The 260,946-nt window shown below is 36.0% G+C and overlaps 1 protein-coding gene across 2 annotated transcripts; it reads left to right on the top strand.

The window, feature by feature from the left end:
• The first annotated feature begins 24,624 nt into the window (after positions 1–24,624).
• SEMA3D (semaphorin 3D) lies at positions 24,625–234,727 on the top strand. 2 transcript variants are annotated; one of them, XM_082632042.1, is made up of 20 exons: positions 24,625–25,057; positions 52,312–52,406; positions 95,647–95,672; positions 97,343–97,533; positions 120,171–120,331; positions 144,921–144,983; positions 153,777–153,896; positions 158,583–158,676; positions 161,276–161,404; positions 172,768–172,910; positions 187,092–187,206; positions 188,398–188,467; positions 191,758–191,902; positions 204,992–205,214; positions 207,296–207,384; positions 209,219–209,260; positions 211,591–211,748; positions 214,506–214,570; positions 223,226–223,365; positions 230,371–234,727. In XM_082632042.1, exons 4-20 carry the CDS (start codon positions 97,383–97,385, stop codon positions 230,794–230,796), a joined length of 2,334 nt encoding a protein of 777 aa, XP_082488168.1. In that variant the 5' UTR covers positions 24,625–25,057; positions 52,312–52,406; positions 95,647–95,672; positions 97,343–97,382; the 3' UTR covers positions 230,797–234,727. The 2 variants fall into 2 exon arrangements, with proteins under 2 accessions (XP_082488168.1, XP_082488169.1); XM_082632043.1 differs by lacking the exon at positions 95,647–95,672.
• Positions 234,728–260,946: the final 26,219 nt, after the last annotated feature.

Here is a 260,946-nt window from a genome sequence, read left to right as displayed (position 1 = left end):
GACTTGAAATTTCCTATTGACAAAATTGAGATAATATTGATGAAAAAATCCTATGAGCCAGTTGTGGGAGACTTTAAGTGTGTTTTTTATTTCTGTATTAATAATATATAATTCAAAGTATTTTACAGTAATTACTTTTCTTTGACAAATTTCCTTTGAGACGGTTAAACCACACGCTAGGTATAATAGGAAATACTTTGCATGCCTAATTACAGAATTATGCAAATATCCCACCAGTATTACTATCTCTCCAATGATAAGGGTATATTTTTCTCCTACTCATATCATTGAAAGACTCCTACCATTTGGAATAGCTTTTCTGTGAGTGCATACCTATGTGTGGATGCATGTATTATGACTGTATACTTCTATTAGGAACCTTATTTAAAAATAGATATTTTCATCTAACTATCTAATTACTTTTACTAGATATATTGGATCTATGAAATTAACTGAACTTCCATATAATTATTATATGATAGAGAATAACTATAGAATTGGTGATATATTACTGAGCAAATAAGAATATCCTTCATCCTGTATTCATGAACCAACGTGTACTAGGTATGGATAAACTACTTGAAATACAAACATGCATAAAATATGACCAGTGTCCATTCTGAGCTCTAATTCATTGAGGTCATTGGCCAAGAAGCCCTCATAACACATTCTGCTATTCAGTAGTAGAAACCTCTTCATGCCCCAAAGGGCTCCTTTTCTTTTTCTCTCTGGGCTCTATAGAGCTAGCTACCTTCTTTTCCTCTGGCAGCTACTATTACATCCTCTTTCCCCTAGGGCTCTTCACCATAAAAGCCTGGATCTACAGAGGATGTGGCCTTCTAAGCTGTATACCCCTTGAGAAGTGAACGTGGACCCTATTCTACTTACAGTTATACAATTAATCGTGATTAAGAAGTATAGAGGAGAATTTCCAAAGTAAGTGCATAGACAGTTCTAGAATCCATATATTCTACTTCTCAATTTCAAGTGTATTTTAGAATCACTTCATGAGTATTTTAAAAATGTACATCATGGGGTCCACCCAGGACCTATTGAATCAAATCTATCGTAGTGAGGGCCTGGGAATTCCCATATTTTAAACAAGTCTCCTGAGGGATAAAATCTTTAAAATCTCATATAGTCTCTAACTGCAGATGGTAAATAAAATTCTAGGACGTTGGTCTTTAAAGTAGGGTCCTTAAACCCTACTTGTTCATGACAGGAATACAGTATTCCAACTTTTATGTATATCTAAAGTAAATTGACCATTAAATTATTTCTTTAAAGCTGATTTTGAAGATTATAGCACTAATAGAAACACAAAATGAAATACATAAAATGTAGCAAAGCTGACATAACTTCCCCAAGTGTAAAACCTTTGAACTGCAAATCATGAAGTAAAATCAATGATGATCTCATCAGATATGTCAATGAATCATATAAAAGTATCCAAAATTTTCAAGACTATGTGAAATATGGAGTCAAATCATAGAGAGTTAATGGTATGCTTCCAATGAAAAAGTAAAAATTACATTAAAATGTTTAATAATTATTTTATTCCTAATTCCTATTTTATGAATGTTTTATTCATACTGCATAGTGTATTAATACAGTAGTAAATGTATATCATTTATTAATATATATGTGTTGGGATATTTTCAGATTGTCTTTACTCAGAAGTATGCAGTATCATCATCAAAAAGCCTGCAAACAATAAATGCTGGAGAGGGTGTGGAGAAAAGTTAACACTTCTATACTGTTGGTGGGAATGTAAATTGGTACAACCACTATGGAGAACAGTATGGAGGGTCCTTAAAAAACTAAAAATAGAACTACTATATGATCCAGCAATCTCACTTCTGGGTATATAATCTGAAAAACCATAATCCAAAAGGCTACATGTACCCCAATGTTCATTGCAGCACTTTTTACAATAGCCAAGACATGGAAGCCACCTAAATGTCCATTGACAGAGGAATGGATAAAGAAGATGTGGTACATACATAAATACAATGGAATATTACTCAGCCATAAAAAACTGAAATAATGACATCTGCAGCAACATGGATGGACCTAGGGATTATCATACTAAGTGAAGTGAAGTAAGGTAGGGAGAGGCAAATATCATATGATATCGCTTATAGAATCTAAAAAAATGGTACAATGTACTTATTTACAAAACAGAAGTAGAGTCACAGATGTAGAAAACAAACTTGTGATTATCAGGGGGGACAAAGGGAGAAGGGATAAATTGGGAGATTGGGATTGACATATACACACTACTATATATAAAATAAATAACTAATAAGGACATATTGTATACCACAGGGAATTCTATTCAATACTCTGTAATGATCTATATGGGAAAAGAATCTAAAAAAGTGGATATATGTATATGTATAACTGATTCACTTTGCTGTACAGCAGAAACTAACACTACATTGTAAACAAACTATACTCCAATAAAAATTAAAAATAAATACCTTACGTTTCAATTAAAAAAAAAAAGTGTGCAGTCAGAAAAGTCTAGAGACCAAATCTATAGACCTCTTCTTTTATCCAATTAAAGGATTTTTTTTTTTACAAAGTCTCCACTTTTCATGCAGGAAAGTCAATCAAAGGAGAATCTCTGAATGCCCTTTTACTGTAAGTGAAAAATTTGTCTTTCTTTGGGACTCCTACCCAGGTGGCACTATTTGGGCACTCAGCCATGCCCAGGAATGGCTTCTTTTTTCGTGGACAAATCTGTAAATGGCAAAATAATTAGCTAACTAACGACTATTATTAAAGTATACAATGTTATGAATGATATGGCTTATTGCTGAAAATGGTGAGACCACAGATTAGTAGTAGTAAATGATAACAATAATAATTAATGACAGCTTTATGGAAGTCATTTCCTCCATGTATAAATGAAGAAACACCTATATCAGGGAAACTAATTGCTTGGCAGAGTTATAAGAGACTTCGTAAGAGATAATATTTTTACTGGTCCTTGGCAAATAAATGGGTATTTGCTTAGGCACCTCTTGGCAAAGGACATTTCTGGGTAAAGTGCCACCACAACAAAAGAGTCCTCACATATTAGTTCCTGGGAGTTAGAACACTCTCATTCACCCATCCTCTATTTTACTGGCTAGGTCTTACTCTTCTTTATGATATTAACTTTTCTCCACTTATCAGATTTCCTTGTCTACTAAATTCTCTGTTGAATTCAGTGTCCCAGAACACATATCTTAATTTCTCATTTAATTATTTGTCTGTAATCTCCAAACATTATTTTCACTAGGCTATAAGATCTGTGAGAACAAGGACCATATCTCTTACTCATTTTTATCTTTCCACAGCCTAGGAGTATGTAAACATATAGTAAGTATCAAATATATTTGATGAATGAATGACTGAATATATTAGTCTGGCTTGATAACTATCACCTAGTGGTATCTAGACAGAGTAAAAATAAATACTAGTTTGGCCTAAGTTTTAAAGGCCTCTAAGTAAACAGAAGTCACAGCACTATGGCTAAAGAGTATAGATAACTGGGGGAGAATAAAAAGATACATATCAGATTAAACAAATTGGCCCTGAATCCAAGATGCTCCATGTTACTTGATCTGTGATAGTAGCAGGCAATTTCTTATGCTTCTAAACCTCAGTGTCTTTATTTCTAATATGTGAATAACAATAACATCCCTTTCATGGGATCTTCACAGAGGTAGATGTAATATGAAATTAATGAAGCTTATGCTTCAAGGCCTATGATTTGCACAGGTACCTTTCAAGCTCTAGTTAATGAGTGTAGGACAATTGAGAATAGTTACTATTCACTGTTAAAGAAAATCTGAAATGTCCTAAAACCTTACAGCTTTTATATGAAAAAAAATTTCGTAGAATTTCCTGCAATAATCCGAAATGTTTATATGACCTTGGCTATAACAAGTTAGAAAGCTAAAAGGATCTTTCCTAAATTATCAATAACATACAAATTTTAATAACCTCGATAGAGAAAAGACTGATTTTTTTCATTCTTTCCATGGAAAAAATTACAAAATTATTGTCATATGAACAGGCCAAAAAAGAATCATAGGAAGGGACTTCCCTGGTGGTCCAGTGGGTAAGACTCCACGCTCATAATGCAGGGGCCCCGGGTTCAATCCCTGGTCAGGGAACTAGATCCCGCAAGCCTGCTGCAACTTAGACTCCACATGTCAAAACTAAGAAGCCCGCATGCCACAGCTAAGACCCAGTGTGGCCAAAATAAATAAATATATATTAAAAAAAATCATAGGAAAATGTGTATATGTGCATTGTCTGACCAGTTCTTAGAATGCTGTATTTGGGTTTATATGCAGAAATAACTATTTAAATCATGATTATTAAAAAATAGATGTTAAATTGAAAGAATTTAACAGAGGAACAATCATCTTATTCTCACCAGACTAAAATTAAATAACATCTTTCTCTTTATTTGTCATTTGTTTCTTCCCATCCCTAACAAATGATACTAGAGAAGTCACCCTAGGTACAATTAACAAAACAGTGCAAACATTTTATTATAAAATGTATACAACTAAAGCATATTTACCAATGATGACCAATGTTGGAATGTGAAAAATGTCCTGTTGTTATCAATCTACAATGCTGAATCAGTGATTTTACTGTAAAGAGCTGATCATGTTTGTTAGAGGAAGAAAGTGCCAACTAACCGAAACAATGTGTGTATTCTATTACTCTTCCCATTTGATGTTTGACAAAATAAAATGGTACCTACCCAAACCACAATATCAGGGTTATGTATCCAACCGAGTTTTGTTTATTTGAATCAATATACAGGATTATGCACGTTTATGGGTTTATATTACCACAGCCACAGATGGTAGCCACTGAATGTATGACATTTTTACATGGATGCACATGTTTTCAATGATGTTAAACTTAATAATTTATGTATTTTTTTATATAGCCCATGAGACTGAAAGGCAGCCAAAGAGAGCCACATCTAGAAATGTTGCTGATGTAAACTAAATTAAGTTGAGCATAATGTTGTGCAAAACAAAATGAAAATTAAAAATAAAACATATGTATCAGATGCAGTTTTAGTACTAATCAAGTACTATGGGTCAAAAGGTGATAGACATCATGCGCTTATATTAAATGATTAAAGGGAGAACATCTTCTGTTTAATGCCCCAGAATACTGTCCTCTCTGGCCTTCTTAAAACATTACACAGCACTAAAGGGAAGAACATTCTTTATCCATCTGTGAAGAAATATAGACTGTGGCGGATGCTGGGGAGCCTGAATACATTGAATAATTAGAAAAATAGTTCCCTAGAGATACAGAATTTAAAGGGTTACTATTTAAAAAACAAACACATGCTCTGGAAGTAAAATAAAAATAAAAAACCTTACCTGAAACTTATTGGAAAGTAATTTTTTTCTTGCAATTAATATTTAGGTCAGCTGATAGCATATAAGTGAAGTGAAAAATGTCATATTGGAATTTAGCAGACTATACTTTCAAAGGAATTTCAACTGTTAAAGCTTAGTATCTCTTTGGTTGCTTTCAGCATTTGTAGAAATTATTCAAAAGTCTGGTAAAGTCTTTTCCCATGCTACTATTGCTAACAAAAACACTTTTTAATTATTTATATGTATGTTTATAAATTAAGCACACTATGTAAATGTATTCTAATATGTTTTGCTATAAACTGATAATTTATAACTTCTAGGATAAATTTGCAAGAATAGAAAACAGTTCTTTTAATAGTTCACAAAATAAGCTTTCTTATGGGCAAAATTTAGGCAAGTCATGATTCTGCCTAATACACTGTACACACCATTATTTCATGAAGTTTCATTTAACAGATATTTTGCCTGAAATGCAATCACATGGTATAAATTTGATATAAATTGAGTGGAAATGAAAAAAAATAAGAACTAATAATAAATAGTGAATGTTTGAAAGTAATAATACAAATTTATAATTAGGTTTTGGAAGAAAATCTTGTTAACAAAGCTGAAGTTTTAACATCAAAAATGTTATCTTTGATAAATCATTGAACAAAGGTTAATTTACTCCAAATGTACAAATTTTGATATTAAAAGGAGGGATATTTTTCAAATGTCTAATTACACAAACACACTCACACATGCACATACATACAATTCACAGACTTTTCTTTGTCTTTTAAAGCTTAGCCCATAACAAAGCTGAAAAGTGGAAGAGACCACACATGTACCATATTTCTCAGAAGAAGAAACAATTAGCTCTGAAGTCTGCTTCAGGAAAAGTACTAGCTTAATAGGTACACACTGCTGGTCTGAGGCTGGGGGTTTTCCAGCAAACACCGTTTTTGCTCTTTTGAAGTGTTTTGATGTTAAGAATCCATCTATTGGGCCTCCCTGCTGGTGTAGTGGTTAAGAATCTGCCTGCCAATGCAGGGGGCACGGGTTCAAGCCCTGGTCCAGGAAGATCCCACATGCCACGGAGCGGCTAGGCCCGTGAGCCACAACTACTGAGCCTGCGCGTCTGGAGCCTGTGCTCTGCGACGGGAGAGGCCGCGACAGTGAGAGGCCCGCGCACCGCGATGAAGAGTGGCCCCCACTCGCCGCAACTGGAGAAAGCCCTCGCATAGAAATGAAGACTCAACACAGCTAAAAATAAATAAATAAATAAATTTAATTAAAAAAAAAAAGAATCCATCTATTATATGAAAGTAAATGCTCAGGCTTTCTATCTTCACCTAAAGGTGTGGGCTACATGAATCCTCTCTATAAAGATATCAACAAAGAAAAAGACAGAGGGAAAATTGTGAATTCAATCCGAAAAGGCCTTCAAAAGAGATTAGCAAGCAGCGGCGGAGAATTAGATAATAGAAACAGTCTAACAAATGTTTAGAATTGGGTCCCATTTCTCTTTATTTTTACATCCATTTTTAGAAACTCATCTTAGTGGTTCAATTTTTCAGAAATTCCTTAAACTTGCTTTAAGCCTATTCATCCTCCTTGGTTGAACAGCACTGATGATTGCTGTGCGTAAGATTCTGAGAGGGGACAGTAGAGAATCATGGAATCCCATACTTAATTTTTCTTAGCATCATAAACCTTGCTTCCCAACACTTATCACAGTTCTAGTTTTACATTTATTTGAGAGGTAATTTGGTAGTATCTGTCTCTCAACTAAACCAACTGTTGAGAAATTGTTTTAACTCACCATTTATCTCTAGCATATGCAGTACTGTCTGAGTCATAGTAGGCATTCAACATAACATTTGATGAATGAATAAGTAAATAAAAGCGGAGGTGACTCTCGTAAAAATCCTTTGGTCTAATCCTACTGAAGACCACGGTAAGCAGTAAGCCTAATAGCTCTGTGGATCATATGTTGATGCATAACTTACAGTATTGGCAGAGCAAACAAATTAGATGGAGTAACGTTAGGCATAAGTTAAATTAGCAGCTTTTTAAAAAAAAATTTTGCCCTCTGTTACTTTAGAAAAATTTTCCATCTCTAAATACGGTTTCTTTCAAAATAATCTTTAATCCTATTGAATGTTTATTTTTGTATCTATTGTAGATGTTCTAATTAACTCCTCAAACTGGTTACTAATGTAAAAGAAGGTATAGTCAATGATATAATTTTATTCATTTCAGACTTATGCTTTGCATCTAGTTACCTGGAATCTTTCATCACTGTACCTTTCCTGTGTGAACTCCTAACGATCCTAAAATACTTATGCATATATGGATGATTTCCAATTAATTTTGGAATGTCATATGACAGTGATTTGAGGAATTTACTAAAAGCATAAACTGAATAAAAGAGGAGTAAGCCTATCTTGTATAGTTAAGGTAGTTTAAAAATAAATTTTCGTTTTAGAAATCATATATGTTATGACCACATAATTATTATTATTATTTTTTAAATTAATTAATTAATTAATTAATTTATGGCTGTGTTGGGTCTTCATTGCTGCGCGCGGGCTTTCTCTAGTTGCAGTGAGTGGGGGCTACCCTTTGTTATGGTGTGCAGGCTTCTCATTGCAGTGGCTTCTTTTGTTACGGAGCACGGGCTCTAGGCGCATGGACTTCAGTAGTTGTGGCACACGGGCTTAGTTGCTCCACGGCATGTGGGATCTTCCCGGACCAGGGCTCGAACCTATGTCCCCTGCATTGGCAGGCGGATTCTTAACCACTGCACCACCAGGGAAGCCCGACCACATAATTATTAACCAATGTTTTGATAGATGAAATAAAGGCGAATTATTTTCCTATGTGTAGAAATATATGTTTTATTGTCAAAAGAAAAGTTTATGAAGATATTAATCAGCATTTGCTAAGAGAGGTTGTGGTATGTGATAGCATTAGCACAAAATGGATTCTAGTTCAAGATCATCCAATTAGCTAACGGTGCAACCTTGGGCAAACCATTCTGACCCTCAGTTTATTGTCCATAAATAAGCAGTTTGGATCAGTAAATGCCAAACCTAAAGTTCCACAATTTTCTATAGCAACCTCAAGAGTTATCATTCTAGTTCTGATATTCTTGCAAATTTTTGAATGGAGAATTTGAATACATTGTAAATAGCTTGCCAGGTTTCATAACTAAGACAAAGATTGAGAAACTCATCAAAGAGTAGTTTTTTGTTGTTTTAAAGAAAACATATTGGGCTTCCCTGGTGGCGCAGTGGTTGAGAATCTGCCTGCCAATGCAGGGGACACGGGTTCGAGCCCTGGTCTGGGAGGATCCCACGTGCCGCGGAGCAACTAGGCCCGTGAGCCACAACTACTGAGCCTGCGCGTCTGGAGCTTGTGCTCCGCAACAAGAGAGGCCGCGACAGTGAGAGGCCCGCGCACTGCGATGAAGAGTGGTCCCCACTTGCCACAACTAGAGAAAGCCCTCGCACAGAAGCAAAGACCCAACACAGCAAAAATAAATAAATTAATTAAAAAAAGAAAGCTGTTGTATGTAGAAAAAAACTTAAAAAAAAAAACATATTTTAGTTGACCTTGATGAGGATTAAGTATGTAGACACTGCATGAAAAATGTTTAGAGCCTTAGAGCTCAAAAAGTAGTTGACCATTTATTATTGAAAAGAATCTTAGCATATTGAATTGAACAGTGAGTTTTAGAGTGTGTACTGGTTGGTAGTTTGATATTAAATTTTTATTTTGGGGAAAAAGGAGTAAGTCATTAGAAAATGTCAAAGGAGAGGTGGGATAAGGAAAATAAGATGGAGAGACGATCAATAAAGAATGAGAACTCTTTTTGCTCATAAACTCTTTTCGATAATTGGTTGGTGTGAAACAGCGCATATACTCAGTGGCGACGCATTCTGATGTGTCCGCCTCTCCCGCTTCCTCTCCCTCCTCCTTTCAGAGGCCTTCTCCTCCTCCTGATTGACAAATGCCTAACTAGCACCTACCCAGGGGACAGAACGTGTATGTAAACTATGATGACTGTAATGTGCCCAAAGCTTTAGTACCATCACACCAGTTGTACGTATGTACAGTGTACTTAACGTGTGTGTGTATTATACTTAAAATCTACTTTTATACAGTACACTTTTACACAGTACAAAAAATAAGTGGTATTCTCACAGGCTCAGTTTTGCCATCAATCATATCAGCAGATATATTTTGAGTTCGTTCTGTTAAAGAAAGGTAATGCTCAGACTACTCTATACACTCATTGATTGATATATTTTGTTGTTACTACTTATTAAATTGAAAAGTGGACCACATATAGTGTTGCTCTGGGGTTAAATAAGACTAGCAGAGTATAAAGAAGTCTGATGGAGAGAAATAGTCCGGTAGGGGTGTAAAAGAGTCAATTGCCCTTGACTATATTCGATTAGTATGTTCACATAACTTATACTTGTCTTTCCTCAGATGAACTGATCTCCCAAAGTCCAAAACAAAATTTCCCTCTTCCAAGTAACGTATCTAGGTGTTTGTAATGATGTGTGGATTTTCTTTGCTGGTTAAAGCTGTGTGTGTGTGTGTGTGTGTGTGTGTGTGAGAGAGAGAGAGAGAGAGAGAGAGAGAGAGAGAGAGAGAAGGATATAGTTTATAAGTGCCTTGGCTTACTTACTTTCTTTGCCACCCTTCTCTTCTCACATTTCCCAGTGGCAGTATAGGGTGAGACGTGATGGAATAGGTGAGAATAAGGGGAGGTTATCACCTTCTCAAAGTCACCACTGTTGTTTCTCCAGGCTCAGATTTCCAATGTTTTTGATCCTGTACAAAGGATATGCTGAAATTATATTTTGGAAAATGCCAAATAAGCAAGTAGCAAAACCAAAATTAGGCCTAACCTAAGGCAAATCCAAATCTCACCATCATAGAATGAACTAGAAAACAAGAAAAACTGAAACATTTAAAAATTAATTATTTACCCCCTCAAAATGTTTAATTTTTTTTTAAAGTTTGGCATTATAATGTACTACTTTTTAAGCATGGTCTATAACTTCTTTGTGCCAGTATTCTATCATAAGTTTGCAATATCATATGGATGCTCAAATATGACACTTGTTTGGTTGCTATGATGATCATAATACAATGATTAAAGCAAGGAGGGTCTCAACTTGTTTTGACATATCTATACATTACATTTTTTAAATTAAGTGATGTTTTACAATTGCTGTAGTTACTTGGTAAATGTAATTATGTGAATTAAATGTTTATGATGTTTTGTAATTAATACTTACCAAACTTTATTTTATAAGTTAGTGTGTGCAAGTTTGAAAATTGAATCTGAGTAAATTAGTATTCATTTAGCATATTACTTAAATAAATGAAACTTCAATTTTGAAAGACAAAATACTCATTCTATTCTGAGGTCAGTGAAAGATGCAAAGATATTTTCATCTAACTCAGATGGTGATGCTATGACTAAGTTATTATTTTCCTTCCTGTAGTGAATGACCGAGATAAAGACCTATCTCCATGTTAGTTCCAGAACTCAAAGACTGGTAAAGATGAATTTCATTGAGGCAATCCACAACCTAAATAATTTTTTTTTTTTTTTTTTTGCGATACGCGGGCCTCTCACTGTTGTGGCCTCTCCCGCTGCGGAGCACAGGCTCCGGACGTGCAGGCCCAGTGGCCATGGCTCATGGGCCCAGCCACTCCGCGGAATGTGGGATCCTCCTGGACCGGAGCACGAACCCATGTCCCCTGCATCGGTAGGCAGACTCTCAACCACTGTGCCACCAGGGAAGCCTCTTAAATAATTTTTTAATGCTTAAAGAAAATACTTACTGAATGTTTTCACAAAATTAACATGATTGCCCTAACTTGTGTTTTTATTTATAAATGCACGTGTCTGCTGCTTCACAAAGTCACCTGAAAACAAATCCTTAATCCTTGGATCTACATTTGGGCAAAAAAATCAATGTAATTGGTAGGCAAAACAAAAATAACATTTCTGGGGCTTCCCTGGTGGCGCAGTGGTTGAGAGTCCGCCTGCCGATGCAGGGGACACGGGTTCGTGCCCCAGTCTGGGAAGATCCCACATGCCACGGAGCGGCTGGGTCCGTGAGCCATGGCCACTGGGCCTGTGCGTCCGGAGCCTGTGCTCCGCAACGGGAGAGGCCACAACAGTCAGAGGCCCGCGTACCAAAAAAAAAAAAAAAAAAAAAATTCTGAATTTTCACCTGGATCTCTACTTTCACTGAATATACACTTTGTTCAAGACCTTTCTTGGAACAGAATGTTTAGTAGAGTCTTCACAGCAGGTAACACAAGAAACATTTGCATTCTGAAAGAATACAATTTGGGTTTCTTCTACAGCTGGTTTCAGCAAACTATTTTCTCTGCAAGCAATCATTGGATGTTATTAAGTATAGGTTATCTGAAAAGTACTGCATTAAAACATTCATTGCAGCAGCCTTTTCAACATGAGAGCTGCTATTCTACCTTGTTGGAACATCTTGCATAAATAAATGCCAAGGAAGTTATAAAACCTCTCCTCTTTTATGGAATTTGGGTGAAGGAGAATGATAAAAACATGCCATTATCTTTCTGCTTATGACCAGTAATTATGTCATGTCACTTTAACCACTTTCTAAACATATAAAGAATGTGAAAAAAAATGGTTAAAGAAGAAAATACTGAGTGAGACTTGGGGGCTGAACCTGGTTCCAATGATCTCCTTACTTCCAAAAGCCTCTATTCAGGACACAGCCTCCTCTTAGCCTCACCCCTGTGCACAAAGCCTCTTCTCCCAGATCATATTAACAATCAACCATATGGAAGGGAGAAAGGACTGGAACCCATCACTGCTAGGAGCCCTCTCCTTATACCATAGTGAGAGAGCTAAATATGCCTTCTCCATAGAAATGTTATATATTACACAGTAGGTTTAGGTTACATTGCACTGGCTTAGGTCTGGGGGCTACTTCTAGGAAAAATTAACTTCTAAATCTAACCAAATCAATAAATGACTTTAGAAGGCGATTTTTTTTTTTTTTTTTTTTTTTTGCGTTACTCGGGCCTCTCACTGCTGTGGCCTCTCCCCTGCAGAGCACAGGCTCAGCGGCCATGGCTCACGGGCCCAGCCGCTCCACGGCATGTGGGATCTTCCCAGACCGGGGCACGAACCCATGTCCCCTGCATTGGCAGGCAGACTATCAACCACTGCTCCACCAGGGAAGCCCTAGAAGACGATTTTGAAGTGGCTGACAGTCTGTTTTTTTATCATAGTAGATCTATAGCTGTCATTTGAAAGGGCTATTCATTCAAGTGTTTTGGAGTAATAGTTTCAAATGCCTTTAGCAAGTTGGAAAAGTCACTGCTCTCGGATGACTAACACAGGAAAGGTCAATTAAGTAATAGTCTGTTCTAATCTACCAAGCTTCTTCCCCACCAATGCCAAAATATAAATTTATTTTTCAAGAGCTCAAAGGTTTTAAGAAGTGTTCTGTATTATGTATTAGTTATATTTTTAAAGCTACTTTTTCTGTTTAATCTAGATTACATAAGGCATATAATTTTCACCTATTTCTCACACCTGAACCTTCTTCCCTTGATTCTATGGGTCATTCCTTGAGTTCTGATCCTTATTATCCTGGAATATTGTAATTATCTTTCAGAAGGACTTTTGGCTTCTAATTTTCCCCACTTCTAACACACACTATTGGCAGACTAGGTTTCTCAATTTAAGGAGAACTGATATCACTACTGTGTTCAAAGATTTTTATTTGTTTGTTTGATTTGTTTTGTTTTTTTTCCAGTATCTTTCCTGTTCAATTTGTGAAGTCCTAACTTTCTTAGTCGGGCATCCAAAACCTGCTTTGGTATCTTGCATATCTACGTTTTCATTCTCGTTTCTTACTTTCCAGTTTTATAGATACTTATTTCAGGAAAGTTGGACATTTTCATATTCTCCTTTACACACTGCCCACATTCCCACGTCAGGACTTTGTTAACATGGTTTCCTCATGAAACAGCCTCACTTTGCAGCCTCTCCCACTTACAGCCCCACACTTTCCAGGTGCTTATGTTCTGCTCCACCTGGAAAGACCTTTCTCAAAAGCTATCTTAACTACAGTCTATCCATACGCTTAATTTATAATCTCTTCTGCATAATTTTAGGCTGTATCTTTTCTCTGAACTCCAATAAAACTTTTTTAGTCTTTTTTAAAAAAAGTATTTGTTTTATTTACTTATTTGGTTGTGCCGGGTCTTAGTTGTGGCTTGTGGGCTCCTTAGTTGCGGCATGTGTGTGGGATCTAGTTCCCTGATCAGGGATCGAACCCAGGTCCCCTGCATTGGGAGCGTGGAGTCTTAAGCACTGCGCCACCAGGGAAGTCCCCTAGAACTCTTTTAGTCTTTTTTGAAACATCCCTTTCTGTCTTCAAAGTGTTAGGCAAAACTGCAGTTTTGGTTCATTTAATCAGCCCATGAAAACAAATGTTATATGAACATATTCATATTTCCAAAATAAATTAAGCTAAAACATACACCATGCTGTTTTTCTTACTAGCACACTCCCACTCTTCTGGGTATCTATTGCATACTTTCACTCTCTCCTCATTATACCCACCCCAATCTTCACTTCAGCTACTGGTCTTAGTCCTACATTACTAAGAAGAGAGGCAATAAGAAAACTTCCTTCCAGCAACATAGATAGACCTAGAAATTATCACACTAAGTGAAGTAAGTGAAAGACAAATATCACATGATATAGCTCATATGTGGAATCTAAAAAAAAATTATACAAATAAACTTATTTACAAAACAGAATCAGACTTACAGACATGGAAAACAAATTTATGGTTACCAAAGGGGAAAGGAGGGAGGGATAAATTAGGAATTTGGGATTAACAGATATACACTACCAGGGCTTCCCTGATGGTGCAGTGGTTAGGAATCCACCTGCAATTGCAGGGGACACGGGTTTGAGCCCTGGTCTGGGAAGAGCCTACACGCCGTGGAGAAACTAAGCCTGTGCTCCGCAACAAGAGAAGCCACCGCAATGAGAAGCCCACGCACCGAAACGAAGAGTAGCCCCCGCTTGTTGCAACTAGAGAAAGCCCGTGCACAGCAATGAAGACCCAACGCAGCCAATAAATTAATTAATAAATTAATTTTAAAAACAGATATACACTACCATATATAAAATAGAGAAACAACAAGGTCCTACTGTATAGCACAGGCAACCATATTCAATACCTTGTAATAACCTATAATGGAAAAGAATCTGAAAAAGAATATATATATATATATATATATATATACACACATATATATATAAAACTGAATCGCTCTGCTGTACATCAGAAACTAACACAATATTTTAGATCAACTAAACTTCAATGAAAATAAGAAGAGACTTCCACAAGCTCACAACAAGTCTTCTGCCCATTAACCTGCTTCTCAGTATACAGAACTCTGCCCTGTCTCATTTCACCACAAACTCTCCTTGCTCTTATTAAGAGTAACTTTTTACCGTGGGTACTAGACCTAATTCTCTCTTGCCTCTATGCCAGGATATCATTCCAAAGGTCTCTCCTAATTCTTTCTATCTATACTATATAATTTCAATTGGTATAAAACCATAATGTAATTGATTTTTATGAAAAAAAGGAAAACTTTCTGGGTTCCTGTAGAATAATGACAACCACCTACACTGGAATCTTTCCTCACAGTCTCTAGAAAACCCATATAGAACAAGAAGGAACGCACATGAAACCACCCTTAACTCATTCCTAGATGTTAACTAGGAGACAGAAAATACCATGATCCTTAATTTACATAGAAGTAAGGAAACAAACATCCAAAAATAAGTAGGGCCAGATCTGGAAGCCAAGAGTGGGGAGGAGACTAAACAGAAACAAGGAGAAGGTGGTGGGGGCCAAGCAATGGCAGAAAACGTAAAAGGACCCCTGAGAGAGAGAGTTCTACACTTAGATACTGAGAAGAGGTCACAGCATGGACATAACAGGACCCCTGAGAGAAAGAGTTCTACACTTAGATACTGAGAAGAGGTCACAGCATGGACATAAAAGGACCCCTGAGAGAGAGAGTTCTACACTTAGATACTGAGAAGAGGTCACAGCATGGACATAACAGGACCCCTGAGAGAGAGAGTTCTACACTTAGATACTGAGAAGAGGTCTCAGCATGGACATAACAGGACCCCTGAGAGAGAGATTTCTACACTTAGATACTGAGAAGAGGTCACAGCATGGACATAAAAGGACCCCTGAGAGAGAGAGTTCTACACTTACATACTGAGAAGAGGTCACAGCATGGACATAAAAGGACCCCTGAGAGAGAGAGTTCTACACTTAGATACTGAGAAGAGGTCACAGCATGGACTGCTGGGGAATTATAAAGGACTTAAAAATGCAGGATCAAAACTAGCAGTTTTAGAAAGGCAAGGCATAGCTTCTGGGAGAAAGGGAGGCATTCCTTGGGGCATTGGTGCGGGTGGGAGAGAACAAACAAGTGGTAGAAACTAAGCATTCTATGAAAAGAGAATTCAAAATCAGACTTACCAACCCTTCTCTTCCCCTGAATTAAAAGGAGCCACCTATGAATAAAACTGCCTTTAATTGTACCAAAAGAATTTAGAAACTAAGTAACTTAAGAATCCACACCCAAACTCCTCATAGAGAACTACCTGTTTTTTGTTGGTCTAGGAAAATCTGTTCTTTCAGAAGGAACAGACATTAGCAAAAAAATACATATATAACTTAGTGAAAAAAAAGCAGAAAATGAGAATCAAAAACATTTCAGCTGATGAAAATTACTCTCATTTAAAATAAAAATATCAAAAGAAATAAAAGGAAGGGCAAAACAAAGTTAGACAATATAAAGAAAAAAACTACAAATATGTAACTATATATATAGTGCATGACACAAAATAATATGAGCTTTGTCAAAATAAATTAATCATATTAAATATAATGAACTTAATCCACCTATTAAAAGATAAACATTTTCAAACTGACTTACAAAGTAAAAGTCAACTATATGCTGAATTAAGGAAATAAACCTAAAATGATGTTATTAAGAAAGCTAAAAGTGAAAGGATACGCAAAGATGTATCAGAAAATATAAATAATAAGAAAGCATGGGTTGTAATCCTGGTAAACAAGGTAGAGTAGGTAAAAAAAGCATTAAAGGAGGCAGTTTATAATACTAAAGACCACAATACACGATGGAGATGTTATGGTTATCTATGGACCAAATATCACTTTATAAAGTAGAAACTACAGGTAAGGTAGAGGAAACAGACAGAAAACCACTAAAAGCAAGCAATTACCACTCTCAGTGCAACAGAAATCAACTGGATGAAAAACAAATTAAGGCTAAAGAAGAGTTAAGCAACATCATGTAGAGGATAGACCATATGAAAATATACAGAATAACAGAGAAAGTGACTTCAACTCAAGTGCACAAAAAACAGTCATGAAAACTGACCATATATTTGGTCCCTCAAATGCCCCAAATTTCTGTAAAGTATAAATATTATAAACAACATTATCTTACATGGATATGATAGTTTTAGAAAATAACACAATTTAAAACTAAGCAAGAACAACAATAACAATATCTCTTCATCCTAGAATTAAAAAAAAACTCTATTAATTCATTGGAGAAAGAGGAAATAGGAAATTAAATTGAAGAATTTCTGAAAAATAATGATAATTCAACACTGCATATCAGACACTCTTGGCTCTAATTAAAGTGATAATCAAAAGAAAATGTATAGCTTTATCTATTTATATTAATAAAAATCAAAGAGTGAAAATAATTTAATTAAATTCTCAAAGCAAAAGTTAAAAAAAAAGGAAACCCTAAAAAAACAGCAGGAAGCAAATAATTAATGCATGGAAAAAATTAATGAATTTAAAAATAGAAAACAGTAAAACCAATTAATAAAGGAAAAAGTTGTTTTTTGACAAAAATGAAGATAATAACTAGCCCATCTAATCAAAACATAAAAGAAAGAAAGCATAAACACAACAATAAATTATAACTGGTAAAAATCATTGAAATAAAAAAAATTAAAAATTAAGTGACTATTTGCCCAGCTCTATGCAGATAAATTTGTAAACTTAAATGAAATAGATAACATTCTAGGAAAATACAATTTACCTATATTTAACCCAGTAGAGATAGAAAGGTTAAATTTCTATAGAAGAAAAATGTCATTACAGATATCCACCAAACCTTCATAGACCAGATATTAAGAATTATATGACAGTATTCATGAATAATCTGAGATAACCCATGATGAAAATTAAGGAAACAATAAAAAATTCAGAAAATTAGCAAAATATAAAATTAATATACAGAGAGCAATAGTTTCTACATATATTAACAATACCCAGTTAAAAGATTTAATGAAAGGGAAACCTAATTTACAATATCAGCAATAATATAAAATATTTAGGAGTAACATTAAGGAATGTACTTGGCAGTTCCCTGGCAGTCCACTGGTTAGAACTTGGCACTTTCACTGCCCTGGGTTCAATCCCTGGTTGGAGAACTAAGATTCTGTTTGTAATAGTAAAATACTAGAAAAAACTCAACTGGCTATCAATATGAGAATGGATAACTCATGATGTATTCACAATATAATGCAAAGCAATGAAAATGAACAAAGCAACAGCATACATAATAAGGAAGATGAATCTTAGATACTGCTAAGTAAAGAAAGTCACAGAAAATTACTATTTTTAGGAAGCTGTTACTATTTATATAAAGTTAGTAAAAACAATACATCATATTATATGTTGTTTAGAGCCATATACATAAGTGCAGCAAAAAGACAGAGAAAATGGAATCAGGGAGGAACACAAAGAAAACTTCAAAGATAGCTGTAATTTTCTAATTCTTAGGTTGGGTGGCGTATTCTTCAATGTGAGTTCCATTTTATTGTGTCTATGTGTGTATGCTATTTGTTTTGTATTTCAAGTGCCACAAAACAAAAGTAATTTTTAGAAAAGAAGGCATTTATTGTCCACTCAAGTTTGGAGCCAGAAAACAAAATTCTCATTATATACATAATTATATAACTAAGCCTATTTTCTGGACTTCTAACTTGTTTTATTTATTTGTTTTATTTATTTGTTTATCTGTTCTCTAACTAATACCTTACTATTTTAATATCATGTTTACAATGTTTTTATAGCTAATATTTGCAGGTCACCATTTTTAATGTTAGACATGCTATCAATCATATCATACTTACAATAATGACCTTCATTATTGTGGACCACTTGTCTTTTATTCTTAACTAGTGAAATACTAATTTCTTGATACATTTTTAAATGGTCATATTTTTGTCTTTTAAAATTAGCTCCATTCTTAGAACTGGAAATTTTAAATATAGTAAAATTAGAGATAATTTTTAAAATACACATATTATCATAGACTTTTAATGTATTGATAGACTCTTTTGGCAAACGCATGAATAAACTTTGGAAAGTAAAACTTTGCTTGACATAGGGAAAGATAATTTTATTGAAATGTCAAGTATAAAGAGAATGCGATTTGTTAATAATATTATAGTGGTTCATTATTATTCACTAAATAGACAAAATTTAAAACCTTCAACTATTTTATGAATGAATTTTCCTTGCAAATGACAATTCCAATAAAGTATATCTGTGCTTCAAAGGTCAGAATGATCATTGAACTAGATAAACTTAAAGCTATTTTAAGCTTGTAATTTAGAAAAACAATAGCTCCATGTTAAACTGGGCATTTTGGAAAACTGTATTTATTCCTTCTGGTAAGTGAGATGCAATTCAGTCTATTTCAGCAGCAACTTGCTAAAGTAAGCCTGCAGATTAGGAAATGGTCCGCCGGCCTACTTAATACACAAGCAGATCCAGTCAAATGGAAAATGTGTGATTTAAGTCATTTTTTGTATATAAAATAATAACAGTGTTAATCATAATTATTAATATTATTATTATAAGGTTGGACTAAGGATTTAGCATTCTGACCTGTTTTAAACCTTTGACATTCACTTAGTTACTAAGTTATTTAAATGACAGTTACATGAAAGTCACTCTCTTGATCAGCAGAGGTCATTTCCCATTAAGCCTATCTCCACCGTGCTGTTTTAGGACAACTTGGTGGGCATTTTTTTTTTTTTTGTAGTGAAATTAATTATATCTGTAAATCATAGGATGTAACACATTTGTGCTATTTTTATTTCTGAAGAAACAAGAGGAAAGGAGAGAAAAACTATGCAGAGAATGAAAATCAGGATTCTCTTAACTGCTTTATTATACATTTTACTTTTTTAATGGAAAAATAAGCATCATCCCACAGCTAAAGAAATCTTAGAGGCATAAATACAGTAGGAAAGGAAATCATGAATTTTTTCCTATTTGTGGAAACTGATGGTTTAAGTTTGTCCAACATAAACCTCACTGTTTAGGAAAGAAATTCTATCTAATGCATTTATTTGGAAGGTATTTTTATAATATCTGTAAGAATCTGTGGGTTATTTTGGAAAATCTTCCCCCGTTTTTAGGGATACTGATTTCGCTGTGGCTAAGCTGCTGCTTATTACCTTGAACAAAGCAGAAGTCTTGGAATGCCTTCCTGCTGTCTGCACAGACCTGTTCTCTCTAGTTACTGCACAAAGGAATAGTTTAATTCCACTCGGAATATAGGTATGTTTGAGTTTCAGGAAATAATGGAGCACTGTTGATTAGTTGTGAACTAGAACAAATAAGCCACAAGAGGGCATATTTTTCTTGGTTTCATCACCCTTAAACAAATAAGGCTTGCCTCGATTAGGTACCATAGGAATCCCTCCCCCTCCCATTTTCTTAGAAGAATACACTGTGTCTAAAGCATGTTCTAAGGGTGGCGTGGTGGTACGAGGTATTAAGAAAAGCAAATTTAAAGATTTTTTCTCTTATATGATATATAGAAAAGTTGTTTATTTTTCCTTAAAATCTTTCCTTGGGGATGGTTTGTTGCTATAAGAACATTGTTAAAAATAAGAAACAGAGTCATTTATTTGATTTTAAACTCCCCCATTCTGCAATAACTCTGTGGAGTCCTATATCAGACACAAAAAGCCTTTCCAGCCTCTAGTGAATGTTCATAGTCAAGGAGGTGCTCTCTTCTGAGGTCTCAGGACTTGGGCCAAAGGGGTTGGGCTATGTTTTTATTTTTATTTTGAAGTGCATTCCTGCTGAATTTAATTATTCACCACACCCCAACACAGCTAAGTAAATATAACCTTAAGATTCTGGCTTGGAAAGGTTTTGAAAAATAGCTGATTTTTTTTTCAAAAAAAAGGCTCTATAGCAGGGTGCTATTTTGCAGAGGGCATTGAGGCAGGAGTCTGAAGGAGCTAGGTGATCACTCTACCTTCTTGGCCTTCTTTTCCTCATGTATAACATGAGGGCTAGAAGGGCTTTGAGGTCTCTCCTAACTCTGAAAGTTTATGATTATTTATGATGTTATAAGAGTTTAAAACACAAAGACATTACAATTTCACATTCCGATTAACTAACCTAAACTATCTTCTGTCTTTATTTGATGATGAGAAACAGGGATCCATTTACTTCTAAGAGTTCTATGCATGTATAATTAATACTGCATTAAAGATAGAAGTCAGGAGTGTTCTTTTCCACTACTAAACATGATATAATGATCTTAATATGTAACTAGCTAGTGATCAAGTGATGAGTGAATTGTCATGATCAAATGAATCAGATGGGAAAAAAAATCTGCAGTTTATAAGGGAAAATATCTGATAGAAGAGTAGGAGGTGGGTAGGCTGCTTTCATCTCATGCCATCACTTGTTTCAATCAGACATAAACTAACATATATCCCAGTTTTCTCATATGAGTATAACAACATTTTTATCTGTTGGTACTGATATGTTAATATGTGGGAAAACATTCATAAGGTAGTATTTATTATAAGGCAGAGACGTTTTATGTCTGACCAAGGTATGATTAGTTTTATAGAAGTGAACACTAAATGGCTTGGGCTTCATTTCCATTTTCTTGTCTCTGTGCACAGAACTTTGCAATCTCTTTTATCTGTCTTTTTTTTTCCTTTTAAATTCACCAAATTTCCATATGCTTTGTGAATAGAAGACTGCACAGAAAAGCACCTTCTGCAGAAAGTGTAGTCAAATCCTCTGAGATCCTGCTAGATTTAAATTCTGGACCCAGTAATTATCTTTCTCCCATCTTCTGGGCAGAGGTAGCTATATGTGGAGTTGGAAAAGCCTAGAATATAACTATTCTACTCTTTCCCATCCCTGCTACCTTCCTTTATGGCTCCCAACATAGATAGATGATTCTTGAAATTCTACAATTAGAACTTTATTCCTTGGTTTCACTCAGTATAACAATGTAATCCTTTGAGAAACAGTGTATTTCATATTATCTAACATAAATCTACTACCATACAGTAAGAATGACTTACATTCAATCTGTGAGCCCTAATGAAGATGAGTGAGGGGTGGTATGCCACAGAGGAAGAACCTGGACCCTCAAGACAAGTTTACTTATTCAACAATGTTTCCAAGCACCTGGAAAGTATTTTGTGTTTCCTTTTTCTTTCTTTTTTACCCCTCAGACCAGAACAGGCAGAGCAGCAACAATTAGGTAGTTCTAACTGATGATACACACATCTCTTTCAGTGTAATTAAGGATCATTTACTGAATCTTGAATAGTCACCCTTGAAGATAAGCTACACTATATAATACACATTACATTTTAACAAAACTTAAAGTAAAATAGACTTTTCCTACTGGGTGTTATTTCAAGGATTCAGATAGGGTATTAAGCAACACTATAAGACAGATTACAGAATTGCTTTTGGTAACAGTAAATTTCAAACACTTAAAAAGGGTTATAAAACCATACTGGTGGGATCCTGTAGAGTTAGCAGAAATTTCAGAAATAATTCAGTGACTAATTATTGTCATCACATCCACTGTTTTCATTAATTCATTTAACCCCCAAATATTTGTTAAACACCCACCATATCCAAGACACTCAGAGAAGTATCGTGAGGATTACAAAGCCCTGAACACAGCTGAGGCCATTCATCACAACTGAGCTGTGTGGTTGACTCTGCCTGCTGCGTGCTCAGAGTAATTAAAAGGAAAGAAAGCACAGAACCCAGTTTCCAGATGTTCTTCTCATGGTATGTTCAGGATGCCCTAGTAAATACAGTCTAAATTTGAAGTCAGGGTACTTCAAACCAAATCAGTTCAATACAAATTCATAGGCACTGTTTTAGGAGCTGGGGAAACAAGAACACAAAACAGGCAATACGCCTGTATGGGATGCAGACCAATGCATAATTTATTATGATCTAACATGAAAGGGACTTATTTAGTAGTGAAATCAAAGTGCTTTGGAAAAACAGGAGGGAGTGATTAATCCTGCGGGGGCTTTGTGGAAAAGGCTGAGACAGTAGCAAAAGGGAGATGTCATTTCCCTTGAGTATATTAAGTTAGGATTTTAGACAGGAAGGAAAAAGGGAAAATCCAGAGTTAACCACAACTCTAATTAAATACAATATTCTGGCCAATAAACTGACAAAATTATTAGAAAATTAATAAATAGGGTAAAAATCTAAAAGTACTTATCATGAACCCACCATGTGCAAAACCCTAAGCTATGTTCTGGGAGACAAAAGAGGTATTTTGTCCTCACAATGAGCTTGCAATCTGGACTGGGGGCAATGGCATAAACAAAAATAATATAAAAATATTTCAAAATGCAATAAACACATCACGTGTGTGGTTAATTATAAAATGAGTGGTATAACACTGAATATAAAGCATTCAGAAAAAATGTGGCTATAGATTGGAATAGTCTGTAGGGCTTTAAATTGTCCTGTATCCAAAGAGGAAAATTATGGGGTTGGTTGGTTGACAGTCAAAACCAAGGTTACAGCGATGGGGCAGTATGAGACACAGGAAAGAAACTTGGTCAGAGTTAGGAAACTTGAGTCCCTCCTGAGCTGGCTCTGCCACCAACCATCTGTAACTTAAAATGACTCATTTAGCTTTGGTGGTCCTCAGCTCTCTGCTGCAGAGGGAAGGCTGAATGAAGAGTCTCCTCCCCCAGACCAGTTCTTCCACTGTTGCCACTGTCTGCTCACTGCCCCCAAACCAAAACCCCCCGGTCATTTGCCAAGGGAACTCTGGGACCTTACGAGCACAGCTCTGAAGTCAACCTGACAAATGCAGGACCCCATGGCTGCTTTTTTCTATGGCTCCACCCCAAGTTAGTTTTATGTTTGGGACTAATAAGTTCAAGGTGTGTGACCACAGACCTAGAGTTCCAATCATAGAAGGATTTACCATGTAGCCAATAAGGCTCCAGTTCAGGACTCATCCCTTGCAGAGGCCCTTTCCATGTTCCTGTGGTCAGCCAATGAGTTCATATGTCATATGTTTTTCTAAAATCTGTAGAATTAAGCTATTTCTGTATTAGTTTTCTTCAAGAGGGTCCCACTTCCAAATAGTGTGAGTTCCAGGCTCCACAAAATGTGAATCCACCCTGGTCCCCATACACTTCCAAGTTTTCTATTGCGTGAGCAAGGTGTGTACAAATCTACAAGGAAATCTAGCACAGGAATAAGTGATGTAACCCTGCTGGCCTGGTATGAGGTAGAGAGGGAAAAAAGACTTACATCGTGTGTGTGTGTGTGTGTGTGTGTGTGTGTGTGTGTGTGTGTGTTTTGTTTACCTCCTGCTTGGTCCTTCCTCGGTGCCAGCCCCGTAGTGGAGGGCTGATTGTCGCTCATCCTCCACACCTGCTCTTTCGAGGCCAGTAACAGTGGATAGGGGTTTTACGTACTGGAACACAGCTCCTCTTTTTGAGGCTTAGAGTTTTTGAGACAGTGTTCGTCCTGTTTTTTTCGGCAGGGAGTCCTTGGAGACGTTATGGTATAGAATAAACAGGCCCAAAAGCCACCCGGGCGCGGGCTCAAACGTCAGAAATTCCTTTACATACAGAGTGCCCTGTCCGGAAAAACATCCCCCAGCGCGGCCGGAGCTACATTTAATCCACGCTGCTGACAGCCTGCGCGCCGACTGGGATGGACTTTTGCACGCTGGGGAGGACTGGCGTGCGCACAGGGAAGGGGGGCCGAGGGCTGGGGGAGGAGATCGGAAGGGGAGAGGTAATCCCCGGCGTTCTGAGCATCCCCTTTTTAGAAAGACTGAGTCTCTCTCGGGACAGCTGCTGTGGTCACACCACAAACTTAAAAGCCGCCCTCCCGCTCCGAGCGTGCCTTTCCTCGCCACCCTCGCCTCCCCACAGCTCCAGCTGGTGCCTGGCTCCGCGCCGCTCCCGGCAGGGCGCTCGGGGGGCAGCAGCGCCCCCTGCCTCCCGGCCTGGCCTCTGCGGCCGCAGCCTCCACGCTCCGTCAGGGCCGCCGGCGGCTCCGCGGCTCAGCCAGGGCTGCCGCTCAGAGGAGGTCGCGCCAGTGTCCCGGGTCGCCGTCTCGCACGCCCACCGCCTGCATCCCCTTCCTCTCTCCCGGAAAAAACAGCGGGCACAGAGAGAGGGCCAGAAGAGTTCGCGGCAGGTAAGGCTGGTTTCGGGTCACCTGCTGCTCCGGTGGGAGGACCGCGGTGGCCAGTAGGGGTGACTGGATTTGGGGGTGGTAATGGGTCCGAAGTGAGGATGCCGAGCGGCCGGGAGATAAGGCAACGTTCTGGGGCGGAAAGAGCGCTCCGGAGGTGACGGGAGTGGGCACGCGGGGGGGCCAGACGGGGAACGGGGCGCCGAGGCGCTGACGGTCCGGGCGCGCGGCGCGGGGACAGCGTGGCGGCGGGCGCAGTCTCCGCTCGCCGCCGCCGCTTCCTCAGCACGAGCTTTCCGCGCCGCGCAAAGTTTTCCTCCCGAGACGCGCCCGGGAACTTCGCTCTCTCTCTCGCCCCCTCCAGGGCCCCGGCGGCCGCGAGCGCGTCTGAACGTGCCCCGTGGCTCCTCTGGCTGCAGGTTCATTCGCAGACGCGTCGGTGGGGACAATCTGACGAGGATTTGACCAAGGGCGTCTGCGCCCTCACTCGCTCCTTTTCCCGACGGGCTGGGGGGAGGGGACGGGGAGACCTTGGCGGCTGTTTGTGTTGTGGTGCTTTTGGGGAGGGATGGGCAACGCCTTTTTCCCTGTGAAGGAACCGCGACGCTCCGTCTGACGGGAGCGTGCATCCTCCCAGACTCTGAGGGCAAAGTTGGAAGCAGACACCAGCCTCAGAGCTGGCTGACTGGGGAAGGCGGCTCCTGCAAAACGTACTCTTGTGGGAGCCGGGCATCCCTCCGTAGCCTCGGCTTGGCTCGCTCCGAAAAGGCCCGGATTTGACTCCTGTTGGGAATTTAACCGGGTGGATTTAACCCCGCCGGTGTTTTCCCCCTGCTCCCTCATCACGCGCCTGGAGTTGACGCGTTAATGGGCCGCCCTGGCAGCGCCCGGGCCGTTTTCGGCACCGGCTCATTTTCCTTCCCTCACGACTTGAGTTCAACCTCGTGGGCTGAGTTGCTTTGCTTCCGTCCCAGCGCGCGGGGGGTACTTGACAGGAGGAGGAGGCGCCGCGCTCCCGCCACCAGGCCGGACTCGAGGGGACTGGACGGGAGCTGCGCAGCCAGCAGCTGGGGCCGCTGAGGTCCCCAATTCCGAGTTACGGAGATTGGAGTTAAGTAGGCGAACTTTTCGCCGTTTAGCCCCGAGCGAAGCCGTAATGAAAGGCAAATGTCTCTCCGAGAGCTCCTTTCCCCACCAGAGCCCCTCCCATCCTCCCTTAGCTTGTCAGTGCCGTCTGCAAGAGAAGAAGAGGGGGAGGCAACTGAAAGTCTCAAATTTAGCCGAAAAGGTTCTCCTCCCCTGCGGGGGCGCGGCGGGGGGGGGCGTGCTCATTAAAGGATGGAAAGGGTTGAGGGGGAGGTAGAGGAGACGGGACGAGACCCCTCCTGAGTCTGGTGCTGCTGTTGTGTAACCATGGCAACCGCCAGGGCAAGAGCGGTCAGAGGCTTCCGGGTTCTGCACGTGGAAAGAAAAATGTGAAGGGTGGGGAAGGGAGAGAATCACATGTCATCACTCCAGTGTTGCCGTCGCTTTTCCCCCTGTTCTGAGGCCAGAGAGCCAAGAGGATGAGCAGGAAGGGTCTGGGCTGGATGTGAGCAGCCCCAGACAGGAGTTGCTTTAACTCTGTCCCGCCTCCGAGTCACTGAGGCTCAACCGAGTAGTTAAGCTGGCCAGAGGGACATCGTTGATAGGCTACAAAGTGATGGTTCAGGTCAGGAAGATGGGAAAAGGCCTTGGCCTTTGAAAGAGAAGAGGCCAGGAAATACAGGAAGGTAATGTGGGAAGAGATATGAATAGCGTCAAGAGGTAGCTGAGAGACAGTAAAATGGTACTGATTTGGACTGCCAACATTTCAAATGGAATTTGCCCATTATGAAATGAAAAATTGGTGGAGAAGGGAAGGGACATTTATCAAATACTTATTGCATCCTAGGTACTTTGTACATTATCACGATTAATATTCTCAGCAACACGATATGAAGTTTCATTATTTTTTGTTTGTTTTTTAGATTGAAAAAAAAAAAAAAAGCAGAGACACAGAGTTAGAAATGTGTGCTGTCCCATTTTGGCTTTTGCAATTTTAAGAAAAATCATAGTTCTTAAAAGTGGTATCGGTGGTTACGGGAGTAGACAAAGCAATTATTCTCATTTTAGAGGTGAGAATAATGAGGTGTAAAGGTGTTAGCTGATGTGTTCAAATATAAGCTAGTAAGGGGCAGAGCTGAGACTGGAACTGTTTTACCTGGAGTCAGGTCACCTTTTAAGGACTTCAGGCAGCTTTCCATGACCCCACTTAAAGGGAGGACCTTTCTAAGATCAGTTGATGCATTATCTGTATATTATAATTTACAGGGTAAGAACCCCGAGAATTTAAATGGGAGCCAGGGTTGAGGATGGGTATGGGTCACATCAAGTCTGTAGGTCAAGGATCTTATGTACATGATATTAGTAATCTATATTTTTAAAGGTGTTATTGTACCTATAGGAATTATTAGTGGCTTTGATAATGTTTATAAATGAAAACAAAAGAAACATTTTTCAAATAGTAACTCCATGGCCGAGTTGAGAAAATTTCCTGAGATTAATGAAGTTTTCCTTAGTCTACTTACTGCCTTCATGACCTGAATATCTACAAAGTTACTTCATCTTTTGGCACCACTATTTCACCTTTGTAAGAGTCTGTGGCCCATTCACTTGGGAGGAGAAATAATTTGACTCCTGTTACCCTCCTGCTGACTCTCTGAGAGGGGAGGTCAAGGAAAAAATGTCTGGCAGTGCAAAGTGTTTTGGAATTATCAGGAAACTATAACCAACACTAGCAGAAACTAAGGGTAAAAGGTAAAGAAATAATTATGTATCCTTTCTTTTACCTTTTTGCAGAATTTGCCTTTATAGTTACATCTTAGTTAATGAATTTGCTTTACAATTTTGCATGGGAAAAATGCACAAAGTTAAACTGTATTTTTAATCTCTTTTGTGTGTGTGTGGGGAAGGGCTGGTAAGGGTGGGAGTGTGAATTATTTTTGGTGTCAGGGAAGGTCAGGAATATAAACAATTACAAAGGCAGAGGAAGCACATGTACTGTTTCCAGTGACAGGGTAACAGATCAAATATAGGTTTGAACTTGAGTCACCAAGCTGAATTACTCTCACATCTTTTCTTTTCCAAAGCTAGGAAATATATTGTTTGGGGTTGGAGTTAAATTAAGACAGGATGTTTCGTGGTGCTCAGTTCTTATTCCTCATACTGTGTTCTCGTTCCATTGGATGGGTATTTGTTAACTATCAAAAGGTTTATCACAGACCTGAAAGTGTCTTTGAAGGTGTCCTCCGGAATTGGTAGGTATCTCTGTGGCCCAGTGTTTGCTTTCTGCTTAGACAGAGTACTGGGTGAAGTCATCCCCATTTTTATTAGGTATTTGGAATATCAACTTCTCAGTCTCAAGGGGAAAACATTCCAGTTGGTGCCGACTTAATGAATATTAGTATGTCTTCAGACTGTTTGTTATAGCTTCATTATTTTAGAAAAAAATAAAAACCGTGACTGAACTTTACTGTTCTGTCTGGGAGATGTAATGCTTTGATGACATATGTTCTTTGGGGAATATTCTTATCAATTAATAAATGATTTATTTAATAAACATGAGTAACCATAGCTCTGTTTGAAAAGTTATTCTTTCTGTGTATACCTGGAGCTATATAGATAACCTAGGTAAAGTAGTAAATATTTCGACTCAATAACATAGTCCTTAAAGGAAAAAGAAACATTCGCATTTGTGAAATAAGTAGTAATAACAACAAGAGCAATGACTGACCGTCGTGGGCAACACTTGTTAATCACATACCTTGCTACCTCAAAGCTTAGTTAAAAAATACTTTCTTACTCTGGGAAATCTTGGCCAAAATTCCTTTCTATTTTTATATCTTCATTCTGCCTTTCAAGCTAATATTCTAAGTTTTCAGTCATTTGCTTTCTTATATTGTTGTTTATGATTCCTAACTAGATCTTAAGAGCCTTGAAGGAAGGACTTGTCTTCTCTAGCTTTTTACACCTTCAAGTTAGTACAATGCTAAACATATTTAGATACCTAACAAATATTGAGGTCTAATTACTTACCAAGCAGTTAAGAGAGTGATTTTGAATCTCTTTGTTGCCTATCAAAGATCAGCTTAAAGACCTTTGGTTTTATACTTTACTTTCTCTGAGATTTTAGAAAGGAGAGTTTTTTCTCTTATATGAGTTTTACCCTTTCATAGAAAAAAATGTTGAGAAGCTGACTGTTTTATCATGATGCATAACATAGAGCAATGTAATGATCATGTGAAATAGGGTTTATAAGAATACATAGTAAAAAGAGGCATATTACAAAAAGTTACATTTTATTTTTGAACTTCTTGTATTTTTTAGAAGGATCTAAATTAAGAAATGAGAATCTGCATCATCTGTGTCTGCACTATTTCACCTTAACTTTAAGTACCTAAATAATAATTAGAAAGAAGCATAAAGCTAAATTAAATTCACTGCAAGCAAGAAATACACTGAGAAGAAACTGCAACACCTTGAAATTATTTTGAAATTTAAGTAATAATAATGAGGTGTACTTAAATTATTAGACATTTACAAATATAAATTATTAAAGACAGTTAAGTGCTTGAAAAAGTTGCAGTATGTAATAAGATATACTGTTTAGATTTTAAATGATTTTGGTGAACTTTAATCTATCATCATTAATATTTGATCATTTATTTCCATGTTAATGATGATATTTAATAATTTCTAATAGTCATGAACCAGGATATCTTTAACTAGCCTGCTAATCTTTTGTTGGTAAATTTTGACAGTTTGCTCATTCTTTTGCCATACTCAATAAGCCACAAATATTACCCTCCCATAGAAATGTATAAAATAAATAGAATTAAGTTACCAAGTGTTCACAGAAGAGTTTGTGTCTCTCTGAATCTGGTATCCTTTTAAATGTATGGTGTCTTCTGCTTCAGAGATTAGAAATGACATACTTTATGTCCCTTGTTTCTTCTATAGGGCATTTAACAATATAACTTCAACATTTTATGTTTTTAAGTATGTTCTACTAGAAAATCACAGGAAAAATGGGAACATTTGCTGTATTTTTCTAATTAAATAGAATCAAGCATTATTAAATGGGACTATAACTACAAAGAACAAAGTCAAATAAAAAAAGCAAAAAAGTCTAGATTATTGAGCATCTTAAAAGAAATACAGTATTATTACTTTCACGGAAAATAAATTAAATTGTATAGATATATAGATGTGACATTATTAATCTACCATCAGGTAAATGTCCAATTTATTTTTCCTATACTAATTATGCATTTTACTTGGTCTTTACTTTCTCTGAGATTTTAGAAAGGAGAGTTTTTTCTCTTATATGAGTTTTACCCTTTCATAGAAAAAAATGTTGAGAAGCTGACTGTTTTATCATGATGCATAACATAGAGCAATGTAATGATCATGTGAAATAGGGTTTATAAGAATACATAGTAAAAAGAGGCATATTACAAAAAGTTACATTTTATTTTTGAATTTTAAACTGTATATATCTTAAACTGCTTTTAAGGATTATATTGTTATATTTGGTCCTGAAATGAGCCTATATAGCCGGTACCTAATAACTGAGTTAAATATATAGAGTTTCAAGCACATTATATTAGCAGAAATTAGACTAATAAAATTGCTCAGTAGAGATATTGTCTGGATTTACGTTAGTGAAGAGACAGAGAAGTAGTATAGTCTATGCATTTAATATCAGCATGTATGAACTGCTTAAAAACAATGTCCACAAAAAAGTACCTTCTTAAGTTGCTTACATAGTCCCATAGAAGCCTTTTTAAAAACATGTCATATTGACCACTGAAGCCATGCCTCATGATGTCATAATCTCAAGTTATGTCTAAATAATCTGTTGGCTTTTTTTTTTTTGATGGAATGTATAAAATCAGTGTTAGGCTTTTACTCCTCCTTTTTATACTTCTCACAAAAGCAGTCCATACATATGACATTCAGGCATTTCTTGTGTTTTGGTATTTGCTGTTGTTGCTTTCAGATAAATCTTTGCTTTTTACATCTGAAATGGTTGTTCTATGAAAGAAAGAAGTGTTTTCTAAGGTAAAAAATGAATATCATTTTTACTTGGAGGAACACTTTCAATTTTGAAATATAACACTTCATTTCAAAGATAACTACTTGGAACTCTCAGAATTCTCAGTTTACTTGTAATACTAAATATGAGGTCAGTAGAAGTTGATACCATTGGGTGGGCCAAAACGTTTGTTCGTTTTTTCCCATAAGATGGCTCTAGTAGCACTTAGTTGTCTTTAACTTCATTCAAAACAATTTTGTTAGATTGTATGTGACAGCTGTCATATCAGCGTGCATTTAGAAAAAGACATCAAAATTGGTGAATTTTGCGTAGCCATTTTAATATTGAAGACGGAAGAAGAAACGCAACGTTTTTGGCATATTATTCTTTACCATTTTAAGAAAGGTAAAAACGCAACTGAAACGCACAAAAAGATTTGTGCAGTGTATGGAGAAGGTGCTGTGACTGATCGTGTCAAAAGTGGTTTGCGAAGTTGAGTGCTGGAGATTTCTCGCTGGACAATGCTCCATGGTCGGGTAGCCCAGTTGAAGTTAATAGTGATCAAATCGAAACAATAATTGAGAACAATCAACGTTATACCACACTGGAGATAGCCGACATGCTCAAAATATCCAAATCAAGCGTTGAAAATCATTTGCACCAGCTTGGTTATGTGAATCTCTTTGATGTCTGGGTTCCACATTAAGTTGAGCGAAAAAAACCTTCTTGACCATATTTTTGCACGTGATTCTCTACTGAAACGTAATGAAAACATTCCGTTTTTAAAACAAATTGTGACGGGTGATGGAAAGTAGATACTGTACAACAATGTGGAATGGAAGAGATCATGGGGCAAGTGAAATGAACCACCACCAACTACACCAAAGCCTGGTCTTCATCCAAAGAAGGCAATGTTGTGTATATGGTGGGATTGGAAGGGAGTCCTCTATTGTGAGCTGCTTCCGGAAAACCATATGGTTAACTCCAACAAGTACTGCTCCCAATTAGACCAACTGAAAGCGGTATTTGACGAAAAGCATCCAGAATTAGTCAACAGAAAATGCATAATCTTGCATCAGGAGAATGCAAGACTGCATGTTTCTTTTATGACCAGACAAAAACTGTTACAGCTTGGCTGGGAAGTTCTGATTCATCTGCCATATTCACCAGACATTGCACCTTCAGATTTCCATTTATTTAGCTCTTTACAAAATTTTCTTAATGGAAAAAATTTCAATTCCCTGGAAGACTGTAAAAGGGACCAGAAACAGTTCTTTGCTCAAAAAGATAAAAAGTTTTGGGAAGATGGAATTATGAAGTTGCCTGAAAAATGGCAGAAGGTAGTGGAACAAAAGGGTGAATACATTGTTCAATAAAGTTCTTGGTGAAAATGAAAAATGTGTCTTTTATTTTTACTTAAAAAGCTGAAGGCACTTTTTGGCCCACCCAATAATTTGCATTTTCTTGTTGAAATGGGGTGTACATTCTTTTAGAGCTTTTATTTTTATAGTAATGATTTTCATTACAGATATAATTCATGATCATTGCTGAAAAACTAGTAAACACAGATAAGCATGGAGTAAGGGTTAGTAAGAATTTATCCATAAATGTACTACACACAAATATATATATTAATTCTTAGCTTTAACATGAAATTTATTTTAAAAATAAATTTTGTATGTGACAGCTAGTGCCTAGATCTCATTTTCTAACATTATTCTCCAGTGAAAGGAACCAGGGATCCTCAGAGAAAAGGCTGAATCTAGGACTGGGGCAGGAAATGTATGTGAGCCTGGATCATCTTGTGCCAAAAAATAAGTGTTTCAAACACCCACATACACTCAGCACACCACATATGCACAATGACAGAGGTATGTCAAAGTGTCATAGGAGCCAATTGAAAAAAGCTCCCAATGGCCAAAGCTGGAATAATTTGAGCAAAAAAAATTAAAGTATTATTGATGATAACCCAAGATATAAAATAAATATCCACGAGACCATGCTGCTATAAATAAATGAGGAATAAATTAATAAACGAAGGAGAAGAGACAAATCTCCCATCCAGTAGAATTTCAAACAATTTATGTAGATACTCTGCCCTCAAGGAAGGGGAACATAAAACTCCTTACTTCTGAAATGAGTTGAGCATGGTCGCTTCCTCCAAAGAGTACTCAGTATGGTAAGGAGGGAGAGAATACTTTACAGTGAATAAACCTAGCAGAGACTGTCTCAGCCAGGTGATCAGGGTCAACCTCAATAGTCCTAAAGCATGTTGATAATATGTGCCCTTGATATGAGGGATGAAAAGAACACTCTCCCTCTCAATCTCTCTCCCAAAAACCTATAACCCCCATAAAACCATGTGAAAAACATCAGACAAATTCCAGTAGAGGGACAGTCTACAATATGCTTGACCAGTACTCCTCAAACCTATCAAGATCATCAAAACCAAAGTGAGTCTGAGGAACTGTTGGAAGCAAGAAGAAGCCAGAGAGACACGAACTAAATGTAATATGGTGTCCTGGATGGTATCCATGAAAAGAAAAAGAACATTAGATAAACACTAAGGAAATCAGAATAAATTATGGAGTTTAGTTAATAATAAAATGTCAATATTGGTTTATTCATTGTAACAAATGTCCATACTAATGTAAGATGTAAAAATAATAGGGGAAACTGGATGTGGGTTCTCGGGGAGCTCTTTGTACTATCTTCTCAATGTTTTTGTAAATCTAAAACTGTTCTGAAAAATAGTCTATTTTTAAAACTTGTATGTGAAAGCATGTAGATTAACCATGGTGAGAAACTATACAAAAGGTGAACCATTCTCTGGTCAGAAAGGTTAATGTCATTCAATTTATTCTCCTAGTTCAAGGTGCAACTATTTTACCTTTTTTTTTTTTTCTGTTGATACTAAACATAATAGTTCTCATTATAATAAACATGTATTTTGAATTAGTTGTTCTCATAATTACTTATTTTTCAAAGTAAAATGTATTACTTGGATTAATAAAAATTTTCAGATCACCACTGTGGTACGTTCTCATGCAAAGAAAGCTATGTATCAGTCATGTCTTATAAATCAATCTTAAATATTAAAAGAGAAGGCACACTTTTTTTTACTTCAGTCTTTGCTATTTTATTGATATTGACAAGATCCATCCTCTGCGCCAGATGTCTTCAGTTCTACATGATGATTGTGCTTTCAAAATTCTTGCCAAAATGGCTCAATGACTATGTATTCTTGTTTCTCCTCTTTGAATCCCAAGGACATCTACTACATTAAGTATGTTAAAGATTATTTCCTATCAAATGTTATATGTATAACACACTTATCATTGCTATTTTGAAAATTAAAAATATACCTAGGAGGCTTCTACATCACCTCAAATTCCTAGAAGCTGAGACTTAGATGTGTTCTAGAAAGGTAGATACGGGCTGCCATTTCCCTTTCTACGTGTGTGTGTGTGTATGTGTGTGTGTGTGTGTGTGTGTGTGTGTGTTTTCAATGCTTTCCCTCACTTTATGTATATACTTTCTCTCTATATATAAAAATCACATATTATTCCTTCTATTCCCTGTGTTACAAATCGTTGCATATTTTTTTTAAATCTGAGTTTTATTCTCTTTTAGTAATAAGCTCTCTTGCTTACTGTTGGACCAAAAGTCCTGTCATTTCACCTTTCTTATTGAAGCTTTTATACATGCTGATGTCATTTTTTTTTACTGTAATCTCATACTGTTATCTCATATTTATAATTATTTAACAATTACCTGACTCTGTGCTTTACACTTAACTGCTTTTTGTTGAATTTGTGCTGTACTGTGGCAGTTGTTGAAAAGTTTAAACTTGCTTCCCCCCCAATCTCCGTTTTTAGTTTGTGAATCATAGCACACAAAAAACACATTTCAACAACTTGTTCGGGAAAAGCCATGGAATTCAATCCCAGAATATGTGACTAAAGGGCCACTTTTTTGGTGATACCCCAGTGACCTTCCTGAAATAACAAGTGTAATAATAATAAGAAGAAGTATCTTAAAAAGACTCAGATCTATACAACTAATATGTTCTGGGCTGTCATTGGAATCTTAGATACAAGGTTTTCATTTTCGTTACACAGGAGAATTGAGTACAATTTTGAAAAGAGAGATCCTGCCTGTGATAATTTAATTCATTCAAAAAAAGGAAAGAAGAAATATAAAATTCTGACCAAAACCTTTAGAAATGCACATACCTAATTTGTATAGTAGAGATACGTGTGATTTACATTTTTGTAGGGACCACCATTGTCTCCTTTTTTACTTCATATCAACATATTTTCAAGTAATTGATGACTTATGAATGCATAATTATAACTAGAGTATTATTTTTTTTTAAATCGTTTCAGATGAAAATAATCATCTCAAATATCATCAATTTTGAGGTTTGACTCTCCTTATCAGGAGACAAGTTTAAAATAGTAGTGAAATTGTATACCTATTAACTTTACCCTTGACGTATGTTCTGATTCAAAATTCATTCTTTTGGCCACACTAGCTTCTGTCTTGTAGCTTCAGATATTTCCTTATCATAATCAAATTAGGGTGTTATAAGTTGCTTTCCAAGCAGGTTGGTAGAAGGTTAAAGTAGTCAGACTATTCTGTCTGCAAAAGTATTTTCATGATGAAATAGCATAAGATGAGTTATGTATAATTTTAAAATGGAAAGTTGATATAAATCAAGAAATTATTGTATCAACTTATGAAGACTTTTATCACCTGTAAAGTAGCTGTTCAAAAGCATTTGTACTGGATATACAGATGAGAGAATAACATTTCCCTTTCTTTGACTTGATTCACATTTCACAGAGCCCTGGGGATTGTTGTCAGAGACTACACTGTGATGAGGTTTGGCAGAGAGTGTTCATTGTTCAGGTTTTAAAAAGGGCAAGTTGGACTTCCCTGGTGGCACAGTGGTTAAGAATCCACCTGCCAATACAGGGGACATGGGTTCAAGCCCTGGCCCGGGAAGATCCCACATGCCGTGGAGCAACTGAGTCCGCGAGCCACAACTACTGAAGCCCGTGCACCTAGAGCCAGTGCTCTGCAACAAAGAGAAGCTACCTCAGTGAGAAGCCCGCACACAGCATCGAAGACCCAATGCAGCCCAAAATAAATAAATTAATTAAATAAATTTAAAAAGGGCAAGTTTTTGGCAGAAGTAACTTACATAGAAGAGGAATGTTATGTTTACACATGTGCACTCAATAAAACCCTTCAAAGAGCTTGGGCTGAGATATTAGGATTCCTCACTTGACCCTACTCCCAGTCTCTGAGTGTTGATTGTTTGGAGCCCTTCTTTGGTTGTGTCATTATCACATAGGCCTTTTCATATTCCAGAAAATGGTACTTTTGATCCATATATCAAAAGTTATTAGAGTACAGTGAATAGTCATTCATATCCTGTGCACTTTCACTTGAGACTTATTAAGAATAAGAATTGCATTCAGATCTGCTTTCCCCTAGTATTTATCGAACACATAACCATCATCTTCATGATAGCCACCAATCATTCTTTTATATATTTGTAACCCTTGGTTACATCTGTTAATCAGAAATGACAATTTAGACTTTCCCTTTTTTCCTTTATTGTGTACAAGTGGTGTTAAAAAGTGTGCTTTAAGTGGATAATGTATTAGGATGAGCCAAAACTAAGTCTCGTAAATTCCCCAAATTAATAAACAGGACAAACTAACATTGACCACATGGGCCTACCGTTTCTGTACTCTTTCCTCATGGGACTTTGCAGTGATTTCTCCTTTCACTTGGATAGTTTTGTCTTTTACTGCCATCACTTCTCCTGGCCCCCAACCAATGCCCACTCCCCTAGCCACCCTCACATATGTCCACTAAATCTTGCTTGGAAAAGTGTTTTTCACTCAAATTCTGCCCTCCTCTTTGTAAGATCTTTTTCAGTTTCAATAACTATTACTCTCTCTCTCTTAGTTAGACTAAGTTTCTCAAGAATAAGGATCAAATGGTTGCTACCTTGACAGCTTTCTTCATACTTCCATGCATATCACCTAATCTTGTATATAATAAGTACACCATCTCTAATACATGAATATAAATTAACCTGTTCAGTATCCCTTACCTGTTTTTTCCTCTTGTAACTACTTTAGATGTGTAATTCATCATAAAGTTTATTTTGCACGTGCATTCCTTTTTTGTAAATGTTATTTCACACATATTCATCTTATTCTTGATGCCTTCCTATCCTGAATTCCCTTTTCATTTTTTCTTTAATTCATGAAGTATTTGTTGAGTGCCTGCCATGTACTGGGCACTGTAAGAGTCGCTGATGACATACAGATGAGAAACCTTGGCTGCAATCATGAAGTAGATGATTGTAAAGGAACTCATTATCATCCTGGGTCAAATCAAATCTCTTTAAAACCAAAAACAAAGGGTCCTATTCATAGTCTTGGCCTTTTCTCTCTGCAGCCTTTTCATTATGTCAACTTCTTCCCTAACCTCTACTTTTATCTATGTGGAGATTATGCTTAGAGTATTGTCTCCAACCCTGACTTCTCTCTTGGGTCCCAGGTATGTCACCACACCACTACAACCCCTGTGGGCTAGTGTTCATTGCTCAACACTGTATACTTATAAAGGAGGTCACTCTGGTAACTGAAAGAATCTTTGATTACTGTAACTTTAAACTGAGGCTTTCAAGTGCAGGGGGAAATGTGGTACAATGGTTAAGACTATGACATACACACCCTACTATATATAAAATAGATGACTAATAAGGACCTACTGTATAGCACAGGAACTCTACTCAATATTCTGTAATGACCTATATAGGAAAAGAATATAAAGAAGAGTGGATATATGTATATGTGTAACTGATTCACTTTGCTGTACACCTGAAACTAACAACATTGTAAATCAAGTATACTCCAATCAAAATTAATGAAAAAAAAAAGACTATGCCCTAAGAAAGAAGACAGCTTGGATTCAGATCCTAGCTCTGTCACCTCTGAGCTGTGTGGTTTAGACAAGTTACTTGACCTTCCTATATCTGTCTCCTGTGTTTTAACTGGGGGTTCATGAAGGCACTAACCTCATAGGGTTATTGTGAGAAATAAATAGGTTAATATAGGTTAACAATCAAAATCTGTGTGGCGCGTTACATTATCTGTGTGTTATCTTTCTGTTATCCTTACACAGACGATGCAAATTACACATAGGTCAGATTCTCACACCACCTACCCACTGTTCTACTGCCTTCTTTATCTGCTGAGTTACATTCACCTCATTCAAAAAAACTCCTTTGGTGACCTCCTTCAGGTATATTCCTGGGTAAGAGAATGACATTTTAGGATTGGCTATTACCACCTTTTAAAGATACATCATTTGGGGGCACAGTGCAACAGACCATGCTATAGGGACGTGAGGGAGAATACAGGACAAAGGAACCCTTCAATACCAGCTGTCTCAGAAGCAGCAGCTACTTATAGAGGCTAAACAGCAAGTAATAAAATCCTTTGAGGCCCCATCTAAATTTCCAGGTTTATTTGGTAGCATCCCACCGTTCCTTAGCTATCTACTACTGGATTTGTAACACTGCATATTTCCTTAATGAAGTTCTCTGTCCCCAAATAAACCATACAGATATGTTCAACAGCTTGCACATCCCCCTGCCCCTGACTTTTTTCACCCAATGCACAAATACTTCTCTAGCCCTCCAGTGTGGGCCTACTGTCCTTCTAATCCCCTTGCCCACAGATTACTTCCACTGTTTGATCACCACCTTGTCCCTGTACCTCTGCTAACCAGTTATTGCTCTTGAAACCTCTTATTAAATGCTCTCACTATTGTGTGGTTTCAGAATATTCTATGTTGGTCCCATTTATAAGGAGTGAAGGGAAACACAGTGACCTGATTTGCTATCCATCCACTAGAGGATGTGGAAATTGGCCCAGTGACAGTCTCTTGTAGTGCAGTCTCATGCCCAGGGACTACACTTTTTCTAGACTCTATACCAGTGCTGAACTTGGTGCCCTCATCCAGCTACAAAGAGGTCCCTGGATTTTTGCTCCCTAAATGTTGCACTTCAGGGGACCTTGCAGGAACCTGCAGTACAGCACTTATGGAATCAAGTTCCATAAGTGAGACATCTCTCAAGGAGGAAATTTCGGAAGAGCCCAGAAATAAATGGGTAGCTCCTTCATCTAGATATAAGCAATCTAATACACAAAGAACACCTTTGTCCCATGCTGCCTCACCTTCTCGGCAGTTCTCTGCAATATAACTAGTGGCAGCAGAAAGTATGTTAATCAGTGATATTTTCCAGAAATTGAACTTAAAGGTCACTTCAGCTTCTGAGCAAGTGGAAGTGAAACTGAATAATCTTCTAGTTATTTTATGGGAAAATACTTTTCTAATGCCATTCTTGGTATTGTTTCAAATTAGTCTGTTCCCGTAATCGCCACTTTTGCTTATGAATGTTCATCAATATACTTTATATGAATAATAATTTATAAATTGTTTTATATATCTTAAATTAATTATATATGTTATATATATCATATTAATAACAATATGTAAGACCCTATGTCTATTTCACAGAAAGTGAAATGTTTCAGAAACAGGATAAATAAGATTTACTTGAAATAATTTCTAAATATTTTCTAAATAATTATAAAGCCTCTCACAGTGCTCATCCCAGGAATATTAAATATTTTCCTATGGTTGCAAATAGATTGATGTAAATGGATGTAAAATATTTCATCTCTACCTATCTGTCTATATAGATAGATAGATATATCTTTAGTATGTGGCATTTTCTATTCCATGAGTTCTTAAGGATGATTTTATTAGAGCACATTAAGAGAAGGAAACAATTTTAAAAACTAGAACCCAGAGTCAATTTAGTTTGTTTGTTTTGCTTTTGTCAATTCACTCTTACTCCTGTCGGTTTTTTATTTCTTTCGTGAGTATTTATAAATCTCCTGGCTTGTCTCTTGATGAGATTTTAAGTAAGGGAGATTATTTATATTACTTTTCTAAATAAGTATTTTGCTGGGGCAGGGGAGCCTTTTTTTCAAATGATTGCTTTTAAGTGTCATTTATGGGGACCAGCCAGGCTAATTTTTTGGTTTTCTGGGTAGATCCAAGGTCATTAAAAAAGTGTGACCCGGGCCAAGGTAGCACCTCCTCTTCCAGGTCCGTAGCTCAGGACTGAAGACAGGGAAGGTGGAACAGTCCTGAGGTTCTCGTGCGTGTTCTTCTTTGGGGGCCCCTATAATTCCTGGGTTGTATCTGATGGCTTGCTCCTTCTCTAGCTCCGTCACTTGTTCCCCTTTCTCTTCCTCCCACTAATTGCAGTTTGCCCACAGTTCTGTTCTTTTCTCTCTACAGACTTTCCTCCCTGATCTATTCGCTGTCCTCATTTTCGTTATTATTTAAATGAGAAATACACATAAATTATTAATCCTGACCTCTCTCATGGTCTTGATCCCTCTGCCAGTGCTTTTTCCAGTAAACCCCAGTCTAAGGCAATTGATCATCCACTTAACAAGCAGTTTAAATTCTTATTATGATCTCATCATGTACTTTCTTCTATTATGGATGTGATTTTATACACACAAGTGTTTACACTATCTCGTGGTGGAAAAGGAGCACACTTTGGAGTCACAATTTATTATTTGGGAAAATTCGTTGTTATTTAACTCTATCAGCTTTGGTATACTCATATATTGAAGTGGGGTAAATGACAGCGTTGTATTCAAAACACATGTGAGTATTAAATGAGAAAATGTAAATAAAGAATCTCTCCCAGTGCCTGACACCATTGTTATTTAATAAATCAACACTAATAGTTTTATTTCTTCTCACCAATATTCATTAAGCGTGTTTTACTGTTTACAAAAGCCTTGAAATGCCAGGATACAGACTTTGGATTTTATTCTGCAGGCAACTGGGAGCCACTAAAAGTTTTTGAACCATGAAATAACCCAAGAATTAATATTTTAAGAAGATGAACCTAGGAATAATTTTCAGGGAGACCAGCTAAGAGACTCTTTATACATAAAATAAGGTCTGGACTAACACGCCGGTGATGAGAATAGAAAATAAGGGTACTAGAGAAATACAAGGCTATCATATCAGACTTTTACTGTTTGTTATTTATGTATTTCACGATTTTCCCCTGTATAGTCAAAGCGTTATTATTATGATGGGAAATTTGCTCTCAGCCTGACTCAGGACTGTTTTATATTCCTCTCAGAGCATAGATGTGTTAGCATTAAAACTTTCTCATTGATGTTATGCTTTTTGAAACCAATGTATATTGTTTCCAGAATTCATAATATCTTCCCACGTATAAGGTCTGAGGTCACACTTGATCTCAGCAGGATATAAAATATCTCATGAATTTTTTCCTGCTAAAGGAAGTTTTAAATATTTCAGGTTGCGAAAATAGTCTTTAGATACAGAGGATGGAGAGTTTGTGTAGACAGCAACTTTCAGGCAGATATCACGGAACTGGAAATATAAGCCAATGACTATCTTAACTAAATATTTAGTTTGTGAAATAAAATAGTGAATCCTCATTTTGTTGTCATGTATATTTAACATTTAGCATCCGGTATTTCTCATGCTGTTCATCCTTTTGTCTTTTTTTTTTTTTTTTTTTAGTCTTTTGGTATCCTGCCTCTTTTTCGAAAGCTAATGCAAATCTCATGTTCTTCATCAGAATAACAATTCATGAAACATAAATCAGTTCGGTAACTTATTTTCCCTGTCACACATATTCACATTTTATAATAAATTATTTTAATTTAAAATACATTTTATACCTCTAGCAAACCATCCACTCCTAGGGTGGAGATGTATGTCCACATCTGGTTCATTCTCCTTGACACCTAGCATAGCAATCAGTCTTTGTTGATTTGTAACTATAAGTGAAAAAAAAATCAAAGTAGACCTGTGAGAGTCAAAAATAAGATCCTGAGTCAGATGTAGCATCAGCAAACTATTATTTTGTTTAAATAAATAATGAAATAGATACTTCAGCTATTCTTTTTAGTTTTAGAAAGAATCTGAAAATCATAGAATGATTATTCTTCTCTTAATCAAAGACATCTAAAATAAGTCTCGTAGATAGCAGTAGTTATTTAATTAAAAAAATGTTAGGTAGTAGTTGAACTTTGTGTACCATTTAGTCAATAAGCTATGGAAATGGTTTAAGTACTCTATTTTGCCTCCCTACTATCTGTTTATTTTGGCTTTAGATTACCTGCATTTTAAAGACTGTTAAGAACAAAAATTACTATGTGAAAGTAGCAGAGAACCTGTTAGTTTAGGAAATAGTACTCCTAAAGTTCAGTTTTACATTCTAATAAATATATTGAATTTGTGCATATCCAATACGGAATTTTGGAATTTCTGCAATATGGGTGTATTTTGTTAAAACGTATTTAAGAGAACTAGTACCTGAGGGCTTTTGTTTGTTTGTGTGTTTGTTTGTTTTAATTCCAGCCTGGGGAATAGAGGGTAAGCCTGATAAATGGTCAGTCTCAGGATACCTATTTTGAAATGCCTGTAATTAAAAAAATGATAAATAGTAAAATAATTTTTTGTCTCATAGACGTGATATTTCAGAATAAAAAAAACAACTTGAGAGAATGTCTAGTCCAACTGTTTAATTTTACAGAGAGGACTGAGGATGAAGTAATGTGAGTTCTTCCTTCCCTCCCTCTCTCCCTTCCTTCCTTCCTTAAACATGAAAGAACAACTTCTATATTCAAAATTGGTGCTGAATGTTTGGAGAGGAATGGCCCCAGGCTTGAGTAATTCATGGTCCACATCTATAAGACACTGGTTGTAGTGTGTTCAGAGGCACACAACCGAGTCATCACAAAGCTGAGTTTATAGCTGACGTCTCTTGGCTCCCAGAGGAGCAGACATCCTACTTTTTACAGATGTCGACAGATGATTTGGAAAATAAATTTAATGCGTTCTGTGCGAGTTGTCGACACTTAGATCCAGGCAAGGTGATGACTGCTAGTCATATAATGATGACCATTTCTGAAAGAATATATTAATTTTCTTATGTGATAATCAAAAGCTCTGTTCTGGTTATGATCACCAATGCTATAGAGCTGCTCTTGACCTGATCTCTGTCTACTTTCATTATTTAAAAAAGGGTACATTTATCAATGTACACCTTATATTAGCACTATAGAATTTTTAAGCTATATATTCATGTATACACACTCTTATATATACATATATATGCATATATCTGAAGAGGCTCAAATATGTCACCCTCTGAAACTGCCTCTTTGGCATAACGCTTATCTTGCTCTGGTTCTTTTTAAGAGACAACGGGTGTAAGAGAAGCTCTGAAAATCTAGTAGAATTTACCCTTTTGTAAGAGAAATTTACATTTATGAAGGAAATATCCATTTGTAAGGGTGTCTTCCACTCCTACCAGGAAGAGGAGGATAACCGAATCTTAAACTCTTTTTGCTGGAGAAGGCCACAAACTTATATCTGCATAACAACCACGCCCTTGTTTGTTAAGGACTGGTGTCTAACTGCACATACCCCTTCCCCCCACCAAAATGCTAAGTAATAGGTAGATTATGCTGGCAGAGATGGGTCTTTTCCACATTTTTAAAATATGAAACTCTGGTACAAAATTCTGTCAAGCCATTCAACTGTAGTGTAGACTTTAATCCAAAATAAATGTCCTTATCAAAAGTATTCTTGTTAATAGTATCCTCTGTAGTTACTGGTTTGTTGTTTATAGTTCTTTGTCTGTAGGAGGTAACCTTATGTAAAATGTTGCCACTTTCCAGTCATCATTTGGGTGTGAACGAAGAAAAAGAGATAACATTTTTACACAATATCATGCTTTCTGGATGTGGTCACCTTTAATAATAGAAACCAAAAGAAACATTTCCCAATGTATTCATCAAAGTTCTACCAGGAAGCAGATGTGCAGTCTTATTTTTCTCTTAATCATGTATTTATTTATTGCGTTACATCTTTCAGTTGTGGATATTTTCCTGTAGAGGGAAATTCCATCCTTCCTGGAATAATAATTCCCCAATTTTTATATGTATTTTTTTTTAACTGATGAGTTGATGTGAAAATACAGTCTCCCTTCTTAAATGTATTGGTCTTTTGATCATATCTCTATATAGGGAGAGCTTGAGTGCTTATAACTCTTCCTGAGGATATTTCTGTGGTATCAAAAAAAAAATTCAGGGAATTTTAGGGGAAAGTAATCATATTTCTACTAAAATTCAAACAAATGGATCTCCAACAATAGAAGCAGTTTCATGGAAAATTTTAGTAACATCTAAAGGTGAAAATTTATAGTAACTCAACCTCCTATCATTCTAGCTTTTTCATTTCTTTTCTTCACTCCTGCTGAAATGATTTGTCTCCATCAGAACATCCCAACCTTGATTGTCCTCCATCTTTCCAGAATCTCTTGGTTTCACTTATCTATGTATCCAGCCTAGATCTCCAGATCAGGCATTTCAAACAAAAAATTTCAGCCTACTGTAACATCTCATATGCTGATGTAGTTGATGTAGTTTCCTACATAATGATGCATATACTTGTCTGAGCTCTTTGATCTTCACATGGGTTTCTATTCGTCTGGGTCTAATGAATTACCTGCTGCTTCACCAGCCCATCCTTACTGGTGGATCTTACTCTGGACCAAATAATTTGTGTTGATCTCAGAACAGTGTTCAGACAACTTTTGACAAATTTGATAATTTATACTCACCTTTGCAACACCTATACACCATCATTCAGACTACTGTTTGATCACTTGTTGTGGCCACAGTCTGTTACGTGTTACACCCTCCTGTATAAAACCTCCAACTCATGTTTCTTTATATCTTCCTGGCCTTCAAACATAAAATGTGTAAAATAAAACAGGATTTTGTTTTCTTAACCTCTTTATTTCTTTTGTCACAATTCAACTAGTAATCTGAATTTAATTAACAATCATCCCTAGTGCAATGTAGAGCATGTGTTTTGGGCTTAGTCTACCTGGGTTCCCATCCTGACTGTGTCACTTATTGAATTGTAGCTTTGGGCATCTAATTTCATCTTTCTGTTTTAGTTTCCAGAACTGTAAAATGGAGTAATAAGAATATTTAACAGGTTAATGTGGAGATTAAATAAATCAATGAGTTCTCAGCTTAGAATAGTGTCTGTTCTTTAGTTATCCCTGCATAAATGTTAGCTGCTGTTATTATCACGTTCCTTTGCTCTTTATTTCCAGTTAGTTCAGCAAGTTTTCTTAAAATTTCCCTTCTTTTTATTCTCACTGCCTACACCATGATTCAAACCTTCATGGTCTTTTGCCTGTATTATTTTAATAGTCTCCTAATTCATATTCCTGTTCTCATTTAATCATAAGCTCTAACTAATTTAGAATGTTGCATTCTGAAACCTTTATCTTGGTTAGGAACACTGTATTTGGCAAGATAAAGGTTTTATAGAAAAACACATAATCGAAGCAAAACTAAAAATGGCATTAAGTATCATGAGTATGTATATACATGTGTGTGTATGTGTAAGAAACCTTGTACTAAATAAAAGTGAAAGCAGCCTCCTTCTAACCAAATTAGATACTCATGGTTATTAAACCTCCTGTGTTGCTAATCATCTTGTTGGTACCTTCCTTGTTGATTAAAAAACTACTGAGGGGGCTTCCCTGGTGGCGCAGTGGTTGAGAGTCCGCCTGCCGATGCAGGGGACACGCGTTTGTGCCCCGGTCCGGGAAGATCCCACATGCCGCAGGGTGGCTGGGCCCGTGAGTCATGGCCATTGAGCCTGTGCGTCCGGAGCCTGTGCTCCGCAACGGGAGAGGCCACAACAGTGAGAGGCCCGTGTACCGCAAAAAAAAAAAAAAAAAAAAAAAAACCCCAAAACAAACAAACAAATAAACTACTGAAGCATGTGATATGCTTGGGTATATATTTATATAATTTTCTGTTAGGGAGACCATATACCTTTGAAAATTTGTGAAGCAGTTTGTATTTTCCCTTGATTTATATATCTATTTTCTCTACCATATCTTCTCTCCATAAAATGGGACTCCTTATAACACACTTATTCCTGTTTTATATGAGAGAGATCAGGAATAGTTGATGCTCTTTTGTTTAAAGGGAATGACTAGAAGTGGACTTAAATGTGAATTTTAAAAAATTGTTGTACATATGCATCAAGTTACTGAAAAATCACAAGTAATGAAACCATTGTGGGTAAGGCACGATTTTCTCTGATAATCGTGTTCCTTTCATCATCAACTGTACTCTAACGCCACTGTTGTCATCCATTCCCTGTCCAGAGTGATGGCAGAATACAGTTTAAGTGCTTTAAATTGGTATAACCTGGGTTTAATCTAACTTTGCAGCTTAGATCACACTTATTTTACCCACACGAAATAATACCATCACCTCTTTTCTCATACCATATCTTTTGTTTTGTTTTGTTTTTGCGGTACGCAGGGCTCTTCCGTTGCGGAGCACAGGCTCTGGACACGCAGGCTCAGCGGCCATGGGTCACGGGCCTAGCCGCTCCGCGGCATGTGGGATCTTCCCAGACAGGGGCACGAACCCATGTCCCCTGCCTCGGTAGGCGGACTCTCAACCACTACGCCACCAGGGAAGCCCCTCTCATACCATATCTTATGTGTCTCTTGAAATATTACCCACTCTCAAATTCCAGCTTAAATGCTATCCCGACTATGAAATTTCCACTCCTTTCCCCTCCCATCTCAGTCAAGAAATAATTTTTAACAATTTAGTTCATATTTTATACCTCTTTTATAGCACTTACATTATGTCTAAATTATAGCTGTTTGTATACATGTTTTTTTTAAGTACACTGTTATCCCCTTTAGTAAAGGACCACATTTTGTTGACCAACTACAAACAGAGTACAGTGGAGTTGAATCTTATACAGGTTCTAAGTTCAATATTTAAAGTTAAAATTCCATCTTTTTAATATTATCCTGAAAAGTCACTAAAGTAATAGATAAAATGTATTATACAGCATTTGTGTGCCAGGTTAGGAGCTGACATTCAGTATCTCAAAAATACATAACAGTGAAAGTTTTCCTTCTACATTGAATCAAGTCACTGTCTTTTTACTTCAGCACAGATGAAGTAATTGGCTTGTATTTAGAGGCTGTGTTGTATGAAAAAAATCCATGCCTCTTTAAACATGAAAATCAAATACAGCTTGAGGAGATGTTTAGACTATGAGAACTGAGAATGACTAAATGGATTTCTTTTTTTTCCCTTCAAAATTATTTTTAAAAAGCTAAGTGGTCTAAAAATTCTTTCTATCTTCTTGGTTTTCATGAAATTTGGTTACCTACTTTCAAAAGGGTTTGGATAAGTAAGTAGGTAGATAGATCGACAGATAGATGGATAGAGAGGTAGAGGTTTGGGTAAACATATACTAGTTTGGAGGACTATATCAAATTTTAAAACTTCTGTGCATCAGAACCAACAACAGAGTGAAAAGACAACTTATGACATAGAAGAAATAATTGCAAATCATATATCTGAAAAGGGTTAATATCCAGAATATATAAAGGACTCCTACAACTCAATAACGTCAACAACAACAAAAAACTGATTGAAAAATGAGCAAAGGATTAAATAGATATTTATTCAAAGAACACTTAAAAATAGCCAATAAGCATATGAAAAGATGCTCAATATCACTAATCATTAGAGAAATGCAAATCAAAACCACGATGAGTTATATCACTTCACGTCTATTAAGATGGCTACTGTCCAAACAATAGAAAATAATAAGGGTTGGTGAGGATACAGAGAAATTGAAATCCTTGTGCACTGTTAATGGGAATGTAAAATGATCCACCCGCTTAGGAAAACAGTCCGGAGTTTCCATTAAAAAATCGAAAATAGGGCTTCCCTGGTGGCGCAGTGGTTGAGAGTCCGCCTGCCGATGCAGGGGACACTGGTTCGTGCCCCGGTCCGGGAAGATCCCACACGCCGCGGAGCGGCTGGGCCCGTGAGCCATGGCCGCTGAGCCTGTGCGTCCGGAGCCTGTGCTCCGCAACGGGAGAGGCCACAACAATGAGAGGCCCGCGTACCGCAAAAAAAAAAAAAAAAAAAAATTCGAAAATATAATTACCACATGATCCAGCAATGCCACTTCTGGGTATATATCCCAAAGACCTGAAAGCAGGATATCAAAGAAATATTTGCACACCCAAATTTATTGTGGCATTATTCATAATAGCCATGAGATGGAAACCACCGAAATGTCTATCAGTGGATAAATGGACAAACAAAATATGGTGTGTATATACAGTGGAAAGTGATTCAGCCTTAAAAAAGAAGGAAATCCTGTCACATGCCACAGCATGGATAAACCTTGAAGACATTATGTTAAGTGAAATAATCCAGTCACAAAAAAACACATGGTGTATGATTCCACTTCTATGAGGTGTTTAAGTAGCCAAACTCATAGAAATAAGAAATTAGAATGGTGGTTTCAGGGACTGAGGGGAGGGAGAAATGGGGGGTTATTCAATGAGTGTAGAGTTTCAGTTTTGTAAGATGAAAAAGTTCTGGAGATCTGTTGCACAACAATGTGAATATACACAACAATACTAAGTTGCACACTTAAAAATGGTTAAGATGATAAATTTCATGTTACATGGGTTTTTGTTTACCAAAATTAAAAATGATTTAAGAACACTAGTTGAGGGCTTCCCTGGTGGTGCACTGGTTAAGAATCCGCCTGCTAATTCAGGGGACATGGGTTTGAGCCCTGGTCTGCGAAGATCCCACATGCCACAGAGCAACTAAGCCCGCGCACCACAACTGCACTCTAGAGCCCACGTGCCATAACTACTGAGGCCATGTGCCACAACTGCTGAAGCCCACGCACCTAGAGCCCATGCTCTGCAACAAGAGAAGCCACAGCAGTGAGAAGCATGAGCACCACAACGAAGAGTAGCCCCCGTTTGCAGCAACTAGAGAAAGCCCGCGTGCATCAATGAAGACCCAACACAGCCAAAAATAAATTAAATAATTTTTTTTTAAAAAAGGAATACTAGTTTAAATAACTAGTTTAAATCTAGGATGCGTGGCATTATACAATGTAGTTGCTCAGTTCAAATTATCATTCAAGAAAGGCTTTGCAATAGAAACATTGTTAAAAGAGCAAACTTTTACTCAGAGAGACCTTCGTTCAAATCCATGCTCTGCTACTGACTGACTATGTGACCTGAAACACTAGTTTAACTTTTCTGAGCATCAGTTTCATCACAAGCTAATTTGGATTAAAAATATCTACCTGCAGCAGCTTGAAATGAAAATCATTGAGTTTAGCACATAGTAAGCGTGCAAAAAAGGTTGTTTATTATCATTACTATTGATGGTTCCATTTAAAAAAGGTTTATAACTTATAGTGCAAGTTCAAACCTTCTTTGTTAGAACAGGCATCTGTGACTTTACTCATTTCAATTTATATTTGGAAGATAGGCAGGACTTACTTTTTTTTCCCTACTGTTTTTGAAAGGGCATTCAGACATGAAATGCTTGATTATTTACTTGAATCAGGATTGAAACACTTGGCTAGTTGAAGGCAATTCTGGGAATTAGAAAAAAGGGCCCCTCTCTGAATGACTGAAGCTGGATTTCTGAATTGGGTCTTTCAAAAATAATAGGGTTCTTTGCCCATTTTCCATGAATTTACATTTCTCATAGAACATTGCTTTGGATCAGATAAAATTTAAGTAACATCTCTCATTTTTTTCATTACTTTATTAATCGTTCTCACTCTCCTTACATCCTTTCTGTTGGACACTGGACTCTTTCTTTCCTTATTTATTTTCCTATCATGTGTACTCTCTTTATATAGCCTTTGTTTTTTTCAGATTCCAGTTCTTATTTTTCAAGTGTGACAAATATACTCTCATGAATTTTTAGAAATTTAGCTTTATTTTACTCTTCACTTTCTCACAAGCACTAAGTTCTTTGCTTTGCAAGAGTTTTCTTACTAAATTATGATTCTGTTGTGTGGTGAGTGATATTATTTTCTACCTTACACAGATGAGGAAACTGAGGCACAGAGAGATTACATAACTTGCCCAAGTTCCCGCCTACTAAGTGTGAAGAGTGGGATGTGGACCCAGGAGGTTTGATTCCAAGGCTCAGGCTCTCCAGTGCTACACAAATATTACCTCATTTTCTTGAAGAGGCACTTTCAAAGACTGCCTTTTTTTCCCTTTCCTTTACTCTCTCTATGTTTTACATTCCTACTCATTTCTTTTAGGAATTTCCCCCTTCCCTTCAAAATGTAGATTAACATTTTAGAATATAGTGCTTTCCCTCTCTTGTTCTGCCTTTCTTACTGCATCTCTGTCCTTCCAGGTCACTAGCGCACTGCTGGGGATGTCCTTGGCCTCTGAACCTTTGCCCTGTGACATTCATTTGCTGACTCAGTTCCTTTACTTCTGTCTTCCAAGGACTCTGAGCATTTTAAATGTTACTTTCCTCTCAGTCAGTTCCAAGATGATGTTTGCCTCTGCTAAGTGTATTTCCTCTAAGCTACTGGGACCTTCTGTTCTGCAGATTGCTTTTTGGTGCAATTTGGAATGAAGTTGCCAAGTTTCTTTTTGTGCATATGCTCGCTTTTCACTTCCTGGAACCTTGACAGAGCTTCCACTCTTTTTCTACATTGTTCTCTCTTCACTCTGCTAGTATACCTCTGCCATATTGTTTTCTCTACACCCCAGTTCCCTTCAGAATCCCTTGTCCTGAATGCTTCAATCTACCAGAAACTTCCACTGTCTTTTTTATTGTGGCAAGAGTTGTATTTTAATTAACTACAATATGTCAGTCTGTGAAAACAAATGGCTATACATTCTGGAAACTTCAGCAACTAAGTTTTGTTATTATATTTTTACCTGATCTACTCCATCTGCTTCTTTCATTTCTCTTATAAGAATTGTGCTTTAATGATTCCCAAGAAACTCATAATGAGGATGTGGCTTTACACAGTAATCACTGTATGTGAACTATGAGTGCTTATTGGTGCTGTGATTGAGGACACAAATCATGTAAGAAATCCAGGGCAGTGGAAAGACCACTGGGCATGCAGTCAGAAGATGCCAGTCCTTGCTGTTGGTGGTTCTTAATGTCAACTTTATTTTAGCTTCTACAGTATCTCCTTTTATTCTCAGCTTTGTTATTTGTAAAATGGAGGATTAATAATACCTAACTCCAAAGGTGAGGTTCAAATGAGACAAAAAGCACACGTGTTTTACAGTTTGGAAATAGCTATACAACAGGTACAAATTATTATTAGATTGACTCTCAAAGCACAGAGATGAAAGTTTGTCAAGCACATAAAAATTTAAATGAAAACCAGTGGAAAATATGACCAGAACTGTATAAGAATTTGATTTATTTAGTTTTCTATCGAGTATCAGGAGTTTTCTTAAAATATTGAAATCTGCACTTTGGGTTTTATTTAATGGAAGAAAACTTCAGCATAACCCTATAAATATTTGAGTATGTGAGGGTGATGGTAACATGTTTTGCTGACCCAAATATCATAATCCAAAAATGATACTATGTGGGTAGTTCACAGTTTCTTCATATGATAAGGTGGCTATTCCAGTGTGATTCATAGGGAGAACACAGACGGCCTACAAAGACATGGAGCAGCATGTGTTATGATGGCTGAAGTTCCACCTGGGAATCCTTTGCTTCCTTCTGTGAGGAGTCATGTCACTCCCACAGGAATGGTGATTTCAGGGTTTTATATCTCCCCACATGTCTAATTACATAAGTGATTCATTTACATTTTAATCTTTAAAAATACCATATTGCAAGTGAACACATAGAATCACTGGAAGCCACATTAAAAGGATTTATTATCCCATTTTATTCCCTTCTGAAAACTGCTGAATTACTATACCATTTCAAGCCATTAATTAATGAAGACATTTGTATGAACAAAATATGGAGGATAAAGCTAAATTTTTCAGTTCTTTTGAAAATTGAGCTTGAACTGTTAACATGATTCCAATTTTTTTTATTCTGTTGATTGCTTTGTCCTCTAGAATCGTGGTAACCATCTGAGTGGTCAAGTTGCTTGTATCTTGTGCGTACAGACTGATACCAGCTGTTTCCCAGGACGTGCCTCGCTCCATACCAGGTGAAGAGATTTTTCACTTGTATGTTTATACTTCCCTTCCTAATTCTAGGGTTGCCTTCTTTTCTGCCTTATTGCAATTATTCTCTATAAACCTCTCCCCTTGGTACCAGATTAAATAATAATGTTTTTCCTCTAGATTATTTATGTCCTTTGCCTGTTTGTAGATAGCTACTTTGCCCATCCACTTGTTGCTCTGCCAAGATGTGCTCGTTCAGTGCTTTAATCTTGTATCAGTCATTTTTCTCTGCATCTTAATCCTTGTTCCATCGTGTCCCTGAACTCCTTCCAGCTTCTCTGCACCTTTTAGGTAATGAGGTACCTGGATCTGAGCACCGGGTACGGTCCCATCAGTCCTGTCTAGGAGGGTCCCATTGCCTCCAGGCTGCTGTGATGCCTTCTTGTTCCCTGAGGTGCTCATTAGAAAGACGATGCCTGTCTGTACAGGCAGAGTCAAGCATGGCTTCATCGCCCCCGTTCTCCTGTAGCTCCCTTCTGGCTAATCCTTTTTTCAGAGTGACAATTCCAATTTCTCTCCTCCCCCCTCATTTTCTTGCTCTCTAGCTCTCACTGTAAGTTTGTCCCTGTTGCTCTCTACTGCTTTTATTTTACTTATCCTGCCTGACTCATGATCTAATTCATCTGTTTATCTCCCCATTTCTCTCTTTTTCTTGATCTAATGCAACATCTTCCCAGTTCCACCATTTTCTACTTGGTGCTGGTAACAATCTCTGCCACTCTGATTGTATCTATCTCTTAACCAAATCGACTTCTTTCACTCCTCCATGGGAAAAGATACTCTTATTCCCTTATGTTTATCTAATATATTACCTTGTCATTTTTTAATGAAACAATAACTAGTTTGACATTATTCTGTTAGGCTTGAAAATTTAGTTTTATCACAGTTCCTTAGAGAAATGAGCTATACATTATATTTAATACTACTGTTTGCAACTTAATAAAATGACATTTAGTTCAGTTTTTAATCCATAAATTATATATTTTGGGGAAAGACATGGTAGGTATAATGTCTCTGAAATAGTTACAATGTAAATCATGGTTTGTGTTTCTTAAATACTTGTTAATTTCTTCCTTCTTTCACTCCATTCTTTCTTCCTTCACTCCATTCTTCCCTGTCTTTCCTGCTGCCTTCCTCCCATCACATAATGGTCCTGAAATCCTGGCACCTGCAGGATAGTGTGAGGGAGAGAATGCAGCATCTGTGATCCTAGACCCTGCTCTAAAAGTGATGAACTGTGCAGCCACATCAAATCACTTATATTGTCACTTGTGTTCTCATACATAACAAGAGCTGGCTTCAAAAAAGTGATGATTAAGTGAGAATAAGACAGCATTTTATTCACAATTTATAGGAATATGAGAGATAACTCCTAAGTAAGTTTTGGGTCAAATTAAGGAGGACCTTGACAACTGGAAAAGTTTTATGTGAAACAACAGAAGGCTTCCCATTGCTTGTCAAATGAATTTTATCAAAACCTTCAAGAGTATGAATGTGGTTTGAGTAAAAATGGAGAACTGAAGTGAGGGAGGCTGGAAAAGTTGCTAGGAAAATGTTATAACAGTTCAGGAATTAGGTAGTAAAGACAGATAAAGATTAGAGCTTGGAGGAAAAGTTGAATCTAGTATTATGGATTTGCGAACCAACTTTAAAATCAGTGGCTGGTCAAAAGTGGTTGGATTGAGTCCTACCACCTGGAGTGTTTTTTATTTATTAATTTATTATTATTATTATTTTTAACATCTTTATTGGAGCATAATTGATTTACAATGGTGTGTTAGTTTCTGCTTTATAACAAAATGAATCAGCTATACATATACATATATTCCCATGTCTCCTTCCTCTTGCTTCTCCTTCCCTCCCGCCCTCCCTATCCCACCCCTCTAGGTGGTCACAAAGCATGGAGCTGATCTCCCTGTGCTATGTGGCTGCTTCCCACTAGCTATCTATTTTACATTTGGTAGTGTATATATGTTCGTGCCACTCTCTCGCTTTGTCACAGCTTACCCTTCCCCCTCCCCGTGTCCTGAAGTCCATTCTCTAAGTCTGCCTCTTTATTCCTGTCCTGCCTGAGCCATTTTTTCTTTTCTTTTTTTTTAGATTCCATATATATGTGTTAGCATACGATATTTGTTTTTCTCCATCTGACTTACTTCACTCTGTATGACAGACTCTAGGTCCATCCACCTCACTATAAATAACTAAATTTTGTTTCTTTTTATGGCTGAGTAATATTCTATTGTATCTAGGTGCCACATCTTCTTTATCCATTCATCTGTCAATGGACACTTAGGTTGCTTCCATGTCCTGGCTATTGTAAATAGAGCTGTAGTGAACATTTTGGTACATGACTCTTTTTGAATTATGGTTTTCTCAGGGTATATGCCCAGTAGTGGGATTGCTGGGTCACATGGCAGTTCTATTTTTAGTATTTTAAGTAACCTCCATTCTGTTCTCCATAGTGGCTGTATCAATTTACATTCCCACCAACAGTGCAAGAGGGTTCCCTTTTCTCTACACCCTCTCCAGCATTTATTGTTTGTAGATTTTATGATGATGGCCATTCTGACTGGTGTGAGGTGATACCTCATTGTAGTTTTGATTTGCATTTCTCTAATGATTAGTGATGTTGAGCATTCTTTCATGTGTTTGTTGGCAATCTGTATATCTTCTTTGGAGAAATGTCTATTTAGGTCTTCTGCCCATTTTTGGATTGGGTTGTTTGTTTTTTTGTTATTGAGCTGCATGAGCTGCTTGTAAATTTTGGAGATTAATCCTTTGTCAGTTGCTTCATTGGCAAATATTTTCTCCCATTCTGAGGGTTGTCTTTTCATCTTGTTTATGGTTTCCTTTGCTCTGCAAAAACTTTTGAGTTTCATTAGGTCCCATTTGTTTATTTTTGTTTTTATTTCCATTTCTCTAGGAGGTGGGTCAAAAAGGATCTTGCTGTGATTTATGTCATAGAGTGTTCTGCCTATGTTTTCCTCTAAGAGTTTGATGGTGTCTGGCCTTACATTTAGGTCGTTAATCCATTTTGAGTTGATTTTTGTGTATGGTGTTAGGGAGTGTTCTAATTTCATTCTTTTACATGTAGCTGTCCAGTTTTCCCAGCACCGCTTATTGAAGAGGCTGTCTTTTCTCCATTGTGTATTCTTGCCTCCTTTATCAAAGATAGGGTGACCATATGTGTGTGGGTTTATCTCTGAGCTTTCTATCCTGTTCCATCACCTGGAGTGTATTCATGGCTAATCCAGACTCCAGAATACCCCTCTGTGGCTTGCTGAAATGGAGCATTTGGAGATGGCGGCATGGAAACTGTAATTGTTACAAGCCCCTCAGTTACTTCGTATGCTCATAACTGGTTACAGAATTTTCAGAGAAAAGAGTTGTCACTGTCACAATAAGTTAATTTTAGGGTCTGGTGTGATGAGGAAAAGAAGGAGAAACTAAAGGGGGTTAATGGACCAAGAGACTAGGATCATGGAGGGAAAAACCTGGGCCTGCAATGAGGGAGTGATGTGGTTAACCAATCAGGTAGACACGATAGGCACTGTTGGTGGGAATGGGTGAAGAAGTTCAAGTGAGAAATTTGTGAGACACCTAGGAATTCTGATCTTTTGTTCTTAGTAGAATAGAAAAACTTCCGAATGGTATTGCAAATCAGTGTGCTTTAGGTGACTAAAGTGAAAAGTTGAGAACAGAATATTGTTGGGGAAGGGAACCACACCTCTGGCCAGCAGAGATTTGGTTGTTTAGTTCTCTTTTGTTTTCCCCAAATAGTGGTGATGCATATGAAGCTATAAATTAATGCTTTTCATTTACTTATATGTATTGGGAAAGCAAAATTAAAAAGTAAATGGCTAATCATCTTCGGGCACAGTGCATAGGACCCAGACATCAGAGTGTTAGTGTGAGCACTTAAGATAAAATGTATAGAGTTTAGGAAAGGGTCAAATAGTGGAGAAAAGATGCATAAATTGTACAGTGGGGGCCTGTTTAGGGATACCAAATTGTTAACTTCTTTGTAGAAGCATTTTTTAGGAACTTAGTCTAACTTGGGAAAATGAATGAAAAAATCTTTCTGTTAATATTTTGAAAATAACCAGTCTTTTATTCAAGTTATCTTCATTTAGTATACTACACCAGTATTTCAACATTAACATCAAAATTGTTACCTTGTTTGAGACTAGTGTTCTTTATTTACTGCCACGTTTTTAGTATTGACTTTCTTTAGCCATCGAAGCAAATAAGAATGAATCTTTATTTCATAAAATGAAGAAAGAGAATCAAAACACAGATCTTTGTAAAAAAAAAATCTGACTTAAAAAAGTAGGCTTGTGTTGGAGATAGTAAGACTTTCTATATCTGAAAGTGGCATTTATTTCTGAAGCATGTCAGCCTCCCTGCACAGTGACTTACTGTGTTTATCTATAGAGAGAAAAGTAAACTATTATGCAAACTCACTTCCATTTGGAAACTGTAGTGCCAAGCGTTAATGGCATCATTATTTCAAACAAAATCTGTTAGAACCATTACTTTTTGTCATAGGTTTCATGTAGGAATTTCCATGAAGAGTTTGTAGTCTACAAGATATTCACATGGCATAACTATTTTCTTCTTACTATCTATTATGCTAATGATTTTCTGGGTAGACAGAGTGGTCCTTTTATTTAAAAAAAAGTCAATTTCTTAACCTTTGCTAGCTGTCTTTCTGAATGTATCCCTTATACCAATTGAATATGGGTGATATATTGGTGATATCTTTGGAGGGAAATGTAAACAACACATGAGGGGATGGAGTTTGCCCATAAGTTGGTAAGCATCTTAAAATTTTTCAATATTGAATTAAAATGTCATCAAGACCATAAGAATTAAAGAGAGACTTGTTTCTCTCAAGAGAGAATTTTGGAACTTTGTTAGCTCTTGAAAGTACACTTGTTCTTTCAGGTTGGTAGAATCAAGCTCTAGCATTCTATGAAATACATAAAAGTTGAAAAATACATAAAAGTTATATTAAGAGTTACTTATCTTATGGCATAATATAAGATATAAATATAGTAACACCTTATTTTGTCTACATGTAGCACTTCTAAGCTAATATATATAAAATATACATGTCAGAAGTAGGTGATTAAAAACTACCAATCTTCAGAAGAAAAATCACCATAATTGAATAAATGCAGATAAATTTGGACTTAAAAGCATATCAGGTAAAATAAAGGGAATTGTATACATGTGATGAGTCATATTGTTTTTTCATGATTTCAAAAGCTCAGTGTTAAATTGTTGTTGATTAAGGTACCTCAATGACTGAGAAATCAAAGACTGTTTACTTGTTGTTCTATGATAGGTGCAAAGTCCACTATGGTAATATAAGATGCTTTAATAATTTGCATTCTATTAAAGAGCTAACCTTCATTAGAAATAAATATCTAAAATAAAATAAGGCATTCATATATGTAAATGTGATACACCTAGAAGGTAAAAAAAGCTATAATTATATTATTATGCTTTTTCAAATGATAAATGTTTCACAGTCACTAAATATATAAATGAATCATTTATGAAGTGTCTTTAATAAACACCATCACTAGGGGCTGCTCACTGATTTGTCTATAATTAAGGATTCATGTACTCTTTCATATTACCTCCTTGTTGAAAACACATTAAGTTTCGCTATGACCACGTGTTACCAGAGATTTAATATGTACCCATGGAAAAGAAATAACTAGTTGACCCATCAGGGAGATTAAAACTAACGCCATTGCCTCATGAGTACTAAGCTCTAATGGACAAGTTAACTAGCCTCCTAGTGATTTAGTGCACAGTAAGAAATGTATTTTATTAAGTATTACTATCTCTTAGGAACATTTTTTAAATTACAAGAGAAAATAAAAATATTTATATCATGCTTAAGTGTTTAGAGGTTAAGTGTATTGATAGCGTCATCTCACATTTAAAAATATTTTTTAAAAAAGTCAGATGGATTGGCAGGATGTATAGATAAAGTGAATTTAGAAAACTGTTAATCATTGAATCCGGGTGTGAGTATATGGATGTTTGCTGTATACTTTATGTTTTATAAATATTAAAAATATTAAAATATTAAAAAAATTTATAATAAAAGTTTGGAAAAACATTTGCAACATAGACTATTACATCATTTTTGAAAGCAATCAATGTGATAAAATATGAAAGGAGCTGCCAATAATAACATGATATAATTCCTTCTAAGTAGAAAGACAAGCTATGCTATATTTTAAAATATGAAGTATATTTTTAAAGTAAATTTGAACTTTCGCTAAATTCCTTTCAGATGTATGTATTTTTTGAAAAAGGATTTTACTCTTTTCTCTTTAGATTATGTGTTTAAACCTAATTATTTTTTATGGTTGTTTATTATTCAGAGATAAACTAAAGTTATCACCTTGTGTTGTATTTTCATCAATGGGCTTATTCAGTTTTATGGTCCTCTCTGGTACATTTACAAAGTGCACTTTATGCTGCACTTCTACTTTCCTATAAACAAGGAAACAATCTGTACTACTGTATTTCAAATCATTGCCATCCCAGCCATTACTTCATTTGCAGTGAAAAGCACAAATAAACTGGGCAAGTACATTTCATACATGTTCATTTCTAAAGTGTTAATAAGTAAATGCCTGTCAGCCTTTGCACAGAGGAAGTGGGACCCCCCCACACACACATGGTGGGATTTGTGTACTTCTCTGTCCATTCACCTCACATCTATTAGTCCTTCTGAGTTTTGTTCCATCTTTTTTAAAATAAAATATTTAAGCAGTCTATTAAAATGTACGTGTTGTCAGCCCCTATGAGTTACGGATATCTGAGCTTTAATTACTGTGTATCCTAGACAGTCCTAAGAAAATGGGGCATAGGGAGAGTTTGGAACTTAGATGTTCTCTGATGTCAGTAACATCTGAACATTTCTCAGTTTAGCAGGCACGGGAGTAAGAGGCCAGGCAGGCAGGAGCAAGCTAAGACACTGTGTGCTAGAGAACAGGAGCAAGATAGGGCCTCTTTGGGCTGAGCTGAAGAGGGAGAGGAGACAGTCTGCATGATGGTTTGCCAGGACTAGCAGTCTTTGGATAATCTATGTCCATACCACGTGCAACGTTCTTTATAGATATGATCAGTACAAAAAGACCATGGCTTACTAATGATGATTGAATCTCTGGCATATAATTTTACTGATATTTTTCATTGAAACAAATACAGTGTAAAGTCATTATGATGCCTCCGGTCCTACTAGTCATTTACTTTTGAATGTCGTCAAGATTAGAAATTACCTGCCAATAGTTATTTATCTCTCTCAGAATCAGGGTCACAGGTTTCTGTTAATTGCCGGTAGGAACAAGTGCAAGTGTCCCAGTTTCTAGGCTACTTGCATTTGATATGCATGGGTGCCAGGAGCAAAAGATTGACAACTATGCTAGGGCTTTCAACTATCTTATTAGATTTACAGAATAACAAAATTTACCATATGGGTGACAAGCAGTTGTTCAATTTCTCATCTGGATCAATATTTGTCTTTGTTTTCTAAACTATACTTTTTATAGAAATTATTTTGATAATGAGGTTATCAATATGTATTTGAAGGCATATCACTAGTACTAATCTTAGCAATGCTCTTTTGTTATTAAATTATTACTAGCTCTGTTAATGCTCTTATTGTTCCACTGTTTTCCAAGCATTATCAATAGCTCTGTTTTCTTTTACTATAAGATGGTACTAACCTTTTACACCCTGTTCAGTCTGAGGTCGTTTTAATCCTTACCAACTTCTCTTCTCCACAACCCAACGTAGGTTTGTGTTGTGCACTTATTGCACTACTACTTTTTAGGCAAGAATACAGATGTCTTTGGGCTGCCAAATCATTTAATTTGTTCATCTGAGATCAAATTTAGTTGTAAATGTTGATAGCTCTTTCACTTGCTTATGATTAACAATGATCCTTCCATACGCAGCTTTGGCTTAGCTTAATAATCAGCAAGAGGTCGATCCAGTCATTACTTACTTGCACATTTCAGTGAAGTTTGTCCAGCAGGTGTTTGAAATGATCAAAGCCTATGATCAAAAAGCATCCTCTCTGTGTAAACAAATACTTTTCTGCAAGTAAGTGTAGGTGTAAAATAAAACATTAAATTGTATCAAGGAAGAAGTCAAGGTGAGAGAAGCAGGAAATTTTACAGTGATGATATTTTCCTATAAATCAGGCCATGGCAAACATAAAATAATGAAGATTTGATATAATTAGAAAGTAAATAAAACCATTCTGGACATATAACACATCTGTAACAGATCTTCCTTGCAAATTAGTTTTCTGGACGTTTTCGTTATTTTAATCCAAGTGGGCTTAGAAAACTTGACTCTTTTTAGATAGGATCTATAATTTGTGAATATATAATATGAATTACAAGTTATGTAATATCTTTTAGGAAAAGGCTAACATAAAACCTCGAGATGGCCTAGAACCTTCAGTTCAATATAATCGAATATGAAATACTAATGCAAAAAGCATGTGAGATGCTTTGAGGATGTAGAAAGAATGGTATTCCAATAAACTATAATAATTAAATTAAAAACTGCATGCTTGAATGATCATCACACATACACACAAATCGATAGTAAAGCTTAATTTTAACCAATATTGAAATATATTCTAGTCTGATTATTAAATCTTCTGATGAAGAACTACATACTTTCTGGAGTTGATTTTGAAAATAATCTATTACTGTTTGTTAAGAACATCACACTGTTTTGTTTGTTGTATGTTTGCTTTGTCCAGTTTTCCTTTTGTTTGGGATTGGAAGATTTCCAGAAATTGTTTATATGTGTGTAAACATAGAGAAGTTTACCTAGTTTTATTGAAGATTTCTGAAGTTAAGAATGAAGGAAGGAAAGAAGACAGACTGTTCAGAACTAAGAGAGGGAAGGAGAAAATGAACAAACTTCATAAATAGTCATTTATTTTCTGTATTCAGTTTTTGCATAGGTTTTCTGTGGCAAATCCCTTATGTTGCTTTACTTGCCTTTTAGTCTCAGTAATATCAGATAACTTCTAATTTCCTGGTGTGTGGTGTGTGTGTGTGTGTGTGTGTGTGTATTTCTTTGTGTGCAGGTAACAGTGCTATTTATTTATTTTTTAATTTTTATTTTATATTGGAGTATAGTTGGTTAATAATGTGTTAGTTTCAGGTGTAGAGCAAAGTGATTCAGTTATATACATATATAAAGAATATATATATTCCTTTTCAAATTCTTTTCCTATTTAGGTTATTACAGAATATTAAGCAGAGTTCCCTGTGCTATACAGTAGGTCCTATATCTATTATAAATATAGCAGTGTATACATGTCAATTCCAAACTCCCAGTCTATCCCCTGGTAACCATAAATTTGTTCTCTAAGTCTGTGAATCTGTTTCTGTTTTGTAAGTCAGTTCATTTGTATCATTTTTTTTTTTTTAGATTCCACATGTAAGTGGTATCACATGGTATTTGTCTTTCTCTGTCTGACTTCACTTATATGATAATCTCCAGGTCCATCCATGTTGCTGCAAATGGAGTTATTTCATTCTTTTTAATGGCTGAGTAATATTGCATTGTATACATGTACCACATCTTCTTTATCCATTCATCTGTCGATGGACATTTAGGTTGCTTCCATGTCTTGGCTGTTGTAAACAGCGCTGCAATGGAGGTTTCTTAAAAAACTAAAAATAGGGGGCTTCCTTGGTGGCGCAGTGGTTGAGGGTCTGCCTGCCGATGCAGGGGACTTGGGTTCATGCCCCGGTCCGGGAAGATCTCACATGCCCAGAGCGGCTAGGCCCGTGAGCCATGGCCATTGAGCCTGCGCGTCCAGAGCCTGTGCTTTGCAACAGGAGAGGCCACAACAGTGAGAGGCCCACATACCGCAAAAAAAAAAAAAAAAAAAAAAAAACCTAAAAATAGAGATACCATATGATCCAGCAATCCCACTCCTTGGCATGTATCTGGAGAAAAACATGGTTCGAAAGGATACGTGCACCCCAATGTTCATTGCAGCAGTGCTATTTATTTTTTATTTTTAAAAAATATTTATTTATTTATTTGGCTGCACCTGGTCTTAGTTGTGGCATGAGGAATCTTTGTTGCCACGTGAGGGATCTTCGTTGTGGCATGCGGGCTCCTTTAGTTGCAGCATGCGGGATCTAGTTCCCAGACCAGGGATCGAACCCAGGCCCCCTGCATTGGGAGCATGGAGTCTTAACCACTGGACCATCAGCCAAGTCCCAACAGTTCTATTTTTTATATTGCTTAGCATTTGAAGAAAGTTCAAGGTGATATTAAGCATTTAAATATTATAACTAGGTTAAATTATTTTTAAAACTCTCGAACATTGTAAAGCAATTATACTCCAATAAAGGTGTTTAAGAAAAAAACACAAAACTCTAGAAACACTGTTTTGAAATATTATTTTGTTTTTCCCACATTTACAATGAAAGAAACTCACAGGAAAAAAAAATAACACACAGGGAAGTCAGTGTGAAGAAATTCAGCTTTGGACTGTCTCCAGCGGGGCTTGATTTTGGTATCACAATGAAGATGTTGTTATACCAGGCTTCTACCTACTTGGTGAACTTAGACATAAACTCGGAAGACAGAAACATAGAAAAGCTTCAGTGACTGTAGTCTTCTGGCTATAAATCTGGAAGAGCTGGAAAAGTTAGAAGAGTGAAGGAGATATTAAAATGAAGCTTGAAGAGTCAAGCAGTAAATTGATTAGTATGTTGCATTAGCAAATTCTCCTGCAGATATGATTTGGTGGGTGATGCTACTTGCATTGATACATTTTTAAATTTCCTAGAAAAGCACTTAGAATGGAAATTTCCAAAGCTTTTCAGTACCTTAGCTCAGTAACATTTCCATGGTACCACTAGGCCAACAAATAAACAAAAACCAAGAATTCTCTTTAATAAATAATTGTAGCCAAACAGCTTATTAGTTCCAGCTGAACAACTTAATAAGTATTTATGTCCTGACAGCCTAAATTGAAAGAAAAAATAAAATTAGTATTTTTATTTTATTCTTAAATAACTGCAATTACTTCTTGGTGGGTGTGTGAGTGTACGTTGGGCACTGCACAACTTCTCAAACCTTGGAAACAGATCGAACACTGCCACCTTTGTTACCTGTTCCACATGCATTTTCAGGAGGTACTTGCTTTTGATCTCATGACCTGATGAAAACCCAGCTTGGCGCAGCTATGATGACATTGAAAGGAATGTTGCACTCTCTAATGTTGAAACTGTGAAATACCTTGACTAGTAATTTGTAACGATACAACATCTGTGTCTGACAGATGTTGAATACAGTTGTGTTTACCTTGACATTTTAAAATATCCCACAGCATGCCCTGTGAGTTCGCTTAGCACTCCAGGGTGCCTTGGCACACGGTCTTGGAATCATGTAAACTATTAGTTGCTAAAGTGAATCATAGACCCTGAATCTTAAAACTGAGAAGTCAAAAAGCCTCTGCCAGAGTGAAAGTAAATGGAAAGCACTGTAAAGCAAGTATTCTTTATTCTTTAACATGTCTTATTCTTTAATCTCAGTGTTTTCTAGTTTTCTCAGTCTAGTTATTGCAAATATTTATCAGGATTCACAGTATAATTTTCTGTGGCTTTGGAAATTTGATGTTAGCATACACAGTGGTTGTTTGACACAAATGTTAGTTGTATATTTTAAGAAAATAATATTATCACTGTCTATTAGGACATTTTCAATTTTGACATGGCATTTTAAGAGTTGGACTGTTTTTCAAAGTTTCCAACTATACGTTTTTCCAACTACCTTTTTTCAACGGTCCATGAGATGTACGAGAGGAGACTTTCTATCTTCTCATGTGTATATCCTAACTGCAAATAAACCCTGGGGTGCTGTAAGTCAGGGGATTTGAACTAATTTTCCATTTTATCTAATTTTGCATTTCAGTAACCCAGTTAACTCTATAAACATTGTTTCCTTTTAAAAACAAATATATTATAGAAATGTGTATTTACTCTCAGCTAAGGAACTCAGTGGATCTTATCTGGATTATTAGAAGAAACCAAATATGAGAATTTTTAAACTAGATGATGTTATTCATTTCCTGAACAATAAACTATGAGAACCATCAGTGTCCCCAACTGAAGGCTCAGAACCAAAAACTAAAGCAAGTTATGTTAAAGTGAATCATTAAGAATATAAATCAATTTTTAAGTGAAAAGTAAAACAGAAAATATAATAATGTAGAGCTCTTCTTACATATCTCAGGCAGGGCTAAGTAATATTGATCATTCGTGGGGATACCTCATTCCTGTCACTGACATTCTTATGATTTTGAATTAAAATTTTGAGTCATTTATTTTTTTCCCATCTGTTCATTTTTAATCTTAATTTCCCTACCACCTACTTTGTTAATAAAGTTTCCGTACCTTTAAATAGATAAAGTCATCATAATCTCTGGCTGTGGTAACAAATTAGCTGACTTTCATAACAGGGATAACTGGTTTAAATTTTACTCACTGATTGAAATCATTTCTCATCTACTAGACAACCGGTGTTTGAAGGAATGAAACCCAGAACTGGTGCTGGGCAGGCTGGTTGATCTGGGATCTTGTGAATTCTCTCAGCTAAAAAACTCTTAAAAATCCAAAGGGAGAAGTAGCAGGGAGTTGGTCATATGAATGAACCCTGTATGGAGGTAACGGGAAGGGCATTTCACCTATGTTGTATGTGCAAGATTGACTCTGGTTGTTTCATATCCAACTACAAGAGCAGAAAGCAATAACTTAGCCTATGTTGTGATGGGAAATATCTAGTAAGTGAAACATTAGGAGAACATAATAATATGTAAATAATATGGTACTACAAGAAAAATAATTTGATTTTTTTTTTTTTTTTTTTTTTGCGGTACACGGGCCTCTCACTGTTGTGGGCTCTCCCCTTGCGGAGCACAGGCTCCGGACGCACAGGCTCAGAGGCCATGGCTCACGGACCCAGCTGCTCCATGGCATGTGGGATCTTCCCGGACCGGGGCACGAACCCGTGTCCCCTGCATCAGCAGGCAGACTCTCAACCACTGCGCCACCAAGGAAGCCCAATAATTTGATATTTTTAAATTCATAAAATCCTATCACCTAAGTGTTAGAAATATAAGTGTGTATATGTATATGTACATACACGTGTGTGTGTGTGTGCATGTGTGTTTTTGGATGTTGCCTGTAAATGGATTGTGATGTTATATTTTTCATGATTGGTATTGAATTGCTTTCTAGCCAGATAGCTAGTCACAGGTCTGTAGATAGAGGCATATTTACAGGTAGTTAGAAATAAGGATGATTAGAAAGATGGACAGAAACTCTACCCCTGTGCCTACTACTGTGAGTGAATAATGTTTAAATTGTGGCACGCAACATAATAAACCTCTTCCCTGAAGGAATGAAAATGTTTGCCTAGTTCACTCACTTCATCCTAATTGCTATACCAAAGTGCCTTCTTCTGGACTTACTATTCCTGAGGCTCTTTCCTTGCAGTATGCATGTTAAATTTGCTACTCCTCTGAGCACCCATACTGATTTGCAGCATACTTTTTTAGCCTGCTTCAAAAGTCTGCTGCCATGTTATCAAAAGTATCTGGAGATTTTGCTGTGCAAATATATATGTATATATGCACATATATATTATATATATTTATATATACACATACACAAATGTACAACACGTGAAGAGACTGGTTCTTGCCACTCCTCCATTTCTTTTATCTATGAAACCAGCCACTATGCTATTTTTTCTTTTGAAAATATGACTAATTTCTTTTTTTTTTTTTTGCTGTACGCGGGCCTCTCACTGTTGTGGCCTCTCCCGTTGCGGAGCACAGGCTCCGGACGCACAGGCTCAGCGGCCATGGCTCACGGGCCCAGCCGCTCCGCGGCATATGGGATCCTCCCAGACCGGGGCACGAACCCGTATCCCCTGCATCGGCAGGCGGACTCTCAACCACTGCGCCACCAGGGAGGCCCTGAAAATATGACTAATTTCTTTTTATAAATACAATGACATGCTATCTTAAATGCAAAATTAAGTAAAGGATTTAAAAATAGTATGTGTGAAATGTGATGTCTTGTGTGTGTACATATATATATTGCAAAATGATAAAATACTATACAAATATAAGGTGTATTGAATTGTCCTTTTATACCAACAAGTTTTTCTTTATGTGTATATGTTTTGAGTCTCTCTTTAAGTTTTGTATTTGAGTCATCGAAAATAAGTTTTTTTTTAATTGGAGTATAATTGCTTTACAATGTTGTGTTAGTTTCTGCTGTACAACGAAGTGAATCAGCTATATGCATACATATAGCCCCATATCCCCTCCCTCTGTGACCTCCCTCCCACCCTTCCCCATCCCACCCCTCTAGGTCATCACAGAGCACTGAGCTGAGCTCCCTGTGCTATATGGCAGGTTCCCACTATCTGTTTTACACATGGCAGTGTATATATGTCAACCCTAATCTCCCAATTCGTCCCACCCTCCCCATTCCCCCCACCATGTCCACATGTCCATTCTCTATGTCTACATTTCTATTCCTGCCCTGGAGACAGGTTCATCTGTACCATTTTTCTAGATTCCACATATATGCATTAATATATGATATTTGTTTTCCTCTTTCTGACTTACTTCACTCTGTATGACAGACTCTAGGTCCATCAACATCTCTACAAATGACCTAATTTCATTCCTTGTTTTGGCTCAGTAATATTCCATTGTACATATGTACCACGTCTTCTTTATCCATTTATCTGTCGTTGAATATTTAGGTTGTTTCCATGTCCTGGCTATTGTAAATAGTGCTGCAATGAACATTGGGGTACATGCATCATTTTGAATTATGGTTTTCTCAGTGTATATGCCCAGTAGTGGGATTGCTGGGTCATATGGTAGTTCTATTTTTAGTTTTTTAATGAACGTCCATACTGTCCTCCACGTTGGCTCTATCAATTTACATTCTCACCAACAGTGCAAAAGGGTTCCCTTTTCTCCACACCCTCTCCAGCATTTACTGTAGATTTTTTAATGGTGGCCATTCTGACTGGTGTGAGGTGATACCTCATTGTAGTTTTGATTTGTATTTCTCTAATAATTTGTGATGTTGAGCATCTTTTCTTGTGACTCTTGGCCATCTGTATGTCTTCTTTGGAGAAATGTCTATTAAAGTCTTCCACCTATTTTTTGATTGGGTTGTCTGTTTCTTTGATATTTAGCTCCATGAGCTGTCTGTATAATTTGGAGAAATGTCTATTAAAGTCTTCTACCTAGTTTTTTATTGGGTTGGGGTTTTTTGTTCTTTTGTTTGTTTTGCGGTATGCGGGTCTCCCACTGTTGTGGCCTCTCCCGTTGTGGAGTACAGGCTCTGGACGCACAGGCTCAGTGGCCATGGCTCACGGGCCCAGTGCTCTGTGGCATGTGGAATCTTCCCAGACCGGGGCATGAACTCGTGTCCCCTGCATCGGCAGGCGGACTCTCAACCACTTCGCCACCAGGGAAGCCCTGTTTTTTTTTTTTTTTAAATTAATTTATTTATTTTTGGCTGTGTTGGACCTTCGTTTCTGTGTGAGGGCTTTCTCCAATTGCGGTGAGTGGGGCCACTCTTCATCATGGTGCACGGGCCTCTCACTGTCATGGCCTCTCCCGTTGTGGAGCACAGGCTCCAGATGCACAGGCTCAGTAGTTGTGGCTCATGGGCTTATTTGCTCCGAGTCATGTGGGATCTTCCCAGACCAGGGCTCGAACCTGTGTCCCCTGCATTGTCAAGCAGATTCTTAACCACTGCACCACCAGGGAAGCCCAGGTTGTTTTTTTTGATATTTAGCTCCATGAGCTGTCTGTATATTTTGGAGATTAATCCTTTGTCTGTTGCTTCATTGCAAATATTTTCTCCCATTCTGAGGGTTGTCGTTTCCTCTTATTTATGGTGTTCCTTTGCTGTGCAAAAGCTTTTAAGTTTCATTAGGTCCCATTTGTTTATTTTTGTTTTTATTTTCATTACTCTAGGAGGTGGGTCAAAAAAAGATCTTGCTGTGGTTTATGTCAAAGAGTGTTTTCTTGTGTTTTCCTCTAAGAGTTTGATAGTGTCTGCCCTTACATTTTGATCTTTAATCTATTTTGAGTTTATTTGTGTGTATGGTGTTACGGAGTGTTCTAATTTCACTCTTTTACATGTAGCTGTCCACTTTTCCCAGCACCACTTATTGAAGAGACTGTCTTTTCTCCCCTGTATATTCTTATCTCCTTTGTCATATATTAGGTGACCATAGGTACATGGGTTTACCTCTGGGCTTTCTATCCTGTACCATTGATCTATATTTCTGTTTTTGTGCCAGTACCATACTGTCTTGATTAATGTAGCTTTGTAGTATAGTCTCCCCAGTATAGGTCCTTCTCTCTAGCAGATATTTTATGATTTTTTATTATTAAACACACTGTATTATCTTGCTTAGTGTGAAGGTTGAGTCATGATAATTTCCTGTTCCTTTTATTCGAGTTATTTCCTATGAGTTGTATTTTCAGTACTCTAAGTGTCCAGCAAGGTAGCCAAGGTAGTTTTTGCAATGCCAAGTTTCTCTGATATTTTGGATAGATTGAGTTTAAAAGTGTCTGTAAAATGGTGGGGGAGAAATGCAGTTTCTTAACTTGTCATTCAGTTCTTAAATACCTTTAGAACTAAAAATTAAATAACAACAACAGCATAAAATATATCAATATCTTCTGATTATATTATTATTTGATTTAAGAAAGGTACTTTTTTCTATCCCCTCCAAAAACAATAATATGTTGTTTAGATCATCACATCTATGTCAATACTTCACAATTTATATTTGGCTTCATCATTCACTTACTCATGGTTTCTTTCATTCTCCATAATAAGTTGAACATGTATTATATACTAAGCATTATGCCAGAATAAAATAAAGGATAAATAGTAAAAGTCTCTATCCTCATGATTCCTATACTTAAATGGAACCATTCCAGGAAGAGGTTAAAAATTCAGAAGATAGGTTAGAGTGATACTGTCATTTATATTCAACAATTCAGAGTCTTGAAGACTCCTAATGAGGTTTCAAGGATTATATTTTTCCTCCTTGCCTTATAAACAAATAAACCAAACTAAACACTACTAAAAGCCAAGCTAGAACTGTGTATATTATCCAGCTGCTCCAGGATTTCCCTCCAAAACTGATTTGTTCTCCTTAGTTAAGTACAGTGGCCACCAAAGCCAGATTGATTTGTAGTGACAATTTGCCCATCTTTGGGATGTTAATCAATGGATTGGCATTAAAGTAAGAATCCATGGTAAATCCTAAGCAAATTCTGTAAGGTATTAATATATGCTTTATATTAATCAGATGTTTCAAAGTAGTGGTGAAGGGCATAAGGACGATAAGAACAAGCACAGTTTAATTTTGGGCTCTAGACTCACTTTAAAGTGTTGGATATTGCAGACTAGCTCTTAAAAAAAAAAAAAGTCTCTGTATAAATGCTTGGAAATCTTGCTAAAGATCCTCACAGAAATTCTGGTGTTTCTGTAAATTGTGTGCATTTTTCTGTCACGTCAAGTCTGAGGTGAAAAATATATCTCCACACCAGGAATCCCTTCCCCTCTGTCTCACAGCAAAGTATGATGTTTTCTACCTCTGGGGACAAGAATAAAAGGTTCAGATTTCTGCATCTTACAGAAGTTTCAAAGCTAGTTTTAATTTCACCTTTTATTTTGTGTAATTTTAATTAATCTAAATTTTAAAAGTGGTACTCGATACAGTTATTGGAAAACTTTTAAGTTTGTCTGAAACATCTATGGTATATTCAGTCTCCTTTTGCAATTGTAAATTTTATGAAATCTGAATACAGACCAAGTATTTTGAATGAAAATCTAACATTCAAATAGAGAAATGCTGAAAGTGTAAATTGCGCAGCTGATTTGGAAGACTTAGAATGAAAAGCATAAAGCGTCTGACTAGTACTTTATCTATTGATCAAATGTTAAAATGATGGTATTTTAATATATTGGATTAAATAGAATATAAAAATTGGTTTCGGGCTTCCCTGGTGGTGCAGTGGTTGAGAGTCCGCCTGCCGATGCAGGGGACACGGGCTCGTGCCCCGGTCCGGGAAGATCCCACATGCTGCGGAGAGGCTGGGCCCGTGAGCCATGGCCGCTGAGCCTGCACGTCCGGAGCCTGTGCTCCGCAACGGGAGAGGCCACAACAGTGAGAGGCCCGTGTACCGCAAAAAAAAAAAAAAATGAAAAAAAAAAATTGGTTTCACCTGTTACTTTCTACTTACGTGGCTACAAAAATTTTTTAAAGTGTGTGTCTTGCATTATATTTCTATTGGACAGAACTAGTATATATTTTAGAAGTGATATTAAATATAATATTACATACTTTTATGTTATTATATATAATAACATACTTTTATGTTATTTTTATCTCTGATCATTTTGAATTACTGTGATAATAAAATTATGAACATTTACCTTAGAACTTATATGTCAGGTACTCTAGTAATCATTTCACTTCTCTAGCTGACTGTATATGAGTGTGCCATGTCATCTCATTTCCATATCTAATTACATGTAGCATCATGATTGGTATGTAGTGCGTATCCATTATCATTCTTGTAAATTTTAAGATGCTCTTATTGGAAGTAATTTTTGCCTCATGGTTAAAGGTATGAGAGGCAGGGTTATTGAAGAGAGAAGAAAAGTTTTAGCAAACTGTTTGAGGTAGACTTCCTCTTGATGTTACTTTTCCTAATTAAGGTGGCAATGTCTTAGCATTTGGAATTCCCAGAGAAGCTCTTTTCACTTCATGGCTCAAGAGAGAGATATTCAGGAAAAAAATGTATAAGATGGGTTATATTTATTTTGAGAAACTATCACTCAGCCAAAAAGAGAAAAGGTTATTACATTCACATCATATTGCTTGTCTGGGAATCTTTCTAGTGAGAAAATGAACGGAGCCATAAAATTAAAGAAAATATTGACAGGGTTTTCAGACACTAGGAAATGGCAGCCCCTCTTTCCTTTCTTATGAAAAATCTCTTTCTGGGATCTCTGAAACCAAACAAATATCAAAGGGCCTTATTCTTCTTTCTAAAAGTTGTCTACATCCTGTTCTCTGAGATCCATGGCGAATGCAAATTGGGAAAATGCTGTATTACCATGGAGAACGATTAAATAAAAATAGGACCACCATGAGACAGTTAGATTCCTTATTCCCTGATGTAGTCTGTGTCTTTTATAAATAAATTACAACATCTTCAGAAAGTTTTTATTGTGGAGTTTTAAATAAGGTTGTAATTTCATGTCTTGAAATAAATTTTGACTTTTAAAATAATAAAATTCATATGAAAGTAACTCTAGCTGCTACTGAAGTTGTAGATGAAACTAACCACTTTCTCAACATTTTACTAGGCGTTTTTGGCTCAAAAATCTGTTATGATGGTAAAGAAATGACTCCTTAAGCTTTAGGTAAACCATTGAATAATTTAAAAATTGGGGGAGAAACACCCAGCAAATTGTGTTTTTTTAGTGATATTGATATCTCATTGCTTAGAAATTCTTATACACCCAAACCAACTAAAATTCATTGCCAACTTCCATATAATTCACAGAAACACATTGTTTTTCTTTTCTTTCTTTTGGGGGAGTGGGTGTTAAATTTAAATAGTACATTAATGTATTAAAGCTCTGTTTAAATGCATTTTTTAACTCTTTTCCTATTCTCTGTTTTTGAGTGCAAAGTACATTGCACACATCATAAATTAATACTGAGAAACCCAAATTTACCCCAATAGGGTCTCTCAGTGACGACTTTATAAACTAGGCCCTTGTTTATTCTGTGTGTGGCCACTTTGGTTATTAGTAGGAGTTACACTGACTGCCTTTTTGCAGATTTATGAGACTTGGCAAAAACCTTGAGAAAACAGAGCCCTGCTTCTCTCAATAGAAAACATTATTAGATACTAAATAAACATTAATTTAGGTAAACTGGTACTACTCAGTCCAACAGGAATACAGTCTTAGTTAGATTTCATTGTAATGGGTGAAAGTATACAGGAGGGGAAATTTCTCTATAGCGGTCGCAAAGAAGGGACGTTTATTTAAGTGATGGCTAAGACATTGTTCTTAGAACACCTTCATGCTCATTCATGAGGGCCAGTGCTCCTCTGTCCGGGAGGCATGCATCATGTCCTGCTCCCACTGGAGAAGAATCAGGAGAACACTCAGTCTTTTTAAAATTAGCTCAGAATCCCTGATAACACAGTGTTTAATTTTCTCTGAATTCCAACAAAAGCTTTGGGAAATAGGCATCCTGTGTAGTTAGTTAACATGTGGTTTTCCAATAATAACTCTTGAAAACACTGAAGTTTATGAAGAGGTTAAAGCATTTTTAAAAGGATAACTTGAACCTATCTCTATCTCTTGTCAATAAGTTAATGTCATGAAAAAAAGGGATGATTTGTATGCTAGATTAAAAATGAGAGCAACACAACTAGGTACAATATGTCACACTGAATTGGATCCTGAGTTGGACAAACCAATTGTAAAGAACAATTTGGGGACAATCGTGAAAAATTTAATATGGACTGGATATTAAATAAAATGAAAATTTATTGACAGGCAAAATAGAGGTAATTAACTTATAAATATACAAAATAGAATATTTGATATGATCCTGTGATAAGAAAATATATATGGAAGAATATGGAAAGATAAGCAAGATTTTAACAGTGGTAATCTCTGAGTGGAGTGTGAATAGAAATTTGATGTTTTTATTTTCTTCTTTTTGCTTGTCTGTGGTTTAACTGTGCAGAGTGCAAATATACTACTTCTGTAATAATTACAATCTATTATTAATAAAATAATTAACCAGTGGTAAAATTTACTTTGACGTTTACACTAAAATATTGTATATTGTGAAAGAATGTAAAGAACCGCTAGACTTTAGTCAGTGCATTGGGTTATGTCTTTGTTTTGTGGTGTAGAATCCCATAGATTGTTTTTTTTTTTTTTTTTGTTTTTTTGTGTGGTATGCCGGCCTCTCACTGTTGTGGCCTCTCCCGTTGTGGAGCACAGGCTCCGGACGTGCAGGCTCAGCGGCCATGGCTCACTGGCCCAGCCGCTCCGCGGCATGTGGGATCTTCCCAGACCAGGGCACGAACCCGTGTCCCCTGCATCGGCAGGCGGACTCTCAACCACTGCGCCACCAGGGAAGCCCCCATAGGTTGTTTTAATGATACTAAATTTGTTTTTCTTGATAATAAACTAGTTGGTACAAAAACAACACTGGAACTTTGCTAAGAAATATCAAGTCTCGCTACAATAAGAAGATTAAAGCAGATTTTTCTTCTTTTGAGAATTCTAAATGCATTTTGAAGTTTTAGGGTAACAAAACAGAGAATATTGCTCTAATAAAAGAGTTTTTCAAACTCCTTTCACTCCCATCACTTGTCATGTTATGCATTCATTCATTCATTCAGCATGAGGCCATTCCCTCACAAAAACTTCTGGAAACTTGGATTAAGTAGTCCTTATTCTCTTAATAAGGACTCTGTGGTAATCAGAAACTGTTAATAATGTGTTCATGTCTTGCAAGTTGCAGACTATAGATTATACAGAGTAAATGACATATGACAGAGTCAGGAAATAATAAATAAGAAGAACTCTAACAGGTAGGACTGAATTGTGTGTGCTGATGTTTGGAATAACATCATGATGAAGAATGTCTCAACTTTTTTCTTATAATGTAAGTGATCTTGTACACATTAGAACAGTAAGACACCTTAAAGACCATCTTCACTAATCCCTTCATTTAAAGATGAGGAAACCGCAATTCACAAAGATAGAATAATTTGCCAACAGTCACACTGAGATTTATTGGCAGAGCTGAAACCAGAACTTAAGTTATGTGATTTCTAATATTGTGCATTTTTACTCTGTCACATTAAAAAGTTCTCCCTATTTGAGGAAGGAGAGAAAATGCAGAAGTCTTATTTAATAAATTAATATGCATTATAGAAAATCATATTGAACTTAAAAATGAAAGCTTGATGTTAAGCTGATTTCTCTTAGATGACCAAATATCACCCTCTAAAATTTAAGAACAGTAATCTTAAACACATTGGTTCATTTCCATTGATTCTATGTGTTTATTTTAGCCCAATATATAATATATAGTATCATATAATATCATTCAATTTAATTAGTTCTTATGTTCAGAGAACATGTAACTATGGTAAGAATTACAAGTCCAAGAAGTCACATATTACTCATCTCAAGATTGATTGAATATGAGTAGGCTGATTATATTTTTACTCTGATTTGGATTTCAAAAAGAAGCAATTCTGTTATATTGTTCAAAAACTTGTTTTGAACTTCTCTCTTCAGTTTTCATGTCAACTGAGATGTTAACAGTTTGTAACCACATCATGAAAATACATTTGGACATTTTTACTATCGTACCTGGTATGTCTAGAGAGGAAGAATACCAGGTAAAAAAGAGAGGTCAGAGGCTATTGCTTTACACTTCAGAAAGAAAATCATTCTCCTTCTAGTTAAGGTGGAGGAAACAAGACGTTTTTGTAACCCTCTATGCCCAGTAAGTACAAAGCTCCAAATGAGAATTGTCATTGCTTTGAATGCAGTAACTGTTTAAAGAGTAGAAATGTTTGAAATGTTCACAGTAAGCATACTTAATGTCACTTAAGTAAGTTGTCCTATTTAGATGGCAGCTTCCCCATCCCACCTTTTAATCTTGTCCGTTTTATTCCATAGCAGTTTCCACATTCTGACACATTATATTTCCTTTGTGTTTGGTTTCTGTTCCTTTTTCTAAAATACAAGCTGCTTGAAAAGATTCTTTTTTCTGTGTTCACTCAGTATGTGCAGTGCCTGGAAAGGTGCTTGACACTTTGACATTTAGAAGGTGCTCAGTAAATATTCTCTTGAATGAATAAATCAATTAATAGTCATCCACAGTTGTGGTTCAATTATTATCTTAAATCAGATAAAATAGAATATTTGTCTCCTTATGTTAACAAAGATTATATTTTAGAAATGTTATCTTATAAATCATCTTACAAATTTAATTTTACTAATATATCAGTAAATATTTTTCATATATATACATTACAAATTATAGGACACATTAATAGTAGCATGTAGTAATATTTTAAGTACTCAATAATTTCAGCGTACACAGAGAGTTTAACTCTGTGGCTTTGACCTTTACCCCGGGAGGAAAAAAAGGTAGTGATTAAGTGTGTTTGTTATTATTATTCCATTGTGGGAATAATTGCTTATTCTGCAAAAGTACTATAAGCTACAGTGTTTACTGTCTTATTTTTTGATAAAGAAATAGAATGTGTGTCTTAGTCTAGCCACAAAAAGGGGATGATTCTGTAGCATTTCCTGAATTCAAAGATGAGTATTTTTTCCTGTTTTAACATCTGTGAAAATAGGATGGATCTTACAAACAATGGCATATCATAGTTTGGCGACATTTTTTTCTTGGTGAGACCTAACATGAGTATGTACAGGATAATATATTAGCATCTTAGGTTAGCTTAAATAAGGTATAATAAATATTAACTCACTTTCTTAGAAATGTTTTCACAATATACTTAAAAGCTTTATTCTTAAAAAACAGCAGTCATCTACAGACTCTGTGGGAAATTTCGGCAGAAATATTGTCTTGTTACATTGATTTCAGGTTGCTTTAAGCCTTAGATTTAAAGCATTTGCTGAGGTAAAAATGATATTTTCATTATTAAAAGCATATAAATAAATATCTGTTTGGATTACAGTTGATATTTTTATGTGTTGCCTTACTCTTAGTACCATTTACATCTAATAGTTAATTCTCAGATCTCACTTGTTGCCATATTTAACACAGTGGCTCTCTTGATCACTCATCTTCCTCTAAGGATCACACGCGGATCCAGAGCCCCACACACTTTGCTTTTCCTCCCCTCTCACTAGCAGCTTTTTCCTAGTCTTAGTTAGTGATTCTGCCTCATCTCCCTGACTTTTGAACATGGAACATGCCTGGGATCAGTGTGTGCACCTGTCCTTTCCTCTACCTGCACTCCCGCCCTTGGCGATATCATCTCTCATAAGTGCCATGTACATGTTGGAGACTATTAAAGGTGTACTTCTACCCCTGACTGCTCCCCTCACCTTCTGACTTTAATTCGCTCTTGTCTTCTCAGTGTTGCCAGGTGGATGTCCAGTAGGCAAATTTAACGTATTCAACACCCAAATCTGGGTCTCCCAGCAAGCCTCCTCTTGAGCACCCTCTCTCACATTCTGTATCTTGTCTCTCCGTTAATGGTGTTAGCTCCGTTTCAGGTCGCATGCAGAATCTGACCATCACTTTTTGCCACCTCCACAGCTAAAATTCTGTGTGTTTCATTCACCGAATTTTGACCTTTTCCAGATCTTTGCTTCAGTTTAACTTTTCTTTGAGGCCTTCTGTAAGCATCCTCTTTAAAACTGCAAACCTCAACCAGGGGCATTCTCCATTCTTCTCTTTTTCATATTTTTTTTTTCTGTAGCCCTTGTCATGGCCTGTGTGATATGTGTATTGACTACTCTCTTTCACTCTGTACCCATCCATCCTTAATAGAATGTAAGCTCCATTGGGAGAAGGCACATATCTATTTGTTTCTATGTTTGAGCCCCAACACCTAGAAGAGCATCTGTCATATTGCAGATGCTCTATAAGTAATAACTGAATGAATTTAAAACTATCAGCATTACCACCATAGGAAATACTCCTTCATTCTGGCTCTCTTCCCCTCCCTCCCTCCCTCCCTCCCTCCCTCCCTCTCTCTCTCCCTTCCAGGAAAACATATCACTTGATGTATGTTTCATACCTATGACTCATAGAGCATACACTTTAGTTAGCTGTGCATCCAAACTTAGGACAGCTCTTTATAAAAAAACAATTTTTTAATTCTCTTTGCTCATATTATAGTTCAGCAGTTTTTCCACAAATATGAATTATTATATAGAAAATTATTGTATATTATGTTGAATACTTTTTAAAGTAATTTAATATATTGTTTATACAAATCAATTAAATGACAATGGCTACAAAGTAGTTCTTTAATAATGTAAAACCATCCCCTTAAGAAAAAATATTTAAACCTAAATTTCCTTTCATTCTTGAAATTCTAAAGCTTCCAAAGAAATTCTGCACTTTCAGAGAAAGTGGAGATTTGCAATAACTATTAATTATATAACAAAAAGCTTGTAAAATAGTTGCTCATCTGAACTTAAGAAAATTTAATTAATGTTGAAATTTTTATACATATTTTGCATTGTCTAAGCCCTTCTTGATTTTCCTCTTCTTTATATTTCGCCAAATAAGCTATGGTGAAAACATTAATGTGTATAACGTTATTACTATATTGCTATTTATGATAATATCAGAATATTATTTACTTATAACAGTATAATTGATAAATACTGTGAACAAATATAATCCATTTTTAAAATATAGTCCTGATCATTTTGCTAATGGTTTCTCAGATTGACAAAAATGATAAATCATGTTAGATATTATGTCTAACTTTTTAAGGAATGAAACTCCAATTACTTAGATTAATAATTTTCTTTCTCTTATTCATTTCACAATTGCTTAATGTCCTCTAACAGAAATATACCACGTTTGAGCATATCATTTTCTGGTAACTAGATTTTCTAATAACTGACACTGCTGTATTACTAAATTCTATTGTTCATTTCAATTACACGTTTATGTTGTGACATTTAATAATGTCAAACAAATAAATATATTCCCTTGCCATAAATAAATTTATTACAAATTTCTCTAACATTCTTGTTTATATTTATGGTATGTTTCAACCAAAGCAGCCTAGCTATTTCAAGATGCACCTTCATCTTCTTTTCTACAAATGTCCAACCATTTCATATGATTAGAGATTTTGCTGACAATAGTAATTATAAAAATGAATTGCTATATTTTGACTTTGCATCCTATAGTCTTTCTTTGCAAGAAAAACAAAAATATTTTCAAAATGCAAGTAGTATAGATATCTTGTTATATCAGTGTCATGTCTCTGTAGCTTTAAGTTTAAAGCATTTGGTGAAGTAAAATGTTTTCATTTTTTAAAATTTTAAAGAAAAGCAGTTAAGTTGAATAGCAGTTTTTCATATTTTATACATCTGTATTGAAACTTTTCATGGGCCTTTGTTCCTACCTGTCTTGGAATTCTGGAATGATTATGTCTGTGATACTCTTGGTTTTTCTTGAGTAAACCTGATTGTTTAAATCACTCTGAATCATTTTTGCAAAATCAAACTCAATACTATACTTAGTATATGTTATGAATATGGGGGTAAAATCTAAAAATAAAGGTTAGCACTCTTATTGCTAATATTATACTTAGAAAAGACCTTAAAGTTGCAATAGTTCGAGCTTTCATGTTTTAAAGGAAAGGACAGTAAAACCTAGAGAGGTCTTGAACCGCTATAACAAAATGCTACCAACTGTGTAACTTATAAATAACAGAAATTTATTGCTCACCGTTTTGGAGGCTTGAAGTCCAGGATCAAGGCGTCAACATGGTTGTCTTCTGGTGAGAGCCTTCTTCCTGGTTCGTAGCTAGTGCCTTCTTCTTGTGTCCTTACATGGTGGAAAGAGCTAGGGGGTCTCTCTGGAGCCTCTTTTTATAAGGCGCTAATCCTATTCATGATGGTTCACGCTCATGACTTAACCATCTATCAAAGGCTCCATCTACGAATGCCATCATCTTTGGACATGAAGATTTCAACATATGAATTTTAGGTGGGTGGGGGGCGGAAACATTCAGACCATAGCAAAGCCACATAAATTATCTGAGGCAAAAAAGCTTGCTGGTGGCAGAAGCTGGCCTCAAATTAGTATCGGGAATCCATGATGATACTACTTTCTTCCAAATGGTAGTCAAATATTTGTTTATATCATGATGTTTTCCATTAAAGACCAATCCATTATTACAAGAAGATGTTGCTCAGTTATGGTTGCTGTTAAAAAGAATGAAAAATTCTAGGAGGCTGAAAATGAAGTATGTTGGTTTTGCCCTTTGTATGAGGACTGTGTTGATTACACTAAGTATAATTTAAAGTAATGGAGTCATTCAAAGAATGTGAGTGTTACCATATAGTTGATATTAACTTCCCATATATTTCAGTGTTAAATGCTTTATACATCAGTTTACGTAGTTACTCCATATTCTTTACATATTACATAGGTCTTCTAACCTGATATCATCTGTATGAACATGAAATGAAAATACTATAACTGCTGTGATAGCCTGTATTTTTAAGAACATGAGTATTGTTATCTCAGGTTAACTCATAAAATAACTCCATGATGTACTTTTCTTGTGCCTGAGTAGAGTTACGCTGCATTTGTCATGTTTACAGATACATTGTCTGTCAGCCATGAAATGAAATCATGTTTTATGTTGGCCCATTCTTTCTTTTTTAACTTCTAATCAATTCCATGTTGATTATCATTATCAGACTTTTCATCCACCTTTGTTAACAGCTTATTAACTAGTACTTAAGGGGTATCATTATGTTTCTTCATCTACACCTCAATATTTTCTTTTATTCATAAAGCATAACCTAGCTACCTTTCTAATTCCTTACAATATTGGGTTGGCCAAAAAGTTCGTTCGGGTTCTTGGTACGCTATGGGAAAACCCGAACGAATTTTTTGGCCAGCCCAATACTTAGGTTCTCTATCACAAATTTACATGTGATTTTCAAGTTATTAAAGAATCTCATTTATTTCTCTTAGAAAATTTATAGAGCGTCGTACTGCCCAAATTCATTTAGAGTTTAATAAGTCAGAAGCTCCAGAGAATAAGTTTTCTATGTGTAGGAAGACAATAATCTTATAACACCTGCTATTAATCAGGTCACTGAGCTACTAATACATTATATCACGATTTATTTTCACACTGAGTTTTCCACTTCAACAAAGTACAAGTGGTTGTTATCATACCAATTCTGAGTACTTAATCATTCCTGAAACAAGGGACCATCTTCATATTAATATTTCTTTGTTATGGTGTTTAGTCTTGATATCATTAAGCACAATGAATTTTACTTAATGAATATGGATGAATTAAGGCAAAAGTACATAACCTAGTCCCCTCAATAAGTTATCCTCTACCTTTTAAAAAACTGTTGTTGAGGCTATACAAATTACAGATCTACTGGCTGGAAAGACACAACTTCTCCCTTAGACCAACATTCAGTATTTTGAGCATGAGGTTAAAGTCATGGTGTTCATGGCATGTTCCCTTGTTCTACCATTATGGCCGTTCCTCACCTGTACCCACAATACTGATTTTCAAATGATACTGTTCACTTCCTATGCGTCCTGGCTGTAGATTATTTTCCTTGATTAAAAATATTTAATAATTGGGCAAAAAAAGAAAGTAAGTCAGAAGAACAGATTTTTTTTAATGTTTTCCCTTTAATTTGTTCATTTCTTACCTATCTAAAAAACATTTATTAGACTTCTGCTTTGAGCCTAGTCAACTTCTATGGGCTATTTAAGGGAGATTTAAAAGAATATACGTTTTCTATGTTTAATCACCTTCCAATATTTTTGGAGAGACAGGAGGCATGTACAGTTCAGGCAATATACAAGATAATTTGACTGTAAGTTAGTGTGGTAGAAAAAAATGTGATCATGATAGAGAGTGAATATTTTGAATTGGAATTTATCCATAAATGCTTTTTGGATGCGATTGGATCTGGGAGAGTAAGATGTCATGCACAGGGAGAAGGAACTGAACATGATTTGGATGGCATGTGTTAGTTGACCATCTTGACTGGAACAGGGAGCACACACTGAGGAATAGAGAGAGAAAGTAATTTATGTGAGGAAGGAACTGGCATACCATACAAGGGAGTTTATATTTTAATTAGAGATGGCATTATGAAAGCAAACACTTTATGAAAACAAACAAATCTGGAAACATCAGGCACTCCCAAGATTGTAGTCTACAGCTGGAGTCCAGAATACCAATTGTACTAACCCAGGCATATAGTAACAGCCACTCAAGGCTCCCTTAGTGACCTTGAAAATGAAGTAAAAAAATTAATCCTACACATAAAGTAACATGTATATTACTAAATGACATGACTGACACAGATGACAGCCTTGTTTAGTAGTTAAAGAAGAGATACCGCCTTTTCTTCCCATACGTATGTTACTTCTCTATTTGATAGAGAGAAATAAGAATAGATCTGAAAGCAGGCTTTCTGATAACTGACTCTGCACTAGATACGATCCCATAACACTGATCCTTTAGAAAGCAAGATTGAAGTAAGTTGAAAAAATTAACCTCTTTTAAGAAATAGGTTTATGTATGTTGCCTGTTAATTATTTTCAGAATATTTATGTGCACTTTACTAGAACTACATAATATCCCTGTTAGGTTGATGACATATTAACATACTAAATTTACATAAAAGAACTCTAACACTCTGAGTGGTTAATTAAATTCCTGAAGATAAGATGTCCTGTAGGAGGCAAAGCCAGGACTTCCATCAAGCCTTAGGGCTTTATTGCTCTTTCCACTACAGCATGATTCTTCCCTGTTCATATTTCTCTGTGTCCTTTATAAAATAATTGCTGGAGAAGTTGACATATATTAAAAAGATTTTAATAGTAGAAGTTATATGACAGAAATCTACAAATAGCAAAATATCAAAAGTGTTTCCCCCAGTTGAAAATCTTCTCCCAGTTGATGCACATTCATTTTTAGCAACAATAAGGCATAATTTATCTTCCAATGGTAATTATTTTAATCCTTTTTACAGATTTGAAGTTAAAAACATTATAGACAGTTGTATAATTTAATTGCTTTAAACCTTATCATAAAATACCATTTATAGAATATAATAATTTTTCTTAAAATATATGAATTTACAAATTTTCCCTAGGTGGGTGGATGATATATGTGTCTGTTTCAAATGGTTCAAATGAAATATCTGAGAAATCAAAGTTGCATGCCTACTTTACACTGATGCTTATCACAGTCCCTGGCAGTCATCCCTTTTTGAGTGAGTAAGTAAAATAGTACTTATTCACTTAAACTTAAAATAGTAAGTTACATAGTAACGTTCAAAAAGAGAACCCTTTATTAGAGTAATGCAATACAAGAATTTTATTGAAGAGTGCCTGAAAAACGGATTTTTTTGAAGTTCCAAGGATAGGAAGATATCTTTTTCTCTCATCATTTTATAATCAAGAATTTTTTCCTGTTGTTTGACATTCCAAAATATGCATGCATGCACTATTACAATTGAACTTCACATTCTTTCTTGGCCAAGACAGCAATAACCTTTACATTTCTACTTTTCTCTAAGTGGCTTTCATATTTTACCACTTCGACACTGCTCTCCTACCCCGTTTGAATCCGGGTATGTGTTTACTTAGGAAAACATTTGTGCTGTGAATGTTTTAGGACTATGGTGGTTGTAAAGACAGGATGAGTATTTAAATATGTGCTTAATTTCTGCTAAGTTCAATTTTGTGCTTTGTCTTCTAGATAAAAGTCAGCAATTAACAGAAGGAGACAAAGGGGAAGTATAAAGAAAGAATCACATTAAAATATTTTCTTATTATAAAACTTTCTTATTATAAAAAACTTTCTTATTATAAAACTTATAAAACTTTCTTATAAAACTTTCTTATTATAAAACTTTCTCCACTGAGACCAACGGGGATATAGGGAGAGTGAAACTTAACAAAATTTCCCAAATTACTGATGGGCATTTGCTCAGTTCCCAATAGGTACCAACAGGATTCGTTGGCAGATGACACCCAGTTGGGGGAACGGAACTATCTTAATCTGTATTAAGGAATAATCATCGTAATGGCTAATGTTTATTTTACACATACTATGTGGAGAGGGAATTTAATGTGTACTATTTCAAATCAAATAACATATCAAATTTGCCTTTTTCCCTAAATTTTGAAGAAATTCTTGTCTAGAAAGTGGTAAAACTAGAGCTCATGCCCAAGCCCACCTGACTCCAGATTTCAAACTTTTTATGATTTCATGGCCCCTCTACATACAGGGGTTTTCTGCAACATTCTCAAGTGAGGTGAGAAAAATGTGATTCTGAAAACTCTTGGAAAAAGATACCCAGAAATACCAAGAATGTTCCTGACCCACTCAGTCATTCCTCCTATTCTCTGTGGATATGAATCTTTGTAGCAGACATGGGGTCATTCTATTTTGATCCAAAGTTTCCCTATGTTTCTGGTAGTCTTAAGGCTACACAGGCTTTTAAAGTCTTCATGATAGCACACAGAGGTGACATATGGAGATTTTTGGCTGCTTCATCACCATACATCATATAAGTGGGCTGGTGAAGGAAAAAGGAAGAGATCAACTGCTTCTTTCATTTATTTAACACATATATGCTCATTGCCTACTCCATGCCAGACACTGTGCTAGACTTTGGGGATACAGTGGTGAATGTGATTCATGTCTGCTTTCATGTGGTTTAAAAGAAGTACATGTGTCTGCAGATGGAGATTACACTTGTTCTGGAAGGTACAAATGAAAATCTTATGAGGTATAGGGAATAGCCTAAATATTATTTGGAAACATCTTTTAAACTGTGATTTTACCATACTATAACAATTTACTCTTTTGAATACTTTGAAAAAGCACAGCAGTTATAATTTAAAGCTACAGTTCTTTATGTGTATAAAGTCTTTTGGCTCTTACAATATCCAAATAAGCTTTCAGAAGTAACTTTAGGTTGGCTTACCCTCAAAACTGTTTCTAAATATTAATCTCAGTTCCAAGACTTTTGTCAAACACATTTAGTAACCCCAAATTGAATATTCTAATATAAAAAGCATTTGTTTTTCACTTGGCCTTTATTATTATTTTTTAACAATTTCCATGTCCAATAAAGCAAGTATATTCTTTTGGTTAGGATTTCATTTTGGCAGCTCATGTTGCAGTGCTCAACAAACTGGAAGTACAGAGAAAATAATGTATTATTATTCCTGCAGCATGGGATCTTATCTTATCTACTTGTGCGTGGAAAAAAACTTACATTGTGGGATGAAAGTTGGGAACTTTAATGCCAAATTACACAAACACATTTGCAAGCATGATAGGAGAACATGGGAGTTTCCAGGTTTCCTTTTAAGTTTCATACCCACTTAATATCTTTGGAAAAATAGTTGCTATCATAATTCATGGAAAAATGGCAGAACTTTAAGTTAACATTTTTTGAGAGCTACCTATATGCCACACAAGGTCGTAAGTGCTTTCCATGCATTATCTCATTTTATTCTTGTAACAACCATATTTAATAAGAACTGACAATCCTGTTTTACAGATGAGGAAACTGGACTTAGAGAAATTAAGTGAATTCTTTCAGGATGTAAAGCTGATAAGTAGCAAAACGGGGATTACAATCCAAACCATCGCAGAGCCAGCGCCTAAGCCCTTAAGGCTGTGTTACCCCTGGGAGATTCAAGAATTTTATAGTAGTTGCTATAACACATGGTAAAAATAAATGAGGTTAATTATTGAGGATTTTGAGAGATTACCTAAAGTGAATTCTGTACTTTAAAATCCAGACCACAGTGCTAGTTTCACTTATGAGTTAACTTCAGAGGTTATATCGTAGGAAGTGATATGATATTTTCTCTAAGAGAGAAATATGTAAAAAATAAAAATGAGCACACATCTGTAGCTGCGTGCTCAACTCAGGAATCTCCTGCTTATTCTAATTGAGGGAGAAAGATTTGGGATGGTCATTTATTTTTTATCTCTTTACTTATTTATTTATATACAGTCAGCAGTCTTCTATTTGTGTACAAGGTGTTCTGCCACTAATTTCTGTGAGATCTCAGGGAATCACTGCGCTTGGTTGCTTAAGCTTAAAAATGAATGGGTTGCAAATGAGGAACATTCTACAAAATAAGGAATCAGTACAATTAAAAAATATCAGCATCGTGAAGGACAAAGAAACTGAGGAACTGCCCCCAATTAAAGAAGGTTTTAGAAACAAGGAGACAAAAGGTGTGATCCTGGATTGGATCCTAAACCAGGAAAAAAACATTAGTGGATCAGTTGGCAAAATATAAATAAGGTCTATAAATCAGTTGACAGTATTATATCACATTTAATTTTCTGGGATGGGCATTTAAATCCACTTTTTCAGATACAGCTGGTAAGGATGGGATTAAACACAACCCAGAAACTGATATTAAATTTACACAATGCTATATGTCAATTATATCTCAATAAAAAAGAAAAAGAAAAAAAGAAACTGATACTGGTAGCTAAGGAACTAGATAAGGATGGCAAGGAGGGTGGAAGGGAAAATTGGATAGCCAAATATTCAGCACACGACTTTAACAGAACAATCATCCAAAAAAAAAAAAAGCAAAATATATTTACATAAGAAAGAGTTTTAGAAATAACAGGCTACCTGATATAGAAGTTGAAATTTCTGGTACCTTATCAGTCTCACTTCATAAGACAGCAGCCCAGTCCATTCTTCACACAGCCATATGGCTCATGCCCTGGGCAATTGCAAGTTACTTTTAAAATATAAATGTGTTAGTCTAGGACCTACTCTCTTATATGTATTAAGAGAATGTAGGTAAAAGGGATGAATTCACCTTTACCCATGAGCTTGTTAACAAGGTCCACACTATACTTCCATATTGCATATCTGGTATAACTAATAGTGTTTCTGAAAGAAAGTGTTATAGAGTGATATTCAAAAATATGATATCTTCATATGAAGGTATATATAAAGTTTAAAACTTGTGTTAATTATAAAACAATACTCTATCATTTTACAATAATGCTATTTGGTGTATACATTATATTTATTTTTAGTTTTATTAGTGTCTGACCCACATGAATTGAAATATGCATTTTGAAGACAGTAAAGCTTATGTTATACAAACATTAAATGCTTATGCAAATATGTATTTGAATAATAATTGAATATGGAAGGAATTTTTTAATATATGCTTTTAATATTCCATCTTAGGGCTAGTAGATATATGAAGATGTTCTAACATGCACGATAGCTCTTTGAATATGTGGGAGAGATAACCTCAAATCTGGTATGCTATAAATACAGCAATTTTGTAAGCTGTTGTAAATAATACTTGGTATGTTTGCAGATCTGGAATGGTTTAAATGTAATTGATTTTTTAACTTTTTAACTTACCTAAACCTAATTCAGTATTAACATAAGATCTAATTTTGTTCTGCTTTCAGTCAAGAGATATTGCTTTCCTATTTTCTGGGTTATTATACTCAATAAGCTAAAAATTATTTTTGAGCTCCTGCTATATATCAATGTTTTGCTGTGTTATGATAATCATAGGACATTAATAATGAAGTTAGATCAACCACATTTTGTAAGCTGTTATGAATTTCAAAATATACTTTATAATAAAATAACAATTTTAAGGTTAGTAAAAAAATGTAAAAAATTGAGCTTGGATAAAATATAACTTTTTAAACATGACTATTTTTTTCATGCAAGAAAATTCTTTTAATTAATGATTTAATACTTTACATATGTCAAAGGATGTCAGCAACTTATAAAATATAAAGTACGTAAACTTCTTAAGTAGCATCATAACTAGAAAGGGTAATTTGTTTAAAGAAAGTGAAATGTAAAGAACACTGATAAGAGTTTGTGAAAGATCTTTTTACACATTTTAAAAATAAAGGTGAGGGGTAGGAATGGAAAACAGTACACTGAATTAAATAGGATAGATGGATAGGATAGATGCAAAAAAATTAAAATGTGTATGTAATGTATTATGATCCAATATAAAGGATATATTGAATTGTAGCATGTCATTACTATATTTTGAATACACCATTGAGTATAGTATATCCTTCAATTCTACATAGCCCACAAGGTTATTTAAAATTCCCTGTTTTCCCCTTTGAAGCTAGTATCCTTTCTGGAAAAGACACCAAAAGAAGCCTGATCCTTTTAATCTTTTAATACAAGTGAAAATCTTAAAGTCAAGCATTATACATATTCACCAGTGTTTATTCTATTTTGATTCTATTTCTTATATTAAGTTGTTATTTGATTGGATATTTAGTTATTTTCTCTTTCTTAAAGAACTACATCATTTAATTTATTTTTTCATTGAAGTATAGTTGATTTACAATGTTGTGTTAATTACTGCTGTACAGCAAAGTGATTCAGTTATACATATATATATATATACATTTTAAAAAATATTATTTTCCATTATGATTTATCATAGGATATTGAATATAATTCTCTGTGCTGTACAGCAGGACCTTGTTGTTTATCCATTCTAGATATAATAGCTTACATCTGCTGACCCCAACCTCCTACTCCATCCCTCCCAAATCCCCTCCCCCTTGGCAACCACCAGTCTATTCTCTATTTCTGTGATTCTGTTTCTGTTTCATAGATAGATTCATTTGTGTCATATTTTAGATTCCACATATAAATGATATAATATGGTATTTATCTTTCTATTTCTGACTTACTTCACTTAGTATGATAATCTCTAGTTGCATCCATGTTGCTGCAAATGGCATTATTTCATTCTTTTTTTTATGGCTGAGTAGTATTCCATGGTATATATATACCACATCTTCTTTATCTGTTCATCTGTTGATAGACATTTAGATTGTTTCCATATCTTGGCTATTGTGAATAGTGCTGCTATGAACATAGGGGCACATGTATCTTTTTGAATTACAGTTCTGTCCAGTCATATGCCCAGGAGTGAGATTGTTGGATCATATGGTAGTTCTATTTTTAGTTTTGTGAGGAACCTCCATACTGTTTTCCATAGTGGCTGCACCAACATACATTCCCACCAACAGTGTAGGAGGGTTCCCTTTTCTCCACATCCTCTCCAGCATTTGTTATTTGTAGACTTTTTAATGATGGCCATTCTGACTGGTGTGAGGTGATACCTCATTGTAGTTTTGTACATCATTTAATTTGAATGAGTAGCACTGGAAGCACTCCAGATACAATTGTATCTTATCCTTCATGACAAAATTCAGACCATCACTGATTGTCCCCGCTTAAGCCATAGAAATGGAGTTTGTTTATTTACTTGCATGGTCATTTGTTTGTTTTGGTGGTAACCTGTGATTATTTTCTTCATTTATCTTCATACTTCTGGAAATCATATAATAGTTCCCTGAGAACTCTTTATTTTACAGCCCTTATAAACCCTAGGCATATGTTCAGGTCATTATTAAATGTCTTTAAAACCATAATTTGCTTTTGTACTTAAAGAGAATCTTAATAGAAAATTAAATCAAATGCAGTAATTAAAAAATGGCTAATACACATTGATCACTTACTATGTATTGGGCATGGTGTAGTGCTTTACCTCATGGTTTATAATCCTTACAACAAATGAGTTAAATACTGGTATAATCTACTATTTCAGATGTGATAAGTGAGACACAGTGAAGTTAAGTAACTTTCCCATCAATAAACAGGAGGTCAGCGGCAGACCTGGGCTTTGTGCCTGCGTGCTCAAGCATCATGCCACTCTACTTCTGACATGTCCTGGAGGAGTTATGGAAGGTATAACTGGGCATGTTTAGAACTATAGGTAGAAGAAATTTAACAATGCAATCATATAAGTGTACAAAAATGAAAATTATAATATTAGTTTATGTATAATAGTTACAACTTTATTTTCAAATTATTTTTAGTGTTTTTATAGCAGAACTAAACCAAATGTGAGAGTATTGACTGGGTTATAGTCTTGAGAACTTTTGAATTTCTGGTAATAGCTGGTAGATCATCTGTGACAAAATTCAGAGTTCTATTACAGATGACTGTCTTCAGAGACCCAGCCCTTTTCTGGGCTAGCAGCCCCTACAAAGAGCACGTGCAAACTTATCTTGTAATATTTGCCTAAGAAAGACAATAGTCATCAGTTGTTGAATCCCATTTGCTAAAGATAAATTTTAAAATATTAATGACTTTCACATTTAATTACATTAAAATTATTTTATTTATTTATCTATCTATTTACTTATCTATTTAATTTATTTATAGCAGAGTAGTGTCGATTATCATAAAATTCAAATCTGATGTGAAGACTGAGTTTCTAAATTCTGCATATGACACTTAGTTCCCTTCACATGCTGCCTATTTTTATTACCAGATAGTTTTATGTTTATGAAGTGAATTATTTAAACTCTTCTTGCTATGCATATGGAATCCTTACATTGCTAGAAATGTTTATTTCCCTTAGGCATTTCATTAAATAGTGAAAAAGAAATAAATTGTGTTCATGTGTTCTAGCACATCCTTTTGCTTTTTAAAAAAGTCATTTAACTTATCATAAGTGTTTTGGTCTCAGAAGTACCTGCATTCCTGGAGACTTTATGGGAATATGAAGTTCAGGATCACATTTTTTCTGCTCTATGCTGTTTTTCAGATTAAGAAGTTTGCTTTTAGATACTGGAGTTGCTGGTAATTTGATTGGATTTCTTGGTCTGTTGATTTAAAAGTGTTAGGAGTTTTAAAGAGAATCCTTATAATTTTTCTATATCACATGCCTTAAAAACGTAATTTAATTAGTTCATTATTATTTACTAGTTTCCAATAGTTACAACCTTTAGATCTTAAGTTAAATATAGTGTGAACCCATGTTATAATTTAGTTTTACTATAGGAACTTACTTTACTATTTCCTATACATAAGTAGTTTTATACAATAGGTTGATATCAGTTTTACAGCTTGACAACTAATAACCCCTGTATATTGTTTTTGAGGATATGATGAATCTCTTATCTTACAGTCCTGTGAAGTATCCACTAAGCAATAAAAAAAAAAAATTTTGTTTCCTTCTTGTAGCGTAACTAATCTTTTCAATAAATATTTTTAATTGGAAAAGATAACATACATGTGAAAATTGTAAAAAACAGCACCACCACACAGGTCAGGAAATAAAAAGAAATTCTTAACTGTACATGCTTGTCTATCATTCCTATGCTGGTGCTGTGCTCTTCTCTTTGCATGTCTTTGCACTGCTCCATCCTTGTTGTAAGCACTGCCGAAGTAAAAGCACCATGAGAATATCTTTAAGTGTAATAAGATACCTATGTTGCTTTGAAAGACAAGCTACATGAGGTGCACAATTATTTCTGCTGATACAGAGACCATGGGGCCAATAAATTAATTTGTATATAGAAAATTTGTATATTCGATCATTGAAGAGTCAATTTTTTTAAAGATGTAAATCTATTTATTGCCCACATAACAGAAATAGTAGATCAGTATTATAAAGTCTGGGAAAATTTTTATTGGGCATATAACTCAATGTCTAAATTAATAGCTAAATGTGTGCTTTAGGAAAGAAAGTTAAAACTTTTGGATATTTACCAGAACATGATTCTCTTTTGATGCTAATGATATTCCTAAAAGATAAAAGGAATAAAATAGAGAAACTTCTCAATAACAGACACATGGTTAACTCTTTTTATTTCAAGAAAATATGATTGTTCTGCCTTCTTAATTACAGTAATTCCTACTCTGCTTTATTCAACGTTTCATTGACTTAAAAATCTCTTTTTAAACTGCAGAGGGCACGTATCAGAATATTTGAGTGTAGGATGTTAAGTTTTAAAAAACAATCAGTTTAAATAATATACATTTATATTTTGAATACAAAAGGCAGACATTAAAATTTGACAAGATATAATTCTCAAAAAGTCTATCAGAATTCCAAAGCGTGAAGGATAAGATTATCTTGGTCATGAAAAGATGCATGGATCAAAATGCTCTCTAAAAAATGAGAATTTGGAAAGAAAAACCTTAAACCTTTGAATTGTGGATTAATCAAATTTAAAGAGAAACAAACTATGATTATGCTGTTGTTGCTTTCTCTGACCCAACAAATTGATAACCATTAGTGATCTGCTTTGAGTAACCAATTAATATGAGATATAGGCAAAAGAAGATGGCTAGAAAAGTCATTTATAGTCATGTCTTATTAATTTTTTCTAACTGTATTAATTATTTGAGCAGTTTGGGCTTCGGAGGCACTTGATTTCTTTAGGACTTCTTTACAATGTAAGCATGGTTTTGCTGTTACTGTCATGTTCAGGAAAAAATGTAACCCATGATATTAAATCTAATATGTTACACATGTATGTTCTGAAATCTCATTATTCTATTATTTTTTATTGAGCTGGATTCATTAGAGGTAAGATCGTGGATAATTTGATCTGGCTCTAAGTACAAGGCTATAAGTCTTCCAAACTCAAGTAACATGTAACAGTGGTGCTTTGGTGAGCAGGGATTTATACAACAATATACTTTCAGTGTATTTTAGAAATACAAACGTGTTTAAACCACTGCGAAATAAAAATGGACTTACTGTAATTTATTCTTACTGACATAGAGTTTAGCATGTAAGTCTCTTTTTTCATGATCTCTGAAAAATCAGATGGTCTGACAGACTCCTTTGGAATATATCAATTGATGAAGAATTCATGACATCTGAAGGCAATGAAGTCTATTAATGGACAGTTAAAATTCATCAACCAAAAGTTCCTACCCTATAAATTCCATCCATTGGTAATAATACTGTACACTTGAGCAGTGATTGCATACCCTCGATGGTACTAAAGTAGTAGAATATCATGTGTATTAGAAAACACAGAAAGAAAAATTGGAAAAGGATGACATAAAATAAATGTAAATGACAATTTTAGTGTTCCAAGCACCATTCCAGTGAGCCTTCATTCATCCCACTTGCATTCTGCTTTGATGTCACTGCACTTGATCAATGGAATATAAGATATCTCTCTGCAAACATAAAGTTTCTCCTTGTTTGCCTATGTTGTCTCTTTGTTCAAGTTTATTCTATAATTTCTGTTTGGTTCTTTGTCGCAATGTTCCATATCCCTGCCAGGAAATAATGTTACTAAATTGATCAGTCTATGTACTCTATAGGAAAACCAACTGATCAAACAATAACTCAAAAATATGAGTTACAGTTAGGCTAAAGTGAGTTTATACTGGTAGTACCTTTAATTTGGGGATGGTCATAGCTCTTTGTGTCTCGTGAGTTAGATAAAAAATTCTCGAGTGACCTCATGTGCACCAAAAAGGTATGAAGAACAAGTAACTCTTTATAAATTAAGAAATCAAGGATTCTTTTTCTCCCTTCTCCAACCTACACACACACACACACACACACACACACACACACACAAGCACACACATACCTGAGAAATGATCCTACGTCTAAGTTCAAGGTTTTCAGGTGTGAAGACTTATCATGTATTTTCTTTTCCTATGCATATGGTCTATTTTTTCACTATAATTATACGTTCTTGCAACAAATAGATATAAATAAGAGAAATCAATGAAGTTCACATGTAAAATTTTATATTCCTTGCTCCTCAAATAATATTTTTGATGATTTACCATCCATCTAATAAGTTCTGGACTCTTTGTATTCCTTTGGGAAATGGCACAAGGCCTTCTTGAGTGTGAGATTATGCATTTGGAGCTCTGATTTAGTGGAACAGTGTGTAAAAATCTCTCATAATCACAACACTCCCTATTGGCTCCACATCTGAAGATCCCCAAGGGTGCTGTTTGTCCCAGTGAACATGTGGAACAGATTATGTGCAGTTAATTGGCTCCAGGTCGAGCTTGTTACAGACAGTAGCATGCAGTATAACCTATGCAATTCACCAAATCCACCCACTTTAGGTTAAATCACACCTACTGCTCTCTATAATTCCTCCCAGATGCAGAACACACACACGTGTAGGTACAAAAAACACACACAGACACACACACCCACTGACATGCACTGGAAGATAGCAAAATACCAATAGATTATTGGAGAGGTTGTTGGCAATACATTTAACCCATAAATTATCTCAATTAAAAGATTAACTGTTGAATTCAAAGGATTGTTGGGAGGAAAAACAAAGAATCAGGAGCAGCAGGTTATAGAGTGATTGTTTTATAGGAGAAAAATACATAAAGTTTAAAAAAAAGTTCCAGGAGTTTCAGAATTTTTGTTTTATTTTGTCCCTCACCCTTAACACATGGTTCAGCACGTGTGGACACTTATCGGAATGTCATACGAGCAAGGAAAGCAGTGCTTTGATTTTTAAGTTATTTAACAATATTAATGAGTTAGGTAACAAGGAACAGTGTGACTACTGTTCATTGGAAACCAAAACATCAATCTTCTTAACTTATAGTGTTGGACCACAGGGCATGTCTTAGCGATTAATGACCAGTTGGAGGAGTAGATATCTCAATATATAGCTAAGGGCCATTAACCTCAACTGGTCATTAATTCACAGGAAATGTCCTGTACTGAGGTCATTATTGCTAATAAAATGAACACACGGAAAGTTTCCTCTCTTTTGCATGTGTACCTAAACATACATTCACATTACATGCATTGTTACATGTCATAAAAAAGTAGTATTACATATGTCCAGAAGCTCAGAAAAACTAAACCTAATGAGAAATTTAATATACTTAATCTCTATATTCAACTAACCTTTCACTCTTTTTGGAGGGTATGGGTAGGTGGAAGGATACATGTTTGTGTGGCAAAGCTGTGGAGCTGCTGTGATCAGACACCCATTTTCTGCTAACATGTGGACATAGGGAAAAGTAAAAGAAACAGGCAAGTGGGATTAGAGAAGCACTGATGAATATGGATGCAACTAGCACATATGATCTAAGACCAAAGGCAGTGTGGGATAACAGCATCGTTTGAGTCCTAATATTGTATATTAGCTACCAGAACAGGCATGGGGCACATTTAAGCATTAGGCCGAATCCCTCTTTGGTTACCTCTCTCTTTCACTCCACTGGATTATGCTACATTGTCTCGCCCTTTCCAGACCTATCATGCTTCCAGCTTTTCAGGAACCCTTAACTAGGTATCGTTGTTACCTGGAAATGTCTCTTTTTGCTTCTTATTCTCCTTTCTCTGTCCTCTATGAAGCTATCCTTGTCTTACTTAAACCTATATGATACTCCTTTGAGCTGCCTTCCATAACATCTTAGAAATATCTCGATTTTAGCAATTATTTCATGATACTTTATTTGTGTATAATCAACTGCTCCTTTCAAATAAGAATCTTATCTTTCTTCTCACTTTAATAAATCATTGGAGATGAGTTATGTTGTTAATGACCATAAGTATATGTGTATTATATATTCTTAAATGCATATTCTTATTTGCAAAAAAACAGTAAGTTTTTAAGGAGAATCTGTAACTCAAAGAATGCATCTGTGTTTTACTGGTGTAAATGTAAAATTGAAAATTTGCAAACATGCATTTCTTAAGACAGTGAGTAAATTAAAACTCACATAACTTAAAACTAATCCTGATAAATCTTTCTGTAGACCAGGTAAGTGACTCTGTTTTTTGCCAATAGCATATGCGTTTTCCTACTAATTTTGAAATAATACAACTCTTTATTTTTTAAGAGTTTGTTTTAAATATGTTATTTACAGAAGGGCTTTATTAGTGTTTTATTTTAAAGTATATATTACTGAAATTTTTAAAACTAGAATTTTCATTAAGGACTGCTAATAGTGTAGATCTTTTTGGTCAGACAGACATTCCTGTTTTCTCTTAAATTATGTCATTAGGTGAAATCATCAAGAAATGTCAAGTAAATGTGAATAAAATACGTTATATGTGGCAAATGTGAATAAAATATGTTACATGTGACACATTCACATATGTCAAGTAAATGTGAATAAAATATGTTATGTGTGGCCTACGATATTCTTAAATGAGTATCTAAATCAACTTGATTCTTTTCATTTGTAGTAATCTTCTAAATCAAAGAAGTAAATATGCATGGATTACACACAAAGAGAATAGTTTGGTACTTTCTACGGGTAATTAAAGTAACTGAGAAAATATACTTTATTAAGCATTCATATTCAACGTTTCATGAAGAAACAACATACAATTTGTAGTCTATTCTTAGAATGTTTGTCTTGTATAAAAAATTAATACATCCTTATATTTTATTTTATTTCACATTCCCAGATTGATCTTAACTTCTGAGATTTAAGGTAAGTTTAAGGAACCTTGATTCAAAGTCATTGAGGCATTTTAGTAAAGAGTTGATCTACCATAAGAAAAATACTCTTATTTAGACATTCTCTTAAAACTAAGCCATATAGACATAAAATATTTATTTTGATATTAAATAATTACAAAAATACTAAAGTATAATACTTTTTTATTATGGCTAAAGCTGTTACCAAGGAATTATTGGCACTTGAAGCAGGTACCACATCTGGAATCCTCCCAGGAAGTACTCATAGCAAGATACTTTCTGTGGGATATTTATTAGAAGATGTCGAGGAGAAAGAAGAGAAGTTGAAGACTGCATCAAGAGTTGAAGGTCACTTGATTCTGCCATAATGAAAAGCACCTAAAGACTTAAGGGCTAAGGAGGCTGATTCAAGCTGAAGTCCAGAACAAATGTTTTAAGCCATCTCTTATTTGCTGCATGACCTTGAGAGAATTATCAAACCCTGTACCTCCGTTTCCACATCTGTAAAATGAGGAAAATAATTACCTATCTTTCTTGACTGTCATTAGAATTGATTAAAAAATAAACGGAGGCATATTAAAATTTTTAAGAGTTTATTTGAGCAAAACTCAGTTTGAATTGCGTGGCACCAAACTGGAAGTTGTTAGGAGCACTCCACTGAGAGGATATTAGGGGGAAGACTTACACAAAGAAAATTTCGGAAACAAAGAAAGGAAATTATTTTATTAGCTATAGCTTAAAGCCTAGTTAACTGGTTGTTCTTAGAGTTCTGAGTTCATAGCTTTGAGGCATTTATAGGCTGAGATTTTGTTTTATTAGGTAGGCTACCATGGCATTAGAGCCACCTCAGTCTAATGACCTACTTGTTTAATTAATTTAACAGCATTAAGTGATTTAATTTACGTAACACACTTCTTAAAAAGTATCTGGTTCATGTAAATACTCAACGAATATTATTTGTAATTATTATTACCAGGCTTAGTTTGAAATATGTGTGTTTTGATTTACTCCGTGTCTTAACAAAGACAACCAAGGCAGCTTGTTTATGGCAACCTAGTTAAAAACTGCCTCCTCTTATAAACCCTTTTATTTTACAGTTTGTTTTTATATTCAGTGCTGCCCTGTGTGGAGTAGTATAGGGTGCAGGTAAAATTGCCTTGTCCCAGGCCTAAAATCTATACTGGTGGCCCTGACCTGATATGTCCAGTTGTCCCAATTTTAGGTGAACTGTTAAAATATTTTTTTTGTGAGAAACGAACTCTCTCAAAATGACAGCTTTTATTAAATTTTGCTTAAGGATCTTTTCCTTTGAGGATGGTATGGGGAAAGTGTAGGCTTCTACCAGTATTCTTATCTGATCAAGAATTCATCAAGTTACAGAAAGAATTGGTCACTCCTATATTTGCATGAAACAAAACAAAACAAAAACTTTAGTAGAAGAATAGTTGCTAATTAACATAAGTAGTTGAATTTTTAGTTCTGTACTCATGTCCTCTGAGTAAAGCCAGATCTGAATTTTACTACTCAGTTCTGATTCGTTTCCCTTGCAACAATTTCTAAGAGCAGAACAAGAGAGAAGGAGCAAGTATTTTTTTAAATCTACATACATTCAGAAAATTATCATTTAGTAAGTGTAGGAAAATCTGCAAACTGCTATATTAATAGTTCTTTTCTTCTTTTTAGATTAAATTAACGCTGTTTGAAACAGAACATTGTTTTCATCATGATTGTTACTAAAGATGAGAGACCAAAGTCCAGAAACCATGATTTTTACCTTTTTCGTGCCCTGATGATGCTAAGCATGACCATGCTGTTTCTTCCAGTCACTGGAACGTCTAAGCAAAATATTCCACGACTCAAGCTAACCTACAAAGGTAAATGTGTCAGTGTTTTTCAGGTTGCCTTCTTTTATTTAGAAATGCATACTGACTTCAGTGAAATGTTTGTAGTATTGGCGTCAGTTAATAATAAGATTATTATAGAATGCAAAGCCCACTGGTTCATTATTCTTGGTGAAGAAGATAGACACCAAAACTGTTCATGTGTGCTTTTCAGTTCATTATTTACAATTTTTAACTACTGATTAGCATAATTAGGAAATTTTGGTCAGCAAGTTGTAGTCAGTTTTTTTGGGCTATGCTGCGCAGCATGTGGGATCTTAGCTCCTCCACCGCAGATGGAACCCACGCCCCCTGCATTGGAAGCACGGAGTCTTAACCACTGGACTGCCAGGGAAGTCCCTGTAGTCAGTTTTATATTAAAATAAATCAATACCTATGTATGGTCAGGCCACTCAAGATAGCTGTTCTCTTGCTCTCTGTAAGTCCCGAGTTCAACCTGTGCCTGCTTCACCTATACCGTACTCACCTGACAGACCTTCCTACATGCTTGCCCCATGCCCCAGCTAATGATTATTCTAATTTTAGCCACCATGATAGCCTATCAAAGGGGCAGTTAGGGGCGGGCCCCTCTGCTGGTTTCCCTGGTAACTGATGAGCCAAACTGCCGTCAATTTCCCTTATAAGTGGTAACCTCCCCCTGCCCGTGGGAGTGAAGCCTGCCCGCTTTGTCCTGCTTCTCCATGAGCCGCATACGTCGTGGGGTGTTGCTCCAGAACCTTGCTTCAGACATGTAAGATTTCCCATCCATTAAACCTTTGATGTCTCTGTCGCTGACTCTGGGCTCTTTGGTCTTGAAGCTGGACAAGCACAAGCCTTGTAGGCCTGTGGTGTGCAGCTCAACAGCCTAAAAATAGAAAAATCGTTAATTCTATACAGCTGCTACTAATTTGTTGATCCTTAGTATTTTTTAAAACAGTAAGCTATCTTCAAAAATATTAAAAAACTAAAATACCTTTAATATCTCAAGCATATACATATTTTATTGTTTAAAACATAGTCTGTGAGAAAAGCTTAAAATACAGAGAGGAGAAAACATTTAAGAAATGAAATCTACTAAGCTAATTGTTTTTAAATGTTTAAATTAGTATGAAAGCAAAGTTTATATGCTAATATGTGTTTATATGTAAGTGTAATATATCTATATATATATCGAGAGAGAGAGAACAAGCCGAATTTCATGCTCAAAGATTTCTTTTTTTTTTTTTTTTTCTGTAATATCCCCTTGGCTTCTTTAATACCTAAATAATGAGAGGAATGTAGGGGACTCAAACTCCTTTATTCTGAACTTGGCGGGTAAAAATTATGCTGGCAGTTTTAATCTTTAAGACAACTTATTTTCAGCTCAAATTAAATATCAAAAATACAAGCAAATTTGATGTCTAATGTAAGCTTAAGTGGAATTGTCTTACTTGACTCATTACACATTTCATGTTGGTATTTGTTTGGAATGTATACCTCATGAATTAAAGAGTTAAGGTAACATTATTTTTGAGTTTTTATATTCTCGAATTTCTAGAGCAGAGACAACTAATCTATGGTTAAAAAAATTCAGGACATTGCCTTTGTGCAGTTGAGGGAAGGATCGAATGGAAAGGGATATGAGAGGAAACTTTCTGGGCTTATGGAAATGTTCTCTATCCTGATAGAGATATGGATCACCCAAGTATATAATATGGACTTTTCACAACCCATCATATTACACAAGTCAGATTTGTTTGCCTGTTTTCAAAATTTATCTTAAGAACAGAACAGAAAACAAGTATGAAAAGCCAAACAATAAAAAAAAAAAAAGAGAGAGAAAGTTTGAAAATAGATTGAACGGGAAAAAAAGGAAATACTACCTGGTTTCTGTGATATAGTGAATAACACAAGAGCATTGCATTGATGAGGGTGGACAATGCAAAATAAATTAGACTTGGAAAAAAAGTTTAATCATAGTTAATCATTACTCACTGAGGATTCATCATGAGCAAAGCATTGGTATAAGGAATATGTGTGAATTATGTCCTTTTACCCTCATCACCACCCTGTGAGATGGGGATTATTATCACCTGCCTATAAATGAGGTTAATGAGGTACTGAGAAATTAAGAAATTAAGGTTTCAAATTAGTTGGTGGCTCAGCTCCTGAGTCAGCCCCATGTTTTGGAGAGCCTGGGTGCCTAATCATATTTCTCACACTCTAGACAAGAACAGCAGTTCTTCCCTGAGGCACTTACCTACGGAAGTGAACTTTAAAGTTGACAGAAGCATCATGCTGATATTTGACTAACTGATTATATGATTTCAATTGTCAAAATTAAATGGAGTTGAAGAAGACCACACGCTTTTGGTAGCCAAAAGAGATTTACAGGTTTTGATAATCTTATGGGAAAAAGGAAGATTGTCATTGTGCTAATTTGTGTTCATAATCAAAATTTTATATGAGTGACTGTAAAATATTAACTCAAATGTGGTAACTTGATCATTAGAAAATAACAAATCAGTTCCTAAAAATAAAAAAATTAAAAAACTAATTGTATGTAGCTGCTGCTAATTAGTTTATCCCTAGTTAGAGGGGTTTTTATTGGTATGAATCTGTTTTTGTATTAATACTTGGAATCAACCATATAAGAGTTCAAAATCCTGTTTTATTTATCTCTCTATAGATTTTCACTCGTTCTAGCACCTATAAAAGGAGAACTGGTATAAATGTTGGATTAAATGCAATAAGAACTATTTTTGGATGGTTCTTATATTTAGTATACTTTCCAAATGTTATATTTTTTAGATATTTATCTACACGTAGATTATCTACTGATACATGTCAAAAGTAGTAACAAAGACTGAATGCAGGGAAGGAATTTTAAAAATCTCTCAACTCACCCTCAGTACACACACACACACACACACACACACACACATACATACATATACGCGCGCGCACACACACTCACTCCCTCTTCACCCCCTCTACCCCTTGTCTCCCCTTTCTCCTCTCCTCCCTCCCCCTCCCTTTCTCCTATAGCGTCCTGTGGCTGCTGTTAGCCATTCATTGCCAGATTGTATGCTAATAATAGAGTAACGATCTTGGCTAGGAGAATTACTGACAATGCTTACAGAATATTCCTCTTTCCACCTATAAGAATTTGGGGGCTTTTCTTCCGAAATCATCAGTTCAGCACTATGAAGTAAGTATGCATTAACCATACACTTGGGAGAATTTCAGCAGTTTCCCTAGCCACCTGTTCTCTGCCATATCTGAGAGCGTTAAAGGAAAGTAGTTCAAATCCTGATGTAATAGTTTTTAAAAGTAGCCTATTCCTGAATAAATGAAGTTACAGCATAAAAATCACTGCTAACTTGGGGTTATGATGAGGAAAATTCTTACCTCTGTGAGTTAGGAATTATTACCCTGTGAGGTAATAATCACAACTCTCCTTTGGCATTTTCTCTTCCTCTTATGACTGACTAATGAGTGAAGATCACCTAGTATCACCCATTGCTTAGTTTTGAGGGAGTCTAAAACTTCATGCTTGGCATTAAAATACTGCCAGAATGTGAGGTTAGAAAAATCAGTCAAAATGAAAAATTAACTGTATTTTCAAAAATAATTCATTTTTATGGGCACAAAATCAGCTTTGCTTTCCATAACTCAAGCTTCCTTAGGTGCAGACCAGAGACACAGCCAGTATCAGTAGAGTTAGCTACTTTAAACAGCTGCAAGATTATTTTGAGGGATTTCTTAAAGGCCAACAGAAATATAATAACCATTTTATCCAAAGAATGCTCTTTGATAAAGACTTAGCTTTGAACCTCTGAATCCACAGGAGCTTGTTTGGTTCTATTGTTGTGTAAAGAGATTTCCCCTCAGTTGCATATTTTGAATTCTTGCACATTTATGCATACTAAATCAGTTTCTTGAGTAACAAGTAAGGAAACTTAGAGGTCAGGATGTTCTGTATTTCTGGGTTTTGTTTTATAAGGGTAATATGTATATACGGCCTTACAAGGTGAGCTTCTCACAGTGACTTGAATGTTTTATACTGCAGATGTAGTAAATACAACTTTTGAAAAATGACCAACTTCAGTCTTGCAATTACTGTAAACATTTTTTTGTATTATAAATCATCATGAAGGAACTCATGAGGGTTAAGGATATTTATACTCAGGAATCATTAGTACCTGCAATGGTATTTGTTTGGAAAACTCCTAAAGATGAGATAGGTAACATAGCTAAAGAGGGAATGGGCAAAAACTTTGAAAAAGGAAGAGAAAAGTCACTGTCCCCCTTGAATCTCTTTACCAGATAAGGAGGCAAACAATAAACAGGTAAACAGATGAAGGTTATTTCAAATAGTGGGAAGTTCTATCAGGAACATCAAACAGGAGACTGCATCCAGGACCCTACTTAGACTTTAGGGCACTATGAAGAACCATCATTTTTATACCCATTTTATAGATAAGAAACATGAGGTTAGAACCTGAAGGCCTTGCCCCAAAGCTAGAAGCTGTTAAGTGGCAGAACTAACTTGTGTGTTTTCATCTCTCTAGTTCCAGGCCCATGTTCTTGTCACCTTGTGCCCTTGAGGGAGACATTGCATGTTCAGGAACACAAATATCAAGATATATATAAAAAAAAAATACAAGGTTTCATTATTACATCTTTGGCAGTATGCTCTTCTCAGTAACTACCAATAGTACTAATTATTTTTTGCTCCTCCAAAACTTACATCTTTTCATAGAAAACTGGAAATCATCTTTAAAATTTTTATCTGCTATTGTATAACTAAACATTAGTGCATTTGATAGAATAGTTCTTTATCTTGTTTGAGTCTTCTGAGGAATGAGTGGATAAGTCTATATATTTTTCATTATTTACAAATGACTATTTAGCTGTGAAATGTGGCGTGCCTCAAGTAGAGATTCATGGCCATTTGACTCATCTAACTTGTTTGATTTGACTAGTTTTGTATAAGTTCTGTTATCTCGATTGAGTATAGCAGTGAAGAAGGCAGGTTCTGAAGCCAAACTGCTTATTAGGTCTTACCTGCTGTTACTAGTTGTGGGATATATGGATGTTTATTTTATGTACTGCAGTTTTCCAAGTGCATTAATTTATTTAATTCTAATGAGGTAGTTGTGAAGATGTCTTGATCCGTGTAAAGCACGTAAAACAGTGTTTGGCATAGTAAACATTTAATAAATGCTGTCAGTTATTAATTTTTGTGAAACACTATTATCTTGCTAGATATTAATGGTTGTTCCCAGACCAGAGTTTTCCCTATATAACCAAGTTTGAAAAATATTACATAGTTTCCTCCTGGGGATTTACAGCATATATTAAAATTGCTTCTGTTTACTCTCAAACATTTTCTACTAGGGTTAGTTTCCCTCAGTCCAGTACCACCCACAGATTGTGAATTTATTGAAGGTACTTTCCAGTATTTTTATCTTCATGGTCTTCTAGTAGTTAACAAGCCATTAGGTCGTTATTGACTTTGATAAGAGTAGTGTCTTTGAGTGGTTGGTAGCCTTCAGGGTGGGTTAAAAGGAATCATAAAATCATTCATTCAGGAGTTCCTTTCTAAAGTGGACATTTTTGTTGTCAAATCAATGAGAAAAGAAGATGACTTGCTCTGAATATCTCTCCTTAAGTACATAGTAAAGAAGCATTATCAATCTAATAGTAAGAATTCCCATATATTTTCTTCTATAGAGAAAGTCATTGCTGATTTAATTTTTAATGGACTCACTTGTTTTCCCAGATGTATTTTCTCTAAACTGAGGCTGTGTGTGGGACTGGGCCTTCGTAGGTTTAAGAGCTCAAGGATAATATTATTGTGTATTTGATATTCAGATCTCAGTGGTTAATCACAATAGTTTCTGATGCCCACTGTTTCCAGCCCCATGCTGGCAACAAGGGGATATATTAGCAAGTAGAAGAGGCAAAACTCCCTGGCATCATGTAGTTTATATTCTGATACAAAAATGCAGGCCATACATAAGTACATTACACAGCAAGATGGAAGATGATATGTGCTGTGGAGAAAAATGATTCGGGAAAGTTGATTGGTGGGGGTGTAGTAGTCAAATATGGTGCTCAAGAAAGAGCTCACCCAGAGAGTGATGTTTTCACAGATACTTCAAGAAATTTTTGTTGCAAGTCATGCAGCTACTCAGGAAAGGAATATTTTTGGCAAAAGGAACAGCAAGTGCAAAAGTCCTGAGGTGGAAAGGTGTCTGGCATGTTCAAGGATTTTAAAGAAGACAGTATGGCAAAAAAAACCAATGGAATGGGAGAAAGAAGAAAATTGGTTAAATCAGAGAGTTAATAGGAGGGAAGAAGGATTAGATCCTGTCACTGTTGCCATTGTTAAAACGTTGGTTTTTAGTCTGAGTATTATGGGAATCCATTGGAGAATTTTGAGCACAGAGGTGACATGGTCTGACTTTCATTACTATAGGATCACTCTGGTTTCTGTACTGTGTGTGCACTGAAAGGGAGAGATCAGGGAAATAGGGAGCCAGATCTGAGAGGACTGTAATAATCCAGGTGAGAAATGATGGTCTATGAGCCAGACTAGTTGCAGTGGAGGTAGGAGAAGATATGAAGGTAGAGCCAACAGAATTTGTTGATGGATTGGATATGAAGTAAGAGAGAAGTCAAATCTGACTCCATGGTTTTTTTGTTTGTTTGTTTTTGATCTAAGGATGGGGTTACTATTAATTGAGATGGCAGAGATTGTGAAAGAATGTTGTGTGGGAAGATCAAGTAGACATATTCATTTGAGAAGGCTATTAGATATCTAAGTAAGATGCCTAGAAAGCACTGGAGTATATCATTTTTGGAGTTTATAGGTGATGTCAATTGGAGATATGAATTTGGCAGTTAGCATAGAGAAAATTTTAAATCCGTGAAATTCTGTGAGATGACTAAGGGATATAGAAAATTTAGAGGATTGAGTTCTGGGATACTCTTAAGTCAGGAAGTTAGTGAAAGGAGGACTGAGCATCTAAGTGAACTAAGAGAGGTGCCCAGGTATGTAGGAGAAAAATCAGAAGTTGTGGTGTAGAGAAAGTTAAATGAAGAAAGTAAGGAAAGGGACTATCAGCAGTGTCATATTCAGCTAAAGTGTCACGAAAGATAAGGAAAAATTAACATTAAATTTAACAACAGAAGTCTATTGTTGACCTTGATAAGAGCAGTGTCTTTAAGTGTGGGAGCCAGAGCACAACTAGGATGGATTCTGAAGAGCATGGGCTCGGGGGAACTGGAGGCAAGTGTAGACAATTCTTTCAAGGAGTTTTCCCATAATAGAGACATGGGCAGTAGTAGCTGGAAGGACAATGAGATCAAGAGACTTGTTTTTGTCATGAGCTAAACAACAGCATATTTATTTGTTAATTGAAATAATCTAGGAGAGGAATAATTAATGATTCAGGAGAAATGTGGGATAATTCATACACTCTTGAAGAAAATAATGATTTTTTTCCCCTCTAAAATCAGGCTACTTTTAGAACATATGTTAATAAAACTGGCTTATTTTGCATAATAAACTATTGTCTGGTTCATTATCAGTGTCAACTGTTGTGTAGGTGGAAAGAGAGGTTAAACAGGTATAAAAATATATTCAGTTTGATATATTGATATAGGTTTGTAAGTACTACCTATGTTTAGAAAATTGTTATGTAAGGATTTAGAAATAAAACTTCAGAAAGATTAAATAATAACCTCAGAGTCACATAAGTAGATAATTAAAAAGCTGATCCAAGCCTTCTGCATTTCAGTACAACAGTGTTTGTACTACAACTTGCCTGTATCCAACACTGTGATTTAGTAATGATTAAAATCTATTTAACACTATGTAGAGCATTCTTCTAAACATGATTGATCTGTAGAGGTTCACAGAGTGGTAGAAGTTACCTAATAATATATGGTAACATATGATGTAATATTGCCATACAAAAGTATAATATAAAAAGTGTTCCTGGAATTAGGAATATACATAAAAATCACTGAGGCCTATGTGGTCAGCAGTGTCCTCCTGTCAGGGTGAAGGAGAGCTACATCATGAGACACTTGAATTGCATCCTTGTTACGCATAAATATGGAAGGAACTTATAAGGGCATAATTTAAGTAAAGGCAGATTTTTCTGGGATTAAACCCAGTCCACTATTTTTTGGTTAAAATAGGTTTCTTTGAATAGGTCATATATTGTATATAGTTGGTTTACTATTCTGTAAATTATTGAGGAGATAAAATTTTTTATATACAATTTCTTGTTCTATGACTTCACTTACCTAAAATTTGGCTCTAATTTCTTGGGTCTTATTAAAGGAATTTTTACAGTGAGATTCTTTCAGTATAAATGTAAAAGTATAAGTTTACAGATATTTTTAAAATGAATGTCATTGGGTCTTTTTAACAGAAAATTTGGCAAATGCCTCTCTCTTTCTTAAGAACTTGTAATATACATTTTGCATATTTCTGAGTCCTTTCAACATGCTGTTTTAATCCTATTAATTCAAAAGAGGCATAAATTAAAGCTAAAGTGCTTTTTACTTAGAAAGAAAGATACTCATAAAGAGGTTTATTTCACTAAAGCCAAAGTGAGCCAGACACAGTCTAGAAAATAAGATAAATATTTCAGTAATCCCAATGGAATGGTAAAGTGGAGGAAGCAATAGAAGTGAACTTGTCTGTGGGTATGTTCCATAAAAACAGTAAGTAGAATTGTTTTGAAAAAAAAAAAAAACCTTGCTTTTCTAAGTAATGGTAAATCTTAAAATATAAAATACAGCTGTAATGGGTGATAGGGCTTAGAGTTAGAAGACCTCGATAGGTTTTGGCTTTCTCTGCCATGTACTGTTCTTGTACCATTAGAACAGTTGTTTGCCCTTTCTGAATCTAGGTTTTCTCATCTGGAAATTAATGATAAGCCTTTGGTTAAGGAGCAAATGAAATAATAGAGAAAAAGCTCCTTGGAAGTTATAAAGCACAAATGGATATTATGATAGGCTTCAAAGAGAGACCAGACATAATATATTACTGAATTAATTGAAGTAGGATGTGAAGAAAATTCAAGGTCTTTAAAAATATATTTAGGCATCTTGGATACAATTTCTCCTGCCACACATAACAGGACATTTACTTGAAAGTCAATTAATAAATCATAACTTGTCATCTTTACATTTTCCTTCCAGGTTAATGCATATTAAATGAATGTACTTCTCTTCTTTGTATGAGAAAATGGAGGGGAAAATGTTTTATATGTCATTGGTTGAAACTAAGTAGGTTATTTATCACTTATAGCAATTAAGTTAGTTATAAGTTAATCACATTGGTCACAGCTGTACATCCCTAACTTATTCTAACAATGTAGTATTGTAGAGGAAAAATAATAATAATTTGGCTATTTTTCATAAATTAACACATCATCATATAAGGGTTTGAGATAAACTGTAGTGTGGAGAAGAAAGAGAGTGCAGCACTTCAAGGCAATTGGGGCCACAGTGTTCTTTAGCTTTTCTACTCCAGCTTTGGTTCAAGGACCAGTAGCACCAGCATAATTTGAGAGCTTGTTAGAAATGCAGAATCTCAGGCCCCCTCACAGACTTCTCAGTAAGAGTCCATTTTTTAGCAAGAATCCCAGCTGATCTGAATGCATGTTAATCCTGAGAAGCACTGCTTTTAGAGTGTTTTATTTCCAACTCCCTCCTCTTCCCACCGCCCTCTCCTCCATCCTCCCACCCCCAACACACACAGGAGCATTTGGATATCACAACCGGAATCTCTTATGATTGCAAAGCATTAGAGCCACGATTGGGTCTCCAAATGGCACATTAACCTCTCTGAATTATTAATAAGCCTGTAATAAATCCTGGTTTAGATGGAAGGTAGATAAACCAACATAAACAAGAATCACTAGAGTTTGAAAAATCATCAGTTAAATGTTTGTTAGACTTCTTATGTGAAAGAAGAGATGATGAATTTCAGCAATGATTTAGACATTATTCTTGTCTGCAAGGGCTTCTAGTCTTTTTAAGGGACAAAATAACTGCAAAAAGATTGATGCCATAGGATTAGGGTAAATAAAACCAAACATTTCAAAGAATTTTGGAGGAGGATGAGTGTGAAATTGAACTTTGAACATTGGAAGAAATTTAGAGTTTATTGAATAAAGTATATGTTGGCATTGGAGGATTTTGATCATGAAATTCTATCTTAATTCTAATTTAAGGGAAAAAAACAGAATAGACAGCATCATGTGGGAGAGATTGGGGGAGCAGGGAACAAGGTTGTTTAGGAGCCTGTTATAGTAGTTTTGAGAAGCAGTAATATGGCTCTTAGCCTGGCTGATGATAAGAATAAATGTTTGAGGAAAAAGAATAGATAGTTTGCAGAGGAAATCTATAAGGCTTTAAATTTACCTGGAAGTTGATGTGAGGGAAATGCAATATACTTACAGGTAGCAATTATTTAAATAGGGGAATAAAGGGTAAGGAAATAGGGAAGATGAACTAAAAACGATTCTGTTATCTTGAGCCTGGGAACTAGGTCATGTCATTAAAGTCATTATAGTCAGTAGGACCAGGTGGTTGGGGGGAAAATGACAGTACCAAGCAGGCTACTGGAAATTCTGAGCTGTGACTTGCGAGAGGCAGTGGGGTTTTAGGTGTCTATTTTGAATTCATCAGCAGAGAACCAACAATTTATGGGAAACTATAAATGGAAAACATGACCTCATTGTTTATGCCCTGTAATGCTGACTGAAATTAAGGAAGACATTATTCTGTGACTGTATTTTGAATATCCCTCTTGGAAGTCCATAAGCATATTCTGATGCAAATTCTGTGCACACCTCTACAGCATTATCTTCCTTGGGTAAGCTAGAGGACCCTTTCTGGAGAAAACCTAGAGAAAAGTTGCACAGATAACTGACATCTGTTTGTTCTGAATGAAAAGCCAAAAGGAAATTTTCCTGAATCAGTGGAAATTAATTTTCAGATCAGATGTCACACTGAGTGCCCAGCATGATAAGTGAAAAACAAAACAAGACATATTCAGGCCAATTATTTTAAGTTTTATAATAGCAAGAGTGAGGAGGTAAAAGGAAAAACAGAAGACATTCAAAAGCTTGGGACACTGATGGCATGAGACTTCTAAAGCATAACTTTGGAAGCCGGAGGATAGTATATAAATGCCTCAGCTCTCTGAGGGTGAAAGCTGTTCAGCCCAGAATTCTATAGTTAGCTCAATTATCAACAAAGGTAAATTAAAGACATTTTCACACATGGAAAATTTCAAAAATATGTCACAGTCACTCTTTTTTAGGAAACTTCTGGAGATGTGCTCACCAAAATAAGAAAATAAATCAAAGAGGAAAGACATGGGATCCAGGAAAAGTGAGTTTCATACAAGGAGAGTGGTAGAAGGAAGTTTGAGGAAGCTATTCCTCAGGCCAGAGAATAGACAGTCCAGATTGGAGCAGGAGGAAGAAAGGGCCAAGAGGGGATGTTTCCTGGAGGAAAACAAAAAACAATCTGACAGAATTTCATTTGAAAATTTTATGGAGGCATTTTTCAGAAGGTGTGGAAAGTTTTGATCATGATCTTAAGGAAGTCTAAGCAAATGTCACAATTGGGAAATTATTAACAAAAGCAACATTTCTTTTTCAAGAAATTATAATCAGAGAACAATTACTTTTTTTTAACATCTTTATTGGAGTATAATTGCTTTACCATGGTGTGTTAGTTTCTGCTTTATAGCAAAGTGAATCAGCTATACATATACATATATCCCCATATCTCTTCCCTCTTGCGTCTCCCTCCCTCCTACCCAACCCCTCTAGGTGGTCACAAAGCACCGAGCTGATCTCCCTGTGCTATGTGGCTGCTTCCCACTAGCTATCAATTTTACATTTGGTAGTGTATATATGTCCATGCCAATCTCTCACTTTGTCCCAGCTTACCCTTCCCCCTCCCTGTGTCCTCAAGTCCATTCTCTAGTAGGTCTGCGTCTCTATTCCCATCTTGCCCCTAGGTTCTTCATGACCATTTTTTTTTTTGATTCCATATATATGTGTTAGCATATGGTATTTGTTTTTTTTTTTCTCACTCTGTATGACAGACTCTAGGTCTATCCACCTCACTACAAATAATCAATTTCATTTCTTTTTATGGCTGAGTAATATTCCATTGTATATATGTGTCACATCTTCTTTATCCATTCATCTGTCGATGGACACTTAGGTTGCTTCCATGTCCTGGCTATTGTAAATAGAGCTGCAATGAACATTGTGGTACATGTCTCTTTTTGAATTATGGTTTTCTCAGGGTATATGCCCAGTAGTGGGATTGCTGCGTCATATGGTAGTTCTATTTTTAGTTTTTTCAGGAACCTCCCTACTGTTCTCCATAGTGGCTGTATCAATTTACATTCCCACCAACAGTGCAAAGTCCATCTGGTCCTGGGCTTTTGTTTGTTAGAAGATTTTTAATCACGGTTTCAGTTTCAGTGCTTGTGATTGGTCTGTTCATATTTTCTATTTCTTTCTGGTTCAGTCTTGGAAGGTTGTGCATTTCTAAGAATTTGTCCATTTCTTCCAGGTTGTCCATTTTATTGGCATAGAGTTGCTTGTAGTAATCTCTCATGATCCTTTGTATTTCTGCAGTGTCAGTTGTTACTTCTCCTGTTTCATTTCTAATTCTATTCATTTGAGTCTTCTCCCTTTTTTTCTTGATGAGTCTGGCTAATGGTTTATCAATTTTGTTTATCTTCTCAAAGAACCAGCTTTTAGTTTGATTGATCTTTGCTATCATTTCCTTCATTTCTTTTTCATTTGTTTCTGATCTGATCTTTATGATTTCTTTCCTTCTGCTAACTTTGGGGTTTCTTTGTTCTTCTTTCTCTAATTGCTTTAGGTGTAAGGTTAGATTGTTTATTTGAGATGTTTCTTGTTTCTTAAGGTAGGATCGTATTGCTATAAACTTCCCTCTTAGAACTGATTTTGCTGCATCCCATAGGTTTTTGGTTGTCGTGTTTTCATTGTCAGTTGTTTCTAGGTATTTTTTGATTTCCTCTTTGATTTCTTCAGTGATCTCTTGGTTATTAAGTGGCTTATTGTTTAGCCTCCCTGTGTTTGTATTTTTTACAGATTTTTTCCTGTAATTGAGGTCTAGTCTCATAGCGTTGTGGTCGGAAAAGATACTTGATACAATTTCAATTTTCTTAAATTTACCAAGGCTTGATTTGTGAAACAAGATATGATCTATCCTGGAGAATGTTCCATGAACACTTGAGAAGAAAGTGTATTCTGCTGTTTTTGGATGGAATGTCCTATAAATATCAATTAACTCCATCTTGTTTAATGTATCATTTAAAGCTTGTGTTTCATTTTTTATTTTCATTTTGGATGATCTGTCCATTGGTGAAAGTGGGGTGTTAAAGTCCTCTACTATGATTGTGTTATTGTCGATTTCCCCTTTTATGGCTGTTAGTGTTTGCCTTATGTATTGAGGTGTTCCTTTGTTGGGTGCATAAATATGTACAATTGTTATATCTCCTTCTTGGATTGATCCCTTGATCATTATGTAGTGTCCTTCTTTGTCTCTTGTAATAGTCTTTGTTTAGAGAACACTACTTTTCAAAGTAGGGAAGAATATTTACCTTGTGATAGTAATGGAATGATTAAATATTGCTTTTATAAGAATGGACATATCGTAATGTTAGGAGCTTGGTTGGAGGGAAAGAGTTGGCATAAGAAAGCTAGAACTCTCAACTTCTATGAACAGGAATTCAGTGGAAATGTCTGAAAATGATGTTTTAAAAGGTAGTAGTACATACATATTATTTGTATATATGAAAATAAATAGCAAATAAACTACTAAATGTGTTAATATGGAGTCTAGATTAGAGGTGGACAGAGGATCGGAGAAGAGGCAGATAGACTTATATACACCTTTTAACTTTGCTTTTTGATATGTGTATATTTAACTTCAATTAATATAGTTAATTTAAAAAGTAATATTGTTATAAACTATTGTTTTATTTTAAGTTATTGTCACAACTCCTTGCCCCGTACATTAACTTGTGGTGATCTTAGCTTGAGGAATTATTTGCTCTTGTCATATTTGTCTTGCTATTTAGAATCAGTAATAGATGGTGTATTAAGGTATGACTTTTCTAAGTTTTTTAAAACTTAAATACACATACTAGATTGAAAACAAACTCATATTCACTTGTGACATGGTGTTTTGATTTTAAATATACCTTGAAATTTGAAAAGGGAGGAATTCTCAATACTTTGAAGGGAATTAAGAAAATAATTGTCAAAGTAGAATCTGTCTTTCCCAGAATTACCCTCTCAACTATTTCTGAGGCAGTTTATTCTATTATTGAATTGTTCTTCTGGAAATGTATCAGTTGTTTATAATGTTAGCCATTTTATAGGTCAGTAGGAAAATTTATCATGGCCAAGCTTTTGAGAATTTAAAACAATTCATTCTTACTCAAAGTAAGAATTTAAAAGGGACCAATAATCGTAAATTATGAATCTCACATGTGATGGATTATATAAAGTGTCTACTGTTGAAAGCTAGCCAAAGAAGAAGAAACCTGCGATTTAAATGCATGGATGTAGTTGAAAATGTGATGGTGTAAAATTACCACACTCCTATTCCATCCACATCCTGTCCTGGAAAGAATGTAGCTTGATGATTAATAGGCTATATTTGTTCCTAATTTATGTTTCCCTATGTGGCATCATCTGATTTATTATTGATGTAGATAATGTTCTGTCTAAGACCTAATGAATAGAATGATTTCCAACATTCCATTGCAGATGAGCAAATGAGAATTTCATTTTTTTTCTTTCTGATTTGAACTTACATTTGCAAGGTAGGGTTAGACTTTTCACCTAGGAAAATATAACGATAATATAATATACGCCTATAATTTAGTCTTTTGTCGGCAGTTTAGCTTTGAATAACATTCTTTATACATTTGATATTGTTTGAGCAGTTAGCTATGGAGACTAAAGGTACTTAAATAGAGAATAAGTGGTATGTTTGATAGGTGGAAGTGAGCCATCTTGGTGACCAAGGTCTTTTCATATGATCTCAAACCTCAGAAAACCAATTGAAAGTCAGGTAGGGCCAATTTAAGATGAGTTCACTTTCCAAAGGTTAAATCCAAGAAAGAATTCTTCCCTTGCCTCAGACCAAAAGCGGGAGAGACAAATACAGGTTCACAGAGAGCCAAAGGGACTCAGTGAGCCACAACATTAGGGACTAATTTTCATTTTGCGATGAGCAGTTTGCTCCCTTTACTCAATTCCGGACCCAAACTGAGAACAGGCTTTGGGAGTTGGGGGATGGTAAGGGTGTTTTGGTAGCCAAAACATTTATGGGAACTATGGGATGAAGGAGTTCCTTAGAAAGAATCTTGGGAGACTGACGATTGGCATGGAAGCCCAGGGAATTCAGAGATCAAGGGGGAGAAGCTGAATTTATGGGGAAGGCAGGAAAAAAAACTCCTTTCCTTCTTTTGTTTTTTTTTTGGGGGGGGGTCGTCTTTGTTTTTGGGTGGTTCGCGGGCCTCTCACTGTTGTAGCCTCTCCCGTTGCGGAGCACAGGCTCCGGACGCGCAGGCTCAGCGGCCATGGCTCACGGGTCCAGCCGCTCCACGGCATGTGGGATCTTCCTGGAATGGGGCACAAACCCGTGTCCCCTGCATCGGCAGGCGGACTCTCAACCACTGCACCACCAGGGAAGCCCTCTTTTCCTTCTTTATTTAGACAGTTTTGCAGAGAAAACACTGGAGATGTGACTCTATTCAAGAACCCTCAGAACAGCCCTACTGATATAATGGCTATTTCCTTGAGGAAAAAGCGGGGGCAGGTGGGGCAAGAATTTGTGCTTTTGTGCTGAATATTCTGAGATGGTAGGGAAAGGTGACAGGGTATTTTTTTTGGGGGGGGTTGTTTGTTTCTTTTGCTTTGTTTTTTTTTTTTGGCAAGTGCCGAGTCCTAACCACTGGTCCACCAGGGAATCCCCAAGGTGACAGGGTTTTGGTCTGGATTCATTGTTGGTTGTAAGCTTTCTCTGCTGAGAAATTCTACTGGAAATTGACTTTTCTCAAAGGTGATTTTATTTTTACCCCATGAAATTGTGCCTTTAATAACTTTGATTTTCTTCTTTAAAAAAAGGTCTTCCTGTGAAGTGTTCTTTAAAGGATGTGGGAAGCCATTTTTTAGCTATGTAGTCTTCTTGTGAGAGAGATTGTCAACTCCACCCAGTTTAGAATTTCTGCCAATAAATGCAGGAATTCAAGGGTTTGGGATTTTATTCATTTAACAGTGAAACATTGAGGAAGTCTGTGCTGCTTAATCCTAAATTTATTAGATTCAGTGTGACTGACCACTCCTTTCCTCTCTGGGGTAGCGAGGAAGACTGTAGAGCATCAGGTCAAATGTTTCTTCAGGCTGAATGAACAATTATATGAAGGGACACTAAAAGGGAGATACAAAGAATTCTTTTCAGAACAAGCATTTATTTCAAATAGGAGCAGGAACTGTGGGATCTTCAGCCTTGCCCTCACATGGAAGGGCATGTGGCTGTAGGTGAGGGGATTCATTGCTGCTGTATTTTGCCATGAAGAGAAAACTGGTTTTGTGAAGCCCACTTAACCATTTTGGACTTCACTGAATTGGTAACAGAGGAGTCAAACAGGTTTATTGAGAAGATCTCCCTTTAGCTCTAATTGTTGTATACCATATTTCTGTTCTTCCCAAAGGTTAGAGACTACCTGCTCCAAAGAACAGAGCAATGGCCTGGAGTAAATAGATGAATGACAGTTTGTTACTTGATATGTTGTCCATTTTAACAAAGTTCAATGTTAGGTTCTAATGCCCTAGAACTCCAGGATTGGAAGGTGATCAGGGACCATTTAGTTTCTCTACCCACTGTACTGGCGAGAATTATGTTATTTGGCTTTTGCTAATGGAGACACAGAGAGGAAGTTCTTTCTATTTTACTATTAAAAATATTTAACAGTCTACTACTTTAAGTACTGTTGTCCTTTGTCACAAGTATATTCTTGGGACTTCCCTGGTGGTCCAGTGGTTAAGACTCTGTGCTCCCAATGCACGGAATTAACCCCAGGGCATGGGTTTGATCCCTGGTCTCGGAACTAGGTCCTGCATCCCGCGTGCCACAAGGCGTGGCCTAAATAAATAAATAACTAGATAAATAAAGTCTCCAGCCACTGGAAAAAAAAATGTATATCCTCATTTTTGTTGTGGATGAGCATATTCTCTCCACTAGGCTGTGAGGTCCACGAGAGTGGAACTTGTTATCAGTCGTTGGAGCATGTGCACAGTACCCGGCGATCTTAGATGAGTCAGTTGTTTGCTTTCAAAAATCTAGTTTTATGAGGGTAGAGACTTACTTTGTTGTATTAGAAATGAGAAATTATTCTAAATATGTTATTAACTGTATGTGGGAGACATAATTTACCTGTGACTTCTGGTAAGATATCAGGAGATGTTGATGAACTCTGGACATACTCTACAGCAATGAACACATACATACTAATATAGGAAAATACCATGCTGTTTATAGGAGTTTTGAACCTCAGAACCGTCCCGTTGCTCTGCAGTGGTTTATTGATCATGGATTATGAACATCTGGTCTGTGTCATCCTTCAATTAAAATCCATGATGTGAATGATTTCCATAGTTAAACTAGTGGAGTAAATGATGAATCATAACTTTGCTGCGTTTATTTCAGAAATAATCAGCTGTAGATTTTTCAAGAATGTATTGAGAACAAGAGTGGGAATTTGAGGGCCTGGGTGGTTGAGTGAGATTACAAACTGAGAACAAGGTGATAGGACAATGAATTGCTAAAAGAACAGCTAGAAGGAGTGATTATGGTAGTTTCGGTCAAAGGTTTAGGTAGACAGAACAAAGAATGCATTTAGGACCTAGAAGTCTGAGGAAAGGTGGGGCTTGCTAAGTAAGTACAGAGCAGGCCCTATCTGAATGGCATTTGTGAAGCCATTCACCCCACCACCAAAGGGGGAAAAAAAACAAGACGGAATTTCTGTTTAAAAGGATTATAAACTGTGGACAGTCTTAAAAATCACGTGCCTGAGACTTGCCAGTTTAAGAAAAGAAAAAATAAAGCTTTGAAATATATTGCCAAATTGTTAGTCTTTAACTTGCATGAGTTTGCAGCCTGCACAGCTAGCATCCATATCTGGTTCCTGAAACCCTGGGAGTGTATCAGCTTTAGGTGTTAAGATTCAGACTCTGGATTTAACTTTCTTTTTCTAGGCTTTTGTTGATGATCCCGTGGAAACAAAAATGACTTTGCTTGGTTTGGCAGAAATGCAAGAAAGATAAACTGTTTGGGGAAGAGGGAACCTGTTCCAATCCCTGTCCCAAGGTCTTTTCAGAATGTGTGCATCAGCCTGAGAAATTTTCATATGTAATGCCTAAGTCTAGTTATTTAGTTTGGCTACAAAGCATCTGGGAAGAATGCTTTAATCGTTCTGATGCTAACATTGTTTAAAGGCAATGTTAAATCATTTTGAAGTGATAATGCTTCAGGTTAGTCACTATTTTTGCAGCTGTTTTTCCTTGTCAAATTTGTTTGAAACTAAAACCAATAGAATTAATTACGGTAAAAGAAAATAAAGCAAATGATGACCTCAACTTTATTTTTCTCACTGTTTGCGTAGAGACGGAAAATGAGACACAAGATTCTTAAATGTCGTCCTCTTCCCGTTAGCACTGCCATAATTCAGGGACTCACCACGTTTCAGAAACTTCTGGGGAGCCTCTCTGCCCCCATCTTTCCTGATTCTCATCCATCCTGAACACTGCAGCCAGACTTATTTTTGTAATACTCAGCTATAGTCTCTGTCACTTTTCCTGCACAAAATACTTTAGTGGCTTTCAGTTACCTACATAATACTCGACCTCCTCAGCCTGCCATCTTATGCCCTAATTACCTGGAGGCATCCTCACTTCTCACCGCCCCTACCACTTCTCTCTGTTCCAGCATACTGAACTACTGCATTTCCCCAAATTTATTAAAGTGCTTAATTTGTCTCAGACTCTGAGATACGTGCTGGGGTTTCCAAGATAAGTAAGGCCTGGTCTTGGCCCTGAAGGAACTCATGCCCCATAGTAGGAGATAGCATTAAACATTCAGTATGTAAGTATAATATACGATGGTGTGTACCCTTGTACATTCTTGTACTCTTCTGCTTGGAATAAACTTTTCTTTATGTTTTTCCTGTAAAGCTTCTGTCTGTCCTTCAAGACTGTTCACAAGTATCACCTTTTGTAAGGTGATGCACAATCAATTACTTGAAAGATTTGTTAACATTTTGTATACACTTGTATTATAATTTATTGTGCTTATGTTGTATCGTCTATGCATAAGTTGTATTGTCTATGCGTATCTATTTTCTCAGGGATCTGTGAGCTCCTTGATGGTAGGACTCAGCCATTCCACAACCTTAAGCAGCATGGTCAATACTTGACACGTACTAGAAGCTTATAAATATTTGTGGACAGAGTAGCTTTTTAATGTTATTCCAATATTATTTTAAAAAAACATAGAGCTGTTCTAATCTTCATAAGTCAGATTTAATGGAAGATGAGATAATACTTGTTAATAGAACTCATTTGGCCCAAACCAGAGTTTAATATTCAAAGTAACTGTTAATTTGTTGTTGTTGTTGTTTTTTGTGGTATACGGGCCTCTCACTGTTGTGGCCTCTCCCGTTGCGGAGCACAGGCTCTGGACGCGCAGGCTCAGCGGCCATGGCTCACGGGCCCAGCCACTCCACGGCATGTGGGATCCTCCCGGACCGGGGCACGAACCCATGTCCCCTGCATCGGCAGGTGGACTCTCAACCACTGCGCCACCAGGGAAGCCCACAGTTAATGTTTTTTGAACTTTTCCTATTTTCAAGGCATTGTTCTAAGAACTTTATATAAATTACCTCCTTTAATCATCATGAGAATTATGAGTTGGAAAATATGACTTCTTTTTATAGACTTTAAATAGAGTTTAAAAAATACATCATTATTATAATAGCTGATAGCTACATAGCACTTCCTTTGTGCTAGGCACTATTCTAATGCCTGTGTTTACTCATTATTCCTCACACCTACGTGATTTATTACATAGTTTCTATTAATTATTATCCCCACTTTATACATGAGAAAACCAAGGCACAGAGAGTTTAAATTTGTTGTCCTCAATCACACAGCCAGAGGTGCAAAACTAGGATATGATGCAGCTGATCTGGGCCTAAAGCTCACACTCTCGCTTATTAGGCTTAGCCATATTTAATTTTGTAATTAACATTGCAATGTATATTTCAAAATAGTTGATTATAGTCTATGGACACTTGAAATAGTATGGATTTATAACCTAAAACCTACTTTCCTCTATTAGTTGGGTCAAGATATCCTCTTGGAAATCCCTTTACATACTTTCCATTTTGCCCATTTCATTCTTAGTTAAACAAGGGAAAATCCCATGGACGATACAGAATTGCCTGATTGAATAAAGGTTTGTGTGAAATGTTTTCCCTTTTTAAGGCTTTACATCGTATCTGTCTTGTCTGTTCTCTTGGTTCCATTCTTTTCCCTTCTGTTCTACTTTGCGATCAATATGGAATATTTACTGAATATCAGCCCTGCAAAAGTAGGCTTATTACTACATTTGAAGATGCTAAAATATATTATCCCATTGTGTCTCTGGTCTGAAAAACGATTAATGTTTTATTTAACTTTAGTAGAAAAATAATTCGTGTAGAGTTAAGACTTCGATCCAGGGTCCACAAAGCATGATTCATAAATATTAATAAGACATTTATGTTTGGTAAAGCCACACTCACTTGAGAATTCAAATAGTATCGTGTCTTCTTCAGCATATGACCTTTTAGTTTGTGAAAACTAAGACAAAAAATCTATCTCAGTGACTAAAAGAAGTAACATTTAACCATTGTAAATTAGAAAAGTAGAGTGACAGGAATTCTCAAAAACATGAAATAGTAATAAAGCCCACAGTTGATGGATGGAATATATAGGCTTTAAATTTAAGGGACTCAAATATCCATTTTACAGAGATTGAAAACTGCCATTACACATTTTGGAAGCATCTTGATGCCTATTTCTAAGACATCATCTCTTTTTACTTTTCTCATCAATTGATAATGAATTGCTTGAACGTAATGATTTAGTTTTAAAGTCCAGTAACATATAATGGACTTTAATAAAAGTGATGAGTGATATTATTATCTTATTGGTATTTAATAGTCTAGGGTTGTAGAAAATTAGAGGGTATGTTTTGTACTTGGGGTGAAACATATTGAAAAGATTTGGGCTCCTGTAAACTCAGACCTAAATTTATTTATTTATTTTGTTTGGTTTTTTTTGTTTGTTTGTTTGTTTTGGCCATGCCACATGGCTTGTGGGATCTTAGTTCCTTGACCAGAGATTGAACCTGGGCCCTCAGCAGTGAGAGCACGGAGTCCTAACCACTAACCCTCAGACCTAAATTTAAATAGGAATCTGTTCATATCACAATTATAACTGAAACAAAGAATTAGGCCTGGTAACAAACCAAAGATAAATGGAGACTGGGACTGAGGCTTATTTTATCAGCTTTGCCACCATAGTTTTGTGACTTTAGGGCATGTGGCTTCATCTTGATGGAATTAAACACCTCCATTTATAACATCATGAATTTGCATTAATTGATTTTTAAGGTACCTTCTTGCTTTATAATTCTGATTCTATCACTGGTTCAGGATCACATCTCCTTCAGAATCCATGGCTTCTTTGTTTACATCTTGCTGTATATGTGAAATAGGCACTGTGTAATCTTCCAGACATGGGGTCAATCTGAACACTATCAAAAGTAGAAGGGAAAAAAAAATGCCTGAGATTTATCACACACTTAGTTTGCTGCTTACTTTGCATACATTGATAATTTGATCACTTTGCAAATCTTACTGTAGGTAGGTAGATGCTTTAATTTATAACTTAAGAAGGCAGGGACTTCCCTGGTGGCACAGTGGTTAAGACTCTGCTTGCCAATACAGGGGACACAGGTTCAAGCCCTGGTCCAGGAAGATCCCACATTCCGTGGAGCAACTAAGCCCATGCACCACAGCTACCTGGACACCACAATGAAGAGTAGCCCCCGCTCACCTGCCACAACTAGAGAAAGCCCATGTGCAGCAATGAAGACCCAATGCACCCAAAAATAGATATAGATTTACTTTAAAAAAAGGTATTTTGAAAAAAGGTAAACAGCGTTGTGAGAAATTTTGCATTTATGCTTTTGTATTAACATGTTTTATATTCATTTTTGATAATATAAACATTATGTCAATAAAATACAAATATAATAAGTTGAATCTCTTGCTAAATGAGTATGTGCTAAAAACTGTATATTGTTTTCATATACCGAAATTGGAGCTTTCATGCTGTGTGTATGCATTTACAAAGTGGAACAGTGTGTGTATGGAGGCAAATAAAGATTTTGCTTATTCAGAATTTTTTATTTCTTTTTATCCTTCTTTTACTTCCCCGTAGACTTGCTGCTTTCAAATAGCTGTATTCCCTTTTTGGGCTCATCAGAAGGACTGGATTTCCAAACCACTTTGTTAGATGAGGAGAGGGGCAGGCTGCTGCTGGGAGCCAAGGACCACATCTTCCTGCTCAGTCTGGTTGACTTAAACAAAAATTTTAAGAAGGTCAGTTTATTTCTATATAGTTGACTGGATGCATTTATTTTCATCTATGCCCTTTTCCTTTTGTTTTAAATGATTCAGTGTCAAATGCAGTAGGTCATTTACATGTCAAAAAAGAACATGTTAACAGGGCTTATTGCCTCTGATGCCTGTTTTTGGATTTTTATGGATTTAAGTACAAGAGTGAGTGTAATACTAAAACCTTTGAAAATCTGAATGAAAGGCATAAAAAGTTAGTAAATGGATAATACTTTACATAACAGAAATGCAAAGTTTTGGATTTAAAAGCTGGAAAATGAGTTATTCATGAAATATTAACATTTATATCTATAGCAATTATTGTAAAATTAAATTTTTATTAATTTTTAGTGAATAAGCATACTTAATGATAGTGTGACTCTGGTAGCATTTTAGCACCACACTGGTTTCTCCACACTCTCCTTTTATATCTGAGCAAGTTTCTTCTATGGCCCAGTCACATTCAGATAGTGAAGATGAATAATGCCTCACTTGTGGGCTCATTAAGAACAATCTTAGCACTTAAAAGAAATATATACTAGTTATTCAAAACCCAAAAAGCAATTGCTGTTGTGTCCTACATTTTCAACTAGCACTGTGATACCCAAAGAAAAGACTGTCACACTGTTTTATCAATTATTGTTAGCCAGTAATTTAGTAAATATCAATATGTATGCAAACAAAAATGGATACCAAGACTAGAAGAGTTGAATGACTGATGAGAGGACATAATATATGACCTATTCTGCATCTATGAGGTATCTTTGATCGTTTTTTCTTTCTCTTCTTTGGCAGAAGAAATACTACTGCAAAAGAAATACTAGGAGCCATTTCAAGCTTTCAGGTCAATTAGTTCCCAACAGTGAGTTAATAGAGATTTCTTCCCATTCAGTTATTTGTAGGTCATTCTTGGACTTTGAAGCTTCATATGGCTTTCACCTACAATGACCACTTTAACTTAACCCTCTAATTTTGAGTTATTAAAATAACTAAATATCAGTTGTTCAGTTATTTGAATATTATCAGCACTCAGGGCTTCAGTCTACATAAGCAAAATATTTGTCACCATATGTGTTACTATCACTTAATGAACACATGCATTAGAAACAATGTTTTTGCTCTTCTAATCATTTAATTTTTAAGTAGTACTTCCACACATTTTTGAGGTCCACCAAAGGAAAAGGAATACTGTTTCATGAATGCTCAGGTATGATAAAGAAATAATCTTTGAATGCAAATGTATAGGCATGCATTCCATGTAATCTTTGTTTCTAGAAGAAGAAGAATGTGGACTAAGATATTCCCAGTAGTTGTTCTTGACTTATTGTGTTATTCCAAACACACAAACTCAAAAACTTATCTTATTTTTTTTGGAATTAATATTATTCTGCAGCCTAGATATTGTTTACAGTAAGGTGCAATAAACAGCTGATTATGTGCTAGAATTTGAAAAACTTGTCGTTTCATTCTGCCATTATAGCTCCATTCCATTTATTCTTTTTTTTTTAACATCTTTATTGGAGTATAATTGCTTTACAATGGTGTGTTAGTTTCTGCTTTATAACAAAGTGAATCAGTTATACATATACATATGTTCCCATATCTCTTCCCTCTTGCGTCTCCCTCCCTCCCACCCTCCCTATCCCACCACTCTAGGTGGTCACAAAGCACCCAGCTGATTTCCCTGTGCTAGGCGGCTGCTTCCCACTTGCTATCTGTTTTATGTTTGGTAGTGTATATATGTCCATGCCTCTCTCTCACTTTGTCCCAGCTTACCCTTCCCCTTCCCCTTCCCCATATCCTCAAGTCCATTCTCTAGTAGGTCTGTGTCTTTATTCCTGTCTTACTCCTAGGTTCTTCATGACATTTTTTTTCCTTAAATTCCATATATATGTGTTAGCATATGGTATTTGTCTTTCTCTTTCTGATTTACTTCACTCTGAATGACAGACTCTAGTTCTATCCACCTCATTACAAATAGCTCAATTTCGTTTCTTTTTATGGCTGAGTAATATTCCATTGTATATATGTGCCACATCTTTATCCATTCATCCGATGATGGATACTTAGGTTGTTTCCATCTCCGGGCTATTGAAAATAGAGCTGCAATGAATATTTTGGTACATGACTCTTTTTGAATTATGGTTTTCTCAGGGTATATGCCCAGTAGTGGGATTGCTGGGTCATATGGTAGCTCTATTTGTAGTTTTTTAAGGAACCTCCATACTGTTCTCCATAGTGGCTGTACCAATTCACATTCCCACCAGCAGTGCAAGAGTGTTCCCTTTTTTCCACACCCTCTCCAGCATTTATTGTTTCTAGATTTTTTGATGATGGCCATTCTGACTGGTGTGAGATGATATCTCATTGTAGTTTTGATTTGCATTTATCTAATGATTAATAATGTTGAGCATTCTTTCAAGAGTTTGTTGGCAATCTGTATATCTTCTTTGGAGAAAAGTCTATTTAGATCTTCTGCCCATTTTTGGATTGGGTTGTTTGTTTTTTTGATATTGAGCTGCATGAGCTGCTTGTAATTTTTGGAGATTAATCCTTTGTCAGTTGCTTCGTTTGCAAATATTTTCTCCCATTCTGAGGGTTGTCTTTTGTTCTTGTTTATGGTTTCCTTTGCTGTGCAAAAGCTTTTAAGTTTCATTAGGTCCCATTTGTTTATATTTGATTTTATTTCCATTTCTCTAGGAGGTGGGTCAAAAAGGATCTTGCTGTGATTTATGTCATAGAGTGTTCTGCCTATGTCTTCCTCTAAGAGTTTGATAGTGTCTGGCCTTATATTTAGGTCTTTAATGCATTTTGAGCTTATTTTTGTGTATGGTGTTAGGGAGTGTTCTAATTTCAATCTTTTACATGTAGCTGTCCAGTTTTCCCAGCACCACTTATTGAAGAGTCTGTCTTTTCTCCACTGTATATTCTTGCCTCCTTTATCAAAGATAAGGTGACCATATGTGCATGGGTTTATCTCTGGGCTTTCTATCCTGTTCCATTGTTCTATATTTCTGTTTTTGTGCCAGTACCATACTGCCTTGATTACTGTAGCATTGTTGTATAGTCTGAAGTCAGGGAGCCTGATTCCTCCAGCTCCGTTTTTCTTTCTCAAGATTGCTTTGGCTATTCAGGGTCTTTTGTGTTTCCATACAAATTGTGAAATTTTTTGTTCTAGTTCTGTGAAAAAATGCCATTGGTAGTTTGATAGGGATTGCATTGAATCTGTAGATTGCTTTGTGTAGTAGAGTCATTTTCACAATATTAATTCTTCCAATCCAAGAACATGGTATACCTCTCCATCTCTTTGTATCATCTTTAATTTCTTTCATCATTGTCTTATAATTTTCTGCATACAGGGGTTTTGTCTCCTTCAGTAGGTTTATTCCTAGATATTTTATTCTTTTTGTTGCAATAGTAAATGGGAGTGTTTTCTTAATTTCACTTTCAGATTTTTCATCATTAGTGTATAGGAATGCCAGAGATTTCTGTGCATTAATTTTGTATTCTGCTACTTTACCAAATTCATTGATTAGCTCTAGTATTTTTCTGGTAGCATCTTTAGCATTCTCTATGCATAGTATCATGTCATCTGCAAATAGTGACAGCTTTACTTCTTCTTTTCTGATTTGCATTCCTTTTATTTCTGATTCTTCTCTGATTGCTGTGGCTAAAACTTCCAAAACTATGTTGAATAATAGTGGTGAGAGTAGACAACCTTGTCTTGTTCCTGATCTTAGTGGAAAGGGTTTCAGTTTTTCACCATTGAGGACCATGTTGGGTGTGGGTTTTTCTCCTTCAGTTTGTTAATATGGTGTATCACATTGATTGATTTGCATATACTGAAGAATCCTTGCATTCCTGGGATAAAACCCACTTGATCATGGTGTATGATCCTTTTAATGTGCTGTTGGATTCAGTTTGCTAGTATTTTGTTGAGGATTTTTTAATCTATGTTCATCAGTGATATTGGCCTGTAGTTTCCTTTCTTTCTGACATCTTTGTCTAGTTTTGGTATCAGGGTGATGGTGGCCTCGTAGAATGAGTTTGGGAGTGTTCCTCCCTCTGCTATATTTTGGAAGAGTTTGAGAAGGATAGGTGTTAGCTCTTCTCTAAATGTTTGACAGAATTCGCCTGTGAAGCCATCTGGTCCTAGGCTTTTGTTTGTTGGAAGATTTTTAATCACAGTTTCAGTTTCAGTGCTTTGATTGGTCTGTTCATATTTTCTATTTCTTCTTGATTCAGTCTCGGAAGGTTGTGCATTTCTAAGAATTTGTCCATTTCTTCCAGGTTGTCCATTTTATTGGCATAGAGTTGCTTGTAGTAATCTCTCATGATCTTTTGTATTTCTGCAGTGTCAGTTGTTACTTCTCCTGTTTCATTTCTAATTCTATTCATTTGAGTCTTCTCCCTTTTTTTCTTGATGAGTCTGGCTAATGGTTTATCAATTTTGTTTATCTCCTGAAAGAGCCAGCTTTTAGTTTGATTGATCTTTGCTATCATTTCCTTCATTTCTTTTTCATTTGTTTCTGATCTGATCTTTATGATTTCTTTCCTTCTGCTAACTTTGGGCGGTTTTTGTTCTTGTTTTTCTAATTTCTGTAGGTGTAAGGTTAGGTTGTTTATTTGAGATGGTTCTTGTTTTTTAAGGTAGGATTGTATTCCTATAAACGTCTGTCTTAGAACTGCTTTTGCTGCATCCCATAGGTTGTGGGTCGTCATGTTTTCATTGTCATTTGCTTCTAGGTATTTTTTGATTTCCTCTTTTATTTCTTCAGTGATCTCTTGGTTATTAAGTAGTGTATTGTTTAGCCTCCATGTGTTTGTATTTTTTATTTATTTATTTTTTTTTTGCTGTACGCGGGCCTCTCACTGTTGTGGCCTCTCCCGTTGCGGAGCAAGGCTCCGGACGCACAGGCTCAGCGGCCATGGCTCACGAGCCCAGCCGCTCCGCGGCATATGGGATCCTCCCAGACCGGGGCACGAACCCGTATCCCCTGCATCGGCAGGCGGACTCTCAACCACTGCGCCACCAGGGAGGCCCCATGTGTTTGTATTTTTTACAGATCTTTTCTTGTAATTGATATCTAGTCTCATAGTGTTGTGGTTGGAAAAGATACTTGATACAATTTCAATTTTCTTAAATTTACCAAGGCTTGATTTGTGACCCAAGATATGATCTATCCTGGAGAATGTTCCATGAGCACTTGAGAAGAATGTGTATTCTGTTGTTTTTGGATGGAATGTCCTATAAATATCAATTAAGTCCATCTTGTTTAATGTATCATTTAAAGCTTGTGTTTCCTTATTTATTTTCATTTTGGATGATCTGTCCATTGGTGAAAGTGTGGTGTAAAGTACCCTAATATGATTGTGTTACTGTCAATTTCTCCTTTTATGGCCGTTAGTATTTGCCTTATATATTGAGGTGCTCATTGTTGGGTGCATAATTATTCATAATTGTTATATCTTCTTCTTGGATCGATCCCTTGATCATTATGTAATGTCCTTCTTTGTCTCTTGTCTTCTTTATTTTAAAGTCTATTTTGTCTGGTATGAGAATTGCTACTCCATCTTTCTTTTGATTTCCATTTGCATGGAATATCTTTTTCCATCCCCTCACTTTCAATCTGTATGTGTACCTAGGTCTGAAGTGGGTCTCTTGTAGAAAGCATATATACAGGTCTTGTTTTTGTATCCATTCAGCCAGTCTATGTCTTTTGGTGGGAGCATTTAATCTATTTACATTTAAGGTAATTATCATTATGTATGCTCCTATTCCCATTTTCTTAATTGTTTTGGGTTTGTTATTGTAGGTCTTTTCTTTCTCTTGTGTTTCCTGCCTAGAGAAGTTCCTTTAGCATTTGTTGTAAAGCTGGTTTGGTGGTGCTGAATTCTCTTAGGTTTTGCTTGTCTGTAAAGGTTTTAATTTCTCCATCAAATCTTAATGAGGGCTTCCCTGGTGGCTCAGTGGTTGAGAGTCCGCCTGCCAATGCAGGGGACACGGGTTCGTGCCCCGGTCTGGGAAGATCCCACATGCCGTGGAGCGGCTGGGCACGCGTTGGCTGGGCCCGAGTTGTTGAGCCTGCGCATACGGAGCCTGTGCTCAGCAACGGGAGAGCCCACAACAGTGAGAGGCCCGTGTATCACACACACAAAAAAAAATCTGAATGAGATCCTTGCTGGGTAGAGTAATCTTGGTTGTAGGTTTTTCTCCTTCATCACTTTAAATCACTTTAAATATGTCCTTCATCACTTTAAATATGTCCCCCTGGGTTTCAGAGTTTCTGCTGTAAGATCTGCTGTTAACCTTATGGGGATTCCCATGTGTGTTATTTCTTGTTTTTCCCTTGCTGCTTTTAATATGTTTTCTTTGTATTCAATTTTTGACAGTTTGATTAATATGTGTCTTGGTGTGTTTGTCCTTGTATGTATCCTGTATGGGACTCTCTGTGCTTCCTGGCCTTGATTCACTATTTTCTTTCCCATATTAGGGAAGTTTTCAACTATAATCTCTTCAAATATTTTCTCAGCCCCTTTCTTTTTCTCTTCTTCTTCTGGGAGTCCTATAATTCGAATGTTTGTGCATTTAATGTTGTCCCAGAGGCCTCTGAGACTGTCCTCAGTTCTTTTCATTCTTTTTTCTTTATTGTGCTCTGCAGTAGTTATTTCCACTGTTTTAACTTCAAGGTCACTTATCCATTCTTCTGCCTCAGTTATTCTTCCATTGTTTCCTTCTAGAGAATTCTTAATTGCATTTATTGTGTTGTTCATCATTGTTTGTTTGCTCTTTAGTTCTTCTAAGTCCTTGTTAAACGTTTCTTATATTTTCTCTATTTTATTTCCAAGATTTTTGATCATCTTTACTATCATTATTCTGAATTATTTTTCAGGTAGACTGCCTATTTCCTCTTCATTTGTTAGGTCTGGTGGGTTTTTACCTTGCTCCTTCATCTGCTGTGTGTTTCTCTGTCATCTCGTTTTGCTTAACTTACTGTGTTTGGTGTCTCCTTTTGGCAGGCTGCAGGTTCGTAGTTCCCGTTGTTTTTGGTGTCTGTCCCCAGTGGCTAAGGTTGGTTCAGCGGGTTGTGTAGGCTTCGTGGTGGAGGGGACTAGTGCCTGTGTTCTGGTGGATGAGGCTGGATCTTGTCTTTCTGCTGGACAGGTCCACATCTGGTGGTGTGTTTTGGGGTGTCTGTGGCCTTATTATGATTTTAGGCAGCCTCTCTGCTAATGGGTGGGGCTGTGTTCCTGTCTTGCTAGTTGTTTGGCATAGGGTGTCCAGCACGGTAGCTTGCTGGTCGTTGAGTGAAGCTGTGTCTTGGCGTTGAGATGGAGATATCTGGGAGATTTTCACCGTTTGGTATTACGTGGAGCTGGGGGGTCTCTTGTGGACCAGTGTCCTGAAGTTGGCTCTCACACCTCAGAGGCAAGGCACTGGCTCCTGGCTGGAGTACCAAGAGCCTTTCAACCACACGGTTCAGAATAAAAGGGGAAAAAAATAGAAAGAAAGAAAGAAAGAGGATAAAGTAAAATAAAGTAAAGTTATTAAAATAAAAAATTATTATTTAGAAAAAAAAATTTTTAAGTCAAAAAACAAAAAACAAAAAAAAAAAGGGACAGAACCCTAGGACAAATGGTAAAAGCAAAGCTATACAGACAAAATCACACACAGAAGCGTACATATACACACTCACAAAAAGAGAGAAAGGGTACAAAAAATTATATATATATAATAAAAGTCCACCTCCTCAATTTGGGTTGATTCACTGTCTCTTCAGGTATTCCACAGATGCAGGGTACATCAGGTTTATTGTGGAGATTTAATCCACTGCTTCTGAGGCTGCTGGGAGAGATTTCCCTTTCTCTTCTTTATTCTCACAGCTCCCAGGGCTCAGCTTTGGATTTGGCTCCGCCTCTGCCTGTAGGTCGCTGGAGGGCGTCTGTTCTTCGCTCAGACAGGACGGGGTTAAAGGAGCCGCTGATTCGGGGACTCTTGCTCACTCAGGCCGGGGGGGAGGGAGGGGCATGGAGTGCGGGGCGAGCCTGCGGCGGCAGAGGCCGGCATGACATTGCACCAGCCCGAGGCGCGCTGTGCGTTCTCCCAGGGAAGTTGTCCCTGGATCACGGGACCCTGGCAGTGGCGGGCTGCACAGGCTCCCGGGAGGGGAGGTGTGGAGAGTGACCTGTGCTCACACACAGGCTTCTTGGTGGCGGCAGCCACAGCCTTAGCGTCTCATGCCCGTCTCTGGGGTCCGCGCTGTTAGCCTTGGCTCGCGCCCGTCTCTGGAGCTCCTTTAAGCAGCGCTCTTAATCCCCTCTCCTTGCGCACCGGGCAACAAAGAGGCAAGAAAAAATCTGTTGCCTCTTCGGCAGCTCCAGACTTTTCCCCGGACTCCCTCCCAGCTAGCCGTGGTGCACTGACCCCCTGCACGCTGTGTTCACGCCGCCTACCCCAGTCCTCTCCCTGGGATCCGACCGAAGCCCGAGCCTCAGCTCCCAGCCCCGCCTACCCCAGCCGGGTGAGCAGACAAGCCTCTCGGGCTGCTGAGTGCTGGTCGGCACCGATCCTCTACGGGAATCTCTCCACTTTGCCCTCTGCACCCCTGTTGCTGCGCTCTCCTCCGCGGCTCCGAAGCTTCCCCCCGTCCGCCACCCGCAGTCTCTGCCCGCGAAGGGGCTTCCTAGTGTGTGGACAGCTTTCCTCCTTCACAGCCCCCTCCCACTGGTGCAGGTCCCGTCCCTGTTCTTTTGTCTCTGTTTTTCCTTTTTTCTTTTGCGCTACCCAGGTACGTGGGGAGTTTCTTGCCGTTTGGGAGGTCTGAGGTCTTCTGCCAGTGTTCAGTAGGTGTTCCGTAGGAGCTGTCCCACATGTAGATGTATTTTTGATGTATCTGTGGGGAGGAAGGTGACCTCTATGTCTTACTCTTCCGCCATCTTGAAGCTCCTTCCCTTTTATTCTTAAGGGTGTATTTTTTCCTTAGGAATTTTTTTTTAAGTACTCATATTCCTAGTAGAGCCTCTAGATGGTATCAACTAATATCTTAATCATCAGTAAATATCTTAGTAGGGGATGACTCTTTTTATGAAAGAGGCCAAAGAAAATCCTATTCAACTTTTTAGTTTTGCTTTAAAAGACACTACATAGCTAACAAAGCATTTTTCCAAATATGCCTCAGTCTTAGAAAATAGCAAAAATCAATTCATACTTTTAAGGGAATTTATTCTTGTGCTGTTCTCTGCCTTCAGGGATTGGAAGAAAAAGTCCATTTATCTGAACTGAGTGTATTAGATCATTGCTTAAAATAAATTCTGATAGCTAACTTCCTTCTGTGGCTATTTTAAGCAAATCTCTCTTTGGCCATATTCCATGATTGAAATGTGCTAATATTTAATAAAATAAATGTTTGTGAAATATTGGTTTCCCATATGATGTTATTGAAATAGATGGTCATTTGAACACATTATAAAATTAGGGTCTGTACTAGAGATTTTCTGCCTAACTGATTTTTCTTTATCTTTGTAAAATGAACCATTCATAAAGGGATTATGCAAGTAAAGGTAAGAATTTATGTTTATGTAGGTATCCACCTTTAAAATTGATATAAATCACACCAGTGCTAAAAGGTACTTACTCCACAGTAGCAAGTAAGTGTCAAGATGTAGTCGTTTAGCAGTGTTTAGACCTACGTGGTTTGCGTTGGCTCAGTGCCCCTCCGCAAAAATCCAGACTCCTCTGTGGAAGAAACCACACATGTTGGGACTCTGGGGCTGAAGGATGTCCGTTGTATTCTTTAGAGTTAAAGCAATCTACAACACATAATTGAGTTATGAGTGACTGGTTAGGAATTTTTTCCTCTGGGAAATTAAAAAATTCTGTAGAGAGTATTTGAAGTATCAAAATTTAGGATGTATGTTTATTTGAAATGCCTATTGAAAAATAGCCATTGTCATTTCATATTTGTCACAAGCCTTTAGAGTGGAATCACCAGAAGTAATAGCAAAATCGTTTACAAAAGTATTTTCATAATAAATATTTAATAATATCCTTGTTATTATCTTTACTCTGTTCAGACTAGATCTTGAGTCCTCTGAATGAATGGGGCAGGTATATGATCAATAAACTTTGATGAGTAAATGGCTGTCGAGGGAGAAAGTCAAAATTAGACCTTTCAGGGCATTTCTTCCATCTAGAAAGTAAAAATTAAGTAGACTGAATTTTTTTTTAACTCTCTGACATTTTGATAAGAGAGATAAGATTCTTATCTTTTTTAAAAACATATTTCTACAGGAACTTAATAGACCTAAGGGCAAGTATAAGCATCACCAGGGATGTGATGCCTCAGTATTTAAAAAGGATTTTTCTAGAGTTGCTCCCTAAGGCCTCTCTTTAGTTCAGGTACCCTGTGGATTCCTCTCTGGGACAGGTTTGGGACAGATAATGCACATTGATTCAACATTCCGTTCCCGCAACACTAGATCAAAATGGAGTAATCAGATGCAGACATAAGTGATCCCATTTCAAGGACAAAGATCTGGAACTGTATTTAACCACTCCCAACAGTTTTGTTGTAGGTTGAGTTCCCCCAGAGGCCAACTATGATATGAAGATAAGCTTATAGTAGTTTATTTGTAAGGGAGTGTTCTTGGGATCAGCGCTTGTGAGGGCATCACTAAGGAAGTAGCATTAGACAAGGGGAGAACCAAGCTGTGACGCAGTCCCAACAAAAGTCTCAGCCGATAGGCCACACTGAGAAGGTGGCAAGCCCTTCAATATTTTTCTCTAGTATAAGCGATAATACCATTATTCATCTGGGTTTATCTTGTGAAGGAGAATCTCCTTTTTCTTCCCATCTCATCCATTAACCATGACCATCGTATTATCTCTTAAAAAACAAAAATCTGATCATATTTCTTGCCTGTTTACACGCTTCTGGGAGTTCTTGATTTCCAAGGAACTTGAATAAACTTCAAGGCCCTTCCCACCCATTTCTGCTCTGTTTCCAGTCTATTGACTTCTAAGTCCCTTCCCACCCATTTCTGCTCTGTTTCCAGTCTCATTTTTATCCACTCTTCCTCGTTCCCTCACTAGTACTTTACTTTCTGCTTTCCTCTTTCTCTCTTTCTTTTACTCTAACTGCCATGTTACAAAATGAATAACTTTCAGGTTTTGTGCTTTTGCTACAACGTTGTGAAATTGACATTCACTTTCTTGCTCATCTCACTCTTTGTTTTTGAAGGTACTGACCTAATAATACTGCTCTTTTTTTTTTTTTTTTTTTTTTTGCGGTACGCGGGCCTCTCACTGTTGTGGCCTCTCCCGTTGCGGAGCACAGGCTCCGGACGCGCAGGCTCAGTGGCCATGGCTCACAGGCCCAGCGGCTCCACAGCATGTGGGATCTTCCCGGACCGGGGCGCGAACCCGTGTCCCCTGCATCGGCAGGTGGACTCTCAACCACTGCGCCACCAGGGAAGCCCAATACTGCCTCTTGCTCCCCAAGACTTCCTTATCCTCAGGAGACATAACTCTTCTTTGTGTTTACTAGAGCATTTTATATATTTATACCAGTGTCAGATGTCCTATCTGATAGAACTATTATTATCCATTTGTGTAAATATATGACCTTCTTAATTATATACTCCATGAATAAGGGAACTATTTTTTCTGCACTTCTGATTCTCCTTTAGTACATAGTACAGTGTCTTACACATAAAAGATACTAAATAATGTTCATTTTGTTTTTTGAGTTGGTAATTTTGTTATCTTTTCCTCTCTTGAGTGTGAGACCAATATACTACTCTTTAATCAATTAGTGTGCTGTCAGCTTAAAAGACATCTTACTTGGGCTGGTAAAAAATACGGAAATTTGTTATATTATAGAATAAGAATAATGTACAGAGTTTGAGTGGCTATGTAAATGGTAATATCATCTACTTAACAATGTTGTAAATGATCCAGTTCTTTCTGTCTCTTCTGTCTGCCATTGTTGGTGTTGGCATTATCCTTAGGTTGGTAACAAAGTGGCTATAACAGTTTCATGGGTCACATCCAGACAAGGAAATGTAAAGGAATAAAAAGACCGTTACTCATCCTTAGGAGCAAGGAAGCCTTTTAAAGAACTCTCCCTCACACCTCATTGGCCAGAAACATGTCAATTCCAATTCTTATACTTACTTGAAAAAGTGGTGGGGAAACTATGATTTGCTTATATCAATCAACTGCTTTAGGTGGAAGAAGTGTTCAGGAATCAATCACGTTGATCACTACACTTAAAGAGAGGGAGTAGAAAACAAGTTTTCTGAAAAAAAATAATTTGCTTAGGGGACTTTTTTTTCTAATTAATGTAGATTTCCTGAGGCAATCATAAAAGTTTTCTCAGACAATCAAAAAGAAGAGTGTATATTTTCTCTTCACAGAAAATTATAAAGATTAGCTAGTTCTACAAGGAAATTATCTGGAAGGATTTATTTTTCTTTCAGGAGATATCTTGGAAAGTATTCATTGCAAGTAAAAATCCTTGAAATAATTTTTCTCCACACTGCATTGTGAAGATTGAAAAATCTGCTAACATGTACAAATATTTCTCTTGCTTATGTAAGAGTTCATTTGCCTCTATAAAACTTCTCTATGATTCTTTATTTAATCTAAGCTTTGTAAAATCTAATCTGCTACAGATTTCTTCACATTTGCTGATACTCTGTCAGTTTTCTCCCTTCAGTATTAACTGTTGTTGAGGGTGACATCGTCAGGAGGGAATACATTACAACTTAATTCAGAGAATTAAAGACTACATCATTATTCTGTAGTACTAGTATTTAGCATTATCCACTAAATATTTAATGTACAGAGAACATATTTTTAAAAAATCAAATAACTAAATATGACTTAAGCATCGTTGAAAGTATTTTCTAGAAGAATTATGTCTAAAATAATGCTGCTCTGAATGATTTCATTTTGTCAGTCTCTGGGATTGAAACTTATTGTATGTGTTTGTAGAAGTAAGACTTGGAATAGTTTTTAGTAACTGAAATTTGAATAATTTTCTTTATTTTGTCCTACTTTAGTCAGGGTTTTTTGTTTGTTTATTTTTTTCATAGAAAAATTTGAGTATCTACTCTTGGTGCTAAGAACGTCTAACAGAATATAAAACTCAGGTCTTGTCATTGCTCACGCCCTACTTAGGAAGAAAAGACATAACACAGTTAAAATAAGACAAGTCAGAAATTTTTTAAATGTCCAAAATAATGGGACAAATCACATAGTAGGAATTCAGGGAGGGGGATAAAAGATCACATGTTGTACACGGGATTTGAATTAGTCCAAAATGGATGAGTAAATGTAAATTACTGTTAACAATTTAATTAACTAGTTTGTATTTGGATTTGGACCACAAGGTTTATTATTTCCTTGTCCAGCTAGGATGGGGGAAAACATGTAGAAGAGAGTCATTTCTCCCCTCCATGTGTAAATTTCTCATAGTTTAAGTTAAAGAAACTAGGTTTCCCTGCCCTTAACCTACCCCACCTCTAGAGTCAGAGAAATTTTAGTAGTCCTTGAAAAATGTGGTCAACTGTAGACATTTATATCCATTTATCATTAATTTATAAGTGATGCATGAGAAACCTGTTCAGTGTAGACATCATAATAATGAAAGTGTTTGACACTTGTACAATATGGTTTAAGGACCTATGGTTTCTAAACAAATTATCCTAAACTACATGGCATCTGTCACTGACTACAAGTGAACATTCTCCACCTCAGCTGGACTTAAGTAGTCCTAGCAATAACTCATGTAAATCCAGAGCCCTCTGTATGTAAACTTTAGGAGTAATACATGCAAGCTGAAAGTCTCTCCCTCTCTCCTTCTCTCCCTTTTTTTTTAGTGGAGTCCTTCTTGACAGTAAAAAAAAAAAAAAAAAAAAAAAGTCCAATCCTCTCTGGTTATGCTACTTAGTTGGCTTCTTGAGTTAATGAATTGTTGGGATACTTCCATCTGAAAATATTACTTATTTTGGAATCAGTTCAAACCATGCTTAGGTGGAGTGAGCCTCTAAACCAGGATGTAAGCAAACAGGTCACAAAGGGAATGATTTATTAAGCTAAGTACTGCTTTTGTATCTATTAATGAAGCATTTGTTTCTTGGTTTTCTTTCTTTTGTCTTTTGTTTTTCAAGTGGGTTATAGAGGCAGATGAGTAGGCCAGTGAGAAATAAACTTATTCTGAGACTACAGTTGTTATTTATTTTACCTACTAATCCAGCAGCAACTGTTATGTCAACTCATGGGGTATAATAATAAACAACCCTATTTTACCTCCCACAGTGCCTTTCAATCTGCTCTGTGGGACTGGGTCTTCTCCCTGGACCTGTTTGATGACTCCAGCAGACCCCATGGCTTTCAAGGTCACTCTTAGATAGTACAGACAGTTGTTTTCCAGCAATTAAAAGGTCCAGTCTAATGTAACAGAGTGTCCAACCTCAGTTAATATTGTCTACCTGTCCCCATTTGGGCACGCCATGGGAGGGAGGGCAGGTTCCTGAGAAGGGAGATGTTCAGAGGCTTCTTCTCTCCTGACCCTGACTGCGCTCCTCCTCTTCTCTAAGCTGTTACAGTCAGTGTCTGACCCTATGGTGTCGTATCAGAAGAGAAGAGGAGAGGGGTTCAGGAAAATGTCTTTTGCCATTGTCAGAGGGACCTCACTTCTCAACTTTCTGGTCTTGTCAGACGTTTAAAGAAGGGTGACTTTTCTTTCATTGGCCTCTCTGTGAGTTTCTGGAATTTCCTCTTTCTGGAGTTCTTTCCCTTGTAATTTTCTGGATAAGCGTGACTGCATTTCTCCTCTGACTGGTGTGTCCTCATTCTTTATCTGAGACAGGTTGTAGTTCCACCAGGTGTTAACTTCTGAAGTCTTTTCACTCAGCCTTCTTGAACAGGACCTGAGGTGACCTCATGCCATCGCATTTTTGCGTGACCATGTCTCCCATCTGTTCCATAGGAAGCTGTCTTGTGTATTTTCCTGGATACACTCTAGAAATTCAGGTTGATATCTGTATAGCCACTGAGCCTGACCTCTGTGTCCACTGAAACCTGTCAGTCTGTCTCACCCTTTAGACATTTGTCCACAATGTCCCACAAATGGCATGTTCAACAGTAAGTGCTTCTCGAGGTCCCATCGAAACCCCTTCCCTGGCACCTGCTTCTCACCCTGGGGCTTGTAAGATACATGACACAACTGTCTCAGACAAAATATCCTTCTCAAGGGAAAGGAAAAAACTTTGTAAGTTCCAGTGTCCAACTATTGTATAGCTTGAACATAGGTGAAATCATCTAAATGATTCTTGGCCACCTACTTTGAAGATTTTTGCATCCTCAGCTAGCATCTCATTTTAAATTTTTGCTCAGCTAAAATTTCCTTTTTTTAACATCTTGCTCTACTATCTAAGCCATAAAATGAGCTCTCAAAAGAATGTTGCTTTACCTCCAAATATAACAGGCAAGCTCATTGTATATCATTCCTGATGTATACACTCTAGAATCATAGGAGTAACCAAATGGGGAATGTCAGTATCCTTATTAGTATTATTTGCACTTTGGATATTAATAGCCTTATTCAAAACATTTGCTGTTTTACATCTTGTTTCCCATGTTTTTCAATAGTATTTCTGTTGGGTTCTAGCAAAGCTAAGCCATAACTGAGAATCTAATAAACAAGAGTGTAGGACATGCAATGATCCATTTTTAAATAATCTAACAATTAGTCTTCAAATAGTTTACTTTCATTTTGAGACAATACTTAATTATCTTTTTTCTTTTTATTTAATTAAAAATATTTTCTCTTGAAACTGATATGTGTCAAAATTAAATGTTTTACATGAAATGTTCAAAGAATTGCCATGTTAGCTACACAAAGGTGAAGATTATTAACAGGGCCCCAACAAAAACCTATTAGCTAAATTTACAGTGTTGAAGGCAAAAGCAGTATAATACTTAAAATTTTTATGTTTAATGTACTTGATGTTTGTTTTTAAGGTAAATCACTAAATACGTTTCTGGCAGAAAACAAGGAAGTTTTCCTATGGGTTTTAACATGAGAAAACAATGTATCAAAGCAATATAAACTTATAACCTACCTAAAAGAGAACTCCATATTTTTATGGAATAACTTGAGATAATTTCATTTCACCTTGCTAATAAAATTTAGGTCCTCACATTTACAAACTTTAATTCTTTTGTTTATTAACCAAAAACCAATCAGAACTATTTAAAAGGAAACATTGGTAAACTTAAAACACTTAAAAGCTAGAACTCAGACACTCTTAAGAAGATTGACTTTCTTTTTGAGCAGATTGTCACATTTATAAACATGGAATGACTATATTAACGTTTTTTTTCTTCTTCCCAGCAATTGTAATGTAATTTCGTATTATTTTTCTCCTTATTTAACATGAAAATGAGGTATGTAATTATAAAAATTAGTCAGTTTACTTGAAATTCAAAATATTCTCTTATTTTAATCATTGTTATTAGAAAAATCACTAATCGAAATGAGTTTATAATTTTAACTATAATAATTTTCAGTGGCATATTTAAACACCCTTTTTTTGTGTAGCATGAAAAGGACTTTGTTATTTCCCTTTCCTTACGGAAGTCTAAAACAAGAGGGTTTTCATACACGGGGATCCTGTACTTGCTTGCTTTATATTGAGTATAAGCAGAAATGCTTTTATAAATCAGAATGACCTTCTGACTCTAGTTCATTAACTCATTTCATGGCTGCATAAGACGTTCTCATCTAACGTGTGACCCTGGAAGTCTATTATTTAGGCGAAAAGACTGAGAATAAATAACTTCTCATTTGCAATCAAGTTATTGATAAAGGAAAATTGCCACTCTTTATTCTTAGTTAATACTTGAAATAAAGAAAATATAAACCCTTGGAAACCCTGTGGGCTCCCCAATAAATTAAGTTTTGGTATAAGGCACCCTGCTTAGTTTCACAGTGATTAATCTGCTCCTATTGCCTGCGGAGCACATGCTGTCTAGTAATCACAGAGGTGAAACAATTGCCTCGTTCATGGATGGGCGGGCTCCCCCGCCCGGGTGCTGATGTGCAGGTCCCATCTGGTCACTGTAATGGACTGTCAGGATGTTGTCAGACTGCTCAGACTTCTGCCGGAACTCGACAAGGACTCTGTCTCTGTCTCCAGTTTTAAAGGAAACTTTGCAGATCACTTTTCAATAATTTCCGAGTACTTTTTATGTATGTGGGCTGTTCCAGGTGCTAAAGAGGGTAGGAAGAAAACATAATGTCCCTTGTCACTTAGTATCAGTGGCCACTCAGCTTCAATGAGTCATATACTTCCTGTAAGAAGAGAAGGGAGACTGTGACTTGTATTCCTCACAAAATTTTGAAATTTATCCACAAGTGTAATTGCACCACAAGTTCAAAATCACCAACCCATTTGTGGATTTCTTAAATTTCATTTTAATTTGCATGATACAGTAGCATTTCTCTCATTTTCATGCAGTATGTTTATTGAGCTCCTGCCATTCCAGGTAGAACAAGCTCATTCTGCGGATAATGCTAAGATGATATCTGGCAGTGCAGCATTCGCTGCTAACAAGTGGTGCAGTAGAGACTCGAACCCACGTCTTCCAGTTCCACTGCAGTTCATTGCGCTTTATGCCAGGAAAAGGTCCCATACTAAATCTACTTGCAAAAAGAAGGGAGCAGATGGTTGTGGTAGACGCGAGTGTACTGGAATTCGGAGCTGGTTGACGGAAGAAAGCTAAATGTCAAAGAGGCTTTGGGCTGAGTCCTAAAACAGGAACGGGAGAGACAGTTCTCACCCAAGACTTCATGAACGAAGCTATGTGGGCGATTAGATGCAAACCTTGAGAACTGAAACTTCCCTTCTGTAAGTCTCTACCCCAGCCGCTTTCAGTTTTACCCGCTTTACCGCTGGCTCTCCTGTCCTTTTTCCCCAGTACTTCGGTCTTTGAGCTTAGATCTCCTACCTCTCTCTGTCCTTGGAACTGAGACTCTGGAGTAGTCACTGCTCCCTTTGTTGTTCAAATCCTTGTATCATATTGCATCTAGAGCAGCATTTTCCTAACCTTTTTACAACCAGTCAAAAACTTGAATCCTGTTTGTTGACAGAGATGGCCACTTGCATTTTTAAGTCTGTGAGTTTCTGTCTTAGGTTTTATGAACAAGTTGTAACTTCCTCTTATGTATTCCATTCAGTTGTCTTGGCATCTCTGAATTAGGCCAAAGGACATTTGACTGACCTTGCACTTGTTAACTTGAGTCAATTAACTTGCTTTTCCAAAGATGAAACAAAGAGCAGATATAATTAGAATTTCCTTAGGATGTTGTTATAAGGCCTTATCATTATTTGAATGTTTCTGTAACTTGCCTAAGATTAAATAATTAAAAATAAAGTGCCTGACATTTCACATTATGAAATGATAACTGTTAATGAATTATATAACTTATAAATGAAACAGTAATTGTTAGAGACATTGCAGCATTTTACTGTGAGTTCCTCCTGCCTATTTGTCTTCAAAGTGAAGTAAATATGCTTCAAAAAACAAATCATTTTGGATTTTGGATAGAGATAAGCAAATAAAATCAATATAAGATAACTAGATCATAGGTTGTATTTTTAAATGCATACAGCTCCTGCTATCGTTTCATAAGGAAATTAATATTAAATCTCTTTTGAAAAATGTGCTTAAAATTTAACTTTATAGCATGTAAGCTTATGTAAAGTGACAGTGAAGACAATGTTTATTTCATCAGAATGATCTCTTCATACTAGTAATCTACATTCTATAACTCTGAAGGAAACAGATGTGTACATATTTTTACTCATTCTTTTTTTTTTAATATGTAACCCTTTATGAATTTGCATGTCATCCTTGTGCAGGGGCCAGGCTAATCTTCTCTATGTCATTCCAATTTTAGTGTAGGTGCTTCCAAAGTGAGCACTACATATATATTATTAGAGGTTAGTATTTGATCCTTCCAAGTGTAACAGGCAAAAATTAATTTTTTGGAAATGATCAATTTCAATTATGAAATACTATGAAAACAACATAAACATACTAACATGGTTAAGTCAGTAAATTACTGAATATGGAAACTGACTTATCAGCCATACTTGTTTTAAAACTTTAACCCATAAATTATCATCTTCAAGTGGGGACATTTTGTAAACTTACTTCTCTTCTTTCCCATGTAGTTTTCTGTTACCAACTTGATTTCTAAAATTAGCACTCAAATTAAAACCAATTTGCAGCCCCTAATTATTTTTTAGTGGATCAATTAGTGGTTACACAGTAGATAACTATGTTGAGAGAAATTCTTGGGCTTATCAGGATCCACAGAAAGGATCTGTTTGATTTCTGATGTCTGTCCTACATGTGGGTGGAGAGAGCAGCTTTGTACATATTTGAGATCCTTGATGTCTAGGCTCCAAGGTCCTGAAGACTACTCCCACCAAAATGATAGCTTAAAAGCTGTATCTGGTACATCATACAATGTTAAGAACCAGCATTCTGTGGGAATATTTCAGGACAATTAAAATATGGCAATTATGCAAGTAGCACCTCTGCTTCTGGTATGCCTCTCTTTGATAAGTGAAAGAAAAATGTCTGTGGGTAACTTTCTAAAGGAGTAATACAGCTGCATCAACTTTTAGAAATAGTGGTATGTGTTTTGCTTGTCTTGCTTAATGGAACTTTTAATATGGCGTGATGCTGTGTGTTCACAGCACCAAAGTGCAAGAAAATGTGTATGTCATCTTACTTTTGACAAATTCAGCAAGCAAAGAGAGTAGTAATAATCACTACCTCAAAACTTTCCTATTACCTAATTAATGATCAAGAGGGCCTTTTATAGATATTGTGGACTTTGTATTTTTAAGTGTGGGGTGTGATTTCTGTCTGAGAGTGAGGCAGTCTCAAAGTGTACTACCTGGGCTACTAAATAATTTCAAGATCTCAGGTACCTCTTGGGCTTTTGTGTAAACGATGCTGAAACTTGATACTATATATGAAATACTCTATACCCAATCAGAGTTAACATCTCTCTCTCCCTCTATGTATCTGTCTATCTCTTTGTTTCTTACTCTTTTCCCCCTCTGTATCCATCTACACACGTACACACGGTTTGACTAGAGATATATGGAAGTGGTGGAATGCTTTTATACAGATAGAGATAGAGATATATATGTCACATTAAATATGTCACTTCAAAAGATTATTGAAAAACAAGTATGTTACTTGAACATATTTCTGCCAATCCTATGTAAGTATAAGAGTGTGTGGAAATCTTGGTTGTTTTTTGTTTTGCTTTATTTTTAGATTGAGTTATGTGAAATTTTATCTTTTTACATTGTTTACCAAAAGGGATCAAAAGGAATATTTTTTTAAAAAAACCTTATTCTAGTGACTAGAATGGGCAAGTAAAAGAAAATCTCACCATAAATCATAATTAAAATGATAGCTTTTAAATATTGGCACAACTACAATGATTTTTTTTTCCTTTTAAGTAAATGTTTACAGTCTGGAAGACAATCAGATGTCTCCTACATTGTTATTATTATGATAATTCTATTTGTGATTCCTAAATTCTTGACAGCACTGTGTCAAAATAAGCCAGTATATAACCTCAATAACTTTATTTTTAAGGCTTAAATGTTTCCTTAAGAAGTAAAATTGTCTTTGTGATACTATCTTAGAATTCCTATGCTATAACAATAATGATCCAAGGATAATTTTTGTTTTTAACAGGTTTTAGACTTTATGGGATTGAAGGTGAATGATGAAAAGTGAGATAACATTTTGGGGAAAAAATCTGCTTTGTAAACAGACATTAGAAGATATATTTAAATTGGTTTTTGGAATCCAACAAATTCTCAGTGCTTGAATATCTTTGTATAACATTTACCCACTAATCAAAAACCCAGTTGTTGGAAGCTTGTCCTTTTAGTTTTATGGCTTCATATACGAGGATGACACAATTCAATTTACAGTTGTATGACTTAAAATTAATAACTGAAAATGTACAACAAAACCATTAAAACATCTTTTAGAAATTTATATCCCTTTGCAAAGAGAAAAAAGAATCTGCAATTACTATTGTAGTATCAAGTCTTTAAGACAAAATTAGAGTTGAAACTATTAAGCTAAGCTAAACTGTTACATTAGAGTTGAAACTATTAAAAGCAAGTAATTTAAAACAATGGCTCAGAAGTCAGGACTGGTAGGGACTTCATTTCCCACTCAGTGCTCCTTAGGGCTCCCTGAGCATAGTGGCTCCATCCTCTTTGCTCTCTTCTTATAGTGTTTATATCTCCTATGCAAGTGCACTTACCCTATCTGTTTACAGAACTGTCTTCCTGACTCACATCTTAGCATCTCAGTGCCACACCTTGCCAGGTATACAGAAGCCCTTTCATAATTATGTGTCTAATGAACAAATGGTTAATGAACAATAACTACTCTGTGCTAACCTTGGAACTTCCATTTAGGTTTCAAAAATGATAAAGATTGCTTCCACGTTTTATCAATCTTTAAATAACTCCCTCCATTTTGAAGCTCCTATAAATACATTCAAAATTAATTTTAGAAACATCATTCGTCTCATAATTTACTTCAACTCAAATCACCCAATACACTGGTTAAAGGTAAAAGAATAGAACCCAGTGGGCTTCCCTGGTGGCTCAGTGGTTGAGAGTCCGCCTGCCAATGCAGGGGACCTGGGTTCATGCCCAGGTCCGGGAAGATCCCACATGCCGCGGAGCGGCTAGGCCCGTGAGCCATGGCCGCTGAGCCTGCACGTCCGGCGCCTGTGCTCCGCAACGAGAGAGGCCACAACAGTGAGAGGCCCGTGTACCAGCCCCCCCCCCCAAAAAAGAACCCAGTGATGTTCTTTTTTCTTTTTAAGTCACACTTCATGTGAAAGAGTCCTGTATTTCCTTTTCTTTCTTTTTTTCTATAGTACTAATACCAATAAAATATTCGGGTCTGAACAAATCTACAAATATTTATTCTAAATTTATTTCTGAAATGTGACTAAATCTGACCATCATATAAAACAGAAAAGAACAAGATCTGACATATTGAAAGGATTCAAAGAAATATTAATCTAGACTAGAGACCAAATAAAATGAACTAGTGATTAAACCAGTTGACACATCATGGACATGTTTTCTGTGTACCATTTATTTTCATTCCAATGATACAAAGTTATCCTTTGTAAAATCACTGTAATATTCAAGAATCAGCAAGTATAGAGTTGCAGTTTTGCAAGATGAAAGAATTCTTGAGATTGGTTGCACAAAATGAATATACTTAACAATACTGTAATGGCTAAGATGGTACATTTTATGTTATGGATATTTTACCACAATTAAAAATAATAAAAAAAATCAGCAAGAAAAAAGTGAGAGGATACCTTGAGTTCATAAGTTCAAATATGAAGCAAAGTTTTCATAAATTCAGGATGTTATTTTTAAAGGAGCAAAAAAGAACACTCAATTCAGTATTTTTGCTACCAGTGATTAAAAACAAAAACAAACAATAAAAAACAATGTGAAGAAACTGTCAAATTTCCTGACAGCTAAGGTATTTTATTTTTGCTATTCATATATTCATTTATTTAGGACTTCATGATTCCAGGTCGATGACCGACTAATATCATTTGGCCTGTGCATGGCCCATTTAGATTTATTTACTAACTTACATTACTTAGTTGTTTTTAATTATGTAGTAAACACTTGAAAATGCACCATCCAGAACAAAAGCTAAAGTCTGTTAAATAACCTGTTTATTACTGCTAGTATAATCTTTTTATCAGTCTTGGATAACCATCTTTCTGAGTCCTGTATTCATCACTCTGTTGCTTTTCTTTTTACATATTTATTGTATCTACATATATACCTAAAAAGTGTCTTTTATCTTAGTTGTTTTAAACATTATTCTACGGAGATCATGCTGTTTGTCATTTTGGGAAATATACTTTTTTCACCTAATAATGAATTACTAAGGTCCATTCATATTGCTTTTCATTGCTGTAATCCATTCATGTTTTATTGCTGGCTACTATTCAAAATTATGTGAAAGTATAATTGCAGTGATTTAAACAATTCTTTATAAATAGCATCTTTAGGTCTTCATTGTGAACCACATCCAGGTTAGCTGGTCACCTGAGCCTGCTGTTGGCACTCAAAGACCCTATCTATGTACACCCTTTGATTGTAATTTATAGTTGTTAAAATGTGCTCTAAATGAACAACCTTACTTTATTTAAAAATCTCAGTAATTGTATTTGTCTGTTCAGAGACTGTAAGTGCTGGTCTATGTTTTTCTTTATTCAGAGACATAAAACCCTAAAATTTCACTATGAGAATAATATCATATAAACATTAGTGACTTCTAAATCATTTGTTCATTCCAGGTTTAACAAGTCTCTTTCAGTGTATTCCCTCAGGATATTTTCCTTTTTCCCCACCTATTAAAATATTTTCTGCTAACATTGGTGAGAAACATAATAAAGGTTTGTCAGGAACTCTTGGAACATGTAAGCTACTCAGAGCTTGACTTTCTTGTTGCTTCTTGTCTATAGCTTAACAAAGAGCATTTCTTTCTGTAAGCTAATGGAGTAATGCAACTGTTTGGGGCCTTATTTTGAAAAACTTCCTGGAAGAATTTCTAAAGTTTGTTAAAAAACAAAACAATTTGTGATAAGTTCAAGACTGATAAAGCATGATTAAAAGTGACCAATCAAGGAGCCTTCTCCCTTTGTCCTTAATGCATTTGACCTTAATGCATTTGCCCAAATGATATGTATTATGTAGTGGTTGAGACCCCCCCAGGTCAAGGGGCAGACTTTGGGTCACATTTTGGCTCTGTTGTGAACGAGCTTCATGGCCCTTGACTTGTTTAATGACTGTATGAAGAAATTTTCTGACCTGAAAACGGAGAAAGTAAGTACAGCTATCTCATAGGGTCATTGTGAGATTGAAATAAGATAATGCTTATTGTCTTACTTAATGTTTAACTAAATGACAGGTGCATCTCAACTCTATTTGTGTTAAATATTGTCAACAAGTCCACACTGGTCTTTGACTTGGAGTGATAACTTATGCTTGTGACAAAGAGCTGTTTCTCACACCTCATTGCACGTGTTTATAATGCACTACCACTCTGAGAAAACACAGAAAAACAGGGTAAAAAGAATCTCTTACCTAAGCAAATGCTAACCTGAAATTCCGTTGACATCACAATAAGAAGTAATGGCCTACTCAACATGGTTTATCTATTATTAAATACATTTAAAAAGAAGTTAGAAGATTAACAAGTGGATGATTCTGCCCAGTGTTTTCTTATAAGCTTTTTAGGGTGGCTTTGGAAAATATTTAAATCTCAAAATTCCTACATCCTATCTAACAGCATGCTTTTGTCTTGATAGCCACTCTTTAATTTCACACACTCACTTTCCTAATTAGAATTGTGTGGTGTTTTAGATATTCAGATTCTAACACACCTTGAAATGTTTTACAGATTTATTGGCCTGCTGCAAAGGAACGGGTGGAATTGTGTAAATTAGCTGGGAAAGATGCCAATGTAAGTATGAGACTTTAAAAAACATCTTTGTTAAACTGGTGCTGATATGATAGCAAATATTTATATTGGGTTTTATTGAATTAATGACATTAGTATATTATTTTTAAGACTACACTAATATTCTGTGTAAAGATTAATATAGTATAAAATGTTTCTACCTTGCCAAAAGGAATGACATTATTCTCAGAAATTTAGAAATACTACCCTTTCTAAAGTGTTAATTCTAACTGTATTTTCTTCACAAAAAAATCTCAGAAATACATTTAAAATATTTAAAAGTAAACCATCAGAAAATACTGTATTTCTAGGGTTGTGTGTTTTTCATCTAATGCGTGTATTTTGTGAATGTACACAAAATCACCAGTGGTTTTAGCATTACAAACACACACTTGACATTTTACTTAATTTGGAGTGAACTTAAACTTACAACATCTACAGGAATTCTTGCAAAAGTAGACATTATAGAGCTATTAAGAAAGATTGGTTGAAAATGAATAATACAACATTCTGGAATAAGAACTAGAAATAATTTACTCCAAAATTTATGTAAGTATAACTATAGGAAATAACTTGTAAAGGATAAATAGTGGGGTCCTAGTATAAACTTCTAGTTTAAGCTCCCTTAAGGACCAGAGAAACCCCTTTGACAGGTATAACTGCCCTCATCATCTTTGGGGTGTCTTGTCTGGATTGCTTTTGCACTGTCCAAGCTGTCTTACATGCTTCCCCAAATTGTGTTGCCTTTTTTTTATCTCCAGCAATGCTGTGGCTCTAACTGCCTCTTCTCATCTGAATGTTCTGATTCAGGCCAGATGCTCTGTGTTCTGCCCTGACTTCTTGCCCTGTAATGATAGGGAGAATTGCTCTTCTTTGGCAAAAGAAATCACTTCCTGAATGTAACTCAAGATGAAAAAGTTCTAACTTTGGGCAAAAGCATGGATATCATGAGGCTTCCTTTACAGTATCTTGGAATGTTTCCTCTAACCACTATAACCCAGGAGTATTAAACTGAGCAGTGCCCTCATATTTAATAACAGCAAATAGTATGTGTTGTATGAAAGCATAATTAGATTTAACAATTCTCACTTTATTATTGTGATAAAGGTAAAGCAACATGACATATGTTGCCTAATGAAATTAAGGGGAAGCTTAGAAGACTTTATTCACTCATTTGTTCATTCATTTATCCAACAAATATTTATTAAGAGCCTAAATATGTGCATTAATACTGTATGGAAGCTCTCATGGATCTTTTAATCTAATGAGGGCTATAGATATTACACAAATGATTACTTATATGTAGCCACTGTACAGTTGGCCACAGGTTCTACGTCTATAAATTCAACCAACTGTGCATTAAAAATATTCAAAAAAAAAATTCAGAAAGTTCAAAAAGCAAACTTGAACTTATTGCTTACTGGCAACTATTTACATAGTGTTTACATTGTATTTACAATTGTTTACATAGCATTTACATTGTATTAAGTATTAGAAGTAATCTAGAGTTAAAGTATATGGGAGGCTGTGTGTTTGCCATTTTATATAAGGAACTTGAGCATCCTCAGATTTTGATATATGTCAAGGTCCTGGAACCAATCCGCTGAGGATACTGAAGGATGACTGTCCTGCAAAACAAAATAATCAAAACAAAGTAAAAGAAAGAAACTTTTGGTTATGCCTCATTCTGTATTCAGTTAGTGTTAAATGTGACTTTTGGGGCACATTTATGTTAGCAGAAATATATCAGAGAGTGTATGCTTCAAATGCAACAGGAAAAAGTTTTTACATTTATTTTGCTAGAAATGAAAGAGTGTCAACTAATGTAGAATATATTCTTCCTTTCATGTCTCTAATCTCTCCACCCTGTTCAATGTCAGATGCCCTGTGAGCAGGTGCCCCAGTCTGCAAAAGCAACAGTACTTTTTTGAACTCATGGGAAAGAAAGATGCTTTGGTTGTGACTTTTCAAATATACTTTGTTGCGTAACAGTAGAAGCATGTCATAAACAGTGTGAACACTTTTGTGTTTCATCAGTATTGAGTGTATGATAAGGAGGCAAGTAGGAAAAGGGTGTTTTAAATTTACTCCAACAGAGTAGTGTCAATTTTCCCATGGAATAGGTGAGGGATAAGCACTCAAGGTCAATCAGTGAAGTTTTAATTGTGACAGTGTTCTCATTTCAGTATGTTCACTAATTCCAGTTGTAGAGTAACTCAGTTGCCCCTCTTATCAAGCTAAAACAAAGGGTGATAAACTTGCTTGAAGGTGGTATCCCAGAGAGTACATAAGATCCAGTATATGGAACCTATTCTTCCAATTCAATTGTATTTGAGAGCTTGTAGTCACCTCTAACTTTAAGTACACTTTAAAGTACACTGTGTACTTTAAGTACACTGTTAACCTAGGATTAGAGATTTAGGGAGCTTCTCTCTTTTTACTGAAGTCTATCAAGTTTGCTGTTGAATTATGTAGGTATAATGCAAGTCTTTGTTTCTTTCTTTTCAATTTGCCCCTTTAAAATAAAACTGTATTTTAGAGTTACTAAGAATAGCTAACATTTTTATAGCACTTATCATGTTCCAGGAACTGCTTTCAAAGCTTTATACCTATAATCTCGTTTAATCCTTACAACAATACGGTATGTTAGATTTTATTTTTATTGCTCATTTTCCAGATGAGAAGACTGAGGCCAGAACGATTAAATGACTTGCCCAATATTACATACCTAGTAAATATTGAAGCCAGGAATTGAATCCAGAAGGCTTGCCCCACGATCTATGCTCTTATAATACACTATAATCTACACATCAAGGTCTGAGTTCTATCTGTAAGGTCTACAAACTGTATCCCTCAAATCATTTCTCTCTTCACGATAACCATAACGCAGATCCTCATTTTACAGCATTACATAGATTTTGGCCCACAGAAAACTGAGGCAAGTGCGTGGTTTTATTAACATCTTTTATTGCCTTTGGCATTACCCTCTCTCCTCCCTTCTCTCTAGTAATTTTTACCTACTTCCCAAGAGTGTGTTTAGAATTAACAAGTGTTTGGAAAGACTGTCCCTTTACACAAAGGTACTATATAACTGAAAAATAGTGAATTATTTACCATAATGAAAGTTAGCTAATTGGCGTGGGAAGGGAGTGGAAGGAGAGGAAACAAAAGAAAGCTATTCCACTTTCTTGAGCACCATCCCCAGTTTAATCCAAGGAAGGGAAGAGGTGACAGGAAGCTATTTGGTTGCATTTTGTGTCTGCTTCGAATATTATTCAAAAGAAAGTCACTAAAGAAATATCTGGTCCTGCTCTAAAAGAGTGGGGTAAACTGCTCAGTCCAGGCAAAAGAATGCACGGGGTGTGGGCAGCCTGAGTCGTCGGCTTAACTGTAGGGGCACACAACCTTGTCAATGGAGACATTACATAGGGTTAAAGGGTCTTCCATCTCTAAAGTTTTCTGATTACATTCTTTTTTTTAAAGAACATCTAAAGTAAAACAAAGTGTTCATTGTAGAAAGTTTGCAAATTGTATAGAATTCATCTGTAAATAGTTCTTCCCCCATGAACATTACCCAGAGATAGCTGGTGACATTTTGATGTTTATTCTTCTATCTTATCTATTTACTATTTTTCAGAATGAAATCATTGTATACATAGTCCCTTAAAACGTTTTTTTTTCACTTCGCAGACTGCCATGAGCATTTTCCCATGTCATTAAATTCCTTTTTTATAACACTACTTTTAATAGCTGCACTGCATTCCTTTATATATTATTTCATCAATCTCCTATTGTTAGAGTTTTGGTAGATATCCAGTTTTTACTATTGTGAATGATGCTGCACATGAAAAGCCTTATATATAAATATTGTGAACATCTTAGGTTATTGAGTACAATTACTGGTCAAAGGATATAAAATCTTTTATATACATTGTAAAATGGCCCCCCAGAAAGTTTATGCTTCTTATGCTTTATCCAGCAGTGCATGCTCTTAAGAGGGTATATTTCCCCATACCCTTGCTAATGTTGGATACAATATATAGTTAGTGTTTAATACTAATACATTAATGAATGAAATAAATATATTTAATTTTTGTCAACAAAAAGAAAATTATTTTTGTTGCTTTAGCTTGACATTCTTTCATTACTATAAATTCTAAATATTTTATATAGTTGTAAAATTAGGATTTATATTCGTATATTATTACTTTCTGATCCACTCACATAAAAAATATTCTTTCCTAGTTATCCTACTTGATATATAGATTTTTATAGGCATATCTCTCAATTTTTTTCTTTTAAAATGTTTTTCTTTGCCCTTCTACCACAACTGGTTTTGCTCTGTAGAAATCCTCCCATGTGAGATGTTTGTTTGTTTGTTTGTTTGTTTGTTTAGTGGTACGCGGGCCTCTAACTGTTGTAGCCCCTCCCGTTGCGGAGCACAGGCTCCGGACGTGCAGGCTCAGCGGCCATGGCTCACGGACCCAGCTGCTCCGTGGCATGTGGGATCTTCCCGGACCGGGGCACGAACCCGTGTCCCCTGCATCGGCAGATGGACTCTCAACCATTGCGCCCCCAGGGAAGCCCAGACCACATTCTTAATCATAAATGCCTTTTCATATATAACCTAAATAAATTAAAATTAGTGATTATAAGTCAGTTATCAGAAATACATGTAAAGCTGTATTGGATTTAACTGTACTATATGTAACGTTAGAGAATTACAAGTAGTTCTGTTTTGCTAATATTTTTCTAGGTATTAGGGGGAAACAAAAATTCTAAGTGTTGATATATAAACATATTTACTTGTCTTTTCTCTAAGTATTAATTGTTTCATATTTGTTTTATTTATTTCATTGTATATCTCTTTAGATATATGTAAGGATGTGTACGAGAGGTAAAAAATGAAACAAATAATCTTACTTGAGAGAATTAGAAAGTTGATACTTGTTTTGAGTTCTGTCTCTCTCTCTTTCTTCCAGTGGAGAGTTGGGGAGGTGGGAAGCATGGGGAAGGAAGGAGAAATTCAGTTCTTTTCCCAGGTTGAGTACGTTACTGGCTGAATTGAATTGTTTGGTGTCATGCCCCAACCCTTGCCATTGTGGGCAATAGCTGATAAATTAGCCAGCTTTCAGGGAAAGTTAAAACAGCTGCTTCCCGAATTTATCTTCTTTATGCCTCACAGAATTACACCACCATTAATAGCCATGTCGGTCACTAAGTGAATTAAATCAAGTTAATTATTGTTCGTGCTGTTGAAGCAAATCTTGGAACCTTTATAAATTAAAAGAGAAATCATTGTAAAGGCTTTTGCTTTGCTTCCAGTGTTTGGCTGAAATGTCCACCCCAGGCAAAATTTAAAATGAGACCTTCTCTTTTAGAATCTCTGTCCCCGGTTTCTTCCCCTCACTGCCTGTCATTGCCTCCAGGCTTCCCAGAGAACTGCCCTCCATCAACTTCACCACAGAAAACTTTGAGCAGAACTGACTTTTTTTGTAAACTGTGTCAGATAGCTCGGGATACGTGGTTCTATTCCATGGCAGCCCAATCTGAGAGAAGAGAGGAATTTCAGAAATACATCCTTGGTGACATCTCACTAAAGTAAAAACTAGCATAATAGGTTACTTTCCAGGGCTGGCTGCATTTTAATAAAGTAACTCCCAGGAAAGTTAAAGGATGGGAAATGTTTTAGGTGTGATTCAGAGCTTTTTCTTTATCATCACTCAAATTTTATCTCCTATGTGTGTAAAACTTCACTCTGGGCCTTATTTGCCTTTTTAAACAGTGCTGTGTCTCTCACAGTCCCTAGTCTTTCTGACTTTATAATTTATAATCTGGAAAGGCAGTTGTTTTATTTCTTTATACAAATATTGAATTCAGAATCTTGTAAAATTACTGTGTTACTCGGCTTGGGCTACCATAACGAAATACCATAAACTAGGCTGCTTTAACAACAGATATTTATTTCTCACAGTTCTGGAGGCTGGGCAATCCAAGGTCAAAGTGCAGGCCGACTTGGTCTCTGGTGAAAATTCTCTTCTTGGCTTGCAGGTGGCTATCTTCCTGTGATATCTGCACAGGGCAGAGAGAGTGAGAGCAAGTGCCCTGGTCTCTTCTTAGAAAGGCACTAATCCTATCATGAGGATCTCACTCTCCAAACCTCTTCTAAAGCTAATTATCTCCTAAAGGCCTCACCTCCTAATACCATCACCCTGGGAGGTTTAGGGTTTCAACCCATGAATTTTGGGAGGACACAGATGTTCACTCCATAACAATTACCCTCTAAATTCTATGATTCTTTTGTAACACTGAGCTTTTGAAAAAATGGTGAAATCACTGGCAGTGAGTGAATCCCACCTTACTGCAGGCATATAACTCTACTCTTGCCCTCCCTGTGTACTGTTCCATGTGTAGATTTCACCCTGCATAAATCTCTTCATGGGGAAAAGACCAATAAATAAAAGTCCCTTCAGTGAGCATGAGTGAGCAAAATGAAAGCTAGATGATATTGAAATCTCTTACCCTAGCAGTGAAGCCATCATTGCAATTTATCTGCTGATTGCATATATTTTTCCTCTTTTTTTGCCTTGGCTTATCTCGTATTACTGTGTCATTTGTTCAAAACCATTAGTAGGGCATTTTACTCTCTGAATTAGGTTTTCATTTGCGATTGTCTAGCATAATGTAAAAGAACATGAAACTAGTTCTCTACGGTGCCTTTGTGTCAATAGAAAATAAATTCTCTTCATCAAACACCTTGATGGAAGGGTGGAAAACACATAATATGATTTTGTTAAGCAAGATGATCTGACAGAAAATTGTCTTAATGAATATAAAATTTTCCTTTCTTAGGAGGCTACATATAATAATTATATGTGAACATATACTAAACATATGAAAATATTCAAGGTAACAAAGATGTCTTCAGTGTGATTTGCACTTTCTCAGATATGACTTTTTTCACAGCATACAACCTGTGTAACTATATGCAGTGGCCCTTCTGCTGTTAGAAAGTGCCCACTCTTCCTACCTGATAAAGAAACATCCTTCCCTTGCGTGGTTAACTGAGGGATTGGACTGTCCTTTCATATAGTCTTAAGCAACTGCTTTGTTTATAAGAAAGCAGAGAGCAGAAAACTCAAATAAGTAAGTTCTTTACAACATTTTTCTGCAGTAGAATGTGCAGATCTTATTCGCTGGGATCTACAAATTCTTGCGACATAAGATTGCCAGGCTAGCTGGACAGAGGAGAAGTAGGTACTAGGAACTCTGTGCCACAGATATGGAGACATAGCTATTCATTCTAAAATCAGAACAGCCACTGGGATATTGATTATTTTGTATAGATCAAAATCAGGGTGATAAACAATAATGAAATGTTATATTCTTTAATTTAGTCCACATAACGGTCATCATCCTATCAGCTAAGTTGTTGTCTGCATTTTAAAAATTTTACTTAATTAAAAAAATCATCCTACCAGTTAGGTCATTATCTTTTTTATTTTTATTTATTTATTTATTTTTTTGCGATACACGGGCCTGTCACTGTTGTGGCCTCTCCCGTTGCGGAGCACAGGCTCTGGACACGCAGGCCCAGCGGCCATGGCTCACGAGCCCAGCCGTTCCGTGGCATGTGGGATCTTCCCAGACCAGGGCACGAACCCGTGTCCCCTGCATCTGCAGGCGGACTTTCAACCACTGCGCCACCAGGGAAGCCCTATTTTTATTTTTTAATATTCTCCTCCTAACGACCCTAACAACAACAGTGACCTGACAGTTGAAGGACCTGTGGCCACTCAGGCAGGGAGAAAATGGACTTTTTCTCTGAATCTCAGTTGTTTCATAGATTTCCAACCTCCTTGGTAAACACTTGCCCACCTCCTGGGTAGAGTTGATCTAGAATAAAAGTAGACTACTGCCCAGTGTTTTCTCAGGATTCTTTGGGCCCGGGAATCATGAAGCCATGGTTAACAAATTGTTGCCAATAATTCTGTAAAGATAAGGGATGACTTACAGGAGATGAATTGAAAATAATATATAATAACAAGAATGACTACTCTGAAAAATTGAGTCACTATTTACAAGTAATTGGGGGATAGAAAATAATTAAGTTATAAAGATATACATTGGAAAGAAAAATTTTTAGGCTTAAGCATTTGCAAAAGAGGCAGAAATATGTCTCTTAAGATTTTGACTTGGTGTAAAAAAATATTTATGGAAAAAACAGAAGAGATTCTTGAAATAAGCAGGAATTAAGCTCAGTCTTAAAGGCTCTGTAACATTGAAAATAAATGGAAATAAAGTGGTAGGCAATTCTGGAAAATAAGAACGGAGTAATATATAGGAAGACACATCTGTGTTGAGTGTTTTGTTTAGTGTAGCTGAGACAGTTGAAGTTGCACACAGTAGGTTCTATATGGGATAGACAGTGTGGGAACATCAGAGCATTATGGGTTTGGTTCTGTAGGAAATCCTTGAAAGAAAGTATGGATACCTCATTCACATTATGTTCATTCTCTAGGCCCCATTGAGTCCCACTATAGAGATGTGCATTCTAGCACTGTGATTAGTTCAAAGTCTTAAACCTTCAAAAAGCTTCAGTCACTCATTAAAGCCATAGTTTCTAATTTGTTTTGCCTCCTTTGTTAAGTCAGGTGTTAAACATTTCTCATGAGTCTTTTTTATTTTAGTTCTTATTTTTGATAATTAATCTACTTGGGAAACAGGTGGTATGAATGATAATCTTTCAAATACCTGAATTGTATGCTAATGCTTTTATTTTTTTATGCCCAATAGACAGAATGTGCAAATTTCATCCGGGTACTTCAACCCTATAACAAAACTCATGTTTATGTATGTGGAACTGGAGCATTTCATCCAATATGTGGATATATTGATCTTGGAATCTACAAGGAGGTAATATAATGAAATAGCACAAAAACAATTTATTATAATAACTTGTTACTTAATGGCTATGACATAAAATAGTTAGACTTGAATAGAAAGATTGAATCGTATTCTGTATGAACTGAATAAGAACTTACATTCCAAACCACTATATGGATTGCCATTTTGATTGTACACTTTATCCACCTAATAAAAATTTCTTCTATTAAAAGTTTTTTTAGTGATATGATTAAAATAAATGGTATACAATGTTGAAAGTGCTTGTTTTCTAGGCTCTATGTACAGCTTTATTTTCTCTTGAGTTTCCTTTATAACTAAATCTATTTAGTATGTTGCTGTTGGTAAAAATTTGTTTCCCATAAGACCTTGCAATGAAATGATACCTTATAAATAATTTAATTTTTCCCATCCAACAAATTTGACCTGTTACTTATGTTTACAATAGTAGACACTAAATACAGATAATTTTAATAATTTTCTTAAAATTGTATGGATAGTTGTTATCACACTGGACTTATTATTTCTGCCAGACCAAAGTGACATAGTGGAAATGTGGGATGTATTAATTAGGAGTAATGTATTCCAGCAATCAATGAGCATTTCAGTAAATGAGAAACATGCAGATTACAATAATTTAATCAACAACTAACACATTAGAGTACTTTCTTTGTGTCATGGACTGTGCCAGGCACTTTACATGGATTGTTTTTATAATTTCACAACACTGTTAATGAAGTTGGTATCTAAATAACTTCCAGTTTGCAAGTTAGTAAGAACTGAGTCTCAGTAGAATGAAATAACATTCCTAAGTCACCCAACTAATAAATGGTCTAGCAAGGAATTGAACCAAAGTAGTCTATCCCTAGAGCAAGCGTGCCCAACTGAGCTTTAGAATATGTACTCTAAATCTTTCCTTTGTGTGGGTTGAGGGGTTACACTGTCATCCTTATGTTTATGTATATACTTCTTGTGAATAACCACACATATTTGCAGGGTAATTGGCTGCGTGTTTGAAAGTAAAGTCTGGGCTCATGGTACAGGTTTCTTTACACTGATTTAACTGATCCAAGCAGAGATCAAACCCACAACTGTGGCCGGATAAATTTTTCTCTCTAACCAACTTGTCTAACCAGCCCAGACTCAATGGTTTGAAAGTAAAGCAACCCCGATAGTTAAATCTCTGAACCACTAGGAGACTTGGCAACTTGAATCCATCATACTTTGTTGCTGGTGTAATGTTCTCTTGCCTAGCTTTGATGAAGGGTAATATATAACAGTGGCTTATAGCATAGGCTGCAATTACATGAGATAGCCCCACATCTTGGATGTGTTTTGAGGCCTGAGGCTAAAGGCCAAACTCACAACCTGCTGAGGGATGCAAATAGTGTTCCTTAACTCCTAAAAGTCACAAGTGCTGAAAGGGAATTTAGAAGGTGCTAATTACTTAGCTTGAGACTGTCAAAAAGCCCTGGGTCAGTCAAATTTACAAGTTCTGTGAATAAGAGAATTATGAGTGAACAGGGATATTGAGCCTTGTGAGTTTTCCACTAGTCAGGAGTACAGGTAATTGTATGGCAGCCCTGCTTGAAGATCCTTCTCTTCGAAAATGAATTATTAGTCCCAGCATTCACTGTCCATTCAGAGGGAAGGCACTTCCATTTTCAAATAGATAAGATTGCTTCTCAGGTGGCTGGGAAGAGGGAAGAGCAACAGATAACAGGGATGGAGGAGAGAAGTATGCGAAGCCCTCTTCCTGGGGACCACTGTTCTGTGCCTGGGGCAACGGGGAGAAAGAGGAAACAGCTAAAATGAATCCCAGATTTCTATCTTTGGCAGTGAGTTGGAGAGGGGTGTTATTTATTGAGATGAGAAGAGTAACAGATTTGTGGGGAAAATGGTGAGTTAGTTTTGTACATTCTGCATTTGAGAAACGTTCCGTAGGTCATACCAAGTGGGCGGTTGGATCCGGATTTCAGGATAGAAGTCAGGGCTGTTGACAACAGCTAAGAGCTAAACAGGGGGAGCCAGAGTTTGAATTATGGCCCGGATCATTTACCATGGCTCCACGGTCTTCTGCATAAACTTTCTAAGCTTCTGTTTATTCAGCAAAATGATGACAATAATAATAGTAACTCAGAGTTATTTTAAGAATAAAATGAGAAAATGATCGTGCATAGGCTTTGGATAGCCCTTGCTCTATTCCGGTCACTTAATTCGCAGCCGTATTAGGTAACAAGAACACAGAAAGGCAGAGGCAAGTATTTCAAAAGTATGTATATAAACTTTATTTCAAAATAGTGTCTGCAGTCTCTATCTATCTATTAATCTATCTACCTGTGTATCTACTCTGCAATACTGGGGGTGCCTGATAGTTGTTTCATAATTAGATTAGAAGTATGTTCTTTCCTCTGGAATCTCCCTTCTGCTGCAAATCTCATATTTAAATATTAATAGTATTAATAATATTAATAATAATTTTTCCTAATGTGATAGTTAAACATTTCCTACTCTTATCCTCTTATGTCTTTACTTCAACAGTATTTCTCTGTGTGCAGTTTAGACAGGTACTTTTTTGCATGATTAATTAGGCTTAAGGAATTTAATGGGGAAAATCTTATAAAATTGAAGTTGTCCCAAAAGTTAAAGTGTCATGTCCTTCAGTTTGTCTCAGGAAGTCCACTTAATCAGCCATTATTTTTTTACATCATTTTCCTGTTGGTATCCTTGACTCTGGCTCAAGGAAACTTGCTTTCCTGCTGTCTCCTTTCTCCAGGAGATTATAAGGGAGACCTTGTCCTTAGCCTCCGCAAATACCAATTCTATGGGCTTCTCTTGAGAATTTAATGAAGTGCTGCGTTTTGACAACAGAAGTCTGTACAATTATAAGGGTTTATCTAGGACTTTGTATCAACTATGACATTCTCCCAGATGTTTTCTTGGTTTTTCTTTTTTATCTTTTCACTATAATCTTCTGGCACACCAGGATTCAGTTTACTTTTTCCCTTTACAACGTCCCATTATAGGCTTTAGAGTCAACAGTTGTGTTTGACCTGTGGAGAATAATGTGCCCTTAATATTTAAACATTCTTAAGAGCTGTGATCTGTAGGTGTTTTTTCCTGACATATCTCTAGCCCCATCCACAGTTGGGAAACATGCCCTAAATGTGTTCTCACTGGACTTTTTTCATGCCTAGGCGCCACTATCACAACTTGTCATTAGCTGAACTGTTCTAACTAAACATACTTGGGCTTGATCATGTTACATGGTCATGGTGAGTCTATAAATTAATTTCAACACATTTCTAAATCCATGAGTTTGAAATCCTGAGACTAGATTAGTTAAGAAAATGAACTTTGGAGACAGCCCTGAGTTCAACCTACTGCTCTGACTCTTATTCACTATGTGATGCTGAACAAGATACTTACTCCCTTTTATGCTCAATATTCCTCTTGTAAAGCTGGAATTAAAGTAGCTACATCTTTAGGTTAGTGGTGAAGATTCAGTGAGACAATGTACATGAAGTTCCTGGCCCATGGTTAGTATGTATTAATTGTTAAGTACCATTACTCTTAGTATTAAAGTGCATTACTTAAAACTATAAAATGGCAAATGTTAATCATGCTATATAAATTGGTATTACTATTTTTTAATAAGGTGGTAATTACTGTTGATCCTGTTAATAAGAAAAAGATCTGAAATGACACATCATAGAATAATAATAATCCAAATAATCCAATTTCCTCTATCCCTTTTGCTTCTTTACTTGCTTTCTAGATAAGTGGCACTGAATGATCCCTTTTTATTGCATGTGTGCTCTGATATAACTTTGTAGGTATGCCATCTAGAGAGAATATCTGAAACTCTGAATTTCTCTAACTAGTGCATTTGCAGCCTGAGTCATCAGTCTTTTACTGGACGGTAGTGTTGTCATTGTTATGAAACACTCAAACTCATGGGGCCATATTCATTATACATTCATATTTTTCTTGGAAAGTTCAACTTAAGAGGTTTTTTTTCCCTGAATGTTAAAAGTCTGCCAATGCCATTCTGTCTGTGGCCACTATTATAAAAATAGATGTTTCAGCCAAAATAACTATGTGGCTTTAATGTGCATAGTGTTTTTGTAATAGTGAAAATACTACAACAGGATTTTTTTTGCCCACATGTATCAACAGCTCTGAAAATGAACTGCCTGCCTTACAACGCTTTTAAGTCACTAAAATTACAAAATATCACGAAGCTTAAGTAATTTGGTATAGTTGTAGATGCTTAGGTAGATAGACCATAATAGTTATGAAAGTATAATTATTATAGTAAATTTTTTCCTTAGAGGAGGAACTTGGCTTATTAGGCTCAGTAAATTAGTTATTAGGCTTAAGAAATAGGAGTGCTTGATGATGATTTTGATTATGATAGTGGTCCAGGCTAAATGAATCGAGGATATTGCTACTTCCAGCTGAAAAATTCATTCATTATTATCATCACTACTTTGGGCAAATGGAGACCAAAACATGGGAATTGAGTCTTGCCAGAAATAATATTTGTGGAAGAGTTAAGAAGCACAGCATGATGTGCACGCTATATGCTCAGTTTTTGTTGAATTAATGAATTAGAATTTCATTCTTATCTCCTACGTTCTTGCTGATTCGGACATTTAAAAAAAATCTCACTTGTGTTAATATTTCTCATAACAGGAAGTTATGTTCAAACTAGACACACATCATTTGGAGTCTGGCAGACTGAAATGTCCTTTTGATCCTCAGCAGCCTTTTGCTTCAGTAATGACAGGTAAGATCAGTGATGGATAGTTCTAGCTTTTAGGTGTTTTTCTAAAAAGGTGTGTGTAGATTCAACCACATTTTCTCAATGAGTTAAAGATTATTCTGGATTAATCATCCACTGGCTGTTTGGTTGTAGTTTTTTAGTGTCATGTCTCTCTATACTTAGCTCCTTATCCGTAAAGTGAGGCTCCAGTAATCCCTAAAGTCAGCACAGTTACATTTTAAATGAACTTCAGGTTGAATTCTTTTTAATACAAATGACACACACGCAATTGTGCTATAATTCTACATGTAGCTGTCCCAGATTTTCTTATATTTAGCTATGCCCCATTTGGTTCACTATGGCAGTTAAATTTAGCAATTCCTTGGACATAATATGTTACAAAATATTTTGAAGGTTTGAGTGGGGGGATTAATAATAAGATGTAAGTGGATAAATTAATAAAACAAATAAACTATAGAATACAGATAAAAAAATGGTATAACACCTCTCACCCCAGTTTCACCATAACCTGATTATATTAATGGCAATGTGAAAGTTTTGCTAGCACATTCAGTCTTCTCTTGCTTTGTATACATCTTAAATTCTCTTATGGGAGGGCCGTCCTGTTTAAAGAAGGCAGTACTGTGTGGTCTGAAGTCTTTTCTGAGGAATGTCGGCACGACCTCTGAATTTCAACCATTATAAGGACTCCTTTTGTCTTGGTTTGGTTCATGACTTCAGTCTCTTTTTATTTAACTTGTCCATCAGATATTTGAATAGACTATCAGAGTGACGCACCATGACATTTTAATTTTCACTTAGTGAGAACTAGTGCTCTTCCTTTGAAGTGAAAGTGTGTGTGTTTTTTGAAAATTATGTGACTAATGTTCAGTCATTATCCTCAGAAAATGAGACTGATGATTTGTGATTCTGATCTGTCAAGTGGGGTTGACACACCCTTAATAAAAAAACAATAGATTGTAGGTGTTGGTGACCCCTCGTAGGAACCCCTGAGTAATTTAAATACAAAGAAGACAGTTTTAAAGCCTGGATATACAGATCCAACTTTTATGTTGAAATACACCATTTTTTTCTGGCAAAATGTTTGAATATTTGTAATTTTATGTTTCAAATTGATGGTGTGTTTCCTTTACTCTTACCAAACTTTTTTCATAATGTCTTTATGGATGTTGTTATTGTTATTCTTCTACTTTTTAAAACTTGCCCCACAATGAAATACTGCCTTCCACCATATATATTTAAGAGATGGAATCAGTACCACGTCTATATTTACTTTACGTAACTGGATTTCTCTCTTTTATATGTATGTGTGTGTGTTTCCCCCTTTTGGAAGTCGACTATTGTCATGAGTATTTAGGTTGGTTGTCTCAGATAGTTCAGGAAAAGTCTTATTTCAGTGGATGTAATCGGAGGGTTTTGAAAGTATCTGAATCATTTATGCAAAGGCAGAATTTTCAAGATATGTTTCTGAGGAAAATTGAATTTTAGTGATAAAACAGTGTCTGTAGTTGTTATTCTATTTAGGCATTTTAAAAATCTAAATGCTCTGTAGAGATTAGCTATTTTTTTAAAATTTTAGTCTATTAAGTGTAACCCCAAGTAGCTGAATATAAAGATTTCTTGAAACAGAGGCTTAGCTCTCAAAGGGGTAATGCATGCTACTGTAGGGACCGTATTCTTCCTGCCTCAGCCCACTCTCCCACTACATGCTAACCAGCATTAGGGAACATGGACCACCATTCCCCTCTTTTCCAACCCCCATCCTTTTCTCCCTCCACCTCCCACTCCTCTCCCTTCTATTCTTTCTTCCTCTCCTCTCTCCCATCTTCCACTCCTCCTCTTTCCCTTCTTCCTCATTTCTTTCCTCCCTCCTTCCCCTTCTCCACCTCTTTCTACCTCTCTCACCCCCTTTCTCCTCTTTTCTTCTCTTCTCTCTCTCTCCTTCTGTCTCTGGTAAACATGGATATTCACTTTACATAAATAACAGGACAGAGAAGTTTGGTATGCAGTAATGGCAACATCTTTCCTTTTTCAGAAATGCCTGTTTATCAGAACTATTAGAGACATGATTAGCTACAAGGAATGCAACATGTTATAATTACAAAGTATGACTTCAGTGCTGAAAGCTCCCTTTCAGCAGAGGTTAGGCAAAGAAAAGTTGTGGTCACTGAGGTTGTGTCGGTTAAGTAAATACTAATTACACAATTCATTCCTCATTATGGCGTTTACTTTCTAAATATTTTTTTGCGTTATTACAAAGAAAGACTCCTAATTATGATATGCCCTTGAATTATTTGTGGGGAGAAGGGAAAGAAGAGGAACTTATTCATAACAGAAGCTAAATGCATGTGCAATTATTAATTCGGAAGACATTGGCCTTTTTTATATTCAAGTAGTTAGCATTGGCTTACCAAAGTTCACTGAGTTATCTTTTCTTCAACTAAGCAGATTTTTCAAACTCTGAAGGGGAAATTTATGAAACAATATATTTCTGATGTTAAGCAATAAACATCATTGGTTTCATGCTGTGAAATTAGTCTATTGTCAGTAGTGTCTGCTGGTAAACTCTTAGAAGTCCTGGGTATTCGTTTCTCCCTTGCAGATGAGTACCTCTACTCTGGAACAGCTTCTGATTTCCTTGGCAAGGATACTGCATTCACGCGGTCCCTTGGGCCTACTCACGACCACCATTACATCAGAACTGATATTTCGGAGCACCACTGGCTCAACGGTTAGTGATTTTCACACTTTTGATCGTTTTGCCTTTGCTTTTGGGTAGATAAGAAACTCATGATTATTCATTCAGATGTGTTTTGGAAGTGACTTAGCTCAACATATAAAATACATTTAAAATAGTTCCTCAGCGCGTTAGACAAATCTCCAGAACCTACTATGTATATAATAATAATAGTTGACATTTATTGTGTGTGTGTGCTATTGTCCTTGACATATTTCCATGCTCTACTTGATTTTTAAAATATTCACAATGATGTAATATGAGAGATGTGTTATTATTATTATGTGCTTTTTTTTTTTTTTTTTTTTTTTTTGCGGTACGTGGGCCTCTCACTGTTGTGGTCTCTCCCATTGCGGAGCACAGGCTCCGGACGCGCAGGCTCAGCAGCCACAGCTCACGGGCCCAGCCGCTCCGCAGCATGTGGGATCTTCCCGGACCGGGGCACGAACCAGTGTCCCCTGCATCGGCAGGTGGACTCTCAACCACTGCGCCACCAGGGAAGCCCTGTGCTTTTCAAAGATGAATAAACTGAGGTAGAGAGAAGTGGAGTAATTTGGTCAAGGCCTTACAACTTGTCAGTTGCAGAGCTGGGATTCAAGTTGGCAAGCTTTCTCCTGCAATCTGTTTTTTAATGACTAAGCCAAATACTGTCTGTGAGCATAATAGAAAGGGGTTATTGTAATGCTAACTTCTTTTATTTAAAAAATAATTCCTATTTTGGTTAAAACATGTCCCTCCAAAATTTTAAGCATATTGATATTGACAGGAGTTTGTCTGATTACTTTTGTGTTTAGCGGTCATACAGTATTCCGAGTTTTCAACAACAATAAAAAGACTTCCTAAATGAATTTATTTAATGGAAGGAATAGTGAAAGGCTTTTTTTTTTTTTCTTTTGCCCCACTGCCTTCCAACAGGTTAGGCTTTATCATGATTTTCTAAAGTTTTCTGATTAACATAGGACTTTATTTCACCGCATGGCACACAGCATTTCTCATTCCCACCATAAACACTGGGTTTTAGTGGAGGAGGCCTGGGTAGAGATTTCCTAGGGGCTATCTCTGTATCTCTCAGTATCATTCAAGCAGTGACAACATAAACAAAAGGGAAAACCACTTTTAAAACATTTCTTTAGTCAAAACCTCCAGATCCATTTGTTTACACAACAATGCGATCTGTTGACCAAAAGAGAACCCTATTAACAGAGTAAACAAATTTAGAATATCCACAACTAAGTGATTAGTGTTCATTTCTTAACACTTGTGCAAGGCAGGCCAATCTTGTGAATATTGTGAAGGTTTTGCAGGAATTACTTGGTTTGAGAGTGAATCCATAGATTTTACCAGTAGAAAAGCTTAGTTATCTGTTCAGGTAACAAGATATTATGGCTTTATTTTATTTATTTATTTTTTTAAAGAGTTTGCTGTTTTGAATAATGTTCAGTTCACTTTTTTATTAATTAATTAATTAATTAATTATTTTGGCTGCATTGGGTCTTCGTTGCTGCGCGCGGGCATCCTCTCGTTGTGGTGAGCGGGGGCTACTCTTCGTCGTGGTGTGTGGGCTTCTCACTATGGTGGCTTCTCTTGTCGTGAAGCATGGGCTCTAGGTGCACAAACTGCAGTAGTTGTGGCTCACGGGCTCTAGAGTGCAGGCTCAGTAGTTGTGGTGCACGGGCTTAGTTACTCCGTGGCATGTGGGATCTTCCTGGACCAGCGCTCGAACCTGTGTCCCCTGCGTTGGCAGGCAGATTTTTAGCCACTGGGCCACCAGGGAAGTCCCGATATTATGGCTTTAAAATGAAGTATAGATTTCATTTCCCAGTCTTGGGATGGCAAATATCATCATGTTGCCACTCATTTAAGAGATTAGTCTATTTTTTCCTTACCTGTGACATGTCCGAAAGAAGTCAACAGTATTTCTAAAACAGTAAATGTGGGAAATATTTATTCAACTATTATTTGCCTAACATGCTGTTCTTAGTGCTGTGTGAAGAGAATTACAAAGTAAGAAACCTTTGTGTTGGTTTAGCATTCTCTTAATAAACAACTTTTAAGGGCCTGTGGCATACTGAATGCTCTTCTGTCCACTGGGCCTGCTGAGATTATAGGTGAGGGTCACTAACCTCATGGATGATAAATGCCTGGAGCATAGGAGAGTGAGTGATGGAGCCAGAAAGCTGTAAATATTTTCCTGAAACTACTGTGAAGTTATCTATTATTTAATTCTTTATTTTTATTTTATTGAAGTATAATTGATTTAGTGTTCTGTTAATTTCTGCTGTATAACAAAATAACTCAGTTATATTATATATATATATATATATATATATTCTTTTAAATATTCTTTTCCATTACACTTTATCACAGGATATCGCATGTATTTCCCTGTGCTATATAGTAGGACCTTGTCATTTATCCATCCTATATATACTGGTTTGCATCTGCTGATCCCAAACTCCCAGTCCTTTTCTCCCCCATCCCTCCTTCATCTTGGCAACCAGGGATCTGTTCTCTATGTCTTGGAGCCTATTTCTGTTTCATGGATATGTTCATTTGTGTCATATTTTAGATTCCACATATAAGTGATATCATATGGTATTTGTCTTTCTCTTTCTGACTTACTGCGCTTAGTATGATAATCTCTAGGTCCATCCACCTTGCTGCAAATGACATTATTTCATTCTTTTTTATGGCTAATATTCCATTGTATATATTTATCATATCTTCTTTAGCCATTCATCTGTTAATGTATTTAATTCTTTTCTGTGTGTCTTTTTTTTTGTAAGGGATAATTGACATATAACATTATATTAGTTTCAGGTGTACAACATGATTTGATACTTGTATATATTGGAAAATGGTCATGACAATAAGTCTAGTTAACTTCCATCACCACATATAGTCATAGAATTTTTTTCTTGTGATGAGAACTTTTAAGATCTACTCTCTTAGCAACTTTCAAATATTCAATACAACGTTATTAATTATAGTCACCATAATGTACATTACATCCCCAGGACTTATTTATTTTGTAATTTGAAATTTGTACCTTTTGGACCCCCTTCACCAATTCCCTAATTTTAACCAGAAAATCAGATCTATGTTGTTTATAGAGGTAACTGATAATAGCAGGAAGGGAAAACTAAAGGAGGAGAAGAACAGAGAGAGAAGGGGCCATTGCACTAAAAAACAGGAAAATGAGGGTGGGACAGGAACAAAGGTAGTGGCAGTGGAGGTGGACATGAGAATATACAGCAACAAATAATTGAAATAGAAGATATCTGTTTGGGAATACAGGAATCCAAGGATATGAGGAAAAATTCAAGAGAAGGTTTTGGGTACTGGGAAAACTTTGCAATGAAAGAAGTCAGTAGAAAGGAAGAAACTGAAGGAGGGAGGCAGGATACACAGTAGAAGTCTCAGTGGATTGAATGCAGGAAAATGATTAAGAATTAGGAGACCTACTATTTATGGCTGTAGGACATTTAACGCAGATTGCTTAGTGGTTAATAACCAGAGGGACCATATAACCTGGTCTGCCCTGGACATTTCCAGTTTACCTTTGCTGTTCTTTAACTCTCTGAAGTGTCCCAATTTAGAAAAAAATTACAGCTGTTTTTTGTGGAACTTAATTACCTAAGTTTAAATCCTGACCCTCACTTATTTGTGACCTTGGTCAAACCTTTCTGTGCATTTAAACTCTTTGTCTAAAAACATGGCATAATAATAGTATCTGTTCCCAGGGTGTTACAAGAATGAAATCTTATAGGAAAGTCTGATGGAAGGCAATTGTAAAAGCAATTCAGTGTCAATATTATCATCACCATCATTATCCTTATTCCTGAAGGTGAGAGAGGTGGCACGGTGGGACTAAAGCTCCGGATGCTCTGATTCTCTGACATCTACTTAGCATTTTTAAGTACTGACCACCTTTTCCTTCTCTCTCTCTACATTTCATAATTCTGTGAGCTCATCCATTCTAATAGTTTTCTGTGTTCTTGTTTCCTAAAACTGTATTTCCAACTTTTCCTGTAACTAAGTGACCTTAAAAATATTTATTTCTATGTCTTACATTGTCATCTCAGATTAAACAAAAGGAACTAGTTGTTTAATATGGGAGTAAAGATATCTAAGCCTTGGCCTTGATTGTACTACTAAAGTGCTTTGAGATTTATCCAAGTTGTCTAGTGATCTTTTGCTTTAGTTTCTTCAAATAGATATATAGATATAGATATATAAAATACTAATTGGATCTGAAATCTAAAATCCTGGAGTCTAACTCAAAATTATCTTGTTTCCCCTTTCTAACCTGCCCTTCAATACCTGTTTCCTGATTTTTATCTATCTTAACTTTCTTAACTTCATCCACTCAGTTACCTTGAAATTATCTTTAATTTCTTCCTCTCCTTTATCTCCCTTTATCTGTCACAAAGAGCCTTTATGTCCTTCAGAATATCTGTTGACCTTGTTCTTTCCATGGCCACCATCTTTCTTTAGGTCTCCATCACCTTGTCTCTGGTTTACTGCTACGATTTTATTGTTTGTTAAGTCATTTCCCTATGTCTGGTCTCTTCTACTTCAAATTTATTTTATATAGCATCCTTCCTAGTCACTGTATTAGGCACTTTTAGAGTATTATCTTATTTAGTGGTATAATTTTGAGAGAGTTACTATTTCCACTTAATAGTTGGGGATAGATTAGAAGTCAGATAAATAGTCCGTGGTTAAGGAGTTATTGGAAATGAGATTGAAACTCTGGTATGTCTCTCTAGCTCTACACACTTTATTCTTCTCATTGTATGCTACAGTCCATCAACCTAAATTCTGTTATTGTGATTTCCCATCCTCTGCTCTTGAAGCCTCACTACAAATAGGGTCCACATCATGATGCCATTTTGAGCAACAGCAAACTGAGGATGTGGGTCTGGATATGGAGACCGTGGCAGACAGAGAATGTGTGGTTAGGCAATCAATGTGGAAGACTTAGACAGTCAGCTGTAGTCATTATTGTGAACATTTGCTGAGGGATGGGCTGGCCAGAATCAGAATAGCATGATGCTTCAGGAGACCCAGTCAGTCAGGAGCTTCTTGGTCCATGGAAACTAGGGCAAAGCAAGGGAGAAATAATAGACACTACATGAGATTGTTATGAGGAAGTACCCAACATGCTAAGGGAAAAGATTGGCTTTTGGGGGGAGCATTTCTGTTCTCCATTCTGAGAAGTGGCCATTTTCCAGATATAGTTAGCCTAAGGTCCAAAGATAGAGGTCGAATGGGTCATCTGGCTAGTGTCAGGAATGTGGGGAGACAAAAAGCAGTGATTGCTGGGCTTCCCTGGTGGCGCAGTGGTTGGGAGTCCGCCTGCCGATGCAGGGGACATGGGTTCATGCCCCGGTCTGGGAAGATCCCACATTCCTCAGAGCAGCTGGGCCCGTGAGCCATGGCCACTGAAAGCCTGCACATCCGGAGCCTGTGCTCCCCAACGGGAGAGGCCACAACAGTGAGAGGCCCGGGTACCGCAAAAAAAAAAAAAAAAAAAAAAAAAAAGCAGTGATTGCTAAAGGAACTGTGGTGATTTGGGGAATATTAGACATTATCTTATTTGACCTAACATTCCTCAAATTGAGACTCAGTATGAAGAAGGGACATGTTCAGGTCTCCTAACTGCCAGACCCATCCTTCCATTACAATACCAAACTTCTGACAAGAGTATCATACCATGTCTCCTGCATCTGGGAGCTTGACTGCTATTTTAGTGGCAATTATGGGGGTAAAGGCTCTGTTTCTTCCTTAAACTGGACCTGACACAGCACAGTAGCTGATGCAGGCTACTTGCTCTAAAGCTGCACTGTCCGATATGGTAGACACTAGCCACATGTGGCTATTTAAATTTAAATTAAGTAAAATTAAATAAACTTAAAATTTGGTTTCTTAGACACACTGATTATACTTCAAGTGCTCAAAAGCCACATGGTCTAGAGGCTACCTTATTGGACAGCACAGATATAAAATATTTCCATCTTCACAGAAATTTCTATTGGACAGCACTGGTCTGAAGTGTACTTTTTATTATTTATGTACAATAGCATAATCACACAGTATAATACATACTACATATCACAGTGCAATCCACAATCACATAATGCAACAGATGTAAATTTTCTTTATGGTAGCATGTAGATGTGAAGCTCACTCCCAGATTTTGTACAGTTATTGCCAGGTTGAAACAACTGACAGATACTTGATATTTCAAATAATGGGGTCAATGTCTAATTAATTTCTCCTATACATATTATTCCATCATTGTATTATTTATTTCTGGTTAGACAGTTTGAGAATTTTTTTCTGTTAAATTTTTCTTTCTATACTTTGATTTTTAGTTAAAAACCCTACTTTTCCATGTCTGTAATAAACTCTTGTAAATGTAAACAGATATTATGTTTAGATTAAGTGGGATACAAAAATTAAATTAAATTTGCAATTGAGTATTTAACTCTTAAGATGCAGGTTTTAAATAATCTTTTAAAAAATATGATTCTACATGAATCATTTTTATCACTGAACCACTTAGGCAGTTTAAAATCTTTGATGCTTGTGTGTATGCCCTCTTTTGTTCTTTGCCCTGCCTGGATTTAACCAGTGAGATCAGCTAATCTCTTCAGTTACCAGCCCTAGGATCCTAGTCAGAGTTTCTGTGGGACTTTGTCTAACCCAGTGCCAAAAGACATAGAAGTATGAATCTTGATTTCTTCTTTGAGAAATTAACCCACCTATTAAATACCTCACCAAGAGAGACAAAAATTGCAAAGATGAAGTCCGATGGCAGTTTTAGACGAAGACTTAGATAGTTCCACACTTTTGTCAGCTTAATCGTAGAATATAGTAGGAAATGGGAATACAGATACACGTCAGAGCAGTTACTCAAACACAGTTGAGCTTTTATGAGAATTTGGGGATAAAACTAAGAAGTATGACCATTTGGAAAATGAAAACAAACAATGATGCCTTAGATGCATATGTTTTTGTTTTCTTTCCTGGAGTAGATGATAATTTTTGTTTCAAATTTTCATTTCTAACATGTGGAGGCAGTTTTCATTTGAAGTTTCTCTTGGAGTTCTGTTGTCTATAAATTCTTCTTCCACACAGAAGGATAACATTTTTCAAAAGTGGTAGAAAAAAGATATTACAAGAAGAAATAAATGAAAGTAAAGAACTCACTATGTATTAAGTCATGGTGTAGGTGTGCTCATCTGGGTGAAAAGAGGTTCTAAGGAGAAATGAAAGTGATGTGCATTTCAGGCCATGAGGATTTATGCCATTTTCATTTGGCAGTGTCTCCTGGGGTCATGCTAAAAGTTCATTTGTGAAAATGCACGATTTCAAACTCCATCCCTATTAAGGCGTGTGTTTCAAATGCCACAGGGGGAAAATGTGCTATAAATAAAGCCCAGGTGTCCCTTGGTATGATTTTAAATTACTTAATTCAACTATGCATGTCATATACTGATGAAATGATATCTATTTTTATACAAACTTGGCAGCAAGTCAAAAAGGAGTTTCTATCATAAAATACTAACATCAGTGTTCTAAGACACAGGACCACAGTTGAGTCTGGAAGAAAGAAAACTCTCTATTCCTGAAACAAGTATTTATTTTTAACTCAAAATTACTTATTATTTAAATCACAAAATAGAGTACTATGGGATACTCTATTTTTCATAATTAGATTCCTTCACATAATAAATATTTGGCTTAAACACTTCTACCATTTAATTTTCTTACAGTACCCCAGAATAATTTCCTTAGAGTACTTGAAAAAGAACCAACATTTAAAAAAGAGTCCAGTAAAACCAACAGTCACTGAATAAACACAAGACCATCTATGTTCTGTATTAGTTGAAAGTTAAAAGAAATGTAACTTGGAAAAGTATTCTATTTTGCCCCACTGATATTATAATGAAATTCCTGGAATGGGGACTGGTGTCATACTCTAAGTTTTGACCATTTCAAATGGCAGTGCCTGGCAACAACACCTGGATAATGTTTCACGTAGCCAAAGTGGGGCTGTTCTGTGTATTTCTACAACAGACTGTGTATTACTGTACTTATTTGTTTAACTTTTAGGCTGAGTACATTCTGCTGTGTTGTAGAGCTATGTTTCTCTTGTCGAACTCTGCAAGTGAGAGACCACCAATCAGTTCACGTAACTGCTTCTCCTATCTGTGTGTCTGAGAAAAGCTTTACAAGCAGCTCTCTCCCTCACACTGGAATCCTTTTTACCTGTAATGATTTTCTGTTTCAAATAACTGAGATCTTATTTTCTCTCTGGGGAGAGAAGACTGCAAATTTTGTACCACTATGTTATTTTTAAAAGTATAAATTCAACTTAATCATGAAGTAGTTCTGATACTAAAATTACAAGGGTCATTGTGCTCTGTGGATAACTTCTACTTAAGTTATATTTAAGTGCTGTGATAAATTCTACTTGTGTCATCCCCATTTTAAGCTCATATATTAAGATAAAACAAGGCAATCATATTCCTGTAATTTCTGTATAGTTTCAGTTTTATCCCTTTTTTGTCCCACTCTAATTATGAAGAATTTGTATTTATTATCAGTCTTCACTCCTCCTGTCCATACACACATCTGCATTACTGACCTAGCGTTAATGAGTCTTGTCTATGTCCTTTTCCTGTATATGAAATGGTAATCTATTGCAGTGACTCTTAAACTCAGATTCTTGTAAGAATCACCTATAAGGTTTTATTTCTTTATTTTTATTTATATATTTTAAAAATTCACATGCTAGTGCCACTGGAGATTTGCATCCAGGTCAATGGCATTGAATTCAGGCATCTGTAAATTCAAAAAACGTGCTATAGATTATTATTAATGCCTGATCTGTGTCGGTGGGAACCCACAGTTTTCTTTTTCTCTACTCATTGTTGGCAATCTCCTTTCAAGTCATTGGAAACATCAAGACTGGGACTTCTTCTTAGCCATATCTTGGCCATATGTTAATATTTTCTTAATCCAGATTGTAATTGGTTTGAAGCGAAGAGTCCATTCTTATTGACTTTTGTATTCTTTATCCTAGCAGTTTTCTTGTTCTAAGTGCCTTGAATATAGTAGTAACTAGATATATTCTTTGTTTTCATGAATTTGCTAAAATCCTAATGCTACATTTGTAGGAAATTTTATTTCCACAGAGAGTTTTTTTTTTTAAGAAAACATGATATATTTAAGTCAAAAATTAGAAGTGTTAATTTGTGACTACAAAAGAATTTTAACCTTGCTTAGGGATTCAAAACTAAGTGATGTATAAACAATTTATAAGAGGGGCTGGAGGGAAAAACAAAAACAAAAACAAAAAGCCTTGAGTGGAATTGTTAATAGACCTTACTAATTTATGATTAATTAGAAAAAACTTTTTTAAAATCCTGTATGATTTTCTAAAATTTAATTTTTATGTAATTTAGGACCATATCAAAATGAGATTATTGAGGGCATAAAAATCCACTGGAGTTCTAAGTTCCAGAGAAAGAACAGGGAAATAATAAAGAACAAAAAGGAAAAATATCATGCACATATTTCCCCCCCTCTCTTTTCCTCTTAAGGTTTCCCATTTAAGCAGAGAATAGACTGCATGAGAGACCCAGGGTTGACCTAGAGAGGCTGGGATGATAAAGACTGAACTACTCATCACTTGGAATCAAACATTAACTTTTCTCTATTGAAGAGTCTATTGTGAAGTCTTGTTTACTGGGCTACTGACCAACTGTTCTACATTTGCAGGGGAATAGTTGTCAGTACTCCTGGAGTATCTGGCAATCGGGGCCTTGGTCAAAACTCTAGAGAAGGCAATGTTAATTTTTTTTTCACCTCCTACTTATTATATTTATTTATTTTGGGGGAAACTTTTTGTCTTCTCTTGCTTCCTGCTTCTGCTTCCTGAAGAGTGCTCTGTGCTTTCTTTCAGGCGTCTTGTATTTTCTACTTAATTGAAGTCCTTCATTCCTCTATAACCACTCTTTGTCTTCTTTGCTTTAATCAAAATGATTGTTTCTGAACTAGTATCACCCAATTACAAATCTGTTACCTGATTAACTCCCAGTTATATAAAACCAAGACTTAAAAGGTCCAGTACTTTTTTTTTTTTTTTTTTTTTGCGGTACGCGGGCCTCTCACTGTTGTGGCCTCTCCCGTTGCGGAGCACAGGCTCTGGACGCGCAGGCTCAGCGGCCATGGCTCACGGGCCCAGCCGCTCCGCGGTATGTGGGATCTTCCCAGACCGGGGCATGAACCCACGTTCCCTGCTTCGGCAGGCAGACTCTCAAATACTGCGCCACCAGGGAAGCCCGAGGTCCAATACTTTTTAAGCAAGGCATTAGTAACCCAAATTGACTTGTCATTGATGCAATGCAAAGGAGTTAATTGTATTGCCATTATTTTTTCATTTGATTTGTATCATGGACATCTTCCCATGACAGTACATTTAGAACTACTTCATTTTTAATAACTACATATTATTGTAACAATTGTATGAATGTGCTCAGTTTTCCATCATTCTCTTGTTTGTGGTCCTAATAATTATTATTATCATCCCAGACATCCTTTTAATAATGAATAACATTTATTAAACCCTTATTATGTGTCAGGCACTACTAGATAGTAAGCGCATTACATATATCAATTCACTTGATTATCATATCAGTTACCCTACTAGGTAGATGACATTGGTAGACTCATATTAGGTATGAGAAAATTGAGGCATAGAGAAGATAAACAATTTGCCCAAAGTCACTTTTCCAGTAAGCGGCAGAAACAGGATATCAAATTGGAAAGAGTGTCTTCAGAGCCAACACTGGACTTGACCCAAGCATTACTGGTTGTTTCAATTTTTTTTGGCAGTTACACAAAGTGCAACAAATAACATCATAATATATCAAAATTTGGGATATGTTTATAGTTTTTCCTAAGCTCTTCATAATGGACATTTTGGTTTAGAAGCAGTGACTGCAATCATAAAAAAGGAAAATATAAAATCATAAAATCTCCAGGTTTGAAAGAAGGACTTTTCTATGTAATTTAGTTGAATTGAAACAATTGTGAATCTCAGCCAGTCGTGTTCTCACCTGATGTCCAGAGTCCTAAAGAACTTGTTCAGGACCTCTTTGTGCTAATACATGTTCCTGCTTTGTGTCATGTTTACTTGTGTATATGTCTCATTTCCCACATTTCATTCTTGTTTTTATTTCTAATTCTGCTGCTAATTGTTTTACATACAAAAGACACCAGTACTACTGTGGCTGAATTATTTCAGTATTTTAATGTATAGTTTCTTTTCTTCCAAACAGGAGCAAAATTTATTGGAACTTTCCCCATCCCAGACACCTATAATCCAGATGATGATAAAATATATTTCTTCTTTCGTGAATCATCTCAAGAAGGGAGTACTTCTGATAAGACCATCCTTTCTCGAGTTGGAAGAGTTTGTAAGGCAAGATATATTTATTCCACTTAAGGCATATGTGTATGTGTATGAATAATTAATCATGTAATGTTGAAGTTAATTCCATTATTCATAAATGGTAGAATAAATTCATATTATCTTACATGTATAATTTTTGAGATCCAAAAGTAAAAAGAAAAAAGAAGGATGCAAAATTTTCCAATATTACAAATTATTTTTTCCAATCCCTGAGCTATTCCCCAGGTTTGAGTTAGATCTCTTGGGCAGCTTGCTCCTTTTATTGGTGGGCTATCCCTCTGCCAGTTATTACTGTTCCCAGTAAGATCACTGCATTGTCCTGATTCAGGGAAGTTAAAATGTTTTGTACATTAAATAATTTTATTTTGAAATTGAAAGTAACTTAGCATACTCACTAGAGTTCCTTAAACACTAACAGAATCACATCCCATATTTTTATCAAAACACATCACATGTAAAATTATATATCTTTACATGAATCAAATAAGTTGAAAATGCAGTTATATAGTCTTATTATTAAAATACTTTATAGAGCATTAACCTAGATTAGGTTCTGAGAGAAAAATGGGATAGGAAGGAAAAAAAACAATCCAAAAGGCAAAACATTTATCTTGAAGAACAATGAAATTTGCTTTTTAATATTGCCATTTTGTGTAAATTACAGGAAAACAGCAACTCTATGAAACACTCCCATTTTGTGCCATCAAAGTTCTCATTTGAGTCAATACAAGCTTTATAGAATAAAAATGCTACTGGAATCATACTTTTCAGTATATTCTTTTGTTAGTTGGATTTATCTTAACTGAAATCACTTTTCTGAAATGGCCAGACACCTTCAGCATTAACTCAGTTATTAAGAGGAAGAGCTGTTAACTTAATAAATACTCTCAGCGGGAAGCTTTCTTTGGTCTTGTACAAACTTTTCATTTTCTTCCATCTGAGCCTATCACTTTTTTTTTTTTCTCAATCTGTGCCCTCAGGCTTTTGAACACTTCCAGGGACAGAAATATAAACTGTCATTGCACTTAAGAGTGCTAATGATAACATGGCTTTTGAATGAGACCAAACTTGTGAGCGCAGATCATTCTTTACCTAGTGTCCTAGCCAGTAATGCCATCTCCCACTGATCCCTTCACCCCCAGGGGACAGATTCTCTAAAAAGCATCCTCATTCTTTCACAGTCTAAGAATTCACAGTCATTCCTCTTGAAGCCTCTCGCCGAGAGATGAATGGCCATTGCTTGGAGTAGTCGTAGCGTGTGAGTGTACTGAAGCATGCCTTAGAACAACAGTACGCCAGCCGGAAAGCTGTGCTGTGGATGGACATCATTTGTATAAATGAGCCACGCTAAGTATGTCAAAAGAGATTTACAATCAATTAAATGTATTTTAAGAGTCACTTTGTGATGAGCACATGTATAACAAGTGTGGGTTTTGTGAAGCAGTTCAATACTTATTTCTTGATAGGTCAAATCCATTTGATAGAAATTCATTTATAACAAAGTAATGTTTTTACGCTCATACTAAATATACTGAAAGTTAACTTTAGAGGTGGAGAAACATATTAAAGAAAAATTTAGCTGCCCCATTTATAAATTTGTGTCATAAAAATATAATCTAGATTTTAAGTATCAGCCATGGGATATTTTATTTATGAACAAACTCCTATAGAACTGAAAAGATAGAGAGAATTGTAGTGCATAAGTCTTCCCACCACAAAAAAAACTCTGAGGCCACACAGCAAGATTTTGTCATGCTATTGTGTTTGGATAAAAAGCTAACAAACTGTGATATCAAATATGGACTTGTGATGGATGAATTTCCTTAAAAAAACGAGAGAGATAATAGAGGTTCTTCTTAAATTGATGTATCTCTTTACTCAATCCCTGTCTTCAATTAGCACCCTCTTCAGCATTTCCCACTACACATATGATCCACTGGTCAATGTTTACAATATTTGGTTCTAAATGCATCTTTGTAATTTCTTAATTGCATCCCACCCTGCCCAAGTTACTAACTTTATTTATTAATTTAAGATTAAAGTGCGGTAAAAAGTGAGCACTCATAAGTGGAGATTTCACTGTCGAGATTAAAAATGACTTGAAGTCTTTAAAAAAAAAGTCCTGCAAAACAATAACAAGTTTAAATTAAAAAATAGCTTTTCAGCATCATTGCTGCTGTTATACATTATTTTCACATAAAAAAATGTCCTTGTGACATTTGGGGGAACATATTTATTCCTCTCTGTTTCAATTTTTTTATCCCATGAGGTTATTATAATATTGTTTTTCTGTTTTCAACAGGTAGTAACGTAATGTACATCTATGCTGTGAAACAAAATTAAGTTCAGTAGATATAAACAAAGCTAAGAAGGAAGAGAGCATGCTAGAGAGAGTTAAGAGTAACTGTACTGAATTTACATAGCTTTTCAGTAACATGAGAGTCCTTTGTACTATTTGTTCCACCAGGATATTTCCACACTACCTATTTATTTGGAAATATTAAGGTTTTGTTGTTCTTGTTATTATTGTTTGTTTTCATTTTTACCTGATAACCTTCAGGCCAATGAAAAACTGTTGACAGTTTAAGAGCTCCCTATGTCTTCAGCTACTAAACTAAAGTAAAAGTTGTTTTATTGACCTGTCAAAGACATTACTGTTAGAGTGAGTAATATATAGTGATTGGTGGGGAGGAGCTTTTGGAAATAAGCAAAATTTACACAAAATGAACAAAGATTTTTTACAGGATAAGGGTGAATCTCTTCAATTTTGTAACCCATTCCTTCATTATTTTATCATTTCATTATTTCAACAACAAGAAAATATAAGTTCTGTGCAAAGTGCAGTACACTAGACACTGGGAGGTAAGTAAACCACTGTCCCTTTTCTTTAAAACCTTAGAGTACAGTGAGGGTAATAGAGACGTAAACAGATAATCACAATATAATGTGATCGAGGTCAGACTGAGAACTCTGTGCATTCAGTGAAGGTCCAAAATTGAGTCCTACAGGGGTAGGAGGACTACACCAAGGACAGGAAAGGAGGATAGGCATTTCAGGCAGCATTGTGACAGTGTGTATTTTGTTTAAAGAACAGGGAAATCTTGTTGTCAGTGGAACCTGAGGGGTAGGGGGGAGCAATGTTATCCCATAAATTCTGGTAAATTGGAAGATAAGCAGTATTATTTTCATGTTAAGGAGTTTCAACTCTGTTGTGTAGACAATGAGAAGTTATAAATGTTTTTAGGAAGAGAAGTGACTTGATAGGTGTTTAGCAATTAATTATTTCAAGAATACATCTGGATTGAGAAATATGTGTGACTGGGAGACCTGTTAGGTTGTTCCCTAAAGAAAGTAGGAATGAAGAGATACATATAAGTTCAAGAGATATTTCTAAGATAGAATGTATGTGTCAATTTCTAAAAGGTCCTTAATTTATTACCACTCTTTTATTAATTGCTCGGTGTAGACAAGTGCTGTCTAAGATAGAATTTTCTGCAATGATGGGAATGTTCTGTGTCTGTTCTCTACAGCATAGTAGCCATGTTGACATGTTAGTGTTGACATATGACTAGTATGACTAAGGAACTGAATTTTTGATGTTATTTAACTTTAATTAATTGTAATTTAAGTAGCCTCGTGTGGCTAGTGGCTACATTATAAATATAGACTATCAAAACATTCATTTACTTAACACATCTATGGGTAACTAACCCTGTACATGGCATTGCTAAGCAGTAGTCTTGTAGAAGTTTTTTTTTTTAAAGACATCATACTTGTACTTACTGAGTTTATAACCTAGTGCATTATATATGCATTAAACAAGAAAGCACACAGATTAACATATAACTGGAAGGTGTGATAATTGCTATAATGGAAAAATCACAGGGTCAATTAGGAAGAATAGGTGGGCTTTAGATTGTATATGGAAGGTCTCTCTGAGAAAGTGACTTTTGAATCAGATGATAAAAATGATGAGGAAATTGCAGGGCAAAGGTGACAGGGATAGGGAAGAATATTCCAGGCAGAAGGAAAAGCACATGTGAAATCTCAGAGGTGGGAAAAAGCACTTAAGGAATAAAAAGAGGTTTACTGTGACTGGAGCAAAACAAACAAATGGAAAATTAGCAGGATAGTGATTGTTTCCTTTTAAAACATGCACGAAAGTTCAACGGAAGTCTTCAGAAGTCTTATCTCTCCTGTTCATAATTAGGACTGATTAATAACTGCAGGTATTGATTCCACGATGTACATAAAAGGCTGCAACAACTTCCTGTCCTATTAGCTCCTCCATGCATTTTAATTCTCCCTCACTCCCATTCCAAAGACCTTGATACTATCCCTGTAGACAAAAGACTCCTATACTGTTAGTAACTGTGCTTTCCAGAAGATAAGGCAGAAATTAGGAAAATGCACAAAGAGATACATTCTGATATTTAAGAAACACCAGAAAAAGTTTATGGGCATAGATTTTATATTTGAACATATTGAACTTGATGTAGTTCTGGATTATGCTGTCATAATAACCAGTTAAAAATATAAACCTGAGACTCAATAGGGTCTAGACTCAGGAATGTAGAAATCACCAGTGTATTGGTAGTTCTTGAAGTCATGGAAATGTCTGAAATTGCCCAGGAAGTTGTGTAGTACAAGATTAAACAGCAAGGACAGAATCCTGAGGGACAATGACGTTTAAGAAAAAGCAGAGGAAAATGTCCACAAAGGCAATTGAGAAGAAATAGTTTGATAGCAGGTAGAGACCTGGATGAGAGTACTGTCACAAGTCAGGGATAAAAACGGTTTCAAGAAGAAGGCAGTTATCAGTAATGTCACACACCAAAAGGAAGTCAGGTAAGATTATGACTAAAAGTCACATATTAGTTTTGGCAGTAAGCATATAATCAACAACTTTTGCCCAAATGATATGAATGTTAACTTGAAGTCAAATCTAGACTTACATCTCTGCTTTACTTTTTTTTTTTTTTAATATCTTTATTGGAGTATAATTGCTTTACAATGGTGTGTTAGTTTCTGCTTTATAACAAAGTGAATCAGCTATACATATACATACATTCCCATATCTCCTCCCTCTTGTGTCTCCCTCCCACCCTCCCTATCCCACCTCCCCTATCCCACCCCTCTAGATGGTCACAAAGCACCGAGCTGATCTCCCTGTGCTATGCGGCTGCTTCCCACTAGCTATCTATTTTATGTTTGGTAGTGTATACATGTCCATGCCACTCTCTCACTTTGTCCCAGCTTACCCTTCCCTGTGTCCTCAAGTCCATTCTCTAGTAGGTCTGCATCTTTATTCCCGTCCTGCCCCTAGGCTCTTCATAACCATTTTTTTTTTTTAGATTCCATATATATGTGTTAGCATACGGTATTTGTTTCTCTCTTTCTGACTTACTTCATTCTGTATGACAGACTCTAGGTCCATCCACCTCACTACAAATAACTCAATTTTGTTTCTTTTTATGGCTGAGTAATATTCCATTGTATATATATATGCCACATGTTCATAATTCATTCATCTGTCGATGGACACTTAGTTTGCTTCCATGTCCTGGCTATTGTAAATAAAGCTGCAGTGAACATTGTGGTACATGACTAGGATTAATCTCCAAAACTTATAAGCAGCTCATGCAGCTCAATATCAAAAAAACAAACAACCCAATCCAAAAATGGGCAGAAGACCTAAATAGACATTTCTCCAAAGAAGATATACAGATTGCCAACAAACACATGAAACTAATGTGATGTTTCAACATCACTAATCATTAGTGAAATGCAAATCAAAAGTACAGTAAGGTATCACCTCACACCAGTCAGAAAGGCCATCATCAAAAAGTCTACAAACAATAAATGCTGGAGAGGGTGTGGAGAAGGGGGAACCCTCTTGCACTGTTGGTGGGAAGGTAAATTGATAGAGCCACTATGGAGAACAGTATGGAGGGTCCTTAAAAAACTAAAAATACAACTACCATATGACCCAGCAATCCCACTACTGGGCATATACCCTGAGAAAACCATAATTCAAAAAGAGACATGTATCTGCTTTACTTTTTTCTAGCTCAGTTTCTCAACCTAGAAAATGAGGACACCCATCTCTTCTATGACTATTTTACCAGGTAAATGAAAGGCTTAAATGAGATCATATGAATTTGGATATTGACAGATACAGAGGAAAGTACTGGAAAACAAGGGCTACTTAGATAGATTTCTGTTTTCAAGCAGTTAACCGTCTAAGAGATTGACATGTGAATAATGTGAGTATGTGATCATACCACCCTAAGTTACATGTCAGAAATCATGTACACACATATACACGTCATACGTACACACTTTTGGAGTCAACTCAATTAACTGCTTAGGAGTAAAAGAGAGGTAGTATGTGTATATTTGGGGAGCTGGGGGGTGGTGAGAGGCAGGTTAGTTACCAAAGTTTACTGAGAAGAGATGGTATTTCATTCGTTTTAAAGGTTAAAATGATTATTATTACTTTGCCCTCATCTTTAGCGATATTTGTACTTTGAGGATAGAACTTATTTCTGGATAGAGTCAGAAGAATTTGGAGACATCTCTGGTGAAAATTATGTTAACAATTTGAATAATGCAAATTTTGGACAAGAGACAGGAACAGAGAGATTCACTAAATAGTAAAGAAACTGACCTAGAAGATAATTGACAGCCTCAGGATAATAAGTGCCTTCATCCAAAGAATCTCTTTCAAACTCAGTGTGTTTATCATTACAAATGGGAGAACACATTTACTAATGAATTATTTTTCAGTAGTGTCACTACTTTCCCATCAAACAACTTCTTCAATTTTCTCATTTTTAAAATAAGGTGCTTAGCCTAGAATGCTTTCTAAAGTCTTTGCCAGGCTCTATAATTCTTTGAACAGTCAATATTTTCAAGCACTAAATGGTGCACTTTACACCCTGGACTGCTCTCATAGATGGTAAATTACACAAGTCTTCGTGGAGAGGTAATAAATGCTGACTGAAAGGGTAGGTGAAACAGCATGAAATAAGCCCTCTGAAAAGATTTGTGTCTATTTATTTTGCAAGTTAGTCCTTTCTGATACTATTATTTATGATTGTGTGATGTTTATTACTGTGTGTGTGTGTCTGTGTGTGTGTGTCTGTGTGTATTTCCTTTCAAAACCCACCCCGTAAGTTAATGTGTATAAATACCAGTCACTTCAGTGGAGCTTGCTTGCAACTTTCTGCCTCAAGTTTGTTTTGCATTATTTTTGGATTCTATTCATTTTTGGAAGCATTGTCCATTAGGTTACTTATGCTAGCCCACTCCAGATTACAGCTGCAGGTTATGCCAGTTCTCTTTTTGTTCTGCAGTATTTCCTTTTGTCTATGCCAGGAATTCAGTTTGGTTGGACCTTTCACATAACTTGCCTGGGGATCTAATTAATAGCCCTTTGCTTTGATTCTACTTGCACTGTCTATTTTGATATATGATCCTATTTGGACAATTACTGCCTTTGAAGATTTGTGTTTTTAGGCTGATGACACTTTCCGTATTTATTGATTTCGCCCGAGTTGTGTTTTTTTTTGCTTGCTTTCAGCTTGTTGCTTACAACCTAAATGAGAGATTTAGAGCCCACAAGTTACAGATGTGCTTTTGCTTCACTTCCATCTGTTTTCCTGTCAGAAATTCCTAGGCAAGGATTAATACTGTTGGCCGTAGATTTTAAAACTTTTTTTTAATTTAATGAACTCTGATCCTACCTGAAAAAGACCACTGAATATGTCTAGATTTGCCTAAATTTAATCTGTTAAATCTTAGACACTGAATTCTTTAGCACAGTGTATTACCCAAGTCCTGCATTTCTAATAATCTTTACAATTTTTGAAGTAGTTAGAAAAACATGTTCTCCATTTCGATTCTCCAGTGGCAAATCAAAAACAGTCATGTCTAAACACTAGAGTTCTTTTTAAGAAAAAAAAAAATTTGCCTTGAAAGTCTATTCAGAAATTGTCCCTTAAAAACCACTGTGTGCAATACCTGCCATACAAGCTTTTTGTTTGTTTTTTCTTCTCCCCTTTGAGATGTTTGAGTTTGCCTAGTTTTGTTTCTTCTACTGCTAAGGTATTTCAAGATTATTAATAGATAAGTAGAAGACTCGTTATTATTTTCCTTTTATGTTTTTATTTTTAGTGATCATCTTTTTTTTGCATCTCAAAGAATTAAATGAAATATAGTTATGACGTATTGCTGAAGAAGATTCATAGGCTGAAAAAGAAAGTACAACATAGTTCTCTCGTTTGATTCAGTGGGTTTAACTTCACTGTCTTTCATGAGTTCATTTAATGTATTAAAATATCCTCACTTAAGCTCTTCCTCTCAGTATAACAGCATATTTTAATATATATATATATATAGATATATATAGATATGACTTTTATTTTAATATATATACATGTCCTTCTAATGAGCCTCCTGGGAATCTTATTCTGGGTTTGACTTTTTGTTTCTACCACATGATGATAATAGTTTCAAGCTTCTAAATAGGCCATCCTGCATTTGGATTATCCTTATCATTATTATTGACTTATACAGCCCATATAGACCATCTGTATTAAGTTTACAGAGTTTCTAAATTCTGTCCCTAGAAATAACTCAGTGAAAATTGAGGCAGAGAGAAGAAGTACATTGAACAATTGCTCTGAAATGTCAGTTGCTGTGATCTTACTTCAGAATTTCCTGGTGCAAATGGGTCTTTAGGTGATTTGAAGATATATTTGAACACAAGATTATTTAAAACCTGCAAGGTACAGCAGTTATTTTAAATAACAAATCAGATAAAGAGTATGAATGATGTATTGAAATACAACAGGCATTAAATCAAAGACAGAAAAGTATTTAATTGCCCTAATCTTTTTTTAATTTGTAAAAAAGATCAGTAGAAAGCCTGTGTGTTTGTCTCATGTGATAGCTTCAGTTATGGAAAAACAAATGTTTTGTATTGTGATATTTGGATCACACTTCACAAGAAAGTGGGTAGTGTTAGTTCAAGATAAAATCTTTGAGATTAAATGTTATTGATGGTTAGAATGTGGGAGAGGGGTGCACAAACATGCATAGATTATGGTTTCTAAAGTGCTTCAGGGAATTCCCTTCTCTTGTCTGCACAAAGATGCAGAAGAGCTCCATTAGGCAAAATAACTAAATTTTAAGCAAAAGAGAATTTGTAACCTCTGACTTCACCATCAAACTTTTTTTCTTTTTTTAAGTGCTTAAGGTGTACTTATTTATTTGAAAAGCCTGGTGTCCTTCGACTTAAACTAATTAATATGGCTACAAATTTCTGAACGCACATCTCTATTTTAATAGAATATACCGAGTTCACAAATGTCTTAGAGGTTTCATTGATTTATAAAATGTTCATGATTTAAGAGCATAGGAGCTAAATGTCAATTATTACACTTCCAAGAGCTTCTGTTTTTCAATATAAAGGTGAAAATGACAATATTTATAAAGTGCTGAGAGATCCTTGGAGAGGATGGTATATAGAGATAAAATCACATTTAACAGATGAACCCAGCATAGTGACCCAAAGGTCAAAAGATACACTCAATAAAAGTTCACGTGTCACAGCTTGTAGCTACTCTACATGTCTGTGTAAGATTTATAAGGACTTGAGTTTGCTATGTAGAAGGAAAATGGAATCACCATTAACCTGCCTCCTGACTGATCGCCCCATTAGGAGATAGCAGGATTAGAAGATCACAGTATTTCATAATATGTTGCCATCACCCAATCCAATGATTCACAGTTAACTCTATTTTAAAGCTGCACAAAGATTTTAACTTGTGTTTTGTTTTTCATTTTAAAAATTTTCTGTTTTCATTAATCACTTAAAAATTAAGAAATATTGCAAACATATAAAAAGCTATAAAGAATGGGAAAACAGGCACCCTCTGCACTCACCACCCAGATTGCACACATGTGGTCGGGCTTGTTTACATTTAATTTCTTTGCTACTTTCATCTGCATCTTTGTGTAGAGGATGGCAAGGCTTTTGGCAATCTGACCACAAAGAAGCTGTGATAGAGTGGAGACACACAGAAGTGACCAGTGACTAAAAGCTGCTGATTTTGACATCTCAATAATAAATCTATAGTGTTAGTGAGATAGTTGTGTTCTTTAGAATTTCACAAAAATAAGCAAGGAGGTGAGAGTTTAGTACAAAAGTGGTTACTTCCCTTTCAGCCCTCTTCTGGGCTTAAAGTTCTCAGGGGGGATTTTGTGGATTTGCAAACAAATCCAGGGACTGAGAGCTGGTCCACAAAGTCAGTCAACTGACACTTCCCTGCAGGAGAAATACAACTCCTTGTGAATTGAACTTTGCCATCCCAGGTCATGCTTCTGGATGTCTGTAAGAGTTACTATCCAGTCATTAAATGCTTATAATCCGTTCCTGAGAGCTATTATCCCAGAAACTATACTTGTTTTCCCATTGACAGCAGGTGGCTTTCATCTTTGACCTGGATTTTTGTGCTTGTTTTTATCTTTTTATTTCTTGAGAGGCCACGCACAGCAGCTAGATGGGTCGGTGAGAACATTTAAAGATTCTTTTGTTCAAAGGATTGCAACTTCCATTTGTCAGGTTGAAAAAAATATGCAGGTACAGTATAAACCTCTTTTCAGCAAATTTGGAGCTAATAGAATAGAGTTTTTTCATGGTTTGTCTTAAATATGGTGATAATTGCAAATAGAAAGAGGGACGGTGTTTGAAAATGAGCCATTTCTTGTCACTTTTCTCTAATAATGTGTTGAAAAGAGAATGTGATTGCTCGTTTTTATGATGAAGTAGTAATATGTACAGTCGTTAAAGGGATGTTATGGAGCAAATATTTGATATTATCTGTTTATTCACTTAGCAAAATAATTTGAATAACTGCTCTGTGCTAGGGGTAAAGCAGTAAAACAAACATGGTCCCTGGTATTATATTCATGATAGTTGATATATTTCTTTATGAATATTGAATCAACACTATTTTTTAGTATTTATTACTGACTCAAAATATACAAATATAAGCAATGAAAATTTTATAAATATTATAAATACGTAAGAAGATGCCTTAAAATAGACTTTAGAGTTCTGCTTAGTACAACTAGGGCTCTGCTAAAATAAAAACATATAGAGGCTAGGTACGATAATTTAAAAAGATATAAATGAAGGGTCAAGAGAAAGATGAGGAGATAACTTATCTTGTATTTTTAAATTTATTTAAAAATCTCTTTCTTTCTGAATAATACCAGATAACACATTTTGTCACTGGGATCTTTCTGTACATTAACATAGAATTCATGATTACATTAGGAGGAAGCATCAGTATTAACATCTGGATTTATATTTATTAACTGATCTGAGGATATTAGCAGTAGAAATAAAAGTCACGTCTAGAAAAGTGCCTTTTGCATTTTCAGACATAGGAAATCATTTAATAGCTAGCTGAAATATTATTTTTATTATTGAGCAATGATAAATAATAGAGGCACCATATACAAAAGATAAATTTAAGAGCAGTTACAGACATGTTTGTTTCTAAAGGGTTATTATATAAAATATATATTCATTTTCTTCACTTCTTTGCTATTACTAAATCTTTTAGTAATTCTTCATTGTGTACTAAATTACATGCAGACACTTTGGCCTGGTATCAAACCCTTCCTTGATCTTACCCCAGTTTACTTTTCTGAATTGTTTCACCAGTTGTTCTTTCCCCCGTCTTTCCAGCGTCTAGAATATTTCCTGAACCAATTTCTGCATGTGTGAATCCACCTGTAATTTTAGACAGTATTAAACCTTGTAGGTCTGTCCTCATTTTCCCAACAAAGAAATTTCAGAGAAGACTCAGTTTATTGGGCATTTATCTATACTTTTATCTATATTTTTCTAAAGACTTTTGTCAATTTTATTTTGCATTTTTAGCTATTCATTAATTATTAAATATGATCTTAATAAATACCTGACAAGCAGGATGTTAGTGGCATATCTGAAGTAGATTCTGCATAAAAGGGATAAGAGAATGCATTTTCTGCTAAGAATTGAAAACTATTAGAAAACCAACTAGATGTTACTTTGCTTTCTATTATCACTATGTATTAGCAATTCTAAACAGTATCTGTGACAGAGTACTACTGCCAGAAAAGTCTTTTGTTTATCCAAGTTCTAAACAATTGCTGTGGTTACCATTGTGTTTCTATTATGTATATTTATGTGTACCTGTATATATATAGTCAGTCTTCAACACACATGAACTCAGCTACACAGGTTTCAAGGGTAAGTTCACATTGAGTTGGAGTTATTTAAAACTTGCAACACTGAGACATAGTGCAAATTATGAGGTGTGATTATTTTGTTCGTTAAATGCAAATGTGAGTTCGTGCTAATTATTGAATTTGAATGTATTTAAAATTTTAAAGTATTCTTTTTTTTAAATTGTTTGTTATAAACCTAAAGAACAACTCAAGCAAGTAATAATTATTACTCATTTATACAGAGCTGTTACTTAAAATACTTCTGTTGTTTAGCAGAGAGGGATGTTAAACACCATTCACTCTGGGTGTCACGGTACACCCTTGGTGTGAGGTGTTAAGGCTATAAAGACAGCTATGGTCTCCATTCTCAATGACCTTGCATGCCCTCCCTTCTCTCTCCTCCTCCCCATTTCTTTCTTCAAGAAGAGCCACTATTTATACGACTTTGAATTCTCCTGTCTTGAGTGGTCATGTAGATGCTTTTCTTTAATTTTCATAGATAAAAGAATCACAGGGAAGCTAGTCCCTAGATATTCAGACCTGAAATTTGACAGCAAACTGTTTATTAACTTTATGGAACACAGACTGCATGAAAGACAAAACTTTTTATAGAATTTAGATTTAAATGGAAATATATTAATGGAAATAGTGGCTTCGTAAGTAATTTTTGAAAATCAAAATTAAGTACTTAATGTATTTATACCATGAAACATCCTTATTTAAACCATGAAACATCCTTATTTATTTATCATAAGTATAGCAGATCTAGTTGAGTCAAACAGAAAATCGTATTAATTTAGTGTTCACAGGGACATATTAAATTAAAAATAAGAAAAATATCTCTTTATGGTGAATTATTGAACAGCATAACCCTGTTTATTCTACCTAATTGGTATAAATGCTTATGTTTTGCTAAATGTCTAAAGAATACCTTTTTTTTTCATTTTTTTATTAAGGTATAATGGGCATACAACATTAGTTACAGGTGTACACCATAATGATTTTATATTTGTATATATTGCAAAAGGGTCACCACAATGTCTAGTTAATGTCCATTACCATACATGGCTGCAAATTTATTTTTTTACTCTCTTAGCAACTTTCAAATATGCGATACAATATTATTTACTATAGTCACCATGCTGTATGTTACATCTCCATGACTTATTTATTTTATGTATTTATTTTTTTAAATTAATTAATTAATTAATTTTTATTCATTTATTTTTTTGCGGTACGTGGGCCTCTCACTGCTGTGGCCTCTCCCGTTGCGGAGCACAGGCTCTGGACGCTCAGGCTCAGCGGCCATGGCTCACGGGCCCAGCCTCTCCGCGGCATGTGGGATCTTCCTGGACCGGGGCACGAACCCGTGTCCCCTGCATCGGCAGGCGGACTCTCAACCACTGCGCCACCAGGGAAGCCCGTAACATTTTTTTTTAACACAAGTTGCCTGGCCTTTGCTAAGCACTTGACAAAAATTTTCCATTTACTAATCAAAATACCCATATTTCAAGGCATTAATCATATTTTGTCAATAAGAAAACAGAGACTTGAAGAATTAAACAATCTTTTGTAAGTCATAGAGCAAAACTTGGCAGAAATGGGAGTCGATTCCAAGCCTGCCTTATTTACTGTTGGCTTGCACGCATCTGCTCATTCAGCAGAGCTATGGTGTTATACATTGCACACTTAACTGTGAGAAAAGCGTTTAATCTTGAAGGACAAAACTGCCTTTTCCCTCCTTCAAAAATTCAAGGACTTAAATATTCAAGCTCTCTGTCTTTGTAAAAGCAATGACATTAATAAGACCCTGCCTATGATAACCAGCAGTTTTAGTTGGTGATGGAATCATTGGTAAATCTGTATCTTTATTTTGTTTTCTTTCTCCCCCCCCCCCCCCAGAATGATGTAGGAGGACAACGCAGCCTGATAAACAAATGGACCACTTTTCTCAAGGCCAGACTGATTTGCTCAATTCCTGGAAGTGACGGGGCAGATACTCATTTTGATGAGCTTCGTAAGTCACGTTTCTTTTTTCTTAAAAAAGTCTTACTAATTAAGTAATTCAGCATTTAATTTATTTTAGCCCCAAATGCCTGATTATAAAGCCCAGGACAGTTTGCAGAAGTGGTGCTTACTAAGTTCCCACACGCAAAGAACTTGGAGGTGCTCTAGGTCTGGGTGTTAATCGTAATGAAGAAGTTCCGCTTTTGTGAGTGTCCTCAAAGTTACGAGGGAAACAAAACTGCAGCAAGAGACAGAAAGATACTAGCTCTGGGACTACAAATCCCATCCATTCTTCATGTGGTCTTTTATTTGGAAGGAGCCATTGGCTATAGGTAGCAAGAACTTGGGTTCCTTTTTCTGTAGATGCCCTCTGCTGGAGAGCCCTGGAGATCTGGTGAACTCTGTCGCTCTGACTCGTTAATAAAAAGAATACTCTGAGAAGCGTTAGATTCTCCTCTTTTGTTTCCCCTTTTTACTCCTCTCAAAGCTAATTCTAGAAGGAATTTTTCAGTTGTAGATAAAGTTAGTATCATTAGCTTTTACTTTTTGAACTTTTTTTTGGTTTTGCCATGCCGTGTAAAAATGATGATATCATTGAATGATTTGTGTCAGTATTGTATTTGCAGTATTAAATTATATATTCAGTATTCATGGATGATTTCTCATGATGTATATAAATATGCTCACCTCTTAAATGATGTTTTAAAGAATATTATTTACATATACTTTAGTATCAGTGTTGCACAAGTAATTAAATACACAATACCACACAAGGAATGAACTAGTCTAGCTATTTTCATATTATTACCAAATAGGTAATTGAATTACTAACAAGTTGACACAATTACAGGACAACACTTTTTTAACACTGGAGGGTAAAAATAACCTGTTTTTAGTTTCTGTTCTATATGAAATCACATACTCCTAATTGGAAACAGTCATGGAGATCATCAAGTGAACCATCCCATTTATAGGTGATTGAAGTAAACACCTTCGAGGGTGAATGTTCAATTCAGTGTCACACAGCTAGTGAGAACTTGTCTTTTCCCCTTAATTTCTTATGTCATAGTGTAATGACTTTCACTGTTATCTTAATTTTATATACTGTTTAGAATCTCAGGAATATTTCATTATTAAAGAAAAAGCAAACGTGTTACTGAAAAATACAAATGTAGAATCATTATTTTTTTCCCATTAATAGAAGACATTTACTTACTCCCCACAAGAGATGAAAGAAATCCTGTAGTATATGGAGTCTTTACCACAACCAGGTAAGTTAAAAAAAAAAAAAAATGCCTGTAATCCTTCTAGAGAATTGTTGTATCTATGTAAGAAAATACTTATATGTTCTTTTTGTCCCTTCCTTTTGTGTGAAAAAACACACATTTAAAAAATTTTACTTTTTCATTGATTGGTTCCTAGAAATCTTTTAATATCAGTACATAAAAATGTCTCTGTTCTCTTTACACCAGCAAAGTATCCCTTATATGGATTAACACAATTTATTTAACTAGTCCTCTGTACCTAGGCATTTGCATCATTTCCAGTCCTTTGCTAGTACACATAATGCTTCAATGACTAAACTTGCACATACGCTGTTCCCTGTAGGAGCAAGTATATCTGTGAGCTAAATTCCTAGCCTACAATTACTGGGTACAAGGGCACATACATATGTTAATCATAATAAATAGGTTGAGCTGCATGACAGAGAAGTAATACCAACAAAATACATGTCTTAGTCGTTGTCTAGGCTGTAATCATGAGATGACAGTCTTGACTTTTAAAATGTCTTCAAATGCTCTTATTTGCACTTCTCCATTACTCTGCAAAGATGGAAGTGTGACTGTTATTATCACCATATCACCACTGCTCTATTAACTTAGGCAAAGGAAATTTGTATTACATGTACTTGTCCAAAGAAGAGTAGCCAATTAGTAGTAATACTGGGACTAGGACTAAAAGTATCTTCCTAATTTCTACGCCTGTATTCTTGTCTTCTTTCTGCATAATACTGTCCTGTACTTGTCACTGAGGCTCTGTGACTTCCTTAAAAGTTGTCCTAGCAGCCATGAAGCTTTCTCAAAGAATATTTGGACCCCCACTTAATCTTATTTAATATTAATTTTATTTAATTCATTAACTTACATTTGACTCTGTTCCAAGTGCACTTTTATTCTTTTTTTTTCTTTTTCTTTTTTCTTTTTTTTTTTTTTGCGGTACGCGGGCCTCTCACTGTTGTGGCCTCTCCCGTTGCGGAGCACAGGCTCCGGATGCGCAGGCTCAGCAGCCATGGCTCACAGGCCTAGCCGCTCCGCGGCATGTGGGATCCTCCCGGACCGGGGAACGAACCCGTGTCCCCTGCATCGGCAGGTGAACTCTCAACCACTGTGCCACCAGGGAAGCCCTGCACTTTTATTCTTGTTACCTACTACTGCCTGTGTTACATTGTTTGAAATACTTTTCACTTTTTCCATAGCGCTCCTATCGGTCATTATCAATGTATATTGCTATCAGTATTGGAGGAATTGGCAGTATTGGCATTAATATTAGACAAATGGTCTTACTGCCTCCTTTTGAATAAATTATTAAAATATTTTGTGGGAAAATTATAATTCATTTTCTGAGATATTACTGTCACTTAGTTCACAATACCTTATGGATAAAGTCAAATGTACTATTGGTTCAGAATGTATCAAAAACATTTGGTTAAGTATAAAATTAGAGTGGAAATATTTAAATATGAGACTAGAGAAGATATCCTAAGAAGCTGCTATTTTGAACTCCATGTTTCTGCTCATTTATATCTGAACTAAAAAGGTGCAGGAAGAGCACGTGCCTGTAGTTACTCAAGTCAGGTATCTCAGCCCTGGTTCTCTTGGCATCTTTCCATTCACAGAATTTTCTTTATAGTCACCGTGTGTTTCACTCACAAGACATAGATGTGTGCCAGAGAAATGTAGCCCCAAGATAGTTCTTTTTTTCTCTTATCGAGTTTTTGCCCACCCAGAGTGTGAAGTTACAAGTCAGCTCTTTGTTCTTGGTGTACTTTATTTTATTTTTTATGCTGCCCTGAAGACTGAGGTAATGTCAGGATGCAAGTCACATCCTTGGTCCAATGAGAAGATGTAATTAATCTGCAATAACACCATGATGCATCGTTCCTTTAAAGTATCATAGGAAGGTCATATGATTTTTATGGGGCCATCATTTCCCTTCTTAGCAGCTAGTTTTCTCCCAGCTGCCTACTTACCATCAGCTCCTGATGCTTTGCATTAATGTCATTCCAAGAATGATTAATGATTGAGTTACTCATGTTAGTGAATCCTAAACTCATTTGTGTAGTGCTAAGTCTCTTAGAGTGTAAAGTGTGATCTTGTTTTTAAGAACAGGAATCACTGAAAATTTTAGATTCAGAGAAAATACCTTTTAATTTCTGGAAATAAAACCAAGATGAAATATCTGATGCTGCTGCTAACAATTTCCATCATTAGTTTGCAAAAATTTGTTGAATTCTCATGGAGCTTTGCTGCTTCTTAATTAGATGTGCCCCGTTCCTGTGTAATCATGATTAATTTTAAGCATCACATAAGTTATATACATAAACTCAGAAATTCATGAAGGAGCAAAAAGATTATTTCAGTGTTTTTAAAATTAATAAAAATTATATGAGGAAATCATTAATAGCCAATATTTATGGATATTCACTCACTTTAAGAAAACAGATAAATATTTATTATTTATATATCTAAATATTCCTTTTTTTAAAAAGTAGGTAATGTAACTTCTGATTTTGTAAGTTCTTTAGAAGGCATTATGCTATAATAACTTCAAATAAAATTCAAGAACATGGGGCTTCCCTGGTGGCACAGTGGTTGAGAGTCTGCCTGCTAATGCAGGGGACACGGGTTTGAGCCCTTGTCTGGGAGGATCCCACATGCCGCGGAGCAACTAGGCCCGTGAGCCACAACTGCTGAGCCTGCGTGTCTGGAGCCTGTGCTCCGCAACAAGAGAGGCCACGATAGTGAGAGGCCCGTGCACCACGATGAAGAGTGGCCCCCGCTCGCCGCAACTAGAGAAAGCCCTTGCACAGAAATGAAGACGCAACACAGCAAAAATTAATTAATTAATTAATAAACTCTAAAAAAAAAAAAGAAGAGTTCTGCCTTTAAAAAAAAAATTCAAGAGCATGTGAATAAATATAATACTCTTTCCTGCATACTCCTGTCTATCCTCCAATTTTTCCAGGTAATTCCTATTTGTCCATCAGATGTCAATTTAGATGCTGCCTACTCCCTGAAAACTTACCAGACAGCCTTGTATTGGGTATCCATATGTGTGCTTGCTTAGTTTACTATAATTACCTGTAATATAAGTGTTATCAAAACTTATTCAAGATTACTTGGCTGTAAGCTCCTTGAGGACATACACACATTTTGTCTGCCACACCTGTCAGATAGAATGTCCAGAATAAATGTGTCCACAGCACCTGGTTATAGCATGTGCTCAGTGAATGTCCACTAAATGGACCAGTGAATGACTGAATCATGTTGCTTTCTTTCAGCTCCATCTTCAAAGGCTCTGCTGTATGTGTGTATAGCATGGCCGACATCAGAGCAGTTTTCAATGGTCCATATGCGCATAAGGAAAGTGCAGATCATCGTTGGGTGCAGTATGATGGAAGAATTCCTTATCCCCGACCTGGTACAGTATGTATCCATACTTAGTAATCAAAGTATTTTAAGTCCATATTCTTTTCCTAATCCTATTATAATAAACTATGCTATTCACCACAGCAACATGCACTGTGGTTTTAAAATAACTGTTTATTTACAGTGATGTGTTAGTATGTCTGACCTTCACTGGAACTTAACATTTTTCATTTGAGTAAGAATTTTAAATACTACAGGAAACAATGGGCTATATCGTAAGGAACAGACTACTCTGAGAATATAGTGTTTATCCTCAACATGTCTATAGAATCATCAAAATGATTTAGTATCTAGAATGACAAATATTCCAAGTTAGAAGGAAATGCTAATAAGTATTTATTCATCACATACAGCTCTGCATGTAGTTAAGAGTCTTCTAGTCCCCACATCTACCTTTAAAAGACTACATCTGCTATAATCGTTCACTTAAATGATCTGTTCTCTTGTTCTGCATTTATCTTTTCTTTATTATGTTGCGCCTTGGAATTATATGCATATTTTAGATGTGGAAAAGACATAGAAAGCTCTGAGTCCAAAATTCTATTCAAATAGCATAAGCCATGTTTAGAGCAGAAATGAAACAGGTAAGAAATGTGTTTCAGAGTTTCTGCATCTGTTTTGAAAGAACTTTGCAACTTAAAATCTGTATGTGCATTATAAATGGAAGGCTTTTGTTTTGTTGATGTGATTAAAACAATTTGTTATTTAAATATTTTAGAATTAGTTAATTGGCCTAATATAAAGGTAAAATGCCTCTTTTAAAAAGTTAGGATTCATTATGAATATTTCTACTAAGAGCTCAAAATAGTCATCAAAATCCCAGAAAAATCGTTGATGTAACCCATCTAATTCTACTGAGTTTTATCTTATGTTTGTTCTTGAAGAGAAAACAGCTGGTAGCCAGGATTTTTGAATTCTCTTTTCATCTTCCTGTTATGTAACCTAATTAAATTTGGGAACCACACTTAGCCATGAAATAGCCATGTCTATTTTCCCTTTCATAATTCCTCAATATGTTTCAGGGATGTTTCTGAACTGATTATAGGATAATCTCAACTTTGGTGGAAAAAACTTTCTGCAAGTAATATTATGATTTTCAATATTCACTTTTTAATTTTCTTTGAACATCAAAGCTGTACTTGCTTGTTCTGTTATTTTTTTAAACAGTAACATAGGGTGTAGGTGTTCTTCTAAAGGCCTTATACATCTTAATGTAATCTTTATAATGACTCTATAAAGCAAATGCTATTATTATTAATGCCATTTTACAGATGAGCTATCTCAGGCACAGGTAAGTGCAGTAACTTGCCCATGGTCACAAAGCTAGTGAGTGATGCAACTGAGTTTTAAACCCAGATATCTTGTTGGTAGAGTCCAAGCTCTGAGTCCTTGTTCTTTGATACTACATTAAAAACTTTTTATGTTAAATTATATCTATTTTTCCCTTCCATGGAAGATCTTTTACTGAATATACACAGTATATATAATGATTATATATGTGAAGGTTGTTTGAGTTTCTTTTGTTTGTTTGTTTTTTGTTTGAGGAGGATGGTAAAACTTCAGAGCGCTCTCTAGCTAGGGAAATTTTACCATACTAGGATTCTGGGGTTAACTGTCAGAGACTATCATACTCTGAGTTGTTTCTACATATGTTTATTCTAAAAAATAAAGACTGTGACCATTCAGGCCATTAAAAACAAATCTTTAATTATCTGGATGTTACAGGAGAAAGAATTTGGGGTTGAAATCACCCACATTCATTACTGAAATTTATTTCCCTACCTATATACAGCAGTTGATTCTTATAATACTAGGAAGTTGATTATCATAATACTAGGAAGTTGATTATCAAAATGCCCACCTGCTGATACATCCAGATCCCATCTGACAGTGTAGACTGGAGATGCTGCAGAGGTGGCTGCTGTCACCACTTCCCTGCTTCTCCCTGAGAGACCTGTGAATTTCATGGGAGCCTAAAGGCAACTCCCACCTTACATGTCTCTGCTCAGAAGCACACGGGCACTTCTCTGATATGTGACCCCTGAATAGTAAAACATACATGTCAGTGAGGAGGGTTTTCATCAGTAAGGAAAGAAGCACCTCCTTATGTTAAACAGAGCAGCCTTTGCTGTGGGAGTACTCAAAATACAAAGTGTTTACACTGTAGATATTTTCTTGAAGAGTTCAGAATTATCTAGGGAATAAGTTGTATCCAAACTACGAAAAATACTTTTTTTCTTTTTAATAATTTAGATAAAAGGAAAAATATCATCAGGCATAAGGAAACGCCATTTAACAAAATGATTCTTTTATCCTTTCTAAACATCGTTATTTTCCTATGCTTTTGTAAATGTATAAACACATTCGCATCTGAAGCTAAGCTTTGAGAATTATACCTCGTAACTAATCTTTAGCCCATATTCGGGCCACTGTTGGTAACTGAGACAGAAAGACAAAGTCTCCCTTAGGAAGACTCTGTTAGAACACTCTCTTTGATCAGGTACATTATGTTCTTTTATAGAATTTAGGGGAAAAAATATATCCTAGTTACTGTCAGGGATTATTTATCTTGATTTATAGTTTCAGTTAAAAGCGGCATTCTTTCTTGTTCTGAACTAAACTCAGAATGTGTCTACACTGGTTTTAGATGGGGAGCAACCAGATAAGCCAGTTAAAAAAAATTATTTATGGAAAATAATATTACTGAGATATTAAAAATTTTTTTTATTTACCATCTTTTTCCAATTTATTCTCTGTCAGAATAATGATAACCACTCCCCCTGAAAGGTTTGCAAGAGTATCGAGAAAGCTACCGTAACTAAAGGGTATCAGTTATTTCGAAGTAACTAGCTACTTTTATACTCTCTTTGAAATCTCTGTGACCACATTTGAAAATGTCTAAAAGTGTATGTAAATGTGTAACCTTTGGCTTCCTTAATTCTTTGTTTATGTTTTCAGTGATATCTTACCTTTTAGTTGCATACAATGCTTAGTCAGATTTTCCACATTATATTTTATATTTGGCGGGCTGGTGTTGAAGTTAGGAATATCATCTATCTGATATGAAAATCTGCTACACAAATAAGCTTTCCATAAACTAAGGTTACCATTTAAATAACTCTGTCATTTAATCATTGAAATTATATTTCACAGTGTATCAAGTAATGACTCTTGTTAAGTCTGAGAATCTAAGAACCGGAATGGATGAGAGACACAGCATAATTCACTCTCATTTTACAGAGGAGGAAACTTATGCCCATAATAATAATTTTCTCAATATCATATCACCAAACATGGCAGAGTGACTAGGGATGTTGAAGTTTTCTGACCAGTCTTTTTTCCTTTATTCTTTGATATTCTCTAATACTCACCTATCCCCTAAATTCACCTATTAATATGCTACTGAATGCTCTACCTAAAATTAACTGCATTTATTTTTACATATTCTCCTGACATACTTGCTCATTTGTTTTGTCTTTAAGCAGCCTAATTGTAGTAATTTTTGTTTAAGTGAAGCTATGAGTCTTATTTTCTACAAACCTCCAGCCCAGAAATTTTAGTCAAAAACCATTATTGAACCCGTCTTATGATCCAGGCGCAGTAATAAGGACTCATGTTATCCGTACATTCTTACAGACAACTTAATGGTGTAGATATTATTATCCCAACTTTATGGATAAGAAAAAGCCCAGTGAACCTAAATGTCCATCAACAGATGAATGGATATAGAAGATGTGGGATTTATATTATATGTATAGTGGAATATTACTCAGCCATAAAAAATGAAATAATGCCATTTGCAGCAACATGGATGGACCTAGAGATTATAATTCTAAGTGAAGTAAGTCAGACAGAGAAAGACAAATATCATATGATAACACTTGCATGTGGAATCTAAAGAAATGATACAAATGAACTTATTTACAAAACAGAAATAGACTCACAGACATAGAAAACAAATTTATAGTTACCGAAAGAGAAAGAGGGGGGAGGGATAAATTAGGAGTTTGGATTAACAGATACACACTACTATATATAAAATAGATAAACAATAAGGTACTACTGTATAGCATAGGGAACTATATTCAATATCTTGTAATAACCTATAATGGATTCTGAGAAAAGAATATATATATATATATATATATATATATATATATATATATATATATATGAATATAAATGAATCTCTTTGCTGTACACCGGAAACAAACACAACATTGTAAATTAACTATTCTTCAATTTAAAAAAATAAATAGAAAAAGCCAGTGAGGGTAAGCACATGCTCATGGTCTCATAGTTTTTAAAGTGGTGAGACTAGGATTAAATTTAGAGCCATGTAACTCCAAATCAAATGCCATTAACCCCCATGCCATTCTGCCTTCAAAGTGATAAAATCAAACAACCAAACAGAACCTTACATTGTTTCTCCAGAAATCAGTCTGTTCTCTACAAAAGTAATAGTGAAGTGTTGAAGCCTTATTGCACTTGTCATTTCTTTTATTGTAATTCAGGGGAACACATCTTACTTTAATCAAAGCATTGCTGAATAATTGGCTTTCTATGAAATGTCAGGATCTTTACTCTAAAAGCCTCTTTCCACTTATGTTAAAAATTTTAAATAGATTATTTTAAAAACCACCTTTGCACTTACATTTTCTCAGCCATGTTGCTATTGAGGTTGAATTCTAAGTTGTTCTCCCAGCAGTGCCTTCTGTTGACATTATCACTCCGGTAAATAAACATTAGAACTTTCTGTGTGCCATAGCTACTTAATTTTTTTAGTTTGACAGACTTCTGTACTTCCTGTGATAAAAAGTCAAACCTAAACTCCTAGCCTTACAATGATATCACTATTCTACAATGTTAATAAGCCTGGAAATTCAAGAATGCACAAGATTCGCTTACAGAATTCCTTCACTTCAAGTGATTCTTCTGCCCTCTGGTGTCCAAATAGAGTCTCTGAACAAATTATATTTCGTTCAGATGGGCCTTACTGAACTGCTGGGTCTTGGTAATAAGTTCCAAGTGAAATGCAGTATAGAAGAATCTACCATACAATGAGTGATAACAGGTCAGATATAGAAACCAAACTGAGATCAGGCAAAAAAATCTAGGGAAGATTTGTAAAGGCAGAAGATTTTATTTTTGACATTTGATTTATTATTAAAAATTTACTCTGTAGTTTCATTCTGTGTTGATAAGGAGTTTTTATGATTTATGCATAAATGTAAATATTAATACATGTTTACTTGAAAGTGAGCTTTAGTTTTTAAACTATTCTCTTATCAGAAAGGTGAGAAGAGAGGACTTTTTGAAAAAAAATTTATTGTGGTGAGGACACTTATCGTGAGATCTACCCACTTACCAGATTTCTAAGTGTACAGTAATGTATTATTATCTACAGGCTGTAATGTTGTATAGCAGCTCTCTAGAACTTACCCAGTGTAACTGAAATTTTATACCCACTGATTGATGACTTCCCATTTTCCACTCCCCCGAGCCCCTGGCAGCCACAGTTCTATTCTCTGCTTCTATGAGTTTGACTATGTTTTATATATATATAAGTGGAATTAAGCAGTTTTTGTCCTTCATGGCTGACTTATTTTACTTAGTGTATTGTCCTCTGGGTTTAACTATGTTGTCACAAGTGGTAGGGTTTCCTTTCTTTCAAGACTGAATAATATTCCACTATATGTATAGACACTTTTTTTTTTTTTTTGGCTGTGCTGGGTCCCTGTTGCTGCACGCAGGCTCTCTCCAGTTGTGAAGAGCAGGGACTACTCCCCGTTGCGGTGCATGGGCTTCTCATTGTGGTGGCTTTTGCCGCAGAGCACAGGCTCCAGGAACGCAGGCCTCAGCAGTTGTGGCACGTGGCCTCAGCAGCCGTGGCGCCTGGCCCTAGTTGCTCCGCATCATGTGGGATCCTCCTGGACCAGGGCTCGAACCCGTGTCCCCTGCACTGGCAGGCAGACCCTCAACCACTGTGCCACTTGGGAAGCCCTATAGACATTTTTTAAAATTCATTCATCAGTCAGTGAACATTTAGGTTGTTTCCACATATGGTATGAAGGGTTGTCAAGAAATTAAAAAGTAGAACTACCATATGATCCAGCAACCCTACTTCTGGATATCTGCCCAAATGGATTGAAATTCGGATCTTGAAGAGAGATTAGCACTCCCATGTTCACTTGCAGCACTATTCACAATAGACAAAATGTGCAGTTCTTAAAGTTAAAACATTAAAGAAATGTTTGTTTCGCTGCTCCTGAATCATTTTCCCATAGTTTTTAAACAATTTCTAAACCTCTCATTTTGTAAAAATAACAATTCATTTTTAAATTCCATTTCCTCCCAAATAGTTACTGCTTTTACTGTTAAATGTTTCACCTTTACTTTTAAAGATCAAAACTTACACATGAATTTCCCAACTAAGGCTTCATTTTTTTGGTAGGGAGCAAAAAGAGGTAGTTATAGGTACTGCTTTTTAATTTAATAACTTGTTTTTACTGTGTATATACTGGTGAATGATAAATACATTAAAATTCCCATTAATAGCTTAAACAACAGCAAAACGCATTCTTTTCGTGTGTATAGGTATTAGAAAGAGGTGATGCAAATGGTGACTCTGAGGATACCTGTGAATTCCTTGGTTCAAACATTTGAAGCAAAGCCATAGTTCAAGGAACACCATGATACGGTGAAAAGCATCCTTGACTGTATACTAAAGACGTGATCTCTTACCCCAGCTCTGTCTCCTACACTGTCTGGCACTGGACACATTGAATACATATGCTCATTTTCAGCTAGAACTTCCTAATTGTTTTTGTTGTTGTTGCTTTTGTTTCCTGTTAAGTCTCATAAACTACCAAAACCACTAAGCTAGCCTCCTTCTTCATGTTTACTGACCTTCTATGGTGTATACCTGAGAATAGATAATATGCTATTGTCCTTTTAGTGAGAAAAAGAGAAAAATCCTGAAATGTGCTGTAAAAACTAAGAGTTGTTTAATCTCAAGTAATCCCTGAAAAAACATCTCCCCTCTCCAATTCTATTTTAGGAATTCAGATCTTTAGAAAAATTAAAATCCCTTTTCTGAAGTCACATTCATATATTAATCAGATCCTTGATTTAACTGACCCACTACAAAGACAATGTTAAATGATTTTTCAGCTACCATTATATGTAAAGTAATGAAATATCGTCCTTTCTATAACATTTCAAGTCTTCATCTAAACAAGAAGCCCCACCATGTACAATTCCTCACATGGGTTTTTCTCTAGAGTAAATGAAAAATAAAGGTAAATAGATTCCCCTCTTTGCAATAGAGGCTTTACTGTCCCTTCTCTTCTCTGAGATAAAATCTCCCAAACTGTGATGTGGATGAAGTTATGTCTAACAGTCCTTATTTATTTCCCACCAAATTATTAAACTTTCCAACACGTAAAACACAGTGAAAAAAAATCACAAAATTTTTTTCCAGGGCCACTGGAAACTTCATCTTACTAAAAATTCTGTCATGGACCAGGTGCGGGTCCTGGCATATCCACCTGTTCCAGAAAAGCGTTTTTTCCTCTGACATATCTAAGCATCATTCACTGAGATTGACTTATGATTTTGCTTCAAAAAAAGAGCAAATCCTGGAGATATTGTATCATATCATAGGATAATAATACATAATGACAATAACTCAATTCTTATAGCAGACTGGATATGTGCAATTTTACTTCACTTCGAACTAGAATGACTGCTGAGAAATTCCAACTTTTACCTTGGCCCAGGTCCTCAACAGCAGGGTTTTGAAATAAAACATGAAATTCATGAGTTCCAAAACTCTTCAGACACCCTGTTTTCTCTTCCTGATCTACCTAAAATATTTGGCTTGAGCAATGACATATTCCTGTAACACACTGTTTTTATAGAGCTGATGACTCTTAGAATTGTATGTCTTCATGAATCCCCTAAATTAGATCTGAGTTGTAACCTAGACTGGCCCCATTAAGTAAGGATTTTCTTGATTATATTTCTAGAAAAAAAGATGTTTTAAGATTGATTCAAAAATAAGGGTGCAAAAAGAGAGTCCAAAAGTCATATCCTAAACTTCCTTTTGATTTGTATAGTGTTAGACTGTGAGAGATCCAAATGGGATGGAAAAAAAAATGGAAGAATTCCCTCACAGTGTCACACTGTCTTCTCATTTATGCATCTGAAGAATATGTCTAAAATTTCATTGGTGTTTCTTTTGTTTCAACTAAAGTTCCTAATTAATTTAAAGTAGATGGAAATCTTTGGGAAAATCTCATTTTATGTATTACTAGCTCATAGATGCCTCTCTATCATTAAATTCACGTTTTTTTTTTTTCACCAACATTTGTTCACTGCATGGCTTTCCACTTATTGGATAGGATATCTTTAATTCTAACCCTTCTAGGTTTTTTGTTTGTTTGTTTGTTTGCGGTACACGGGCCTCTCACTGTTGTGGCCCCTCCCATTGCAGAGCACAGGCTCTGGATGCACAGGCTTAGTGGCCATGGCTCATGGGCCCAGCCACTCCGCGCACATGTGGGATCTTCCTGGACTGGGGCACAAACCCGTGTCCCCTGCATCGGCAGGCGGACTCTCAACCACTGCGCCACCAGGGAAGTCCCCCTTCTAGGTTTTTTATTCTAGAAAGGAGAAGCAGAGGCAGGACTAGAATCTGGGCCTCCTGACTCCAGGTTCCTAAGGGTGTATGACAACATCTCTGCCATTTTCCTTTAACTGTATATAGGCTGTGTTTCTCACAAATGGTGAAAGGCAGCTGATTCAAATAACAAATCAATCTCTTCAACTGGCTTTCAGCTTTCTTTTCCATAGGGCCAACATTCGCTTTTAAAATGAGGTTCTCCAAATCCCAGGCTACTTACTCCATTCAATCATGTTTTCATTTTTCTGGTATAGAAATCCTTCTAAAAAAAAGAGAACCTTCAAAAAAAGATAGATTTACCTGTATATTTTTATCTCTGGCCCTTTATCTCATATTGAATATAGCATCTCTCTTTGCCCATATATGTTATAAACTGACTCTTAGAGGAATAAGTAGGGGGATAGGATGGCACCTATTAAATTTGCATGTTTTACTTTATAAATAAAAATGAGACTTCTTTATACATTTAGCTTATTTTTCCCATTTTGCTGAAAATGAAAGCCCGGTTCAGTTGTGCTTCATGCCATGCCTTCCCTCCAACTGATCATCCCTCTGATTTGTTTTAAAGGAAACTGCAACCTGTAGAGAATAGCCTGAAGCAGCAGGGGGAGAAAACTTGTAACAGCTGTCTGGGGCCTTGCCAAGGGGCAAAGTTCTCTCATTGGATAAAACCCATTTTTCTCCTCTTATCCATTGCTTCCCACTGCACGACTGAAGGCCCTCTGCAAACATGCAGACGTGCCAAGCATAACACGATCACACCTAGTCAGGGTGGCAGCCAGCCCTGGGCGATAGGCATGCAACCAGGGCTTATTGCCACTGGGTTTACCTTTTCATCTCAGAGCTGCCTAGGCAGGTCCTTTTCTCTTCTGCTCTTGTGCTGGTATTGTTTCTAGCAACATACGGACATTTTAGAGTTTTGGTAATAGCTCGCTCTTTTTTTTTTTTTTTTTTTCCTCTCTTCATATTTTAAACTGTCTTAGAGTTTTTTGAAACAGTAGGTGGAGACACAGATAAGTTCCCTGATTTATTTCTTACAGTCACAGGAGCTAAAGTGATGGAAGTCAGACAAATGTTAGAAAGCTGGAAGCAGAAATAAATTGCCCTCTACAGTATATTCAGATGGACTGAGTCGGCAGGTAGAACTTAAAGTACATACATACAGAGAAAAATTCGTTTGATTTTTAATACCTGTGATGTATAGCTGCAATAGAAAAGTTTTCTAGGATTTGTGGAAGGAAAATAATTGAATATGGTTATTTAGATGTAGCATTTCCCCACGCTTTCTCTTTTTCCTTTATGGAATTTTTCTCTCCTACTTCCCATTTACCTGCATAAGACACTTGGCATCCCAAGTTATTTTTAGATCTGTGTGAGATGCAGCTATGATATCAAAGGAAAAATTCCACTGGTTTTAAATATTTGGTTCAAACTGTACTATCTTAAACCTCAGGGAGTATGTCTACCAAATCACTTTCATTTGTGAAAGCAGAGTGGAGACGCAGACCAGAGAGATCTCACACAGCAACCTAGAGGATAAAGATCTTATCCAAACACTGGCAGCACGCCATGAGGAAAAGCTGCCATATGAAAAAAAATACATTTTCAAAGATCATTTTATAAGTCAATAGAAGCCAGGTTTCCCTTCTCTTTTTGTTAGATTTTATTACACTTAAACTTCTTTGTCAGAGGTGAACAATGAGGAAAATTATCACGTTTGTTTCTTTGATGAATGTTCCTAGCTTCATTCACCTATCCTTTCTCACATTAAAATTTCTTACGGTTTGAAAATTTGATATAAAAAACTGACTTGAATGGCATGATGTTATTTCCTTTGAAATATTGGCTACTGCATGATTATAGCTACAAAGTCAAAAGAGATGTTTTTCTTAACTTGGAGGGCTGTTTCAAAAATGTAATGCAGGCAGAAATCTTGCATTTGCTTTGATTTTAATAATAGACCCACCAGACAGTACCACAGGCATTATAAGCTATAAGCCCACTATGAATGGCCTTTGACTGAGTCTCAAACATGCAGCCTGTAATTGGGCAAGAGCTTTGTATCATTTGAGCTCCGTATCCATTTTGAGTTACAGCTTAATCTACTTAATATAGGGTTCCTTGCATTATTGAGTTGACAGATTTCACTTGGCTGAAAGCAAAGTGCTAGAAACAATGACTGAAGATACAGACTTAGATCTTTAGACCAACATCCAGCTAGGAATATGATCAGTAAGTACCAAATGGCTAACATTCTAGGACATTTCTTACCATTTTGGTGCAGACCTGGCACAAGTCAATAAAACTGATCAAGAAAAGATCAGTTTCTTTTCACATGCAATATTCTTATGAAAGATAAATATATTCTCAAGCTATTTATAGCAAATTATTAACAGATTTTTTTAAAAGTACAACTTCTTTGCTATTTCTTGTAATTTAGTGAGCTATTATGATTTTATTGCTGTAAATTTGAGGTCACGGTCATTTATTGTGACTAACTCCAGTATCTTTAGTTCCTTGAGAATGACGCTCATGAATGCTTTGAGAAGTACAATTTCGAGCCTTGACAAGATTCTAATTAGTGTTGGGTATAAGTGGCTCAGTTCAGTGGAGATTATGTTTCAACTTGTCTAAAAACTAAAACAGGGAGAAAGCAGCACTTTCTTATAAACTTTCCTTAATATTACTCATTTTCTTTTCTATGTCTGCATCATACAGCTAAACTTTTCCATTCCAAAATAATGTATTAGCCAATTAAGAATTCAAATGTGGTAACAGCATTGTTCTCTCTGAGATAACTTACTAAATTACAATACACTAAAATCATAAAATAGATTCAGTATGTCGGAGGGGAGATATTTGAAGTAATATTTTGAAGGGATTTATGAAGTAATTCCCTTTTCATGTTTTTGGATAGAGGCACATTGAATTCATACCAGTGTGAAGTTTTTACTTTTACCACCAGGGGGCAGGGTATGCTAACTATTGAATTAGTGGATGTCAAAAGGCGCACAGGAAGCGGATTTTAGACAGAAGTGAAAAATTCCCTGAGGGTTTCCCCACAGATCCTTTAGGGGAAGAGTTGTTGACTTGCTCACAGTAAATTTTCACGCCAGTTATGAAAAACTAGATAATTATGATATTAAACTATTAAAGTTCTTTTACAAGTAATTTTATGACATGTTGATTTGTTCCGTTTTATTAACAATCATGGTTTTAATTTAAAACAAATTTTACATTAGTTAAAGGAAATTGAAAATAATAATGTTTATAGATCACTCTCTTAATTATTTCAACTCAAATTTCATGTACCTTTGCAAGAAAAGAGCTCACTTTGGAAACTTTAGAAAATACAGGTAAATGGATATAATTCAGAAATCTTTTTGGAGAAACATTGGGAAGCTTTAATAAGCATGATAATTTGTTTCATAAGGTTCTCTTTGATGATCATTAGCCATTCCATCTGCCAACAAGCAAAGACAGTTGTCTTTTGAGATCTGAGGCTAATTCAAGAAAAGAATAGTTCAAAAGACAATAGAAATATCTAGCATGGGGGTTTTGTATTTGGTTTTCTGAAGTCATACTTCTTGGAAGAAAAGATATGGATTGGAATTATCAATGTTTACTTGTGCTTATGCAACTGAAAAGTATTTCAAAAGCAAGAGCCCAACTGGACATTGATAAAAGATTTAAAATATGTGCACAATTAATGTTTTATTGAGGTATCAATGACATATAACATTAGTTTCAGGTGTACAACATAATTCGATATTTGTACATATTGAAAAATAATCACAATAAGTCCAGTTAACATCAGTCACCATATATAGTTACAATTTTTTTTCTTGTGATGAGAACTTTTAAGATCTACTCTTAGCAACTTTCAAATATGGAATACAATGTTAGTAACTGTAGCCACCATACTGTACATTACATCCTCAGGATTTATAACTGGAAGTTTGTACCCTTTGACCCACTTTGCCCATCCTGCACCCTCTACATCTGGCAACCACCAATCTGTTCTCTGTATCTTTGAGCTCTTTTGTTTGATTCCACACATAAGTGAGATCATACAGTATTTGTCTTTCTCTGTCTGACTTACTTCACTTAGCATAATGCCCTCAAGGTCCATCTATGTTGCAAATAGTAAGATTTCATTTTTTGTGTGGCTGGATAATATTTCATTGTAATAATTAAGAATATTTTTGAAAGCAAAAAACTGGATTTATATACACTCCAGGTAAGCCGCATTTATTTACATCTGTCAATACATGTGATTTCATATTGATTCTGGTGACCATTCCTTTAATATTATCAATGATAAGGCTTAAAAACTTTATTATAAGTGAAAATTTCTCAGATGTGTGAACAATGCCTTTACTCCCCTCCTCATTTTTCAGTGTCCAAGCAAAACCTATGACCCACTGATTAAATCCACCCGAGATTTTCCAGACGATGTCATCAGTTTCATAAAGCGGCACCCTGTGATGTATAAACCAGTATATCCAGTTGTGGGAGGACCAACATTCAAGCGCATCAATGTGGATTACAGACTGACACAGATTGTGGTGGATCACGTTGTCGCAGAAGATGGCCAGTACGATGTGATGTTTCTTGGAACAGGTATGCTAGAGCCAAGTTATGCCTTCTTTCAAATGAATTTTTCATTATTAGACAAACAAAACAAAAACTTCAAAAAAGTTTACCGGCCAAAATCAAAATGAGTAACTATTAGCTAATACCCAGTCAGTGTTTTTTTTTAACTTGCATAACATGTGCTTTTACTCGATGATCATACATATCTCCCAGCCTCCATTAGTGTTATGCGAGCTTTCAAAATATACTACTATATTACGACTGCAATGTGCCTGCTGCAAATGAGGTGCTCAATACATATTTGTTGAATGACTATGGACTAAAACAAGTAGGTAAAGCAAAGCTTCTCTATTTTCAAACTTCACATTTCCCTCTCTCTACAGAGATATTTGATAATCTTACCCCAAAGGATCCCTTCACCCAATTTTTAGAATCACTGACTTAGTTGGCTTATGGTGTTTTCAAAAAAGTTAATCATTAATTTGTAAAGAACTTAAAGTAGAAACTACTTGGTGATTATTTTTCCTGTCCTTGAATTTTGTGGATTAAGTATCACTTTCATTATTAGAACCCACTTTATTTATTTGTTTGACTGCCAACTCAGTAATTATTAAATGATTACCTTTTTTTCCAAGGGAAAGAAATATTGCTTATTTGGTGCATCTCAAAAAAATATCTAATTATGTCCTGTGAATTGTATTGGCAGTAAAGATAATATGTATCATTAAAACAAAAGCACTACATCCTAGATAATGTTATGTAATTTGATGGATCATGCATTGCATAAAGAAATAGAACTTTGATTAGTTTTTAAGAAATGGACATTTTTATTGAAATGTTTTTAGGACTATAAAAAAATTTTAGAATAATTTTATTTTTTAAAATATATTGGTTTTACAAAAGTTAGTTTATTAGGAAGCGTCTGTGTGACAGACTCAGAGGACTTTCAAGAACACCAGTTGTCAAACCTGATTATGTTGCAGACGGCAGTACCAAGGCCCAGGGAAAAAAGTAAAACTTTCAAGACTACAGAGATTACTAATGAAGCATCAAAACATGAAATAATTAGTTTGTCATTAATTCTAATGAGCTTGCCCCTTAATTGCACTGCCCACCCAAAGCTCATACCTAGTTCTTCAACATTTCAGGGTCAGAAAAGCCATTTAGCCACTAGGTGGTACTACCTAACTTTTACTTAGAAAATTATGAGGATACTAAGATAGATTGATTTTCAATTATGACATTCAGAAAATATATATTTAATATTTTTCAAAGATCCTAGAGTCATTTAAAAACAAATAATCCAGACTACTTTGTACAAATAGGATATTACCATACATGTTAACCTACTTCAACCTCTGTGCTCAGAAGTTTAAAAGCAACTATTTTAAATTTATTTTTATGTGTAAGTCAGTCTATATATTAATTTCCAAATGGGATCTTTTTCTAAAATGTTCTTTTGATCATCTTTCTGTAATAACATGCCACCTTGTGGACTGCAATATATGATTAATCTTGTGATGTTTAGTTCTTTTAAATTGAACTAAAATAATTTGACAAAATTTTATTTTCTAGCCCATTAATTATATTTCTGTAAGTAAAAATACATTTTATGGGTGAGCTACTACTTCCCCCATGTAGATAGCTTCAATGATTTCTCTTACATTTGTTAAGATTATTAAAAATATATATATTTATCTTTCATGGTGAACTGGATAAGCACTGAATAAATATTTCTTACATTGAGAGAGAAAATTTGTTAATATATTTTAACCTTTTAAATTAAGTTCCAAAAATGTTGTTCCTCTTTTGTTACCCTTTCAACTAATTTTTAAAGGAGACATCTCTATTCCTTGTGTTAGGAATACACTGTGAATGTGTGTCTTTTAATATTTTTTTTATAAATGTGTTTTATGAGCTGAAAGCTATAGTATTTCAAAAGGGGAGAATCATATACATTAAGCTTCACTTCTCGCTTGCCTTGTTTAACCTGATTGCTTGAAAGGCATTGAAAAAAAATGAGGGGAGCCATGTGAAGGTTGCTAGGAAAATGCTTAACTAAACATTGAAGTAGAAACAACAGGATCACGTGTAATGTATTTTTTCAGACGTTGGAACAGTCCTAAAAGTTGTCAGCATTTCAAAGGAGAAGTGGAAAATGGAAGAGGTAGTACTGGAGGAGTTACACATATTCAAGGTAAGACTTAGGCCAGAGTTCCGGGAGAAGTGATGGCGAACTTGAGCAGTTCTTATATAGGACATGTTCGTGTCAGCACGTCACCACTCTTTCTGAAGAAGTCTTTGCAAATAGCTTCTTTATTTTTCTTTTCCTTAAGCGAAAGAAAAAGTTTTAAAAGCAACTAAGAATGGGACTCATTTTCCCCTGCAGAAGTATCACTGAACTTGGGGCTCCTGGGTTGCCCCTCATGACTGAGTTCTCTAAGCATATGTTCAGACAAATCACCACAGTAGATGAAAGCCTAGGGTCTCTTTTACTATCCAGATGCTTTTCTACTTTATAAATTTTACTTTTCAATTTTTCCTCAGTTGAATTTAAGGAAACTGGAAGAGTGTATAAATCATGTGTCCCTGTATTTCTGTAAGGAATTTTTTTTTAAGTTGCTTGATAGTAAGTCTTTATGTATGCTAAATTCCCCTCAACCACCAAAAGAGTTAGTAGATCTAAAATAATAGTTCTCCAGATTAGGGGAATGTCCTTAGACTTTTAACAGTAGTAAATTTGAATTGTGGCATTCTTTGTAGACCCTCAATGAAATTCAATTTAGAGTTATTTTCTAAAATGAAATTAGAAATAAAATTGCATTTCTTAGAAGAGCTTTTTAAAAATATGCTGTCTTTTATACCATTTTTGTTGAGACAGTTTATTAAAATAGACTGTTTCCATGTAAACTTCTATTGCCTTAAAAGAGAGTAGAGCTCTCTACTGTGAGGGGCTCAAGTTAATTAACAGGCTGGTTCCGCAGGATCCTGTTTACATTGTGATGATAGTAGTGGTCCAGGAGTTAACAAGAACAAGACCTGCCCTCTGGAATCTACCAGAAACAAAGCTGTGGGTAGTGCCTGAGGGAAAAGCCTATGTCAAATGTAAGTGCGAACCCAGAGGGCAAAAATAAAGTCTCCATAATACACAGAGGCAGATTAGACTAAGTCTACTCAGGGGTTCTAACTGACCAAGAGGAATTGTTTGGATTCCACTGTTAAGATTAAATAATGACCCTGTTTGCTTAATTCATAAAAAAAAGTTATTGGATAGAACTTTCTCATTTAACATTTCATTTTTTTCATATATTTTCTTAAAGTTTTAATATCTGCTTGTGTTTATTGCTTAGTAAATGTTGGCTGTTGAGAAATGAATAGTCATATATATAGAGAGAGAGACATAGACGATAGATAAAAAAATGTTTAAACATTCCATCCTTTTTAGTTTGGTAGCTTTTGTGTTCATGTTTTAGATTTTGTATTGGACGCATAGAGGCATGTTTTCTACACATAAAACTTTCATGTCGTGAAACCATGTGCATCGTATCTTGCAGTGTTTTATAAAGAATATGCTCATCCACAAGAAGCACTATAACTTTTTAGAATTTTACTACTTGAACAAGTTTTTGAACTACTGATCTAAGTAAGAGCAGAAAGAGGCAATAAATAATTATGGAGATGTTCTTGTCAACACTAGTTTGAATTATATGGAAGCAGTTAAGATAAGCAGAGTCACAAGAGGCAGAAACCTTGTGGGTAACCGGGAACAATTTTCAATGCAGAGTGTCGCCTCATACATTTAGGTAATTTTTCTTTAATAAGATTTAAAAATAACTATTTTGATAATTTTTATTAAGGTTGAATCACTACACATGGGAAGGAAATAGCAAACATTAAGATCTTTTTCTCCTCTATATAACAGAGCCTTGAAGTTTACTCCAATTATCCTTGGTACAAGATAAAACAAAATATTGGCTACTCTAAAAGATTGTTCATGATTATCTTTATTAATAGCTAAATTTTATTTTCAGCATTCATCAGTCATCTTGAACATGGAGTTGTCTCTGAAGCAGGTACTTTCTAATTTTTGTATAAAAATTAGCCACAAAAGAAAGATTGTTTGCATCAAACTTTATTTTAGGGAAAATCCATTGAAACTAGAAGTTAAATTATAAATAGTGTAAAAAGCTTTAGCTTATTTGTTTCTTTTATAACTGATTATAGGGCATTGTTTCAGCCTTGCCTTAGGAGACAGGGGACCCAATTTCATTAATTGAATAATACATTCTCCCCTTCCTTTGGCTCTTGAAAATTGAGCTCACTTTCCTAGTCTCATGAGAATGTCATTCTGTCAAGGCTGTAAAGTAATTCATGTAGAATACTAGCCCCAAACATTAAAGATGGTTTTTAATCAGCGAGTCTAGGAGTTAGACTATGGACTGCAATGGCAAACAGCCCAATAGTCACATGGAGCTGGAAGGCAAAGGAGTGTGCTAACAAAGTAGAGCAAGAATGGAACCACGTTCTGGGGAAACAGAGAGGAGAGGAATTGGTGTAAAAGGGAGCCAGAGGAGCAGGGAGAGACCGGCAACTCAAGCTATAAAGGATGCTGCAGGTAACCAGATAAATAAAAAGAAGGCTGGGACGGGGAAGCATATGCCGAGTAAAAGAGAGGGCCCTTTGAAAAGGCATGAAGAGTGAAAGACTAGAACTTGTTCTAATAAATTTGTGTACAACTGGAGCAGAGAGCATAGCTGCACTCAAGGGGCAAGGAGGCTAGAAAGGAATCTGGGGAAGTAAGACAGAAGAAGAGTAGACACATCCTTGCATGGATGCCCTCCTGAGAAGTTTAACAAGTTTATCCAAGACAATGAAGGCCTTTAAAGATGTTAAGCAGGAGGGTGTCATGATAAGACTTTCCTCTTAGAGAGAGCGGCCTGTCGTGGCAGTGTGTGGAAGAGGGATTGAGCCCTGGGGTGGAGGTGAGGGTTGCTGGAAAACAAGGGTGAAGCCAGCTGAAACAGTAAGGACACTTACAGGTCATCCAGGAAGGAGATGATAAGGACTGAGACAAAGGCAAGGGGCAGTGCAGAGGGAGGAGGAAATGGATTTGAGAGCACCCATGTAAGAGAACGGAGAGATAAGGTGGCCGACCTAGTGAGAGTGAAAGAAGATTCAAAGACAACTCCCAGATTCGTGATGGGGGTGACTGGGATGGTGTCTCTTGGTCAAGGTAGGATAGGAAGACTAGATTTAGGGGAATCAGTGTGCGTGTTTATGTTGTTTTCAAAATAACTCTGAGCCTTTGTATAGGAAGAAGAGTAAAGATGAGAATCGCAAAGAGGGAAACCCAATGTTCAATGCAAAGAAAGGAATCATCAAAGGAAACAGAAGTCTTAGGCAGAAATAAAGAGGGAGAACAGGAGAAAGAGAAGAGACTTTCAAGGAGGCTTTAGTCTTACTGGTATCAAACGCTAGAGAATTATATAGTAAAATGCTAAACAAAGTCCACATTTAGCCTCCAGGAGGTCTTAAGTGGGTGGTAGGGGTATAAGACAGATTTCTATAGGTGGAGTTCATGTATGGTATTTGTGCCAATATCTATTTCTCAGATTTTTCCCCCTCTATTTAAAGCTTGGCATGTCCACTAGACTTGACCGTAAGTTACTTGAAGGCACAGACTATGGCTTAGTCACTTGTTATCATCCCTCCCTCTGCCTCCACCACATACCCTCAAGTGAATACATGTTGGGAGCAGTGCATTATTTTCAGGACTTATTTTCAAAATGTGATTCTATTTGCTGAGTTTGTCAGTATCCTGCAGGCTTTCACGTGTGATACAGCATCCCACAAACCTCCTTAATACTTTATTCACAGTGATAGCAAATACTTTCTCTCTCACTTATCACTCAACTTCGTTCAGGGATCCGTACTTCATTAACAAATGAAACGGTTAGTTAAAATCACGGGAAAGTTTTTCATAAACCTCTTTTCAGTCAACTCTTATATAAGAAGCCATGGCAGGAGAAGACACATCAGTGTTGCCTGTAGCATCTGTGCTTGATATAATCTACCAGAGTGTATTTTCAACTACTAAGAAAGAATCTGACATCTTAATTCCTCAGTCTCGCAGCTGGTTTTTGACCTTCTTAAATTACTGCCAAGGTTACTCTAGCTCTCTAGAATGCTGTCCAATTCTATGTCATCATCTTCAAACCACCATCCAAACAGGGATAGAAGACTGACTTATGTTACTCTTCCTTATGTTGCTGTGCAAGTGTTTATAACGGGCAGGGCACCCGAGGAGAGAGATTTAGGTCTGTGATGTGGTATTCAAGAAAGGGAAGTTCTTAAGACTCGTCTGAAAGATGCTTCTAATGCATTTGTTTTGCCTGATTTGCAGCAACAGTTGTACATTGGTTCCCGAGATGGACTGGCTCAGCTCTCCTTGCACAGATGTGACACTTATGGGAAAGCCTGTGCAGACTGTTGTCTTGCCAGAGACCCCTACTGTGCCTGGGATGGAAATGCATGCTCTCGCTATGCACCCACTTCAAAAAGGTGAGAGGCACATCAAATTAAGATGAAGCCTTGCTTTTCACACAATGAATATCTCACACGAATACCTTCTCTTGTAGTTTAAAGAGAAAACATATAGAGAACATGGTCTGCGGTAGGAATATTACCATCTAAATGTTTTAGAGTTTTTCATACAGCGAAATTTTGAAGGAGGATAAAACAGAATGTTCTGAAATCCGGAAATGTGGAAGTCTTACCAAACCAGTTTTGTTTGATGCACAGCAAGCCAAATGTGGAGATGCCAAGATGTGCAGCAGGGAACGGGTTTATTCACAAAGCAGTCAAGCGGGGAGATGGGAAAAACAAGTCTCAAATTTGCCTCCCCAAAGGCGAGGGACTGAGGATACTTATGGGAGAAAGCTGAGGCGTGGGGAGCCTGGGGAAGGTTAATTGGAGATAAGAAAAAGGTGACGTAATCATCGTTCTGCGCAGATGAAACTAAGCTACAAGCTTCTTCCTGGGATGCCTGCTCTGAGCGTGGAGTTTTTGGCCTCTGATGTCAGAAGGTCACTGGACACTCCCACATGCCCAGAGGGACGGTCAGTGGTCCTAACCAGTCTTAACCGGCTAGAACTCAAACTGAACACAGTTGACTCCAAGTTCCTAAACAACTTGGGCAAACATCCTGTTTAGGTTACCTGAGGCTTGGAGGACACGCATGTTTTTATAGCAACAATTAAAACAAGCTTGATTAATGAAGGCAGTTTACAGGTTTCATGGATTTAACTGATGATAACCCTCGGTTTCAGAGCTTTAAAAAATTCTGAAAAATTGTTTATATCCTTTTTCTTCATCTTTGTCAAAAAGCATGAAAAGTTTGCTCTCTTTACTACTCTACACTTTGTATATTCTTCCCTTATTTATAAATATGTATATACTCGTAGCTACTGTTTTACAAATAATGTATAAATATATTTTTTAACAGTGTAGATTATATACAGCCCACAGCACATCCCAGTGATTCTGTATAATTTTGCTTTTACTCCAATTTCTGCCACCCAGATATGCTTAAATATCCAACTACATCCTGCTGTTTGTAGTTTATTGCTTTATGTGCTCCTAAAAATAATGCTATTCTGGGCCAACAGTACCCATCTAGGAATTTATTTTACACACATGGGCAAAAAAGTACCACAAATTATATGTTTGATGTTCATTTCAGCACAGTTTTCAATAGCAAAATTATTGGAAACACCCTGAATGCTCATTAATATGACTGATGGTGGCTGAGTTTATTAAAATATCATTATTTTAAAGTGTGGTTTATAGTAACACTATTTTCTAAAGTATTGCCCAAAGTATATTTTATTCTACATAAAATGTCAGCAAATTGTATATGGTATTTTTTTTTTCACCTTTAGGTCTTAACAAAATAAGGTAACATGTGAGCATATGTTAGTCCCGCTACTACATATGCACTTTTAGTTTTTTGAAAGTTTACTGATTTGTCAAATTGCAAATTCTAGTGATCACAGATTGAGTGTATAGTACAAAAAACAGATACTATTCCAAGACCTTTTTATATTCCCTGAAATCTCTGAATTAAATGTAAGTGGGGAGATACCATTATTTCAAGTTTAAAGTAAAAAGTCACAATATTTTTATTATAGTTTTTGACAAAGAATATACTCATCCTAGTTAGTCTTTGGGGAGTGCTTTTCTTCTCAAGAACCTACAAAACAAGAATGCTCATTAGTTGGTAATGAACCTTCAGTTTGATAAATTGATCCTGTTCCTTAAGAAGCCAAGATTTAAGAACATTCCTGACCTTATGTAGCTTATACCATCATAATTTTTTCTTCTTGTATTTCTCAAGACTGTATCTCTGATCTTGCAGACAAGCCACTGTGATGTTCTCCCTTACCTAACAATGTCCATGTGAGCCAGAAAATGTGTATGATAAATGAATCTTCCACAGGGCTGTCATCTGGTCAGCATTCCCCTTAAGGAACACCCTACATATCACAGAATGTTTACTGTGACATCTAGGATCTCTGATGTGGCAACATAAAATAACCAAAGCAAATGAAACTGTACTCCGAGCGTAAGACTTATTTAACTCAGATGTGGCAGATTTTTACTTTTTTTATGCAGTAGTTACTATTTTCTCTTAAGGAAAATATGGGACAATAATGTACAAGCCCATTATTTTATTATTATCATTATCACTACTCTCAGAGAAACAATGTGAACTATGTGTCAGTAGATAGAAATAACATCTAGCCATTATGCCATATCAAACTTGTACTTCTGTTTCAAATGATATTTATCTTGTTTAATCACGTCAGTATAATAATGAATATTCATATGATAAGGCAATTTGTATTTGTGTGTACTTTCTTACCCACTAACTAAAGCTCTTTTATATCTTATTACTTTTCTGTTGGCTGACTGAAAAAAAGAAGATACAAATAGTTACCCCCATAGGAAGTATATAATAACTGGATTGTATTTATATTCAACCTGTTGTGTTGAATAATTTGTCAAAAGTCAGAGAACAAGAAAATTGTGGTAGTTAAGTGAAATTCAGATCATCTTATTACCAAAACAGGATTTATTCTGTTAGGATTCTACCACTACTATTATTTGAATTAATGTTACAGTGATTGGAATATTGACCTGCATTTAAGTTGAGCAGTAAAGCATAATTCTGCTTCTGCTACTGTTATGAGTGTTAGATGTAGACTTTGTATATCTCAGATATCATGCTTGAAGTTCTGTTTAATCCCTTTTGCATAGGCGAGCTAGACGCCAAGATGTGAAGTATGGGGACCCAATCACCCAGTGCTGGGACATAGAAGACAGTAAGTATAGGTTTAATATGCTTTCCTCCCACTGAAAATTTTAAGCCTGGTCTTTGTGTGTCTTTTTTATTATACGAGTTAAAACACCTACTCATTTTGTGTAATGCTTGTGTTCTGGAAAAGCAATAGGTTTTATAAATCAACCCCCTGTTCACGTGCCTAAGTGGTAATTCTTTGTTATATTGTTATTTGCTTCATATGGCTTTTAAAATTCCTATACCTTTTTTTTTTCTTTTTTAATGCCTTATCCATCCTTGTAAAGTTTGAAACTGCTATTAGAGATAAAGCAGAATATAGTCCAAAACATATGGACATTTAGAGTAAACTCAAAGAGACCCTCCTAGAAAAGTTTGATAAAAGTGTTGGACTTACTAGAAAGAAATTTTAGGTAGCCTGTGCATTATTTGTATTCACTTATTAATTTGTGTACCCATTCAATCAGTAAATATTTATTAAGTGACTTCCATGTGCATGTAATTGTCCCGGATCTACTTTGAGAGAAAAAGATCCTTAGAGAACCTACAATTCTTTGGGGAAATGTCATAAGGCACAATTAGTGATGTGGGAGTTTAGCAAAAAAAGTGCTCACAAGAGGCTGTATTGTTCAGAGAAAATGTCATAGAATGGAAGATCTTGAAAGTCTGAGTGTGAGAAGGGCAGAGTGGAGAATTGAGAGGAAGTCTGTTGAGTGACTCTGATAACAGAGAAAAACATCTGTAGAAGTATACATTCCAGAGCTTTAGTTACTTTCCACTCCCAAGCTCTGCCTTCAGATAGAAAATATATGCACACGCACACGCACACGCACACACACACACACACACACACAACTGGAAGAAGAAATGAACTGCCTTTCCATCATCATATTGTTAGTAACCACCTACCATTGAATAAACAACCCAGATTTCATAGTCTATAACTGCTGGTCTGGCAGAGTTTTCTTTTTTAAAAACAAAATAATTATTTCTGATTTATAATATCATTCTTCTGAAAAATAAGCTCTAGTCCAAAACAGTATGTTTGTCTTCTTGTTCAAATGTGTAGGTGACTCACTGTTATGTATGGTGTTTTATTTAGCCATCATTACTGTATGCTATGCACAGAGTTTTTCACATGTGCACATGAGATCAGGAGGGACTATTTTAGGTATTGAGGATATACTAATGAACATAAAAGAAAACAATCTGTGCATTCATGAATCTTACATTTAAATGTGTGTTAGGGGAGGGAGCAGGCAACAAACATAAAAACAAGTAAAATATATGCCATGTCATATAATGATAAATGTTATAAGGACTTATAAAACACCATTGCTTACTAAGGCACTCACAATTATCGTGTCCACTTCATCACAGCCCATGCTTGTTATAGCCCATTGCACATCTCCTTTTCATCGTCACCACTCTAACCCAATATATTTTTTGTCAAGATCACCAGCAGTTTCCTCCTTGCCAAATCCAGTGGCCACTTTTCCGTTCCCATTTTTACTTACTCTCTAGCTCCCTCCTCCGTGGAACACTTTCTTCACTTGGCTCCATGCAGTGATGTGCTGGAGCCAGCTCTTACGGCCCCATGAGAGCTGACTGTGTATTACGTAGGAATTTTGTGAGCTGAGTTTTAAACCATTGGTAGCTTGAATCAGCCGTGGCAGGAGTGTTTACACCAGGAAAATCGGTAAGCACTACAAATAAGTGCTTTTTGTTTTCAAAGATGGTCTCCCCAGCACCCCTCTGCTTCATGGCACCACAGGGAAAACTTCTGGTTTTTCTCTTACCTTACAGGTTTCTCCTTCTGAGTGTTCTTAACTTTCCTTTTCATCCTACCATCTAAACATCCAATCTCTGTATATTCACTCCTGAACGCCATCCATTTCAATACTATCAGAGGCAATTTTTTTTTTTTTAGTTTCTTTTTTTTAATTGAAGTACAATGTTGATTTACAATGTTGTGTTACTTTCTGGTGTACAGCAAAGTGATTCAGTTATACATACATATTTATTCTTTTTCATATTCTTTTCCATTATGGTTTATTACAGGATATTGAATATAGTTCCCTGTGCTATACAATAGGACCTTGCTATTTATCCATTCTATATATCATCATTTGCATCTGCTAATCCCAAACTCTCAATCCATCCCTTTGCTGTTCCCCTCCCCCTCAGCAACCCCAAGTCTGTTCTCTGTGTGTGTCTGTTTCTGTTTCATAGATAAGTTCATTTCTGTCGTATTTTAAATTCTACATATAAGTGATATCATATGGTATTTGTCTTTCTCTTTCTGACTTACTTTGCTTAGGATGATAATCTCTAGGTCCATCCATGTAGCTGCCAATGGCATTATTTCATTCCTTTTTATGGCTGAGTACTATTCCATTATATATATACACCACATCTTCTTTATCCATTCATCTGTTGATGGACATTTAGGTTGCTTCTATGTCTTGGCTATTGTAAATAGTCCTGCTGTGAACTTTGGGGTGTGTGTATCTTTTCAAATTATAGTTTCATCCAGATATATGCCCAGGAGTGGGACTGTAGGATCATATGCCAACTCTATTTTTAGTTTTTTGAGGAACCTCCATTCTGTTCTCCATAGAGGCTGTACCAATTTACATTCCCACCAACAGTGCAGGAGGGTGCCCTTTTTCTACAGCCTCTCCCACATTTGTTATTTGTAGACTTTTTAATGATGGCCATCATGACTGCTGTTAGGTGGTACCTCATTGTAGTTTCAATTTGAATTTCTCTACAATTAGCAATGTTGAGCATCTTTTCATGTGTTTATTGGCCATCTGTACGTCTTTGGAGAAACGTCTATTTAGATCTTCTGCACATTTTTTGATTGGGTTGTTTTTTTGGTTTGTTTGTTTTTGTTATTGAGTTGTATGGGCTGTTTGTATATTTTGGAAATTAAGCCCTTGTTGGTCGCATAATTTGCAAATATCTTCTCCCAGTCCATCGGTTGTCTTTTTGTTTTGTTTTTGGTTTTCTTTGCTGTGTAAAAGCTTGTAAGTTTGATTAGGTCCCACTTGTTTATTTTTGCTTTTATTTCTATTGGCTTGGTAGACTGACCTAAGAAAATATTGGTACAATTTATATCAGATAAATATTTTGCCTACATTCTCTTGTAGGAGTGTTATGGTTTCATGTCTTATACTTAAGTCTTTAAGCCATTTTGAGCTTATTTTTGTGTGTGGTGTGAGGGTGTGTTCTAACTTCACTTGATTTACAGGTGGCTGTCCAACATTCCCAACAACACTTGCTGAAGAGACTGTCTTTTCTCCAGTGTATATTCTTGCCTCCTTTGTCAAAGATTAATTGACCATTCGTGTGTGGGTTTATTTCTAGGCTCTTTATTCTGTTCCATTGATCCATATGTCTGCTTTTATGACAATATCATGCTGTTTTGATTACTGTAGCTTTGCAGTATTGTCTGAAGGCTGGGAGGATTATGCCTCCTGCTTTGTTCTTTTTCCTCAGGATTGCTTTGGCAATTCTGGGTCTTTTAAGGTTCCATATAAATTTTAGGATTATTGGTTCTATTTCTGTGAAAAATGTCAGGGGTAATTTAAAAGGGATCTCATTAAATCTGTAGATTGCTTTGTGTAATATGGCCATTTTAACAATATTAATTCTTCCAGTCCAAGAGCATGGAATGTTTTTCCATTTCTTTAAATTGTCTTCAGTTTCCTTTATCAGTATTTTATAGTTCTCAGTGTATATGTCTTTCACCTCCTCGGTCAGGTTTATTCCTAATTTTTTTTTTTTTTTTGGATGAGATTTTAAAAGGGATTATTTTTCTTTTCTTTTTTTTTTTTTTTTTTTTACTTTCTCTTTCTGATGCAACCAATTTCTGTATGTTGATCTTGTATACTGTTACCTGGCTGAGTTTGTTTATCAAGTCTAGTAGTTTTTGTATGAAGTCTTTAGGGTTTTCTATATATAGTATCATGTCATCTGCATACAATGACAATTTTACCTCTTCTCTTCCAAGTTGGATACCTTTTCTTTCTTTTTCTTGTCTGCTTGCTGTGGCTAGGACTTCCAGTGCTATGTTGAACAGGAGTGGTGAGAGTGGGCATCCTTGTCTGGTCTGGATTTCAGCAGGAAGTCTTTCAGCTTTTCACTGTTGAGTGTTATGTTGGCTGTTGGTTTGTCATAAATAGCTTTTGTTATGTTGAGGTATGTTCCCTCTAAACTCACCTTGATAAAGAGTTTTTATCATGAATGGATGTTGAATTTTATCAAATGCTTTTTCTGCATCTGTTGAGATGTGTTTTTTTTGATCATGTGGTTTTTGTCTTTCTCTTGTTGATTTGGTGTATCACATTGATTTGCATATGTTGAACCATCCTTGTGACCCTGGGATGAATCCAATTTGGTCATGGTGTGTGATCTTTTTTACGTGTTGTTGGATTTGCTTTGCTAATATTTTGTTGGGGATTTTTGCATCTGTATTCATCAAAGATACTGGCCTGTAATTTTCTTTTTTGGTAGTGTCTTTGTCTCGTTTTGGTGTTCAGGGTAATGGTGGCTTCATAGAATGACTTTGGGAGTGTTCACTCTTCCTCAATCTTTTGGAAGAGTTTGAGAAGGATTGGTATAGTTTCTTCTCTTATTGTTTGGTAGAATTCCCCAGTGAAGCCTTCTGGTCCTGGACTTCTGTTTGCAGGGAGTTATATTATTTCAGATTCTATTTCACTTCTAGTGATCGGTCTGTTCAAATTGCCTGTTTCCTTTTGATTCAGTTTTGGTAGGCTGTATGTTTCTAGAAACATGCCCATTTCTTCTGGGTTGTCTAGTTTGTTGGCATATAATTTTTCATAGTATTCTCTATCAGAGGCAATTTGACTCCCAGATTCATTGTCCAGTTCTGAACTCTTGCCTGTGTGCAAGACTTTGTATGCTCTGTGCCTGCTCAAGAACCCCTCTCATATGCCTCATAAGAATCTCAAATTATACCTGGGAAAGAATTCTTGTCATATTCTCTAAAACTTATTTGTTCTGCAGACTTCCCCATATTAATAAATAGCACCACCACTCACCCAGCTGCTTTGTCAAAAAGCAGCTAGGAGTCATCTTTTTATTCTTCTCTTTCTTTTACATCTTATCACCAGCCTCTCAGTACAGACCTTTGGCTCAGTGGTCACAACTGCTACTTCTCATCACCTCTACAGATGCCATCCTAACCAGACGCACCAGAACTCTTCAGTAGCTGCTAAACTAGTCTTCCTGCTTCCATGCTTGCCTCCCTTCAGTCTAGATCCCACTCAGTAGCCAGAGTTACCTCTTTATAAACTTCAGTCATGGGGCTTCCCTGGTGGCACAGTGCTTAAGAATCTGCCTGTCAATGCAGGGGACACGGGTTTGATCCCTGGTCCAGGAAGATCCCACATGCCACGGGGCATCTGAGCCCGTGCACCACAACTACTGAGCCTGCGCTCTTGAGCCCACGAGCCACAACTACTGAAGCCCGCGTGCCTAGAGCCAGTGCTCTGCAACAAGAGAAGCCACCACAATGAGAAGTCCTCGCACCGCGGCTAAGAGTAGCCCCTGCTCGCCACAACTAGAGAAAGCCCGCGCTCAGCAATGAAGACCCAACGCAGCCAAAAAAACCCCACACTTTAATCAGATCTTGTCACTCCCTTACTCAGAATCTTTCACGAGCATCTTAGAGCAATTAGTAAAAACTCCACAGCCTTTACCATGACCTGCAAGATTCTACCTGATCTGGTTCCTAACACCTTGTCTGATCCTTGCATCACTGTGGCATAGCTTGCTCACAGGCTTTCTCTTTTTCAAAAGCACCAGTCTGGTTCCTGCCTCAGCCCTGTTTGCATTTGTTTCCTCTGTACCTGAAGAACTCTTCACTTCAGGTGTCCACGTGGCTTCATCTTCACATCATTTAATCCCGTGATTGAAATGTTAATTTCTCAGAGACACCCTTCCTGACTAACCTACCTGAAATACCTTTCTTTCCTTCTAGCCCTAATTATTCCCTAATCTGCTTTATTTTTACTTGTAATGCATAACACAGCCAGATACTATATTCTTTATTTATTCATTCACTTGATTATTTTGTCCCTGTCACTGGAATATAAAGGTGGTGAATTTGCCTGTCATAGTCATCAGTATATTTCCTGCACTGAAAGCAATGCCAGTATGGTAGGCATGAAAGAATCTTTGCATAATGCATAGGTAAAAGGAAGGATACCCAGATGGAGAGCACTTGAGCTGTGCCTTAAGGAAACAATCAAATTTTACTAAGTAGATGAAGTAACAATTATTAAAATCAGAAAGAGTTCACATAGGTTTTGTTAAGTTTGTGATGATCCCTCTGTTATTGTCTAGAGTTTACTCTATAGGTGCTAAGGAGCTATTTTATATTACTAAGAAAAGTTGTTTTTAAAAATAAAAGTAATTTATACCTGTTTGGTGACTGACTGGAATAGGAGAAGCCAGAGACAGAGAATCAATTGTGAGAATTAAAGTAGAGATTATGAGGGTATTTACAAACTAAGCCTTTTCGATCTTAGGGGAGAGAAAGGGTCACATTTGAACACTTGTTTCTGGTAAAGAAGAAAGGAGATGGCTTGCTTATAACCCACCATAAATATGTGTTGCATTGACTTGGTCAAGTCTTGAATAACTGGCAAATAGCTGTTTCGTTTCTTCCTTCCTTCCTTTGTTCATTAATTGTTATATACTGTGATACTGCATGATTATTAATGATATAAAATCAGTAATTCATGTAGATGAACTGTGTTTAACAATGTTAAACACATATAATCTTGCTGCAGTGACTTCAGTAACATGTCATATGTGTATTCTAAAGAAGTATTCCAGATATTTCTCTATGAAAAAAAATTTTTCCCTGCAATCTGGAAGATTAAAATATTATCTTTAAAATTATTTTATACTCAATGAGAAGATATTCTGCTATTTAAAAACATTATTGTATACAACTTTTGCACTTTTAAAAATGGATAGTAACAGAACATTATATATAGTATGTATTTATATATGTGTGTATGTGTATATATATATACATACATACATACAGGTTTAAATTTAAAAATAGAAAATTTTAAACTCAGAGATAAAACAAACATTATTGGAAGAAACAATAAATTAATTTCCAGTCAAACTGATGTAGGGATGACTTTGTTTCAAAGGGTCACTGTTTCTACTGATTTGAAAATGGGTTTCTTATAATCAGCTCACTATTTCACTTTTCCAGTTGATTTCACTAATTTATCTTTCACTGAATTGACCAATTCTTTGGTTGAATCCGTCTAATTGAGTTTCTCCCAAGCCCTTGCCCCGTCACCTAAACAATCAGCCTGCATCCTCCCTGCTTTGTTCATGAACTCCCTTTGCTCAGGAAAATGGTATCTGTTACTATGAAGTGATGCATGTCTTTCTCTTCCGTGATCGGCACTGGTGATCTTCCTGTGCATTCGGAAGTTATTAGCTGTGAAAATCGTGGCTATAATCTGTTAACTTGCCAGAAGAGAGTGGATAGATTACAGATTTCAAGTGGAATCCACACATTTTGAAGGTTAGGTAAGGTTAATTCATAATGGGGTCAGCATGTTTGACTTAATCACTGCTGGTAAGACACAAATAAGTTCCAAAGAAGTTTCTTGAAAAGAAGCCTAACTATTGGATGCATGTGCATTCATGCCATTTGCTGATAATTCTGCGTGCTTAGGTTTAGGATTCACTTAGGCCCCTTAAGCCTTACTCTGGTTTATGCCTGAAATGCTAAGTAGGCCCATCTGCAGAATTGAGACATCTGAATATACGATGAAAAAGTGCATGTTTGGGCCAGGCTGAGAAGCCGCCATTCTTTATTTGATCAAATCTGAGCTACACATCTTAGATCACACACGGGACACAGCCTTTGGCTACTCTGGAAGGAATGTATTTCAGATGGTGCTGTTGATTTATGAGAATAAGGTGTCTGAGACACTGATCCTTTAGCCTACCATTAACTATCTTATAGCAAATGCAGGTTGGGCTATAATATCCCTCTTTGAATAAAAGAGAACATTTTGTAGTAGATAATACAGATAAGGTCCTCATTCTGAGTATTAGAGCATCTAACTTATTAGCATCATCATAGAGTTTCATTAAGTATAGAGCACTGCACTTACTTTTCTGAGATCAAAATGTCATATGGTCATAACATATGGTTATATGTTATATGGTCAGCTCTGTGGACCAAATCATAATAGAATTTCTCTTTAGAGGTAAGATAAATTGCTCTTCAGAAATATCTGCAGAATTAGTTATATTTTATATAAATTAAAAGGCATTAAAGCATTAAAAGATGTTGAAGTTTATTCAGTTCAGCTCAGAGAGGCTCAGTGTTTAAAGTTAGATCTTGTGAATTCTTATTTAAAAAAAGAAATTGCAAAAAGTTAATATATTGATGAAAGAGTAAAAATTGCAGTGCAGGGATAGAGTTTTAAAAATCAATCTATTAGATAGTATTTTACTCTCAGGTTACAACATTATAACATGAATTTCCTTTCTCTTTAATAATGTGTATGAATCTTTCCTCCATGGCATCTGTTCTAAATCAGTCTATTTTCCCATTGCTTTTAAAATCGTGTCAAGGTTAATCTCCTATTCCATGTTTGCTTTCCAGGCATTAGTCATGAAGCTGCTGATGAAAAGGTGATTTTTGGCATTGAATTTAATTCAACCTTTCTGGAATGTATACCTAAATCCCAACAAGCATCTATCAAGTGGTATATCCAGCGGTCAGGAGATGAATATCGAGAGGAGGTAAGTTATAGTCATCAAAGAATGCTCACCTTGAGGGAAACAGTGTAAAACTTAAATCAAGTTTAGGTTGTGAGAGGAGATTTTCAACTTTTAGTGCCAAGTGGAGCTCTTATCACTACTTGATAACAAGGAAAATAAAATTTTATACTCTCTAGCACCCAAGGTAACAATGCCTTTGAGATATGAATAGGCCAATTTAATGCAAATGTGTTAACAAATACATTTAAAAGCAAATTGAATTAAAAAAAATTACAGGATGATTCTTCTACTTTTTACTTTTCATTGATGGTCTATATTTTAGAATAATTCCCTGATCAAGAACAAGACTTTCCCCCAACAATAGCACAATGATTAAATTCTAACTCTCATTGTGTTCAGTTTAGATCATAAAACATGTCAAGTTTGTACAGAAATGGAAATATCTATCTTATCATATCATAGGAGCAAGTTGGATAAGTATCTGGACATCTGTACCTTTCCACTCTAGTGTATTACAATTAAATCCACAGAGGGAAAAGTAATATGGATGCTCTACTCATCTTTTGACTTTTTTCTGTTTCAGTTTTTTTCTAACACATACATGTGATTAAAACATATCACAAAGATTTTGTGAGATATGTAGGTTATATATGTTACTGAATTTAATGAGATGAGTTTGGGTAGTCTAAGAAATCCTGTATTATTATTATTATTCAAATGTCATGTAACAAAGGTTAAATGACAGAATTTTTATATTTCTATTCTAATGCCTATGAGAAACCAGTGATACTCAATCTAGAGTTCTAAAAGCCCCAATATTAAACTAAGGACACTGTAATGGTAATGGAGTGAACACAGGCTCAGAATTAGATGCATTGATCTTTGGTAATATTACTGAGGACTGTGGGCTGGAATTTTCTAAGGTAAATAAAATCAATGCAAAAGTTACTGTCAAAATTAAATGAGAAAACACATACGAGAATGTGAATTTCAAAGCAGAGGATTACTCACAAGTATAAAGTATGCATATAAAATTGCAGACACTCTCTACTGGGAGGACGTGTGAAATACGAAAGAGCACTGATGATGCGTTCACCCTGACTGCTGAGGGTTCGTAAGCAGGTGGTGACTTCTCTAGCACTCAGTTTCTCTGCCATATAAGCAGGTGGACCAGATATTCTCTAAAATATCAGCCTCCTTGTGAAGTCTATAAACATTTAAATAGTATATGCAATCGGTCAAACATTACTGTGTAATAGTGGTTCTCAACCTCAGGTAGTTTTGCTCCCAAGGTATTCAAATTTAGCAATACCTGGAGACATTTTTGGTTGTCACGACTGGGTGGATGGAGGATGCTACTGGCATCTAGTGGGTCGAGGTAAAGGATGATGCTAACCATCCTGCCATGCACAATACCTCACAATAAATAACCATCCATCTCACCCAAATGTCAGTTGTGCTAAGGTTGAGAAACCTTGGAGTCAAAGAACCAAATTTTATGATAAGTGATTATTAATGTAAAGATATGTTCCACTATTACATTAAGAAATTATCATTCTCTTCATCTGAGAATAATTTCTCTATCAAAATACTGACCCTTCACATAACATTAAGGGAATAACTTCCTTCTTTATATCAGATTTCTCTGGTAAAACTTGATTCTTCACTGTTTCTGACATCCATAAGTTCTAAGAATATGACAAATCCATACTTATACTAAATATTTATTTTAAGAGTCTCACTGTTTACCAATACATATTGAAGTTTTACCTGACATAGAGGTGATTGAATTTCAAGACATAAAGCATTTATTATTTATCCATGAAATATTGCAAGGACATTATCTGAATTTTTGTAACATGCAGATTTTCTTTTAGATATATTGCAGTATTTTACTTTTGAATATCCCAAATGACTTTTTTTTTTTTTTTTTTCCTGTGATACGCGGGCCTCTCACTGTTGTGGCCTCTCCCGTTGCGGAGCACAGGCTCCGGATGCGCAGGCTCAGCAGCCATGGCTCACGGGCCCAGCTGCTCTGAGGCATGTGGGATCTTCCCGGACCGGGGCACGAACCCGTGTCCCCTGCATCGGCAGGCGGATTCTCAACCACTGTGCCACCAGGGAAGCCCCCAAATGACTATTTTTAATTTTATAGTTAATAAAGTTTGATAATTTCTTTTCATTTAAATATAATTTTTTAATGATTTTTTTTCCATGACAAATTTAATCTGACTTTTAAAAAAATGTGGAACTCTGCTTGGGGTACTCTCCCAGTTATAGATATGTACGTTTGCCTATGCATGTTTGCACTCACATCTTTCATGTTTCCTGAAAATGCTATGCATTACTTTAATGTACGTTTTAAGTATATCAGACAGTCATGGAGGTAGCATGCTCCATAAATTTCAATGGAGCAGAAATAGTGTATTTATTGATTTATAATTTAAAATATTTTAGCTGTAATGTTTCAACTGGTATTTTCATCTACCTTTGTAAATAGTTATACATTGTCCAGGATATGCAGTACTGCTTCCTGAACTGAGGAAAGGGGCAAAATCCAGACTAGATTTGAAGCATTTTTCCCAGCAGGATACCTTCTGCTCTTTACCAAGAAGGTCACAGTTTGAAATCTTTCCTCCACTCAAAAAAAGAAAAAAAAAAAAAAAAAAAAAAGCCCGAGGGAAGGCCCAGGATCTCCTGTGGCACAGAGGCTGTCACCAGGTTATTCTCTGCCAGGAGGAGAACATTTCCTTACTGAGTTGTTTCACAGTTGGGTGCTGTTGGGGAGGTCATGAGTCAGTTATTCACTGACTTTCTTATAAAGCTGTTCTTGAAATTGATGATGATTGTGCTGTAACTAGCAAGTTAATCGGCAGTCCCCAAGCTTCTGTTGAACTTCTGAGATCTGAATAAGTAAAAGAGGCAGTACCTTATACCATTTGTGATAGTAATTTCTCTGTGGGTTTTTAAAACATTTAAAAAAACATCTTCAAACATTTGTATTTTTCTATCTGTAGGTCTTCGTTTTATTTTTGTTGCTTTTATTATAAAAGCAATATAAATGGTTTTGAAAATAAACAACTATGAGACCACTAAGTGTAGATAAGCACAAATACTATTCTGATGTCTATTCCACCTCTTTTTTTTCCTACTTACCATTACACTATAAGCATTTTCCCCTGCCATTCAATTTTAATACCATGTTTCCTGTCCCACATCCCTGCCATCCTGATGACACAGTCATCCACAGATGTTCCATGTTTTATTAAGTTCACATAACCTCTTAAAAAAGCAATCAACTTTCCTTTAGCTAAATCTTTCTCTACTTGTCTATTTTCTTAGGACAAATTCTTAAAGGTAAAATAAGTGAGTTAAAGACTTTAATTATCTTACAGCTTTGGATAAACAACTGCATATTGCTAATTTCTCATCAAAATCACCATATCGGTAAATTGCCTTACGTATCATTTGCTTGGTTTATGTTGATATATTCATTTAAAAATTATTTTAACGAACGCTTTTATATTATAGATATTACCATTTTAATGTTATGCATATTATATGTAACTCTTTATTGTTTTCTATCTCTAAAAAATTTTGTGTGTCCCTAACACACACAAGTTTTATGTTTTATATAGACAAATCTATTGATTTATATCTATATGATTTCTCACTTGTGCTTAGAATTTCCTTCCCCAATGAAACAGCAAATATATCTTTTCTAGTCATTTTATGATTTTATTTTTACAATTACAGTTTACATTTTATATTTACATTTAATTAAAGATATTAAGTGAGTCTAGGAGTGAGTTGTGTATTCATTCGATTTTTTTTTTCTTTTAAATAATGAGCCAGTTGCCTCGGCACCATTTTTAAATAAGTCTTCTCCTATGTTTGTTGAAGAAGGGAGATATTCTTGAATCCCTAGTCACTTCCAAGACACGTGCAGTGCTTTAGCTATGAAAGACCTGACAGGTGAATTACATGCAAAGGAATTACCATTAGGCTGCTATTATCAGAGAAGGAAGTCACTGACCTTTACCTGCTGCTTAGTACCTAACTGTCCTTTGTCCCTTACCATGTTTCTCTTTTCACTTTAAATGAATTGCCCTTCACTGAAGATCTACATTGAATAATGCCAAATATATTATCCTTGCTCACATTAAGCAAATGGATAGTTGACCCCGGTTCAAGCATGGTTTTGATATGTAAGGCTGAGCAGTTTTTACTTATCATTTCTAGAGTGAAGAAAATTCCATGAGTTTAAATCACTGGCCAGAGATTACATTATCTCTTTGTAGAGGAGCTGAATTTTCTAAATTGACTGTGCTGACATTTCACTGTCGAGATGCAGTCTGCATAATGCATCCTATTCCAGCATGGAATGAAAGCACTACAGAGAATGGGAATGTAAAGTAGGCAAATGTTAATCAACCACTTAATTTCTGGGTCACAGATTTCTGTCTCTAGACTGCAAAAATCCTATGAAAATACATCAATTCAAAATGTGTTTTATTAGAGATACCATTTCATGAAAGGCATATTTTTGAAATTTAGGAAGAGAAAAAAATCACTTAAATGATCTAATAGACCTTCTGATCTAATAAATCCAGAAAGAAATTCATTAAGGCAAACTTTTTTATCTGTAGGTCAAAAACCAAAAGAAAAAGTAATCATTCCATCAAAGAAAGGAAAGGTGAAGGACCACGGTGGGGTAATGAAATGTCAGGTGTTTATGAAACCCTGAGTCCTGTAGGGACAGAAGTAGACTGGAAAGGAGGGAAGGGGGCCAGACTTCAGAGTAAAATAACATAAATGGGACACAAAGAGAGAACAGCAAAAATAATGATGAAGTGTTGCATAATATGTGTGAAATCACAAAGTCATCATTCCTTCCTGTCAGAAGCTTAAAAAGAACAATAAAAAATAGTGACTCAGAGCTGTGACAGTCTCTAAAAGCCACATTAAATGCAGTTTAAACATTAGCAAGAATACCAGCTAGGAAAGAATATCCAGAGATGAAACGGAACTGAAGTCACGCACTTTGGTCATCATGCTAGTAACCACAGGCCATTTTCCATTAAAGAATTACAGAAGTAATGGCTTCAGAACATCACCTCTCCAGCAATATGGCAGTAGTCTATGATGTTGCTAATAATACTTCACACTTAACCTTCAAAGAGCTTTACTTTTAACATCCCAAATACACTGTATGCTGTGTCACCAACTTGATAAATAGGACACCAATTGGGGAAGATAAATGAGTAGTCATGGGAAGCAGAGCAGATAGGGACCAGAACCTCGGCTGTGGAGTCAGAGTTTCAATTTCATGTTCTAAGGTATATTTAAATGAAAAACAATAATTCCTACAATAAAATTATTTAAAGGAAGATATATAGTATGTGTTAAATTTGAGATTGATATTATTGTTTAAGACTGATCCTTTAGAGCCCTACCAATTCAAATTCCCTTCTATTTTTGGCAGCAGATTCCTATAGCTTCTGAGAATGTAAGTTACTTCAACATTAGTTTGTATTACAGTAGCATTTAAAAATATCTGGGCCTTTAGATAAATCCATTAGAAAAAAAAAAAATCTACTACACACCAGTTCACCAAATGGGCAAAGTAAGGGAGACAAACAAACCCCTGATGGTGTGGATTCATTGTAGAGCAAAGGCAGGGCTGGAGACCATTCAGCCTCATTAACCAGGGATCTGAGCTGTGACCTGCCTTTGGCCTTGTGTGATACCCCGCCAGCTGCACTTCTCTGGCATAGAAGGTGGTTGGCCATATACTGGTTAGTTAACTGGGCTGGTAGCCAGAGATGTTTCTTTGCCTTTTCTCATATTTCCAGAATTGGAGGGATTTTTCCTACATATTTTTCACATAAAGATGCAAAGTATAGTCCACCCACTGTGAATAAATTTAATTTAGCCGTCTTTATGCCTCCTTGATTTCCATCAACTCTAAGTCTACAATACAGGGGCAGATGTGTAAACTGGGAAATCTTCCAGACTTCTTTGTTGTTATTCTACTTAATGCTGAGCCGCTCAACAATACTCCACATTAAACAGGGCTCTTGTGTCGGTAAACATGCCTGTAGTTTATTGAAGATAGGTTCTCTATTCACACCAGATTGGAGGCCAGGCAAGCTTAAATGTTTGAATTGTCTTTCAGTACTATTGCTTCAAAGGGCAAAGAGCGTCACATTTCAGTGGAGGTTCTTTTTGTTCATTGAGCTTTCTCACACTTGAAATCACATTACCATGTTATAGTATACTGAGGTATGGCAAATATTTCCACAAATGACATAGTCTAAAGTATCATATAGACATAAAGTATCAAAATTCAATCCATAGTAAAAAGAGAAATTCAGCTTTCAGTGTTGCTAAGCTTTTGACTGTATGGTCCTATTCAGTACAGCTCTAACATCCCAAAGGCTGTATCCTCCATGCCTTTCCACTTGACTTTTAACAAGTCACCACTTACAGTTTCCATAAGCTACTCAGATCATCTATTTGGCAATATCTAGCAAACATTAAGTTCCTTTTGGAATAATTGCTCTCTTCCACATTACAGGTAGTAGTGTGCACTAAAGCTCTTTTTCTACACAATGACTGTCAGAGTCACATTCTAGCTCTGAAATTCAGAAACAAATTGGTATTCTTAGCACACCAACTAGTATCTGAAATCTTTGTAAAGATGGTCAGTTGATAGTTTCCAGGTTTACTTCATTAATTTTCAGTTTTTTATTCCTATCTGTAGACTGGGAGAAAAACTAACTATATTCCAAAGGCTCAGTTAGATGTAATAAGATGCAACCATACCTCTTTGTGGGCTGTTACTTTAGTTGAAAGAGAGTTTAGTCACTCTCTTCGACTATGGCTGACAATACTATGCTTAATGACAGAGAGACAGGGATTGTATCTTTTTGGTTCATCTAAGTAAAACTATGTAGCCTCTTTGCATTTGCTCATAGCCCTCTCTGTTTCTCATTTATTGCCTACATTTTTCCAATTCTGCAGTTGAAATCCGATGAAAGGATCATCAAAACAGAATACGGGCTACTGATTCGAAGTCTGCAGAAGAAGGACTCTGGGATGTATTACTGTAAAGCACAGGAGCACACTTTTATCCACACCATAGTGAAGCTGACTTTGAATGTCATTGAGAATGAACAGATGGAAAATACCCAGAGGGCAGAGCACGAGGAGGGGCGGGTCAAGGATCTGTTGGCTGAGTCACGGTTGAGATACAAAGACTATATCCAAATCCTTAGCAGCCCAAACTTCAGCCTCGACCAGTACTGCGAACAGATGTGGCACAGGGAGAAGCGGAGACAGCGAAACAAGGGCGGCCCAAAGTGGAAGCACATGCAGGAAATGAAGAAGAAACGAAATCGAAGACATCACAGAGACCTAGAAGAGCTTCCTAGAGCTGTGGCTTCATAGTTTTCTATTTAATTTAAAGAAAAAGAATTCTTCACCTGCAAAAATACTGTCTTCTGTTTTATTCATCCTTATATTAACTCATACGAGCTTTCCATGGAGTTTTGCTAAAGCACAAGAACAGTAATATGAATAAGACTGTATCTGGTGGATATGGCATTAGTAAGGGCAAACCATTCATCTGAACCAATTTGCCAAGGACTAAACGTATACCTGCAAAGTATCAGAATTATCTCAAAAGAGGGGCTTTACATTTGTAAACGCTTTACACTGAGTTTTTGAATTTATTATGTTACATAAATAACTGAGCTAAGAAAGCGTCAAATTTGACATTGTAATAAGGTGCTTTATTTCCCTTGCATGGCCTTTAAGCATGGAGTTTACCATGCAATTGTGCTATATGTTCTTATGAACAGATACATCATTCCACTCTAGAACTGGCTACCTGGTGGTAGGATTGGAGGGAAGACATAAGATACAGCTCACATTATCAACAGGAACTTTTCCAGTGAGCCATTCACTCTTGGTGCATGGTTTAGGAATTTGGAGAGGTGCATTACTCCTTTCAGACTCCAGGGGTTACATTTAGTGTCCTGGAGCATTGATTTACTGAAGGGCATAAATGTTCCTCCCAGGATTCCTTATGACTTGTCAGGATAACAGGTTCACAGAGAGAAGGTGATGCTCAGTTATGTGTCTTTAGAATATATGCTGAGCTTTACAGGGACAGAATGCTTAATAAATATTTTAATAGGATATGGGAAAGCATTTTAATAAAAATAAGGGAGACATCATGATGTATACTGCATCCTAATGGGAAAGCACGCAGCTGGGATTTGTTAAGAGAAAGAAAGAAACACAGCCATAAATTCTGGCTTTGGGGAAGACTCACATCCCCATAAAAAGGAAGAACAATCACAAATACAGTGCGTGAAATGTACTGTAGCTTTACTCACTGGAATATAAGTAGCTGCCAATTTGTAATCCATCTGTTAAAAAAAAAAAAACCTGTAGATTATAACAAACTGCTAGCAAAAGTCTGAGGAAAAGTAAATTTTCTAAAGGATCATGGGAAAAATGAATACAAATTTATTTACAATCAATGGGATTTCAGTATGTACTTCCTCTCTTTTTTCTAAAAACGCATCATGCTCTATAAATTATTTCTATTTACTGCCTTTATGCTCTCCCAAATATTGGATTATTAGATTTTATTTGAGTGAATAGGAAAAAACTATATATACATATATAGAGAGATAGAATTAGGTAGACAACAGTGGTGGGGAGTGGGAATACTATATATTTGTTGAATAACAGAACAAATGCAAAATTTTTGACAACGGAAAGGGTTAAATTAACTCTTTGACATCTTTTCTTCACACAATCTTTTTGCGTTTCTGAGATTATATGCTGTAATTCAAGTAGCATTGTTTTAGTAATTTAATAATAAATAAGCCTACTGCATGTAAAGAAAACAAACTCACATTAACATAAACATTTTTTCACATTTTGTTAGCACTTTCAAATGTTTCCAATTTGTCCTTTCCTCTGAATATGTATGGTATGTTTCCTGCCTGTTTAAGAAGGACTCACCTTTCCTTCGTATAACACAAAACCCTTAGCGTTCTTCTGTTTTGCCTTTTCACGCCGTTTTTAGTGTGAAATGAAAAATTAGTCACTTCCTCACATGGAAGGCAGCTTTTCAGAAAACTAAATAGCAGACATAGCTCGTTTCTCATGCATTCTACGTGTCTTGAAAATAAAAGCCTGTGAGAACCCTGTGATTATAGGGCAACTTATTACAGAGTTCAGTATCATGTCTGTGACTGGCTTTATGCTCAAAACGTTCTATCTTATATTCATCGTGTTTGCATTGTTTACCTACTCAAAGTAGCCACACTGATCTATGAGGTTAAGTCGCCTTTTGATACAATACTCATAAATATTTGTAGATGTTTTACTGTAAGGAAAACTTAAGGAAGATAGTTTTTTTTTTTTTAAAGTGAACCAGAACAAATCACTCTGTTAAAAAGTAATTCAAAAGAATAGTTGTAGCAAGATCAGATTGCTAACAAGTGTTTGTAACTTGATTTGCTGGCTCAAAATATTCTAGAAACTCATAGTAAGCTCAAAGTAGGAGCATGTTTTTTAAAGATTTCCAAACATTTGTATGTCAGACAGTAGTGATCAAATTATGGATGGCTTTGGGAAAATTTCATGACGCTCAAATGTTAGGATTGACTTGTGAAAATAAATTTGGTTTTCATCAAAATATGAATGTCCAAGCCATTTTTTAATTAATTCTTTCTAATCTTAGTTATTCAGAAAAAATTGGGGGGGGACATTTTAATTTACAGCTAATATTCTGGCTGCTTTGGATCTAAAACTATTAATTTATGATAATTAAAATATATTTGAAATATTGTTAGTAAAATAAAGTCATATAATAAATAAACCATATGGACAAGGATTTATGTGTATTTATAAAGACAGAAGACATCTAAGCTACTATGTTTAATTTTTTAATCTTTTAATTGCCTCAAACGCTTAGAAGAACAGTGTGAATATATTAAATCTACAGATGAGATACAATATATACTTCCTCACCACTGAAAGTTTTTACCAAATTTTCTTTGAAATAATGAAAAATGAAATTATAGTTAATAGTTTCAAATACATTTGCTAAGAAATCAGCTCTTTATGGAGAGGTCTTAAAATGTCTATGTTTATTCTTAGTTTTATATTTTTTCCCCTGTTTTGAATACGTATGGCTCTGACTTGCATATTCTCATCTGCATTTCATTCCAGCTATTTATGCTGCTAAATGGAATCCTGACTGTCTGCATTCATTTACATTCAATTTATTGGGAATTTTAAGAGTTTGCTTAGAAATGGATAGTTTAAATAATTAATTTATATATAAACTGTTTCTTCCCCAAAGAGCTCAAAACACTTACATTCACATTATTGAATAAACATTTCTGAAAACCAACCAAATTATTTAAGAAATGGAAAACTGTCACAGAGAAATTTAGAAATTTGCAAAAGCCACAACAGTAGTGAAAAAATTATAATTCACACCCTACCTCATCCATCCGCTGACTAAATAACGCTTATTTACAACATGCTGCCTGCAAAATGGTCTTACTCTTGAATTTTTCCTTTGGTCTATGTTTTGGTTCTTTATATGCTATTAATTTTTGTTTCTGCTGAATTGTGTAGACTCAACTAAAAAATAAGTTTACAGTTGTCGGTGCCTGTTTTTCCACATTACATTGAAAATTAAATTTTCAAGGACAGTTTGGTAGCATTCAGATGTCTACGAAATACTAAATTGAACAAGAGCATTAATTAAACACTGATATTTTAAATTTAAATATGCTATTTCATATATATCATAAATGAAAGTGGAAATCAAAACTGAAATAGCTTCCCTTTAGAATTTGTCTTGGACAACACGTTGGAACTCATTAACCTTATTGGGAATGGATAGTTTAGTAAAAAGAGATATTTGAAGTGTTTTTATAGAAAGATTTTTTCTCACAGTAAATGACCACAATATTTAAATAATTTAATTTGCATGTGAGATTAAAAAACGATATCTAAAATTCCAACATTGTACACAATGACGACAGTGCAAAGACAGGAACATGCACATGACTTATACCTCTCATTTAAATATTTTGTCCTATAAAGTATTTATGGTAAGTTTGATATAGGTGATTTGGGGGTGAAGGGCAAAAATCTGTCAGTTAATTGTGTAATTTAATTCTTAATAATTGTAAGTGGTTAGCAATCTATTTTGAATTTGTAGTTTTGCTATTTTAAAAGAAATGTAGTCTTGTAATCTAAAATAATGGAAAGTTGTTAAATGTATATTTTGGTTGTATTATAATAAAATACAAACAGTAGTGTTCTATGGTTATAAACAGAATGTTGGTTTGTGTGCAATTTTGTTTTCAAACCCTAAACATGGTAACCGGATTTTATACATAGAATCGCACTAAATCAAATACCAAGGAAAGTATTTCCTGACAATTTTTAGTGGATATAGTTTGCACTGTAAGTATGCAGTAATTTCCCTTATGAAAGAAAAGAATAAGTTTCTCTCCCCAATTAATACAAGTATTACAGTTAAGTTTTACTGTGATTTAAATTTAGACTTTGGTAGACTGAATTAATTTACTACTCCAAGTAACTACTTTTAAGATTTCCAATTACCATTCTATAAGTGAAATTTAAAAATACTCATCTATATGTTTAGTACTGTATGAGTATAATTTTTTAAAGGCAGAAGCTGAGGTTTTTGTTTTTGCTTTATAAAGACCTTTCTTGAATTTCTTTTAGAGAAAATTATATTTCTTGTTAATTTGGTACACACATAAAGGATATTTTATGTTTACAAAGAGATATTATGATATCCCCTCCAACCTTGAAATGAAATAAATTGTAGGGATGTTGTATAGAGAAATGTCAAGTTTTCTGAGTGCTCTGACAAGCTTCAAACATAAGAATTTATAGTAGTATATATACATAACATTTTTAAAAGAAAAAAATGTATATAGGGCACTCTTAGGTGGATCATGTCCAAGCTGTTACTATAAATAAAATACAACAGAAGATTAATAATTGAAAAAATTCCAGTTGTATTTGTTTGAATATAGAATGACACGTGAGTGATTCTCAAGACAAAAGAAACAAAAGTTTAGCATTTGAGAATCAAAAGCATCTATAACCACACAACTTATCTTCTTTAACATGATTTCCTAGTCCAAGAAACGCCTGCCTAGGAAGATGAAGCTGCGAATAACTTTATTGTTTGTTTCAGAAGCTCATATACTTTTCACTTGTGTATATACAGGTACAAACACATCTTGGACAGGGATTTGGCAATATCCAATGAAGCGTAAAATGCACATTACTCCAAGAACCAGCTTTTCGCAATTAAGTATATACCCTTGAGAACCCTCTCCACATGTGCAGTAATAGACATTTTTTAAACATTTATTGTAAGATTAATTATAATAGAAAAAAGAGAACAATCTATATGTTCTACAAAAGGAGAACGGATAAATTAAAGTATAGTCACTAAATGGATACAGAAGTTTAAATGGGAAAAAGAAAGAGCTACATGCATCAACATAGAAAAATCTCAGAAACAATGTTAAAGGAATAGAATCAAGGAGGACAGGAAAGCAAAAGGAATTATACTAGGTATATCAAGTTGAAAGAAGCAAATGATACTGCTTATGGATACATACATTCATATGTAAGCAGTAAACATATAAAAAACTTTCTGGAAAAGTTAAGCACCATATTCAGAATATGTTTTTCTCTAAGAAATAAGAGAACGAGGACACAGGGAGCTATGACTGTTTCAATAATTTTTTTAAAAATCTAAACTCAATATTATATTACATATATTTGTAGGAACTAGTATATTTAAGTGTTAATATTTCACAAAGTTGGGCGTTGGATTATAATTTAAATATATTACTCTCAACATACTTCTGTGTGCTTAAAATTTTTCATAATAAAAAAGCAGATGAAAGCTCTAAATCTCAATAAAAGAACAAGTTAGCAGTAAAATCTGAAAAGAAAAAGAAAAAGACAGGGAAAGAGAGAAAAGAATAACATGTAGAAATATTAGATATGCAGCCATCATAACAGATGCAACCTTCCAGTTCCCCTGACTCTTACATTATGGACTTTCTTGGACACCGTGATTATTTTTAAAATGTGACAGCTAGGACCTTGTTTGGTTTCAGGGACCCTGGAATAATGCCTATTTTTCAAAGCAACGCCTTATTGTTATGGAAATGCCTAAGGCATGTAGGATATGGAACTATGTGCTTAACATGCCAAAGGGCTCCAAACAGCTGAGTTGGCCTTTCTTGGATTGAACAGTGTTCAAGATTGATATTTCAAATAGAGAGTTTCTTCTTTCTGGCTTAACATATCAAATTGATAAGCCACCTTATGCTCTTTAGGTAAGCTGAAGAGGGAAGAGAAATATTTATATCTTGTAAAATGTCTTTAAATGATCCCATGAATCATTATTTTCTATTGGAAAGATTTTATATAAATATAATTCACAGTTTTCATTTACTGTGGATGTTTTGCTCATGTGTAGAGATGGGTCAAAATTTAGCCCAACATTTTTGCATTTTGCAAATTCTCAATTTTATTGGGTCCTGTTAATGAGGGGCTAGTACATTTAAATACACATTGTATGAGTAGAAGGGGGCATATTCAGAGAGTATTACTTTAAAGTATATAAACTTGGATAAGAAGAAAATGAAACCAATTTACCAGATAGGAAGTTATCATTTAGAGTCAGGAAAGGGGTTGTTTAATGGGCCATATCCCTCTAAGCTTTTAATATATTGAAACAAATTACTATTAGGTAATTATCTCCAATTATCGAATTGTGTTATAATTGCAGCCCTTTCCTACAGGTCATTGTTACTATTGAAAAACAAATAAAAACTTAAAATCTCCTGTGGTAATTTGTGTTGTTACGGTTAGTCTTTATAGACATTTGGAAGTAGTCTTAGGTTTCAGTGCCCACAGGCAAAGTTAAGTGTGAGAATAACCATATCTTACTCAGGTGTGGAAATCATAGAAAGCTGGCCAAGAAGTCAAGGGTCTGATTGTTAGGAACTTTATGATTCAGACTAGATAGAGATTTAATCCTGCAGACAGGGGGAGACATTTTGGTATTTTTAAGCAGAGACATGATATAATGAGATTTTCATCAGATTTGCATTTGAGAAATAAACATAAAGTGAAAAATGACCCCTTAATTTCTATGTTTTGCAAATGGATGGATGACAGTTTAAAAAAAAAAGGAATTATAGTGGGGAAAAAAGGAGGTTAGAGTGGGAAGATCATAGTTTCTTTGGGATGATTTGAGGAGTTTGGGATGTGAGTTTGGGATGATTTGAGGAGTGTCTGGTAGACAGTTTGATATACGGGAGTGATGCTCAGGAGAAATGAAAGCTGGGATTATTTTGTGGTCACTGGTATAAATGACAGAAGTAACGTAGTAGGGGATGCAGTGAATACAAGCAAGTTGGGTGGTCATTTTAGCCTAAATTAGTGTGTCTCCTGATATGCGTTATCATTCATTTCTCTGTACCTCAATGAGATGTCTCTAAGGTACCAAACAACTTTAAAATCTATGAATTTTTCTTATATCTTCCACCAGAAACTAAATTTCTGGAAGACAAAATCTCTAAATATCTAGTGCAGTCTCTGGCAACTAAAAACCAGTTAAACCTGTGTTGTCAAACGACAAGTTTTCCTCAAAACTGTATGATTCATTACTTAAGGAACTAGTAAGAAAAAATTCCCCCAAATGGAAGCATTTTCTAAAATTCCTACCCCATGTTCTGCTTTTTAAATCAAATTGGTAAACTGATGAAGGTCTATTTTCATTTTGAATGTTCATCCGTTTTAAACAGAACGATTACAAACTGGTGTTTGTTTTTTTTTTTCCTTTGATTCAGGTGGTCTCAGTGCCATAATCTACAAGGTTTAAACTGGTAGAAAGAAGGTCCATATCATTTGTAATGGATGGTTTGTTGAAACACAAGGACTTTGAAGAGGTCTTTGAAGAAAACTTTAAACATTTAAATTCATAGCACAGTCAAGAATATAGATTTCTCAGGCTTCCCTGGTGGCGCACTGGTTGAGAATCTGCCTGCTAATGAAGGGGACACGGGTTTGAGCCCTGATCTGGGAAGATCCCACACGCCGCGGAGCAATTAGGTCCGTGAGCCACAACTACTGAGCCTGCGCGTCTGGAGCCTGTGCTCCGCAACAGGAGAGGCCGCGATAGTGAGAGGCCCGCGCACCGCGATGAAGAGTGGCCCCCACTTGCCACAACTAGAGAAAGCCCTCACACAGAAATGAAGACCAACACAGCCCTAAATAACTAAATTAAAAAAAAAAGAATATAGATTTCTCTAATAGATATTCTTTGGTTAATAATATTTTAAATTATTCTATTTGTGTCATAGCATTTCCCTGTTCAATTTACATTAAAGAGCACATAACTCTTAAATGGAATCTTCTTGGAGAAACATTCTACTAGACCTTTAAAGTCCAGTGCTAAATGAGAGTAAACCAAAGTTATAACCCTGTTTTTATCCATTTTCAACACTGTTTATGTTGTCTCAAAAATGCAGTTGAATTAGGCATATTGGTTACATTTACACATTTTATCAATCAAATAGCAAAAGTTAATTTCTCTCACTGACTTAGAACTATTAAGATGTATTACTTAAGATGCATCATATATTTTAAAAACGGAAATATTGACATATGAGAGTTTCCATTTTTATTTAAACTCAGGATGATATATGTAACTAGAGCAGAAATCAGCTTTTCAAGGTCCTGCTCCTGAAAAACAAGCATTCCTAGCCACTGGCAAAGCTTAGAACTACCTGCTTTCTTTGTTATTATATAACAAACAACAATCCTTTTTTTTTGGACACTTAATAATCATTAAAGCTACTCATAACTGCATTTATATAGCAGTGTTTTACATTTCTAGTGAACAAATTTAATTAACAAAAAATGATCATTCTTTTTGAGTATATGGAGAGTTGTCCGAAATTTATATGATACAGATGTATATCTGGGGAATCTCAGTAGGAACTCCACACCAAACACATTTAGAAACTCTCCTTTGTTTTCCACTTTATCTCACCAAGGGAGTGACTAATATGAAGTGGTTTTTTGCATCTCATGAAAAGATGGCAAATTGGATAAGTTTCGATTCATGCTTCTCAATGTCAATATTATGGTGTGAGGGATGATGGGGACCAAAGGGAAATAAAAGTGCACTCAATTCTTGTATTACTGGTAGTAAATAAAGATTCTGGTAAATGTAAGGAATCAGTAACAATGAATTAATTGGAGTATATGGCTTAAGGACAACCTCCATAAATATTAAAAAAAAAAAAAAAGAATGGGGCTCCATTCCAAGGCAACATAAACAAGTGGGGATTTATAGCTAAGAAACATAGTTGGGGTCAGTGGATGGAAAATACTAAGACAAAAACATCAGTGGTAAGGAGAGTCTCTGCCTAAACTGACTTGACAGGATTCTTGCTAAAACTGGGTGATACAGGCCCAACAAAGACGGACACTGAGGTCAAGATCAAATTAGTTGAGAAGAGGCCTTAAAGAAGCCTAAGGTTTGGTCAAGGGAAGAGTCTTTGTCAGTGTGGCCTCCCCAAGCCCAGGAAGTGGGGTAGTGGAGGAAGCTGGAATACACATGTGTACCCTGGGGCATTCACATGCATCTGCTTGAGGCCCCTTGAAGTTCAGGAAGCAGAGAGAGTCATGGGCCTGAGGCCTCCATTTATACTCTTGCCCCAGCCCTGCAAATATAATGGGCTAGCCTAGAAATGGGGATAAAATAAACAAGCAAATAAGCAAAGAAAAAGGATTTGCATGATCCGATGATAACAATGTGTGATGAACTGTGGACTATAATCTACTCAAACCTCTGTAGCTGAGGTTACCAAGGGAGAGAAAGAGTGTTGCATTTGGGCAGACCAACAGGAGAGGACAGTTACTTAATTACTGGTCCATGGAACACCTACCACTTCATGGACAAAAACATCCCACCATGAATATGACTGTAAGAAGAGGGCTCCCTCCTGTGAAGGTAGCCATAGTCCAGATTTCCTTAGTGGGTACTTCAGATTGCTATGTTATCATTGGAATATTGCTTTTATTTTAGTTAATCTTTCAGTGAAATATTTTTACCTAGACTTTTCCAAGATACTGGCCACAATGTGAAATATAGTTTCTCGGGGAAAACGTGATTTGAGTTTCAAACCGTGGAACCCAATAAACATGAAAGTTGCTAACACCCACCAATTATTGAATGCATACTAGGTGCCAGCTACTTTACAGACATGGTCTCAGCTAATGCTCACAACAACACTTAGACATAGGGATTATTATCCACATTTTTCAAAAGAAGAAGCTGAGACTGGCAGAGAATAAAATTGTGACCTGATGTTATTACAGGTATTAAAAAGCTGCTAAGTGGCAGAACAAAAATTTACATCCAGTCTGTCTAATCCTAAATTCCAAGGTGTTAACAGTAACTGTGCTGTCTCTCGGCCCATTTCTAAATTGAAAGTGTCTATAATAAATATTCTCATTACTGCTATATGGAGATTTCATTTTCTTTCTATTTATTAATAGCTAATAATTATAAAAACTAATATTTATGTAATGAAATCTGCATTAAATTCTCTTAACAATCTAATAAAGTAAATACTATTTTAATTTATATTTATTAACAAAAAAACCTCAATATTCCAGAGATTAAATACATGTTCCAATGATATTTATTTTATACATACTAATATAGGCATAGTTGGTGCCAGTTCTAAGGTCTTTAGAAATATTGATTTATTTGTTTCCCACAACCTCGCGTGAACTAGGACTATTTTCATCTAGATTTTACAGATAAGGAAATTTAAGGCACAGAGAAGTGAAATAACTTGCCCAAGGCCCCCCAAGGGGCAGAGGTAGGGTTTAAAGCTAAAGGGGTTGGGTCTGAATCATTCTGTGTTGCCTTAGATCTGCAAATTGATAAAAGCAAGGAAGCAATGACACTCAAGCCCAACCCTTAAGCTCTGTTCTATGAACATCTATATTACATTATTAGAGTGAAGAAATTATATGTAGGATAATTTAGGTGACAAAAATTGTATAGTCATACTAATTTTCCAGGGTGCAACATAAGAATTCTTATTAACTGAATGTGTTCTTTTTCTTCTGAGATGATGTCCATCCTTCTCATTCTCTGAATTAATATATTCCTATAGATTTGGAAAATGCCATCAAAGAGTTAGGAAATGGCACTGAATTAACTGGGTAGTAGTTGAGGCACAGGTTAAAATACATGTTCATAAATTCAGTGAGTAGCATTATAGTTATTTATTCGTACTTGCAAAATTCTAGACTTTTTATAAACATTTAGTTACTTTGTATTTTAACATTACCCTTTCAGCTAAGATCAACTGTGGTTTCTAGGGTGAGTATCAAATAAGTTTCTTTGTTACCTCTGCGAGGGTCTGTTGGTCAAAAGTTACTGCTCTTCTGCTTAGAAGTAGGGTGATAGTGTCTGTAGAATTTAAGTGAATCATGGCCCCATTTTAGGAAGCATATTAGACAGAAAACCTCCTCTGGAAGCTCAGAGGACTTAATTCCGTTTTTCCTTTTGGCACAGATTGCTGTTTCTCCACGGAGCCAAGTCTGTAATCGGGACATATGTCAGGTAACACTATCAGTAGGAACAAGCTGTGCTTTTCTGCAGAACAGCATTTGTATATATTCTGTGCTAACCAAGGTGCAGGGACTGGTTACGCCCAAATGATTCACACAGGAGAGTGGAGTGGATTCCAAAAGAAAGTTGCAGGCAATTACTATAATGGGTATTTATAAAAACAATGAGCTAGAGAGAACACCTTGTCCTAAGATTTTGAGTGACTAGGAACAAAATACAGAAAAAAATAAATGATAAGGGAGAGGTGATTAATAATGTACTAAATTGTAAGTTTCTGGTGGGTGGAGGCCTGGCAATTTTCCACCAATATTTTATTTTTTATTTCAAACTGTCCCCTGTCAATTTTTTTTAATTTAAGGAGGGTTTATTATGTGAACACACTGTGAATTAATATGCACTACATAATCATCCAATATTACAGAGAGAGTGAAGCAACGCAGGTTTATGAAACTGTATCTTTATTTCCCCCTTGGACCTCACTTTTGAACTGGAGATATCCCTAAAGCAAAGGGATTAGGCATATTTCATCAGAACAATAATCTCTTCAGAAGCAGAATCTAAGCTTTTCAGATTTGGGGTGTGTGTGTGTGTGTGTGTGTGTGAAACCTTTGTTCATCATTCTGACTTTTTTTGCTCTGAAGATATGTGAGGTAAGAAATGAATCCGGTGTGTGTGTGTGTGTGTGTGTGTGTGTGTGTGTGTGTGTGTGTGTGTGTGTGAAACCTTTGTTCATCATTCTGACTTTTTTTGCTCTGAAGATATGTGAGGTAAGAAATGAATCCGGCCAGGGAATAGAAAGGGAAAAGTGCTTTAAAAAGTCAATGTTTTTCTAAGAGGATCTTAGTATTCTAGGAGGTTGACAGAGGCTTATCTCTTCCCCTTCCTGAAATCATCTCCCATATGATTTCCATAGTCTTTTCCAGCCAAGTAAAACTCTACAATATCCTTCCTGGCTATCTGTCCACAGGTTAGCCAGTCACACATGTTCAACCACATATATCTTTGACTTAATACACGCCCTCCTTAAGTAGACATAAAGACATGTACTGAGTAGTAGGTATCAAGTATATGTTCAGTTGCACATTACACCCATTTATATACACATACAACATGCCCACATCTAACAGATGTTATGAGATTCTGATACAACAAGAATTAAAAGAAGTGAAGTGACCAGAAGAAGGGCATTGGGATAAGATAAAAAAGGAATATGGAAATGGTGAGACAAATAGTAGTAGAAAATTAACAGGGAATAAGACCTGGATGAGAAACCAAGTGTAAGGCCTAAAAGAGGCTCATAAGGTGGCCCTTAAGTTCTGAGACTGATTTGGAAGTGATATAAACATCAGAATCTGGGGTTTTAGATGCAAGATAGGGAGAATTACATGAACTATAGTGGAGTTATAGTGAGCAAAGACTTCTACTCCAGGGGAAAAAAAATAATCCTCAGGTAGAAGGATCCCAGGGATGAAAGACAATATGTAAATTAAATGATGTTATTTCTTACATTCAGGGAACAGGGCTGGGGTGATTGTGCTGAAGAAGGAAGGAAGGGGCTACAGCCACGTAGATGACAGAGACCCTCATTTCTCTCCTTCATCACTGTTAGATTAAGACTCAGCTTTTCTAGGAAAAGCAATTGAAACATCCCTAGAAACTTCCCTACCACAGATTTTTTTTTTTTTCTGCAAAAGAACTTAAGTTGTAGTCAAGTTTCTACTCATTTCCAGGTGCAGTTGACAGTCTCTTTGACAGTGTGATATGGAGTTGTTAAATAAATATATTTTATTTTTTACTTCTCAAAGCAAAGAGACTCCATCAATTGCAAATTTCTTCAACTTCCCCTTATCTATATTACACCTGTACCTATTCTTATCCATTTAAAACTGTACCTTAGAATTTGAAGCTCACGTGTCTACTTATGCTCTTGACCTCATCTACTTCTGTCTTCACCAAGAATTTATTGCATCAATTATTTTTTTCTATTTTCAACATCACTTCTTCCTTGGCTATACTCTCTGGTTGCATCTCTTCAACTCTCCTTCCTTTTACAGTCATGGTTCAAGATGATGTTGTTACCATTACTGCATATATTTCTTCTCTTTCCTCATATCCTCAAATCACTGAGTTTTGCTAAGATAACCAGTCATCTAGGAGGTGACAATTCCAATATGCACTTATTATTCTTTTTTCTTACTTGATCTCTCTACCAACTCTGACACTGATGATTAATAGTGAATTCTTCTTGAATTAATTTCATCTTTGAATTCTATTGCATAAGTCTCTTATTTTTTAGAGAAGATTTAGGTTTATAGTAAGATTGAAAGGAAGGTATAGAGATTTCGTGTATACCTCCTGCCCCCCCCACATGCATAGCCTCCCCTGTTACTAACATCACTCAATGGAATGGCATATTTTCTACCAAGGATGAAGCTATTTAATACATCAACACATTATAATCACCCAAAGTCCATAGTGTACCTTAGGGTTTACACTTGGTGCTGCACATTCTATGAGTTTGGGCAAATATATAATGACACAGATATTACTGTATTATACAGAATATTTTCACTGCTCAAACATTCTGTGTTCTGCCTATTCTTTTCTCCTTCCCACAACTGGCAACTGTTGATCATTTTATTGGAGTCAGAGTTTTGCTGTTTCCAGAATGTCGTATAGTTGGAATCATATGGTATTTAGCCTTCTCAGACTGGTTTTCTTTCACTTAGTAATATGCATTTAAGGTTCCTCCATGTTTTCTCAAGGCTTCATAACTCATTTCTTTTAGTGTTGAATAATATTCCACTGCCTGGATGTATTATACTATAGTTTATTTATCCATTCACCTACTGAAGGACACCCTGGTTGCTTCTACATTTTAGCAATCATGAATAAAGCTGCTATAAATATCTGTGTGCAGGTTTTTGTGTGGACCTAAGTTTTAAACTCCTTCGCATGAATACCAAGGAGTGTAACTGCTGGATCATACAGTAAAAGTATGTTTAGTTTTGTAAGAAATTGCCAAACTGTCTTCCAAAGTGTCTGCACCACTTTGTATTCCCACCAGCAATGAATGAGATTTCCTGCTGCTTCACATCTTTACCAGCATATGGTGTCAGTGTTCCATATTTTGGCCATTCTAAACAGTGTGTAGTGACCTCATTGTTGGGTTCTTCACAGGGCTGAATAACCAAAGGCTGATTCCAGAGAAGAGGAATATGTAAGGGCTAGATCTAGTTTTATGTTGTACTTAGGTGGGACTTAGGTGGGAACTTGAAGAAAGAAAGATCTTGACAATATAAAAAGGAGAAACATGCTAAGGAGTAACATACATAGGGAAAGATGGAAGAAAGCTTCTGTTTCTTTATACTGACTGTTATCAGGTTTTTTGAGGACCCAGAAATCCATGCTTGTGAATCACAAGCAAGAAAAGTAAATAGGTTTCTTTTATGAACAGCTAACTATTCACTAGAATTTGGTCATTTCTTTCTAGAATAAGTGTTTGTGATACTAAAATCAAAAATTCTTTTTTTTGTAATAAATAGTCATGAATGCATTCCTTGTGAAAGCACTATAATAATGTAATTATTGCACAAGATGGTTAAATTAATCCAAATTTTATCTTGGTTTAAAAATAATAATTCTTACTAATGGCAATAATCAGATTTTTAGGTAAATTTTACTTTCTGAGTTATCTCCAGTTTGGTAAAATTATATTTATGATTCACTGTACCACATAGTTTAAAAGACCTCAGAGGAAAGTTCCAAAAGACCTTTGCATAAAAACTCTATTATTTTTTCCCCCGACTCAATCTTTAACAGTTACAATCGCACCTAGTTTTGTTTACTGAGCTAAGGGCTCCCATAATAGTTTTACCACCAATACTTTCTTCCAAGAAAATAATATATTTTGTATATTATTGAAATGTTTAACTTGATTAATAGCATAACTGCTTATTTATAAAAGGGGCTTCAATCAGTGCTTTATTCTGACTATGCAGTAGATATATAAACATTGGATTCAGATTAAATTTGCAATTGCAGCAATGAAGAGAAACATATTATAGGCTAACTTGAGCTATTTGGCTATCTTTTGCTGACTGTAATCAAAGACTTAAACAAAATCACCCAGTTTATATTGATTCCTATCACTCTATCATTTGGTTTATACTAAAAGTATATGTATTTGGCAAGAGAGTCAAATACAAGGAATAAAACACAGCAGCTTTGGCAGTTTTGGATTATTTACTTGATTAGAAGTTCATTAGACAATGAAACAACTCTTTAATATATTCTAAAATAGCAAAGATACAATATAATTTTATACAGATAAGTGTGTTCAACAATGATTATCCAGTGTTGATATGTATACATCTTTGAAGTGTGTGATGTAGTGGGAAATGAGTCTGGAAATCATGATCCTGGGTGCTATTCTGGGAATTGACACTAATAGATGAACTCTGCCAGGTTTCTTTTATAAAAATGAGAAAGTGTGGATAAATGTGAGTTTTCCAAACAGTGCTTTTTGAAATATTCTTCCAGAAAATATTAACTGGTATGAAATTGAAAGAGGGTGATTGATCACATAAGTTTGGGAAATACTGTATTTTATATCCTGTCTTGAAAATTCATAGTGTATATTTATAAATGAGACTCTAAATAAAGGCTGCAATTTAACTTTCAGGGGGACATGGGTTTAACGAGGTTAGTTGAAAATGGGACACTTTTTTTTTTTTTTTTTGCAGTATGCGGGCCTCTCACTGTTGTGGCCTCTCCCGTTGCGGAGCACAGGCTCCGGACACGCAGGCTCAGCAGCCATGGCTCACGGGCCCAGCCGCTCCGCGGCATGTGGGATCCTCCCGGACCGGGGCACGAACCCGTGTCCCCTGCATCGGCAGGCGGACTCTCAACCACTGCGCCACCAGGGAAGCCCGGGACACGTTTTTTATGCTATTTTTAGACCCATTTATAAGCCAGATGACTTCAAAAGTTTTTCTCAGTTTTCTAAGTGCATGATTTTATTTCTGAAAGCATTTAAATAACATGCCAGTTAAAAAGAAATCAATCTTTATCAATGGTATCCAAATCCGTGAGCAATGACAGAAATAAAAATGATTTTAAGGTATATTGCTTTTTTTTTTTTTTTTTTTCGGTACGCGGGCCTCTCACTGTTGTGGCCTCTCCCGTTGCGGAGCACAGTCTCCGGACGCTCAGGCTCAGCAGCCATGGCTCACGGGCCCAGCCGCTCCGCGGCATCCACATGCCGGACCGAGGCACGAACCCGTATCCCCTGCATCGGCAGGCGGACTCTCAACCACTGCACCACCAGGGAAGCCCAAGGTATATTGCTTTTATCAGGCACTGATGGATGCAGAAATTGCAGACTCCCTATTTTACTTGTAAACCATGTTTTTCTGAGCACATTATCAAAATGCCTACATTCCTGTACTATGCATCCACTGGGATCAAGGATCAGTGATTAGAATTTTCCGGGTGAGAGGAGGGAGGCAGTTTGAAGTATAACATTAGATTAATTTCTATTGATAAACAGGTCATCAGGTTTGTCAGTCGGCTAAATGGTCATCTCTTAGCTATGTGTATGTCTGAAATGCTGGGCTACACGGCAGAAGGACACCTGAGGCTTCCCTAAGGGAACTGAGAGCATCCTTAAGTCTATTTACTACAATCGGTTTCTCTCTCATCTGGAAAGGGACATTTTGCCTGAGAAGTTTGGGTGATGAAATTTTGCAGCAACTACAACCATTTGCAAGTAAAAAAAAAATTACTCATGGAAAACATAGCTTTTCTCTTTCAGTCTTTAGAAATCACATACATTTCTCTAGATAGGAGACTGAAATGACTACCTCACAAAGCAATTACTCTTCTCTTCCCACCAGCTCCCATGGAAATTACCAACAGAATATAAAAATAAGGAAAAGCCACATCCGTACAGAAAACTAAAGAAATCTATTACTGAAAACCTCCCAGAAATTTCAAAAGGTTTGTTATATCTAGACAGATGGCATAAGTTAAGGGACAGCATGGAAAAAACACTTGGGATTTTCCCTATATTACTGCATCTTGGACATAATTCTGCATAATTACTGCATCTTGGACGAAACCCCGCTAATATCCCACACACAAAATGGAAACGACAAAGACAAGTTAAAGTGTGTAGGATCATCAATCCAAAAATAAGATACTTGGGGAATATCCTTGACTTGTGTGGCCAAGCCAGGCAGAGTGCAAACACCTACAAGGCTCATTTATGCCACAGGATGCCTTCACAGGAGTGAAACTTCATGCTGTGACCTCTCTGACTCTTGACTCTGTCTTTATTCTCCAGCTGAGAGCTTTGATACTACAAAGTAAATTCACAGTAGCTCTGTTTTCCTTCTCTCTTTTTATAGACCTGAAGATTTCAGGAAGAGACCCATATCAGTATCTGACAGGATTTTCCCATCTTCCAGCTTGATTGTGAATCCTTAGTCTAAGTAGAAAAGATTTAAAGGGAGGGTGCAAGCAAATAAAGAACAAAACCTATGTGAATAAAAAGATTCTGCATTGAAAAAGTTGGAGGTCTGGCAGTCCAGAGCTGGTAGCTAGGCCTCATGTTTCCAACCGAACATAAAAAATGCTTGCAGAATACTGGCATACCTCATTTTATCATGCTTCACTTTATTGCATTTAGCAGATATTGCGTTTTTTACAAATTGAAGTTTTGTGACAATGAAGCAAGTCTACTGGCGCCACACTTCTAACAACATTTGCTCACTTTGTGTCTCTGTGTCACATTTTGGTAATCTTCACCATATTTCAAACTTTTTCAATGTTATATTTGTTATGGTGATCTGTGATCAGTGATCTTTGACATTACTAGTATGGCTTGCTAAAGGCTTGGATGATGGTTAGCAATAAAGTATTTAATTAAGGTACATACATTGTTTTTTTAGACATAATGTTATTGCACACTTTATAGACTACAGTATTGTGCAAACAGATTTTATATTCACTGGGAAAGTTAAAAAGGCATGTGACTCATTTTATTGCGGTATTCACTTTGTTGCAGTGGTCTGGAAAGGAACCTGAAATATCTCTCCCAGGTACGTCTGTATAAGCAATACCCAAACCTGGCCATCTGGTGACTATGGTGGACAAAACAGATGAGTCCACACTGTGATTACGCCTGAAACAAGACAGAGACAAAGATACTCTACAACTACAAAAATAACAGCCCTTCTGCTGATTACAAGGGACAACTGCTTCTTTATCAGGGACAACTTTAGCTTGACTTTAATCCTTTCTCTTTCCAGATAAAAATAACTGAGACAACCGGTCACTGAACTGCCCCTGCTTCCTGACGGCACTCAATCCAAAATGGACCTTCATTTTCTCCGTCCCTTTGTGGAATCACATAGTCCAAACCCAAATACTTCAATAAGCACCCCTCAAAAACTTCTCCAGAAAACCCACATGTTGACAGCAAGGCACATAAACCAACAAATGTGTTTTTGGAACTCATGGCTGGTGGGCTTCGACCTCAGCTTGAATCATCAGAGGCTGTGATTCAGTATAAATTAGTCTGGCAAAAAACAAATCAAAACAAAAACGACAACACAAAAGATAATGGGGAGAGAAAATTTTAGATTTCTGTTTTCTTCTCCTTTTCAAGTAGATTCAAGAGAATATAGAACTGTGAACTTGAGCAGATAGGTTAAGAGAAATTTGAGCGAAAGGAAGATTTCATGAAGGCAAGAAACAGAACTGATAAATTTAAAAGTATAAGGTGGTCAGTGACCACCGGATTAGAGATTGCATAAAATTAGCTGAGTGAAAGAGGACAGGAGAATGCTGAGTGGACATAATGATGTAAAACACACAGTGGATGAGTGAGCAGGGGTTGAATCCAGCCCAAGTAACTTGTGCCAAGCAGTAGGTTTTATGAAGCTGAATCCACCTAAAGGAAGGGAAGCATGTTTACCCCCCAGAAGCACCATCTGTCCAGAATACACACAAAGGTTAGAGTATGCTAATAACAGACCTGAAGAAAAGTATATTTCAAGTATATTTCATAGTCTAGGTTAGTGCTTCTCATGCATTGGACCACAACACATGCAGGTGCTCAGAAACTCAATTGCTCATCCTCTGGGCATCCCGTAAGACCTGGAGTAGGTAGGAACCCTGGAAGTCAATCCTCTCCAGCTGCAAGAAAACACTCCTGTTTACCCCTGTTTACCATACATTTTCTAAGCCTGCTGCGACATGAAAAAGATGTGGAAGCATTGGCCTTGAACAATTCACTTACCCAGTCAACCAGTATTTATCAGGGTGTGCTTAGTTCTGGAGAACATGTGAACAAAGCGCTAAGGACTCTGCAAGCTTCCTACATTTCTCTACATTACTGTATCTTTTGCAACGTCCTTCTAATTTTATTGTCTCTCCTACTACCATAAACTCTTGTCTTTTATCTTTTTTCTCCCTCCTCTTAAGGACTCCTGTTAGGTACTGAACCTGGGCTCTATTTAGCAGCCTTCACTTTGAATACTTAAAAGGATTGTATTAAGACACATGGATCAACAACCCACAAAAGTTCTAAAATTGTTACTGGCAAACCAGCATCAGCTCATGGCAGCAAAGAAGAGAAACACTGTGGATAACTTCAGCAAAAAGGAAGTGAGTGAATTGTAAGCACATTTGGATTGACAAAGCTTAGTAAATTGCCTTGAAGTAGGAGAAGGGCTGTTTGTCCCCACTTCAATTTTTATAGTTGGATGTAGAGCTCTACGGTGCCTTATTTAGGGATTTTCTGAAATAAGTTATGTTCAGATGTTTTTAGCAAATCCTAGATATAAATTCATTATTTCAATGCTGCTCTCTCCTTTCTGTTCTAGCTCCTTTTCATGGGATACTACTGCTATTGTTCAGTTTTCCTGTTCATTGATGATATGCCCAGCACAGTGTTTGACACATAATAGATGATAAATTAAGGTGAGTTTCACTTTTCTTAAATTTTCTGCTTGAGTACATCTCTTTTCCCCAAGGTTTCTCTCTCCTACCTAGTCTACCCAAAATTTTCCCATACTTTTTCTCACACTTCATTCTGTATATAATCTGGGCTGACACTGTTCACAATTCTGGACTTTATCATATTTGTAATTTAACAGCAATGCCAAACTCCAACTATGCTTTTAAAATACTAAAGGCCAGTGATTACATTTCAAAACAAATATGTTAGGCCCGTTGTTTGGAAAAGCTATCAAATCCATAGTTCTTTTGCTGGGCATGATGTTACTCTAATATTCATTCCCCATGGGAGATGTGCCAACTAATTAGACCCAGAGTGTTTTCCTCTTACACGTCTCTTCCCTTATCCACTTGTCCAAATTCTATATTAGGAAAGAAGACAAAGGGAAGAGGTAAAAGCCCATTTCTAAGCTTTTAAACTTTTCCCCCGAGTTCCCTTGAGAACTAGGGCTTAAAACCATATAGATGCTGTTCCCTTTAAGATAAAAGGAGATACTGTTACCCCACATGGTGAATAAATCATAATAAATCTAAGACTCAGAACAAGATGAGCATTAGCAAGAGACCAGAGAGCAAGTTTGGAGAATCTGAGGATTAGCCAATTGCTCCCTAATGTCAAACCAAGATCCAGTAGAAATAATCATTCTGACATCTGACAGAAGAAGTCAAAGGTCAGGATTTAATGTCGCCATAGTCTGATTTCCCAACTTCACTGAGCAGGTGCTTAATAAGGCATGATTATTTGTTTTGTTTAAAGAGCTCAGAGCAAAGTAAGATGTAGAATCACAGAAGAGAATGATTCCTGGCTCTGTTATTCTGGTGAGAACACTGTAACCTTTTTGTTAACGACAATTATGTTGAGGTCATTACTCTATCCGAGGTGATTTCTTTGCCTAAGAAAAATATGGAGTGCAAACATATTATATTACACGGAACTACTAATGTCACTGATGTCTTCAGTGATTACAAAGGATAAGAAACAGTTAAGGTCAGCAGAAAGTGCCCTGCATGATTAGACAAAAACGCATTTTACTGAAACTTTTAAGTGAAAAGGTTGTACAAAGCTGGCAGAAATTTCCACACAACCATCACATTTATCCATAAAGAGAGAATGAGAGAAAGTATGAGATAGAGGAGAGAGAAAGAGAAAGTGTCAGATCTTTTCACGGCAAATGTAATGAATGCTCACTGTAAGTTTCAATAAATGAGAACTTAAGCATAACAAGCATAACATAGGGATTTAAACTATTGCTTAGTAGGACTGTTTCCTTCTCTTTTAATTTTTGTCCTTAGAAGTTTTTTACATCAACAAATTTAACATGGAAAAAATTAACAAAAAGGACAGGGGCTCAGGAATCAGAACTGCCTGGGTTTGAATCCCAGGTTCCCCACTTACTGAGGCACCCTTGCTTCAGCATGTTTCTTAACTTTTATATCTCTGTTACTTTGAAGTAACAGCACACAATTATGAGAATTAACAGTGACAATCCTCGTGAAATAAATACTTGTTGAAAACTGAACCAACACTCAACAACACTAATCTCCATGTCTCTTGGTATTTATGCCCTTGTGTATTTCCCTTCCATCTTGGATACGCTGGCTCCATGACTCACTATAAACAATAGCAATCTTTAAACAACAATATTTAAACACCACAGAAGTGACACTGTGCCGAGTCTTAGATCTAATCCTTAAGAAGTCCTGGAAGTTTCTACTTTTGAGCTTTGGGGAGCCCTGAAGCACAGGTGCATTAAGTCTGACCACCCAGCTGGAGAGACCACAAGGAGAGGGCATGTGTTAAGGGAGAGGCCCTGAGGCTACAGGGCAGGAGAGAGAGGCCCAGCTCAGCCCAGCCTTCCAGCTCTCCCAGCCAAGGAGCCAGACTTGTGATAAGGTCATTCTGGAAGTTCCAGCCCCAGTGGTCCTCTAACACCATCAGCATGAGAGACATAAAGCAAGACTAGAAAATGATTACAAGGTCAACTCAAAGCATTATGAGATATAATAAATTATTGTTATTTTAAGGCACTAATTTAGGGGGAGTGGGTAGTTGGTTATAGGGTAGATAATGGAACCCAGCAACAAGGAAAACATTTGGAGCTATGCAGTTCAGTGAGGCTGAGCACTTGAAATGTGGCTACCATGTCTGAGAAACTGAATTTTGAATTTTATGTAATCTAATTAATTTGAACTTAAAAGCTGAAGCAATGTAAAATTTTTTTTTTCGTTAAATACAACTTTGTTTTGTTAGGATGACGTTTCACTCTTTGATTACTTGCAGTGTTGTTACTGGATTGTATTTCTGTCAGGACCTGGGCCATTTCTAGAATTACACATAACACACTACCAAGAAAAGACTGCGATATATGTTGCTAATAATTTTTACATCAATTACTTATTGAAATGATATTATTTTGGATATATCAGGCTACATAAAGTGAAATGTATTATTAATATTAGTTTCACCTATTTCTTTTTACCTTTTGAAATGTGACTTCTAGAAAACTTAAAATCACATATGTGGTTTGCATTATATTTATACCTGACAGAACTGTTATAAAGGATTAAACATAGAGTTATTTTAAAGTAGACTTTGAGCTTTAGAACAGTTTTAGATCCCATATGCCCCACAGCCAATTTCCACTATTATTAACATCTTGCATTAGTATGGTTCATCTGTTACAATGGATAAACCAATATTGATATATTATTATTAACTAAAGTTCTTTATTCAGATTTCCTTAGTTATTGCCTAGTGTCCTTTGTCTATTCCAGGATCCCATTCAGGATACCATATTACATTTAGTCATCATGTCTGCTTAGGCTCTTCTTGGCTGTCACAGTTTTTCAGACATTCTTTGTCATTAAAATGACTGTAGTGGGTTGAATGGTGGCCCTCAAAAAGATATTTCCATGTTTTAATCCCTGAAAACTGTGAATGTGACTTTATCTGGAAAAGCAATCTTTTGTATGTAATTAAGTTAAAGGTCTCCAGATGAGATCTTCCTGAATTATCTGAGTGGGGCTTCAATCCAATTATGAGTGTCCTATATGAGGCAAACAAAGGAGAGAGAGAAGAGGAAGAAGCAATGTGATCACAGAAGCAGAGATTAGAGTGATTCAACCACAAGCACAGGAATGCAGAAGCTGGAAGAGTCAAGGGACTGAATCTCTCCTAGAACCTCTGGTGGGGGGAGGGCACAGCGTTGCCAACTCATTAAGAAATTAAATCAATGACTTTGACAGTGTTGACAGTACTAGTCAGGTATTTTTCTCACATGCCCCCTACCGGAATTTGGCTGATATTTTTCCCATGGTTAGAATGGGGATATGCGTTCTTGGGAGGAAAACCACAGAGATAAAGTACACATTGAATCAAATGCACATACTATCAACAGGATTTATCACCATTGATGTTGACCTTGATCATGTGGTTAAGGTAGTATTTCTCCACTATTAAGTTACTCTTTTTTTCTATATTGTACTCTTTGGAAGGGATTTTGACAAATCAAATAAAACTTATAGTCAAACGGGAAGAAAGAGATAGCCATGTGAGCTTCTGATAGGGAGAAGTAGATACTGAGTGACTACTGGTCATGGGAAAAAAATAGATCAATAATAACCACAATGTAAAACTGGTGGGACCACATTTGAAAAGGACGGGAGACCTCTACATCTCTGAAACAATAGAAACAAATAAAAGAGAGGTAAAGAGATAGAGATATTGAATAGGTAATACAAAGAAAGGTTAAAGACCTTATAGATAAAGCCCTCTTCTCAATAAAGTAAAATTCAACTCAACAGACACTGAGACTTACTATATATCAGACACTGAATTTGGACCCTGAAGAATCCAAATTTAGCTAGCACATTTAGTTTCTGTCTTAAGATATTTATCACTTGAAAGTGAAGGATATCATGTGACTATGGTATAAAAATAAATATAGCAATATAGGGATATTTTAAAAGGGCAGTAGAAAAGTAGTATTCACATCCCTCTGAAACTCAGGAAAGTTTCCAAAGATTAGCTGGCATTTGAGAGAAAAACCACTAACCACGAAAAGTGACATGGTAGTATGACCCAAAAATAATTGTCAAAATAGGTTTCAACTTTGTAGTTTCTGAAATGCTATTTGTCACTGACCCAGAATTGATTAGACTTGGGGATAGAATTCAAGCCAAGAAAAATCATAAAAATATAAACCAGAATGAAAAGTATTAATTATATTGAGAACTAAAACTGTCAGACAAGCTCTGTATGGAAAAGTTATATGAAAAACTGAAATATTAAAACATTGCTTGATACGCTGTGAATGGGATAATGGGGTATTTGTTTTTTACAAAGGTTCAATGTGTAAAGGCATTAACCTGGCAAGCTTCAGTTGCATGGTCTGTGAAAAATGAGAACAGAAATAGTTCTTACATGAAAGGATCAAATGAAGTAAGGCATGCTCAGCAAAGGCTCTGGAATGTAATAAACTCCCAGGAATTATTGTCATTACTATGACCATTATTATTTGTTTAGTCATCAATTTCCTTCCCCTTCCCAGTTTCCTTCAAGATGGCAGCTATATTGTACTCACTGATGCCCCTCAAGTGGCCAAGAAAATGCTTGTCACCAGGAAGAAATGCAATAATCAGCTTATTCCATTTAATTAAAGAGGAGTTGATTATGTCAAAGAAGAAGGAATAGAAATAATTTAGAGGTTGATAGAAACAATGTGCTTCAAACTGATTTGCTCCTTTAAAAAAAAAGGAAAACATAAAAGATATTCATCCGTTTGAAAAAATGTCTTATTAAAAGCGATTTTAATGCTCTTAAATGTATACATAAGAAATGTATACATGAAAAAGTTGTAATTCCCTTTGCAGCAGGACGATGTCCTGTTCTTGTTTAAATGGAAAGAATTAAAAAGAGGCAAGAGGGACTGGGGGCTGGGGTAGCTGTGGTTTGGAGACTTGGTTCCTATTTATAAGTAAAGAATGGAAAAGAAGGTGTCATGAAGTTAAACCAGGAGGTCCAGTATTAACTAAATCACAGGCTTGTCTCTATGGGTTGAGTTAAGCCCCTTAACAACTTCTCTGTTTTATTCTCTCCATCTGCTTTACCAGACTATTGGGAGGATTATTTAGTTAATGTTGAAGACTATATTTATCAATTCCACAAAATTTCTGTTATTTAATGATGAGAGAGCTCTAAACGGTGCCATGGGAGTATCACAGGGGCCAGCAACAGTGTTATTGTCAGTTGAGTCCTTCAGAGACCCACAGGACAAAATATGATATGCAGTTCTCAGAGCGTTTGGAATTGTGTTTCAATAATTATTTCTCCCTCTTACTCCTCCAAGGCAATTGAGTTTTCTACTTTGTGGGCTTGACGAGCAATTTGTTTTTTATGATGGTGGAAATTTTGAGAAGTCTCAATATTATCCTGAAAATGACTCTTCTAAACAGAAATTATAGTGACACAATGCACTACAAGCTGATAACCTTTCTTTCTACAGATCCAGGAACATTAATGCTTCATTTGAAATCCTTATCCACGATCTTTCTCTTTTCCTTTAGTAAAAGAAACAGTCTAATTTTTAGTAACTTGATCCTAAACTACAGACTGGGAAGCCCTTAATATATCACATTTAATTGCATTTATTTTCTATAGGATATACAATGTAGAGAGACTCAGAATTTGAAATAATAACATATGCTGAATGTGTCAAGGAGAAAAGAACTTCCTTTGTGATTCAGGGTTTTAAACAGTCTGCATTTTAATAATTCGGTAATAGGTATCATTCTGATTCAGTGCAGATGAAAACAGAGCCCAATATGCTTCAGCATACCTCTGATTTCCAGTTCTAGAATATTAACTCAGCACCTTGTAATCTGCAACTAAATATGAACCTTCCTACTTCAAAAAAGGACCATAGGGAAGAAAAATATTCCAATACACTCTTATTAATCAGCATACAATATGTTGGTCTTACAATGAGGCCTGGTAAACAAAATCTCCTCTAAAATGAAACTTCCATATGAGGTAAATCAGTTTTTTCAGGTCAGTAGGGTACCATTTGGTAAATTACCTCTGTTCCTTTCTACCACAAGAGATTGATATTCCCTCACTTATGTGGGTTGGTAATGCTCACCATGCATTAGACTCTTCTGAATTGCTCCAAGGATCATGCCCGGTTTGAATAAGACTGAAAATATTATTAATGGATAATTTAGACTTTAGGCCTGAGGCTAGATTCATGCTGTTACTCCATCAGGATATTGGCACTTTCTCTTTTTCAATTTATGTTTGCACAACACTGACATGAGCTAAGGTTGAATATCCTTCCAGAAGTCTGGCCCAAATCCCTCTTTGTGTGGGTTTAGTTTGCACCCTTGGTAGTATTTCTGTGTATTATAATTGCTTTCATACCAGGTTGAATGGAATTTCAGACATGATTGAAAGGAGTTCTATTTTCATAATTCAAAATTAATCATGCCCCAGCTACGTGAATGGAGCTCTCTGGGTGGTAATCCTGCAGTTAATCCTCTCACTTGAAAATGAAAACACTTATTTGTGATTTTTATTGAAGGTTATCATGTCTACAGAGCATGTGTTTGGCATGACTTCAGAGCATGGTTCCAGTAATTTCTACTGTGCTGCATGTTAATCATGTCAGTGCAGGGGCTCAGTTTCATGTCAGAACCATAAACAGAGTCTTGATGTGATGCTTTCCAATGTGGAGAAGGGTGATGGTAACTGAGCTGTCCAGGAAGGGTCAGCGGGGGCCCAGAGGCAGCTTCATAGAAAGTGGAGGTTAAGAGACAGATTCCCTTCCCCAACTGCTCAATATTTATTGTCTTCTTTTCTCCTATGGACAACTGGAGGGGCTTGCAGTAGACAAACACTTATCTGAATTGGCAGTCACTTCTGGAAAAAGTAGGACGCTTGACCTATGTGTTCCAACATAAATTTCACTATTCATCATCCTCCGTTCCTGTTATCTTGTCCGGTCAGCTCAGTCCTTCTTCCTACTCCTCTTACTCTCACCATGCAGATCCTTCCCCTTGTGCAGCCACCCCCAAAAAACTGCTATAAAGTCTAGCACATTACTCAGTTCTGGATCATCATTCATATGTCAGTGATTATGTGAATTTGAATTAATCATTTGATACATACATTGTGTGTGTGTGTCTCTGTGTGTGTGTCTGTGTGTGTGTGTCTGTGTGTGAGAGGGGGGTGAGGAGAGGGAGAGTTTTTCCCTTATCTGCTGCATATCATTCTCTTTTTCTAGTGTTCTATTGCACTTTCTTGGTCTTCCTCCCTCCTCCTCTTTCTCTAACTCTCTTGGTCTCTGAATCTCTCTCTCTCTTTTTTTCCCCTCTGTCTCTTTAGCTTTCTGTCCTTTTCACTTTCACTCTTCTCCTTTCTCTCTCTCTCATTTTCTCTCTCTCTTTCTCCCTCTAATTCTCCCTTTGTCTCTGCTTCCTCCTCTCCATCTCTCCTTAAATTTGAATTTCTTTAGATTTATTTTCCTTGCAATTAAATAGGACAATGATGTTTTTAAGCATCTTGTAAGACCAGTGAGCAATCCAAGTTTATTTTTAAGTGATTATGTTGTTTGGGGGGGTTTCCTTTGTGCCCCACAAGTCACACCATTTTACCTAAGTGTATGTAGGAAAAGCATTTGCGGTAATGCCTTTTAAACACTGGATTTTAAAGGCTCTACTGGCCTATTTAGAAAAATGGCATGAACCGTTAGCAGAGCTATGATCTATTTTCAGACGTGAGAATGGAGACTGTGAACTCTGAGAAGCCTGGTGGTATTACTGCTAAATCATTTGTATACTGTTATATGATATAGTGATGGGGGTGCCAGTTCCTTCAACAGTATTCCCTTTATATTTGCAACTCTCCAAGACTTTTCACAGTTGCCTCCTCTGAAACTGTTGAGTAGAAGGGGACATAAAATACAGAAATTTGGAATTATATCTTTTATTTGGGAATTCACTAAATAGAAAGGAGTGTGGACTCTTCCAGCTATTTTAAGGCCTGAGGACAATATAGGAGGAGTGAAACCTCACATTCTGTATGGTGGTGTAGTTTCACATGTGGTCATTTTAATGACACTCAATTATCACCTGCCTAAAAAAGTAATTGGTTTAAATAACCTAAGGTTATTTCCTTATCTTTACCCAAATTAAATACTGTTATGTTGTTTTTCCTGGATTAAACTTTATCTCAAAAGTATGCATTGATTTGAACAAGAGTTTATAAAGTTACATCTACATGTTAAACTGTAATAAGAAAAGCAACCTCATGTACTTACCAACCAATTTAAGAAATGGAACACTTGGGCTTCCCTGGTGGCGCAGTGGTTGAGAGTTCACCTGCTGATGCAGGGGACACGGGTTCGTGCCCCAGTCTGGAAGGATCCCACATGCCGCGGAATGGCTGGGCCCGTGAGCCATGGCTGCTGAGCCTGCGCGTCCGGAGCCTGTGCTCTGCAACAGGAGAGGCCACAACAGTGAGAGGCCCGTGTACTGCAAAAAAAAAAAAAAAAAAAAAAAAAAGAAAGAAATAGAACACTTGACTATAACATAAGCCGCTCTGTAACCCTGGTATAAATTTTAGTCTTTTTCAACCCATTTTGTTCTTTTGGCTCCCCGTGACACACACACCCCCTATATTTCCCTACTTAAGATACCCTACAAAAGAGACTATAAGTAAAAGACAGTATTCATCCTTGCCTTGTTCTTATCTTATTGCTTTCAATGTTTTACCACTAAGTGTGATCTTTAAGTTTTTTGTTGATACCTTTTTATCAGAGCGAGAAAGTTCCCTTAAATTCCTGGTTTACTGAAAGCTTTTGTCAGGAATGGAGAACTGAACACTGTCAAGTAAATTTTTTCTACATCTACTGAATGACCAAACAATTTTTTTCTTTTATTCTACATCAGACACTGACTATAAATTCTAATTTAAGACCAAAAATTCTCATGAGAGAGCATCTGATTGGTCCAGTGCCAGGAGTGAATGTGGGTCCAGACAATTATAACCCAGGGGAGGAGACAGGTTAGGTGCATGTAGATCATTGCCCGTTCAATAGAGGCTATGGCTAAAGATCTATGATCAAGATAGGGTATGTGTTATAGCATACGTGGGGTGGGGGTAATGAGAAGACGATTGTTACCTCTCATATGCCTCCTTTCTTGATATCTTAATTTTACTATATTTATTTGGTAGTCTTTCCTCCAACTAAAGGCAATTGTTGAGTTAATAAAAGATACATGCAGGGACTTCCCTGGTGGCGCAGTGGTTAAGAATCCACCTGCCAATGGAGGGGACATGGGTTTGATCCTTGGTCTGGGAAGATCCCACATGCTGTGGAGCAACTAAGCCTGCGTGCCACAACTACTGAGCCTGCGTGCCACAACTACTGAAGCCCGCACGCCTAGAGCCTGTGCTCTGCAACAAGAGAAGCTACCACAATGAGAAGCTCATGCACAGCAATGAAGAGTAGCCCCTGCTCGCCACAACTAGAGAAAGCCCCCGTGCAGCAACGAAGACCCAACGCAGCCAGAAATAAATTAATTTTAAATAAGTAAAGATACATGCAAAATGTCATCACCATTCACTAAATGTTTTTTATAAGTCACAAAAGCACACAATTAGTTTATGTCACAAAAAACCTCCAAAAATAGAATCAATAAACCATCAGAAAGCTGTCATTTAAAAAATTTCTTTCTGCATATTATACTATTGAAAGTATGTATGAATCTTCTTGCTAGATTAAGGACAAACTGTTAAACTAATTTATATT

This window comes from Mesoplodon mirus, assembly GCF_964341445.2.
Source record: "Mesoplodon mirus genome assembly, chromosome: 9".
Taxonomy (NCBI): Eukaryota; Metazoa; Chordata; class Mammalia; order Artiodactyla; family Ziphiidae; genus Mesoplodon; species Mesoplodon mirus.
The sequence above is the reverse complement of the archived record's forward strand: the minus strand, read 5'-3'. Positions and strand labels throughout refer to the sequence as shown.

Bases quoted from the DNA above. Each gene is read 5' to 3' on its own strand.
- SEMA3D (XM_082632043.1), top strand. From the start codon at position 97,383: ATGATTGTTACTAAAGATGAGAGACCAAAGTCCAGAAACCATGATTTT. The intron at 120,332-144,920 runs GTCAGTTTATTT...AATGTTTTACAG, and splicing joins TAAACAAAAATTTTAAGAAG to ATTTATTGGCCTGCTGCAAA. The intron at 172,911-187,091 runs GCAAGATATATT...CCCCCCCCCCAG, and splicing joins GAGTTGGAAGAGTTTGTAAG to AATGATGTAGGAGGACAACG.